The 288,358-nt window shown below is 38.4% G+C and overlaps 1 protein-coding gene and 1 pseudogene across 2 annotated transcripts; one reads left to right on the top strand and one right to left on the bottom strand.

Annotated features, from left to right (window-relative positions):
- On the top strand, positions 19,148-198,670 carry SNX7 (sorting nexin 7). Of its 2 annotated transcripts, none has more exons than XM_018045807.1 (9): positions 19,148-19,385; positions 60,213-60,395; positions 67,309-67,419; positions 67,766-67,930; positions 70,128-70,326; positions 74,809-75,008; positions 78,211-78,297; positions 129,121-129,273; positions 198,176-198,670. In XM_018045807.1, the coding sequence occupies exons 1-9, from the start codon at positions 19,206-19,208 to the stop codon at positions 198,200-198,202; spliced, it is 1,305 nt and encodes a 434-aa protein (XP_017901296.1). In that variant the 5' UTR covers positions 19,148-19,205; the 3' UTR covers positions 198,203-198,670. The 2 variants fall into 2 exon arrangements, with proteins under 2 accessions (XP_017901296.1, XP_017901295.1); XM_018045806.1 differs by lacking the exon at positions 198,176-198,670 and adding an exon at positions 150,591-151,020 and having other exon boundaries at positions 19,150-19,385.
- LOC102180818 lies at positions 188,726-189,623 on the bottom strand (annotated as a pseudogene).

Here is a 288,358-nt window from a genome sequence, read left to right on the forward strand (position 1 = left end):
CATAATCTGTTTCTCAATCCGCACTCTGCAGGAAGAATGTTTGCAAAGAAGTAAACAAGGCCCAGAACCATGTCCTTGAGAACTAACACTAAACTATTTCATGGCCAACTTGAGATGAAGACTGTGACAGAGAATGAGAAACAAAGAGAAAGATGAATGAGAGGACCAGGCAAGTCTGGTGTTGATCCAGTTATGCTTTCCATTAGAAGGTGAAAACCTAACAAGTAGTGGTGAGTTTGACTAAATCTCTTGAGTAAAAGTCCTGATTTACAGAAAGCTTCAGGCATGATTCTATCAGGATTCTCATTCTGTTTCTTGGAGATTCTCTCATGGTAGTGTTTCCACAGGATTGTTTCACTTCTATGGTAAATGAAGCTCAGCAGAACACAGACTGTGTCCTTCTCTATTTACTTCTGAGGGGGAGAGACCACTTATAGGGATCACTCTTCAGTGTGACCATGCGGATGTCACTATGGGCATAGGTCTCAAATCCATAGCCAGTATTGAATAAATTACTGTGGCAAGAGCAAGGAGACTAATACATACCCACTCCTAAAACTGGGTAGGTTTAGTCCTACCTAAACTTCACCTATGCTATATGATGAGAGAGGGATGGAGTGGATACCATACAACCAAAATGTCTTTTGCAGTTGTTATGGGTATCAGGGTAGGTAACTGTATCAAGAATGAAGGAGTTATCAACTATATTTACTTTTATGGAGTTGGATGGGCAGAAATCATACTGGAGAGGACAGAGGTGTGAAGTGTGGTACAGAAAAAGGATGGCGTGTACAGGTGATTATACTAACATGGCTTGGATGGGAGCACAGCAATGCAACTGTAGTTGTAATAGGGTATGGGATCAATGGATGGTTTTTTTTAGACTAGGAAGCTTTACGCACGTTTTACACTTTGGGGAATGATCTTGTTATGAGAGAAAAAGAAAAAAAAAAAAAACTCCTAATAAAGCTGAAAGAAAAGACCATAACTGATTATTATGGTCCAAATTCATATGCTGAACTCAACCCCAGAACCTCAGAATAAAACCATGCTTGGGGTTAAGGTCTTTAGAGAGGTCATTAAGTTATAATGAGAAAATTAGGATGGGCCCTAATCTAATATGACTGATATCCTTATAAGAAGAAATTATGATACAGGTACAGAGGAAAGACCATGTAAAGACAAAGGGAGACGACGACCATCTATAAGAGAAAGAGAGAGGTCTCAAACCTTGCTCATATCCTATCTAAGATGTCTTGCCTCCAGAACTGTGAGAAAATAAGTTTCTATTGTTTAAGCCACCTAATCTGTGGTATTGCTTATGGCAGCCCTCACAAGCTAATCCAATGTTAAATTAAAGCCAGTGAGACAGTGAGAAGGCTGGGAGACAGAAGCATATGAGGAGGAACTTGCTCTCTATAAGAGGAAGGCTGCTTCTTCACAACACATGGCATCATGCACCTGCCAGTGGAGGATGGTTAAATTTCCATCAGATAGGCTCCATTTTTTTAATGAAATATGATACCACTTAGGTTTTTGTTGTTGTTGTTTCTGTTAAGGGTAGGCTGTCAGCACTAGAGGTTTCAAAAGAAAAGGGAAAACATGAAATAATTGCTTTGATGAGTGAGAAATCAAGAAGGGTCATTACCTGACAATTTAACTGAATACTTGTTTTTGGAAAATAACCATGCCTCACTTTAGTTCTTACATAATATATGCTTTTTAAAAATTTTGATTTAAAAATAGAAAAAAGGGAAAAGCCCAAATCTGTAACAAGTAGCCACAATTTATTAAGTGTTGGTATTTATATAACTATAATGTCAGGATTTAAAACGATACTTTTTTTAAAGAAAACTTTTGAAAGTTAAAAAATTCTAATCTTTTGGTAATGAGGAAAACAGATATTCCTTTAAGAATGGAATTGTTCATTTCACAATTCATGGTCAATTGCAATCATGTTAAACGTCCTCCTTGTCAGCAACGCTACATATTGGTCCAAGAGATAGGTCAGCTGTATTAAAAAAAAATCTGAATGAGAGAAACAAATATTAGTTATGACTATCCAAGTACTTTCTAGGGAATAGAGAGTCTCAGCTATCGAGCTTTGAGTATGTTAAATTTCAATGGTGAGCTAACCTTGTTGAGACAAATGTATCAAGTTATAGTTTAAGACTTCAAACTTTTCAGTTGCCTGGGAAACACCACCTTATTATAAACTGAATATATTAGAGTGTCTTTCTTAGCCTAATGCTATTAAACAAATTATTTCTAACTTCCTTTAATCCAATTTCGACTTCAAAACTCACTTTCTCATATCTGTATTGGTCTGCCAACATGGACAGACTCCACTGCTATGAGAGACAGATCTTATAGTAAATCAATATGGTTGCGTCTTATTGTAATTTGAAATCTTCTGTTGCTTCACTTCAGGGAGAGAATGTGCTGACCACGGTAAAATGTGTATTTTAGGACAGTGTCCAAATATATTTAAGGATAGAATCAATTGAATCTTTTGGTACGCTGGATGATGGGTTGGGAGGAAAGAAAGGGCACTGCATCTGGGTTTCTGATTTGTGTAACTAGTGTTATAGTCATGCCATTTGCTGTGATAAGGAAACCAGAAGAAAACATAGTGGAGAAGATAATAAATTAAATTTCAAAATTAACATAAAGCATGGGAAAACATTTTAGTAAGATGCAATCTTTATTTCTGGGCAATATTCAGAAGGTAAAGAAAATTCCTTTATTACCTCTTATTAAGAGCAGAACAATCATCTAAAAAAATTTTGTCATTTTCACAGAGAGAAAACCAAATTCTAGTTTTATATCAACATAATAACAGTAAAATTTCTTTTTAAAATCTTATAAATAAGCCCATAATCTTAGCCAGGTTTTTACTGCAGAAATAAAATTCCTTTCCCATAAGCTTTCTAACTTTCCATATTCATTCAGACTTTATCCAGCCCTCTCTTATTCCTCATTCTGAAGCAACTAATAATTTTACTTTAGTGTAAAATTACCCTTTTTTTAAAACAGAAAGACAACCTACATATTTTGCATAATTAATTTAGCATAAAACTAGGGTTTTAAGTTACCCAAAGACCTTAGAAACTACCTTCAAGTTGACACACTACATGTAGAAACTAATTACTGTTGAAATAAAGTTTTTTCCAGAATAAATTCAGTTTCATTAATTTCTGAGAAAATCAGAAACATGAAAAGGTGTTAAAAAGGAAGAATGAGGAACAGGGATGATTGCTTAGATAAGCCAGTTTGAAGGTTGTCAAGTTCTCCCAAGAGGCAACTAAAGTTCTAAAGAGCCTTTTGGGAAATTTGGCTCTTTCTTAAGATATTAGACTGAATCACCACTGGAGTAGAAAGTGTGTAGTCTCATGGTGTCAACAGAGAATAAGAGGAAAAAAATGGGCCTTATAGAATGATAGTTATACATGGTATTAACAGAGGAACAGAGTTTGAGGGAACCCTCACCCCCAGCACACACACACACACACACGCACACACACACACACACACACACACACAATCTTCTTGCTTCTGAGAGCTGAGGAAATTCCCACATTCCAATCCCAGTTTAGAGGATCCAAAGGAAAATAAAAGAAGCTCCCAAAAAGGGGCAAAGAAAAATCTGTTTGCCAAAATGAATAAGAGTAACTCTTTAATACCATGCTACAACAAACAAATTTACTGAGCACTGGATTGGATTAGGAGTTGTGATTCTTCACCAGGGATCCTGATATCTCTAACTAGAAAAGGACACAGAGGGGCTGAGAAGCCACTAGGAATACCAAGATGAAGACAAGGGGGTCCAAGGGGCAGTCAACAATAGATCCGAAGCATGGCACCATTAACTGCCAAATGATATACAGCTCTTTAGTAAAGAGAGATTTTATTTAAAAGGATGATTACAAGGTAGAGGAAATGACTACTGCAATACAGGGAAGGGGAATTTTGTAATAGGGAGAATTCTTTGACTAGAGATCTGTAAGTATCTCTAAATTCAGCTTTAGATATGCTACCTTTGAGGATCCTGAAAGAGAAGGCATGAGAGGAAGTCATCAAGAGGACATGACTTCCTGTTGACCCTAGAACTGGACCCGGACAATCAGAGACTCTTTACTCCTCTCCTGTACTAGGAATGTACATACTGCCCACCATTCTCACAGTGGGAACTGTTTTTAAGGATGTAGCCTTGAGAAAACAATGTGTTGTTGAGACAATCCGGACAGTACATGGGACTGAACCCAGTGAAGACCTCTATATACACTTTTAAGATTGGGTTGGTACAGAGATCTACTCATTTTGCAGCTGCCCAAGACAAACCTCCTTACTTATTAAACCTGCCATTACCAATCTGGAGTGACTGCCTCTTTCTTGGGTCTCTCCTTCCTCTCTGTATTTAGGGCCCATTTAGGTTTCACCCAGGAAATTTTCAAGGTTTTAAAACAGAAAGGTGTCCTACAAACAACTTAGATTTATTCATCTGAAGCTAAGAAGAAAGAAATCTGCAACTATAAGGTTTAATAATTATTGATATATAAAATAAATTGAAGCACTTTGACTAATGTGACCTAGGAAGAGTGTATAAACAGAGTAAAGATAAAATTCTGAGTAGTACTAACACATAACAATGAGCTGAGAAGTGCCTCAAAGAATAGAAAGGATCACCCAGAAAGTGAAGGGAAAATCAGGAGCACAGTCCACAAAATCCAGGCAAATAGGCCCTTGCATGAAGGAAACAGAGATGGAAACTTATGGGATCAGTTCACTCACTCGGTCATGTCTGACTCTTTGCGACCCCATGGACTGCAGCATGCCAGGCCTCCCTGTCCATCACCAACACCTGGAGCTTCTCAGACTCCTGTCCATCGAACCGGTGATGCCATCCAACCATCTCATCCCCTGTCATTCCCTTCTCCTCTTGCCTTCAATCTTTCCCAGCATCAGGGTCTTTTCCAATGAGTCAGTTCTTCACATCAGGTGGGCAAAGTATTGGAACCTCAGCTTCAGCATCAATCCTTCCAATGAATATTCAGGACTGATTTCCTTTAGGATGGACTGGTTGGATCTCCTGGCAGTTCAAGGGACTCTCAACAGTCTTCTCCAACACCACAGTTCAAAAGCATCAATTTTTTGGTGGGATAAGAAGGTTGAATAAGACTGCAATGCAGATCATGGATACTCATGAATAAACCAAATATTTTTCTAAAGCAAAGAAAACAAACAAAATACTGCAATGGACTGAAATGCAACAAAGGGGGGAATGACTGTAGCCATGATCAACCAGCCACGATCCTAATTACCAACCATGATCCCATCTACCAGCCATGATCACGCCATCTACCTGGTGAATATTTAATAAATTAATGAATGAGCTGCCCCCATCCTTATTCCCTGTCACCCTGCACCCTAGTGTAGGTCCCCTACACTACCTGCAAAATGTGACACATGATGGATCAGGCAGTGTCCACCAGGAATTTTAAACCTGAGTGAACTAGAAGCTTCATCTTTCTGACTGAATTGCTTTTCATGGATGATTATTTCTCACCACTCAGTAATACAAGTTATCTTGAGATCAGTTTGTTATAACACTATGTTTGCTATAATATAGCCTATACCAAGGGAGCCCTCAAATACTTAGCCTTACCCAATGAGTAAGGTCCACTCCATCCTTTCTCTGGATATCACATTTCCCCTGTTTTTCTAAAACGAACATATTTGCAACGTTCTCTGAAGAAATTTTCAACAATCATTGGCTTAAGAAATCATATGGTGGGTATGGAGAACACTTCTAGTGTTCATTCACTATCTTGCCAACCAACCCAGATGTTTCCAGATTAACAGCTAAAATTCCCAGACTACTCTGCAGCTAGGGATGACCTTGTGACACTGATCTAGCTAACGATGTGTAAGTTGATGGCTGCTTGTTGGGGCTTCCCAAAATACTATGTCTTTTCCTGATTAAAATAAAAAAGATAGACTGATGACATTCACAGTTTATTCTTTATCTTTATTACTTCTTCCTTGCTGGAATGTAGACTCAATGCACAGAAGTAAAGTTGCCATTATGAAATGATGAAAACAGAAGCTACGTGATGAGACTGCCAAGCGGACAGAAGAATCTTCTTATCTAGACAACTAAAATTTGGAATGCCTCCATGGACTTCTTATAATCTAAAAACATTAATAATAATAGTAACTCCTTATTTGTTAAAGTTACTCTAGACACTATACAACCACTATAGACAATAAACACCCCAAACACAATTTAACAGACAAAATATTCAAGATACTCTCATGGAAGTGGTATCTGTTGTCATGACATGAACTTGACTAACATGACTTTCTAGCTTTTTCTCTCATTATCTCTATATACCCAAATTTCTGGAGAATGCTGCTCTTTATTTCCATGCCTTTGCAAATTCAATCTCCTCTTCCTAGAGCTCACTCCTCAGCTCTACATCACAGTTACCTCACCTAGGAAATCTCTGCTTTCTACATAACTTTCTACTTAGATACTACTTTGTCCAGGAAGCCTTCCCAGAACTAACACATCTAGGATGGGCGCCTCCTTTACATGTTCCCTGAGTACCTTCTACCTACCCTCTGCCATCCTGATCACACTATATTGTCATCACTTGCTTACTTTTCTGCCACCCTGTCTAGATGGTAAACCCTTCAAGGGAAGTCCTCCTGTCAGTTTTGTTTACCTTTGTATACCCCAAACCAAGTATATTATATGGCTTATAGTATATACCAAACACTGTTCATGGAGTGAATGAATGGAAATATATAAACATATTAATATATACATACATACATACTCACATACAAACAACAAATGGTGCCTTGGGAAGTTTCTGTCTTTAAAGAACTCTTGTGTCTTAAATTTCAAATATACTGAAAGATATGTGAAATAGTAAAGGAGACATTTTGTAATTACAGCCGGGTCTACACTTCACATTTTATCACTCATAACCCTGTGACTTGGGGGAATTTACCTATTTCTTTTGAGCATCTATATATTAATTAGTATAATGATTTAAAACTATCTTGTGGGTTATTTGTGAGTACACAAAGGGATGATACATGCAATGCCTACCACAGTAGACTCTCAAGAATGTTAGTCCTCTTCCTTTCCTAACATGCAGCCTTCTCCATCAGTTATCTGGTCACACATTCATTTAAAGGATTCAACTTTATACTGAATTCAACATGCTCCTCTATATGTGAGCCCTTGTCATTCCTTCACTTAACCAATCACAAAATTAATACAATTGTTAAAGTACATAGAAAAGAAGAAGGTAAAAGGGAGTAAACAAAACTAATTTTGTTTAACATTATTCACAAATGTAATAAATTTAAAGAATATATACCTAAGAAGAAAGTATTATGGTTTCAAGCCAAAATTTGTGAGTCTAGGTTTTATACATGACAAATGGCTACCAACTAACTATTCTGATGGAAATATTCTATATCATGATTTTGGTTGGGATTATATAGCCGTATATAATTATAAAAACTCATCTATTTGTATATTTAAATTTGGTGAAATTTATTGACTGTTAATTATACCTCAGTAAGGCTTTCCATGTGGCACTAGTGGTAAAGAATTCACCTGCTAATGCAGGAGACATAGAAGATGTGGGTTTGATCCCTGGGTCAGGAAGATCCTCTGGAAAAGGAAATGGCAACCACTCCAGCGTTCTTGTCCATGGAGAATTCCATGGACAGAGGAGCCTCGTGGGCTACAGTCCATAGGTCACAAAGAGTTGTACAAAAGTGTCCTGCATTGCAGGTGGATTCTTTATCACTGAGCCACGAAGGAAGCCCAAGATTCCTAATAAAAGGAAGAAGAATTGCATGCAGGCCGAGGTGAGTGGGTCTGTGTTTGGCAACTGGAAGCTTTTGTTTCTTTTTTATTTGTAAACTAAGAGATAAAGTCATCTGTTGAAAGTGAGGAAGGAGTTTTTGCAAGCTGGGTTCAGAATCTTCTCTGAGCTTTTAAGCGACATCTGACTTTTGAAATAACCACTGCACTAAGAAGGAAAAGAGAATAAAGAAACAGTAGAATAACTGAGCATTGGTGAGAACACAGTTGAGATGGGTAATTATGAAGTCGCTAAAACATGTTCAATATTTCTCTCTTTTAATAGTACTCAGTACTCAGGTGTGAATACTGAGAAAATAACCAGTTGTAATTGTCACATTGAGGGTATTAGTGTCTGTGTGTGCTAAGTCATTTCAGTCATGTCTGATTCTTTGCAACCGTCTGGACTGTAGCCTGTAAGGCTCCTCTGTCCATGGAATTCTCCAGGCAAGAATACTGGAGTGGGTTGCCATGCCCTCCTCCAGGGGATCTTCCCAACCCAAGGATGAAACCCTTCTCTCCTGTGTCTCCTGCTTTGGCTGTGCTGTGCTGTGCTTAGTCGCTCAGTTGTGTCCAACTCTTTATGACTCCAGGGACTGTAGCCCCCCAGGATCCTCTGTCCATGGGGATTCTCTAGGCAAGAATACTGGAGTGGGGTTGCCGTGTCTTCCTCCAGAGGATCTTCCCAAACCAGGGATGGAACCCAGGTCTCCCCCATTGCAAGCAGATTCTTTACCATCTGAGCCACCAGAGAAGCAGCAGGGGGGTTCTTTGTCACTAGCGTCACCTGGTGAAGGTGTAAGTTGTTAAGTCACTCAGTCGTGTCTGACTCTGTGACGCCATGGACTGCAGCACTCCAAGTTGTATTAGAGGCACACACAAAAGAAGAAAAAGGGGACAAGAGGACAGATTGCTAGAATAACAGAAATAAAGGATCAGGAAATCTAAGCTGAATGATGATATATTAAAGAGAAGTAAAGAGATGACTATCCTGATGGTTCAGTGAGACATAATAATGGTCATGAGATAGTAAAAAGAATAAGCTAGAATAATAGAAGATTGTATTCAGGAAGCACAATGTTTAAAGCACAGTGTTTTTGGTAGCAGAGAAGCTTTTTAAAAAATTAAATATTTTAGGGGAAAGGAGAAAGGGAAAAATTGGGAGTTTGGGATTAAGAGATACACGTTTCTATATATAAAATAAGTAACCAACAAGGATTTATTGTATAGCACAGGGAACTACAGTAAATATCATGTAATAACCTATAATGGAAAAAAAGAATCTGGAAAGGGTTTTATATATACATATACATATATCTATATATACATCTAAATTATTTTGTTGTATACCTGAAACTAACATAGCATTGTAAATCAACTATACTTCAATCATATGTTACTTGTTTTGAAAAAATTAATTCTTTATAAAGCATGAAAACATGAAGCCATTCTCCTTTAAATTTTGAGAAAAGCCTAAATTCTTACATGCATTTAAATAAAAGTTAAATCACCTTTGGCCACTCACATCCTCTCCTCCTCTCCAGAAAGGTGAATCATGGTCTTGGTTTGATGTTTATTTCACATACATACATAAGTACCCATACAACATATATTGACTTGTGTATATGTATATAGATTTACTACTAAAAAGCATGAGAGTTCCAGAAAAATATCTATTTCTGCTTTATTGACTATGCCAAAGCCTTTGACTGTGTAGATCACAATAAACTGTGGAAAATTCTTCAAGAGATGGGAATACCAGAACACCTGACCTGCCTCTTGAGAAATCTGTATGCAGGTCAGGAAGCAACAGATAGAACTGGACATGGAACAGCAGACTGGTTCTAAATAGGAAAAAGAGTACGTCAAGACTGTATATTGTCACCCTGCTTATTTAACTTACATGCACAGTACATCATGAGAAACTCTGGGCTGGATGAAGCACAAGCTGGAATCAAGATTGCCGGGAGAAATAGCAATAAGCTCAGATACGCAGATGATACCACCCTTATGGCAGAAAGTGAAGAATTAAAGAGCCTCTTGATGAAAGTGAAAGAGGAGAGTGAAAACGTTGGCTTAAAGTTCAACATTCAGAAAACTAAGATCATGGCATCCAGTCCCACCACTTCATGGCAAATAGCTGGGTAAACAGTGGAAACAGTGAAAGACTTTATTTTGGGGGGCTCCAAAATCACCACAGATGGTGACTGCAGCCATGAAATTAGAAGATGCTTGCTTCTTGGAAGGAAAGTTATGACCAACATAGACAGAATATTAAATAACAGAGACATTACTTTGTCAGCAAAGGTCCATCTAGTCAAGGCTATGGTTTTTCCAGCAGTCATGTATGGATGTGAGAGTTGGACTGTAAAGAAAGCTAAGCACATAAGAATTGATGCTTTTGAACTGTGGTGTTGGAGAAGACTCCTGAGAGTCCCTTGGACTGCAAGGAGATCCAACCAGTCCATCCTAAAGGAAATCAGTCCTGAATATTCATTGGAAGGACTGATGCTGAAGCTGAAACTCCAGTACTCTGGCCACCTGATGTGAAGAGCTGACTCAGTTCAAAAGACTCTGATGCTGAGAAAGATTGAGGGCAGGAGGAGAAGGGGATGACAGGGGATGAGATGGTTGGATGGCATGACCAACTCAATGGACATGAGTTTGGGTAGGCTCCGGGGGTTGGTGATGGACAGGGAGGCCTGGTGTGCTGTGGTTCATGGGGTTGCAAAGAGTAGGACACGACAGAGTGACTAAACTGTTGTTTGTACTGCTACTTGCTGTTTTCATTTGATGTTTTATTTAACCGTCATATCTGACTTTGTTGATAAATGAAGCTGCTGTTCATTCCTTTAACTACTGTAGATCATTTAATTACATGAATATATCATAATTTATTGAATAATTTCCTTATTGGATGTGCATGAGTCAGGGTTCAGTACAGGAAACAAATAGCTATATGTATATTAAGCATGTACAAATAACATACAGGGAATCAGGGCTTACAAAACTATTAGAAAAGCGAAAAAGAGAAAGTTCTTATCAGGTATTTCAGAAATGTTTTGCAAAACAATATGAAATTGACCAACTAAGGTAGACACTGCCTTGAGACCACTTCTGAAGCTGTACCAAAATCAGTTTGCCAACACTGTTTCTACTGCTTCCACCCCAGCTTTCTCAACACCCAGGAAGCCAGGGAATGGATCCTGAAATAATACTACTGTAGGGACAGTCAGTCAAACAACAACAGCAAAGGCCAAAACCTGTACATTTTCACTGCCTCACTTCCTTTTAGAAATTACCAAGTAAAAGCAGAAAGATGGTGTCCACCTCACTTCCAAACCCCATGTGAACACATCTAAGTAATGAACCCAATTTGCACTCAAAGCTCTAGCTGCAGTAGTGTCTAGTTAGCTTTATGACTTCAAAGAATAGGAGGCAAACAAAATTTGAGTGAGCTGATCCATAATATACAACACAGAAGAAGGTTACTCAGATTACTTTCAATTCTTTTCAATTATAAAAATTATATAATGAGCATACCTATATGTGTCTCTGTGTTTTTATCTAAAGAAAAGACTTAACTGGAATTTCTGGGTCAAAATGCATCGCATTAATCATCTCAGCCTGCTATAGCAAAATACCACAGACTGGATGACTTAAATATCAGATATGTATTTTCTTGTGGTTCTAAGGCCAGAAGTCCAAGATCAAGGTGCTGTCAGGGCAAGCTTCTTATTAGATCTCTGTGCCCAGATTACAGAGAGCTATCTTTTCATTGTACTCAAACAAGGTCTTTCCTCTGTGCACAGGAGGACACAGACAATCATTTGGGGTCTCTTTATTATAAGGACTTTTATTATAAGGACATCAGTCTTATAGGATTAGGGCCCTACCCTTGTGACCTCATTTAGCCTTTATTAGTTCTTGATAGGCTCTATTTCCAAATATTGTCATACTGGGGATTTGGGCTTCAATGTATGGATTTTTGGAGAAAGGCAATTCAGCTCATATTATATATGTAACATTTTTATTTGCCAATTATTTCTAGGTTTCTTTTTTCTAATTACTATCAAATTGAGCCAAAACTCTCTAAACAACAAAGTTAGAAAAATTAAAAAAACTTCAAGATCTTAGATAATTACATAGATTAAAAATGAACTTTATCTATTTTTTAAATTATTATGTTTGTCTTTTTAAATACTTAAAGTCCATTCCTATATATATATATATATATATATACACATTTTTCTGACAAAATAATTGAGTTGAAATGGTCAGAAAGTCTTCAGTGTTATAGAAGATAGAGAACTCAGAAATAATCATGAAGAATACATTCGCTCAGGATGACTGTAGGATTTTGAATATAAGGAAAAACTGTAGACCTAAAGCCAAAATCATTATGTCTTTAGGGAAGAGATAGAGAGCTAAGTGGATGGCATTACCAAGAATGGGAGGAGTACGCTCTATCCCCATGCCCTATGCCTCAACGGCTTTTGATATGCAGGTTCACCCAGCCAACAAATACTCTCTAGATTCATATGAAAGACTATGTGCCGAGGTTTCTGCCTTCAGGGAGTATGTGGTTAGAGCATTCACCAGTATTGTCACTATTAAATCATTTTTTTGATACAACCATTCAAAAGAGAAATATTCTTATCTGAGACTTCTACACATAAAATTCTTATCTTAAAAAAAAATAGTTCTACCACATAAGATCAAACATTTACATAACATATTTAAAGCAATATTCAGTCTCACGATAATAACTGCAATTTTTTTCAAAAAGATAAGGTCAAGGTTAAAATTGTTGTTTAATACTTATAAATATTCAATACTGTTGCTTCTGTTCTCAAAGAATATTAATAATTCACTGCAATTTTTTCTTTTTCCTAGAGCTATTAAATGTGAGAGTTTTAGTGTATTTATTTATTTATCCCTGTTTTATGCATTTATTTGACATCATCATTTTTTACAGCCCAGGTATATTAAAGAGTTAATTTTTCAAACACTCTTTAATTTTCAGAAACTGTATCTAATGTAGATCATTTAAAAATATTTCCCCAGGCCAAAGTGTTGATACTAAGTTCTAATGCTAAGGAAATTTCTTGACAAGTTCTTTTTGAAACAAAAATGCAATTTTAAGAAAAAGAAATGAAAGATTTCCCTGGGATCATGCCACATTACAAAAGTTGTATCTTTCAAACTCAGCATCATAATGAAAGGAAGTAAAAACTACTGTAGCTCTGAGCAATTTTCTAGATGGTTTTTATTTACAGAAAGTGAGCATTAGCAACAACTTCCAGAACGGCTACATGAGGAGCTCCATAGACCTGATTCTCAGAAGAACAACGATCGAGCCTGTGCATTGATTCCATCTCTGCCACCACAATCACTTAGTTCATGGGCCCATTAAGCAAGGGATATGACAGCTAGGAGGAAAGGATGAGTGACATCCCCAGAGTTGACCATTTTGTTCACCTGATCACTAAGAACCTCCTCTGCAGTACTGGTCCTCTGGCGGACATTTCACATTCACTAATACCTCCACAGTCTGTGCCCATTCTAAAGTCCATCCACGTACTTATTCTTCCCTAAGCTTACTTTCCATCAGTTTTCCAATATTGGTCCTTCCAAATCCCTGACCAGTCCAACCAAACTATTTGCAACTACCCATAAATTAATACATACCTGTCTGCAAACCAGGCTCAGGGGTTTTCTTCTTTCTAAGAAGAAATTCGGAATGCCATCTTTGCAGGTTATTTTTCTTTTTTCTCTGGAATCATTCTTGCATTGTTCGGTGTCCAGTAAGGAAATAACACCATAGAGTCATTTGAACAGGGAAAATTTAACATAAAGCTTTATAAACAGGGGATTGGAGTAAGGAGGAATTGGCTACTGAGAGTTAAAAAGAATTCTAAAGAATCTAGGAATAGCAGATATAAGACGTGGTCTCTACACCTATGGTTGAAATAAGTACCTAAGAAAAAGCCTTGTTGCTGTGGTTGAGATGCAGATGTCATCAGAAAGAATATCATCTTGGTTTCCTGAATGGTAAGTCAGTGAATTCACTCATTAGTGGAACTTGTTGGAAGTCCAGCCTCTGGGAGGTGCTGAGCCTCAGAACTTGTTAGGCACCAGGAAAAACTACTAGACACTGTCAGCCAGGGTCTTGTAGGTCCCGGTCTCCTGGAGGTAAATGCACTTCCATGTACAGCACGGACTGGGTCAGTTCCGGGCTGGCTGTGCAGAACAAAGGTTAGGGAATGGCTGACCTCCAGTGCACCTGATGCGCATCCGTGGCTGGGACTACGGAGAGGATATGGGGTGTAGCAATCTGGGCTGAGAATGCCACAGTATCTGGATTTCTAGACTCTGCCTCTGCAGCTGCATGCGTCTGAGCAAACACAGTGAAACTGTGTCCTGCAGGAACTTTACATTCTAGAAACTATGCAGGGGCTGAACAAAGGAGGAAGAAAGCTTTCTGCAGGACACTAGCTAAGAGAGCGCACCCAAAACAGGAAAGGAAAACACTTTCTCCTCTAGTGTCCTTCCAAGCCCTCTACTGACAAAGCTTAACATTATGCTAGGGTGCAAAGTAGAAATGTTTGTAAGGCCCAACACCATTATTACGGGGGCTTCCCAGGTGGTGTTAGTGGTAAAGAAAGTAAAAGTGAAAGTCTCTCAGTTGTTTCCAACTCTTTGTGACCCCATGGACTACACTGTCCATGGAATTCTCTGGGCCAGAATAGTGGAGTGGATAGCCTTTCCCTTCTCCAGAAGATCTTCCCAACCAAGGGATTGAACCCAGGTCTCCTCCATTGCAGGAGGATTCTTCCCCAACTGAGCTTTCAAAAATCCACCCACCAATGCAGGAGACATAAGAGACACAAGTTCAATTCCAGATTCCGGAAGATCTCCTGGAGGAGGGCATGGCAACTCACTCCAGCATTCTTGCTTGGAGAATCCTATGGACTTAAGAGTCTGGTGGGCTATAGTCCCTGAGGTCACAAGGAGTCGGACTTAACTGAAGCAACTCAGCACGCACACACCATTATTACAAAGCAGGCAACAAGAGTCAGTTTGAAGTGAACAGGCAAAGAAACCAACCATCAGTTCATGGTAATTGTTTTTCATTCTTGGATTTTTAGTTTTTTTGGTAGCATCCTGTAGTTATTTTTGTTCTTTTTATTTATTCTATTTATTTATTTTTGGTGTATTGTTTAAAGTTCTTTGGGGCCCTAATCCTTTAATTATTTTAATGGGTGTATGTGCTCAGTGCTCAGTCCCATCTAACTCTTTGTGACTCCATGGACTGTAACCCTCCAGGCTCCTCTGTCCATGGAACTTTCCGGACAAGAATACTGGAGCAGGTTGCTATTTCCTACTCCAGGGGATCTTTCTGACCCAGGGATCGAACCCATATCTTTTGTATCTCCTACACTGGCAAGTGGATTCTTCACCATTGTGCCACCTGGGAAGCTCTAATCCTGTTTTGTATGGTAACCCTGGTCATGGTAGATCACTTCCTTCAATGTATTTCATTTGGATTGTGATCTCATCTGCAGTATTGCTTTTCTGAAGTGGCTCTGCCAGAAGTGAACTGAAAAGAGATTTTGCATTTGATTGTGCCAGAGATCCCAGGGATATATTACTCAACCAGCCTTTCTTGTAGTTTTTGAACTGTGGCTTCCTGAACCATCGTCAGGATTGTGAGGGGAGAGGTCTCTCCCACTGTGAGCCTAGGCTGATCCAGAAGAATTTTGTTATTGAGAGAATACTTCACAAATTTCCATTTCCGTTATTCTCTCATGACAATTCAGACTCATACTTTTAGATTCTTTAGGCCAGTCCTACCACTCCACCCTTGGGAGCCGGCAGAGTATCATTCAAATGTTTAGTCTCATTCTCTACTTAAGCTTTCTTTGTTTCTCCATGCTAGAAGTCAATTACTTCCTTGAAAGCTCATCCGTGCATTTAAAAAGATTCTTGTTATAGTCTGTCAGGATATTTAGCAGAAGGATTGTAGAATTATATATTTTGCTACAATCCAAGTACCAACAGTCCCCTAATATCCTTATAAGTCCTCTCCTCTATTTTTTAAGGCAACATGCATAACACTTTCTTTCAGCGAGTCTTATTTACCAGTTGTTATTTACCTTGGGTAAGTTATTAAACCTCAACTTGCCATGGCAGCTACTACTCCTGGTCCTCCTGATGCCCCAAGATCTAGCAGAACTCATTATTTGTCCTTTGTGGAAAAGATACACTGGGTTTGCTTCTCCTGCTTTTCTCCCAACACAGTCATCCATGAACTTACTGACTGGTTTATTTCCCATCAGATTTTGCATATCACATTTTTTCCTGATCAATTAAATCACCTCCAGCAAAACAAGCAATGGTCATGGGGTGACCTGTCTTATCATGGGTCTCATTATCAGAAACAGCTGACTTTATGAATGGTTGAATGGCATATTAACAGGCAGTTATGGTCTCAGGAGATCCTACCTGGAAAATATGAGAAAGAGGGAACTTTCTGACAAGATATATGTTCTCAGAACCAAAAATTAATATATATTAACCAGAATAAGAGTCCCAAAACCAAGGGACAAAACTGGGTAGGACATCTCTTAATACTATATCTGTATTTAAGGTTTTGTATTATAGTGATTGAGAGAATTTAGTACCCAACTAAGAACTCTTCCATTAAAGGACTTAGTGATGACCCTATTTAATGGGAAATTGGGACTGCTATGCGGCAATTTAGCATTTTTCATACCATTGAATACATAAGCATGGCATGTTGGTAATTAAACTCTGAAATGTAGTTCATCAGGTACAAAATATCAACAGTTACAGCAGAACCACAGGAGAAAAAGACATGTTAGAAGCGTGTGTGTGTGTGTGTGTGTGTGTGTGTGTGTGCGCGCACGTGCATGCGCTCAGTGGTGTCCAACTCTTTGTGACTCCATGGACTTTGAACCACCTGACTCCTCTGTCCTTGGGATTTTCCAGCAAGAATACTGGGGTGAGTTGGCATTTCCTTCTCCAGGACCTCTTCCCTACCCAGGGATCAAACCTTGTGTTTCCTGCATTGGCAGGCGGATTCTTTACCACTGAGCCACCTGGGAAGCCCTTTAGACTTAGAGCTACCCCAGATGTGAGCAGGTTTGGATTTTCCTCCTTTGGGGAGCCGGGGACTATATTCCCAGGAGCTTGAAGCATAGCTGAAGTATAGTTAGAAGAAATTGGGGAAAAAATAAAGTATGTGAGGAATTGTGATTTTACTGTTGGGTGGCCAAAGGAATGAGTTATAGTAGGGATTTTTTTTTTTTTTTCCTGTTCTTTCTGTTTTTTGTTTTTTTTTTTTTTTTGGCTGACCAGTATCAATCTGGACTTAATATGCTTAGCAATCTAATTTGTCTTTTAAATGTCTAATTTGTCTTTTAACCCCCTTTCGGGGTTTTGAAAGTAGAATAATTAACAGAGAAACAGGACTTTCTGTTAAACAGAAACTTTGGGCACTTTTGTGGTGTAACAGCAAAGGAAGTTCGCAGAGACAGCTGTGGTACTGATGTGGGATCAGCACCTGGAGCTCAGTGATATCACTGTCAGTGGCAGTATGCGGAGGGGGTGTGATCTCTGATGCTCAGTACTGGTGGTGGCAATGTCTGCTCTATTAGTTCCGTGGTATGAGTTTGGCTGTGATACAAGCTCGGTTTGTTCTGTCCATTTTCTGAGCTTGTTTCTATGCTTTCTGGCAATTCTCTGAGTCACAGTATCCTTAAGAATTTCCTGGTTCAGACTGCAATTTGAAAAACTTGAATCTTTCTCACTAGCCAGTGTGAACTTAGAGAGGAAAAGGTCTTTTAATAACTTGTATCCTTTGTATTCTCTTAGCAGAGAGCCATTTTGAATGAGTACATCTGCTACTGTGATTTATTAATAAATAATGTGATCTCTAATCTTAAAATGATATAATTTAATAAAGAATGTAAGACATTTACATGAAATAAATGCAATCTATTACATGAAATAAAAGTAAATGCTAAATTGGGAACAGACTGAGTTAATTAGAAAATCTTCCTCAAAGACATGGGATTACAGTTAACTCCTGAAGGATGGGCAGGTGATGGCATTTTGGGTACAGGAACCATAAAGCATAGGAAGGAGCTTGGATATTCAACCAGCAGGGAGACATGCTTGATTGAATTAGTGTGTTTGTGAACTGAAACCAATATGACTGGTTAAGAGGCACATATTACTAAGGGCTTGTCTTCTAATCAGAAAGAAATTCTCTTACACATCTAAATTTTTTTCTGAAGTTAAACATGTTAAACATTAGGCTGAACATTTTGCCGCAGACATTTTAGAAACCAAGTTTGAATTAGCCTCTGCTCTATGTGCAAACTTCTTAGCTATTCTTTCCTGGCTGATGGGAGAAAAGAGTTGGGCGGAGGTGAGTAAGTAATAAAACCTGAAAATAGTTCCAAATATATCGATTTACTTTCAATGTTCCTTTATTTTTGGAATTTCTTTTTAAAATTATTTTTAATATTAATACTAAGTAGCGAACAACTAAACAGTTACAGCTTTGCATTGGCAGTGTAAAGACTGAAGACTATTTCTCAATGGCAACGTCCAGTCATGCTTGCTGTCCTTGACCCTTAGTAACATTCTTGCTCACTGATTTCAGAAAGACTTCCAGGAGTAAAGATACATTTGAAAGTGGCTGAAAATAGTTTTAAAATCCAACTTCCCTGGCTTGATAGTGAAATGACCACACTGTCTGGTCACTGGGTCAAAAATCAATTACAAAACAGAAGAGTTTTTGCATTAGCCTTAGTAAAAGACGGACTCGAAAACCACAACCGGGGGGAAAAAAAGCAACCATTAAACTACAGGAAATACACTATTGGTTTTTTCCTCTTGGCGAGATGGGTCGACTGCTTTCCAGCCCCGCTGTGGATCCTCTGAAGTTCACGGTTCGCTCTGTCGCTTCTGCCCAGACCCCCGTCCCCATAGAAGCCTTCGCAGGGTAGCCCTGCAGCCAGGTCCCACTCCCTACCTTCAGGGGACTGCGTGCCAGGCCCCACCCTAGCCAGAGCCCCAGAGTCCCACTCCATCGCCTCCGGCAGGCCCCAAGCCAGGTGGGGGACGAGCCCAGGCCAGGCGTTAGCTCCCAGTTCCGCGTCTGCGCAGCGGACGTGGGGCTGGAGCGGGGCCGGCCGGGGAGGCGCAGGATGCGCGGGAGCCAATGGGCAAGCTCGGGGAAGCCGGGCTGGCGGCGACGGCCGGACCGGCGCGCACTCTCGGGATGGAGGGCGAGTGCCGGGCGTCTCAGGCGCGCTCCTGGGGCCTCCCGGCTGGGGGCGCCGGCGGGGAGAGCCCGGGGGGTGACGCCCCCCTCCCCGGCAGCATCAGCTCCTCCGCCCTGCTGCAGGCCGAGGTGCTGGATCTGGACGAGGACGAGGACGACCTGGAGGTGTTCTGTAAGGTGAGGGCTGCGCGGCGGCGCGTCCCGGGAAAGTTCCAAGTCAACTCCCGGAGTTGGCCCCGCCGTGCGGCGGCCGCCCTAGCGCGCTCCCCCGGCCCCGCCGGAGGCTCGGAGCCGAGGGTGGATGGGTCTTCCCAGGCCGCCTGATCCTGCGTGGCTGCTCGCCGCCCCCGGGGCTGACTCCCAGCACGTCCCGAATTGCAGCAGTTCACTCTTCTGCACTTTGACCTTGCGTTCGGCAGGGCCATGGCTTCGTGGAGTCTGCAAAGTTGTGCCATTTCCCACTTTTCTCCTCTTTCCTTCTCTGACGCGGATATTTCCAGGGGCAGTGCTGGAACCCGGGAGGCGGTAGCCCGAAAGTGCCCCCGCCCCTGGCAGCTTCTGTTAGGGCGCAGCCAGCCTTGAACCCTGGGAGCGAAATCACCCGAGTCTAGGGAAATTATTCTCGATTTAGTGTCGTTGCTGGTTTTGGATTGGAGACTTGGGTGGCGCCTTAAGCCTTAAGTCTACTGGGAAGAGGCGTTAGGAAATCCCTCTTCAGGAGAAAACAATTCGTGTGTCCAACTAGGAAGCTCCTGCGCTGCGGAGCTCAGGATTTTTAAAATATTAGCTCCTGCCACCGAACTCACCACCGGCGCTTTCATTTTTAAACCTAACCCAGGGAAACCTAGAGACCAAAGGGTCCTCTGAACTTTCAGGATAGTTGGAGAGAAATTGACGCGGTCATTGGCAGACTTGTGGTGCCTGTAGGCTGATGGTTGTAATTTTGTTTTGCAAAAGAAAAATACCATTCTTGGGAGGCCATTCAATGCCACTGCAGCTTCTCAGTTGCTGCTGGTAGAAGAGTTGAGATGGGAACATTGTATTTCATTACTAAGGAGCCTGTGCAGTAGGTAAGTGTTACCTTGAGGTGTTAAGTAAAGCAACAGACTTCACCACTGCTTTATTCTGGGAGAGAAGTTATAAAGTGGACAAGCATACTCAGACCCCAAAGAAGAATATGCAAAACTCCCCCCCCCCCCGCCCCCACCACCAATTTTTCCCTTTAGGATTAAGTGAAGTGGTAAGCACAGGTGTATTGGGGAAGTTCAGACAGTATCTGGTTTATACGCTTGATGAAATAACGTGACCTTTCAGTGTGTTTAAATTATAAAACAGTGGAATTATTTTTTGTTTACTTGTAAAAAGTTTACACTGACTTTTTTGTTGTTGTTCCACACATACTTTATGTTCAGATCAAGGACAGTTGATCAGTTCTTATTGCCTTCTAAGATACCATTGTTGTTTAGTCACTAAGTCATATCTGACTCTTTGGGACCTGGTGGACTGTAGCCCACCAGGCTTCTCTGTCCATGGGGTTTCCCAGGCAAGAAAACTGGAGTGGGTTGCCATTTCCTTCTCCAGTTCTGACTCAGGGATCAAACCTGTGTCTCTTGCTTTGGTAGGAAGATTGTTTACCACTGGAGCCACCAGACTATGAGCGCTAGCCTTTGGGGCTCTGCACTGTGAAGCTTGGGGTGGGGAGGATGTGTACAGGGAGTATGTAGAGAGTGGCAAGTGCGTATCAGTATCATCTGGGGTGGTTTAAATGTCACGTGCTTTCTCTCTCCCCAGATTCTAAGTGTCCTGGCCTCCACCAAGAATCACCGTTTTAATGAGCCTCTTGTAGTCTGAGGCTGATCTTAGATGAAGCTAATGAAATTTGAGTTTGGGCTGTTTGTTTGCCTAGGTCTGTGGAAAATGTAAGATACTGGGAGTAGTACAGGTTCTAGGTGGGAAAGGAATGATAGATTGTAGCCAGAAGCATTTCTTTCATTTTTTTAAAAATATAAATTTATTTATTTTAATTGGAGGCTAATTACTTTACAATATTGTATTGGTTTTACCATACATTGACATGAATCTGCCACAGGTGTGCATGTGTTCCCCATCGTGAACCCCCCTCCCACCTCCCTCTCCATCCTATCCCTCTGGGTCGTCCCAGTGCACCAGCCCCGAGCATCCTATATGTGAAAGGAATCGCCAGTCCAGTTTCGATGCATGATACAGGATGCTGGGGGCCAGAAGCATTTCTAAGTAAGCATTTCTGGTGAATTGCTTAAAGCCATCTCAGAAGAAAGGAATCTAGAACCCTGAGACTCCAATCAGCTGTTGAGCTTTCTTTTCTCATTCCAAATAAAACAATTGTTTTTCCACCTAATTTTGTTTTGTAATTGTGTATTCTGTTTTAAAAGAATGTAAGTTTCAGCAACATACTTAACCACTGCTTTATTAAGCAGTGCATTTAGTAAGGTGAAATATTGTATCTTTACCTTAACCTATGTGGCTGGCTTCTATAGAAGAGGGCCTTTACTTTTATATGGCTCCAATACAACACTAGCAAGCAGGATGGATCCAAGCGTATGAATCCTGCTTGATTGTATTTTAGTAAGTTGAATTTTGCAGCCATTAACTGCAGTTCAAGCAGATTTAAGAAACTCATCTTCATTTGGCCTGCTCTGTCTGCTGCTGCTAAGTTGCTTCAGTCATGTCCGACTCTGTGCTACCCCATAGAGGGCAGCCCACCAGGCTCCCCCATCCCTGGGATTCTCTAGGCAAGAATATTGGAGTGGGTTGCCATTTCCTTCTCCAATGCATGAAAGTGAAAAGTGAAAGTGAAGTCGCTCAGTCGTGTCCGATTCTTAGCGACCCCATGGACTGCAGGCTCCTCTGTCCATGGGATTTTCCAGGCAAGAGTACTGGAGTGGGGTGCCATTGCCTTCTCCTACTGCTCCCTTTTTAGCCTGCGTCTCTGTAGAACCCTACCACTGTCCAGCATACCTTAAGCTGGTATCAACTATTGCTTTTGAAGTGTACTAACTTTACCCTTGAGAACTTTGAGACTGACAGTTTTCATATTCAGTTTATATTTACAATTGTATCTCTTATTTCCTTAGATTATTTATGAGTATATATACCATACCCTTGTCCAGGCGCTTTTTCTTTTAATCTTTTTATAATGGAAGTAGAGTTGATATACAATAGTATAGTAGTTTCTGCTGTATGATGTAATGATTTGACATTTGTATGCATTATGAATTGATGACCATGATAAATCTAGTAACCATCATAAATTTACTGCAGTATTATCGACTATATTCTCTACATGTGCGTTACATACCTGTGACTTTAGTTGCTTTATAACTGAAAGTTTGCACTTTTTAATCCCTTTAACCTATTCCTCCCTCCCTCTTCCAAACTACTAGTTTGTATCTGTGGGTCTTGTTTCTGTTTTTATTTGTTCATTTGTTCTGTTTTTTATATTCTACATATAAATGAAATGATAAAACATTTGTCTAACTTATTTCACTTCATAATACTCTCTAGGTCCATCCATGTTTTTGCAGGTGGCAACATTTTATTTTTTTTAATGGCTGAGTAATATTCAGTTGTGTGCATATATGCACAGTATCTTCTTTGTCTGTTCATCTACTGATGGACACTTAGATTGCTTCCATAACCTGGCTGTTGCAAATGATGCTACTGTGAGAATGAAAAAAAAGTAGTGAAAGTGTTAGTTGCTCAGTTGTGTGCCACTCTTTGCAAACCCATGGACTGCAACCTGCCAAGCTCCTCTGTCCATGGAATTTTCTGGGTAAGAACATTGGAGTGGATAGCCATTCCCTGCTCCAAAGGATCTTCCTGACCCAGGGATCAAACTTGGGTCTCCTGCCCCACAGGAGATTCTGACACTGCACTGACAGATTCTTTACTGTCTGAGCCACTTAGGGAAGCAAGTGAGCATTGGGGTGCATGCATGCATACTAAGTTGCTTTAGTTGTGTCCAACACTTTGTGACCCTGTGGACCATAGCCCACCAGGCTCCTCTGTCCTTGGGATTCTCCAGGCAAGAATACTGAAGTGGTTTGCCATTCCCTTCTCCAGGGGATCTTCCTAACCCAGGGATCGAACCCACACCTCTTATGTCTCCTACATTGGCAGGCATAATTTTTATCACTAGCATAACCTTGGAAGCCCAAAAATATATAGAGGTGCATATATCTTTTCAAATTAGTGTTTTCATTTCTTCAGACAAATACTCACAAGTGGGATTGCTAGATCGTATGATCATTCTTAATTTTTTGAGAAACCGTCATAATGTTTTCCATAGTGACTGCATCAATTTACATTCCCACCAATAGTGCATGAGGGTTTCCTTTTCTCCAAATTTTTATCAACACTTGTTTTTTGTTGTTCATTTTATAAAAACCATTCAGACAGGTATGAGGTGATAGCTGCCATATTATGATTTGGATTTGCATTGCCCTAGTGATTAGTGACATTGAACATTCTTTTCCTTTGTCTTCTGACCGTCTTTATGTCTTCCTTGGAAAACTGTCTATTCAGGTCTTCTACTCATTTTTAAATTGGGTTGTTTCTTTTGTTTTGCTTATTTTCTTTTTCGTGATTATTCATTTTATTTATTTTATTTAAAAAATTTTTATTTTTACTTTATTTTACTTTACAATACTGTATTGGCTTTGCCATACATTTACATGAATCTGCCACGGGTGTACATGAGTTCCCAATCCTGAACCCCTCTCCCAACCTCCCACCCCATATCATCTCTCTGGATCATCCCCGTGCACCAGCCCCAAGCATCCTGTATCCTGTATTGAACATAGACTGGCGATTCATTTCTTACATGATAGTATACATGTTTCAATGCCATTCTCCCAAATCACCCCACCCTCTCCTTCTCCCTCAGAGTCCAAAAGTCCATTCTATATGTCTGTGTCTCTTTTGCTATCTCACATACAGGTTATCATTACCATCTTTCTAAATTCCATATATACGTGTTAGTATACTGTGTTGGTGTTTTTCTTTCTGGCTTACTTCACTCTATATAATCGGCTCCAGTTTCATCCACCTCATTAGAGCTGATTCAACTGTAGTCTTTTTAATGGCTGTTCATTTTATATTGAGTTGAAGAAGTTCTTTATATATTTTGGATATAACACCCTTATCAGATATATCACTTGCAGATAACTTCTTCCATTCAGTAGGTTGCCTTTTCATTTGTTGATGGCTTTCTTTGCTATGCAAAACTTCTTAGCTTGATATAGTTCCATTTGTTTAATTTTGCTTTTGGTACTCTTGCCTGAAGAGATAAATTCTTAGATATTGCTAAGACCAAGATTAAAGAGCAGCTACCTTTGTTTTCTTTTAGGAGTTTATGGTTTCAGGTGTTACATTTAAGTCTTTAATCCATTTTGAGTTTACTTCTTTTTTTTAGTATAAGAAAATGGTTCAGTTTCAGTCTTCTGCATGTCTCTGTCCAGGTTTCCCATTATCACCTATTGAACAGACTGTCTTTTCCCTACTATATATTCTTGTACCACTTTTCATAAATTAATTGGCTATATAAGCATGGGTTTATTTCTGGGCTTTCTGTCTGGTTTCATTGATCTATGTATCTTTTTTTGTGCCAGTACCATACTGTTTGTTTACTATAGTTTTTTAACATAGTTTGAAGCCAGGGAAGATGATACTGCTCACATTGTTCTTTTTTTTTTTTTTTTTTTAATGTTTTTCATTTTATTTTATTTTCAGATTTTATTTTATTTATTGACTTTACAATATTGTATTGGTTTTGCCATACATCAACATGAATCCGCCACAGGTGTACACATGGTCCCAATCCTGATCCCCCCTCCCACTTCCCTCCCCTGTTCTTCTTTCTTAAGATCACATTGATTATTCAAGGTCTTCTGTGGTTCCACACAAATTTTAGGATTATTTGTTTTACTTCTGTGAAAAATGCCATTCATATTTTGGTAGGGCTTGTATTGAATCTTTAGATTGCTTTGGGTAATATGGACATTTTAATGATATTAATTCTTTCATTCCATGAACATGGTATATCTTTCCATTTATTTGTATTTTCTTGAATTTCTTTTATAAGTATCTTATAGTTTTTAAAGTATAGATCTTTTACCTTATTAGTTTAAATTTATTCCTTGGTATTTTTCTATGAAGTTATTTTAAGTGGAATTATATTCTTATTTCTCTGACAGTTGATATTAGTGTATAAAAACACAACAAATTTCTGTATGTTGATTTTTGTATCCTACAGCTTTAATGAATTCATTTATTCTGATAGTTTTTTGGTGGAGTATTTTTTTTTTCTATTTTTATAGTGTCATGTCATCTGCAAACAGTGATAGGTTTTACTTCTTCCTTTTCAATTTATAATTCTTTTTACCTCCTTTTGTCTGATGCCTGTGGCTAAGACTCTCTATACTCTGTTGAATAAAAGTGATGAGAGTTCAGTTCAGTCGTTCAGTCCTGTATGACTCTTTGTGACCCCATGAACTGCAGCACGCCAGACCTCCCTGTCCATGACCAACTGCCAGAGTTCACCCAAACCAATGTGCATAGAGTCGGTGATGCCATCCAGCCATCTCATCCTCTGTCGTCCCTTCTTCTCCTGTCCTCAATTTCCCCAGCATCAGGGTCTTTTCCAATGAGTCAGCTCTTCACATCAGGTGGCCAAAGTATTGGAGTTTCAGCTTCAACATCAGTCCTTCCAATGAACACCCAGGACTGATCTCCTTTAGGATGGACTGGTTGGATCTCCTTGCAGTCCAAGAGACAGTCAAGAGTCTTCTCCAACACCACAGTTCAAAAGCATCAATTTTTCATTGCTCAGCTTTCTTTATAGTCCAACCTTCACATCCTCACATGACTGCTGGAAAAACCATACCCTTGACTAGACGGACCTTTGTGGACAAAGTAATGTCTCTGCTTTTTAATATACTGTCTAGGTTGGTCATAACTCTCCTTGCAAGGAGTGAACATCTTTTAATGTTATGGCTGTAGTCATCATCTGCAGTGATTTTGGAGCCCAGAAAAATGTCAGCCACTGTTTCCACTATTTCCCCATCTATTTCCCATGAAGTGATAGGACCAGATGCCATGATCTTCGTTTTCTGAATGTTGAGCTTTACGCCAATTTTCACTCTCCTTTTTCACATTCATCAAGAGGCTGTTTAGTTCTTCTTCACTTTCTGCTATAAGGGTGGTGTCATCTGCATATCTGAGGTTATTGATATTTCTCCTGGCATTCTTGATTCCAGCTTGTGTTTCTTCCAGCCCAGGGATTCTCATGTACTTTGCATATTAGTTAAATAAGCAGGGTGACAACATACAGCCTTGACGCACTCCTTTTCCTATTTGAAACCAGTCTGTTCCATGTCCAGTTATAACTGTTGCTTCCTGACCTGCATATAGGTTTCTCAAGAGGCAGGTCAGGTGGTCTGGTATTCCCATCTCTTGAAGAATTTTCCACAGTTTATTGTGATCCACACAGTCAGAGGCTTTGGCATAGTCGATAAAGCAGAAATAGATGTCTAGAACTCTATTGCTTTTTCGATGATCTAGCAGATGTTGGCAAATTGATCTCTGGTTCCTCTGCCTTTTCTAATACCAGCTTGAACATCTGGAAGTTCACGGTTCATGTATTGCTGAATCCTGGCTTTGAGAATTTTGAGCATTACCTTACTAGCATGTGAGATGAGTGCAATTGCGTGGTAGTTTGACCATTCTTTGGCATTGCCTTTCTTTGGGATTGGAATGAAAACTGACCTTTTCCAGTCCTGTGGCCACTGCTGAGTTTTCCAAATTTGTTGGCATAATGAGTGCAACACTTTCACAGCATCTTCTTTCAGGATTTAAAATAGCTTAACTGGAATTCCATCATATCCACTAGCTTTGTTCCTAGTGATGCTTTCCAAGGCCCACCTGACTTCACATTCCAGGATGTCTGGTTCTAGGTGAGTGATGACACCATCGTGATTATCTGGGTCGTGAAGATCTTTTTTGTACAGTTATTCTGTGTATTCTTGCTACCTCTTCTTAATATCTTCTGCTTCTAGTAGGTCCATACCATTTCTGTCCTTTATCGAGCCCATCTTTGCATGAAATGTTCCCTTGGTATGTCTAATTCTTGAAGAGATCTTGTCTTTCCCATTCTATTGTTTTCCTCTATTTCTTTGCATTGATTGCTGAGGAAGGCTTTCTTATTTCTCCTTGCTATTCTTTGGAACTCTGCATTCAAATGGGTGTATCTTTCCTTTTTTCCTTTCCTTTTCACTTCCCTTCTTTTCACAGCTATTCGTAAGGCCTCCTCAGACAGCCATTTTGCTTTTTGGCATTTCTTTTTCTTGGGGATGGTCTTGATTCCTGTCTCCTGGACAATGTCGTGAACCTCGGTCCATAGTTCATCAGGCACTCTGTCTATCAGATCTATTCCTTAAATCTATTTCTCACTTCCACTGTATGGTCATAATGGATTTGATTTAGGTTATACCTGAATGAGTAATAGAGTTTTGCCAAGAAAATGCACTGGTCGTAGCAAACACCCTCTTCCAACAACACAAGAGAAGACTCTACACATGGACATCACCAGATGGTCAACACCGAAATCAGATTGATTATATTCTTTGCAGCCAAAGGTGGAGAAGCTCTATACCGTCAACAAAAACAAGACCAGGAGCTGACTGTGGCTCAGTTTATGAACACCTTATTGCCAAATTCGGTCTTAAATTGAAGAAAGTAGCGAAAACCACTAGACCATTCAGGTATGACCTAAATCAAGTCCCTTAGGATTATACAGTGGAAGTGAGAAATAGATTTAAGGGCCTAGATCTGATAGATAGAGTGCCTGATGAACTATGCACTGAGGTTCACAGCATTATACAGGAGACAGTGATCAAGACCATCCCCATGGGAAAGAAATGCAAAAAAGCAAAATGGCTGTCTGAGGAGGCCTTACAAATAGCTGTGAAAAGAAGAGAAGTGAAAAATAAGGGAGAAAAGGAAAGATATAAGCATCTGAATGCAGAGTTCCAAAGAACAGCAGGAAGAGATAAGAAAGCCTTCCTGAGCAATCAATGCAAAGAAATAGAGGAAAACAATAGAATGGGAAAGACTAGAGATCTCTTCAAGAAAATTAGAGATACCAAGGGAACATTTCATGCAAAGATGGGCTCAATAAAGGACAGAAGTGCTATGGACCTAACAGAAGGAGAAGATATTAAGAAGAGGTAGCAAGAATACACAGAAGAACTGTACAAAAAAGATCTTCAAGACCAAGATAATCACGATGGTGTGATCACTCACCTAAAGCCAGACATCTTGGAATGTGAAGTCAAGTGGGCCTTAGGAAGGATCACTACGAACAAAACCAGTGGAGGTGATGGAATTCCAGTAGAGCTATTTCAAATCCTGAAAGATGATGCTGTGAAAGTGCTGCGCTCATTATGCCAGCAAATTTGGAAAACTGAGCAGTGGCCACAGGACTGGAAAAGGTCAGTTTTCATTCCAATCCCAAAGAAAGGCAATGCCAAAGAATGCTCAAATTACCACACAATTACACTCATCTCACACGCTAGTAAAGAAGTGCTCAAAATTCTCCAAGCCAGGCTTCAGCAATACGTGAACCATGAACTTCCAGATGTTCAAGCTGGTATTAGGAAAGGCAGAGGAACCAGGGATCAAATTGCCAACATCCACTGGATCATCAAAAAAGCAAGAATATCCAGAAAAACATCCATTTCTGCTTTATCGACTATGCCAAAGCCTTTGACTGTGTGGATCATAATAAACTGTGGAAAATTCTTCAAGAGATGGGAATACCAGACCACCTGACCTGCCTCTTGAGAAATCTGTATGCAAGTCAGGAAGCAACAATTAGAACTGGACATGGAACAACAGACTGGTTCCAAATGGGAAAAGGAGTATGTCAAGGCTGTATGTTGTCACCCTGCTTATTTAACTTATATGCAGAGTACATCATGAGAATCCCTGGGCTGGAAGAAACACAAGCTGGAATCAAGATTGCCGGGAGAAATATCAATAACCTCAGATATGCAGATGACACCACCCTTATGGCAGAAAGTGAAGGGGAACTAAAAAGCCTCTTGATGAAAGTGAAAGAGGAGAGTGAAAAAGTTGGCTTAAAGCTCAACATTCAGAAAACGAAGATCATGGCATCTGGTCCCATTACTTTCTGGGAAATAGAAGGGGAAGCAGTGAAAACAGTGCCAGAGTTTATATTTTGGGGCTCCAAAATCACTGCAGATGGTGACTGCAGCCATGAAATTAAAAGACACTTACTCCTGGGAAGAAAATTCATGACCAACTAGATAGCATATTGAAAAGCAGAGACATTACTTTGCCAACAAAGGTCCGTCTGTCAAGGCCATGGTTTTTCCAGTGGTCATGTATGGATGTGAGAGATGGACTGTGAAGAAAGCTGAGCAACGAAGAATTGATGCTTTTGAACTGTGGTGTTGGAGAAGACTCCTCAGAGTCCCTTGGACTGAAAGGAGATCCAAGCAGTCCATCCTGAAGGCGATCAGCCCTGGGATTTTTTTGGAAGGAATGATGCTAAAGCTGAAACTCCAGTACTCTGGCCACCTCATGCGAAGAGTTGACTCATTGGAAAAGACTCTGATGCTGGGAGGGATTGGGGGCTGGAGGAGAAGGGGACAACAGAGGATGAGATGGCTGGATGGTACCATGGACTCGATGGAGGTGAGTCTGAGTGAACTCCGGGAGTTGGTGATGGACAGGGAGGCGTGGCCTGCTGCGCTTCATGGGATCGCAAAGAGTTAGACACGACTGAGCGGCTGAACTGAATTTGAACTGATATCTGAATGGTTTAGTGGTTTTCTCCACTTTCTCAATTTTAGTCTGAATTTGGCAATAGGGAGTTCATGATCTGAGCCACAGTCTGCTCCACGTCTTGTTTTTGCTGACTGTATAGAGCTTCTCCATCTTTGGCTGCAAAGATTATAATCAATCTGATTTCTGTGTTGACCATCTGGTGATATCCATGTGTCGAATCTTGTCTTGTGTTATTGTGGACAACCTCATTTTGTTCTTGATCATAGAGGAAAAGCTTTCAGTTTTTCACCACTGCATGTTAGCTGTGGCTTTGTCATTATGGCCTTTGTTATGCTCCCTTTATTCCCGCTTTGTTGAGAATTTTTCTTATAAATAGATGTTAAATTTTGTCAAATGCTTTTTCTTATCTATTGAGATGATCATATAGTTTTCATTCTTCATTTTGTTAATGTGGTTTGTGTGTGTGCTCAGTTGCTTCAGTCATGTCCGTCTCTTTGTGTTCCCATGGACTTTAGCCCACCAGGCAATGGGTTGCCATGCCCTTCTCCAAGGGAACTTCCCAACCTAGGGATTGAACCCTTGTCTCTTGGGTCTTCTACATTGCAGGCAGAGTGTTTACTGCTGAGTCATTGAGGAAGTCTTTAATGTGGTTTATTGGGGTACATTTGCAGATGAGAAGCTTTTTAAAGAGCTTACTTCTTTGATTTATAATCATTTATTTTTTTTTTCATAGTCCATTACAAGTAAGTACCGGTTAAATACCTGTTAAATGTTTTTGTGTAAGATGCTATGCTAAGGATTCTTTGGAACAAAGAAATGCAAGATTCATATCTTGTTATCACAATCTTGGAGTTCAGCTGGAAGATGTGACAGAAACTCTAAATGACAGTATACATCAAGAGAGATAGGAAAGTAAAACAAAGTATTGTTTTGAGTTTTCAAATAATCCAGTTAGGAGAAAATGACATCAGCTCTCAATAGAACACAGAGAATGCAGAGGCTATTGACTTAAAAGGACAAAAATAGATGTGGAAGATAGGAAAACATAAATGATAATTTGTAAAAAAAAAGGATAAGAAAAGGATAAAAAGTGTAGCAGTAATTTTAGAACTGGGCCAAAATAAGATGAGACTTGCAAAAAATTTACCTAGAGAATAGGGAGAAACTTGCATATATAAAATAAAAAGTTTTGGGGGGAAAAAGATTATATTAAAATAAGTTACCTTTATTTTTATTAAATACTGTAATGTGTAGAAGAAATAATAGTTGAAACAGAGCATAGGTGAATATGTCACAGTGAAACACTGAGATGTTTATGTGCTACTCAGTAAATAATAGCCAATAAAGTGAAGGTCTATATTATTTAGGATAATCAGGGAATTTACACATGTAATTATTGTCATCACCACTAGTCAACCTCGAGAAGTCATGGTGTGTAGGCTTAGTGCTCAGAAGCTGGAGCTTCTGAGGTAAAAATTCTTTTTAAAAATAATGGGGCAGAAAAAAGGTTCTGCAAGGTATGTGCGTGTTTCCTCAGTTGTGCCCCACTCTTTGCAGCCACATGAACTGTAGCCTGTCAGGCTCCTCTGTCCATGGGATTTTCCAGGCAGGAATACTGGAGTGGGTTTCCATTTCCTTCTCCATCTGGAAGGTACAGACAAACAAAATTAATTTCAAGCTCCGACAAAGCTTTAAAAGCAACAGAACTATTTAGTATATTTAGTATAAACACTTTGAAAAGAAGGAGGTGATCATTTTTAATGAGAATGGTAGACAACTAAGATTATTTTATAGTAAATTAAAAATATAACAATGTATATATTATATATGTATATATTGTATGTACAATGTATATATTATATATGTATATTTTTATATATATAATATACATATATGTGTATAATATACATAGTATATGTATACCTAATACATAATACATACACAATATATCTATACCTAATATATGTATACATATAATGTATGTATATTATGTATATTAATATATGTATATTTTATATATGTATATATACATATTATATATACATAATATACATATACATACATATGCATATATATACACATACATATACATATATATACATATATATTATATATACATAATATATGTATACCTAAAACATAATACATACACAATATATTTATACCTAATACATAATGTATACATATGTTAAAATACACAGTACATACATAATACACACATATATAATACATACATAATATATGTATGTGTACATACCTAATATATGTATACATATAATATATGTATATTATGTATATTAATATATGTATATTATATATATGTATATATACATATTATATATACATATACACATACACATATATATGTATACAAACATATATATACACATACATATACATATATACACATACATATATGCATATATATTATATATACATAATATATGTATACCTGATACATAATATATACACAGTATATGTATACCTAATACATAATATATACATATGTTAAAATACACAGTACATACATAATACACACATATATAATACATACATAATACACACATATAATACATACATAATATATGTATGTGTACCTAATACATATACATACATAATACATGTATACCTAACACACATATATGTATATGTAAATATACAGATGTAAATATATGTATATGTAAATGTACATATGTATATATAAAATATATAATATATTATATATTAATAATATATTAACAATGCATATTATTTTATATATTATATATTAATAATACATATTATTTTATATAATATATATAAAATATGTATATATTAAAATATATACATATTTATGTATTAGGTATACATATATATGTATAGTATATATAATATATACATGTATTATAATATATACAGTATGTATAATATAATATGTATATATTATATGTACTGTATATATTATATATAGTATATATGTATATATTATATATAACACTATATATTATGTTATATATATAACAATGTATATGTTATATATATAACAATGAATATATTATTTCAAAATATTGAAAGAAACACTCATATTTTTGTGGAAAAGGTTATTTTTGAAAGAATAATTAGCTCTATTGTTGAGACTTCCAGCTCTGATATGTTTGTGTGTTTGTATGTGTATGTGTGTGTGTCTGTATAATCTTTATCAATGGAGGGACAATTATACTATTTGACAATTCTATCAAATACTTAGAAGATATTGGAAATCTGGTTACTAATTTTCACATTTGTTCTCGGAACCATTTTTATTTAGCTCCTATTGTTTGCCTCTATTAGTCATGATCATGATAATCAAAATTCTCTCCATTGATTTAAATGAAGAGAGTTTAATGCAAGGACTATTTATAGCATTTTGGGCAAGTTTCAGGAACAAAGGAAGGATACTGAGGTATTTAGAGACTTGCAGTAATAAAAAGCGATTAGAACCCCTTAGTTCTAAAGGGAAGAGAAATGGAAATAGTGTTGCTGGAACGCAAGGATGCTTGGAGCTGTGGAAAAGGGGCCACTTCCACATGAGCTGTGTTGACACAGAGATGAAGCTAGAAACATGCCACTGCCTGAGGTGTGGTCCCAAAGCAGGGAGGAAATGTAACAGTGTATATATTTATTTGAACAAGCTGTTGAAGAAATCACTCACATTTTGGTTGGAAAGGTTATTTTGGAAAGAATTAGCTTTCCAAAAGCTATAGTTGTTGAGAAATCCAGCTTTGATGTGTGTGTGTGTGTGTGTGTGTGTGTGTGTGTGTGTGTGTAAAATCACTTTAGCCTTAGCTAAAGTTCCAGGCAACATCTAACATTAAATGACTAGCTTATGAGTAAAGATGTCTAGCATGATGTCAGTCCTTAGCACTGAGGCATGGTATCTTCTCAGCCGAGCCCCGCATATAATGCAGGTGAAACATCCTATTTCTGCTGTATCTTGTCAGAATTCTTGACCTAATAAACCACTAAGCAAATAAAATATAAAAACAAAATATCTGTGTTGATTTGTTATTCAGCAGTAGAAACTATAACAAAAGCTAGTAGTCTATAAAATCGGCCTTTCGGATCTTTTGATAAATACAGGATTACAGCAGGCAAGTTGTGTGTTCCCCTTTCTCTGACCCTCATCTTGATCCTGCCTCCATGAGTCTTAGCATTTTGATGGTTAAAGAGGAACCGATAAAGGAAAATAGGGCTGATCCAGGACTATTTCTATTCCTCCCTCTAGACACTCCACTGTCTACCAGCTCAGCCTTATATGTTAAGTACTTTTATATTCCTCCCAGAGGAGGAAGAGTAGGTGAATGAAGTAGAAAGATGAAAAATCCTCATTTTCTCCTTATGAGTGAGCATATATGGTCAGCAATAGAATTAAAACAAATGAGGAACTTGGAGGGTAAATTTGGATAGATTGTGTATAGAACCGTTTTATGTACAAGCATCCCTAGTGGTTTGCAGTGACTGAATGAAAATATATCCAAATGACACAGTTTCTGAACAAATAATATATTTCAAGGTCATATGGTGTATTAATTGTACTGTAATTCGAACTGTCTATGCAGCTGAAGTTCCATTCCACCTTCTGTATCTTAAAAGGGAGTTGATAGTCTGTGTCAGAAAACAGCAAAGGGATATTATGTCTTCTGTGGATACCAGTGACCTGACTGTTTGGAATACTGTTTTGTGAGACAGTCTTAGATCGAGTCTGGGCTTGGCAGAGTGAGGATTTGGATCCAACAGCACTGTCTTTCACTGGCACAAGGAGTAGGGAGGGCTGCTGCAGTAGTAACAGTCTCACTGTACATTTGCCATCGTGAAGGAGAATAAACTAAGGCGTTTCACTGATGATATGTTCTGGCAACCACGGCCTCTGAAGCAAGGCTGGGAAGAGCAAAATGTAGTTTAGCTTGGAAAAAGACTTGGGCTGATTTTTTTAAACAAACTTGATGAAGAGTTCTTCCAGTGGATTAAGTGTGTATAGTTTTGAAGGGCAGAACCAAAACCTAGGTCAAAGTATATGGAGATCAGTTTTAGGTCAGTTAATGGAATAGTTTTCTAATTGAAGGTTCCAGAATAAAAGTTATACTCAGCTACTTTGGCCACGTCGTGCGAAGAGTTGACTCATTGGAAAAGACTCTGATGCTGGGAGGGATTGGGGACAGGAGGAGAACGGGACGACAGAGGATGCGATGGCTGGATGGCATCACTGACTCGATGGACGTGAGTCTGAGTGAACTCCAGGAGTTGGTGATGGACAGGGAGGCCTGGCGTGCTGCGATTCATGGGGTCGCAAAGAGCTGGACACGACTGAGCGACTGAACTGAACTGAGGCCGTAAATCCTGTCACCGTAATTGCTCTAGGACAAACTGAATGATTAAGTGTCTCAGAGGAGAAGAGCATGTGACGGATGCACAGTCGCTTCCGCTATTAAGAGGCTGTTACAAATGGAATTTTAACTTGCCAGACTTGACTATGAGAGCAACAGGACACCTCACATAGCTGTTCCTACTCATCCCTTCAGCTAACCACTGCAGCTTAATTTCCAAACTAAATTATGTTTTACAATTCCCTAATTCTAATATTTCTCTTCCTACACCTGTTATGTTTTTCATTGAGTTCTCTATTAAGGGTGTGGAAGTTTCTTAGCTATCTAGGATGAAATATCTGTGCTATGTCTTAACCTTCTGTTTATGCCTTTCACTCACTCTCTCTGTTCTTTACATATTGGAGAAGTCCCATTTGGTTTTATCTTCTTGGTATCTGAAATTAGTGCCATTGCTCCAACCCTAAGTAAAATTGTGGTTACCTTTGAGAAACATCAATATAGCCTCAGAAGGTCTTCATTCTTCTGATGTTTTGCCTGTAGGCTGACCTACATCCTCACAGAGAACTAATGTTTCCAGAGCACACAACTCAGACCATACTGAATATATTGTCACATTGTGACATCCAGGCTCTTGGTGATTAGACTACACCCTGGCTTTCCTTGCCTCCTCCCTCACCCACCTACCTTTCTGTCTCTCGCCTTCAGTTCAGTTCAGTTCAGTTCAGTCCCTCAGTCGTGCCCGACTCTTTGCGACCCATGAACTGCAGCATGCCAGGCCTCCCTGTCCATCACCAACTCCCGGAGTTCACTCAGACTCACGTCCATCGAGTTGGTGATGCCATCCAGCCATCTCATCCTCTGTGGTCCCCTTCTCCTCCTGCCTCCAATCCCTCCCAGCATCAGACTGTTTTCCAATGAGTCAACTGTTCGCATGAGGTGGCCAAAGTACTGGAGTTTCAGATTTAGTGTCATTCCTTCCAAAGAACACCCAGGACTGATCTCCTTCAGAATGGACTGGTTGGATCTCCTTGCAGTCCAAGGGACTCTCAAGAATCTTCTCCAACACCACAGTTCAAAAGCATCAATTCTTCGGCACTCAGCTTTCTTCACAGTTCAACTCACACATCCATACATGACCACTGGAAAAACCATAGCCTTGACTAGACGGACCTTTGTTGGCGATCTGCTTTTGAATATGCCATCTAGGTTGGTCATAACTTTCCTTCCAAGGAGCAAGTGTCTTTTAATTTCATGGCTGCAGTCACCATCTGCTTCACCTTAGCACTCAAAATATGTTCCATCAGTCTGTTGGATCACCTGGAAGCTTGTTAGAATTGCAATCTCAGAACCCACTCCAGACCAAATGAATCAGAATCAGTATTTTAACAGGATTCCTCAGTGATTTATTTGCACCTTACAATTTACTGTTGGGTCTCAACAAACCAAAATCCTTTCTGTTATTTATGGCCCATTGTAAAGTGACCTCTTTCCTAAGGACATTTTCGTTCTCTAGCTAGAATTAATTTCTTCCTATTCTGGGCTTCCTGTAATAGTGTTTTGAATCTCATTAATACCTAATATGTTTTGCCTTATAAAGAGGTATTTTTATTTCTTCTCTCTAAAATCTTGATTGCCTGTCTAGCTCCAATAAATTGAACTCCTTGAAGGTAGAGAGTAGGAACTCTAAATATTAATGGAATAAATACATTAATGAATTATATGGCCTGTGCATTTTTTTCATGCATACGGACACAGTTATCACAGTAATTTGCCACTGATCTGTTTTCAGTAAATTTGGTTTGTATTGTATTGGTCTTTCCAGTCAGGTTACTAGACCAAATAGAATTTAAAATAAATTTGTCTTGATAAATGTTGAGTAAATGTTATTGATGGATGACACAGGGCTGTGCTGAGCATCAGTCCTAACAAAATCTCCTATTTAGATTTCATTAGGAGAGATAAACACAAAGAATTAAAAAACCCAAAGAAATCATTTAGAAACCTCTTATTTGGAAAAATAAATCCTGTTAAGCCTATAACACCTGTCTCAATCAGGGGGCTTAGTTGCAAGCAATGGAAATCAGCTCTGGCAGGAAGAATGAAATAGTAGCTCACAGAGTAGATCTGAAGGCTGGAAATGCAGATACAGAAAAGGACAGGCTCTAGCAGTATCTATGTTGTTGAGTTGCTAAGTCATGCCCAACTCTTTTGCACCTCCATGGACTGTAGCCTGCCAGGCTTCTCTGTCCGTGGAATTACCCAGGCAAGAGTTAACGTGGATTACCATCTTTTTCTCCAGGGGATCTTCCCGACTCAGGGATTGGACCTGCATCCTCGGCACTGCAGATAAATTCTTTATTGTTGAGCAACCAGGGAAACAGCAGAATCTACACCCAGTTTTCTATTTGGAAATAAGATTGGAAGTTGTGTAGCTAAAAGAAAATAAAATCCACGAGAACCTTTAGGGAGAAGAACTATATAGTTCTTTTGTGCAGATAACAATATTTTGTTTATTGGTCAGTGACACTGGGGAAAATTATTACAGGTATTTCAGGAAAATAATATTAGAAGACCAGATTTGAATTTAATATACTTTATTCCATTGAGTTTTGAAGATGGTGTTATGTTTTTGCAGTTTGGGGGTTCGGATAGGATGTTCTAGTGTAACCCTGATAGCCTGCTAGTTTTTACAACTGGCTAGTGTGATCAAAGGAGAAGGCAATGGCACCCCACTCCAGTACTCTTGCCTGGAAAATCCCATGGATGGAGGAGCCTGGTAGGCTGCAGTCCATGGGGTCGCTAAGAAAGAATCGGACATGACTGAGCGACTTCGCTTTCACTTTTCACTTTCATGCATTGGAGAAGGAAATGGCAACCCACTCCAGTGTTCTTTCCTGGAGAATCCCAGGGAAGGGAGAACCTGGTGGGCTACAGTCTATGGGGTTGCACAGAGTCAGACACGACTGAAGTGACTTAGCAGCAGCAGTGTGATCAAAATGAAACAACAGATTCAACAGTTATGTAGTTGTAGTGTTCAAAATTTATTTTTTAATGCATTTTAAAATTGTATCACACACTTTTCAATGACGATATTAGACTAAAAGTTAAACATTTACAGTTACTTTAAGAAGATGCTTTATAGTTGTCTCAATGAACAAATAAAAATTTATAGGCGTGAACAGTTTTGTCTGTTTTAAACAGAATATTTGATTAACTCTGACACTACATATATCTAGTCACCCTGGATAACGCAGTGTTACTTGTAGTATTAATAAAAAAGGATGTCAGACAACCAAAATTATTAGCAAATACTGATATAAAAATCGGTAAAACACACCTATGATAAAATAGAACAGAAGGTTAAATTGGCAATTTTTAAAACTGATACTGAAATGATTTTTTTTGACCTTAAGAAATTCTTTTGTATGACATACCCTTTGAAAATTATTTTTAACTAACTTAATTGAGATATAATTATATACCACAAAATCCATCCATTTTGGGTAGATGATTTTTTTTAAAGTAAATTTACTGAGTTGTTCAACCATCACTGTCAACTAGTTTTAGAACATTTTCATCTTCTACCCAAATCTGTCATTCCATTTTCAGTTAGTACCCATTTTTACTCCCAGCCATAGACAACTACTAATCTCTTATTTTCTGTCTCTATAAATTTGCCTTTGTAGGACGTTTCACATAAAAGTAATCGTACATTTTTTTGTGTGTCTGGTTTTTTTAATTTAGCATAATATTTTATTTTTTTAATCATTTAAGTATTTTTGTTATAAGAAATAAAAATTTTATTCTAAAATGAGAATCAGAACTTGTTCATTTAAAATGAAACAGGAATAGAAATCCTGTTTAGAATTAAAATGAAAACCTTATTATGTGTGACCAAAAACAAAAGGTAAACTCTTGGTATACGGGTTTTCAAAACTGGGCGAAAAAAGTCCCTCATTCATTCTTTTGTATTAATTCTGAGAAGGTTAAGTATGTGCATCTGTGTGCATACATACGTAATACATATATACATGAATACATCTGTATTTAACCCAAATGAAGGTTGAATGGCATTTTTAGTCAAGCGGGCTTCCCTGGTGGCTCAGAGGTTAAAGCATCTGCCTGCAAGGTGGGAGACCCAGGTTCAGTCCCTGGGTCAGGAAGATTCCCTGGAGAAGTAAATGGCAACCCACTCCAGTATTCTTGCCTGGAGAATCCCATGGATGGAGGAGCCTGGTAGGTTACAGTTCATGGGGTTGCAAAGAGTCGACATGACTGAGCGGCTTCACTATCACTATCCACTAGGTAATGCTGTAATACAAATAGCCTCAAGTTCTTAGAGGCTCATCTGCAGTAAAGACTTCTTTCTTCCTCGTGTGTATGTCAACTGTGACTAACTGTGAGTCTGGTCCAGGCTTTGGGTCTACTTCATCTGGGGATAAAGACTGAAGAAGTGATGCTAATTAGGTCAAGTCATTCCCGTGGCAGAGGGAAAAGAATACGAGCACTGGTGGAAGCAGGCAGTGGCTTCCACATCTTCTGTCCACACACGTGACACCATCCACAGCAAGGCACTAGTCAGATTCACTGGGATGGGGAACAATTTTGCTTTCATAAGGAGGCACTGAAAGTTACCTGGCAATTGACCAGGAGATATATCCCTTTCACAGAAAGACAAAGAGATCGCTGGGAACAATCAGGCCATCTTCCGCAAAGGTTTTGTGGCAAATCCTATGTAAATGGCATGTCGAACCTTTCTGAATAAGGAAAGCTAATTTTTTTCTGTAGCGTATTAAATACAAGCAAGACAATTTTCCACTAGATAGGAAATTACTCAAGCATAATTGAGATAAATGGAAAGACATTAGTCATGATTAATAACCTGCAATTGGTTAATGCTCATGAATAATCTGAGGAAGATCATACAGATCCTTAACAACCTCTAGCCGTGCAACTGGCGCCTGACTTTGGATTTCAGGTGCAGCATTCATTTATCCTGCAGTTCTCCACCCCTTTTTTTTCAAGACCTATCAGATGAAAATGCGAATGCTTCCAATTCTGCCATAGTAAATGTCGATATAAGTTTTGTTGGTTATACCTTCATCAAAGCCTCTGTTCTACCTGTTTGCCTCCTTTCTAGTCCCTCAGCATCCTAAAGGCTTTCCTGCCATAGGCATTATTGGTTTCCTGGACTGGAATCCACTTTCCTCAGTGTCTTTCATGGCTGGCTCCTTCTCACTTCACTTCCTTAAAGGCACCTTCCCTGATAGCTCTCTCAGAAGTATTCCTCTCGCTCTTTGCCTTAAATGCTCCAGCAAATCACTCTGGAATTTACTCTCTTTCTTTGTATCTGGACTTATCTTATTTTTCTGTAGTTTTATTTGTTTATTATCTGTTACCCTCCCTGCTAATTACAGTGTAAGCTTCACGGGAGAAGGCATCATGGCAGCCAGTCTTGACTACTATAGAATCCCCAGCCCAGTGCTTAACACATTGTTGACATTCAGTGAACCTTTGTTAAATGAAATAAAACTGCTATGTTAGGTGCTTTTTGTGTGTGCATATGGGTGGTGGCAGCCAAATCTTGGCTCTTCCAATTAAGAAATAAGTGATTTGGAGATAATTATTATTATCCCTATACTACAAACTGGGCTTGCCAGGTGGCACTAGTGGTAAAGAACCTGCCAGCCGATACAGGAGACCTTGGAGTCTCAGGTTCGATTCCTGGGTAGGGAAGATCTCCTGGAGGAGGGCATGGCAACCCACTCCAGTATTCTTGCCTGGAGAATCCCATGGACAGAGGAGCCTGGAGAGCTACGGTCCATGGGGTTGCACAGAGTCATATACGACTGAAGCAACTGAGCACACAAAATCCATTTTAGCCAACTATTGCACTTCTTGGGAACCATTTTTTACTATATCCCTGAGTTGGGTGTGCAGTGTTATCTCCCCATGGGACCTATTTTCAACCTCTTTGGGAGTTCTGATTAGTATAATTGCTTCTTCTTGGCTTGCTCTGCGTCCAGTTAGTCATCGCAGGAATCTACAATAGTAGAACAATAGTAGATTAGAAGTAGCAGTAGTTGGCTGATACTATGTTTCATATATGTATCCATTACCACAGACTTACTTTCAAACACATTTAGTAGATGTTATCAGTTGTGGATTTAACATTCATGGCTTTAAATGGCTTTCCATGGAATGATGTAACATATCTCTAAGCGAAGTCGCCAAGTCGTGTCCAACTCTTTGGGACCCCATGGACTGTAGCCCACCAGACTCCTCCATCCATGGGATGTTTTAGGCAAGAGTACTGGAGTGGGCTTCCTTCTCCAGGGGATCTTCCCGACCCGGCGATCGAACCTGGGTCTCCTGCATTGCAGGTGGACGCTTTACCGTCTGAGCCACCAGGGAAGCAATACATATAAATGCATCTATGATTTGAAGGACACAGTGGAAGATTCTCAATGGTCTTTCAGTCTTCATGTTTTACTTGTTTTTTTTTTTTCTTTCTTTTTTACTTGTCCTTGTTTCATATGTAGTAATCATTACTGAGGTGATCAAAAATATTATTTTGTGAGTGTATTTGTATACATATCCAAGTGTTAAGAAAAAAATCCCTAAAAGTTATGCAGATGCTAAAAATCTGAAACTTATTTTGACTTCTGCCTACCTACAAAGGGCTTCCCAGATGGTGCTAGTGGTAAAGAACCTGTTTGCAAATGCAGGAGACCTAGGATATGTGGGTTCAATCCCTGGGTTGTATGGCTGTTTTCAAGAAAAAAATCTTACTAAAATTTTTTAGTGTGTCCGCTATGCAATAGGCTTCACAGGTGGCACAGTGGTAAAAAATCTGCCTGCCAATGCAGGAGATGCAAAAGACACAGATATGATCCCTGGGTCGGGAAGACCCCTTGGAGTAGACAATGGCAACCCATTCCAGTATTCTTGCCTGGTGAATTCCATGGATAGAGAAGCCTGGCAGTCTACAGTCCATAGGGTCTCAAAGAGTCAAACATGACTGAAGCACCTTAGCATATATGTACTAAAAATGAAGAGGATTTAATTTTTAGCTTTAAGTTTGATGAGAAAATTATGAAAAGAAAATTAGTGGAATGTTTTCAATAATCAAGAATATATCCTATCCTACTTGAACTGCCTTTTATAAAACTTTAAAAATTATTTTTAATATAGAATATTTTCATGTATACAAAAGAATATGTAGATATCCATATGTATCCATATTACATCCATCACTAAAGGTAATATAACTATTTATATAATATCTATAACTATATAATATCTACAGGGGCAAACAGCCTGTGTGGCCAAATTCAGTCTGCGTTTTGTTCGCAAATAAAGGTTATTGGCATATAACCACACCCATTGATTTTGACTACTTTCACACTGTAGTGCCCAAGGTAAGTAATTATAACAGAGACCAGATGGCCTGTAATGGCCTGTAAGACCCAAATTTGCTATCTGGCCCTTTATGGAAAATATTTGCAGACTCTTAGTAATAGAATAATAATATTGCATCCACCACTAGCTTAGGAAATAAAGCATAACCTCAAATTTTGGTACAAATATGCCTCAGAGATGTTGCAGTTTCAGTTTCAGACCGTCACAATAAAGCCAGTGTTGCAGTGAAATGAGTCACCCAGTTTTCGTTTTTTCAGTGCATATGACAGTTATGTTTATGCTGCAGTCAGTTAAGTGTGCAAAAAGTATACATAGCTTAATTTAAAAATACTTTATTGCTAAAAATTATGTTAACCATAATCTAAGTTTTCAGTGAACCATAATCCTTTTACTGCTTAAGGGGCCTGTCTCAGTTTTGGTGGCTGCTTACTGATCAGAGTAGTGGTTGCTGAAAGTTGGGGTGACTATGGCAATTTCTTAAAATAAGACAACAGAATGAGGTTTGCCACAGCAATTGACTCTTCCTTTCACAAATGATTTCTCTGTAGCATGCAATCCTGTTTGGTAGCATTTTATCCACAGAACTTCTTTCAATGCTGGAGTCAGTCCTTTCAAACCCTGCCTCTGGTTTATCACTGAGTGTATTGATTTATGTAATAATAGTCTAAATCCTTTGTTGTCATTTCAACAGTCTTCACAGCATTTTCACCAGGAGTAGATTCCATCTCAGGAAACCACTTCTTTGCCTATCCATAAGAAACAACTTCTCATCCACTCATGTTTTACCATGGCATTGTAGCAATTCAGTTACATCTTCAGGCTCCATTTCTAATTCCAGTTTTCCATCTGTATATACCACATTTTCAGTTATTTCCTCCACTGAAGTCTTGAACCTCTCAAAGTCATCCATGAGGGTTGGAATTAACTTTTTTCAAATTCTGTGAATGTTTATGTTTTCATCTCTTCTCATGAATCAGAGATGCTCCTGGTGGCATCTAGAATGGTGAAATTGTTCCAGAAGGTGTTCACTCTCCTTTGCCCAGATCCATCAGAGAAATCACTGTCTATGGCAGCTATAGCCTTGTGAAATGTAGGCTTCAGTACTGAATGTACGTCAGTACATGTGCTTCAGTAATGTACTTCAGTAGTAAGTCTGAAAAGTCTTAGAAGTCTTTAATCTATGACCTGAAGAATGGATGTTGTATTGGTAAGAATGAAAACATTAATCTCATTAAACATCTCCATCAGAGCTCTTGGGTGTCCAGGTGCATTGTCAATGAGCAGTAATATTTTGAAAAGAACTTTGTTTTCCGAGCAGTAGGTCTCAACAGTGGGCTTACAATATTCAGTAAACTACATTGTAAACAGATTGGCTCTCAATTAGGCTTTGTGATTCCATTTATAGAGCATGTGCATACTCAGTTGCTTCAGTCGTGACTCTTTGTGACCCCATGGACTGTATGTAGCCCACCAGGCTCCTCTGCCCATGGGATTCTCCAGGCAAGAATATTGGAGTGGGTTGCCATGCCCTCCTCCAGGGGCTCTTCCTGACCCAGGAATTGAACCCTTGTCTCCTGTGTCTCTTGCATTGCAGGCAGATTCTTTACCACTGAGCTACTGGAAAAACCTCTTTTATAGAGCATAGGCAGAATCAATTTAGCATCATTCTTAAGGGCTCTAAGCTATGCAGAATCGTAAACGAGCAATGACCCCCAAGTTAAAGGTAACACCAGCATTAGCCGCTAAGAAGCACTTTAAAGCCAGACATGGACTTCCCTGCTCTAGCTATGAAAGTCTTAGATGGCATCTTCTTCCAATATAAGGCTGTCATCTTCACTGAAAATCCGTTGTTTGGTGTTGCCACCGTCATTAATGAACTTAGCTAGGTCTTCTGGATATTTTGCTGCAGCTTCTACATTAGCAAGTTGCTGCTTTGCCCTGTATTTTTTATGCTATAGAGATGGCTTCTTTTCTTAAAGCTCATCAGCCAGCCTCTGCTAACTTCATACTTTTCTTCTTCAGCTTCCTCACCTCTTTCAGCCTTCATGGAATTAAAGAGAGTTAAGGACTTGCTCTGGATTAGTTTTTGGCTGAAGAGAATGTTGCGGTTGGATTTTCTATCCAGATCGCTAATACTTTCTCCATATCAGTAATAAGGCTGTTCTGCATTCTTATCATCTGTGTGTTCACGAGAGTGGCACTTTAAATTTCCTTCAAAAACTTTTCCTTTGCATTCACAACTTGGCTAACTGGCACAGGAGACCTAGCTTTCAGCCCATCTTGATTTTCAGCATGCTTTCCTCACTAAGAGATTGATTATTTCTGTTTTTTTTTATTTAAATTGAGTCTTGAGACTCTTCCTTTCACTTGAAAAGGACTGAGTTGTGTCTGACTCTTTGTGACCCCATGAACTGTAGCCCTCCAGACTTCTCCATCCATGGGATTTCCCAGGCAAGAATACTGGACTGGGTTGCTATTTCCTTCTCCAGGGGATTTTCCTGACCCTGGGATTGAATGTGGGATTGAACCCACATTTCCTGCTTTGTAGGCAGATTTTTTACTGCTGAGCCATCAGGGAAACCCATGGTAGGATTATTACTTGACCTGTTTCAGTACTGTATCTCAGGGAATAGGGAGGCTCAAGGTGAGGGAGAGAAATGGGGGGACAACCAGTGAGGGGAGCAGTTAGAAAGGAAACTTGTATCAAGTTCATATCTTATATGGACGTGGTTTGTGGCATCCCAAAACAGTTACAATAAGAGATCACTGATCACAGATTACCACAACATATAGTAATAATGAAAAAATTTGAAGTAGCATTGCAAGAATTACCCAAATGTAACACAGAGACATGAAGTGAGCAAATGCTGTTGGGAAAAATGGTACCTATAGACTTGTTCAGTGCAGACTTGCCAAAACCCTTCAATTTGTGAAAAACATGGTATCTGTGAAGTACAGCAAAGTGAAGCAAGATAAAATGAGGTATACCTGCATTCTCTGTGTGGTCCTCCCAAGATTCTCTCTCTTGCTTAACAGAAAATAATAATTTGGGTTTTGTTTTTTTCATTCATTTGTTTTCCATAAGAGTGATGGTCCTAAGTGCAAAATGGTTTGACGTATGATATTTAGACTTCACAGTGCAAAAGTGTTACACATTCAGTAAAAACCATACTGTGAATTTTGATCTATTCTTGGGTAGTAGGAGATAAGCTTTCCTGGAGCTGGGTAGCAGCAGTGAGCCACAGCTTCCAGCCAGCCACACCATCACGAGGGGAAACAACCATACACTTACAAACATTCTGTGCCTATACAGCCATTCTGTTTTTCTCTTTCAGGCAACATTCGGTAAAGTACATGAGATACTCAATACCGTAAGATTCAGTTCAGTTCAGTCACTCAGTCTCGTCCGACTCTTTGAGACCCCTTGAACTACAGCACACCAGGCTTCCCTGTCCATCACCAACTCCCAGAGCTTACTCAAACTCATGTCCATTGAGTCGGTGATGCCATCCAACCATCTCATCCTCTTGTCGTCCCCTTCTCTTCCTGGCTTCAATCTTTCCCAGCATATGGATCTTTTCCAGTGATTCAGTTCTTTACATCAGGTGGCCAAAGTATTGGAGTTTCAGCTTCAGCATCAGTCCTTCCAATGAATATTCAGGACTGATTTCCTTTAGGATGGACTGGTTGGATCTCCTTGCAGTCCAAGGGACTCTGAGGAGTCTTCCCCAATACCACAGTTCAGAAGCATCAATTATTTGGCGCTCAGCTTTCTTTATAGTCCAACTCTCACATCCATACATAACTGCTGGAAAAACCATAGCTTTGACTAGACAGATCTTTGTTGGCAAAGTAATGTCTCTGCTTTTTAATATGCTGTCTAGGTTGGTCATAGCTTTTCTTCCAAGGAGCAAGCATCTTTTAATTTCATGGCTGCAGTCACCATCTGCAGTGATTTTGGAGCCCCCAAAAATAAAGTCTCTCACTGTTTCCATTATTTCGCCATATATTTGCTGTGAAGTTGATGGGACCAGATGCCATGATCTTAGTTTTCTGAGTGTTGAGTTTTAAGCCAACTTTTTCACTCTCCTCTTTCACTTTCATCAAGATTGGCTTTATATTAGATGATTTTTCCCAACTGTAGACTAATCTAAGTGTTCCAATCATATTTAAGATAGGCTAGGATAAGCTGTTATGTTCAGGAGGCTAGTGTATTAAATACTTCTTGAATTACAGTATTTTCAGTTTACAGTGGGTTTATAGGGATGTAACCCCACTGTAAGTTGAGGAAGATCTGTGTATGTATTTGAAGCAATATCTGTTAGATTTTTCTGAATTTTGACCTTGTATGTTTTAGGACTTTAAAAAATGATGTTGCCCTTTGTGAATTCTTCTCTGATTTGCTTTCCCCCCTAATATTTAGCTTATAATTTAGCTTATATTTATCAATGGCCTTATATGAGGTTGTAGTTGATTTCCTATTTTCTTTGAAAGATTTCTTTTATTTATTTGGCTGGATTGGGTCTCAGTTGTGGCAACAGGATCTTTGTTGCATCATATAGATTCTTTCATTGTGGAGCAAGGATTCTCTAGTTGTGGTGCATGGGGTCTTAATTTGCTAACCAAGGATTGAACCCATGTACCCTGAATTGCAAGGCAGATTCTTAACCCCTGGACTACCAGGGAAGTCCCTGTGGTTGGTTTTCATTGCTGTGTAGTATATGTAACCTTGTGTGCGTGTACCACAATTTATCTATCTATTCTGGGCTGCCCTGAATGTTTTTGTAGTGCCTTAGGTTGTATCTACTACATGACAATGTTTTAGCCATAGAAATTGTTGTATTCTTATTTTAGATTTCTATTCAATTTCAAGGGAAACTGAAAGAGTGAATTCAGTGATAGTGCCCAGTACATGCGATTTACTGGCTGTTGTTGTTGTTCAGTCTCCCAGAGCTGTCTGACTCTTTGCAACCCCATGGACTGTAGCTTGCCAGGCCTCCCTGTCCTTCACCATCTCCCTAAGTTTGCCCAAGTTCATGTTCATTGCCTCAGTGACGCCATCCAGCCATCTTATCCTCTGATGCCCTGTTCTCCTTCTGCCCTCGATCTTTCCCAGTGTCAGGGACTTTTCCAGAGTCCTCTATCTGCATCAGTTCAGTTCAGTTCAGTCGCTCAGTCGTGTCCGACTCTTTGCGACTCCATGATTTGCAGCACGCCAGGCCTCCCTATCCATCACCAACTCACAGAGTTCACCCAAACTCATGTCCATTGAGTCGGTGATGCCATCCAGCCATCTCATCCTCTGTTGTCCCCTTCTCCTCCTGCCCTCAATCTTTCCCAGAATCAGGGTCTTTTCCAATGAGTCAGCTCTTTGCATAATATGGCCAAATTACTGGAGTTTCAGCTTTAGCATCAGTCCTTCCAAAGAATACCAAGGGCTGATCTCCTTCAGAATGGACTGGAGAGTCCAAGGGACTCTCAAGAGTCTTCTCCAACACCACAGTTCAAAAGCATCAATTTTTTTGTGCTCAGCTTTCTTCACAGTCCAACCCTCACATCCATACATGACTGCTAGAAAAACCATAGCCTTGACTAGACGGACCCTTGTTGGCAAAGTAATGTCTCTGCTTTTGAATATACTATCTAGGTTGGTCATAATTTTCTTCCAAGGAGTAAGCGTCTTTTAATTTCATGGCTGCAATTACCATCTGCAGTGATTTTGGAGCCCCCAAAAATAAAGTCTGACACTGTTTCCACTGTTTCCCCATCTATTTCCCATGAAGTAATGGGACCAGATACCATGATCTTCGTTTTCTGAATGTTGAGCTTTAAGCCAACTTTTTCACTCTCCACTTTCACTCTCATCAAGAGGCTTTTTAGTTCCTCTTCACTTTCTGCCATAAGGGTGGTATCATCTGCATATCTGAGGTTATTGCTATTTCTCCCGGCAATCCTGATTCCAGCTTCTGCTTCTTCCAGCCCAGTGTTTCTCATGATGTACTCTACTTATAAGTTAAATAAGTAGGGTGACAATATACAGCCTTGACATACTCCTTTTCCTATTTGAAACCAGTCTGTTGTTCCATGTCCAGTTCTAACTGTTGCTACCTGACCTTTATATAGGTTTCTCAAGAGGCAGGTCAGGTGGTCTGGTATTCCATCTCTCTCAGAATTTTCCAGTTTATTGTGATCCACACAGTCAAAGGCTTTGGCATAATCAGTAAAGCAGAAATTCAGATAACCAAAATGCTGGAGCTTCAGCTTCAGCATCAGCATCGGTCCTTCCAATGAATATTCAGGGTTGATCTCCCTTAAGATCAGCCTAATGGAAATTAGGTGGTGGTCAAATGCTGTCTCTTCTACTTATTAAAATAGCAGTTAGAGTTTGAACAAGTGATTTAACCTGGTTCCTCATTTGAAAATAAGAGGTAAAATAGCAGCTACTCAGTAGTATTGTTACCTAGTTTAAAAAAGGGGAGGAAATGGAACATATTCTACAGGGTCATGGTAATGTTTGCATAATTCACATAAAGCCTTTAAGCAGACAGTGTCTATATACATCACATTTATTTGTCTCTTTTTATCCTCTTCTTAATCATCTGGAATCCAAGGTGAGATATGACCTCTCTGAGGTTACAAAGGAGAAAACTGAATCTCAGAAAAGTAACATGACTTGACCAGGTTCACACAGCTAGTGTATGTCTAAACTTGAATAAAGAATCTGCCTACAATACAGGAGACCGAGGTTTGAGCCCTGGGTCGGGAAGATCCCCTGAAGAGGAAATGGCAGCCCATGCCAGTTTTCTTGCTTGAAGAATCCTATGGGCAGAGGAGCCTGGTGGGCTACTGTCCATGCGGTCACAAAGAGTCGGACATAGCTGAGCAACTAACACCTTGACTGCCTAACCTTTTTTTTTTTTTTTAATTTTTTTTACCACTTTTCTTTTTGTCCAGAGGGGAAAATTTTATCAAATAAAATTACTTGTGACATTTCTATGGTTAGTCTCTAACTATAAATGCAAAAACCCTGAAAAAGCCCAAGTATATTCAAGGCAACACTGTTAGAAAATAGAAAAAAAAATGGATAAATAAATTATGATATATGCATACAAGGGTATATATACTGCATCACACTGGAAATTATGTCAAACAAGATTATTGAGTGTTGTATGCCCCTTTATAGAACCCAACACAGGCTGGCTTTTCCCCCAATCACATTTTCAACAGTGTTCCACAGAAGGCCTTTCTAATTTTTATTATTATTATAAGCAGGCAGATTGGAAGTTGTAAACCAAAACACAGCTGGTAAGTCTAAATTTAGGCCCATCAGGATGAGTGTCCCTCATAGCAACATGGTTTCTCAAACTCCTTCCATGTTAAGTTGCATTTTACCAGATGTCTCTTGGTGTACGTGTTTCTTGTACATCAGCAATTTTATTTGCATGGCCTTTTCATGCCAGTATTCTGATTTATCACACTTCTCACATTGATTTTTCCCCTCTCAGCTTGTAAAAAGAAAATAGCTGTTTGTGCACAGATGGTGGATGCAATTTAGTATTATCAGAGTAATTCATGTTATATTTATGAGATGTTCTGGAGTTGAATCTTAGGGAGGGATATTAAGGAAGGACACCTCTCAGAGAGGTCGTATCTCACTTTTCAACCTGTTTCTTATGGAGTTTATCTCCTGAGTACCCAAATATTGGCAGGCCGTTGTTTGTTTTAAATTTCAGCTGTGTATTTTATTTATTTCAATAATAGAACTTTGGAACCATCAAATAGCATTAAAGGAGGGAGGCAAAAACATTTCTCAGAAATTATTGAGGTTGTTTGTTAACTGGTTTGAAAAAATGAATGGATCGAAGATGGAATGTTTTAATTATAATTCCTTCCTTCCCTTTCTACCCTTAGTTTCCTCTTTACACATTTATTGTGTGCCATTCTGTATACAGAAGTGCTCTTCATTTGCTAGGGCTGTCGTGGTGAAGTACCACAGACTAAGTGTCTGAAACAAATAAATTAATTTTCTCACAGTTCTGGAAGCTAGAAGTCTGAAATCAAGGTTCAGCCGGGTGGGTTCCCTCTGAATGTGTGAGGGAAGGATCTCTTCCCTGCCTCTCAACTTGGCTTGTAGATGGCTGTCTTCTCCCTGTGTCTCATAACATGCACGTCTTTGTCCAAATTCCCCCCTTTTTGTAAAGATCCCAGTCATAGTGCATCAGGGCCCACTTCAATGACCTCATTTTAACTCGATTTCCTCTGTGAAGCTCCTATCCCCAAATAAGGTCACATTTTGAGGTGGCAGCGTTCGGAGTTCAACATATGAATTTTAGGAGGACATGGTTCAACCCACAGCAGATAAAACAAAAGTAACGACAAGGAAAACTTACCCTTATTTCATAAGTGAGTTTGTCAATAAATTGTAGCATGGTGCTGCTGCTGCTAAGTCGTGTCAGTCACGTCCGACTCTGTGCAACCCCATAGACGGCAGCCCACCAGGCTCCCCCATCCCTGGGATTCTCCAGGCAAGAACACTGGAGTGGGTTGCCATTTCCTTCTCCAATGCATGAAAGTGAAAAGGGAAAGGGAAGACGCTCAGTCGTGTCTGACCCCAAGGACTGCGGCCCACCAGGCTCCTCCATCCATGGGATTTTCCAGGCTAGCACAGTGTTAATGTCCATTTATTTTAGGAAAGTCATTTACATGGATTTTCGTATAGTGAATGTGCTAATTTGGAATAAGGGTAAAAGACAGTGCCATCTTGGTTGTTTCCATGTCTTAGCTATTGTAAACAGTGCTGCCACGAATATTGGGGTGCATGTGTCTCTTTGAATTATGGTTTTCTCAGGGCATATGCCCATTAGTGAGATTTTGGGGTCATATGGTAATTCCATTTCAGTTTTTTAAGGAATCTCCATACTGTTCTCCATAGCAGCTGTATCAATTTACGTTCCCACCAACAGTGCAAGAGGGTTCCCTTTTCTCCGTATCCATTTGTAGATTTTTTTAATGATGACCATTCTGACTGATGTGAGGTGATACCTCATTGTGGTTTTTATTTTGCATTTCTCTAGTTATGAATGATGTTGAGCATCTTTTCACGTGTTTGTTGGCCGTGTGTATGTCTTCTTTAGAGAATTGTCTGTTTAGGTCTTCTACCCATTTTTTGAGCTCTGTGACAACCTAGACAGGTAGGTGGTAGGAGGGCAATTCAGGAGGGAGGGCACAAAGTATACCTGGGGCTGATTTCATGTTGATGTATGGCAGAGACCAACATGATACTGTAAAGCAGTTATCCTCCAAAGGGCAGGGGGAACCTATCAAAAAAGAGAGAGAAAATAAGACAATGACTTCCTGCAACAATGTGACTTACTTCTCTATTATGCATATTCAGATTTTAGCCTTAAACCATCCCTAGATGATTTGGTGCATGCCTCAGTGTGTGTGTGTGTGTGTGTGTTCACTATGCTAGCTATAAGTATTCAGGGTTATTTAAGAAGTTTAAGCATGCAAATAATTTCCCCTCTGCTTTAATCTCTTGAAGGGGAAAAAAAAATGAAAAGATGTATTTTCACTGTCTGAAATATCATAAGATAATGGACATATAACCAAATACAAAGAATGAACAAATGTATAAATGAAGTTGAGGGCAAGGGAAGGAAGAGAGAGAACTAGCAGGAGAAAGAGGCCCCCATTGTCTTGGAGGTGAGACCTTTGTTTGGAAAGAACAAATTTTAACGATCCATTTCTCCTGAAAAGGATCAACCACAAAAGGTTAAATGGAGGTTTTTTTTGGTTAATTTCTTCTTTGGATCTTCTCAAACACTTATTTTCTTCACTTATTCATGTCCAAATGTAAATCTTTTAAATATCATCAGTGTATTTTCTTTTCCTTTTTCTTTGAAGTAAATATAAAACTCTTTGAATAGTCAGTTTTATTGAGGTTTTAAGAATGTTTCTGAGTGATTCATAGTAATTTAAATCTTTCTGCTGAAATCTTGGAGGTTGCTAAATTTCAGCCTGTAATTTTCTTCCTTTGCTAGATATTGAAGCATATTTTTATGACACCACACTACACTCATTGGAATTGTGAGCCTTTGTAAATTCATGCAGATCTTTCCCACTCTACAAAAGGATGCATTTTAAGCAGAAGAAATAGAATGTTAAATTATGTAGTAGGTAAAAGAAGTGGGTTGTGGTAAGTCAAGAGGGTGACTACAAAGAACGCCAGAGCACATGGTTGTGTGCACTGTCAGTGAAATTTAAAGCACATTTGCCCATCAAATTAAAATTTGTCAGCTTAGAAAACTATTATTTATATGAAATGAATATTGAGAGAGATTTTTGTACTTGCTGATTGCATGTTTATTTGGAACCTCTAAATTCTGTTGTAATAACTGCTTAGTATTCCATTGTGTTAGCATCCCATAATTTTGACAATCCCATTTTCTTGTGATTCTGGGCATATTTTTAAATTTCCTTTTTAGCTATATAACTTTGATGAGTTCAGAAAAAAAACAATCAAATGTGTAATCCAAGGTCTTCCGCCAAAATGGCCCTAGATACTCTTTTAACTTATTACAATGGTTCTTACTGTTTATGAACACATTAGATACAGTGTTGACTATAAACAATTAAAAATCTTTCTGCAAAATAATACACATTTATTTTAGAATATTTGTAAACACAGAAACTCAGACAGGAAAATATTAAGCTCAAGAGGAATCCTGACACTTGAAATAACTTCTATTAACTTTTTGGTATAACTTCCAAGTTCATGAGCACATGCATATTATGAGTCGCTCTTTGTTACTTTTTCTCTCATACCCTCTAGACCCCCTCTGTCATAAACACACAAGCACACATGCATGCATAAGAATCTAGTTAAAGACAAATTTTATAAGCTGCTGTTTTCTCTTAATAACACACTGTGAACCTTTTCCCAAGTTTCTGTATATTCTTCTAATACATTAATCACTTTACTGTATTCTATTATATGGATAGACTTTATTGTATTCTGTCCTAGGGATATACTGTAATTTATCCCACTGAACTTTTGTTGCAAGAAATTTATTATCTCTGTGTTTTTTGTGTGTCTGATCAACCCAACTGTGATTTGTTTTCTATTCTTTGGTCTAAATCATGCCTAAGATGCATATGTTTTCAAGTATTTATATCTTATATTATAAATACCATTCTTCTCTTAAAGGAACCAGAGCTCTTTGGATAAATGTCTGATTCCATGACTGGGGGTGGGGAAAATAAGTATAAAGTAAATCTGAAATATCTTGATATGCCTGAAAATGAAGTGCTTAAGGAGTAATGAAGACATCAAAAACACACAGATGCCAGTTTTAAGGGACTCCTACTAGGCAAGTTTTGGACACTTAGAACATCAAAATGAATTATATTAATGAATTATAACCCATTGAGTAAAATAGGTCTCTGAGTCTATACTCATAATTAATTGGCTAAATAAATACTCTTTATCCTCCTTAGTAGGAAATCTACTGATGATATCAAAATTGAAAAATTAGGAAAAGAGTATATGTGTTATTTTGAAATAAAGCATGTAACAAGGAACAAATATAGTTAAGAGTTCTGAATTTACTTCTAAGTGGTATGAACTGATAATACCGGAACATGGGATGCTGCATTTTATTTTTAATTTGTTTCATTTTATTTTAAGCCTTGTTGCATAATTTGACTTTTGAAAACTATGAATATATTTTCAAATTTTGAAATAATTTCAGACTTGAAGTCTTGCAAGAATGCCACAAAGAATCTAGGTCTGCCGGATTTGCTTTCTGCCTCTCTGTAAATTGAGTAAATTGGAAACATATTTTATTTCTCATAATTAAATCTCTGTGTATTTTTGAAAACAAGGATACTCTCCTACATAATTACAGTGTAAGTATCTTAATCAGGAAATTAACATTGACATAATACTATTAACATATTCTAATCTGCAGACCCTTTCAAAATTTTCCAGTTGTACCAAAGATATCTCTTAGAGAGAAAAAAAAACAAAGGTTCTCAAAGGTTCTCCTCCTTTGGTACGGAATCCAGTCTAAGATCATGTGTTGCGTGGTGGTTGTCTCTTAGATGGTCGTCAGCAGTCTGGAACGGTTCGTCTTTTTTTTCCATCATGGTATTAGCATGTCTCCTCCTCTCAGACATACTAATGTTTTTCTTCCTATTATCTTAATCTAACTATAGCACCATTTTTAGTTAAATTTGGGATTAAGAACAATTTATTTTTATTCACAGTCAAGGGATGTGATGACCTGTGATTACATTTTCATTCTTGTACTTTTTGTTTTCCTTAGAGTTCACCATTCATTCATTTATTCATTTTTTAAGGCCCTCCCTTTCTCCCTGTCTTGCTTTCTCTTCCTTTCACTTTTTTTTGCATCAATCTGAATGCATTTACAAAGTCTAACATGGCACGCTTACTTTCATTATGCTTACATGTATCAGATATTGTCAGTCTCCTTTCCTTCTTTTCCTCTCTTTCCCTGCTTGCTTTGCTCTTTCTCTTTCCTTCCTCCCTCTCTTATCATTTCCTCTTAATAACCTTGCCTCCCTGCAGTCTTTGAGCTCCTCTCTGTATGGGTTGTTTCTAAGTCTGCTGCAGAGCTGTCAACCTGGAACATTCTTCCACTGTCATCCAAGGAATTTCCTTTAATTCTCTTCTCTGTTGAATCTCCTGCTTTTAGATCCTATTTCTTCTTTCTTGGTATATGCCCTTATTTTGGAAAAGTGAAGTCCTCCAAAGAATGGATGCATGGGAAGTCAGATTTTGAAATCTTTCATACCTGGAATGGCTTTATTTTTCCCATATACTTGAATGACTGTTTGTATGGCTATAAATAGTTCTAGGTAGAAAATATTTTCCTCTAAAATTTTTGAAGATACTAATTTATTATCATTTTGAGAAATCTGAAGGCATTCTGATTCCTGATGTTCCTGTTGTATTTTGCCTGTTTATATTCTCTCTGGAATTTAGGCTTTCCTAAATTTTTTCCTAAGCTTTTAGGAATTAAAAAACCTCTACGATTATGAAATGTCATGGTAATGGAAGCTTGTGGGAGTATTCCCCACCCCACTACTGGTCTTGTTCATTTTGAGGAGGTCTGATAGACCCTGTCAATCTGGAAATATTTCAGTTTGGATTTACCTTCTTCATTTTCTGGAATTATTTTCACTCAGGATCTGTCAACCAGGATCCTTTAATTTTTAAAAATATCTTCTTTTCTTTCTCCTGTTCTTTTGGTCCAGCTTAGTTCCTTAGTTCTATCCTTGGAGCTTTCTGCTGAGTTTTTATCCTTTCGTCATATTTCAGCTTTCATGAGCCTCTTTTTTTTTTTTTTTTTTTTTTTGGTTTCTCTGCTGTTCTCTGAATTCTTAAAAAATTTAACACCTGTTTTCATTTATGAATTTGATATCATTCTTGTCGCTCATGCTTTCCGTTCTTGGTAAGCATTCTATTCTCTATTCTGTCTGCCTCTCATATTCTCTTTGTTGGTGAATCTTTCACCTCAGAGCCTTCCCACATGTTGAGATGTTTGGTGGTTCCTGCACCAGGTAATGAAAAGCTACGTAGACAGTCAGTGTTTGGCCAGGAAGGGGCTTCCCTGTAGGGTTAGTGTGCAGAGGCTTGGCTGATTCCCCAGGGCACTGCAGCTGTCAGATTTTTCTTGGAATGGTCAGCTAAGAGAGGAAGTCTCCAACTATTATGTGTAGTTTTCCATCTTGCTGCCACTTTCTTGGGGCCAAATGACGGGAAAGGACAGGATATCTTTCCATCTAGTATGTAGGACTTTCCCTTGATATCTGTATTTTCACAGGGCCTGTCTCTCCCTCCACCCTACCTGTCCTTGAATTCAGAGGCACTCCAGTAAATTTCAAGTTTTCTGCAAAACTGGGAAAGAAAAGTCACCTGATTGCATGGGGTATGTCAGGGAATCTGAGGTACCAACTCTCTTTTGTTTTATGAGCTTTTCAACCAGTCCCCTCATTAAACTTTACTAGCATTCTGTGTCTACAGGTTTCTGGAAATTTTGCTTCTTGAGTCTCTCTGTGATCCTCCGTCTCAGTGTGCCTTCTTCTTCCCAGTTAACCATCCTGTCCTAGACTTTAGCTTTTTTTTTTAGTGGTAGCTTTTCAGTTACCACTCAACCATCAGACTTCCAGTTTCCAAAAGATAGTTTATTTCCTGCTTCAGTTCAGTTCAGTTCAGTTCAGTTGCTCAGCCGTATCCGACTCTTTGCAACCCCATGAACCGCAGCATGCCAGGCCTCCCTGTCCATCACTAACTCCCAGAGTCCACCCAAAACCATGTCCATGGAGTTGGTGATGCTGTCCAACCATCTCATCCTCTGTCGTCCCCTTCTCCTCCTGCCCTCAATCTTTCCCAGAATCAGGGTTTTTTCCAATGAGTCAGCTCTTTGTATGAGGTGGCCGAAGTATTGGAGTTTCACCTTCAGCATCATTCCTTCCAAAGAACACCCAGGATTGATTTCTTTTAGAATGGACTGGTTGGATCTCCTTGCAGTCCAAGGGACTCTCAAGAGTCTTCTCCAACACCACAGTTCAAAACCATCAATTCTTCGGCACTCAGCTTTCTTTATAGTCCAACTCTCACATCCATACATACCCACTGGAAAAACCATAGCCTTGACCAGCTAGACCTTTGTTGGCAAAGAAATGTCTCTGCTTTTTAATAAGCTGTATAGGTTTGTCATAACTTTCCTTCCAAGGAGTACTCGTCTTTTAATTTCATGCCTGCAATCACTATCTGCAGTGATTTTGGAGCCCCCCAAAATAAAGTCAGCCACTGTTTCCACTGTTTTCCACTGTTTCTCCATCCATTTGCCATGAAGTGATGGGACCAGATGCCATGATCTTAGTTTTCTGAACTTTGAGCCAAATTTTTCATTCTTCTCTTTCACTTTCATCAAGAGGGTCTTTAGTTCTTCTTCACTTTCTGCCATAAGGGTGGTGTCATCTGCATATCTGAGGTTATTGATATTTCTTCTGGCAATCTTGATTCCAGCCTGTGCTTCATCCAGCTGAGTGTTTCTCATGATGTACTCTGCATATAAGTTAAATAAGCAGGGCAACAATATACAGCCTTGACATACTCCTTTTCCTATTTGGAACCAGTCTGTTGTTCCATGTCCAGTTCTAACTGTTGCTTCCTGACCTGCATACAGATTTCTCAAGAGGCAGGTCAGGTGCTCTGGTATTCCCATTTCTTTGCTGCTACTGCTAAGTCGCTTCAGTTGTGTCTGGCTCTGTGCGACCCCATAGATGGCAGCCCACCAGGCTCCACCCATCCCTGGGATTCTCCAGGCAAGAACACTGGAGTGGGTTGCCATTTCCTTCTCCAGTGCATGAAAATGAAAAGTGAAAGTGAAGTTGCTCAGTTGTGTCCGACTCTTTGCGACCCCATGGACTGTAGCCTACCAGGCTTTTCCATCCATGGGATTTTCCAGGCAAGAGTACTGGAGTGGGATGCAATCACCATCTCTTTAAGAGATCACTGTTGTGATCCACATAGTCAAAGGCTTTGGCATAGTCAATAAAGTAGAAGTAGATGTTTTTCTGGAACTCTCTTGCTTTTTCCATGATCCAGCAGATGTTGGCAATTTGATCTCTTGTTCCTCTGCCTTTTCTAAAACCAGCTTGAACATCTGGAAGTTCATGGTTCATGTATTGCTGAAGCCTGGCTTGGAGAATTTTGAGCATTACTTTACTAGCGTGTGAGATGAGTGCAATTGTGCAGTAGTTTGAGCATTCTTTGGCATTGCCTTTCTTTGGAATTGGAATGAAAACTGACCTTTTCCAGTCCTGTGGCCACTGCTGAGTTTTCCAAATGTGCTGGCATATTGAGTGGGGCACTTTCACAGCATCATCTTTCAGGATTTGAAAGAGCTCAACTGGAATTCCATTACCTCCACTAGCTTTGTTCGTAGTGATACTTCCTAAGGCCCTCTTGACTTCACATTCCAGGATGTCTGACTCTAAGTTAGTGATCACACCATCGTGATTATCTGGGTCATTAAGATCTTTTTTGTACAGTTCTTCTGTGTATTCTTGCCACCTGTTCTTAATATCTTCTGCTTCTGTTAGGTCCCTAGTATTTCTGTCCTTTATTGAGCCCATCTTTGCATAAAATGTTCCCTTGGTATCTCTGATTTTCTTGAAGAGATCTCTAGTCTTTCCCATTCTATTGTTTTCCTCTATTTCTTTGCATTGATCGCTGAGGAAGGCTTTCTTATCTCTCCTTGCTATTCTTTGGGTATATCTTTCCCTTTCTCTGCTTGTTGCTTACTTTCTTTTTACAGCTATTTGTTAGTACTCCTCAGACAGCCATTTTGCTTTTTTGCATTTCTTTTTCTTGTGGATGGCTTGATTCCTGTCTCCTGTACAATGTCACAAACTTCCTTCCATAGTTCATCAGGCACTCTGTTTATCAGATCTAGGCCCTTAAATCAATTTCTCACTTCTGCTGTATAGTCATAAGGGATTTGATTTAGGTCATACCTGAATGGTCTAGTAGTTTTCCCCACTTTCTTCAATTTAAGTCTGAATTTGGCAATAAGGAGTTCAAGATCTGAGCCACAGTCAGTTCCTGGTCTTGTTTTTGCTGACTGTATAGAGCTTCTTCATCTTTGGCTGCAAAGAATATAATCAATCTGATTTCGGTGTCAACCATCTGGTGATGTTCATGTGTAGAGTCTTTTCTTGTGTTGTTGAAAGAGGGTGTTTGGTATGACCAGTGAGTTCTCTTCGCAGAACCCTGTTAGCTTTTGCCCTGTTTCATTCTGTACTCCAAGGACAAATTTGCCTGTTACTCCAGGTATCTCTTGACTTCTTACTTTTGCATTCCAGTCCCCTATAATGAAAAGGACATCTGTCTTGGGTGTTAGTTCTAGAAGGTCTTGTAGGTCTGCATAGAACTCTTCAACTTCTTCAGCGTTCCTGGTTGGGACATAGACTTGGATTTCCATGATAATGAATGGTTTGCCTTGGATACGAACAGAGATCATTCTGTCATTTTTGAGATTGCATCCAAGTACTGTATTTCGGACTCTTTTGTTGACTATGATGGCTACTTCATGCTTAGCCAATTTTTTTTTACTTTGACGGTTTGTACCTTTTTATGATTTTTGTCTTGTTTTGTTTGTTTCTTTACTGTCATTTTTAATGTGGGATTTTATGAAAAAACACAAATAAACATATATTTCCACATACTTTATTTAAGCAAGTGTCCAGTTATCCTTTTTGTTCTGGACATATTTGATTAGTATTTCTGGTAGCTAAGAAAAAGAGAATTTTAACTCTTTTCCACCTAAACTTTAATTTTTGAATATTTTATTCATAGGATGCCTCATTGATGGACATGAATTCCTTCAGCCCTCTGATGCCGACATCCCCTTTATCAATGATAAACCAAGTCAAGTTTGAAGATGAGCCAGATTTGAAAGATCTTTTTATTACAGTTGATGAACCTGAAAGCCATGTTACTACAATTGAAACTTTTATTACTTATAGGATTATTACTAAGGTAAGTATTTGATGAACATTTTCTTGACTGCAGTTGCTTCTTTGAACTTTTGGAACTACTTTTTGTTCACTTTGACACTCAAGTTAGAGAATTTTAGCAGAATTAAGTGCTGGTCTTTCAGCCATTTTGAATAAGACATTGCATCTTATCTATTCTTCACTTGTCCTATATGAATTTGGATTAACTTGAGTACCAGTCACTTGTATGTTAGCAGTTGTGCTTCTTATAATAGGAATACTTTAATGTTTTAGTTTAAAGATTATAAAGAAACATATCTGGAAAAGAAGTTTTGCTAATAAAGAAAACAACTGGTTGAAAACATAATACAGTATTCTGTATTCACATTTTTTCTGAAGATTAAAAAAATTTTTTTCATTTGTTTTCCGAATAAGAGCGCATGATAGGATTTCCCTGGTGGTGCAGTGGTTAAGAAACCACCTTCCAGTGCAGAGGGACATGGGTTCAATCCAGGGAGCTAGGATCCCGCATGCCGTGGGGCACCTGGGCCAAGGCACTGCAACTAGAAAGCCTGTGCACCACAGCAAAGACCCAGCAAAGCCGAAAAGAAAAGAAAGCAAATGGTGACTTTATCTCCTTATCTCATATATGAGATGCTTTTAGTTGTTTAGTGATGCAAAAGCAGAACAGATCTGGAACCCAAGTCTCCTTAATCCTCAGACAAGGCTCTGTAAAATGACAGCTTACACTAACAAAACAGCCAAATAGTATAATCCTTTTTATGATGATAATCTTTGTGTAACAGCAGCCTTTAAGAATTCTGTTTATAAGTTAAAACATTTTGTTTGTGAATTCTCACTCTCTGACTCTGGAAGTGCATCCCTTTTGTAGCTGAAAATCTTTTGGACTCTCCACATACAAGCACTTCCTTCAGTACAGCCTGCTAATTATGTTCCACTAAGATGTGTGTATCTCAGCTCCTCACTCAGATTCTTAAAATCCTGCCTGACTCCTCATTTCCTACAGAACAAGGTGCAGACTCCTTTGTATGACATTCAGAGACTCTCTCAGTCTGGAGCCAGTCTACTGTACACGACTTGCCTCTTACTGCCTACTTTTAATACCCCCACTCTTCACTCGCATAGAACTGCCTCTTTTATCTGAATATTCTAGGGTATTTCTTGCTCTCATAACTTTGCATACGCTGCTTCTTCTGTCTGGTATGCCCTTCCCACTCTCATATTTTTCAAGATGCAATTCGAAACGATGCTTACCTCCTCTGCTCCCACAAGCTAAAAATCCTTTTTCTACTGTTTGCTCACACTGTTCCAACTGAACTCCTAAAGAAAATGAGATATGACAGTGCAGCAAAGAAATTAAAAGCCTATGCTTAATCCTTCTAAGCCTCAGGTTTTTTTTTTTTTTTTAATCTTTAAAACTGAACTGAAAATAGGACCTGGTTTTGTACAGTTGCTATAAGAATTAATTTAGGATGGGTAATCAATGTAAAACACTTAACAGGGTGCCTGACACATGATAAGTATTCAGTATTTGTTACCCACCTGTGTGTGTGTCAGTAACTACGTGTGTTTTTTATTTATTCCCACTGAGTCTGTGAGCTTCTCAAGGTAGGTAATTGTATCTTAAATTATCCATAATTCTGAACACAATCCTTCGGATATAACTTCTAAGTCATTTAACCTTTTGGTGAGTGGGTGAGTGAAGAAATTTATAGTGTCAGAGTCCTGTCAAAAGGCTGCAGAGCAAAACAGCTTGAAGTAGAATCTTTGTTGCTCCCTTTCCTTGCTATTTAATTAACCTCTGTGTGCTTAGTTTCCTCGTTTGTAAATAAGATAATAATGCTAACCTAATAGGATCTTTGTGAATATTCCGTGTGTTAATACAGCACACTGCTAAGAACAGAGCCATATTTCTCCTGTTACTGCTATTATAATCATAATCATCCATTTTCATTATCCTTTCTAGCAAAGATTTTGTGCCTGAATTATTTTCCCCTCATTTATTTCTTTCATTAAGACACTTTATAAGCCATCCTATGGATTTCATTCTGATCATAGACATACAATTCTTATGAGTTATCTGTATTGCATCATGCTTTAAATGTGCTGCTGTTATAGTAGAGGTAGTAGTGGTGATAGTGATAATATTATAGTGTGTTAAACTAACTTTTGTTGTGGGACTACTTTGTGCCAGGCAATGTTCTAACCACTTGATACATAATAATATTAACTCATTTGAAGCTTACAGCAATCCTAGATCTTGTGATTTACTCCCATTTTGTGGCTGAGGACACTGAAACTTAAAACTTGCCAAAGGTTACACAACATAGTCATTAGCTAAGCTAAGATTTAAATCTAGACAGTTTATTTTTATACTATTATAGAGAGCTTCCCTGGTGGCTCAGCAGTGAAGAATCCGACTGTAGTGCTGATGATGCAGGCTCAATCCCTGGGGCAGGAAGATCCCCTGGAGAAGGAAATGGCAACCCACTCTAGTATTCTTGCCTGGGAAATCCCATGGACAGAGGAGCCTGACAGGCTGCAGTCCACGGGGTCACAAAGAATCAGACATGACTTAATGACTAAACAACAATAACAAAACTATATAGATTTTCATTATACTTTTGTGCATCCGTATGTGATTGTGGCAGACTATCTTTCAGCTTAACTGTTATAAAGTATGTCCCTTTGTTATACATATGGTTACTTTTACTGCATCCAGTGGCCACAGTACTGGAAAACGTCAGTTTTCATTCCAATCACAAAAAAAGGCAATGCCAAAGAATGCTCAAAGTACCGCACAATTGCACTCGTCTCACACGCTAGCAAAGTAATGCTCAAAATTCTCCAAGCCAGGCTTCAACAATACATGAACTGTAAACTTCCAGATGTTCAAGCTGGTTTTAGAAAGGCAGAGGAACCAGAGATCAAATTGCCAACATCTGCTGGATCATGGAAAAAGCAAGAGAGTTCCAGAAAAACATCTATTTCTGCTTTATTGACTATGCCAAAGCCTTTGACTGTGTGGATCACAGCAAACTGTGAAAAATTCTTCAAGAGATGGGAATACCAGAGCACCTGACCTGCCTCTTGAGAAATCTGTAAGCACGTCAGGAAGCAACAGATAGAAATGGACAGGGAACAACAGACTGGTTCCAAATAGGAAAAGGAGTACATCAAGGCTGTATACTGTCACCCTGCTTATTTAACTTATATGCAGAGTACATCATGAGAAATGGTGGGCTGGAGGAAGCACAGGTTGGAATCAAGATTGCCGGGAGAAATAGCAATAACCTTAGATATGCAGATGACACCACCCTTATGGCAGAAAGTGAAAAAGAACTAAAGAGCCTCTTGATGAAAGTGAAAGAGAAGACTGAGAAAGTTGGCTTAAAGCTCAACATTCAGAAAACTAAGATCATGGCATCTGGTCCCGTCACTTCATGGCAAATAGATGCGGAAACAGTGGAAACAGTGGCTGACTTTATATTCTTGGGCTCCAAAATCACTGCAGATGGTGACTGCAGCCATGAAATTAAAAGACACTTACTCCTTGGAATAAAAACTATGACCAACCTAGACAGCATATTAAAAAGCAGAGACATTACTTTGCCAACAGAGGTTCTTCTAGTCAAGGCTATGATTTTTCCAGTAATAATGTATGGATGGGAGAGTTGGACTATAATGAAAGCTGAGCACTGAACATCTGATGCTTTTGAACTGTGGTGTTGTAGAAGACTCTTGGGAGTCCCTTGGACTGCAAGGAGATCCAACCAGTCCATCCTAAAGAAGATCAGTCCTTAGTGTTCATTGGAAGGACTGATGTTGAAGCTGAAACTCCAATATTTGGCCACTTCATGAGAAGAGCTGACTCATTTGAAGAGACCCTGATGCTGGAAAAGATTGAAGGTGGGAGGAGAAGGGGACGACAGAGGATGAGATAGTTGGATGGCATCACCGACTCAATGGACATGAGTTTGGGTAAACTCCGAGAGTTGGTGATGGATGGGGGCCCTGGCATGCTGCAGTTCATGGCTCACAAAGAGTTGGACACGATTGAATGACTCAACTGAACTGAACTGAGTATATAAACTGTACCAAATGTACTAAAATATGTATTACAGATACAAAAATATAAACTTTTAGTAGATGTATATTGTGTAGGAAACACAGTCTTTTCTTTGTTATTTACTTAGTATCACTTATTTACTGATATATTTAATAAAGTTCTATTGAGTGCCAGTTATGTTTCAGGCACCGTGTTGTATGTTGAGACTATGCCAGCAATTGAGACAGACCCTCTGCCTTCGTGGAATTTTCAATACGAGGGGGCAGGGTGTTGATGATGGATATTAAATAATTGTATGTCTTATTAGTTAATTATAGTTATAAATATTGTGACAGAAAAATACAGAATTTTATGAGCATGGTTGTTGTTTTTCACAGCAGGTACTCCATCTAATTAGGAGATTCAGGGATGGCTACCCTGGGAAAGTTTTAGTTTTATAAACAGTTATATTCATGGGCACTAAGATTATTAGGATAAATGCACACACTCTTGCCTACAGGTACACTGGCAGTCCCTACTTAGGAATACTGACTAGTGCCATGACTAAATAATTATGCCAGGAAGCCCACGTTCCTGGCACCTGTTCCCCTTATGAGAGATTACCCTGATTCTCCAGGTTGAAATATCCGAAGTAACTGCTCTGAAGAAATACTTTCAGTTTCAGAGATCTAGAGGTGTGCCTTGACTTAGGACATGTGGGAGTAAGAACTCAAGAGGTTTAATAAAGCTTTGTCCTCTCACATCCTCATCATGAAGACAGACTCATAAATACCTGCCAGTATGTGTCAGTAGTTGGTGATAAAAATATGTTCTTTTTTCTAAATTCATTTTCCTCAGAAAAATAGTTTTCTAAACCTTCAAATTTTAGAGTAACTATTTGCCCATGACTGAAGGTCAGTATTTGCTAAATAAATGCATTTTGAGGTATAGTCTTTTAGTCCTAAACTTCAAGTACCCAGGCTCTTATGGTCAGACATGAAAAATTAAACACCATTTACAGTTTACCTTCTATGGGAAAATGTATTCTAGACTAGAAAAGAGATAAAGCTTCCAAATAATAGGAAAATTTGATGACAGATTTCCAACTTAGAAAGGACTTGTGTTCTAAAGAGTTATTTTGGAGGACAAGCAATATATAACTTATAGCCCTTGAGAAGTCCAGTGAAGTCTTAGAGTAGGAAGGACAAATGCACCGTCCTTAAGGTTTGTACTTATCCTCTGCTTGCTTCTCTTTATTGTGGTATGTCAGAGAACTCTTACATCACTGGCAGGGTGATGAGGCCAGAAGCAGCCAATTACTTGACTTGATTTTATATCTTCCTGTTGCTGAAATTTATACAAGTTTCTTTTGTGTCAACTTGAAGTTTTGGGAATTCTTAAGAACATGTAATGTTCAGTCTTATTTTAACTTCGCAGTGTTGGAGTGTTTTTATCGTTAATTATGGCAACTTATTTTTTCTTGGAAATTGGTAGTAAACCTGTACACATGTACCTGGTATGAAGAGGTATCAGTGAGTATTGTTTAACGAGTTACTTTATGTTTTGTGTGTATATGTATGTATGCATGTGTGTGTATTTCCATATATATGTACACATACCAACTTGTATATATATTGTTAAACTGTGTTTCCACTAGATTTAGTTGGCCTATTTTTACCACTTCCACAATTTGTACCATTTTGCATAATAGATTTTGTAGTTTTTTTTGAACATGTAGTTCCTTAGACTTCTGCATCTCATTTACCTCTACTTTTTCCCACTAAAAAGGGAGTGTTTCGCTAAGATATATTTTATGATATTCTAAACATTCACTTTATGAGAATAAACCTTGGCAAGTGTAGATTTCGTGAACCTTATTTTATGACAATTAAGATTGCATCTTATTTTGACTTGAACTGCTTAATTTTACAATTGTGTTCATCTGTGTGGGTGATTGATATTTCTGGTGAGTGTGAAATAATGTAATGTGTTATTTATTCCATATTTACTCCTCCAGGAAAATCTCAAACAATATTTCTGTATAATTTTCTTAAAAACTACTTAAGTGACTTTTTTTCTCATAAGAGGCGAGTGTGCATTGTCTAAGCTATTTTTGTGTTTGGCTTGTAATTCAGGTAACAGAGGTGAGGTTGATATTGTGCCCATGTTCTTCTTGTCGTATGTGTTGGAATAGATTCTGGTTTGTTGAGAACAGATATTTTAATGTGTTTGCTTAACTTTTAGGAGTTTAGGCATATAGTTCAAAATTCCTTGAGAAATGACAGAAAGATTTGCTTTTCACATTAAATTGCCATTAATAACATTTTTAAACAGTGGTAAAATCTCTCTGGTTAATGTTAGAATTTTCAAATACTAAAAGCAAATTTTAGCAAAGCAATTCATTTGAGCAGATTCCAAGGAAACATTTTTTTTTTTTCTCAGTTATGTTCAGGTTATTTTTCCAAGTTGCAAAAATAGGACTTTCCTCAAATTCTGAATTTTGATCATCTTGAGAAACGAAATATATTTGAAACCTAAAGTCAGAACACACTTTCTTGTTAGCAAGAAAGTCATGCCAAAGATATAGTAGTTAAAATCTTGTGGAAGACAGATGGTTGCTCTGAGACAGATTTTTCAGTTTGGATTTTAAATTTGAGCATGATGTTTGCTTTCTTTCTGGGAATACTGGAAAGTTTGCTTTGTTTCTTCTGCTGCATGAATTGATGACTGCAAAGGGAAAAAAAATGCAGGCTGACAAACACTGAATAATTAGAATTTGTTAGTTTTTCTTAGAGACCCATTTATTTCAGAATGTCTAAAATAACATTAGGCAAATGTCTTCTGTCTTATATTGCATGTGCTGTTATTTTTTTTCTACTTTCTTCAGACATCTCGTGGGGAATTTGACTCCAGTGAATTTGAAGTTAGGAGACGTTATCAAGATTTCCTTTGGTTGAAAGAAAAACTTGAAGAAGCGCACCCAACTCTGGTTATTCCAGTACGTTTACATTTTTTTTTTTTTTCTCACAGAATAGCTGCCATTTGGTCTTGTGAATCATTAGAATGTCTTAACACCCAATTTCAGACCTTTGATTCAATGCAATGCATTTATCTGGGAAACATTTGTTTTTAAACTTTTCAATCTATGTACAGATTTGTTTTTTAAAAACTATTGTAATGTGTTAAGATTTTCTGGTATTTGGCTCTAACATTGTGAATTTTGAAAAATTAGTTTTATGAGAAATGATCACATGTTCACACCGTCTTCCAGAAAGCAGAAGTGTGGAATTCCTTATAACCCCATGCCACGTGATGCTCAGACACCTTTTTATTTCTTGCCCTAGCCATTGCCGGAAAAGTTCATAGTGAAAGGAATGGTGGAGCGCTTTAATGATGACTTCATTGAGACACGAAGGAAGGCGCTGCACAGGTTTCTGAACCGAGTCGCTGACCATCCAACTCTAACATTTAATGAAGACTTTAAAATTTTTCTTACTGCACAAGCTTGGGTAAAAAATTTTAATTTATACTCATATAATCCTTCAGTATTTGTACGTGTAGTAGGTTGTATGCTTCCTCTATTTACCTTTTAAAATCAGGTAGTAGTAACCTTGAAATAAGATGGAGTTTTAAACATTTAAGAAATATCCTTTGGATACAACTCTGTATCAGGTCTACACACGAACATTATGAAAATCATGTACCTTCCTCACATATACATCCTCATATTTCTCTTGGTGGCTGGTATATTTTTTAAAACACCTGGGTACTCCTTGCATGTAGCTAATACTGAAAATATAAAAACATTTTTAAAGTGACACTGTTTTGAGTAGTAATGAGTCAGGGCTTTTCAAGTTAAGATAGAAGTTTTTTTATTGATAGATGGATGGATAAATGGATTGATAGATAATATAATTTTCTCACTTTTCCTTCAATTACCTAATTTTAGAGGATCTAATTTCTAATAGAGATTCCTTTTATATTCCTTTTATTTTTTTTTCTTTTCTTCTATGAAGATATAATTCACCAAGAAAGATGATAAATAGGACAAACAGTCAATACCAAACACTTACTGACCAGTGCTGAGTTTTCTGTCTCTCAGTTGTTGCCAAAGTGATTGAAGCTAAAGAAGTCATTCATCTCCACTTTAACAGTACTTGGTGTCTAGAAGCCCTGTGTGACTTATGTGAGAAGAATTTGTGGCCTGACTCCAGACCCTTAGAAGCTGTTAGAAACATTCTCTGCAGTCAGCAGTTGTAGTAACAGCTTGCTAGTTGTGACTTGTGCTCTTTCTGATAATATTTACTCTATCAAATGATGCCGTAGCCCTCCTGAATAGATGTACTGCCTGGTCAAGGGTGGCATTTGTTATTATATTCTTTGCACACAAAATCATACTGACTTGGAAATTAATAAGTTTATATGTTGTTTTGGGTAAGACCTTCAAGAAAGAAGATCTTAGAAAGATAATATATTATTTAATATTTGGGTAAATAATATATAATAATGTTTTTATCTATAGATCTGGTAGTCAGCGTTGTTATTTATAGATTTTTGTACTGTGTGAATGTTTATGTTACTCTTTGACATTGTTACTCTTCAGTAACAATGCTGACTGCCAAATCCACAGATAAAAATATTATTATGTACTATTTATCCAAATATTAAATAACATATTATCTTTCTCCAGATCGTCTTTGATATCAAAGCTATGTTTCAGCAAGTGCTATACCCATTGTCAGAATCCTTTGTCCTTCTTGGTGTTCTTTTTGAGTAGGCCATACTTCTGAAGAGATATTTCTGTGCAGTGTATCCTTTTATAACATTTCCTCTTTGCAAATCTGTAGCTAAATCTCCTAAATTAACTGTGAACCATCTATTACATATTTTATTAAAAATCTTTCTCCAAAGACAGCCAGTCAGTGGAGACAGTATAACAGTTTATCCAGTTAAGTTGGTTGCAGAGCTATGGTCAGGGAATTTATTTACCAACTATTCCAGTGACTTTAAGAAAGCAGAGCCAGTTAGTGCTTAGCAGTGAAGCCCGTGGGGTCAGACTGCCAGGACTTTGATCCCTACCCACCAATTCATTGCTCTTGGACCTTGAGCAAGCTTCTTTAACCTTCCTTTGCTTCTGTTTTCTTCTGTACAATGAGGGTAATAATAGAAGCTGTTTCATAGTGTTATCGTGAGTAATGTGTATAAAAAATGCAAGTATAGTGCCCATAACATTAAGCTCTTAATAAATGCTAGCCATTATTATAACTAAAGGATTAATACAATTTCCCAATTTTTCTTCCTAGTGTGTAGATTAGACTCTGAGAGATCTTTTTCTCAATCATTTTTCTAAATTCCTGTTAATAAAATACAGGTTTCATCTCATATCATTTTCGTATCTTCTCCAGTATCTCTATAAGTGCAGTTTCCTCTGTTATACCTTGTTCTTTGAAGGATCCATGCTCTGAGAAAACATGATTACATGTTTCACAGGAGCACTTTGGAAAAGAGTGTTATCAAGGAGACTGAGACTTAGAGAAAGGACTGTGTGCCCTAACTTATCTGCTTCAAATTAACATGAAATTTAAACGATGTATATGGAACCTTTTTATCATCTTTATTCTGATTAGATTTCTTTTTTCATTGTTGGATCTTAGAATATCATTGTTTGCTTCATCACTGATGTTTTATTATTTTTTTTATTCCTAGGAATTTTCTTCTCACAAGAAGCAAGGGCCTGGATTACTCAGCAGGATGGGACAGTCAGTCAGAGCGGTTGCATTGTCAATGAGAGGAGTTAAAAGTCGCCCCAAGGAGTTCATGGAAATGAATAACTTCATTGAAATATTTAGCCAGAAAATAAATTTGATAGATAAAATATCTCAGAGAATCTACAAGGAAGAACGGGGTATGTAGAACTGCTAAACTGTGATCTCAAAGTTGTTGCATTTCTGATGAATCTTTTTCCACTTGCTGGTGTGGTAAGGCAGCATCAACTTAGCATTTCTTTTTGGTCATTCTTAGGATTTCTGTCTCTGCTTACAGTGCCCATCTGTTATTGCATGCTGTTTACTGTATCTAATTAGGGCCCTTAGCATATTCATCATAGTTGTTTTAAAATCATGCTCTAATTCCAACATCTCCGCCACATCTGGTTCTGATGCTGCTCTCTATTTAAACTGTGTTTTTTGCCTTTTAGTATGTCTTTTAATTTTCTTTTGCCCCTGGTAGCCAGATATGATGTACTCATAAAAGTAAATAGGCCTTTAGTAATGTGATGGCGAGGTGTGGGGAGGGGAAGCGTTCTGGAGACCTGTGGTTAGGTCTCAGTGCTTTCATGAGTCTGTGCCTTGGACCACTGTGAGCCTCACAGAAGTTCAGGGTTTTTCCTTCCCCCTCTTAGTTGAGACAGGATGACCAGAGGGGGCTCAAGTTGGGTATTTCCCTTCCTTCAGCTCAGTTGTGCTTAGTCGCTCAGTCGTGTCTGACTCTTTGTGACCCCATGGACTGTAGCCCACCAGGATCCTCAGTCCATGGGGATTCTCCAGGCAAGAATACTGGAGTGGGTTGCCATGCCCTCCGCCAGGGGATCTTCCCAACCCAGGGATCGACCCCACGTCTCCCACATTGCAGGCAGGTTCTTTGCCCACTGAGCCACCAGGGAAGCTACCAGGTCAGTTAGCCTCTGATAATACCCCAGCAGGTTATGCTCTGGGTAACCAGTTTCCCACAACGGAAGGCCTTGTTAAGAAGAACCCTGGCTATTAGGTAGAGTACCTTGGCTATTACAAAATGGCTTATTTTCTCATCTCCTGCAGGAAGCAGAAGTAATTTTTGCCTGATATTTACTGTGCAGGCTTTTGGAGGTAAATCTCACAATATTGTGGGATTTCACCCATGGCTAGTTTCCCTGGAGTTTTTAACTCCTTTAATTGTCCACACTGAGACTTCAGCAATTCATCATTGACAGTTTCAGTTTCCCAACCTGGGCACTGGCTGGGCATTCCTCTCTCTTGTTTGTTTTTAAAATTTTTTATTGGAGTATACCCAGGTATGCCAGTGATAAAGAACCTGCCTGCCAATGCAGGAGACGTAAGAGATGCAGGTTCAATCCCTGGGTTGGGAAGATCCCCTGGAGGAGAAAATGGCAACCCATTCCAGTATTCTCGCCTGGAGAATCTGATGGACAGAGGAGCCTGGAAAGCAACGGTCCCTGGGGCTGTAGAGTCAGACATGACTGACATGACATAGCACACAGGGGCTTCCCAGGTGGCACTAGTGGTGAAGACCCCGCCTGCCAATGCAGGAAATGTAAGAGACCTGACCCAGGTTTGACCCCTGGGTTGGGACGATCCCCTGGAGGAGGAAACGGCACCCTGCCCCACTATTCTTGCCTTCTTACCTGGAGAATCCCATGGACAGAGGAACCTGGCAGGCTACAACCCATAGGGTTGCATTGAGTCAGACATGACTGAGCGCACACACACATTCTTATTTCCATTTACAAATAATAGGGATAAAGAGCTTAATATTTTGGGTGTAGTCAGTCTCAAATGTTCAACATGGGCCATAATTTTAATCAAAGAAGTGATGTTTCAGGAAATAGGGTTTCCACATTTGCTTGGGCGGAGGTGGGGGAGGAGGTGCAAGAACTATATTAGATCTGTCCAAGCAATGGCAGAGAGATTTAAAATAGATCTCTTTTCCTATTTTCAAGTTAGATTTTATTTCATGATTCTATGAATTCTATAAATTCTATGATGAGTTTTTGCCAACTTAGATGGCTAAGTCTGACAATAATTTGATTTATGACTTCTTGGTCTTTGTATTTACCATTTGTAATTTTTAAAAAAATCAAGAAGAAAATTGTTTTAACTAGGTTTAGTGATTCCAATTCTATTAAGTGAATTCTTGATGGATAGTTAAGTGGTATGGCAATTCAAAGAGACCCCTGGAAACTCTTGATGTTTAAGAGTTCTACAGAATATCAAATAGCATCATTATGTGTTATATTTACTGGGGCAAGGGACTAGTTTTCAAATCTCTGATCTGCTCTAATATTTGTGAAATCCTCAAAAGGAAAACTGGGTTTTTGTGGTGGACTTTAAATTTGAGCTCTCAATTTCAAGGAGTGGAGGCACACTGGCACAAACTTAAGGGATTTCTTGGTCTTTCGAATGTAAAGCCCATTTTTCAAGATTTCATTTAAAATGATGGGGTGTTTTTTTTGTTTTGTTTTTGAGTTCTGGGAGTCTAAGCTATATAAGGCATTTCATATTTAAATCATGAAGAATTTGTTTATCATAATGAGTCATTTTTCTTTTGACTTGCTTTTATTCCTTTTTTGTTCTGTGACTTTGTTTTGTGTTCCCTAATTAATTAGGCAAATTTGTATTGACCACATCATGTGCTAATGCTTTGTGCTAAAGATTGAAGGAGGGTTAAAATAGTATCTGTCCCTGAGTTCACAGTCTAGTTGGGGAAACAGATATATTAACAGACAAATTACAGTGCACCTCAGTAAGTGTTTCCATACAGATGCAATTTGAGTGCTATATAAGCACAATTTAGAATTTCAAGGAAGCTCTTTATATTAAAATAAATACTTTACAGGGTAAATAACACACTTTGATATATGCAGAAATTAAGAAAAGAAATAAAGGAGAATGTTTTCTAGAAATATTGGGGCCTCCCTGGTGGCTCAGACAGTAAAGAATCTACCTGCAATGCAGGAGACCTGGGTTTGGTCCAATGGGAAGATCCCCTGGAGCAGGGATAGTGTCACATGACCATTATCTAAAATAAAAGATAGGCCTAGATCAGGAGGATGCAATTTGGAAGGATCCTAGTGGTTGTCAAACATAGTATCTTCTTTAGGTGATAATAGTATTTGTATTGTTTTTAAATCTTTAAAGTCTTTTTTAGTTTACCTGATCATATAAACTTTTGAAAAATGTAATAGTTTAATAAAAAAGTTTAATTTAGAGCAATAGGACATATTTCAACTAACCCCAATGACTAATAAGATGATTAAATATAGAGAACTTAAGTATACTTATGTGGGTATTAGACCAAAAATTCTCACTATTCATGCATCCTCTACCATAAAAAAGCCATCTGTCATTAAACATTGATAGTGTGAAAGCAAATGTATAAAAATATTCAGATTTTAAAATGAAATCCAAATTTTTGGATAAATGGTTTATCAAGCATTGAATAGTCTTTTGTTCATTCTTTCATTGATATGAAAATATTTATTGAATACATTATGTATTAGGCTTTGAGATTAAAAAAATAATGACTCTGCCCTATTGTAATGAGCGTATGGCCTTAGAGTATGTGAGTTATGCAAGCAGTTATAATAGAGTGAGATAATAGTATTAAATTATGATAGGCTTTAATAGAACTATAAAATTATGACACTCATTGAGGACAAAGCATCTACGAATCCTCTGGAACAGAAACGGGAGAGATTTACTTGTGTTACGACTTCAAGTGTGAGAAGTAGTTTGTCAGATGATAGAAATGGTAGAGGGCAACTAAAAGACATGTGCAGTGTTTAAGTTAGGAGAAATCATGATATTCATGAATGAGCTGTTATTTTGGCTTGAATTAAAATATCTGTGAGGGAGATTTTTCAGGAGTTAGATCTGGAGAGGCAAGGTAGGGACTGAAGGACTTAAAGGACTTTCTAATTCAGCTAAGAGGCTTTAATGTTCATATACTGTGACAAAAATTGAGAGGGAGAATTTTTAGAAGTCTCTTGCAGGAGCACAGGTTAGAGATGCTGATGACGGTGCAAGTGAGGATAGGTAGATGGGTGGGGAGATGGATGGATGGGTGGGCAGATATAGATTTAGAAAGACTGGATTAGTGATTGACCGTCTCTTTGTAGGTGTCAGTTTAGGGTGCAGGATGACCCCACAGTTTTTGCTTAGATCTCTGGAAGCAATTACCAGTAACTAGGATATGTAAACAGAAGAGGAAAAGAAGACATGTTTTGTTTACATCATGTTGCCAATGAAATACTCAGGTAGAGTTTGTTTGGTAGGCAGAAGCCCATGATACAATAGACACAGTGATCATATAATTTATTGCCCAAGCCAGGATACTTTTGACAACGAAAAAGCATGGTATTATTGATTACACCTGGAAAGCTTTTATTCAAGAACTGTTCTGAGCAGACTGGGAGGACAGGTCAACTTAATGAAAGACGATATCTGCATTAATGTTCATCTGCAAGAACATGCGCACAATGAGAAAAATAAGGTCTTTTCTTATTGTCGATAATATAGGGATTTTTAAATGTATTTTAAGTATATAATTAAAGTTATGTTGAAATATATATTGAAAGAGCATATTATAAATTGAAGAACTTATTATTTTTTAGAATATTTAGATGAAATGAAAGAATATGGTCCAATTCATATTCTGTGGTCGGCATCGGAAGACGATCTGGCTGATACTCTAAAAAGTGTTGCCAGCTGCATTGACAAATGCTGTAAGGCCAGTGAAAAACGGATGTCTGGATTCTCAGAGGCCCTGCTACCTGTAGTACATGAGTATGTGCTTTATAGTGAAATGTTAATGGTAAGGACTCCTAACTATGCTTCTACCTGAGTCCCTGACTTGCTTTATAAGCTTTATAAAAGCAGTTTCTGTTTCAGTTTGTTCATCACTATCTTCCTCTCATAGAAAGATGCTTTGCATGTAGATGCTCATAAATATTTGTTTACTGCGTGAATGAATTGATGAGTAGAAGAATGTGTTAATAAAAGACAGGCATATTCAACAGTAGTAACAGTAGTTTATAACATAGGTTTGAAGCATCCTCAGTCAAGATTTACATAGAGAGTATGATTAGTTTTTCCAGTGTTTTAAAATTTTACTTTAAGAAATTTCAGCACTTTAGAAATTTCTTTTCATGGACAAGTTGCTTTCTTGCTTCTAGGTACATTTGAAAGATGATATCCACATTCTTAATGTTCATGTACAGGAACATGTGCCCAATGAGGAAAAATAAGGTCTTTTCTTATTGTCTATAATATAGGGATTTATATGAATATACATTTTTGTTACATTTTGTTTTCATATTTGTATGAAAATCCCTATAATATAGGGATTTAGTATGTTTTGTTTTGTTTGTATTGTTATGTAGAAAGTACTTGAGTAGGATCTTGATGTTTGTTCTGTCTTCTGGATGCTTCTAAAAAGAAATCCTCCAAATTACCATGTTTTTCTTTCATGACTTGAAAAGGCTTTTATTCCTTTTATATCAAAGTTTTAAGTGTAACCTCCTAAGTTCCAGTTTAGGTCTCCAGATATTTGGGATTTTGTGATGTTATCTGCAACACTAATGTTTTTCATCCTGTATTCTCTGCATAATACCTCACACAGTTGAACTGACACCCTCAGCTTTCTGGTGTTGTAGGTGACAGTGGTGGAAGAAGTCAGTTTGCATTCCCTGGTAGTCCATTTTTTCCTGCCATTTATGCTTGAATCTATGGTTTCTGGTTTCATGTACTCTTGATTTGGAAGGATTTAAAAATTTGTTTTGCTTCTGTCTCGGTAAGAAAAGCTCTCTCAACCTTTCAGCGTAATATCTGCCTCTTTCATGTTTATTATGTTTAGATTTTCCTTCACAGAATCATTAAATATTTTGTTATTCTGCTGTTATTTGACTTTGTCAGGGTCCTCCTATAAGCACATCCTCCCTGCTTCCCAAAGTCCTCTAGTATTTTACTGTTGAGGCACCTCCTCTTTGCCTCCATCAATTTCCCTTGGCTACATTCCATTGGTTTACTTCATTATTGATCTCCCTCTTGTGTGGCTATTCAAAGAGATCTGATTTTTATCATTAAAAATATAATATTATTTTCCCTTAATTATATGTGTTTTGCTCTTTATTATGTCAAGATGGAAATTATGCAGTTTAAATCATGTGTCATTAAAGGTGTGGAAAAATGATAATAGCAACCAGAATTGAATTATTTTATAAGTCCTCATTTGATTGTATTATTTTGTAGATTCCCAGGGTATAATCAGTAGCACTTACATTGGAGATCTGTTTCTGTTTTATATTGGAATGTTTTCTTCAGTGTGAGCTAAAATAATGAAAAGTATATGCTTTGACAGAACAATTAAATTTTTGCTGTTTTTACTAGTTGTCTTCTGAAGCCACCTCTTACTTAAAATATTTCTATCTATATGAAGCACAATATTTCATATTGATGGAAACAGATCTTAATGGGACTAAATTATTGCATGTGCCATTTGGGTTAGAAAAAGGAACGAGTTCCTGACATTAATGGCGATTAAACATTGAAGTAAATATAAAAGAATTTGTGACAATTAGTTGAATTTTCTATTCATTTCTTTGAACACAAGAGAGTTGTTAATCTCTTTGAACATTTTAAGAGTGATTCTACCAGGCACAAAACTAGGGTGAGTTATTTTCAGGATGCTTTTTATCCTTGTGTGCTGTGCTTTGCTCAGTCACTTCAGTCATGTCCAACTCTCTGCAACCCCTTGGGCTGTAGCCCACCAAACTCCTCTGTCCAAGGGATTCTCCAGGCAAGAATACTGGAGTGGGTTGCCATGTCCTCCTCCAGGGGATCTTCCTGACCTAGGGATCAAACCCTCATCTCTACATCTCTTGCATTGGCAGGCAGATTCTTTACCACCAGCACCACCTGGAAAGTCAGCTTTCTATTCTTAATGACTCAGTTTTCACACAAATACTATAGAGCCAGCTTGTTTGGTTCCATTTAAGTGATTTGCTGTTTAGGTTTTTCTCTTCCTCTGAAAACACCCAAAAGACCTGTACCACATTAAGGTTCTTCTCTTATACGTCCTACAACTCCACTCTTCCTGGTTGAACTGTTTGCTTACTCAGACTTAGTTTTATTTTTGCCTTGAACTGTTTAGGCCACTTGTGTTTATTATTACAATTTCACTATTTAATTAATACTATGAAAACCAGTGAAAGATGGGTACAAATAGTCTTTGCATCTGCAAAGCCCAGGTAGACTGTCTAGAAGAAAAGTGAGTCACCAAGGGAAAGACATTGTAAAATGCTAGAAAACATCGTAAAAGATGTAGATGACTTCTGTACTTAAATGCCTTCACAGGGGTGTTTTAACTGAAACATAAAATCATGATTATTCAAGTAAGTAAGGTGGAACTCCTATCAGTCAGAGTAGAGGCCATATTTCTTCCTTAAAAGCTTGGCTAATTGGTTAACACTTATATATTTTAAGCTAAAATACAATCTTAAGATGTGAATGCATACTTCCATTTTGATTCCCCACTGTAATTGACTTTGTTTAGCTATTAGCTTTTGGAGTCCAGTAAGAAGGCTGATTGTAGATACTTTCAGATGCGTGGTGCATATGCATTCACAACTGCAACTAGTTTACACCATAGCATGTATTTTCAATGCTTCTACTGATTTTATGTTATTGTTGTTAATTTTTTTTGTTCTTTGGTCTTTTTGAAGAACTGTACATGCCTAGAGTACACCACCAAAACATTTGTATTTTGTGCATAAAATACTTACATCAGTAAGAGGCACATTGGGAAAACTAATAGAAGATTTATGAACAAGTTTCTTTTAAGTGCTTGCTATCTGTTTAGCTTTTAGAGATTAAAAACATTTTAAGGCATTATACCCTCAGATGGACTGATGGCCTGGGAAAGAGATGCAACTTGTATTCTCGAATGTATATTTTTGCTATACAAAGATTATTAAAACAAAGTACAGCCTATTTCCTTCCTGTGTTTTAATACAAAGGCTGTCATGAAAAGAAGAGACCAAATACAGGCAGAACTGGATTCCAAAGTTGAAGCTTTGACGTCCAAAAAGGCAGATACTGATCTGGTAAGTTTTTAATTTTCTTGTTATAATCATGTAGAATTCATTGTCTAAGATTTTTATTAGCTCCATTACATGCTTGTTTTAAGCATTCAGTAACTGATGCTAAAATTCCTTCTGAAAATTGATCATACATTGCATACCATGTGAGTCTGTAAACTTAAGATGCTTTTCTGCCTTTCTGTCTTACATATTTTTCTTACAGTGAGTAAAGTATGAAGTTAAGTTTGTAAAATTAGAATGTTTGAATAAGGTATGGATAAAAGAACTTAACATTGTTCCAGATGGTTAGTAAGTATTCAGTACATAAATCTATTTTTTACTAGTTTTATAAGAAAATCTTATAAGCTAAATTGGTATTCTTAATATTTTCCAATTATTATAAACATCTTTACAGGAAGTATATTTGTTTTCAATTCTTTCCATAAAATACTTTTTTATGGAAATTTTTAAACGTAGAAAAAGATCTAATAATATAATAAACTCATATATCTATCACTGGGTTTCATTAATTCCCAACATTTTGCCCAGTTTTTGTTTTTTTTACCTCTTTCCTCATTTTTTTTTTTCTGAAATATTTGAAAGCAATTTTCAGACATTATATTTTCACCCGGAATAGGTTAGTATTTATATTTTATTGTCTTTGTGTATTTTCAAAGTAATACTATCTGATCAGAATTGTTATTATCATTTTAAAATTGAGGAAGAGGCTTGAAAGGTAGAGTAACTTGCCCAAATTGGCACATTTCTTGAAACAGTGGTAGCACTGGAGGTGGTGGGATCACTTGCCTGCCTCAGACCATGCTGCCTCTCAGCAAGCAAGTATAGATGTAGGAAAAATTACTCATTACCCTGTTAACTTTCATTGAATTCTCTATGAAAGAGATTTCCCTAATTTTATTTTTAATTTAAGAAGTTAGAGTACACTTATGTCATCTGAATGGGTGAATCCTTGAAACCCCCCTTGTTAATCCATAGTACCATTACTGCCCATTCTAACTTGGCTTGGGGCTTAACCTCTCTCCTCCCTGCTCTGATTGTCTCTCTAGCTTTAATAATTTTCTGACACAACAGATGATAGTCTTACTGATTTGCCTTTTATCTTCTCTTTCTTTCTGTTTTCCCCTGTCCATAATCTAAATACTCTAAAGGTAGGAATTTTTTAATTGTTTCCTGAAGCATTCTCAGCCCAAAGAACAATGCCTGGTACATGGTGGACAATGAATAAATAATTGTGAATTAGTAAGAATTGCAGTGATTGCTCTGATTTGTAAGACATATTGAAAGCTTGAGACAATGTCTCTACAAAATCAGACTTTGTGTTAAATGTTGAGCTTTGACTAAATAATGATTATGAATTATCCTCATGTTTCTTAACTATATTTATTTTTCAAACTTAAGTTTATTCTCCTGAATGGAACATGAGTGGGGAGTGGTGCGCTGTTATGGACAGAGTAGGAGAATGGAATCTGTGAAAGAGAGAAACAAAATGTAGAACAAATGAAACCAGTGTTTGAGGGGAAAATCATTTCCTTTAACCTCAACAGAGGAGAAAAAAGAGAAAAACCAAGATTAGCCTTTTCAATACAATAAGTGATGTGCTCAGTTGCTCAGTCATGTCCGACCCTTTGCAACCCCATGGACTACAGCCCACAAGGCTCCTCTGTCCTTGAAGTTTTCCAGGCAAGAATACTGGAGTGGGTTGCCATTTCCTGTTCCAGGGGATCTCCCCAACCCAGGGATCGAACTCTCGTCTCTTGCATGTTCTGCTTTGGTAAGGTGATTCTTTACCACTGCACCACTTGGGAAACTCTACAATAAGCAATATATATGTGTGTATATATGTGCATATATGTGTGTATATATGTGCATATATATTTTTTGACTTAAAGGATCAACTGGAAGGAACAAAAATGGGTGAGCACATGTAATACAAAATTATAATTGTGTCATTGGAACTGTAGAATTTTTTAACTTGTTAAATAGTTTTTAAAGATACATAAATTCATGAGATATTGAAGTTTGTGATTAGATAAAAATTTGCCCTTGAATAGATACTACAAAAAAGTACAGTATTTTAAAGTTTCAGGAGAATAGTAAAATGGCTTAAAAACCAAGCATCTGTTCAGAATGGCTTATATTCGTATTTTAAATTGAAAGGAAGAGTAGTTGAGATTGTTCCAACCACAGAAATACAGGAAAAAATAGCTTAGGCCCAAATATGGCTAGGCTTTCCCAACTCAACTAAAAAACACATTTTTTCTTTTCATTTGACTTGCAAATATTTTGTCTTTTTGCTCTATAAAAATTTCCTTGATATCCAGTTATAACCTGAGGAGCCATCTGTATTTTTGCTTTCATTGTGTATGTGTGAGAAAGAGACATGTCCACTATAAAATATTTTTTACCTAGTTAGAGTCTATGCTGTGAGATTGGAGAAATTAGGAACTTTGACTATCTGCATCATTCTGTAAGATAATTTTTATTAAGATTTGAAACAGAGATGTTTAACAAAGACATTACAAGTATTTTTTTGTTGCCTATCAAAAACAGATCCTAAAATGCACAGGCACTAATTTGATGATTTGTGAATGGTTCCGCTTATATTTTCATGTCATTTGTTTGTTTATAGACCTCACTTTGTAATACCTATGTTATGATGATATCTTTGGAAGCAACCTTCCAGGGTTACTCTCAAAATGAACCTGCTGTGATTGGTCACAGAACAACCAAAGGAAAGTTGCTTAGAAATATGCAGGATAGGGTCACCATGGAAACGTGCCCTTGTGAGGTCCTTCTAAGGAGCCCTCCTTTGCAGTCACCATGGCGACCCTGGCAGGGAACTGAATAGAGCAATCTATCCTGGTTGTTTACCATGGTAACTCAAGCGGGGCCACTTTGGAGACAACCCTGGGGCCATTTCTATGGAGACCTGCTGGGGATGCCTTCAGAGGCTCCATCAAAGTCACCTTTGGGTGGGATGCTATATGCAAACCTGACAAAGCAGCTCATAATGCAAAGGACAGTGAAATGAAGCTCTGCCAAGGAGGGCAAAGACTAGGGGAATTATAATTATTGGGTGGAAATAGAGCCCTGATGTAACTAACATTCTAGAGGTCATGTTAGACAGATGATCTTTATGTGGGCTATGTGCCATGTGAATGCAAGGCTCTTATCTTTTATCTTGCCTATAACTTTGTATGTGCTGTAAACTGGCAATTATGGCATTATTATTTGTTTTTCTCATCACGTAAATATGCCCACAAAAATTATATGCTTTCCTGCAAACCAAAATAATGTTTTAGAGTGAATTCCTTGATTTATTACCTGGGTGGTTGCAAAGTGGCTGCTGCTTAGAGTCGTGGTTTGTATTTCTTGTCTCACAACAATAAAATTAATGGTTTCAAAATGACCTTAACTTAATAAAGACTAGAATACTCATGTGAAGGTCAGTTCAGCTGTTCATTTAGTGTCTTGTCATTTAGACTTTGGGATTAGATAGACCTAGGATCAAATCCTGTCTTATTTGCTTATTAAATCTTAAGGCATGTTTCCTAACATTTTAAAGCCTCATTTTATCTTGTATAAAGGGGGAGATTATTAGTACTTTTCTAATAGCCTTGTTAAAGATTCAGTGATAAAATGTAAGTCAGTTATTTGGATGATATGACTAGAAAGCAGTCAGTGGTTGTTAGCTGTGTTTATTTTGATGGCTTTACAAAAGTTTAACACTTGAGTTGGGTCCTGTAAAATGAGTAAGGAATTGTTCCTTGAAGACTAATGAGTGGCTATTATGAAAAGTAGTAAAAGCTGAAACAAGTGTGAGGAACCCTGGTTGATGTGTAGTGAGCAGAGTGCTGGAGAATGTGGTGAAGAAGAATCCTGTTGGAGGATGTGGCTCTAAAGGTGGGTTGCAGTCAGATCAGAAGGGAGCCTTATTTTTCAGGATGAAGCATATGGGCTTTATCCTTCGGACTGTGTGGTTCCAGCAAGTGCCTGAACTGAAGCGGTGGTTGCAGAGTTGCTGAAAAGAGAAATCTGAGAGAGATGTAGGTGGGAGATAGAATCTGAAGCATATAAAGAATGAGGGTGGCCCTTGTTTCAAGTTCTTAGTGACCCTTGACATTTCTAGCTCATAAGGAAGGCAGATTGTGGCTCAATAAACTGAACTGTAGCATATAAGGGAAGAAGAAAATTGGAGATGTGCAACTTTATGTCATGATGAGACAACATTTAAGGCAGAATATTCAGTGAAACATTTTATCAAATGTTGTTGGGTACCTAACATATAAGAGACATTAATCCAAGCACTAGGGAGAAAATGGTCAAGAAAAACCCTAGTGAGTCCTAAATTCTAGAGACAGAGACAAAAGCAACAAATAAAATTTATAGTGTATTGTCACATATGATAAGTATGGACAAGAGGCAGAGTTGGGGAGCAGTGTGATTTAAAGTTAGGGGTCAGGAAAGGTCTTACCAAGAAGCTGTTTATGTAAAACCCCAGAAAGTTGAGGTCTTGAGCTCCGTGAATACCTGCAGAACATGTCAGGCAGTGGGGACAGTACATGCCAAGTGGAGTTATGCCTGCATGTTTCTTGCAAAGCAAGGAGACCAGTGTTGCTGGAGTGGAATGAGAATGCAGAAGAGCTGTGGGAAATGAGGTTGGAGAGGTAAGCAGGGATCAGATAGTGTAAGATTATAAGATTTGGTCTCAACAAGTTAGAAAGATGACAGTGGAATGGAGGAGTGACATGGTTAAGACTTGTTCTAAAATGACTACCATGCTTGGGAAAGATGAAAGGTAATGCTTATGTGGGGTGTGCATGGAACGGGAGGCCAGAGCTGGAGACTAGTTCTTCCAATCCCAGGCCACACCCTAGCTTGGATCCGGGCAGAAGTAGTGTGGAGTGGTCAGATTCTGAGGATATTTTGCAGATATAGCTGTTGCTATTTGGTGCACTATAAATTGTGAGTGAACAAGGATTATACCATGGTTTTCAAACCAAGCAAGTGGAAGTTAAGTGTTGCCACTGAAATGGAAAAGACTTTGGGAAGAACATGGAGAGGGTGAGGATTGAGTGTATGAAGCTGGTGTGGCTGAAGATAACCCAAGTGAGGTGCTGAGCAGGGACATAGGGAAATCTGTATAAAAATCCAGAGGTCAGGGAGGGACCCAGCTGGAAATTACTAGCAGATAAGTTGTAGTTAAAGCCATGACATTTGTTCAGATCACTAATGGATGAGAAAAAGAGACCCCAGGACTTCATAGGACTGAGCCGTGATACATTCCAACAACAACAACAACAAAAAATCAGAGATGGCTGGTTATGAGAAGGAAAGGGAATTTATATAGCTTTGGCTGGAGGTAGATAATTTGACCTATAAGATGAACTAAACAGATTTACTTGGGCTTCCCTTGTGGCTCAGCTGGTGAAGAATCCGCCTGCACTGTGGGAGACCTGGGTTCAATCCCTGGGTTGGGACAATCCCCTGGAGAAGGGAAAATCTACCCACTCCAGTATTCTGGCCTGGAGAATTCCATGGACTGTATAGTCCATGGGGTTGCAAAGAGTCAGACATGACTGAGCGACTTGCATGTTCACTTTCAAACAGATTTACTTAGGGTCATTCAACTCTTTTAGTCACTTCTCTGTTTATGAGGTATTTGTAAAACAATTTGATACAGAATAAAGTAAGTGTAGATAATAAGATATTTTAATAGACATTGAGAGTTATATGCTCTGATAAAGAAGATATTAAAAAACAGATATTCAGTCAAAGTAAGGAAATCTCTTCCTGTGAAGATGAAGGTATAACAGTAACTGAGATTTTGAGGAAAACTCAAATATTTGCAGGAACTTGTGGTTTTTGCAGTTTAGTTATAAGTTTTCAGAGTCAGAGCTTCTGTTTGAAAATGCTTATTCATTTCACTGTTTAACTGTAAGATAAATAAGGTTCATCTGTGCTGCTAAATAATGCTGCATATCCATTTTATTTTTATTTTTATTTTTGAATGGATGATTTATAGTTTGCCACTCAAAGCAGCATTCAAATATAAATGAATATGAATACATTTGACATTTAGCAATATGTGCATGGAATCTGAGAGTTGGATCTAGATATAATGCCATAGCCGTTTAGCAGTATATTTATGTGAGCAAAAATAAAAAATGCATTTTCATAAGATCGTTACAGTTTGGATTTGCATATAGCCACATTCAGAAGATGCAAACAGACACCAAATTTATTTAATCTGGTCCTTGCTTCATGTGAGTTGCTATTTTTGAACCAGTTTTTTACTCCCATCCTCAAATTGTGGTTATTAGTCTTGAAATGTTCTTGATACTGTACTAAATGCTTTTTAAACTTTAAAGAAATAACATTGACATAGCTTTCTTTTTTTTTTTTTGTAGTCAGGGCAGAGGTTGGCTCTACCTTTTCTTGGATATTTGTTATTTCATTCTCTCCCCTGATTTTTTTTGACAAATTTATTCCTTTCTATAGGCCTCATTTTCTAGTGTCTGTTTTTCTCTCTCTGCTTCTTTTGTGTCTATTTGCTTCTACATGGGTTTCTCATGCACACAGATGATATGCATATGTACATATATACACACTCACACAGCAGTGAAAGACATGATGCTATCCAGTGAAAGAAGAAAGGACTTTCTTTTTGTATGTTTCCTTTTATCACTTTATCCTAGAAGATATCAGCAGACTTTTTCTCATATCTCGTGGTGAGTCCATGATCAAACTAGTACTTTGGAGTAGAAATGTGACTATCAGTACTGAATTAGACCAGCTCAAAGCTGCCCTCTGATGCAAATACCTAAAAAATAAAAACAAGCAAACTGGGGCTTTTACATGTAGTAAGAGGGAGAATGGGGAGTGGATTTGAAGTAAATAATAAATATGTGCCTCATATACACAGTGTAGCTGTACATTGGAGTTGTAGACACACTACTAGTTGGGAATCCGGGTGAATGAGTGATGAAAGCCCTCAGTAGCCTCTCCTCCCAGAACAAGTACCAGGCAGTGCCTAGAATCCCTCTCCCTCTGAACCACCACTGGCAGGCCTCTCATTCAGGGCATCATTGGTTCAAATGGTTGGAAAAAAAAATCCATGTGCTGCTATTTATATAAACTTGTAGAGGGTAATAATAAGTATTTGATTAAAAAGCAAAGAATTATGTCAGTTCTATGAATAAGAGCCTGTTGAGCCTGAGATCTTTATTTGGAATTTTATCAGTTACTTTTCTCCTCTGTTATTTAGCTCATGGCATTGCAAGTAAAGCAGTATCTGACAAGTGTTTAATAAAAGATCTTAAACCCAGTTGTAGAATTGCATGTGATTTTAGCCATAGCATTGTGTGCCTTTATAGGTTAGGACAAGTTACTTACATTCTCCTTGCTTTAGTTTCCTTAACTATAAAAGTTGTGGGTAACACCTTCCTTGGAGTGCTGTTAAGTCAGCCTGTGAATACTATGAGTTCAGTACCTAGCTAGGTAGATTGTAAATATTTTGTATTTGAAATATATATTGATGTCTCATTCAAAGTTTGGAAAGTGATAACTGTAATCCTGCTTGTTAGATCATTACACTGCTTAAAAAAAAAATGATGTAGTAATTATCTTGAGTTAAATAGTGACTGCTCCTGTTGCCCCACCTGATCACTAGGCAATTGAATATATAATTTAAAATGTATATGAATATATACTGACCCTTAAAAAGTTTTTTGACTCCAAACAGTTGTTTTAATAAACTGCATTTGGCATTGTACCATTGATTTGTAATAAAGGACATTTTAAAAAAGAGAACCATTAATTTCTTTATTATAAGCATCATCATCACTGACTACTTACTAATTAAGTTTTTCTTTATGAGGATCCTTGAGAAACGATTCATTTATTTATCAGCACCAGCAATAGGATTTAATTTCTCTGGAGCCATTAACTTGTTTTCAGTGTGTGTACATCTTGGGTTTTATACCTATTCCTAGAACACTCTTTATCCCACTCTTTACATTAGTTTCTAGAATTTTGAGAACCCCAATTCTGATCCACTTCTATCTAGCCAATGTATTTTGTGTTTCTAGCTCACCCCTGGCTTTACCTTGTTTTTCCCCTACTTTTGTTTTCCCTTTGTGCTTTTGTCTTTATCTACTTTAGTTCAGTTCAGTTCAGTTGCTCAGTCGTGTCCAACTCTGTGACCCCATGAACTGCAGCATGCCAGGCCTCCCTGTCCATCACCAACTCCCGGAGTCTACCCAAAACCATGTCCATGAAGTTGGTGATGCCATACAACCATATCATCCTCTGTCATTCCCTTCTTCTTCCACCTTCAATCTTTCTCAGCATCAGGGTATTTTCAGATGAGTCAGCTCTTCATATCAGGTGGCCAAAATATTGGAGTTTCAGCTTCAACATCAGTCCTTCCAAGGAACACTTAGGACTGATCTCCTTTAGGATGGACTGGTTGGATTTCCTTGCAGTCCAAGGGACTCTCAGGAGTCTTCTCAACACCACAGTTCAAAAGTGTCAATTCTTCAGTGCTCAGCTTTCTTTATAGTCCAACTCTCCCATCCATACATTATTAATGGAAAAAGCATAGCCTTGACTGGAAGAATCTGTGTTGGCAAAGTAATGTCTCTGCTTTTTAATATGCTGTCTAGGTTGGTCATAGTTTTTATTCCAAGGGGTAAGTTTCTTGGAGTAAGTTTCTTTTAATTTCATGGCTGCAGTCACCATCTGCAGTAATTTTGGAGCCCAAGAATATAAAGTCTGTCACTGCTTCCTTTGTTTCCCCATCTATTTGCCATGAAGTGATGGGACCGGATATATTGATCTTAGATTTCTGAATGTAGAGGTTTAAGCCAACTTTTTCACTCTCCTCTTTCACTTTCATCAAGAGACTCTTTAGTTCTTCTTCACTTTCTGCCATAAGGGTGGTGTCATCTGCAGTTCAGTTCAGTTCAGTCACTCAGTCATGTCTGACTCTTTGAGACCCCATGAATTGCAGCACACTAGGCTTCCTTGTCCAGCACCAACTCCCAGAGTTCACTCAAACTCACGTCCATCGAGTCGGTGATGCCATCCAGGCATCTCATCCTCTGTCGTCCCCTTTCCTCCTACCCCAATCCCTCCCAGCATCAGAGTCTTTTCCAGTGAGTCAACTCTTCGCATGTCATCTGCATATCAGAGGTTATTGATATTTCTCTGGGCAATCTTGATTCCAGCTTGGGCTTCCTCCAGCCCAGCGTTTCTAATGATGTACTCTGCATAAAAGTTAAAAAAGCAGGGTGATAATATACAACCTTGATGGATTTCTTTTCCTATTTGGAACCAGTCTGTTGTTCCATGTCCAGATCTAACTGTTGCTTCCTGACCTGCATACGGATTTCTCAAGAGGCAGATCAGGTGTTTTGGTATTCCTATCCCTTTCAGAATTTTCCGCAGTTTGCTGTGATCTACACAGTCAAAGGCTTTGGCATAGTCAATAAAGCAGAAATAGATGTTTTTCTGGAACTCTCTTGCTTTTTCAATGATCTAGCAGATGTTGGCAATTTGATCTCTGGTTCCTCTGCCTTTTCTAAAACCAGCTTGAACATCTGGAATTTCACAGTTCATGTATTGCTGAAGCGTGGCATGGAAAATTTTAAGCATTACTTTACTAGCGTGTGGGATGAATGCAATTGTGCAGTAGTTTGAGCATTCTTTGGCAGTGCCTTTCTTTGGGATTGGAATGAAAACTGACCTTTTCCAGTCCTGTGGCCACTGCTGAGTTTTCCAAATTTGCTCTCACATTGAGTACAGCACTTTCACGGTATCATCTTTCAGGATTTGAAAGAGCTCAACTGGAATTCCATTACCTCCACTAGCTTTGTTCATAGTGATGATTCCTAAGGTCCACTTGATTTCACATTCCAGGATTTCTAACTCTAGATGAGTGATCACATAATCGTCATAATCTGGGTCATGAAGATCTTTTTTGTACAGTTCTTCTCTGTATTCTTGCCACCTCTTCTTAATATCTTCTGCTTCTGTTAGGTCCTTACCATTTCTGTACTTTATTGTGCCCATATTTGCATGAAATGTTCCCTTATCTCTAATTTTCTTGAAGAGATCTCTGGTCTTTCCCATTCTATTGTTTTCCTCTTATTTCTTTGCACTGATTACTGAGGAAGGCTTTCTTATGTCTCCTTGCTATCTTTGGAACTCTGCTTTCGAATGGGTATATCTTTCCTTTTCTTCTTTGGTTTTTGCTTCTCTTCTTTACACAGCTATTTGCAAGGCCTCCTTGATAGCCATTTTGCTTTTTTGCATTTCTTTTTCTTGAGGGTGTACATTGTCAGGAACCTCTGTCCATAGTTTTTCAGGCACTCTGTCTATCAAATCTAATCCCTTAAATCTATTTCTCACTTCTACTATATAATCTCCTCACTTCTACTTTGTAATCCTAAGGGATTTGATTTAGGTCCATACCTGAATGGTCTAGTTGTTTTCCCTACTTTCTTCAATTTAAGACTGAATTTGGCAATAAAGAGTTCTGTGATCTAAGCCACAGTCAGCTCTTGGTCTTGTTTCTGCCAATTATATAGAGCTTCTTCATCTTTAGCTGCAAAGAATATAATCAGTCTGATTTTGGTGTTGACCATCTGGTGATGTCCATGTGTAGAGTCTTCTCTTGTGTTGTTGGAAGAGGATGTTTGCTATGACCTGTGCATTCTCTTGGCAAAACTCTATTAGCCTTTGCCCTGCTTCATTCCACATTCCAAGGCCAAATTTGCCTGTTACTCCAGGTGTTTCTTGACTTCCTCCTTTTGCATTCCAGTCCCCTATAAGGAGAAGGACATCTTTTTTGGGTGTTAGTTTTGAAAGATCTGGTAGGTCTTCATTGAACCATTCAACTTCAGCTTCTTCAGCATTACTGGTCAGGGCATAGACTTGGATTTCCATGATAATTCAATGGTTTGCCTCGGAAACGAACAGAGATCATTCTGTCATTTTTGAGATTGCATCCAAGTACTGCATTTCAGACTCTTGTTGACTTATGATGGCTACTCCATTTCTTCTAAGGGATTCTTGCCCACAGTAGTAGATATAATGGTCATCTGAATTAAATTCACCCATTCCAGTCCAGTTTAGTTCACTGATGCCTAAAATGTCGACATTCACTCTTGCCTGCTCCTGTTTGACCACTTCCAATTTGCCTTCATTCATGGACCTAACATTCCAGGTTCCTATGCAATATTGCTCTTTACAGCATCGGACTTTGCTTCCATCACCAGTCACATCCCCAATTGGGTATTGATTTTGCTTTGACTCCATCTCTTTATTTTTTCTGGAATTATTTCTCCACTGATCTCCAGTAGCATACTGGGCACTTACCAACCTGGGGAGTTCCTCTTTCAGTGTCCTATCCTTTTGTCTTTTCATAGCATTCACAGGGTTCTCAAGGCAAGAATACTGAAGTGGTTTGCCATTCCCTTCTCCAGTGGGCCACATTTTGTCAGAATTCTCCACCAAGACCCATCTGTCTTGGGTGGCCCTACAGGACTTGTCTCATAGTTTCATTGAGTTAGACAAGGCTGTGGTCCATGTGATTAGATTGGTTAGTCTTCTGTGATTGTGGTTTTCAGTCTGTCTGCTCTCTGAGGGAGAAGGATAAGAGGCTTATGGAAGCTTCCTGATGGAAGAGACTGCATGAGGAGGAAACTGGGTCTTGTTATGATCAGCAGGGCTGGGCTCATTAAATCTTTAATCCAGTTTTCTGTTGATGAGTGGAGCTGTGTTCCCTCCCTGCTATTTCAGTTCAGTTCAGTTCAGTCACTCAGTCGGGTCCGACTCTGCAACCACATGAATTCCAGCATGCCAGGACTCCCTGTCCATCACCAACTCCTGGAGTTTACCCAAACTCATGTCCATTGAATCAGTGATGCTGTCCAGCCATCATCCAGTGTCATCCCCTTCTCATCTAGAGCCCAGTCCCTCCTAGCATCAGGGTCTTTTCCAATGAGTCAGCTCTTCGTATGAGGTGGCCAAAATATTGGCATTTCAGCTTCAACATCAGTCCTTCCAGTGAACACCCAGGACTGATCTCCTTTAGTATGGACTGGTTGGATCTCCTTGCAGTCCAAGGGACTCTCAAGAGTCTTCTCCTACACCACAGTTCAAAAGCATCAATTCTTTAGCACTCAGCTTTCTTTACAGTCCAACTCTCACATCCATACATGACCACTGGAAAAAAAAATAGCCTTGACTAGACAGACTTTTGTTGGCAAAGTAATGTCTCTGCTGTTTAATATGTTGTCTAGGTTGGTCATAACTTTCCTACCAAGGAGTAAGCATCTTTTAATTTCATGGCTGCAGTCCCCATCTGCAGTGATTTTGGAGCCCAAAAAAATCATCAAGAGGCTTTTAGTTTCTCTTTGCTTTCTACCATAAGTGTGGTGTCATCTGCATATCTGAGGTAATCGATACTTCTTCTGGCAATCTTGATTCCAGCTTGTGCTTCCTCCAGCCCAGCATTTCTCATGATGTACTCTGCATATAAGTTAAATAAGCAGGGTGACAACATACAGCCTTGACGTACTCCTTTTCCTGTTTGTAACCAGCCTGTTGTTTCATGTCCAGTTCTAACTGTTGGTTCCTGACCTGCATACAGATTTCTCAAGAGGCAGGTTAGGTGGCTGGGTATTCCCATCTGTTTCAGAATTTTCCACAGTTTATTGTGATCCACATAGTCAAAGGCTTTGGCATAGTCAATAAAGCAGTAATAGATGTTTTTCTGGAACTCTCTTGCTTTTTCAATGATCCAGTGGATGTTGGCCATTTGAACTCTGGTTCCTCTGCCTTTTCTAAAACCAGCTTGAACATCTGAAGTTCACGGTTCATGTATTGTTGAAGCCTGGCATGGAGAATTTTAGCATTACTTTAATAGCATGTGAGATGAGTGCAATTGTGCGGTAGTTTGAGCATTCATTGGCATTGCCTTTGTTTGGGATTGGAATGAAAACTGCCCTTTTCCAGTACTGTGGCCAATGCTGAATTTTCCAAATTTGCTGGCATATTGGGTGCAGTACTTTCACAGCATCATCTTTCAGGATTTGAAAGAGCTCAACTGGAATTCTATCCCCTCCACTAGCTTTGTTTGTAGTGATGCTTCCTAAGGCCCACTTGACTTCGCATTCCAGCATGTCTGGCTCTAGGTGAGTGATCACACCATTGTGATTATCTTTCTTGCCACCTCTTCTTAATATCTTCTTTTTCTGTTAGGTCCATACCATTTCTGTCCTTTATCGAGCCCATCTTTGCATGAAATGTTCCCTTGGTATCTCTAATTTCCTTGAAGAGATTTCTAGTCTTTCCCATTGTTTTGTTTTCCTCTATTTCTTTGCATTGATTGCAGAGGAAGGCTTTCTTATCTCTCCTTGCTAATCTTTGGAACTCTGCATTCAAATGCTTGCATCTTTCCTTTCTCCTTTGTTTTCCGCTTCTCTTCTCTTCACAGCTATATGTAAGGCCTCCTCAGACTGCCATTTTGCTTTTTTGCATTTTTTTTCCATGGGGATGGTCTCGATCACTGTCTCCTGTACAATGTCACAAACCTCAGTCCATAGTTCATCAGGTACTCTATCTATCAGATCTAGTCCCTAAATCTATTTCTCACTTCCACTGTATAATCATAAGGGATTTGCTTTAGATCATACCTGAATGGTCTAGTGGTTTTCCCTACTTTCTTCAATTTAAGACTGAATTTGGCAATAAGGAGTTCATGATCTGAGCCACAGTCAGCTCCCAGTCTTGTTTTTGCTGACCGTATGGAACTTCTCCATCTTTGGCTGCAAAGAATATAATCAATCTGATTTCGGTGTTGACCATCTGGTGATATCCATGTGTAAAGTCTCCTCTTGTGTTGTTGGAAGAGAGTGTTTGCTATGACCAGTGCATTCTCTTGACAAAACTCTATTAGCCTTTGCCCTGCTTCATTTCATACTCCAAGGCTAAATTTGCCTGTTACTCCAGGTGTTTCTTGACTTCCTACTTTTGCATTCCAGTCCCCTCTAATGAAAAGGACATCTTTTTTGGTTGTTAGTTCTAAAATGTCTTGTAGGTCTTCATAGAACCGTTCAGCTTCAGCTTCTTCGGCATTAGTGATTGGGGCATAGGCTTGGATTACTGTGATACTGAATGGTTTGCCTTGGAAACAAACAGAGATCAGTCTGTCATTTTTGAGATTGCATTCAAGTACTGCATTTCAGACTCTTTTTTTGATCATGATGGCTACTCCATTTCTTCTAAGGGATTCCTGTCCACAGTATGAGATATAATGGTCATCTGAGTTAAATTCACCCATTCAAGTCTGTTTTAGTTCACTGATTCCTAGAATGTTGATGTTCCCTCTTGCCATCTCCTGTTTGACCACTTCCAATTTGCCTTGATTCATGGACCTGACATTCCATGTTCTATGCAATGTTGCTCTTTACAGCATCGGACCTTGCTTCTATCACCAGTCACATCCACAACTGGCTATTGTTTTTGCTTTGACTCCATCCCTTCATTCTTTCTGGAGTTATTTCTCCACTGATCTCCAGTAGTATATTGGGCACTTACCAACCTGGGGAGTTCCTTTTGCAGTGTCCTATCATTTTTACTTTTCATACTGTTCATGGGGTTCTCTTCTTGCTATTTAACTGGGGCCAAACATGGTGGAGGTAATGATGATAATTCTGACCTCCTTCAAAAGATCCCGTGCATGTACTGCTACACCACCAACTCACGCCTACGCTGGAGACTCCTGGATACTTACAGGCAAGTCTGGGTTGGTCTCCTGTGGGATCATTGCTCCATTCTCCTGGATCCTGGTGCACAGGGTTCTGTTTGTACCCTCAAGAGTCTATTTCCCCGTCCTGTGTAAGTTCTGGCAGCTCTGTGGTGAGATTAATGGTGACTTCCTTCAAGAGGGTTTATGCCATACTCATGTCTGCTACACCCAGAGCCCCTGTCCCTGTGGCTGTCCACTGCTGACCCGTACCTCCACAGGAGATATTCAAACACAGTTCTGTCTCAGTCTCTGTGGGGTCCCTGGGTCCTGGTGAGCACAAGGTTTGTTTGAGCCCTCTTGGTGTCTCTGATAGGAATCGAGTTTCACTCTGAATGCAAATTCGCCCCTCTCATCTTGCTGGGGTTTCTTTGACCTTGGATGTGGGGTATCTCCTCATAGCCAGTCCAGCAAAGCACATCCACTGCTCTTGAATTTCAGTGTTTGGTGTCTCCTCATGGCTTCTGCTCCTGACCTTGGACATGGGGTATCTCCTTTCTGCCACTCCAGCGGCTCCAGCGCTGCTCAACTGCAGCTTGCTGCTCCTTTAAACTAGTTGTAGGATCTAGTTTTGGAGGCCATCTTAAATCTAAAATGGATCAGAAATGATAAATTTAATGACTGAAGTAAAATGCTCCAGATAATTTCAAAGATCACACTTTTTCAAACATATTTTTGACCTCCCACCTCCAAAATGTATTCTTATTTTTTAAAGAATGTTCCATACCCAACATATCTGATGTGAACACAAACTTGAACATCAAACTACTTGTGTTAGCTGTATTAACCCAGAAAATTAGTCAGGAGGTATCTGATGGCGAAGTGAAAATATTGTACTACTTCCAAAATTTTTAGCCATAAAATTTGCTTAGGGAAGTTATTGCATTATTAAGGTTTACTGATTTGAAAATGAAACATATAAACTTACAGTGTTAACGAATAAGGCTTGTGTACCTTTGTGGTGGGTGAGGGTGGATGGAGTTGGTGGAGGAGAAAATGAAATACTGTACCGTAAGAGAGGCAGTGGGACATTATGGTAAATTACTTTCTAAGGGAGGGTTGTCAGCTCTGTGTCTTTCTGTAGGAATGTTTGTGTTTTTTTTTGTTTTTTGTTTTTTTTTTTCCTCCCCACTGTCTTGACTGCAACAGAAAAATAACAGATGGATAAGTGAAAGGAATAGTTTAAAATTCCAGTCATTTCTTCTCAGGATTTAAGAAATTCTACTTATAGTGTCCTTGTGGATTTGTGGTTTGGTTTGTGGAGTTCTGCCTACCATAGATATAATAGTTTAAACAGCTGTCCCATATAGAAACTCAAAATAGATTCTATTTCCTTTTAATTTAGACTTTTTGTTAATAAGGAATGTGTCCTAAGGGTCTATCTTACATCTCTCTTTCACTCCCAGCCCTGCCTGGGCACTCAATAAATATTTGATTATGCTTAGACCAGGAACACACTGGGAGTCTGAAGCCTGGAGAGGGCTTTGATTTGCTTTTACTTAACTTGTGACTTAAATCAGACGTTTAGTATTCTTTACCCATGAACATGCAGAAATAATGCTTACTTTGAAGAAACTTTTTTTGAAGATGAATTAATGTTTATAAATCTAGAGCTTGTGTCAGTAGAAATTTTGGTAAGTTAGAAGAAGAAAGTATAAAAGACTAATATAAAATATGTAATGGTATCATAAAACATTATTTAAAGTATGAATCATTTCTAAATATTACTTCTAAAAATTAAAAAAAGCCTATTTCTACAAAGAACTGGAAATTCTCTTCTAGTACAGTGCCACATGACTAAATTAACTGCATTTTGATTTATTATATTTCTCGGTTTTGGAGAGTAAACTTTTTTTCCTACTAAATCTTAGTCAATAGGGAGGCAAACTTAGTGGGGAATGCCCCAGTCAAATTTCCATTCACTTTTCAAAGAGGTTTTAGACTCTCTTTCTTGCTTTCCTTTCTGAAGCATATTTAGCATTTGTTTAGTCCCTATTATATGACAGGCACTGTGCCAATAGTTTACATTTACTATCCCTTGGAAGAGGAAATAACAACTAACTCCAGTATTCTTGCCTGGAGAATCTCATGGACAGAGGAGCCTGGTCCATAGGGTTGCAAAGAGTCAGACACACTGAAGCAAATTAGCATGCACACATGCATACAATGAATAATACTCTAAGGTAGGCATATTGAGTCTCATTTTTGTAGATGAGAAAATTGAGTTCTAGATTATCAGTCAGGCAAGAGTTGTGAATTCCCTTCTTTGATTTTTGTGACCATTTATGCTGAAGACTGCAGGCCAGTTACAGTAACTTGTTTGATACTTCCTTATGATTAAATTGTCAATATTTGACAGGAATATTATTCAAGTGATGCTGTGATCTATGTGTTCGGTAGCACATATTTATTTGTCCCATTAACAAATAAAGGCAATGCCAAATAATGTTCAAACTACCACACAATTGCACCCATCTCACACGCTAGCAAAGTAATGCTCAAAATTCTCCAAGCCAGGCTTCAGCAATACTTGAACTGTGAACTTCCAGATGTTCAAGCTGGTTTTAGAATAGGCAGAGGAACCAGAGATCAAATTGCCAATATCCACTGGATCATGGAAAAAGCAAGAGAGTTCCAGAAAAACATCTATTTCTGCTTTATTGACTATGCCAAAGCCTTTGACTGTGTGGATCACAGCAAACTGTGGAAAATTCTGAAAGAGATGGGAATACCAAACCACCTGACCTGCCTCTTGAGAAATCTGTATGCAAGTCAGGAAGCAACAGATAGAACTGGACATGAAACAATAGGCTGTTTCCAAATCAGGAAAGGACTCCATCAAGGCTGTATATTGTCACCCTGCTTATTTAACTTAGATGCAGAGTACATCATGAGAAGCACTGGGCTGGAGGAAGCACAAGCTGGAATCAAGATTGCCGGCAGAAATATCAATATCCTCAGATATGCAGATGACACCACCCTTATGGCAGAAAGTGAAGAAGAACTAAAGAGCCTCTTGATGAAAGTGAAAGAGAAGAGTGAAAAAGTTGGCTTAAAACTGAACATGCAGAAAACATAGATCATGGCATCTGGTCCCATCACTTTATGGCAAATAGATGGGAGAAGAGTGGAATCAGTGACAGACTTTATCACTCCAAAATCACTGAAAGATTGGGATTGCAGCCATGAAATTAAAAGATGCTTACTCCTTGAAAGGAAAGTTATGACCAACCTAGAGAGCATATTAAAAAGCAGAGATATTACTTTGCCAACAAAGGTTCTTCTAGTCAAGGCTATGGTTTTTCCAATAGTCATGTATGGATGTGAGAGTTGGACTGTGAAGAAAGCTGAGTGCCAAAGAATTGATGCTTTTGAACTATGGTTTTGGAGAAGACTCTTGAGAGTCCCTTGGACTGCAAGGAGATCCAACCAGTCCATCCTAAAGGAGATGGTGTTCATTAGTGTTCATTGGTGGAGAAGGCAATGGCACCCCACTCTAGTACTCTTGCATGGAAAATCCCATGGATGGAGGAGCCTGGTAGGCTGCAGTCCATGGGGTTGCTGAGAGTTGGACACAACTCAGTGACTTCACTTTCACTTTTCACTGTCATGCATTGGAGAAGGAAATGGCAACCCACTCCAGTGTTCTTGCCTGGAGAATCCCAGGGACGGCGAAGCCTGGTGGGCTGCCATCTATGTGGTCACACAGAGTCGGACACGACTGAAGTGACTTAGCAGCAGCAGCCGCTGCAGTGTTCATTGGTAGGATTGATATTGAAGATAAAACTCCAATATTTTGGCCACCTGATGCGAAGAGCTGACTCATTTGAAAAGACCCTGATCCTGGGAAAGATTGAGGGCAGGAGGAGAGGGGGACAACAGAGGATGAGTTGGTTGGATGGCATCACCGACACAATGGACATGAGTTGGGTAAACTCTGAGAGTTGGCAATGGACAGGCAGGCCTTCCATGGGGTCGCAGAGTAGGATACAACTGAGTGACTGAACTGAACTAAACTGAACTGAACAATATACTCTTTGGTTCCACTTGGTTAAGATGATGTTTGCCTAGCTTCTCCATTGTGAAATCACTCTTTTCCCTTTATAAATAGTAAATATTTTGGGGGGTGCGCCTTTGAGGCTGTATAATTGTCTCATTCTTTACCTTATTTTAAACTTTAAATTGATATGTTGTGTGAGTGTATGTGTGTGTGGTTTTCTGTTTCACTCAGTGGATTTTAGTCCATTATTATGCCTATGTATTTTGATATATTAATTGCCTGTTTGACTGGTAGGACCAGTTTGGCAAATGGCACCATCTTCAAACATTTTTATTACCTTTTGACACAGTCCCATCATTCTTTGCTTCTTTCTGGTACAGCAAGACATTCTAGGCTCTTCTTGCACTTTTCTTACCTGAGCCCCGGAATTAGCCATTTCTCTAACAAGCCCTGGTTAGTATTTGTGGAAAAAATTGTGTTTAGGAGAACATAGTATTAATATCTTGGCATTAGATATGTTCATTGCTTTTCAGATATCATTATTCTGAGATCTGAGTGGACATAGATACAAAACATTTCTGTATAACCACATGTTTTTGTATCTATATTGAATTGTCTATTTATATATATTAAAAACAATAATTTCATACCAACACCTCCAACTTAAACCTGATATCATGAGAGTTCATTCTAGTTTTCTTTCTTTCCATATTTGTAGTTCCTTTTCTGACTATGAGAAACAGACTGTCATTATCCTTTACATATCAACTTATTTGATTGATTTTCTGTTTGTAAACAATCTTGCATAACTCATGTCATCTTCTTTCCTAAGTGGAGGTACTCCTCACCTCACCCTACTGGACCACAACCACGGGAGAGAGGGGCATCCTCTTTTCTGGTGTAGGATCTTGTTGCATGCTGGCCTCGGCTCCCCCATGCTGCCCACATGGAGTATGCACTTTCTCCCCCTGACTGGGCTGTTACTTCCCATTCTGGACCACTCTTTGCAGGGACGACCTTATCATCTTGCTAACACCTTCACATCCTGCTCTGGGCCACCTTGCCTTTGCCGCCTTTCCTCCACCAGCATGGACACCATCCTTACTCTGCATTACCAAATAAGCTTTAAGACTGAATTGTTCGGGAAGTGAAAGGGGAAAGGAAGAACTGACAGTTGCTTTCAAGTGCTCACGTTGTTTCTGCATGGGAAGCAAAAAGACTATTGAGTCCAGTGCGATAGGAAGGAGATGAGGATGGCATAAACCAAGGTGGTAGTAGGGAGGTTTTGATCAGAAAAGTTAAGTGATTTGTCCACAGTGGTACAGTTAGTTAAATAATAGAACCAGAACTATAACCTGGCACTGTACTCCCTGGTCTCTTATAAACACTTTTTCCCCCACTAATAGGTGAGTTTGAAGTCTATTAGGGTATAAGACTATGAAGGCAGTTAATAATTATAGTCTGTGAAGATCAAAACAAAAAAGGAATTTTAAGAATCTAGTGATTATTTTTTTTCTTTTTTTCTGCTTACTTTATTTTTATTTTTATTTTTTTTAATTTTTATTTTTACTTTATTTTATAATACTGTATTGGTTTTGCCATACATTGACATGAATCCACCACGGGTGTACATGCGTTCCCAAACATGAACCCCGCTCCCACCTCCCTCCCCAAAACATCTCTCTGGGTCATCCCCGGGCACCAGCCCCAAGCATGCTGTATCCTGCATCAGACATACACTGGCGATTCATTTCTTACATGATGGTATACAGGTTTCAATGCCATTCTCCCAAATCATCCCACCCTCTCCCTCTGAGTCCAAAAGTCTGCTCTACACATCTGTGTCTCTTTTGCTGTCTTGCATACAGGGTCATCATTGCCATCTTTCTAAATTCCATATATATGTGTTAGTATACTGTATTGGTGTTTTTCTTTCTGGCTTACTTCACTCTGTATAATCAGCTCCAGTTTCATCCATCTCATTAGAACTGATTCAAATGTATTCTTTTTAATGGCTGAGTAATACTCCATTATGTATATGTACCACAGCTTTCTTATCCATTCATCTGCTGATGGACATCTAGGTTGTTTCCATGTCCTGGCTATTATAAACAGTGCTGCAATGAACATTGGGGTACACATGTCTCTTTCAATTCTGGTTTCCTGGGTGTGTATGCCCAGCAGTAGGATTGCTGGGTCATAAGGCAGTTCTATTTGCAATTTTTTAAGGAATCTCCACACTGTTCTCCAAAGTGACTGTACTAGTTTGCATTCCCACCAACAGTGTAGGAGTGTTCCCTTTTCTCCACACCCTCTCCAGCATTTATTGCTTGCCGACTTTTGGATCGCAGCCATTCTGACTGGTGTGAAGTGGTACCTCATTGTGGTTTTGATTTGCATTTCTCTAATAATGAGTGATGTTGAGCATCTTTTCATGTGTTTGTTAGCCATCCATATGTCTTCTTTGGAGAAATGTCTATTTAGTTCTTTGGCCCATTTTTTTGATTGGATCGTTTATTTTTCTGGAATTGAGCTGCATAAGCTGCTTGTATATTTTTGAGATTAGTTGTTTGTCAGTTGCTTCATTTGCTATTATTTTCTCCCATTCAGAAGGCTGTCTTTTCACCTTGCTTATATTTTCCTTTGTTGTACAGAAGCTTTTCATTTTAATTAGATCCCATTTGTTTATTTTTGCTTTTATTTCCAGAATTCTGGGGGGTGGATCATAGAGGATCCTACTGTGATATATGTTGGAGAGTGTTTTGCCTATGTTCTCCTCTAGGAGTTTTATAGTTTCTGGTCTTACATTTAGATCTTTAATCCATTTTGAGTTTATTTTTGTATGCGGTGTTAGAAAGTGATATAGTTTCTTTCTTTTACAAGTGGTTGACCAGTTTTACCAGCACCACTTGTTAAAGAGATTGTCTTTACTCCATTGTATATTCTTGCCTCCTTTATCAAAGATAAGGTGTCCATATGTGTGCGGATTTATCTCTGGGCTTTCTATTTTGTTCCATTGATCTGTATTTCTGTCTTTGTGCCAGTACCATACTGTCTTGATGACTATGGCATTGTAGTAGAGCCTGAAGTCAGGCAAGTTGATTCCTCCAGTTCCATTCTTCTTTCTCAAGATTGCTTTGGCTATTCGAGGTTTTTTGTATTTCCATACAAATCTTGAAATTATTTGTTCTAGTTCTGTGAAAAATATCACTGGTAGCTTAATAGGGATTGCACTGAATTTGTAGATTGCTTTGGGTAGTATACTCATTTTCACTATGTTGATTCTTCCGATCCATGAACATGGTATATTTCTCCATCTATTAGTGTCCTCTTTGATTTCTTTCATCAGTGTTTTATAGTTTTCTATATATAGGTCTTTAGTTTCTTTAGGTAGATATGTTCCTAAGTATTTTATTCTTTTCGTTGCAATGGTGAATGGAATTGTTTCCTTAATTTCTTTTTCTACTTTCTCATTATTAGTGTATAGGAATGCAAGGGATTTCTATGTGTAGATTTTATATCCTGCAACTTTACTATATTCATTGATTAGCTCTAGTAATTTTCTGGTGGAGTCTTTAGGGGTTTCTATGTAGAGGATCATGTCATCTGCAAACAGTGAGAGTTTTACTTCTTCTTTTCCAATTTGGATTCCTTTTATTTCTTTTTCTGCTCTGATTGCTGTGGCCCAAAACTTCCAGAACTATGTTGAATAGTAGCGGTGAAAGTGGGCACCCTTGTCTTGTTCCTGACTTTAGGGGAAATGCTTTCAATTTTTCACCATTGAGGATAATGTTTGCTGTGGGTTTGTCATATATAGCTTTTATTATGTTGAGGTATGTTCCTTCTATTCCTGCTTTCTGGAGAGTTTTTTTATTATAAGTGGATGTTGAATTTTGTCAAAGGCCTTCTCTGCATCTACTGAGATAATCATATGGCTTTTATTTTTCAATTTGTTAATGTGGTGAATTACATTGATTGATTTGCGGATATTGAAGAATCCTTGCATCCCTGGGATAAAGCCCACTTGGTCATGGTGTATGATCTTTTTAATGTGTTGTTGGATCCTGATTGCTAGAATTTTGTTGAGGATTTTTGCATCTATGTTCATCAGTGATATTGACCTGTAGTGTTCTTTTTTTGTGGCATCTTTGTCAGGTTTTGGTATTAGGGTGATGGTGGCCTCATAGAATGAGTTTGGAAGTTTACCTTCCTCTGCAACTTTCTGGAAGAGTTTGAGTAGGATCGGTGTTAGCTCTTCTCGAAATTTCTGGTAGAATTCAGCTGTGAAGCGTCTTGACCTGGGCTTTCGTTTGCTGGAAGATTTCTGATTACAGTTTCAATTTCCATGCTTGTGATGGGTCTGTTAAGATTTTCTATTTTTTCCTGGTTCAGTTTTGGAAAGTTGTACTTTTCTAAGAATTTGTCCATTTCTTCCACGTTGTCCATTTTATTGGCATATAATTGCTGATAGTAGTCTCTTATTATCCTTTGTATTTCTGTGTTGTCTGTTGTGATCTTTCCATTTTCATTTCTAATTTTATTGATTTGATTATTCTCTCTTTGTTTCTTGATGAGTCTGGCTAATGGTTTGTCAATTTTATTTATCTTCTCAAAGAACCAGCTTTTGGCTTTGTTGATTTTTGCTATGGTCTCTTTTGTTTCTTTTGCATTTATTTCTGCCCTAATTTTTAAGATTTCTTTCCTTCTACTAACTCTGGGCTTCTCCATTTCTTCCTTTTCTAGTTGCTTTAGGTGTAGAGTTAGGTTATTGATTTGACTTTTTTCTTGTTTCTTGAGGTATGCCTGTATTGCTATGAACTTTCATCTTAGCACTGCTTTTATAGTGTCCCCGGGTTTTGGGTTGTTGTATTTTCATTTTCATTCGTTTCTATGCATATTTTGATTTCTTTTTTGATTTCTTCTGTGATTTGTTGGTTATTCAGAAGCGTGTTGTTCAGCCTCCCTATGTTGGAATTTTTAATAGTTTTTCTCCTGTAATTGAGATCTAATCTTAATGCATTATGGTCAGAAAAGATGCTTGGAATGATTTTGATTTTTTTTAATTTATCAAGGCTAGATTTATGGCCCAGGATGTGATCTATCCTATAGAAGGGTCCATGAGCACTTGAGAAAAGGTGAAATTCATTGTTTTGGCATGAAATGCCCTATAAATATCAATTAGGTCTAACTGGTCTAATGTGTCATTTAAAGTTTGCATTTTTTTGTTAATTTTCTGTTTAGTTGATCTGTCCATAGGTGTGAGTGGGGTATTAAAGTCTCCCACTATTATTGTGTTATTGTTAATTTCCCCTTTCATACTTGTTAGCATTTGTCTTACATATTGTGGTGCTCCTATATTGGGTGCATATATATTTATAATTGTTATATCATCTTCTTGGATTGATCCTTTGATCATTATGTAGTGGCCTTCTTTGTCTCTTTTCACAGGCTTTGTTTTAAAGTCTATTTTATCGGATATGAGTATTGCCACTCCTGCTTTCTTTTGGTCTCTATTTGTGTGGAATATCTTTTTCCAGCCCTTCACTTTCAGTCTGTATGTGTCCCTTGTTTTGAGGTGGGTCTCTTGTAAGCAGCATATAGAGGGGTCTTGTTTTTGTATCCATTCGGCCAGTCTTTGCCTTTTGGTTGGGGCATTCAACCCATTTACGTTTAAAGTAATTATTGATAAGTATGATCCCGTTACCATTTACTTTATTGTTTTGGGTTCGGGTTTATACACCCTTTTTGTGTTTCCTGTCTAGAGAATATCCTTTAGAATTTGTTGGAGAGCTGGTTTGGTGGTGCTGAATTCTCTCAGCTTTTGCTAGTCTGTAAAGCTTTTAATTTCTCCTTCGTATTCGAATGAGATCCTTGCTGGGTACAGTAATCTGGGCTGTAGGTTATTTTCTTTCATCACTTTAAGTATGTCTTGCCATTCCCTCCTGGCCTGAAGAGTTTCTATTGAAAGATCAGCTGTTATCCTTATGGGAATGCCCTTGTGTGTTATTTGTTGTTTTTCCCTTGCTGCTTTTAATATTTGTTCTTTGTGTTTGATCTTTTAATTTGATTAATATGTGTCTTGGGGTGTTTTGCCTTGGGTTTATCCTATTTGGAACTCTCTGGGTTTCTTGGACTTGGGTGATTATTTCCTTCCCCATTTTAGGGAAGTTTTCAACTATTATCTCCTCAAGGTTTTTCTCATGGTCTTTCTTTTTGTCTTCTTCCTCTGGGACTCCTATAATTCGAATGTTGGAGCATTTCATATTGTCCTGGAGGTCTCTGAGACTGTTCTCATTTCTTTTAATTTGTTTTTCTTTTTTCCTCTCTGATTCATTTATTTCTACCATTCTATCTTCTATTTCACTAATCCTATCTTCTGCCTTGGTTATTCTACTATTTGTTGCCTCCAGAGTGTTTCTGATCTCACTTATTGCGTTATTCATTATACATTGACTCTTTTTTATTTCTTCTAGGTCCTTGTTAAACCTTTCTTGCATCTTCTCAATCCTTGTCTCCAGGCTATTTATCTGTGATTCCGTTTTGATTTCAAGATTTTGGATCATTTTCACTATCAATATTCGGAATTCTTTCTCTGGTAGATTCCCTATCTCTTCCTCTTTCGTTTGGTTTGGTGGGCATTTCTCCTGTTCCTTTACCTACTGAGTATTCCTCTATCTCTTCATCTTGGTTATATTGCTGCGTTTGGGGTGGCCTTTCTATATTCTGGGAATTTGTGGAGTTCTCTTTATTATGGAGCTTCCTCACTATGGGTAGGGTTGTATCAGTGGCTTGTCAAGGTTTCCTGGTTAGGGAGGCTTGTGTTGGAGTTCTGGTGGGTGGAGCTGGGTTTCTTCTCTCTGGAGTGCAGTGGAGTGACCAGTAATGGGTTATGAGACGTCAGTGGTTTTGGAGTAACTTTGAGCTGCCTGTATATTGAAGCTCAGGGGTGTGTTCCTATGTTGCTAGAGAATTTGCATGGTATGTCTTGCTCTGGAACTTGTTGGCCCTTGGGTGGAACTTGGTTTCAGTGTAGGTATGGAGGCATTTGATGAGCTCCTATTGCTTAATGTCCCCTGAATTCAGGAGTTCTCTGATGTTCTCAGGCTTTGGACTTAAGCCTCCTGCTTCTGGTTTTCAGTTTTATTTTTACAGTAGCCTCTAGACTTCTCCATCTATACAGCACCAATGATAAAACTTCTAGGTTAGAGATGAAAAGTTTCTCCACATTGAGGGACACCCAGAGAGGTTCACTGAGTTACAAGGAGAAGAGAAGAGGGAGGGAGTAGTTAGAGGTGACTGGAATGAGATGCAGTGAGATCAAAAGAGGAGAGAGCAAGCTAGCCAGTAATTACTTCCTTATGTGCGTTCCATAGTCTGGACCGCTCAGAGGTATTCACGGAGTTATACAGGGAAGAGGAGAGGGAGGAAGTAGACAGAGGTGGCCAGGAGGATGCAAGAGGGAAATGAAAAGGAGAGAGACAAATCCAGCCAGTAACCAGTTCCTTAGGTGTTCTCCACCGTCTGGAACACAGAGATTCACAGAGTTGGATAGAGAAGAGAAGAGGGAGGGAAGAGACAGAGGCCACCTGGTGGAGAAAAAGGAGAGTCCAAAGGAGGAGAGAGTGGTCAAGCCAGTAATCTCGCTCTCAGGTAAAATTGGGTAGTGAAGTTTGGGTTTTTAAATGTACAAAATTGACAACAAAAAACAAAAAGGAAAGATTAAAAATCTAGAGTAGAGGTTGGATTTTCAAAAATACAATATTAAAGAAAAGAAGAAGGAAAAAGGAAAAAACAAACAAACAAGAAAACCAAAAAAAAAACAAAGCCACAAGAATTATTAAAAAACACCACCAACAACCATACAAAGACTATATATGCTGTTTGCTTTTAAAAATAGTCTTTTTTTTTTGAAAAGTAATAGTAGATTATAGAAATAAAAATTAGAGGAGAAATAGAAGACTTAACAATTTTAAAAAGTTAGAAAAAAGAAAAGAAGAAAAAACAACCCCACAACAGTGTCCACAAAAAATTAAAATAAAGAAAAAAAAAAAGGAATGATTGTAAAAATAGTAAAGCTATAAGTGGCCCTTTCTCTGGTGTTGTGGGCAGTGTGGGGTCACTTCCAAGGCGGTTCCCTCTGTTTAACTTCTTCTGTTTGCTGGTCTCTTCAGTGTCTGATTTCCGTCCTGACACAGCGGGGCGATGGTGGACAATTTTTTTTTTTTTTTAGGCTCACTTGTTCAGTCGCGCCGTGGGGAGGGAGGGATGCTGCAAACAAATAGCGCTGTCGTGTGCATGCAGTGTCTCAGCCCTGCTGGACCTGTCCCTGCTCGCAGCGCACAAACTGCTCTGGTTCTACGATGCTCAGCTGGGAACCGTCCGAGGCCGGCCCTAGGCTGCGTGCACCTCCCCGGTCTAAGCCGCTCAGGTTCGGTGCTCAGGTAGCCCTCAGAGGCGCAGATTCGGTTGGGACTGCGTTTTGTGCCCTTCCCAGGTCTGAGTAGCTCAGGAATTTGGTAAGCGCGGTCGCTGCAACTTGTCGCCTTTCCCGTCTCTGCTGCTCAGTTTTCTGGGTGGCCCGCTGGCGCCCCTTGTGAAGCAGATGGTGACTGTCCAGCACCCCCAGAAGTCTTAGCAAAGAAGCCTGCTTGCAGTTTGGTAGGTAAGAGTCTCTCTGGGGCTGCAATTGCCCCTTTCCAGCCCTTACCGCTCTGGCTGCCTGTCCCTGGCGGGGGATGGTCTGTAGCCGGTTATTTCCATTCTGTCCTTTGTTCTGTGTGTGGTCCTGGGGGTGTCTTATGTTAGAGCTTTTCATGTGGTAGCTATCCCACAGTCTGGTTTGCTAGCCCAAGTTAGTTCGTTCTGGTTATGCGCGGGGTGTTCCTGCCCAATTCTTACAAAGCACTGCAGCCCGCACCTCCGGCACCTCCCTGCCCTGCCCCCACTTGCTAGTGGCGGATGCAGGCGTCTGTGCTGCTTTTCCACTGGGGGAGTTACTGTTGGGCTTATAATCTGTTGGTTTTAATTATTTTTTATTTATTTTTCCTTCCTGTTATGTTGCCCTCTGTGTTTCCAAGGCTCGCCACAGACTCGGCAGGGAGAGTGTTTCCTGGTGTTTGGAAACCTCTCTTCTTAAAATTCCCTTCCCGGGATGGGCTTTCCTTCCCGGGACAGAGCTCCCTCCCCACCTCCTTTGTCTCTTTTTTCCGTCTTTTATATTTTTTCCTACCTGTTTTTGAAGACAATGATTTGCTGTTCTGGGTGCCTGATGTTCTCTGCCAGCGTTCAGAAGTTGTTTTGTGGAGTTTGCTCAGCGTTGAAATGTTCTTTTGAGGAATTTGTGAGGGAGAAAGTGGTCTCCCCGTCCTATTCCTCTGCCATCTTAGGACCGCCTCTCTAAGAATCTAGTGATTATTTTTTAATCCCTTCCAAAAATGTATATATTTAGAATCACAATAAATCAGAAATTGCAACTTGGAAGCACATTTGGAACATGTAGAGCTGTGATTTCAGAAAGCTGAAATTCTTTTTTTCCTTCTTTCAAGGAATTATTATATAGAATTTTATTTTAACCAGGTCAGTATGTTAAACTGAAACTAATGGATGATGATGATGATGATGATGATAATAAGAGCTAATATTCTTTCAGCACTTACCAGCTGCTAGGCAGGATTCTAAGTACTCTAAATGCCTTATTTAAGTCTGACACAGTACAATGAGGTAGATAGTATAACTTTCCTCATTTTACAAATGTGAAAACTGAGGTACAGAGAAAAGTTACTGGCTCAATATTGCATGTGTAGAGGTTGTCGAAGCAGGACTTCAGAAATTGTGCCAGTAACTTGAAAACTATATTCTAAGGTAACATGTGAAAAGATCCTTATCAACATGCTTCAGATAACTAATATGGATCATTTAGAGTTTTTACTCAATGTACAGTCCTGTTGCCATGCGTGCCACAGGACATTATTGTTGATTTGAAGTATTCTGTGATAGTGAGCTGGCAGTTTTAATGGTATGAATTTTAGAGTAAATTGACCTGCCTTGCTTATTGCTCAGTTAAAAAAAAAAGAAAAAAAGAATGTGAAATGAGTTAACAAGGCACAGTGTATGTCAGTGGTTCTCAGTAGCAGTGTGGCTGGGCAGGAGGGTAAGAGTTTTGGATCCCCAGGTGCAGTTTCAAAATAAACTGCAAACTTGCAGAGGTTCTGTCCTTCCTGGAGGCAGGTTCTGTTGCTACTGAAACCCTTTGATGGAGAAGCTTTTAATCTAAAATGAGTAAGAGAAAGGACAAAAAAATGCGTTCAGAATAAATCTCTAATGCATTAAAAGACCTATCACAGCCCCTTCCACCAGGAAAATGCTGGACACATTCTTCATATTCCATTAATGAGGATACAACAGGGGCATGCATGTATGCCACATATGGTCATCACTATCACATGTAGAAATGCACATGTAAGGTTACCCTGGCATAAATTTCCCAAACATGATCCCACACCAGTAGACAAGATTTTCATCCAGTGTCAATTTTTTAGTTATGATGTTTAGATTAACTTACTTATATACATTGCGAACAGTATAAGACCTTATTTTGGGGGCTCCAGAATCACTGCAGATGGTGACTGCAGCCCTGAAATTAAAAGACGCTTACTCCTTGGAAGAAAAGTTATGACCAACCTAGATAGCATATTGAAAAGCAGAGACACTACTTTGCCAACAAAGGTCCGTCTAGTCAAGGCTATGGTTTTTCCAGTGGTCATGTATGGATGCGAGAGTTGGACTGTGAAGAAAGGTGAGTGCTGAATAATTGATGATTTTGAACTGGGGTGTTGGAGAAGACTCTTGAGAGTCCCTTGGACTGCAAGGAGATCCAACTAGTCCATTCTAAAGGAGATCAGCCCTGGGATTTCTTTGGAAGGGATAATGCTAAAGCTGAAACTCCAGTATTTTGGCCACCTGATGTGAAAAGTTGACTCATTGGAAAAGACTCTGATGCTGGGAGGGATTGGGGGAAGGAGGAGAAGGAGACGACAGAGATGAGATGGCTGGATGGCATCACTGACTCGATGGACGTTAGTCTGAGTGAACTCCAGGAGTTGGTGATGGACAGGGAGGCCTGGTGTGCTGCAGATCATGGGGTCGCAAAGAGTTGGACATGACTGAGGGACTGAACTGAACTGACTGATACACATTTAAGATCACATACATATATGAATGTGTGATTCTTCAATATACACACTAAATGACTTACTAATGTAGAAATATCACCTTTTGCACTTCCACATGCATCTTCAGCACACCTTTGAGTCATCTAATATTCTTTTTTCATTGGAAGAAGTGATATAGTTATTCAGTTCAACAACCAGAAAGAGGGAGCTCAGAGTCTCTGTGTCTGTATCTCATTTTCAGTCCCTGTATGTGTCCCTCAAATGTTATCTCCAACCACCAGTGCTCATTTATAGAACATTAGGAATGTCAGCATTTCATTGTTCCCAGAGATGTATTTCTTGATCTCTGACATAAGCAATTAAATGTTGCTTAAAACCCACCAAAATGATTTATTTGAATATGTAATATATATATTGTGTGTGCATGTGCTCAGTCATGTCCGTCTCTTTGCATCCCCATGGACTATAGCCTACCCTGCAACTCTGTCCATGGAATTTTCCAGGCAAGAATACTGGAGTGGGTTGCCATTTCCTGCTCCAGGGAATCTTCCTGACCCAGGGATCTAATCTGTGTCTCCTGCTTTGGCTGGCAGATTCTTTACCACTGAGCCACCTGGAAAGCCTGTAATAAATTCACATGGTTCAATATTCATAAATTTGAAAACACACATTTAATGAAGTCTCCTTCCCGTCTTATATGCTATCTCCCCAACCCCCACTCCCACTTACGTGCACGCTGCCATTCGTTACTTTTGTAGCCTTCCAAGTTGCTTTATGGATGTGCAACAAATTCAAATATACATTCTGAATTTACTTTTTAACGAATGTAATAATATGCTATAAAGATTTCTGTACTTTGCTTTAGATAATTTCAGTTATTAGTCTTTTATAGCTACATGATCTTCTGATATATGCATGTACCAGAATTTATTTAATCTGACTCCTACTGGTGAAAATTTATTTTTAACCTTTTGCTACTATAAGCAGTGCTTCAGTGAATACCTTGTGCATGCATTATTTTGTGAATGTGCCTGTAGATCTGTGGAATAAATACCTAAAAATGAAATTGCTGAACCAGAGACTATTCAGGTTTGATAGTTCAGTTTTAATTGTTCAGTCTTGAACAAGTTAACTAATTTCTTGTCAACTTTGTCTCTTATCTTTGATAGGGATTCAGATGGAAAAGAGATTAATGTCTGAAAAAATCTCGAGAATTCACTTGATTAAAAGTCTAACGTACACACTACATCAGCAAAGATAACATTTCAGTCACTAGACTTTTTGATCTATCACCTAAATATTTTTAGCACATCTCCCCATATGTGTGTATTTTAAATTTACAAATTATCTCTACTTACACGACTATACTTATATATTTTATCTTTATTATAAACTATGCATGTAAGTTAAAAACATTACATGAGTTAAATAGAAGGTGGTCAAAAGGTATAAACTTCCAGTTATCAAATGTGGTGGGAATGTAATGTATAGGGTGGTGACTATAATTAATAATACTCTTGTATATTTGAATTGCTAAGAGAGCAAATCTTAAAAGTTCAACAGATCTCATCACAAGAAAGAAATATGATAAATATGTGTGGTGATGGATGTTAGCTAGACATCCGTATTATGGTAATCATTTCTCAATATGTACATATATCAAATAATTTTGTTGAACACTTTAATATAATGTTTTTTGTCAACTGGCTCCCCTGTCCATGGGATTTCCCATGCAAGAATACTGGAGTGGGTCCCCATTTCCTTCTTCAGGGGATCTTCCCGACTCAGAGATCAAACCTGCATCTCTTGTGTCTCCTGCAGGCAGATTCTTTACCACTGAGCCACCTGGAAGCCCCCAGTAAAAAAGAGTTAAATACAAATGGAAGTTCCTTCATGTAGCCTATGAGCTCTCTAATATATATTCTGAAATTCATGGACCCCTTATGGAATTTTATAATATAGTAGAGTTGGATCACAAATTAGGGAACCTGGAAACTCTGGGAGAAAGTTACAAAAAAGTAACTTAAACTTCTATAAGCATTCCTTTTTCTTGTTAGTAAAATGGGGAAAATAATATTTATATTATGGATGTATAGTGAGAATTGAATGAGATAATATGTGAGATATTGTTTGGTTAAGTAGTGAATAAAATATTTAATGGCAGAAAATTGTATGACCTGTGAAAGTCTATTAAAGAAATGTGTAGATTTGGCTTCAAAATAATTTTTAACTTTATTGAAACCTAATGATAGTATGGCATATCATTTTTCTAGGCTTCAATTATGTTCTTCCAAAACAAATATAGGAAATTATACCTAAAGAATTAAAAGACTTGATTAAAAAATTTTTTTCAGGAGCCATATAATTTCTTTTTTAAAGGTTTATAGGGCTCAGGGAAGCAGTAGGAAAAATTAATCCTCTTCTATCTTGTATGTTTTTACTGTGCTTCTGTTGTGCAGAAGAGATCACTGTACTTCCTAAAATGGGGCTGCTTAATAATTGGCTTTCTGTTGCCTCCAGTGTCATGATTATTCCTTACTTGAAGGATGTTAATGGTGGTGGAGGTACTGACTTGAAAGGAGATGTGTCAACTGCGTTTGTGGGTGTTTTATGACTTAATTTGTCATTTTAAGAAAATGCATTGTGTTTTACTGAACAAGTTACATTTGGATAATAAAATTGGCAGTGAATTTCAGGAAGAGAGGTTTCTACTTTTAAAGAAAAGTGTGTATTATAAACTATATAAAAAGGGTACGCACGTGTAGTAATCACATGTATGCTTGAGCAGCGTTGTATAATCAAGCATCTAATTTTTCAGACACATCTTACCTCTCTCACAAATCAGAAAATAATGTAATTTTATTGTTAAGAGCCCTCTTCTCCCTCCCCTGAAATTTAATTAATACTTGTTAAGAGGAGGTAGCTGTCAGATTAGAACTGAATTTTAGAATTTTCTATTGTCTTCTGATGGAGTAGCAATCTAAATCTTTTTATTTAGGTGTATTATTTTCAAGGACTTTCAAAATGGTAATTCCTCAGCTTTTCTGATTATGAAGAGAAATTTTTAGCATTTGAATAAATAGATTGAATGGTTATGTTTTTTCCATAAAAGGCAATAATAGAGAAACTATTTAAAAAGAAAAAAGTGAAGATATTCTTAAGTAAGAATAGCTGTTATCCTCAAGTTGTATTGTTTTGCTCAGAAATTTTGGTGATACATACCTTTAGGATAAGGTATAGGCAGCTTGTAAGTTTCTGTGGTATTTCACAGTGTAATAAAACAGCCCTTGGAAAGGAGTGGTAAAACAAGACTAGATTTGTTACTAATATTTTACCTTTCTGAAATCATTAATTTATTATACAAATACTTATCTCATTTCTAAGTAGTAAGTACTAAGGATAGAATGGTCAAAAGATAGACACATGGCTCATGTTACAACTTATATTGTAACAGGAAAGGGCATAAACATACATAAAATGATTGTCATAATGAATGTTAAGGAGAGGAACAGTGGACTGAGAGGGAGAGAGTAGTGCAAAAATACCTACATTGTACATAAATGCTATTCTGATAAGAACTATCTGAGGAACTGTTACTTAATCTGAAATTAAAGGAGGTACTAAATAGAAGACTTAAGGTAGAATAATTTTCAGAAATCATACTTTCTTTTGTCTTCTTTGATATATCTCAATAAAAAAGTTTTACAATGTCTTTTCCAAAAAGGTCTTCTATACTTTTTCATAAGTTTAGTCCAGAGTATTTTATATTTTGTTTGTATTTGTCCTAAATTATTACTACATATTTAAAAATTTTTCTTTTCTAACTTTTGTTGTGCTAGAGTATATAAATATAATTTACTTTTTCATATTTATCTTTCATCAGCAATCTTCTAAATTATTTTTATAATAATTTTTGATAACTTCTTTATATAATATTTGAAATTTTTAATGTAGAAAATCTTATAGGTGTATATTAATAGTTTTGTCCTATTTATTCCATCTTTATACCTTGTATTTATTTTTTCATTCTTATTGATCTGGCTAAAAGATGCATTATAAAGTTATTAGTGATGAGACATCTTTGTATTATCCCTGTTGCTGTTTCTGTTGTTCAGTTGCTAAGTCATGTCCGACTCTTTGTGACCCCCATGGACTGTAGTGTGCCAGGCCTTTTGTCTTTCACTGTCTCCTGGAGCTGCACATATTCATGTCCACTGAGTCAGTGATGCTATCTAACCATTTCATCCTCTTCTGCCCCTTTCTCCTTTTGGCTTCAATCTTTCCCAGTATCAGGGTCTTTTCCAGTGAGTCGGCTCTTCAGATCAGGGGGCCAAAATATTGAAGGTTCAGTTTCAGCATCAGTCCTTCTAATGAATATTCAGGGTTGATTTCCTTTAGAATTGACTGGTTTACTGATGGTAAAGTAAATTTGGGGGGGATTTTTTCCATTAGTAATGATGCTTGCTAAACTTTTAAAATTACATATTTTTAATCAGGCTAAGGCAGTTTTTATTTACTCCTGTGTGATGACAAGTTGATTCATAAGTGGGTGTTGAAATTTATTGAATAGTTTCCTGTACCAGCTAATGTAGTATGATTTTCTCCATTATTCACTTAATTTGGTGATTTACACTAAGACATTTTCTCATTTTAACCATCCTTGGATCAGTGAGATAAATTCAACTTGGCACTTGTTCGATTTGGCTAGCTCAACTTAAAATTTAAGACTTTTGTGTTTACATTTCTGAAGAAGAATGATTGGTCATCATGTTGTATATTTCAAACTTATACATTTTCTGGGGTCAATTATACCCTGGTCATTTCTTCCATCCCCTAATAAAGCTGGGGGACAGGGGAAAGAATGATTTGTAATTACCATTGTTTGTATTAGAAATGTCAATTTTTGTACCAAGGTCTTGCTATCCTCCTTAATTTCAAGATGCTAGAGTAATTTGTGTGACATTGTGATTATTCATTAGGAAAAGAACTCTTCCAATATTGCATTAGGAGCAGACCCTTGTTAGTGTTCAGATGTTAGGAGCTCAGTTACAGTATTGGATAGAGACAATCACAGGGTGAGGCAAAGGGGTGCTTACTTGCTATACTAGTAATATCAGGGATAAGTGGTGAGTGATTAAATAGTAAGGTGGTTTTTTCTTAGAGAGGTAAGTGAAATTTTCCTAGATTGCTGTCTAGAAGTGATAGATCAAAGTAGTTGAAAAAAGTTTGACTTTTCTTCTATCATCTTGACTGCTATTCCTGAAGAAATAGACAGTGAGGAAACTTCTTTTTCAATCCGTAATTTTTATAAATGATACTTTGATAAAACTTGGTAGTCTTGGCAATTAACTCACCTAGAATTATCATGCCAACGTGTATTAATTCCTTATTAAGTATGTAGTTCAGCAACCAAGCAGATTTACTTCTAACACATTGTAATACAGTGTGTAGTTCAAACATTTTTATCAAAAGTGTTTATTTTCTTTGGTACAGGGAAGTTGAAATGTATACCCCAGTAGTCTTAGAGACACATCTATGACCAATGCAAGCTTAATGTTTCTTTAAGATCTCCTGTTTTAAAGTTTCATATAAATATCACTACTCCATAATATATTTATATTTATGTTAATTTAAATATTTTTCTCTGATCTCCGTAAAATATCTATATCAAGATTATGCCATGTTTATTTATGACATTGATGATCCTCTAGATTATCACTGAGTATTGATGTGGATATAGAAATCCCAATTTAAGAAACACCCATCAAGGCATTCTGTGACTTATCTCATCATGAAACTGTATCTGAATTGGGAGGATTTTCCAGTTTAAGGGAAGATTTACCTCTGTGACATCAGTATGCCAAAAATTCAGTGAGAAAAAAGAAATATTTCACATAGGGGCACCGTGCCTAGTAGGTACTCTTGACACACAGCAGATTTTAATAAATAGTTCTTGAATGAACTAATATATTTTCTAAAAATTAATATCTGGTAAATAAGAAAAACTAAAGGCTTAAGAGAATGTTTGGAAGTATAGGAGGGTCTTCTTAAGTTGCTGGACAGGCTTTTTTAGTTATGAGGAAGTATACTTTTAAGGTCAGTTAGGCTAAGGTCCACCTGCATTTTTTGTCTTAGGATTTATCATTCCATAATCAGCAAGATACTAATATATCTTGTATTAGAGTAAAATAATGTACTGATGCAATGTGATAACCTAGTTCCTCAAAATGGAGGTAATTTCTGGTCTTTCTGGTCTTGCCCATCTGATTTGGAGGAGGGTCTGATGAAATGGCCTTACATAGACTATATAGCCTGACTACCTTTTCCGTTTCAGTCACCAGCACTCCCAGACATCTTGGGGGCATTTGGGGAGCTTTCTGACCTATTGCCATCTCTTTGTTTCCCCAAAGTTGTTCTTTTTACATGCATGCCCTCAGTAAGGATTCCCTAACTTAGTAGAAGTAAACTGGCAGATTCAGTCAGGACATTTCTGAACCCTACAACAGTCCTTTCGTAATCACTTCAGAGTGCCACTATCACCCTAACATGTATTCAGTGCTTAAGTCCCAGGCACTTTGGTAACACATTATTTAAAACAGTCCTATGAAGTGGGTACTTTCTTTCTCCTCATTTTACTAATGAGGAAACTGCAACCTATCAAGGAGCTAAATTTAAGATGACACAGTCAGGATTCCCATCCATGGACTTCAGAGCCCAACCTCTAGATCACTTAGAGTGTGTGTGATTATGAATTTATTAAGCTTCACGAAAAAAAGGAGAGGAGGAGCCAAATACATCTTATCCATACTCTAAGGCAACTTAAAAAGATGAAATAAGGGTATTTGTTGGATATAAAGATAGATTTCTTTTAGGGAAAGCTTTGAGTCTAGATGGTCTTGATTTCTTCAGATTTTATTTGGAAGGTACTTCCTTATTTTATGAAACAACACAAAACACAAACTCATTGATAGATTCTCAGGCAGTTGGTCAGATGACACAGAGGGAACGCCCAGTGCAGTGTGGATCTGAAACCCTTCCTAGATTGCAGCTCCCAGCTACAGTAACCTTCCCTCTCATATTCATCCCTGTGTCCTTGCTCATGTGCCTGGCACGAAGTAAGAACTTAAAGATTTGTTAAATAAATGTTTACTTTTATACTTTATTTGTATTTTATTTATATTCTACTTGTATTTTATATTTTATTTTTTATATTCTATTTTGTATTTTGTACTCTATTTGTATATTGGAGGAGAAGAGAGGTTTAAGGAGTACAAATAAATAAAATTAAAATGGAAGGGGCTAGGAAACATTAAAAAAAAAAAAAGAAAAGAAAAACTTGGATTGAGTTTGCCAAACAATTCAGAAGAAGAAATACATGACTGAGAACTGGCCAAAGGATGTTAAAGCTTTTCAGATTCATCTGGTGCAGAGTTTGTTAACACTACTGAAAACCTGAACCAGCTAGACTAAGAGGAAGAAAACTACCTCTAAGAGTTATAAAGAAAGTTAAATGAGATGCTGTATGTGACATGCAGCTCCAGACCTGACCGCAGGAGGAGCTCAGCATTGTTAAGTGAGCAGGCAGCTGTTGTGAACGTGCAACATAAATACACAAACAAGATTCCTTTCCCTAACTCTCCCCCCTCCATAGCTGCAAGCCACTTCTCGTAAATCCCTCCTTTTCTTGCTATCAGACCATTCTTGATAGTGTTAGAGACAAGGAAAACTAAGATAATCAAAAAGCTTTCCAGCAAGAATATAAAGGAGATCAGGGTTGTTTGCCATCTCCTAAATAACAACAGTGACTTCACTCATCTGACTGGCTAGGTGGTCACATGTATTTTGTGCCACCCCTCCAAAAGTTAATTGCTTTCATTCATAGTCCTTGTGGAATCTAAAGCCTTTCTAAGTGAAGTGAAAGTTGCTCAATGGTGTCCAGCTCTTTGCAACCCCATGGACTGTAGCCCGCCAGGTTTCTCTGTCTATGTGATTTTCCCAGCAAGCATATGGGAGTGGGTTGCCATTCTGTTCTCCAGGCAGTGTTCCAGATCCAAGGATCGAACCTGGGTCTTCTGCATTGTAGGCAGATTCTTTAACATCTGAGACACCAGGGAAGCCCAAATATAATTCCTAAATACCTGCACTCCCCTACCAGAAAGTCCTAATAAGATCTCAGAGTCCATTTGTAGGGGGAAATGGTTCAAATGTAGGAGGAAAAAGTCCATTTTCATGGTTCAGCTCAGTTCAATCACTCAGTTGTGTCCAACACTTCGCAACCCCATGGACTGCAGCACGCCAGGCTTCCCTGTCCATCACCAACTCCCAGAGCTTATTCAAACTCATGTCCATTGAGTTGGTGATACCATCCAACCATCTCGTCCTCTGTCATCCCCTTCCCCTCCTGCCTTCAATCTTTCCCAGCATATGGGTCTTTTCCAGTGAGTCGGTTCTTCACATCAGGTGGCCAAAGTATTGGAATTTCAGCTTCAGCATCAGTCCTTCTGAAAGGTTGTTGTTGAATCATGACGCTGGGATTCTTGCACGCCAGGATTCTTGGCCCCCGGAGGAGAAGAATTCAATCTGGGGCCGGAGACAAGGCTTGATCGCTCAGAGCTTTTGTGTAATTAAGTTTTATTAAAGTATAAGGAGATAGAGAAAGCTTCTGACATAGGCATCAGAAGGGGGCAGAAAGAGTGCCTCCCTTCTAGTCTTCAGCTGGATGTTATATAGTCACTAGCAGTCTGTTAATGAAAGAAAGTAATGTCTCAAAACTCAGATTGGCACTAGGCCCCTCACCCATAAGATGTATTTTGGGATAATCTTGGCACCAAATCAATATCACAGTAATCCAAGTCTATGCCCCAACCAGTAATGCTGAAGAAGCTGAAGTTGAATGGTTCTGTGAAGACCCACAAGACCTTTTAGAACTAACACCCAAACAAGATGTCCTTTTCATTATAGGGGACCGAAATGCAAAAGTAGGAAGTCAAGAAACATCTGGAGTAACAGGCAAATTTGGCCTTGGAATGCAGAATGAAGCAGGGCAAAGACTAATAGAATTTTGCCAAGATGTTGTCTTGTCCAACAGCACAAGAGAAGACTCTACACATGGACATCACCAGATGGTCAATACCGAAATCAGATTGATTATATTCTTTGCAGCCAAAGATGGAGAAGCTCTATACAGTCAACAAAAACAAGACCAGGAGCTGACTGTGGCTCAGATCATGAACTCCTTATTACCAAATTCAGACTTAAATTGAAGAAAGCAGGCAAAACCGCTAGACCATTCAGGTATCACCTAAATCAAATCCTGTATGATTATACAGTGGAAGTGAGAAATAGATTTAAGGGCCTAGATCTGATAGATAGAGTGCCTGATGAACTATGGAATGAGGTTCGTGACATTGTACAGGAGACAGGGATCAAGACCATCCCCATGGAAAAGAAATGCAAAAAAGCAAAATGGCTGTCTGGGGAGGCCTTACTAATAGCTGTGAGAAGAAGAGAGGTGAAAAACAAAGGAGAAAAGGAAAGATAGAAGCATCTGAATGCAGAGTTCCAAAGAATAGCAAGAAGAGATAAGAAAGCCTTCTTCAGCAATCATTGCAAAGAAATAGAGGAAAACAACAGAATGGGAAAGAGTAGAGATCTCTTCAAGAAAATTAGAGATACCAAGGGAACATTTCATGCAAAGATGGGCTCCATAAAGGACAGAAATGGTATGGACCTAACAGAAGCAGAAGATATTAAGAAAAAGTGGCAAGAATACACAAAAGAACTGTACAAAAAAGATCTTCACAACCCAGATAATCACGATGGTGTGATCACTAATCTAGAGCCAGACATCCTGGTATGTGAAGTCAAGTGGGCCTTAGGAAGCATCACTATGAACAAAGCTATTGGAGGTGATAGAATTCCAGTTGAACTATTTCAAATCCTGAAAGATGATGCTGTGAAGACAGAGTCTGGGGTAAATGCATAGTACGTTAGCATAGCTTAAGATAAACATTTCCATAAGAAAAAGGCATTGATTATCTCTAGATGTGAGAATAGTTAACTTCAGGTGAAACCAGGTGTAGTGGCAACACAGAATTTTAAGAGGAACCTCCTTTTAAATTTGTATAGAGAAGGAAAAAATATGGCTAGTTTGTTTCTTCCTGCTGCTTAAGAGAGAGAAAAATGTCTGACACTTGCAAGCTATTTTCTCTGTTTGGAGACCCCTGGCCTTCCTGCCTGTTACCTTCTCACTTCCAGTGAATATTCAGGACTGATTTCCTTTAGGATTGACTGGTTGGATCTCCTTGCGTCCAAGGGACTCTCAAGAGTCTTCTCCAACACCACAGTTCAAAACTATCAATTCTTCAGCGCTCAGTCTTTGTAGTCCAACTCTTACATCCATACATGACCACTGGAAAAACCATAGCTTTGACTAGATGGACCTTTATTGGCAAAATGTTGGACCATGGTATAGCCAAGCAAATCCAGTGAAATCTTGTCTCTATTGGTAAATCTAAAAGTTCTTGCCTCTATTGGAAAAACTTTGAAAGAAACAGCATTAAAAGATCAACCTTAAATCTTAAGAGCAAAAGTCCTACTTAATCATCTTTAAGCACACTTTAATCTCTTAGAAGAAAAGCCTAATTATTTTCAAATGTTCAGTATAAGATCAAATATATACACTCTGGATACATGGGGGGTTACCAGGTGGCTGAGGTGGTAAAGAGTCCCCCAGCCAATGCAAGAGACACAGTCAGGAGATGTGGATTTATCCCTGGGTAAGGAAAATTTCCTGGAAGAGGAAATGGCTACCCATGCTAGTATTCTTGCCTGGGAAATCCCATGGACAGAGGAGCCTGGAGGGCTATAGTCCATGGGATCCTGAAGAGTCAGACATAACTGAAACAACTGAGCACATACTCACTGGATACATTCTAAATACCTCTCATATAGCTTATGAGCATATCAGTTCAGTTCAGTCGCTCAGTCATGTCCGACTCTTTGTGAACCCATGGACTGCAGCATGCTAGGCCTCCCTGTCCATCACCAACTCCCGGAGTCCACCCAAACCCATGTCCGTTGAGTCAGTGATTGCCGTCCAACCATATCATCCTCTGTTGTCCCCTTCTCCTCCTGCCCTCAATCTTTCCCAGCATCAGGGTCTTTTCAAATGAATCAGCTCTTCACATCGGGTGGCCAAAGTATTGGAGTTTCAGGTTCAACATTAGACCTACCAATGAACACCCAGGACTGATCTTTAGGATGGACTGGTTGGATCTCCTTGTAGTCCAAGGGACTCTCAAGAGTCTTCTCTAACACCACAGTTCAAAGGCATCAATTCTTTGGCGCTCAGCTTTCTTTATAGTCCAACTCACACATCCATACATGACCACTGGAAAAATCATAGCCTTGACTAGACGGACCTCTGTTGACAAAGTAATGTCTCTGGTTTTTAATATGCTGTCTAGTTTGGTCATAACTTTCCTTCCAAAGAGTAAGCATCTTTTAATTTCATGGCTGCATAGGTGATACCATTTTATAAAATTTGTGTCCAAGCTTTATTATAAAATATTTTTGGCAATTTATTTGTGTGAAATATGTTCTTTTCAGCAATATTTTAAAATATTTTTTCATGTTTTATTTGTAACCCTAGTTTATTTATTTATTTTTTTATAGTTTTTTATTTTTTAAATTTTAAAATCTTTAATTCTTACTTTAAAATCTTTAATTCTATTTGTAACCCTATTTATTCACTACCCTAACTTTGATTATATCCTATTTCATTCATTAGCCTAACTGATCATATAGTTCTTATCTATATTATTTTATTCATAGATATATATTTCTGATATAATTTCCAGGGCCACATTTTATCACACAAAAAATAATTATCTTTATTGTGGAATTCTAAAATGTTCTATCATGTATCTTTTTTATTAAGTTAATAAAATACTAATTTTCTGTGAAAATTTTTAATCATTTGTTAAAGAAAGGTAATAAATAAACTATATTTGCATGGGTTTATATAACTTTTCTATAAAATTAGATCTATTTCTGATGGTTGTACTTATAGGAAAGTATATTCTTACAAATTTAAATGTAATAGAACAATAAAATATACAAAAGGCCTATTTTAACAAAAATTATGAAAATTCTACGCATTTTTTTGGTTTCACTTTCTAAAGTAGCTTTGAGGGAATAAGGAGGAAAACCTCCAAGGTGGTTAATTGGGTTTGAGGGACTCTGCACCTGGGGTTGTCTTAGCAGATGCATGCCTTAGCAGACATGTACTTCCAACACTGAGTAACTATTAAAAATAGTGGAATGGTTTATACCTGTTTAATGGTTCCCAGGGCTATCCCTTAGAATGTAGTTTTTGTTTCCTAGCAATAATGAATGATTTGGGTGGATTCATCCAAATCATTTTACGCACTTTCCCACTTGACCTGTGACAAACATACATAGTGTGATATAACCACGGTTCAGAGCTATAAGTGATGTGAATGGAACCAGTACATCTGCTCTTGGCTCTTTAGCCATCAGGTCTTTCTCTAGATATCTTTGAACTGAACCAAAGAAACAAAACAAGAAGCAACACCCTTCACCTGAAATCTAGGATACCTCCAAGTTGATGGGATAAGACATGAACCTCATGTATCTTTAATTCTTTGATTTGACACCCACCTCTTAGACTGTACTTTTCTGGATGAGAAATAATGAAGTATAGTAATTATGTAATATATTGATAGTGTGTGCATGCTAAGTTGCTTCAGTCGTATCAGACTCTTTGCAACCCCTCTTTGCAATGGACTGTAGTCTGGCAGGCTCCTCCATCCATGGGATTCTCCAGGCATGAATACTGGAGTGGGTTGCCATTTCCTCCGCCAGGGGATCTTTCAGACTCAGGGATTGAACCTGTGTCTCTCAAACATCTCCTACATTGGCAGGCAGATTCTTTACCACTAGCGCCACCTGGGAAGCCCTTGTTGAAGCCTTGATATTAATGGTGGATTATTTTTAGCACAATCTTTTTTTTTTCCCCATTGTTATTTCATTATTTTTTCCTCTGTGACCCCATCCCTTCTCAGGGATCAGTATTTTTTTTTCCACTTTGTAAGAATTGGAGTAAATTTTTAGTGAAATATGTCACAGGGTTGACCTCCAAAATTTGTTTGATGTATACCTCACTCTGCATGACTATTACTGTTGTCTTTCGACCTTCATTTCCTCTTACCCTACCTGACCTGTTCTTCCAGTGAATGTTATCCAGTTTAAAAGACCAGAAGACCTTTTCTTCCAATGCCCACACTTAATCACTTTTCAACCCACTACTGATTCTGTCTCAGGGTCTCCTCCTCTCAGATCCCCTCATATCTGGAACCTGATTGTTATGCTTCCTTCCTGGTCCTCTTCCCTAAAATTCGTCAGTGATTCCACTTGTTTTTTTCTTTTTTTAATTAAAAATCCTCAACCCCGGGAAATTCCTTTAGTATCTGGCAGTTGCATGTCTCTTTTTCCTCTTTTCAGTTCAGTTCAGATGCTCAGTGCTGTCTGACACTCCTTGTGACCCCATGGATTGCAGTACTCCAGGCTTCCCTGTCCATCATTAACTGCCGGAGCTTGGTCAAACTCAGGTCCATCGAGTCAGTAATGCCATCCAACCATCTCATCCACTGTCGTCCCCTTCTCCTCATGCCTTCAGTCTTTCTCAGCAAATGAGTCAGTTCTTCAAATCAGGTGGCCAAAGTATTGGAGTTTCAGCTTCAGCGTCAGTTCTTCCAATGAATATTCAGGACTGATTTCCTTTAGGATTGACTGGTTGGATCTCCTTGCAGTCCAAGGGACTCTCAAGGGTCTCCTCTAACACCACAGTTCAAAAGCATCGATTCTTTGGCTCTCAGCTTTCTTTATGGCCCAACTCTCACATCCATACATGGCTACTGGAAAAACTATAGCTTTGACTATATGGACCTGTGTAGGCAAAGTAGTATCTCTTTTTTCCTCTTTTGCTCTTTTCCTACTCACACTCCAGGTACCAACCTTGACAAACCACTTGCAGTTTTTAGAAACTTCAAAGTAAACTTGCTTTTAGGATGGTACACACTATTTTGCTTTGCATTGAATGTATATCACATTTTATCTAGGTGTTTTTATTTTTCCCTTTAGGCATGAGTTCTTGGGGCAGAGTCAGTTTTTCACCCTTCATCTTAATTCTTAACACAGGAAGTAAGGATGGATGCTGAGTGAGTGCTGCTGGATGAGTGAAAGGGAGTGAGCCAAATCCTCATAATTTTTCTTGCTGTTTCCACAGTCCCTGTGCAGATTAATTGGTTTCTTTCTTCCTGTCCTCCTTCCTTTCCTACTAGCCAAAATCTTTCAGTGGCTTACCTTTTCCTACAGAATTCATTTTATGCTCATTATCAATTATACCCTCTAGTCATCAGTCTTCAGTTGGCCTGTCCAACTATATTTCCCATATTTTGTCTTATGCGTGTGGTAGCCACTCAGTCATGTCCACCTCTTTGCAATGCCATGGACTATATAGCCCACTAGGCATCTCTGTCCATGGAATTCTCTCAGCAAGAATACTGGAGTGGGTAGCCATTCCATTCTCCAGGGGAGCTTCCCGATCCAGGGATCAAACCTGGGTCTCCCACATTGCAGGCAGCTTCTTTACCATCTGAGCCACCAGGGAAGCCCATGTTTCTTCTTGACTACCTCCAAACCTATTTCTTATCCGTTCTTCTATCATGCTCTATACCATAACATCTCTGTGGTTTTATTCATGCCACACCCTCATCCATTCATTGCCTAGCCGTTTAACACTTGAAATGTCCCCTACCCATGTTAGAATCAATCCTCCATTCTGTATCTTTCTATATTCTAATTTAATTTTTTCCCTCCATTATTATATATATCACATTCTGCTTTGAATGATTGCCTTTGGTTTTTGTTTTATTTTTGCATATCTATTTTCTGTTAGATTGGCTTCCCTGCTGGCTCACTGGTAGAGAATCCACCTGCCAATGCAGGAGATGTGGGTTTGATCCCTGGGTTGGGAAGATCCCCTTGAGAAGGAAATGGCAACCCACTCCAGTATTCTTGCCTGGGAAATCCTGTGGACAGAGGAGCCTGGTGGACTGTAGTCCATGGGGTCACAAAAGAGTTGGGCAAAAAACAACAACAACATCCTATTAGATAACAACTCCTTGAGCAAAGAGCTGAATTAGTTTAAAGCTGAAAGCCATAGGCAAGGCTCAGTTCAGTTCATTCGCTCAGTCATATCCAACTCTTTGCAAACCCATGGACAGCAGCACGCCAGGCCTCCTTGTCCAATACCAACTCCCAGAGTTTACTCAAACTCATGTCTATTGAGTCAGTGATGCCATCCAACCATCTCATCCTCTGTTATCCCCTTCTCCTCCTGCCTTCAATCTTTGTCAGCATCTTTTCCAGTGAGTCAGTTCTTCACATCAGGTGGCCAAAGTATTGGAGTTTCAGCTTTAGCATCAGTCCTTCCAGTGAATATTCAGGGCTGATTTCCTTTAGAATGGACTAGTTGGATCTCCTTGCAGTCCAAGGGACTCTCAGGAGTCTTTTCCAACACCACAGTTCAAAAGCATCAATTCTTTGGCACTCAGCTTTATAGTCCAACCTTCACATTCATGCATGACTATTGGAAAAACTATAGCTTTGACTAGATGGACATTTGTTGGTTAAAGTAATGTCTCTGCTTTTTAATATACTGTCTAGGTTGTTCATAGCTTGTCTTCCAAGGAGCAAGTGTCTTTTAATTTCATGGCTGCAGTCACCATCTGTAGTGATTTTGGAGCCCCCCCAAATAAAGTCTGTTACAGTTTCCCCATCTATTTGCCTTGAAGTGATGGGACCAGATGCCATGATCTTAATTTTCTGAATGTTGAATTTTAAGCCAACTTTTTCACTCTCCTCTTTCACTTTCATCCAAAGGGTCTTTAGTTTTTCTTTGCTTTCTGCCATAAGGGTGGTGTCATTTGCATATCTGAGGTTATTGATATTTCTCCCGGCAATCTTGATTCATCCAGCTTGTGCTTCATCTTGCCCAGCATTTCTCATGAGGTGCTCTGCATATAAGTTAAATAAGCAGGGTGACAATATACAGTCTTGATATGCTCCTTTTCCGATTTAGAACCAGTCTCTTGTTCCATGTCCAGTTCTAACTATTGCTTCTTGACCTGCATGCAGATTTCCCAGGAGGCAGGTCAGGTGGTCTGGTATTCCCATCTCTTTAAGAATTTTTCACAGTTTGTTGTGATCCACATAGTCAAAGGCTTTGGCATACAGGCAAGGTAACTTGGGGCTATTCTGCTACACGTAGCTACAGGCAAGGTAGCTTGGGGCTATTTAGTCACTCTGGAAAGAATATGTGTTTTGACTTGGTTTTAATCTCTATAATGCCACATAAAGTTATGTGATCTCCTTTGTATATTTCTCCCAGTTTCTCCTTTGTATATGTCTCCCAAAAGCTAGACAGTATTACAAAATTTGCAGCATTATAATGCAGATTAAATGAAATAATGTATGTAAAGCATATAGCTTAATATGGTGGCCTGTGGCAGAAATACAATAAATGCTCATTATTATCGTTGCTGTTCCTAGTACTAAAGTATTGAAGAAGAATATTGTTTTGTTTTCCTGAGCTCTCAGTATTTATGGTTTTCATTTAATCATGTGACTCCTTTTTAGCTGAATATTACTGAAGCTAGAGATTACCACATTAGCCTGTGGTTAAATCTAAATCATTATTTTCACTATGTTACATTCTTTTATTACTTATTCTGATATTTCAACATTTTCCTGGCAAAAAGGATTGTTTACTTCTTCAATTTTTCCATCAACAGAGGGCCAATTTTCCAGTGTTTGTGAAATGAATGATTCAAACTTTAATCTTTTAAAACTCAGTCTTTATGTTGTTTTGCGGTAGAAACTATGAATTTAATTTCCTGCGTTTAGAGTTATTGAAACTTTGCCATGTGGTTAGAGGGGCTTCTTTGGTCTGCCAGGCACCTAACATGTTGTTCTCCCACTTTGGTGAAATTATATTGAGTGTGTATGTTCATAACCTTGACTGCGCCACCTGTATGGACATATTTTAGCAAAAACTTGTTAAAATTGCAGTCAACTAAGGGAAGGGAGATCTAATAATATATCTTTATAAATTGGTAAGAAAGATAGAGTCCAGATTATTTCTAATTTGAATTAAGTGTTTTGTGCTTATTATCAATTAGAGTTTCCTAAAAGTTAAAATTACGGGAAGATGATTCAGTGTGAGGAAATACCTAATGTCACTTTCCTGGTTTTCAAACAAAAGTCATGATGGAGTCATCAATAAAAATGGTCTCTATATATATAGCCAGCAAAAATAAGAATTGGTAAATATATATTTAGAATGAATTATATAGAATTGGATATATTATCATGTACATTGGTGAGAATAAATCAAGAAATTGCAGTGGAAATTAATACCTAGATCCTGGCAGAGGAATAGGATATTTCCAGAGACTAAAATACTGGAAGAGGAGAGGCAGTCAGCTCCCATTCCACCAGCTGATGATGGTGGTGCTGGTGATGGTTCTGATAGATAACATTTAGTAGGCAAATTGTCAGACACTGTGAACATTAGTTAATGTGTTCATTATCTCAGGCAATTTTAAATAAAAATTCCTGTGGGATAGGTATCATTATTTTTGTGTTCATTTTGTAGATGAGGAATCTAAGCCTTCAAAAAGTAGTCTACCCACCCAGTGTCATACAGCTTGTGAAAGACCAAAGTCTGAGATCAGTTCAACCTATCATTAATCATATAATCTCAGTGCCATGCTGATAAGGCTAGAAACCTTTCTGTGGATTGGAGTGAAGTCAGAGAACAGGACAGGACTTCTTTAAGAATGTAGTAGCTCTGGGCCAGAGCAGAAGCACCAACCAGCCTAGCCACCACTAACAAGGGCTAGCAAGATGGGGAGTTGCAGGTTGGTAAAGAGAAGATTATTGTAAAGCCCTTATGGCAGTGACACCATTTTAAGCTCTATCAGGAGGGGAAGCAAGATGGGACATATGATTTAGATACTGTTTCCTGAAGCTATTTTCAGTAAAGAATTTTGCAGGTCATCCCACTCCAGTGCAGAGCAGTTTTAGACTGCAGAACCTAAGCGAAGGAGAAAAAGTGTAGTTACAGTTGGTATAGTTACCTCTTGATCCTAGATATGAAAAAGATCCTTTTCCAGTCATTTCCATCTGGCTGTGAAAATGGGAAGATTTGAGCCAACAACCCAGGGAAATGAGGTTTTGTAACCAGCGCATGAGCTTTCTCCCTGTCAGTAATTTCACCTTAGCTTATTCCCCAGCATCCAAAGTCCACTATTAGACTTCCCGTTAATGTCCTGTTGGGCTTCCCAGGTGGCACAGTGGTGAAGAATACATCTGCCAATGCAGGAAATGTAAGAGACACGGGTTTGATCTCTGGGTTGGGAAGATCCCCTGGAGTAGGAAATGGCAACCTGCTCCAGTATTCTTACCTGGAAAATTCCATAGACAGAAGAGCCTAGTGGGCTACAGTCCATGAGGTTGTAAAGAGTCAGACACGGCTAAGCAACTGAGCGTACATACCCACACAACACCGTTTTAGATGTCCTCTATGATTTAGCAAAATAATTACCCCATAGAGTCATCAGTTCAGTTCAGTTCAGTCGCTCAGTCGTGTCTGACTCTTTGTGACCCCATGAATTGCAGCATGCCAGGCCTCCCCGTCCATCACCAACTCCCAGAGTTCACCCAAACTCATGTGCATTGAGTTGGTGATGCCATCTAGTCATCTCATCCTCTGCCATCCCCTTCTCCTCCTGCCCCCAATCCCTCCCAGCATCAGAGTCTTTTCCAGTGAGTCAACTCTTTGCGTGAGGTGGCCAAAGTATTGGAGTTTCAGCCTCAGCATCAGTTCTTCCAATGAACACCCAGGACTGGTTTCCTTTAGGATGGACTGGTTGGATCTCCTTGCAGTCCAAGGGATTCACAAGAGTCTTCTCCAGCACCACAGTTTATAGGTACCCATAAAAGTAATAAATGGCCTCACTGAGATAGTTGACAAACAAAACAAGAAAGTTAAGGGAAAAAAAAAAAACAACTACATATTCCCACCACACACAAACCATGAAAACCAACCCTACATATGAAATAGATCTCCCATGGGTAATAAAGAGTCGGACATGACTGAGCCATTAACACATTACATTTTGCAGATAATAAAAGATTTATATAATACCAAACATCTAGTCTGAGGGAAATAAAAGCAAATATGGCTACAATGAAATAAAGTCTGAGTGAAATTTCATAGCAAAATGAATGAATAAGAAGTGAAAAAAATAAAAATGAATAAAATGAATAAAATTTTAAGCAAGCATTGAAAGTAAAATAACATTTTTTTTAAAATTATAAGACATACATTATTACCTTTTAACATGTCTGTAATGGTGACCTTCTTAATGACAGCATTTTTTGAATACTTGGAGTTAAGGAAGAGTAGTAATGTATAATGCCCCTTTTATTAATAAAACATGGGAGAAATGGTGTTATTTCTCCTTAACTGTCCCTGCCTTTGGTCACACTCAATAAAACCTAGGGCCTTTATCATGGACTGCATAGTAAGATCTGGTCACCCAACTGCTTCTCTGACTGCATCTCCTAGGATCTTCCCTCTTTTTTAACTCTGCCACCTGCTACAGTCATACTGGTCTCCTTGCTCTTCTTGGACCATCCAGACCTACTTCTATCTCTAGACCATTGCCCTGTTTTTTTTCTCTGCCAGGAATGCTTTTCCTGCTAAGAGCTGCATGATTCACTCTAAGATCAACTTTAGATATGACACTTTATTTAGATTTTCCCTAGCCATCTTATCTAAAAATGCATTGTTCTTATACTCCTTAACTACCTTTCTACTTCATTTTTCTTTTTGGCACTTATTATCAAATAATAGATATTTCATTTGTCTTGCTTATGGTTTGTCTTTGCTGATAGAATATAAGTTCTGGTAAAAGCAGGAATTTTTGTCTGTTGTCTTCATTATTCAATCTCCAGGCCCTTGAAGAATGCCTGATACATAGAAGACACTTAATAAATATATGTTTGCTGAATATAAGAATAAATAAAATATGGATAAATATATTAAAATTTGTATAAATATAAATGTTAAATTTAAATCAGTACATTGGTGGGTTCCATGCTCAAATGTTGCTGGGTGATTTGGGAAGGAGGTTTGACTGTCATACATAGCTTGTCTAATGGAGTGTGGAATCAGTGTCACGTGTCTTGAGATATAAACCTGTCTCTGTTACCAGCTGAATGGAATGTAGCCAGTTAATCCCCTGGGCCTCCAGGCTGGATAATCTATATGGACCTTATAACATGTCAGTTAATTGAGCATTCTGCTCAAAACAGTTGAAAAGTAAGAAGCAGGAAAGAAAAGCTGAACATGTGAAACCGTGTCTTTTAACATAAATATTATCACCACAAACAGTGGTAATGAGAGAGTTATTGCAAAAGGATTTTGAGATTACTTGTAGTTCATTTTCCTTTGATTTATAAATAGTGAGACTGAGGCCCAAGGTTTGAGAGATTTATCCAAAGTCAAGTGCTATTGGTCGCAGACCTTTAGAACTCTACATGATATCTCTGACTATACTGGCAACTCTTCAAAAAAAATACTCTTGTGCTTTTCAAAAATATAGAATATTCATCTTAGATTCAAAGAATTTGCTTAGTGGCAGGAATGCATAGATCAACTGATCTCTCTTTGTGATCTAACTCAGCTTACAGAAGAGATTGGAAAACTGGAAGATAAAGTGGAGTGCGCTAACAATGCCCTGAAAGCAGATTGGGAAAGATGGAAACAAAACATGCAAAATGATATCAAGTCAGCGTTTACAAATATGGCTGAGGAAAACATCCTCTATTATGAACAGGTAATTAGTGATATGCAGTATTTCTTTCTTGTTCTTTTTAAAAAGTTATCCTCTCTCTTACTTTCTGTTTATCTTGTGTTGAAAGAGTCTGTTCAGGAACCAAGTGTCACATTCAAAGTCCTCTCTGGTGGCTCAGTGCCAGTGGAGCTGCCAGTCAACAGAGCATCACTAAACCCACCCACCAACACAAAGTGTTTACCTGTAAGAAGGTGATGAGCTTTCCTTCCTCCACAGCATGCCCACGTGCCTAATATGAGCTGAGCTTGACGTGAGAGAGAATTCTGCTATCTTCATGTAAAACTGGTGGCTCAGAGGTTAAAGCGTCTGCCTGCAATCCGGGAGACATGGGTTCGATTCCTGGGTTGGGAACATCCCCTGGAGAAGGAAATGGCAACCCACTCCAGTATTCTTGCCTGGAGAACCCCATGGACGGAGGAGCCTGGTGGGCTACAGTCCACGGGGTCTCCAAAGAGTTGGACATGACTGAGCAACTACACTTTCACTTTCACTTTCATGTAAAACTCAGAATATAGGGGAAGGGAAAAAAAGTAAGTGCCATTTTGCACATTTAGGCTGATCTAAGATAAGACTCAGGATGACAGGAAGCGATTTAAGTTTAAGAAGTAGCCATAAAAAAACCCTCAAATGTAATATTTATTAATGAAGCAGACAAGAAATTACAAAACCACCATGAGTTGTAGTCATGACTTTTAGCTGTTATACTGAAGTTGTTTCGACCAGTGCCAAATTGAAATGGCTTCATAATATATTACATAAAAAGCTACAAATATTTTATATGTTACAATTGAGCTTATTTAAACACCGATTTTTTTATTTTCATATTTTACTATTCCCTAATTTTAAACAATACAAATAAACTGAACAGAATCTTATATATGAAAAAAAAAATTTAAATGCTACCATTTTGTTTCGTTTGTCTTCCCTTCAGTTTCTTGTTTTGGCAGGATCTGACATCTTCAAAAATCATTTGATTGGGCTTCCTAATGATTCTCCTATCTGATTAAAATTTTGTTTCCTCTCCTTTTCTTAGCCGGGCTTCCCAGGTGGTTCGGTGGTTAAGAATCCTCCTGCCAATTCAGGAGATACGGGAAACACGGGTTCTATCCCTGGGTCAGGAAGATCCCCTGGAGAAGGAAATGGCAACCCACTCCAGTATTCTTGCCTGGAAAATTCCGTGGGCAGATGAGCCTGACTAGTTACAGTCCTTGGGGTCACAAAGAGTTGGATATGACTTAGCCACTGAGCATGCACACTCCTTTTCTTGTATTGTTTGCAAAGTCAGGAAAGAAATAGCAGTTTGAATGAGCAGGAAATTAGTTCAGAGTTTATATATGTCCCTTCCATCCCCACCTTTCCTCTGTAGCTATTCAAAAAGGTCAGAAAAGAACATTAGCTCACTCTAGTTTAGTTCGGTTGGTTTTGTTTCTTTCTTTGTTTGCCTTAGGAAAAATGCCTAATCAACATTTTGCTTTTCAAATGATTGTCTTTTTTGAACACAGTAGTATTTATTTTCAGTGAATTTTATGCTATTGCTTGCTTCATCTAGCTATTCTGAACATACTTTTCCTAGAAGGTATATATTAAAATACATCTTTAACCTTATCTCTGTCTGAATATATGACTATATGAAATTGATACATTAAAAAAATTATATTTTGTACTCTGTAGTGCTTGCCAGGTTAAAGGTACTTTTTTTTTTAAATTTTTTATTTTTACTTTATTTTACTTTACAATACTGTTTTGGTTTTGCCATACATTGACATGAATCCACCACGGGTGTACATGCGTTCCCAAACATGAACCCCCCTTCCACCTCCCTCCCCATAACATCTCTCTGGGTCATCACCGTGCACCAGCCCCAAGCATGCTGTATCCTGCGTCGGACATAGACTGGCGATTCGATTCTTGCATGATAGTATACATGTTACAATGCCATTCTCCCAAATCATCCCGCCCTCTCCCTCTCCCTCTGAGTCCAAAAGTCCGTTATACACATCTGTGTCTTTTTTGCTGTCTTGCATACAGGGTCGTCATTGCCATCTTTCTAAATTCCATATATATGTGTTAGTATACTGTATTGGTGTTTTTCTTTCTGGCTTACTTCACTCTGTATAATCGGCTCCAGTTTCATCCATCTCATCAGAACTGATTCAAATGTATTCTTTTTAATGGCTGAGTATTTTATATTTTGCAAGATTATCTAACTGATACTGATATTTTCATTCAGCAAGAAATACTTGAGCCCCTACTACCACCAGCCACTGTGCTGGGTCCTGGAGAGACCACAGTGTGCAAGACAAACACAATCTCTTTCTCATGTGGTTACAATTAAAATATTATAATAAGAAATATAATAAGATCCAGGATAGGAAGACTTTGCAAGGGCATCTAACCTAATCTAGAAGGAAAGAGGACAGTTCCTCAGAGGATATATTTAAGCTGAGTCCTGAATAATGAATGAGAGGTAGCAAGATTCAGATGTGAGAAAGAGAGTTCCAGGCAGAGAAGACATGCACAAAAGCAGAGAGGTGAGAGAGAACATGTTCAAATTACTGAGGTTCCTTTTGGGAGAATGGTGGAGTAGAGATAGTGTTGATTTGAAAAATGAGGATTGTAGAGGAGGAAAATGTTTCCCTCAACCCTCATAGGATCCCTGGCTGGGTCTGAAAATGAGACTGACAAGGATAAATTCACAGGAGAAAAAGCATATAAGTTGAATGAATATAATTTCTTTGTGGCACAGGAGCCTTCATCAACAAATCAAGATCAGAAGAAACAGATCTGAGTATTTTTATGCTAGTTTTGATGAAGATTGGGTTGTCGTGTAGAGAGGGATAGGTTAAGGAGTATAACGTAAGCCCAGTAAACTGAGGGAGACTTAGCAGGGCTTGTTAGGAGTCTTCTCATGTCCTTGGCTTCGGAGGTAAAGATGCACCTTTCCTCTGGGGATGAGGATCCCACCTCTTACTTGAGGATTTTATGACTTGCCTCAGGAGATAAGGGTTGGAAGAAGGTCAGAGTGACCTTTCCACTTCTATTTCTCAAACTCTTTCATCTTAATATGACAGTGTGTCATATTTTGTGTTAGTATGTCCTGAACCCTATTAGGCTGAAAGTGAAAGTGAAGTCACTCAGTCGTGTCTGACTCTCTGCGACCCCACAGACTGTAGCCTACCAGGATCTTCCTTTGATGGAGTTTGTCAGGCAAGAATACTGGAGTGGGTTGCCATTTCCTTCTCCAGGAGATCTTCCCAACCCAGGGACTGAACCCGGGTCTCCTGCATTGTAGGCAGACGCTGTACCATCTGAGCCACCAGGGAAGTCTGAAGAAGACCTCAATAAGCTTTGTTTTTTATTTCTCATTCTAAGGGAAATGGTAAATGCCATTAAAGAGTTTTCAGCAGGGAAGAGACAATTTGGGCTTGCCTTTTAGAATGATCACGCAGGCTATATATGGGTCATAGTGGAACAAAACTAAACATATTGAGCCTGGTTAGAAAGTGGAGCAACAAAGACAGAGAGGTGAACTGACATAGAGGTTTCGTGGCAGCAGGCTACAGATTGGAGGACAGATTTAAGTGATTTTCTTTTTAGCAAGTGGTGTTGGAAAGATTGTTTTCTACCTCCCTTCCTTTTTTATTCTGTAATAACAACCTTAAGTAGATTAAAATATCTAAAAGGAACTCCCCGTAAGTCTCAGATTTTGAAATGATTTAAAATATTTCTGTTGGATAAAGCAGATTTGTCACTATACGCTTTTTTTTTTTTTAACAACTTTGACTGTTTTAAATCCACAGAAATAACTTTATCTCTCCTTTATGATAGAACATGGCCACACTGACATTATAGGAGTGCTATGACAATTAATAATTGAAATAATTTTTTAAGAAAGTTAGAATACACATTATATTATAAGTGATTGCAATTATAAAACATATTAGGTTATAAAAATTGTGTGACAAACACTCAATACTATGTTGTCTTCTCAATGATAATGTCTGCAAAACTTAGTTCTAAGTTTGGATTTTTAATTTTCTTAAGAGAAAATGTTCATAGTAGTTCCATTGAACTTCAACTGAAATGTTTGGATTTTGACTATACCTCTCACATAAATGCACACTTTTTTTATTCTCATAGATTGCACTCAGTTTATGCAAAATACTATCTTCTTAGAAATAGTTAAATTAGCATCACTGTGCCATATTGCCGTATTGCAAATTTTGTCCCTCACAGCAGTTTATATCTATGTTTTTAACTCTTTCCTCCAAGTGAATTATATTTCTAAATCTTACTAAAATTATATCAAGTGTACGGCATTTTAGATGGAGATGTTTGGAGGAATCATTGATTTTCTTTATTATAACTTCATAAGGTCTCTACATCTCAAGTTATTTATTGAGTTTTTTCCTGAGTGAATAACTTTTAACTGATTTGGCACATGATTCCAGGCATAATCGGAAATTGAAGCCCTTATATAATCAAGGCTTCCTAATTAACACACAGACTGTATGGCCTGAAACAGCAACAGTCTGCTGTTATCTGTTGACTTCAGAATATGTCAAATATATAAGGAAGTAAAATGTTGCAGAATCTTTCCAGTTCCTTTTTAATTTAATCACATTATTATGGAAATACTTCTTTCTTCATCAACATTTGTAAAAAAATAAATAATAAACCCCTAAAGGGGTTTGCTCCTAGTGTGATAGAAAAAATAGGGTATAAACATCTGTCTTTGGACTTTTATGAAGTGAAATGGTCAAAACTTGTTTATAACTTAAAATTTAACTATTAAAATGGCAGAGGAAAATCAGTTTGTAAATATGAGATATGTCTGTATCAAAGGCCCATTATTGTCTAACTAAAATATTGTACTTAGATGTGTGAATTTACTTAGAAACAGTTGACCTCAAATATAAAACAAGGATCTGAAATAAACTCTGAATAGGTAAAATGAAGCTATTCCCAAGTGTGTTCTGTATGACCAGTAACTAAGAATAAACTTGAATCTTTTTTGAAAAAATAAGAACAAAGCAATAAAATAAAAAGTCCCATTAACCATAGGTGAATAATTTCAAAGTATATAAGTATCCAAATAACCAAAGAAAGTTATTTCTTACTAAAATGTGAAGGGATGCTAAAACTATAAACTATGACATGTTGGATAAAGTGCATAGACATTTTCTAACTGTTCTTTAGTAGGTACAAAATAAGATTGCCCAGGTGGCTCAGTGGTAAAAATCTGCCTGCAGTGTAGGAAAGTGAAGTCACTCAGTCGTGTCCGACTCTTTGTGACCCCATGGACTGTAGCCTATCAGGCTCCTCCGTCCATGGGATTTCCCAGGTAAGAGTGCTGGAGTGGATTGCCATTTTCTTCTTCAGGGGATCTTCCCGACCCAGGAATCTAACCCGGGTCTCCCGCATTGCAGGCAGACGCGTTACCGTCTGAGCCACCAGGGAAGTACAGTGCAGGAAATGCAGGTTCAGTTCCTGGGTTGGGAAGATCCCATGGAGAAGGAAATGGCAGTCCATTACAGTATTCTTGCCTGGGAAATCCCATGGACAGAGAAGCCTGGCAGGCTACAATCCATGGGGTTGCAAGAGTCAGACATAACTTAGTGAATAAACAAAAACACACGGTACAAAATAGTATGTTTTTGTTGTTGTTGATGATGCTGATGCTGATAATTATTATGATGGTGAAGAAATTTAAAAGGAAGGAATCCTTGGTAGATATCATAAACTGAAATAATATGCTCTTTAAAGTTTAATAATATAATCATGAAAAGGTCACATAATATTAATTATTGCCAAATAAAATCATTTGTAGTTAACTGAATATAATACTTGAAGTAGTAAAATTTATTTCTTTACATAGTTTATTTTAGAGTTAATATATGGAAGTCTTTTTGGCCTCATTTTCTGGTTTTAGAATTAATACATGTACAAAAACAACAAAAGTTAAGTACACAAATGTATAAAGAAGAAATAAAGAATACCCATAACCTTATCTCCTACAGAGGGGTATATTGAAATGCATTTATAGAAAAATAATTTGCTCTATGCTGATCAAAATATTTTAAAATTTCTGCATTTCCAAATATGTCAACATAAAAACATGATACTTATTTGTGTCATGATGACTACAGTGGACATGTGTTATTTTGAATTCTATATTTTTCACTTGTTTAAACATTTTTCTGTGTAACTTAATCTTTATATAGTACATAATGTTCATATATCTTTATTAGTGAAGATAACTACTAATAATTGAACATTTATGTAAATTTTTATGCTCTCATAAACAATACTATTTAAAATAATTATGAACATTAGACTTAAGATCTTTCTTGATAAGATATTCAAGAAATAGCCAAGATAGAGGTGACTTCATTTCAAATGCTATCAGTCTTATTTAAGAATGTTAGTTGCCTCATGTAAAATCATTCTTTAGGATTCTATTAACATCAAAACCCTATGCTAAGCAGCATTCAAATTCAAACTTAAATCTTCCCCTTAGGGAAGAATAATAAGTATATGTATTTTTCATTTGATTGATACAGCTTTACAATATATTACTTTTTTAATGAAAGAGTATTTGAATTCATTTAGTTGAATCATAATAAACTGACTTAGTAGAAGGTTCTATCATTATTGAATAATAAAAATATTTGTATCTACATGGGTATCTAGGAAGCAGAAAAGCATCTAGTATAGGATGTTTTCTCTGAAATAAAAGAAGAAAAAAAATCATTTCAAGAGTTCACAGTCTAGCCAAATCAATAACACAACTAATGCTTCCCTAAAATCCAAGTCCAGCTATATACGGACCATTCAAACAGCAGAGAAAATTTTAAAAATACACATCATAGAAGTTCTTTTACAAAGTAAGTAACAGATAAGCATTGAATCTCCTAGAAGTTTTCAGGTATAGTTGTTTTTATTTAGAAATTTATTCCTTGTTATATTGGGGAATAGTAAAATAAACTGGAGCGAAAGAGTTTTTTGTTTTACACTCATTGATGTGCTACATATTTTGGAACATTTTAAAATTTTTTCATGAATATTTAAAACACCATGATCCAAGTAAAGGTATCTCCCAAACATTGTGACTTTAAGAGGTTAAAGTTGATAATGATATGTTGATATCATTGATAATGATAATAAAACTGCCAGCTAAGAAGATTCTGATGAGTAGAATTTATGTATCTGTCTGAGATTTCATTATTTTTTTCTAAATTAGGTCTCAGATAAATTATGGACTTGCTACAGTAATTGAAAGGAGCAGTGAGGGAGAATAACTTTCCCAAGATCTAACTCCATCTGACAGAGAGGAGCTGTTATGTAACAAGACAGAAACTTGATGACAAAGTACTATTTTGAAAATCTGGGAGTCAAAGAAAAGGAAAGGAAGGAAACCCTGGCCATCTAGTCATATTTCCTAGAATTTAGTAAAGTGATTTGAAAAATTACAAAAAAAGTTTAATTTCAGCATCAGTATTATGTCTTTCTTATAGAGGGGATGGAAGTGATTGAAGGTTTACTTAACTATAGTTGTTTAGTATCATTTTGGTCACAAAGAATGACCTGTAGTTTCTTAGTTTTCCTTTTAAATGTTGGGAGAGAGGCATAATAGTTGCTCTATGTTGAGCAATTTAAATTATATTTTTATGTTGACAGTCTCTTAAGATGAAATGGAATAAATAGATACTTTCTTTAAGGTTAATGTGTGTCTCAACTCCCTTTGAAAATCATAAAAACAAAAAGCTAGAATAATTCGGTGTTATCTAGGACAGGGATTTTGGAATCCATATCAGGGTACTTTTCTTTTTACAATCATGCCTCATAACGTTTACTTAAACTGGTACCTTACCGAATCTCTAGAACTCAGGAAGACAGATCTCCTGATGATGGTTAAACAACCCTTCAGAAAATAACAGTCTCTATTTGGAACTGTTAAAAGAATGTTTCAGAACTACATTATACACCCCAGTGAATTCAGTAGATTTACATTAATGGGTAAGATAGATTTCCTGAAAAGTAAACGTGCTACCTGCTTGAGAGGCCAAGATGCTTGGATATTTACTCAACCTGACCATATTTGTGCCAGTTAGAATTTCCAATTCATTACATTCTTTTGTCCACGTTATTGACTTTTTTACTCACTGGAAGGTACTCATTAGAAACCTGATGTCAATATTAACAAATTTGGGCTACAGTACACCACACGTTTAGGGACCATCCAGTTTATTTAGGGACAGTCATCTTCATCAAAACATCAAGTTTTCATCTTCTTAATGCCATAATGCTCCATTGAATGCCTAGGAGCTTGTCCCTTTGTATTTTTAGTAAAGAGACCAACACTATTGATTATTTAATGATTAATCTTGTCCTTTTTACCATTTATTCTATCGAAATCCTTTTTTTTTTTTTTTTTGGTAAGCAAGCAATTCCCGTTTGAAATAGAATCTAAAGGTACATAATAATGCTTAAAACAAGGGAAGCAGAGAGGAAATTACCTTGTGCATCCTAAGACTTTAAAACTTTTTATTCTTACTCTCAGATGAGAGGCTTCACCGCTGCTTATAGAAACAAAATCTTCAATAAACTTGCTTGGGCTGTTCATGGGATGCTGTTATGGTCCTCTGTTATTAGTTGATTGGTTGTGGGAGAGGCATCCACGGAGAATACCAACCACAGAGGCTGGGAAGCTGCCTTCTCAGCTTGATAGATTGTACCAGGAATCTTGGTTGAGTGAAGAGATGAAATTATAAACTGAGCTGAGGGAATGCTACATTAAAGACATTTTATAAATTTTTAAAATCGACTAGTACAAATGCTGGAGGAAGTCCCTGGGCATAGTTTTTGAGTCTCTAATTGTTTATTTGAGGACATATTTGATCGCACAATCATTTGCTCCCATTTATTTTACTTTTGCTGTCATTGGATATGACAACTTCATAGCCAAGTGCCTTCCTCTTAAGTTATGCTGTTTCATTTTATTGAAGAAGGTTGCAATGCATCTTGACACATGAAAGTTCCTAAGATACTCCTTAGAAAAGAACTATGTTCACCTTTGTTTAAGATCTCAGATTTATTTGTTCACAGAAGTCATTTATGGAATTCATGTCTGAAATATTTATGGAACTATTATCTAGAAAATACTTAAGAAACTGATAAAAATGTAAGACTTCTAATGTTCATTAAAGCCTTTATTGTAAAACCATCTGAAGATGTTTAGTAGCTCTGAACTCTTGACAGAGTAAATTTCAGTTCCACTTGTCTTAAAAAAAAAAAAAAAAAGGAACTGCTCAGTCGTAGCCAACTACCTTTTTAAAGTTTCACCTCAATAATTTGATACAGCTTTTCAGTGATTCAAAGGAATTCTCTCTCATAGCAAATAAGGTAAATGTTATCCTCTATACTGATGACAAAGTCCTTTCATATTCCAAGTTGTAAATCTACTTCTAATTAGTTTCCCCCACCCTGCACCCTAGCACCAAGGAATCTTTATATTCAAACCAAAAATACTTTGCAAAAAGATTGTTTTCAGCATGTAGAATGATAGTATACTTTGTCAAGTTTAAGTCATTTAATTTACTAGGTCTTTGTCTTAATCACCACATTGAAATTTGCTTCTTTCAAAATTGAAGTTTTATAAGATTCGTGAGGTCTTGTTATGCTGCTGCTGCTGCTGCTGCTGCGTTGCTTCAGTCGTGTCCGACTCTGTGCGACCCCATAGACGGCAGCCCACCAGGCTCTGCCATCCCTGGGATTCTCCAGGCAAGAACACTGGAGTGGGTTGTCATTTAAAGACACTTTAAAAAAAAAGTCCCCGCCACCCTTCCTGTTGTTGTTCAGTCACACGGTAGTGTCCGACTCTTTGCAACCCCATGGACTGTAGCACACCAGGCTTCCCTGTCCATCACCAAGTCCCAGAGCCTGCTCAAACTCATGTCCATTGAGTTGGTGATGCCATCCAACCATCTCATCCTCTGTCGTCCCCTTCTCCTCCTGCCCTCAATCTTTCCTAGCATAGGGGTCTTTTCCAATGAGATGGCTCTTTGTATCAGGTGGCCAAAGTATTGGAGCTTCGTCTTCAGCATCAGTCCTTCCAATGAGTATTCAGAATTTATTTCCTTTAGGATTTATTGGTTTAACCTTGCAATCCAAGGGACTCTGCAAAGTCTTCTTCAATACCACAGTTCAAAAGCATCGATTCTTTGGCACTCAGCCTTCTTTATGGTCCAACTCTCATATCTGTACATGACTACTGGAAAAACTACATAGTTCTGAGCAACTATACGCCAATGAAATTTTTTTTAAAAAGAAAGCATATCTAGAATTAACTTTTGGAAGTTGAATAATTTGAATTCACAAAAAAAGAATCATATCCTATGTATTATAATTCTCTATATTAAATTGCATTGCAAAGAAATTAGTTCTCTGCCACTGGGAATTTTAAAGCAGTTGTTGAATAACGTACATCAGCAATTCTGTTTAAACTAGGATTTCTCTATGCATTTTATAGGAAATTAGTTTTTGTAATGTTAAAGGGTGTTTATCTTGATAGAAAAGATAGATTCTGTAGTCAAATAAGTTTGAATTAAACAGGCATGTTTATTGAAGAAGTTCTCAGAACCTTTTATGTGCTTATATGGGCTTCCCAGGTAGCACTAGTGGTAAAGAACCCAGTTGCCAGTACAGAAGACATAAGAGACAGGGGTTCAGTCCCTGTGTTGGGAAGATCCCCTGGAGGAAGGCACAGCAACCCACTCCAGTATTCTTACTTGGAGAATCCCATGGAAAGAGGCACCTGGAGGGCTTCAGTCCGTGGGGTCACAAAGGGTCAGACACGACTAAAGTGATTTAGCCCATGTTCTTATATGGTTTATGAATCTAAGACATAACTTTGACTAGGTTAGCATTTCTTCTTATAGCCTTAGCCTGTCATGGAACACAATTTAGGAAACCTTGGGTAATTATATTGATCTCTAAAGTTATGTTACTTAAAGTGTGGACTAATGCCTAATGCATAAATTATTTATTACAGATTTATAACATAAATTCAGAAATAGAATATAACCAGTTGAAATATTCTAGGGCAATTTGACATTGTCATGATGTCCAGGTGATTATTAGACTTCTTTTGTTGAATCAAGTATAGGCCAGTTGGGATATTGTCCAGCTTTTGTGATGATTTCTTGTGGCATGAAGTGCAAACTAGTCAGCTCAGTAGGATCACTGATGGTTCTTAGCCAACAAAAGATGTGTTCTTCACCACAGATAGTTTGAGAAGCACTGCTCTAAAGTTCCTTCTGTTTTCTAGAAGTTTTTTCATATCTTCAAATTAACATAGGTAGTGTTTTATATCATTTAAAAATTAATAATCTGGCTGATATTCAAGTATTATAATGTACATTAAGCATGATTAATTATAGAATTCAGTTTAAAGGCACCAAGGTCTGATTTTTATATACTTCTAAGGAAACCTTAAAAATGAAGTATTTATCATTATTAGAATTCAAAAGTATCATGTAACTGTACTGTTTTATTTATTAAGTGATTGCAGCCATGAAATTAAAAGACGCTTACTCCTTGGAAGGAAAGTTATGACCAACCTAGATAGCATATTCAAAAGCAGAGATATTACTTTGCCAACAAAGGTCCGTCTAGTCAAAGCTATGGTTTTTCTAGTGGTCATGTAGGGATGTGAGAGTTGGATTGTGAAGACAGCTGAGCGCTGAAGAATTGATGCTTTTGAACTGTGGTTTTGGAGAAGACTCTTGAGAGTCCCTTGGACTGCAAGGAGATCCAACCAGTCCATTCTGAAGGAGATCAGTCCTGGGTGTTCTTTGGAAGGAATGATGCTAAAGCTGAAACTCCAGTACTTTGGCCACCTCATGCAAAGAGTTGACTCATTGGAAAAGACCCTGATGCTGGGAGGGACTGCGGGCAAGAGAAGGGGACGACAGAAGATGAGATGGCTGGATGGCATCACGGACTCAATGGACGTGAGTCTGAGTGAACTCCAGGAGTTGGTGATGGACAGGGAGGCCTGGTGTGCTGTGATTCATGGGGTCGCAAAGAGTCGGACACAACTGAGCGACTGAACTGAACTGAAGGAAACCTTAAAAATGAAGTATTTATCATTTTTAGAATTCAAAGTATCATGTAACTGTGTTGTTTTGTTTATTAAGGGATGAGTTCTATTCTAAATTGCATATTCCAAAGCTGTAGTTCATGTTTCCAAATAACTATGAACATTTTTTATTGTGTTCATGTAAGTTTTAAAGCTTTTGTTGTTTTATAGGTTTCTGCTTTCTTAAAAACTTATGTTAAAAACATTTTCATTAATCTCTTATATTCTGAGATATAGTTATTTTTCAATTATTTATACAAGCGGTTGAATTTAGGTGTAGAAGTGACAGTTATACTATAGCATCGACAGTCTATCTTTTCCCAACCTTTGAATTAGATGAGTTTTTCTGTAGTTAAGTTAATCAAACATTTAAATAGGTGATTACGTTTTATAATGTAATCATTTCTAAAATTATCTAGATTCTGAGTCAAGAACTTACATCTCACTGTGCTTCATAAAGGACAGATTATATGCTATGGACCAATATAATAGCTCCTGTAAAGAAAAGGAAGAAATGACTTAAAACACACATGTACACACTGCATGTTGTAACATTTTGAAGAAAAAAGGTAGATTTCCTAATGAAGCAAATTAAACTTAGATATCAGGATGGCTGCTACTAAATGTAAGATAAGATCTTGGTCATATTTTCTCTATACCTAGCTTTCTAATCTGTCAAAAGGTGGAACCTATGGTCTCCTCTGCCCCTGCTCCCTATCCACACACATCCCTCACAGGTTTTTAGAAGAATAAAATTAGAAAGTGTATGAAATGCTTTAAAATAATGTGCTTTATCATAGCTGTGCCTTGATCCAGTAATCCAAAAGTAAATGTGCTTTTCTTTTAGTTTATTGTATTTTCATGTGTGATAAACAAGATCAGCTCACTGTTTGAAGTGTCTGGTACTAAACTGGACAAAATTCATGCAATTGGCTTGTTACTAGTTAAAAAAAAGAGAATGATATCGTATATAAAAGTGTGAGTAGAAAATATGAAAATTTTGGCTCTTGTATTCTCTCTATATATTTCCAGTGTGTTAGATCTTTGGAGCTCCAACTTTTCCACATGTAAAAATGAGAGAAATGGAATTGGTTGTATCTAAGGACTTCCCTGGTAGCTCAGATGGTAAAACGTCTGTCTACAATGCAGGAGACCCGGGTTCAATCCCTGGGTTGGGTAGATCCCCTGGAGAAGGCAATGGCACCCCACTCCAGTACTCTTGTCTGGAAAATCCCATGGACAGAGGAGCCTGGTAGGCTACAGTCCATGGGGTCGCAAAGAGTCGGACGTGACTGAGTGACTTCACTTTCACCTTCAAGGCTCTTTCTATCCTTAGAAGATCTTGAGTTAGAGATCTACAAACTACAAAATAATTTTTAAAAGGACCACAAGATGGCGTTTGTAGCTAATGATTTGTTTTATGTTAACTGCTGCAATCATTTAACAGTATTAACATTTGCAGTATTTACAAATGCAAACTTATTACTTATATTCTTGAGGAATATGTAAAACTAATTTTAGAAAAAGATGCAAATCTTGTCATTTTGAAGGTACTGATATTTCTCAAATTATAAATTAGTTTATTCTGAATTTAGACTTTTCAAAAAATGAAATTTATTGAATAATTTTGAGCCATTGAAAAATAATGGAAGTTGATTTCCTTTTATAACATCATCTCTCATTTTTTTCTAGATTGGTTATATTTCAGGAAAATGTTTAAATATGTAGCTCCTAATATTTTTCATTACTATTTGGATCTTAGGTCTATCTAGGTGATTAAAAAAGCAGTTACTAAAATGTTACACACCCCATTGCCCTCATTTTAGGTATGGCCTACAATTTTTACAGTGTAATTTATTTTGCAATGATATTGGCCTAGTATGGAGATGTTTACATATTTGAGCTTCAGTGTTTCCTCACATGTAGGTGATGTCATCTATGCCCGAGATAGTTGAGATAGCATTAAATTATGTAAAGGATGTGCAATCATATTTCTGTTTAATTTATTAAGAGAGATACAGTTATTATGTCATTGGGGTTTGTAGGAAAACTGGAACCACAGCTTTTAATGTGGAAATTTCTGGTTTAAAAAAAAGTACATGGTAAGGTTTGGCTTTTATCACATTTTATATTAGTAGATATCATTGTTATTGTTTTAGGCAAATTTATGGTTATTTTACTTCATTAGTAGAGATATATAGATAATATTTTATTGATTTGATTCTTGTAATAATTTACATGAGACTAGGTTTTCCACTAGCTGTTCCATGAACAGGGTCATAGCATCACCTATGGAGATATAAAACTTTATGTTGGCACTATCACCTGGTCACCAAGAACATGGGCTTTGGATAGGCCTAACTTGTGACTTTAAGTTCAGACACCTTTCATTATTTCAGTGAGCCTCAGTATCCTCTTCTGTAAAGTGCTGAAAATAATAGTATACACATCATAAATTTTATTTGGTATTAAAATATATATGTACATGTATGTACATATGTACATAATAAAATAAAGATGAAAGAAAAGTCTTAGAGGCAAAAAACTTATAAATATCAAATACTGAGGGGAAGGGTAAAATTGTATATTTGATGCCTTTCCACACTCTGTTAAGCCAAATAGAGCAAGGCATATTTATCAATTATATGCGATCTCATTTGCCAATTAAAAAAAAAATTTATTTAAGTACAGTTGATTTACAGTGTTGTATTAGTTTCAGGTGTATAGCAATGTGATTTACTTGTACGTACATATATATTTTTTTCCAGATTCTTTTGCCTTATAGGTTATTACAGAGTATTGAGTATAGCTCCCATACAGTAGGTCCTTGCTGGTTATCTATTAAATATAGAATAATGTATATATGTTATTCCCAGACTCCTAATTTACCCTCCCTTCCCACTGCTTTCCCGTTTGGTAACCATAAGTTGTACTTCCACGTCTTTGGGTCTATTTCTGTTTTGTATATAAGTTTACTTGTATTTTTTTTTTTTTTTAGATTCCACATGTAAGCAATATCATATAATACTTCTCTTTGTCTGACTTACTTCACTTTGTAATGATAATCTCTAGGTAATGTAATGTTCATGTAATGATAATCTCTAGGTCCATCCATGTTGCTGCATATGGCATTATTTCATTCATTTTTGGCTGAGTAATATTCCATTGTGTATATATACCACCTCTTATTCTTTCATCAATGGTCATTTAGGTTGCTCCCATGCCTTAGTTCTTCCAAGTAGCACATCAATGAACATTGGAGTGCATGTATCTTTTTGAACTATGATTTTCTCTGGATCTATGCCCAGAAGTGAGATTGTAGGATCATATGGTACTTCTATTTTTAGTTTTTTAAGGAACTTCCATCCTGTTCTCCATGGATGTTCTCCATACAGTGTAGGAGGGTTGCCATTTCTCCACACCCTTTCCAGCATTTGTTGCTTTAGATTTTTTGATGATGGCCATTCTGAGCTGTGTGAGGCGATGTGTGTGTGCTCAGTCACTCCTCACTGTAATTTTGATTTACATTTCTCTGATAATTAGCAATGTTGAGTATCTTTTCATGTGGCCATCTGTATGTCTTCTTTGGAGAAATGACTATTTAGAACTTCTGCTCATTTTTCAATTTTTTCCTTTATATTAGGCTGTATGAGCTGTTTATGTATTTTGGAGAGTAGTCCCTTGTTGGTCACGTCATTTGCAAATATTCTATAAGTTGTCATTTCATTTTATTTATGGTTTCCTCTGCTGTGCAAAAGCTTTTAGGTTAATAACTAGGTTGCATTTGTTTATTTTTGTGTTGGCCATTTTAGGTTCTCAAATGAAAGTTGATGCATGCACGTGGTTTAAGCCTCCTCTTCTGTGAATGGGTAAATAGGCCCAGAAAAGTGAAAACATTCACTTGAATGTTTTCAGACTGTGGGACAGAACCTCTTTATATCCCACCATTTTGAGAAAATAGTGATTCTTAAATGTGGAAGCTTTCATTGGAAGCTATATTATACCAACAGAAACCCCATTTTTGTTATCATTCATTCTTTAGAAAATTTAATCACATCTTCTTGTGGATCACTGTCACTTTTGAGAGCTAAAGAGACATTTACCTTTTCTTAGGGCAAAATGTCATCACTGTGTTTACTGAGATAGCAAGAGATTTACTTTCAAGACTAGTTTTGTAATTAAAACTTCCTTTCTATTTAAGAAGTCTTTAAGCATGTGTCAGAACAAAATGGCTTTTATTTACCTTTTGGGTCTGTTTGCCCTAGTTCTGGCTCACTTTCCTAACTGTACAGTCTTTCCCAGTCGTGCCTTCAAAGAGAAGCTACAGTTTTTGGTCTTTGGCTACAAACTGGCGCCACCTAGGAACATGCCTAATAGCATGTTCAACATGTTTATGGGCTTTCTTTTACTGCAGTGAGAAGCATAGGGCAATAGAAAAGGAGTACTGGACTCAACAGATCAGTTCTCTTACCTATAAGATGCAATTACTTCAGTTTGTCAGAGTATTGTTATATCAAATAAAATAATATGTACAAAAAATATGCACATTATTCAACTAAATGTGGAATTGCTATTGATGCTCTATGACAGTATGATAATCAAACTAGAATGAGCTAAGTTGCTGCTGCTGCTGCTAAGTTGCTTCAGTCGTGTCCGACTCTGTGCGACCCTATAGACGGCAGCCCACTAGGCTCCGCCGTCCCTGGGATTCTCCAGGCAAGAACACTGGAGTGGGTTGCCATTTCCTTCTCCAGTGCATGAAAGTGAAAAGTAAAAGTGAAGTCGCTCAGTCGTGTCTGACTCCTAGTGACCCCATGGACTGCAGCCTACCAGGCTCCTCCGTCCATGAGATTTTCCAAGCAAGAGTACTGGAGTAGGTTGCCATTGATGAGCTAAGGGGTACAATTAAAGGTCAAGTCAACTGTGACACTAGGTATTTTTGATTGTTACTTTAATTTTAATAGATATTAGCTTGCTATACTAATTATAATGATTTAAAAATGGGAATAAATCAGTTCCTTGATAGAAAACGGCGAGAAGCCAAATAACAGAAATACTTTAAAAAATATATATAATTTACAATTATGAGCAAGTCTCACACTGGGTTTTCAGATTTTTGTTGTTGTTTTGATGATTCTTTGTATCATTCAATTATCCCAATTACTTATGGTATAAAAAATCCATTTCTTGAGTTTTCACTTAGTTTTTCATACTCAAAAAATGATAAAGAGATTTAAAGAGCATTAGACGTTATCTTTGATTATTTAAAAATAGACTTATGTACATTGACTGAATAAATATACAACATATCAATATTAACAGGTTAATATTAAACATTGGCAGGAGGGGGCAATTAGCATATTTAGTTAGTGAAAATATCTGCTGTCAAAATTCCAAAAGATGATTGGTAGCATCAGGAGTTACACAGTTCAGGGCCATGTCTCAACTTTGTAGACCCAGAAAACTGATTGGTCAGCACCCTGACTAGGGATCAGGTTTTTATGGCAAAACTGAACATTAACACATTTAGTGATCAATAGAAGCCAGGATGTCAGTTGATTAATATTCAGATTGAAAAGTGCACTGTTTCTGATGACCAGTGTATTTGCATCAGCAGTTCAGTACATTCCTTCCCTATGCTCTCGGCATGTATTGAACACTTACTTTCTGCCTGGCATGTTATTAACTCAGTCATCTTCAAAGAGAATACATACACCTGGAAATGCTTAAAAACTTCCAAAAGGTATGTGAAGAATCAGTTTCTACACTCAGCCTGCATTTATACACTTTCCTAAAACTGGATCCACCTGCAATCATGCGTGTTTTTTTTTGCCCTCTTCTCCTCAAAAATGGTTCTTCTTACATTGTGTAAAAGAAAGTTATCTCACCTTGATGGCCCAGTGACTTATTAAATGTACTCTTGTGGTCATTCAAGCTATTAATTATTTTCCATTTCCTAGTAAATGGCTGTCCCTCTTATCAGATTTGTCATGTCACAAACATATTTAACCACTGATCCTCAGCTTTCTCATCTGTAAAATAAGATTCATAGTCATCATGTGAAGTTTAAAGAAAGTGATATGTGATAGTCAAGTGTGAAAGTTGCTCAGTCGTATCCGACTCTTGTCCATGGAATTCTCCAGGCCAGAATACTGGAGTGGGTAGCCTTTCCTTTCTCCAGGGGATCTTCCCAACCCAGGGACTGAATCTACGTCTCCTGAATGGCAGGTGGATTCTTTACTAGCTGAGCCACAAGGGAAGCCCAGTATGGGATAACAACCACAATAATGCCTCACCGAGTGTTCATATAGATATTTAGCAGCATCATGATGCTTGTTTTCCTATGCTAGTGTTCTATAATCTATATTTCAAAATACATAAATTGTTTTTCTGCCTTTCATGTGGTGGATGATAAGGAAATGGTTAAGTAGCTAGTTTGTTTCTTTTACCACATTTCACTGTCCTTCTGAGGATTTTCTTTAGAAATGAAAATATTAATCCACAGCGTGGAGGGCTGATCTCCCTTAGACATTTATTAAACTAGGATATTTGAAGAATATGACAATGATAGAAGCTTCTTCACATTAGGATTAATACCATTTTTGGTGCAGTTTGGATCTATCTAACAGGAATTCTAAATAGAGCAGACTGCTCATATTTTCATTGAGTTTTGCCTTGAGTATGTTCAGAAGTTTATTTAAATAATAGTTTGGCAGAGTTATCAAAAAGATATGATATCTCCTGAAAGCAGTAATTGCTTTGGGCTACCCTGCAGGGTTACCAGATAGTAGATTATGTATGAATTTGCAGAAGAGGCCAGAAATGAGTTTCACACAGGAAACAGGACTTTTTACAAAGGTGAACTATGATTCTACTGTCTATTAGCCCTTCAGTTCCATAGTTTTGTATACATTGTGAATAGATTTTTAAACATTATATGTATTTAGGTATTGCTTATTTCCTTTCTTATGTTCAGAATTTGGTGGAGATTTTTAAGTATCCATAGAGCTGGATTAAATTTTTTTCTTGGCATTCAAAAGAAATAAAATACTAATAACAGCTTGTAGTTAATACATTTGTCCATATGATGTTAACTATAAGTTTTTTGAAGATGTTCTTTCTCAAGTTGTGGAAGTCCCCATCTGTTTCTAGTTTGCTGAGAATTTTTTTTTTAACTAAGAAATGGACATTTGTAATTTGACAGATGTCTTTCCATGTCAATTGAGATGATATTACATTGAATACAGTCAGTTACACTGATTGATCTGAACATTAATTGAATCTTACATTCTTGGGATAAACTCCATTTGGTCATGATGTATAATTCTTTCTATAGATTTCTGCATTTGATTTGCTAAAATTTTGTTTAAAATTTTTACACCTGTATTTATGAGGGGTAGTGATCTGTAGTTTTCTTCCCTTGTAATATCTCTGGTATGATGGAAACCTTTCCTTTCTCTTCAGTTCTCTGAAAGTTTGTGTAGAATTAATATGAGTCTTCATTAAATTGTTGATACGATTTGCTAGGGAAGCCATTTATTCCTGGAGTATTCTTTATGGGAAGATACTTAACAAAAAATTCAGATTTATTTGGATTATTTATTTTTTCTAGATTTACTTTTTCTAGAGTGAGTTTTGGTAATTTTGGTAGTGTGTGTCTTTTCATTGGTTTTATTCAAGTTCTCAAATGTATAGGTATAAAGTTTTCAATAATATTTTCTTTTCCTTTGGTAGAATTTAGACTGATGTCACCTCTCTTAACCCTAACAGTTGGTAGTTTATATCATCTCTCTTCTTTTACGAACAGTCTGGCTAAAAGTTTATCAGTTTTGTTAATCTTCTCAAAGATCCAGTGATTCTTCTTTCATTGATTCACAACTGCTATCTTTTCTGGTTTTTTCCTTCTACTACTTACTTTTGGTATAATTTGTCCTGTTTTAGTTTTTAAGATGGAAATTGAAGTCATTTAAGACCTTTTTCTTTTCTTACATAGGTGTTTAGTGCTATAAATTTCTCTCTATGTACTACTTTAGTGGCATCCCAAAATTTTGTTATATATTGTGTTTTCATTTTCATTCAGTTTAAAATAAAATACTTTTTAGATTACCTTGTTATTTCTTCTTTAGACTTCAAATATTTGGGGATTTTTCAGATACCTTTCAACTGCCAATTCCTAAGTTAATTTCACTATGCTCAGAGAGTAAACCTCATATGATTTACTCTTTTTAAGTGTATTGAGACTTATTGTATAACCTGGAATATGGTGAGTTTGGGTATATGTTTTATGTGCACGTAGAAAGAAATAAGTATGCTCTTTTGTTCTATAGTTCTCAATTAGATCACCTTGATTCATTTCCTGGACACATTAATGGTGGCTCAGACGGTAAAGCGTCTGCTTACAGTGCGGGAGACCCGGGTTCAATCCCTGGGTCAGGAAGATCTCCTGGAGAAGGAAATGGCAACCCACTCCAGTGTTTTTGCCTGGAAAATCCCATGGACGATGGAACCTGGTAGGCTACAGTCCATTGGGTCGCAAAGAGTCGGACACGACTGAGCGACTTCACCTTCACTCACTACTTAGTCTTGGTAGACCATTATAATATAATAATTGCTGATTTTTGAATATTTACTTTGAGCCAGGCATTCTGCATAGAGATTTATACAGATTACGTAAATTTAATTTTCCACAATTGCTTTTGTGGTATTATCAGTAACCTAATTTATAGCTGAAGAAACTATAACGGAGATTAATCACTTTGCACAGACATATGTGATACAGTAGGATTCAGATCTGATTAAACCATGCTTGTGTCACTGCTCCTCTGTCTAGGTGCTTTATGCCTGCCTCATATCCAAATGGTCCATCTTTTCCTCTACAATTTAGATCTGTTTTCTGCCCTGACAGTGGGGAAAAGAAGATTATTTCAGCAATCCAATCCATGCTAATTTTTTAACCTTTATCTTTTCATCTTATTTAGCAATAATTTCCCTCATTAAGAGTTAAAATATGTAAAAAATGACAGGGATCCTGGCAAGCCAATGGGGAAGAGGAATTGGACACATTGCTATCAGAACAGTTATATAAGGATTTACTAATTTTTCTATCAGTGAAAGTGAACTACTGTTGATCTCCTGATGGTGTGTTTCCATTATTTAGTGCCTTGCTACATGGGAATCCTTCCTTACATCACAGACAGATCTCCGCTTGGAAGAAGCCTCTGAAGATAAATTGTAATCTCATTGAAGACCTCTGTGTGATCTTTGGAAGATAATGTCTGTTAACCAAAGTTATTCTTTCTCAGTGGGCTGGATCCTTTCGAAAGTGGATGAAAAGTATTTCACACTATCTGGAAAACCAACAACTTAAAGCTCAGGTGTTCCAGATCATTGATATAAATTTGGATATATATATATATATGTACACACACATATACATACATATAAATATTTAGCTTAGTTTTAACTATGTTCTTAAATTTGTATGCCAATAATTATACATAAAGTTTTTTCTTAAATATTTGTCTGTGGAACATGTCATTTTAAATATATTGTAAAGACTCAGTTTTAATAAAAAGTTTAATATGAAATGACAGACTGTTGTGCGTTCTTTTCCTATTAGTAGCTCAAGGCTCTGAATCGGATTCTAATATGAATCCAATGTATATTAGTAAATATACTGTGTTGCTGCTGATAAGTCACTTCAGTTGTGTCCGACTCTGTGTGACCCCATAGATGGTAGCCCACCAGGCTCTGCTGTCCCTGGGATTCTCCAGGCAAGAACACTGGAGTGGGTTGCCATTTCCTTCTCCAATGCATGAAAGTGAAAAGTGAAAGTGGAGTCGCTCAGTCGTATCCGACCCCATGGACTGCAGCCCACCAGGCTCCTCCATCCATGGGATTTTCCAGGCAAGAGTACTGGAGTGGGGTGCCATTGCCTTCTCCGAAGTATGCTGTGTATTCACCTTTATTTGATCATAATTTTCTCTGAAATACTATTTACTTTGATGTTAGGAATTCAAAGTAAATATGCAAAACTGATTAAATATTTTTTAACAATTAAAGATAACTTTGAAAGTTGATTTGCTAAAAGCTAAAAAATTATTTAAAGGCTACCAAGTAAATATAAATTATTTTTGAGTTATTATTTAGAGATACTCATATAGTCATTTTCCTACTAGTAACTTTATGTTTGGGGGATTTTTTTTTTTTTTACATACTCTTTGCAACTCACATCTAGCTTTATTTTTTAATGTACACAGTGTTTATCAAATTTGTTCTCCCATTTTATTTGTTGTAAGTCACAAGCGCAGGTGACTTACGGTAACAGGGATAAAGACACAAGTTACAATAACAGGAATAGAGACACATGACACCTCAATTCTTTCTCCAGACTCACAGTCTAGTAATATTTATCATACAAAGTGATTTTATATTCATTTTATAGATATGTAAAAATTGAACATATCATCTAACATTTGCTAATTTTTTGGACATAGATATTTCTCAAGCCTTGGAATAAAGTTTGAGGTATTTAGTCACGCATATTACCTTACATGGATGACTTGTACCATTTGGTGATGGTGGTTGTTCAGTCACTCATGTCTGACTCTTTGCAACCCAGGGACTGCAGCTTGCCGGGTCTCTCTGTCCTTCTCTGTCCTTCTCTGTATCCCAGAATTTGCTTATTATTTTTAATCACTTGGTTATTAGCATTTAAATAAGTGTCTCACACACACAAAGTAGACATTTAAATCATCTTAACTAAAGGAAGGAAGCTGAAGCTCCAGTATTTTGTTCATCTGATGTGAACAGCCAACTCATTGAAAAGTCCCTGATGTTGGAAAAATTGAGGTCAGAAGGAAAAGAGGGTGTCAGGGTGTCAGAGGATGAGAAGGCTGGATGGCATCACCAATGGCATGGACGTGAACTTGGACAAACTTTGGGAGATGGTGAGTGGTGAGGGACAGGGAGGCCTGATATACTGCAATCCATGGGGTTGCAAAGAGTTGGACACGACTGGGCAACTGAACAACAACAAACTAAAACGAGATACACAATCATGTAGAAATATAAAACTAAACATTTTTTTAAAAATACTGATGTACAATTTTTAAACCATTTGTAGTGAAGAATCTGCCTTCATTGTTTCATGTTTGGCTGCTGACAGCTTTTAAGCTTCACCTGCTTTTTCCTCTCCTGCACCATGTCTGGACAAGCTGCTAAGAAATGCAAAAGAATGTTCCCTCTTTCAGCACTCACAGGAAGTTCAAACCATTCAGCCTCCTCCCTGTGTACAGGGACTCATCTCTAACTACCATAAAAACCTCAAGCCAGTGAGTGTCCTTCCCCAGGTCTCAGGACACTTTCAGAGAGGACTGCCCCGTTGGCCCCATTATGTGATAACTGTAACTCACAGGAAGTTCAAACCATTCAGCCTCCTCCCTGTGTACAGGGACTCATCTCTAACTACCATAAAAACCTCAAGCCAGTGAGTGTCCTTCCCCAGGTCTCAGGACACTTTCAGAGAGGACTGCCCCGTTGGCCCCATTATGTGATAACTGTAACGGGGAAGCCTCATTATGTGATAACTCTTTTCATACCCTGTTTGTGTGTTCGTGCCACCACTGGTCTTGACATCCAAATCAAATTTGGGTTGAGAAGCCTTCCTATTTATCAGGATGACTCCAACTGTATTGTTTTGCAAACCATTTAGCCACCCCAAACTTCATTTCCCCATCCAGAGATAATAATCTGGTACTCAAAATGGAGGTAATAATCTCCAACTAACAGCCTGTTAAATGACAGAAAACTTAGAACACCTGCTAGAGGGAAGTAGGGGTTGGGGAATTAGGTGAAAGTGGTCAGAAGGTACACACTTCCCATTATAAATAAGGCCTGGCGATGTAATGCACAGCATGACAGTCGTTAATACTGTAATGTGTATTTGAAGTTGACAGGAGAAGTAGATCTTAAAAATTCCCATCAAGGTTTTGGTTGCAAGTGTGAGGTAATGGATATTAACTAATCTTACTGTGTTAGTCATTTTACAGTGTATAAACAGATCATTATGTTGTAATCTTAAACTTAATGTCATTTATCAATTATACCTCAATAAGCCTTTAGCTCTGCATATCTTTCCTCTCTTCTGTCCCTCATTCTGTCCATGAGTGACATCCCACATACACACACATGCCCACAGAGGTTACACGTGGTAACTTGTGTATATCCTTCCACACCGTTGCTCTATACTTACAGTATCCTGTACAGACTTCACACACATACACACACTCCCTCACAGGCAGTTTTTAGCTTTGTCTTATAAAAATGAAGTCATATTATACATACTATTTTGCCTTTTGTTTCTCATTTCACAGTATCTTGTGGAAGGCTCTTATGCACTTTTTAAATGGCCACACAGTATGTCATGGTGTGAATCTGTAGTGATTCGTGAGCCATTTTGTTGATTGGAGTTACTTACTTTGCTTCTAATTTATCATCTCACCACAAAAAGAAACACTATACATTTGGTTACCACTTCATATCTATAGCCCCTCTCCCCATTTCTGCAGGCCTAAGGAACGTCTAATCTGTCTTCTGTCTTTACAGATTTGCTTGTTCAAGATATTTCATGTTAATGGATCATATAATATGTGATTCTTTTTTTGTGACTGGCTTCTATCATTTAACATATTTTCAAGTTTCATTCATGTTGTAGCATCGATCAGTACTTTGGTTCTTTTTTTATGGCCAAAAATATTCTATTGTATATGTGTGTGTTTGCAAGTGTGTTGTCGTTTACTCACTAAGTCATGTCCGACTCTATGGACTGAAGCACTCCAGGCTTCCCTGTCCTTTTCCATCTCCCAGAGTTTGTTCAAACTCACGTCCATTGAGCTGATGATGCCATCCAACCATCTCATCCTCTGTCACCCTTTTCTTCCCTTGTCCTCAGTTTTTCCCAGCATCAGGGTCTTTTCTAGTGAGTCGGCTCTTGACATCAGGTGGCCAAACTGTTTTAGCTTCAGCTTCAGCATCAGTCCTTCCAATGGATATTCAGGACTGATTTCCTTTAGGATTGACTGATTTGATCTCCTTGCTATCCAAGGAACTCTTGAAAGTTTTCTCCAGCACCACAGTTTGAAAGCATCAGTTTGGCACTCAGCCTTAATAGTCCAACTCTCACATCCATCATGTCTACTAGAAAAACCAAAGCTTTGAGTATACAGACCTTTATAGGCAAAATGATGACTCTGCTTTCTAATATACTGTCTAGGTTTGTCATAGGTTTTCTTCCAAGGAACAAGCATCTTTTAATTTCATGGCTGCAGTCACTACAGTGATTTTGGAGCCCAAGAAGATAACATTTGTCACTGTTTCCATTTTTTCCCCTTCTCTTTGCCATGAAGTGATGGGACTGAATGCCATGATCTTATTTTTTGAATGTTTTATTTTAAGCCAGCTTTTTTACTCTCGTCTTTCATTCCTGCATGAAGCTCTTTAGTTCTTTTTCACTTTCTGCCATAAGGGTGGTGTCATCTGCATATCTGAGGTGATTGATATTTCTCCCAGCAATCTTGATTCCAGCTTATGAGTCTTTTATCCTGGCATTTCGCATGATATACTCTGCATATAAGTTAAATCAGCAGGGTGACAAGAACAGATACATATTTACACACACACATATATATGTGTAGACAAATACATTTTTGTTTATTCATTATATTTGTTTTTTCTTTCACTGATAGACATTTAGTTTGTTTTCAGCTTTGGCTAGTATGAATACAGCTGCTATAAATATTGGTATGTAAGTGTTTGTGTGAACATAATGTTTCATTTCTTTTGGGCCTGTACCTAACAGTGGAATTGCTGGTTCATACCACAACTATATTTGACCATTTAAGGAGCTACCAGAATGTTTTCCAAAATGGCTGTACCATTTTACATTCCTACCATTAGTGTATGAGAGTTCCAATTACTTTACATCCACATCAGCATTTATTTTTAAAATTTAATTTTATTACAGCCATCCCAGTGGATGGGATGGTATCTTGTTTTGACTTGCATTTCCTGTTGCATCTTTTATTGTGGGCCTGTTAGTGATTTATATATATTCTTTGGAAAAATATCTGTTCAGATCCTTTGCCCATTTTTAGTTATTGAGTTGTAAAAGTTATTTGTATAACTCTAGATGCAAATCTCTTATCAGATTATCATTTGCAAATATTTCTTTTTTACTTTCTTGATAATGCACTTTGAATCACAGAAATTTTAAATTTTGGTGAAGTTCAGTATATTTTTTTATTTTTGTTGCTTATCCTTTTGGTGTCATAACTAAGAAGTCATTGCCAACACAGCAGTCATGCAGATCTACCTCTAAGTTTTCTTGTAAAAAGAGCTTTAACTTTTAGATTTAGGCTTTTGATATCCACTTTGAGTCAGTCATTGCATATGATGTGTGATAAGGGCCCAATTCTATTCTTTTACATGAGGATATACAGTTGTCTTAGCACTATTTACTGAAGAGACTTTGACATAATTTTCACTACTGAGAAACATGTAGTTGGAGCTCCCTGTATTGTCATCCTGGAAGTGGAATTCCTAGTGTAGTTTTGAACTGGCCGGTGTGATGTGTACTGTGGTGGTTGTTGTTAGCATATGGAAATATGACTACTGGATACCTCATCATAAAAACAATTTTTAAAAACAGCAAAATGAGACATTTAACTTTTACTTAAAAAAATCTACCCTAAAGTCTATAGGTACTTTTCATTGCACTCATGCCCTCTTTCAACAACTGCTTCTCGAAGAATACAATTCTTGTTGTTCAGTTATTTTTCCACCAAGCACATAGCCTTCAAAAAAAAAGGCATGGGTTTCAAGTGGAACAGGCCAGTAGCCATTGTATGGAATTGGAGATAGACTTGGCATATTTTGAAAGTGGTTTAAGTCCATCTTGTATAATTGCTTCTAGCCAGGTAATACTATTTCTTTCTTTCTAAGGATTCCACCCCCTCCTTTCATTTACCTGGAGGGAAATTTAAAATCTTTTAACCTCAACTTGATATTTAAAGCAGAAACATTCATGGTGAATTTCTCTGTTATTTTGACCTGAGGTCCTAGGAAGGAAAAAAGTTATTTCCTGTGTTGTACTTGGATGAAAGTCACCATCATAGAGTTTGACTCCTGTGAATTTTAGAGTCAGTGAGCTCAGGTTTAAGATATGATTTGAGAATGTTACTGGTTTGGTTCCTAGTTTGTACTTTCCCTTCTCTTTAAATAATTGTTGGCAGTTGATTGACTAGAAAACATTATTTGCTTCTTTTTTTGAGAACTACAAGCACACAGAGACACACACTTAAAATAAGAAATTATCACTGGACATGTGTATGATCCCCAGAATATACAAATAAAAGTATTTTTCCACTTTCTTACACCTCATCCCAAGATTACTACCTTGACTAGTTTTATATTACTCTGGAAACTTGGATTTCTACTCATGCTGTCGACCATCTATTTTATAATCAATTTCTTTGTCTTTGCCTTAAACAGATTTTTAAGTTCTTATATTTTTTTTTCCAAAACTCACAGTTGATTCTGTGCTTTGATTAACCTATTATTGACTGTGTGTTGTTGTTGTTGTTGTTGTTGTTGTTTGCCTTTGGTCCACTTTCTCCTTCAGTCTTTTTGTGATATTGTTTCAGAATTCTTATTTTAACTGATCAAAGAAAGAAACTACTTTAGAAAAAAATGGGAAATATTGGGCTTATATAACCCAGAAGGAAAAGGGCCTAACTGGTTCTGAATAAGTGTATTTCTCTTTCTGTCTTTATTTCCTACTTTGCTTGAATGGGTTAACCTCCCTTCCACCTAGTCCTGCCTTTGAAAGTGAAAAAGTGAAAGTGTTAGTCAGTCAGTTGTGTCTGACTCTTTGTGACTCCATAGACTGTAGCCCACCAGGCTTCTCTGCCCATGGAATTCTCCAAGCAAGAATACTGGAGTGGGTAGCCATTTCCTTCTCCAGGGGATCTTCCTGACCCAGGGATCAAACCTGGGTCTCCTGCACGCAGGTGGATTCTTTACCATCTGAGCCACCGGGGAAGCCCAGCCTTGCCTTTTCATGAGGCTTATTCTGTGGTTCTCAAATGGGGGCCAATTTAACAGAGTCTGGAGATATTTTTTGAAACCATATTATGGGAGCAGATACTGGCGTATAGTTGATAGAGATCAGGGATGCTGCTAAACATCTTAACCCAACAAAGAACTATCTGACCCAAAATGCCATGATTGCCAGGCTGAGAATCCTGGGCTAGATTAGTGTTTCCTAGTAACTCCTGGCTCATGAGTTCCTAGCTTTGCTGCTGGGAAGGAAAGAGCTCTTCTTTTCCAGCTTCAATCAGAAAAGTAGCTTAGGATATAGCTAACTCTCCCTCTTCCCCACATCCTGGTCTCAGGCCAGTCTGGGGCTGAAAGCCAGGGTGCCATTATCAATAAATCCTAGGTCGAGTTCTTGTTTTTATACAAAGAACAGCAGGCAAGGGGGTTATTACGGTCAAGGGAAGATGCAGCTTTCATTCAGACCTCATGTTAGATGTGCACCCTCGAAAAGAAGAGGGATGCTTTATGCAAAAGAAAGAAGAGGTTGAGGGAACACAAATTATGTCCACACTATAATTTTTAAATGATCATACATTTTTATTCATTTAGAATTGTATAAGTTCTATACACTCATATAATTAACAATATTCTGTACTTACACCTAAATTCCTCAACAAGAAAGGGCTAATGTAAAAATAGCTCTACAGGGAACATGGATTAGAAATTGCAAGTGTAAATAGACCATTAGTCCAGCACATGTAATTACATAGGAAGTCAATCATAATTTTATTGGCTAAAAAATAGCACAAGACTGGGAAATTAAGATTTGTGAGAGTACTCATATATTGAAAATACAGTCTTTACATTAGATTTGATTGAGCCCAGTGGATAAAATATATTCCTATATTGAAGTACTACATTGAGATCCCATCAAAGCACACTGATGTGAAGGATACATTGAATGACAAAGCTATGATCCTTTCTTTTACAAATATGTTCAACCAACTACGTGATTATTGTAACATGAATAGTGTAATGAAGGGTTGCTGCACCGAATTTCATTAAAGATCAAGCTCAGCATTCTCACTGTTTCAAGGAGATTTGAAAATTAAGAATAATGAAATTAGTCTATTATGTGGAGATTTCCATGTCTCTTAAGCTAGGTTAGCAAATGAAATATGGCTTATAAACACCTTTAATTTAAATTGAAGTGACTGGGTTCATAATTGAACTTGTAACTAATCAGTCTGTTCTTTGATTCCTCTACCATGTTATACTCTGACCCCCTTTAGCAGTGAACCTCCTAATTCTGGCACCTGTCACAGAAAATGTTCATGTGAAAAGCAGCTATTTTTTCATGTCTCAAGTGAAACTTTTACGTACATATAGTACCGAATAAGTATTCACAGATAAAACAGAATCAGACCCATTTGTTTCCTCCTTCACAGGTATTTTAGAGGGTATTTTAGTTTTAATTTGCTGTTTTATTTTATGTGGCTTTGTTTTTAAATAGAATTAGTCCTTTTTTTCTTCTGAAAATGAACAAATCATGAATTTCTTACAACTGTCGAATGACTCGAGCCACCTGGTAGGCATGGTATGACTTCCAATTTTTCTGTCCACTGCTCTGATTTCACCAGATCTCTGAGGTATAAGCTCTTGACAAGTTGTTTTATTTCTGTCATTTCACAGATCTACTTAGCTTGAACATCCAGAATCATGGCATTTGACAACCAGTTCTTAATAGTGTCTCAGTTAGCCTTTGTCATATAAGAAAAGAAAAGCTCCAGGGGGCATGATGACTCTTATTTGGTTGCCCTTTCCATCTCATCACTCCTTTCATAATCTCAGGGGCAGAAAAGAAAGTCTTTGGATTTCAGTGGACACCCTCTTCAGTATTCCACTCCCTTGCCTACTCTCCCTAGAGCCTCCAAACCTCAATTTTCTGACTCATTTCATCCTGACAGCTTTATTTGGTCTATATTAAAATGAGAAAATGAAGAACAGTTACTATAATTTTTTTATAGCCAAATTTGTTTTTCTATAGCCAAATTTAATTCTCATGATGAGTTATTTTGAAATTGTGTCTTATTTAAAGTCATTTTTATATTTCTGTATTTATTTTTGGAAATTATTTATTTATTTGGTTGCAGTGGGTCTTCATTGCTGCGACAGCTTTCTCTAGGGTGGCTAGCGTAGGCTACTTTTTGTTGCAGTGATCGGGCTTCTCATTGTGGTCGCTTCTCTTGTTGTGGAGCACAGACTCTAGGCTCATGGCTTCAGCAGTTGTTGCCCACAGACTTTAGTTGACCTTGGCATGTGGAATCTTCCCAGACCAGGGATTGAACCCATGCCCCTTGCTTTACCTATTCTATAAAAAGGCTAATAATAGTACTTTATTAATGTAGTACTGTATAAAATAATACATGTAAAGGGCTGTATATATTAAGGGCACAGGTTAAACATAAGAGGTAAAAACAGAATCTTAGAAGTTTTCCCAGAGAGACCCACCTTACAGCATAGGCATCTTTCCTAAATGGAAAAATCACTTTGATTGCTACCTAATCTGAAACAGAAACATGCAACCGATAGGTTCTGACCAACTCATAGGCAACATAATGATCAAGAAAACTTTCCTAATTTCTAGCTTTTTAAAAGCCAGATGTAGGATTATATCAATGTGTACTGTGAACAGCCTAACATCAGAGGGAAATAGAAATTGTCCAGAAACAGATTTTTTTCCTGGCAACTCAGTCCTGACATCTAGTTTATAAATGTAGAAATAATGTTCCTTCACATTTAATAATGGCTTTGAATAAACTCTTAGAGTTGTTAAATGTAGAATCAAGTTCTGAGCACACTGTAAAAAAAAAAAAAGGCATTTAACATTTAAAATTCTGAGCCTGTTAGTTAAGTATTCTAAGCCCCAATTTCCCATCTGTGGAAAGGGGAAATTAATCTGCCAGATTTACATTGCTAGGAAGTATTAGAATAAATTATACACAGCTGACTTTGACTACTTAAAAAAATTCTATATCAGCTTTCCTTTGTTTCTTATCTAAACACTGAGACTTTCAGTACATCCATGAATTCAGGGTATCCTGAGATAAAACAAGCTAATGATCATCATTACTAAGGTGTATTACATTAAGAAAGATTCATGTGTGTGAATATAGATAGATATAGATACACATTTACGCTTTTATTTATACACATAGATGTGTGTGTATGTGTGCATATGGGTACGTGGTGTGTGAATGTGTATAGTAATTAGTGGAACAATGTGAATTAAAAATGAATGGAGCGTGGGACTTCCTTGGTGGTCCACACATCTAAAGCAGGGGATATGGGTTCAATCTATGATTGAGAACTAAGATCCTGCTTGCCACATGGCATGGCCAAAAAAAAAAAAAAAACTTATTAGAGCAGAAGTCAACAGCATGCATACTATTGCTTATCTTACTCCCATCTTTCTATGTGTTACAGTTTTTCCAGGTTTGAAAATGTATTTATGTTCATGTTCATAAGGTTCTTGAGCAATGATATCCTTTATAATAGGTCAGCTATTTGTGTGTTTGCCACCACTTTGGCTAGTGAAGTTCTTTAAAGCTGTACTTACATATGTTCAAAACAGAAAAATTGAACTTCCACTGTTCCTGTTTATATTTCTCTTAATATAAGTCATGGAGATTGAAGACATTGTTTATATTTTTTATTCTAAACATGACAGTTAGGATCATCTTTGGGTAAGATCAGAAGAGCAATGCTCTCTCATTTTAAGGGAAGTCTTTCCAGAACATGCAATTAAACAGCTAATCAGAGCTGGTTAAATGAGGCATTTGTTAATTATGCATAAACAATGTTCTCTTCCTCCTTGAAGTATTATGATTACTGATTTTAAGGTTAAACTAATATTGCTTCTAAGTGGTTTATTTAAGCAATCTGAGATTCTAAGACCTTTTGAAATACTTTGCATTCAAATATCCATCAACCATGCATCCACTCATAGTGTTGTTCACCAATTCCACAGATTCCACTGCTAATAGGGACCAGATACCATCATCTGTGCTGCTGTAAATTGTTGTTGTTGTTGTTGTTCATCCACTAAGTCATGTCCAACTCTCTGTGACTTCATGAACTGCAACCCGCCAGGCTTCCCTGTCCCCCGCTATCTCCCAGAGTTTGCTCACATTCATGTCCGTTGAGTTGGTGATACTATCTAACCATCTCCTCCCGTGCCGCCCCCTTCTCCTTTTGCCTTCAATCTTTCCCAGCATCAGGGTCTTTTCTAATGAGTCTGCTCTTTGCATCAGGTGGCCAAAGTATTGTAAATGGTAATGGTAAATAAACATAACTTGCCTTCAGTAAGTTAAAGTCTAATGAGGAGAAAGACACCATGCATAAATAAAAATTAAATCTCAGTCTAATGAATGTATTAGGCTCTTGGGCTGCCGTAATAAAGTATCAAAAACTAGGTGACTTAAAACAACAGAAATTTATTGCCTTTCAGTTCTGGAGGTTGGAAGTCTGAGGTTCTAGGGGAAAATCCTTCCTTGCCTCTTCTAGCTGCTGCTGTTTGCTGGCAGTTGGGGTTCCTGGGATTGTGGGTGTGCCACTCCATTCACTGGGCAGTCTTCTCTGTGTCTTCATACTGCTTTCCCTCATTATTGTCTGTGACCAAATATCCTCTTTTCACAAGGACACTAGTCATAATATATTAGGGCCCACCCTAATGACCTCATTTTAACTTCATTACCTCTATAATGACCCCATTTTAAAATAAGGGCACAGTATGAGATACTGGGGATAGAACTTCAACATATGTTCTTTAGAGGGCGCCATTCAACCCATAACAATGCACAGTTACAAACAGTGACAAGTGCTATGATGTGGTCTGACCACTAACAGAGAGAATAATATGAAGCATCTCTTTTAAGTTGAGTAAACAGGGAAGGACTACTGAGGAATCAGAAAATAAGAAATTAGCCAAATAGGGCTTTCCAGGTTGTGCCAGTGGTAAAGAATCTGTCCACCAATGCAGGAGACATGAGTTGGATCTTCCCTGGATTGGGAAGATCCTCTGGAATAGGAAATGTCAGCCCGCTCCAGTATTCTTGCCTGGGAAATCCCATGGACAGAGGAGCCTTGCAGGCTCCATAGGGTCACAAAGAGTCAGGCATGACTTAGCGACTAAACAACAACAACAAACAGGCAAAGGGTAGTAGATGAGCTGAATGAAGTGCACGTGCCAAGGTCCTGAGGTGTGAAAAAGCTTGATGCACAGAAAGAACTGAAACACAACCTGAGTGTCTTAGAGTGTAGTGAACGAGAGAAAAGGAGTTTCAAGACAAACTTTTAACTTTATCTGAATTTTTAACTTTTTTTTTTTTTTTTTTTAGCAATTGTAAGTAATTACCAGAAAATACTGAGGTAAGATAGCATAGCTTATAAGGAATATAATCAGTATAGTTTGATGCCTTCCTTGATAGAATGTGTGAAAGGTGAGAACACTAGAGGATATTTGCAAGCTAGGAACTGCAAAAGAATAGGGAGAAGGAAAAGGCTGGCATATCAATGACAATATCAGTGGAATCATTAACGACTTGAAGAAACAGCTTGCAAATTTTCATAAGCAGTGGTGATATTCAAGATGATTTAAGCTAATCCAGTCATAGTTGTCTTTATAATATTTAATAACATTGATGACAATTGGTAAATAACCCCAGCCATAGGCCTCCAGTCACTTTGCTGGCACCTCCTGGAGCATTTCCTAGACTGCCCCCAAATTTCAGAATTGAAAGTGTTAGCTTAAGAGATAGCTTGGGCCTGGAAGTTACCTGCATTCACTCTGTTGCTTGCTATTCTCCATTCTGATTGATCTACCCATAATGCACTGGGCATATCATAGCAAGAAATGTTTACATTTGATAAATATATAGAGATACGTATTTATGTGCATATACAGCTAGAGGTGCACAGTATATAGACATAAATGTGTTTATACACACCCATATTATGAAAATTAACTCAGAGGGTAAGCTTAAAATTTATTTATTTTTATATGCCTGTTGGAGCCATAACCTGAAATCTTAGCCATTCATTAAAGCTCAAGAGGTGACTGACTGGAAAGTTGTAGAGGCTAGAGATAGTTGTATCTGGGGAAATAAGCCCTGCAGCAGAAAATCCAGCAGTTGCTAAATTGGCCTTGATTCAGGCAGGTAATCCACATCCTAATTGGCCTCATTCCATAGGAAAAGATCAGAAGTTGGAGGCTTCAGACAGAGGCAGTGCCCAAAAGTGAGAAAAATAATTGCATGCCATTTATAGGAGAGCATCCCAGGGATGAGAAACAAGATCCGCTCCACATGGGAGGGACTTGCCGACGCTGGACGCAGGATAGGTCCTGATGTACGTAAAGGAGTGGTAGGCTTACACTGACAAAGAAAGTAGGACACATTGACTGTAATAAACAGGGAAATAATCAACTCTTACAGGTTTAAACAGAGAGGAAATATACCCTCACTTAACTAAGAGGTTCAGAAGAAGGGTAGAGCTTTAGCAGCAGCTTACCCCTGCCTCTGCCACCTGCTCTCACCCCTTGCTGGTGAGCACTTTGCCTGCTGGCCTTTCCTCTGCCTGCTTTCCTCATCGGGTGAAAATTATGACTTTTGGATTCATATCCACATATGCAGTAGTCAGAGGATACTGGAAGCTGTCTTCCAGTGGTTGTCTATTTTTAAGAACAGGAAAACTTTCCCAGAATGCCCAGCAAACTTCTCCTTGTGTATCGTTTTTCTAGTTGGGAAGGTATTGCCCATCTTGAACCAATCCCTGTGTCTGTTTAGTAATGCAACTATTGGCCTTGGTATGAGTTCCTGAATTCATCCCAAACAGGGAATGAGATTACTTTTAAATCCATTTAGTCCACTCCCAGCTTTATTACCAAAAGTTATTTTTAAATTATTTGGGAGTGGGCCATTTGATTAGGTCCTCTCTCAAATATCTTTGAAAGTGAAGAATCAGAAAAGGATTTGGTGCCCTAGTATTAGGGTGTGTCAGATAGGAGTGCAGCACACCTATGGACACCTTATCTTTGACAAAGGAGGCAAGAATATATGATGGAGAAAAGACAATCTCTTCAACAAGTGGTGCTGGGAAAACTGGTCACCAATTGTAAAAGAATGAAACTAGAACACTTTCTAACACCATACACAAAAATAAAATGGATTAAAGATCTAAATGTAAGACCAGAAACTATAAAACTCCTAGAGGAAAGCATAGGCAAAACACTCTCTGACATAAATCACAGCAGTATCCTCTATGACCCACCTTCCAGAGTAATGGAAATAATAGCAAAAATAAACAAGAAAGAAAGTGAAATCCCTCAGTCATGTCTGACTCTTTGCGACCCTATGGACACCAGGCTTCTCTGTCCATGAGATTTTCTAGGCAAGAATACTGGAGTGTATTGCCATTTCCTTCTCCAGAGTATCTTCCTGACCCAGGGATCAAACCCAGGTCTCCTGCATTGTAGACAGATGCTTTACCATCTGAGCCACCAATGGAACCTAATTAAACTTAAAACCTTTTGCACAATGAAGGAAACTATAAGCAAGGGGAAAAGACAGCCTTCAGAATCTGAGAAACTAATAGCAAATGAAACAACTGACAAAGAATTAATCTCAGAAATATACAAGCAGCTCATGCAGCTCAATTCCAGAAAAATAAACTACCCAATTGAAAAATGGGCCAAAGAACTAAACGGACATTTCTCCAAGAAAGACATACAGATGGATAACAAACACATGAAAAGATGCTCAACATCACTCATTATCAGAGAAATGCAAATCAAAACCACAATGAGGTATCATCTCATGCTGGTCAGAATGGCTGCAATCCAAAAGTCTACAAACAGTAAATGCTGGAGAGGGTGTGAAGAAAAGGGAACCCTCTTACACTGTTGGTGGGAATGCAAACTAATACAGCCACTCTGGAGAACAGTATGGAGGTTCCTTAAAAACCTGGAAATAGAACTGCCATATGACCCAGCAATCCCACTGCTGGGCATACACACTGAGGAAACCAGGATTGAAAGAGACACGTGTAACCCAATGTTTATCGCAGCACTGTTTACAATAGCCAGGATATGGAAGCAATCTAGATGTCCATCAGCAGACAAATGAATAAGAAAGCTGTGGTACATATACACAATGGAGTATTACTCAGCCATTAAAAAGAATGCATTTGAATCAGTTCTAATGAGGTAGATGAAACTGGAGCCTATTATACAAAGTAAGTCAGAAAGAAAAACACCAATACAGTATATTAATGCATATATATGGAATTTAGAAAGATGTTAACGATGACCCAATACGCAAGACAGCAAAAGAGACCCAGATGTAAAGAATAGACTTTTGTACTCTGTAGGAGAAGGTGAGGGTTGGATGATTTGAGAGAATAGCATTGAAACATGTATATTACCATATGTGAAATAGATCCCCAGTCCAGGTTTGATGCATGAGATAGGGAGCTCAGGGCTGGTGCACTGGGACAACCCTGAGGGATGGGATGGGGAGGGAGGTGGGAGAGGGGATCAGGATGGGGAACACATGTACACCCATGGCTGATTCATGTCAACGTATGGCAAAAACCACTACAATATTGTAAAGTAATTCACCTCCAATTAAAATAATTAATTTAAAAAAAGATAGAGACGCAGACACCAAGACAATATTAGAAACATCAAAGATTTATGTAGGATATACCTATAAGAGATAAAGGGTTGAGGAACAGAGAAAGGCTTCAGAGTGCAATGTGGCTCTAAACCTAAGAGGGAGCAGGAAAGGAAACGAGGCTCAGGACACAGTTCAGGCCTGAAAAAGTCAGGCCAGAAGGGAGCCCCAGGGCAAAGACAACTGTTGGGAGAGTCTTGTGTGGGCAGGAACAGCTCAGCCCTGGTCCCTCTGTCAGGCTCAGTCACTGGCTGTGAGCAGCCCAGGGAAAGCGTCTGGAGATGTCTGCTAACTAGGCTTCTCATAGCAGGTCAGCGTTTGGAAGGAGACCGATGCGACACCTGGCTGCTGTGTAAAGGACTGTCACTCAGTCCTTCTTCACTTGTCAGTTTCTGGGACATACAACAAGTAAGATTTTACCAAAACTTATTCAGTGACAATGGTTAATTCTCTTACTCTTTCACTTAGAGGCACTTTGTTAAACAGAAAGGTTTGGGAAAATTTAATTATTGCTAATTTTAATAAAACTTGGCCCTTACAGAAAATTTTGATTAAGTGCATTAATCTTACATATGTTAACCATATCTTTGTCATAAGTTTGGAGTTAAGACTTAGCTCATTCAATTTATGTATGTCTGTCATATGATCTAACTGGCAAAACCAACCCTCATGGTCAAATCAGTTAGACTTTCTGTAAGAAATCCTTTAAATTCACAGAAACATATAAGTTTGTATTTTTTATGGTAATCATCTTCTTTCTGAATTCTAAAGTAGGTACATGAGAGATACATAATAGATGGAAGGATAGGTTCACAGATAGATAAATAGATCGGTCTTGCTACCAGTTTGTTATTGGATAAAGTAAAACAGCTCAACTTTCAATATTTCTTATATTAAATTCTTTGCTTTGCTTTCCCTGGTGGCTCATGATAAAGAATCAGCCTGCAATGTGGGAGGCCCAGGTTCAATCCCTGGGTCAGAAAGATCCCCTGGAGAAGGGAATAGCTACCCACTCCAGTATTCTTGCTTGGAGAATCTCATGGGCAGAGGAGTCTGGTGGATTACAGTCCATGGGGTTGCAAAGTCAGACACTACTTTTCACGCAGTATAGACATTGGAGCAATGCTTTCTTTCATGATCATCCAGAGATGGATAAGATGAGGTCATGAAGTAAAAACTACATAATTCCACCTCACCCAACTTTCTGAACATCTCTGCATTGACAAGAATACAGCATTTTAGATTGCATGCATTGTTACACATATATAGACTGTTTGTTTAAAAACTAGTGGATTTGTACCCCTGGGAAATTAACCGTAGTAAAATTCAGTTTTGTAAGAGATATACATCTTCTTTATAAAGTGGGACAAGATCAGCTGTAAAATGGAGATGAGAAAAAAAAAGTGGGCCTGACTTCTAGAAAAGTTTTAGAAGTCTAAAACTTTTCAAGGAGTTTTAGAAGTCCCATGGACTTGTTTGGCAGTCTCCAAATATAGGTACACCAAAAACTACCGTCCAATTGCACTCAACTCACATGCTAGCGAGGTGACGCTCAAAATCCTTCAAGCTAGGCTTCAACAAAGTATCACTATGAACAAAGCTAGTGGAGGTGATGGAATTCTAGCTGAGCTGTTTCAAATCCTGAAAGATGATGCTGTGAAAGTGCTGCACTCAGTATGCCAGCACATTTGGAAAACTCAGCAGTGGCCACAGGACTGGAAAAGGTCAGTTTTCATTCCAATCCCAAAGAAAGGCAATGCAAAAGAATGCTCAAACTACCGCACAATTGCACTCATCTCACATGCTATTAAAGTAATGCTCAAAATTCTCCAAGCCAGGCTTCAGCAATATGTGAACCATGAACTCCCTGATGTTCAAGCTGGTTTTAGAAAAGGCAGAGGAACCAGAGATCAAATTGCTAACATCCGCTGGATTATGGAAAAAGCAAGAGAGTTCCAGAAAAAAACATCTATTTCTGTTTTATTGACTATGCCAAAGCCTTTGACTGTGTGGATCACAATAAACTGTGGAAAATTCTGAAAGAGATGGGAATACCAGACCACCTAACCCGCCTCTTGAGAAATCTGTATGCAGGTCAGGAAGCAACAGTTAGAACTGGGCATGGAACAACAGACTGGTTCCAAATAGGAAAAGGAGTATGTCAAGGTTGTATATTGTCACCCTACTTTATAACTTCTATGCAGAGTACATCATGAGAAATGCTGGGCTGGAAGAAGCACAAGCTGGAATCAAGATTTCCAGGAGAAATATCAATAACGTCAGATATGCAGATGACACCACCCTAATGGCAGAAAGTAAAGAGAAACTAAAAAGCCTCTTGATGAAAGTGAAAGAGGAGAGCGAAAAAGTTGGCTTAAAGCTCAACATTCAGAAAACTAAGATCATGTCATCCGGTCCCATCACTTCATGGGAAATAGATGGGGAAACAGTGGAAACAGTGTCAGACTTTAATTTTGGGGGCTCCAAAATCACTGCAGATGGTGACTGCATCCATGAGATTAAAAGACGCTTACTCCTTGGAAGAAAATTTATGACCAACCTAGATAGTATATTCAAAAGCAGAGACATTACTTTGCCAACTAAGGTCCATCTAGTGAAGGCTATGGTTTTTCCTGTGGTCATGTATGGGTGTGTGAGTTGGACTGTGAAGAAGGCTGAGCACCAAAGAATTGATGCTTTTGAGGTGTGGTGTTGGAGAAGACTCTTGAGAGTCCCTTGGACTGCAAGGAGATCCAACCAGTCCATTCTAAAGGAGATCAGTCCTGGGATTTCTTTGGAAGGAATGATGCTGAAGCTGAAACTCCAGTACTTTGGCCACCTCATGCCAAGAGTTGACTCATTGGAAAAGACTCTGATGCTGGGAGGGATTGAGGGCAGGAGGAGAAGGGGATGACAGAGGATGAGATGGCTGGATGGCATCACTGACTCGATGGACGTGAGTCTGAGTGAACTCTGGGAGATGGTGATGGACAAGGAGGCCTGGCATGCTGCGATTCATGGGGTCACAAAGAGTCCGACATGACTGAGTGACTGAACTGAACTGAACTGAGGCTTCAACAGTACCTGAACCGAGAACTTCCAGATGTTCAAGCTGGATTTAGAAAAGGCAGAGGAACCAGAGATCAAATTGCCAACATCCACTGGATCACAGAGAAAGCAAGGGAATTCCAGGAAAACATCTCCTTCTGCTTCATTGACTACTCTAAAGCCTTTGACTGTGGATCACAGCAAATGGTGCAAAATTTTGAGAGATGGGAATACCAGACCTTCTTATCTGCCTCCTAATAAACCTGTATGCAAGTCAAAAAGCAACAGTTAGACCAGGGATAGAACAATGTACTGGTTCAATGTACTCTTATTTAATTTATATGCAAAGTGCATCATGCAAAATGCCAGGCCAGATGCATCACAAGCTACAGTCAAGATTACTGGGAGAAATATCAACAACCTCAGATACGTATGCATATGATACCACTTTAATGGCAGAAAGTAAAGAGGAACTAAAGAGCATCTTGATGATGTTGAAAGAGGAGAGTGAAAAAACTGGCTTAAACTCAATATAATGAAGATCATAGCATCTGTTCCCATCATTTCATGGCAAGAATGGGGCAAAAGTGGAGACAGAGACAGATTTTATTTTCTTGAGCTCCAAAATCACTGCAGAGGGTGACTGCAGCCACAAAAGTAAAAGGTGCTTGCTCTTTGGATGGAAAGCTATGACAAACTTAGACAGCATAATAAAAAGCAGAGACATCACTTTACCAACAGAGGCTCGTATAGTCAAAGCTATTGTTTTTCCAGTAGCTATGTATGGATGTGAGATGTGGACCGTAAAGAAGGCTGAGCACTGAAGAATTGATGGTTTTGATTTGTGGTGCTGGAGAAGACCCTTGAGAGTCCCCTGGACAACAAGAGATCAAACCAGTCAATCCTAAAGGAAATCAACCCTGAATATTCATTGGAAGCACAGATGCTGAAGCTCCAATACTTTGGCCACCTGATGCAAAGAGCCAGCTCATTGGAAAAGACCATAATGCTGGTAAAGATTGAGGGCAGGAGGAGAAGGGGGCGACAGAGGACGAGATGGTTGGATGGCATCACTGACTCAATGGACTTGGGTTTTAGGAAACTCTGGGAGATAGTGAAGGACACGGAATCCTGACTTGCTACAGCCCATGAGGTTGCAAAGAATCAGACACAACATAACACCTGAATAACAACAAAAAATGCCCCTGTGATTTTGCTCGTTTTTCTTTCTACTAATGAATTATATCCTCCTGCCTTTCAAACTCATACTCGACCTTTAAGACTGACCTCAATGTTACTCAATTTTTTATGAATTTTCCTATCATCACCAAGAATCAGAGTTCCTTCCACCCTCCCATGACACATTATAGATAGGTTTGTTTATTTATTTAAATTTTTTCAACTTTATTAAGGTATGATTTACACATAAAATTAAAGCTATGTAAGTACATTTGATGATTTGATATATGTGTACATTTGAAAAGATTCCCTGGCTTATTTCACTTAGTATAATGCCCTGAAGATTCATCCTTGTTTTTGCAAGTGGCAGGATTTCCTTTATTTATTGATTTGTTTATTTATTTATTAAGGCTGAATAATGTTCTACTGTGTATCTATTCATCCATCAGTGGACACTTAGGCTATTGTGAATAATGCTACAATGAACATAGAGGTACACATTTAAATTTCCAGATAGTGATTTTGCTTCTTATGGATATAAACCCAGAAGTGAAAATGCTAGATCCTTTGGGAGTTCTATTTTTATTTTTATTTTTTGTGAGGAACTTTATACTGTTTTGTATAGTGACTATACCAGTTTATGTTCCCACCAACAGTACAAACACTCCATTTTCTCCTTGCCAGCAGTAGTTATCTCCTGTCTTTTTGATTAGCTATCCTGACAAGTGTGAAGTGATATTTTGTTTTGTTTTTGACTTGCATTTCCCTGATGATTAGTGATAATGAGCATCTTTTCATATACCTGTTGACCATCTATATGTCTTCTTTGGAAAAATCTCTATTCAGGTCCTTTCCCTATTTTTTAATCACATAGTTTGGATTTTGGCTATTGAGTTATATGGATTTCTTATATATTTTTGGATAGTAACACCTTATCAGATATATGGCTTGCAAATATTTTATTTTATAGGTTGTCTTTTCATTTTGTGTCTTCTTTTGTTGTACAGAAGCTTTTTAGTTTGATGCAATCCCATTTGGTTATTTTTGCTTTTGTTGTCTTCGCTCTTGATGTCAGATCCAAAAAGTCATTGCAAAGACCAATGGCAAGGAACCTATGTTTCATGTTTTCTTCTAGGAGTTTTACTGTCTGGGGCCTTATATTCAATTCTGTAATCTGTTCTGACTTGATTTATGTATATCATATAAGATAGGTAGTCATTGTTATTCTTTTGCACCTGGCTCTTCAGTTTTCCCAACACCACTTATTGGAGAGACTATCATTTCTCCATTATACATTCTTGACTTCTTTGTCAAAAATTAATTAACCATATATGCATGCATTTAAAGGTTTATTTCTTGTCCTATCCCACTGTTCCTGAAATCTGCTTGTCTATGTCATCCTGAGACTGCAATCACAGTAATAATATTTATTCTTTAATTCTCTGCCTCATATTTTCAACCTCAAACTGTACTGGTTTAAAGTGTTTAGAGAAAATAAGGTGATTCTGTGCATAACAAACTGAAGTTACATTTGAATTGGAGACTGCGAGATTAACTAAGAATTTGTTGCCATAGCACAGATTAGAGATTACTCAGATCTTAACTAAAGTAGTAGCAGTAGAATTTGAAAAGAGTTGCTAAAATGTTAGGAAAAAGAAGTCAGTTTTGTTTTGAAAGCAAAAGGAAGGACCGAGTTTCAGAATAAATTAAAAACAAAATAATGTGAATTGCTTCAGAGCCAACATATAGGAATGGACCTACTGAACTTGGCAACTAGGAAGTTAATGCTAACGATAATAAAAGGGGCTTCCCCGGTGGCTCAGACAGTAAAGAATCTGCTTGCAATGCAAGTGACCTGGGTTTAATCCCTGGGTTGGAAAGATCCCCTGGAGAAGGGAATGGCTACCCACTTCAGTGTTCTTGCCTGGAGAATTCCGTGGACAGAGGAGCCTGTAGCCCAGGTGGGCTACAGCCCATGGGGTCACAAAGAATTAGACACAACTGACTGATTAACACACACACACATATAATAAACAGTTTTGCTTATAACTCAATGGATGTAATTTACTGCAACTCAGTCGCTGGTCAGATAACATACTTAGATTCAAGGAAAACTGGAGAATATAATATTTATTTGTATATGCAGTTTCCATAGAATAATATCAAAGTTCCATTACTAAGAAAAAGGGAAGGCTAGATATGAGGGAGATTACTAGCAATACTGCAATGAATTCCATTTCCTATCACCAGGAATTTGGTGCAGTAGATCAGACTGAAAGACTAAGTGTTCTGAGATGTTTGCAGCCTTGATCCCAGAGTCATGCCTTGACCAGAGTCACTCTTGAAGGACATACGGTTTCTTTCCCCATTATTTGTTTCTTCTAAATTATCGTTGTAGTCAATTAATTTTGTCTTTTGAAATTATTATACAGTATGAATATTTTCTAGAGAAACATCACAGTAAGTTATCTTTTCCCTTTCCCTTCTTCCTCTTTTTCTCTGTATTATCATCCTTTCTTAAACTCATTGTTGTTTTTTTTTTTTTTGAAGTTTCATGCTCTTATGTATTTCTGTCATATTGGAATGCATTCCACTCTAAGGAATTCAGATTCTGACACTTAAAGGAAGGGAAAATTGTGTGCAATAATCAAGATGTCTTTGGAGAGAAAACTTTTTTGTTTATCACAAAGCCCTAAAGGACTCAAGATGGCTTGATGGTATAATTTGTATCATCCAGTAAACTTGAAAGGACTAAAATGGAAAATGTAAGCCAAAGAACTATAATTACCCACTGCTAAACTTTAAGACTGAAAAATATATAATAGCTGCATTTTCTGTTTTTTTTTTAGATCTTAGCATGTACAGTTTATTTTATTTTTTTATTATAGAAAGATATTTTTATTTATGAAGGTCTTATACTGATCCCTTTTCTCTAACAGGTGACATTAGTTGAATGTTCCATTAGTGATATGTTGAAAACCATGAAGAATTCTATTTAGGAAGTCAGTATTGTTCTCCTCTTGAAGGCAAGGCTGCAAATACTTGAAGATTTGGGGGTTATTCCTTTAAAAAAAATCCCCAAAGTCTGCTACAGGTAAACTTTATAATCTTTTTCAACTAAGAAGCATAATATATTATATAGTCAGGACATAGGGCCCTAAAAGCTGTAGAGAAAATTTAACTTAGTCTCTGAGTTTATGAACAAACTGTGAACCAGGGTCTCAGTCAGGACCGGCTCTAAATTAGTACCCAATACAAGGTGCTATTTCACCCATAGCCAGGATTCAATTTCACCCATAACCAGGATTCACAGGTCCAAGAGTCAAGTGACAGAAATAGAGATGGCACCACTCCCTGTTACTCCTAGTGACCCACAAGCAAACTTTTTGCTTTCTGTTCTCACAGCTTGATGCTCTACTAGCTTACAGGGGTTCGTTCCAAAAGGAGGAATATTTCCATCAGGAGACACAACAATAATTCCGTTGAACTGGAAGTTTAAACTGTTGCCTGACCACTTTGGGCTCCTCATGCCTTTGAATCAATAGACAAAGTAGAGGGTTACTGTGCTTGCTGTCTGACTATGAAGAGGAAAGTGGACTTTAATAGAGATAAGAAAGAGTACGTCTGGAACATAGAAGATGCCTTAGGACATCTTGATAGTGAAAGGTTGTTGCTGAACCATGAAAGACACTGGGATTCTTGGCCTCCAGAGGAAAAGAATTCAATCCAGGGCCAGAGACAAGGCTTGATTGCTCAGAGCTTTTGTGTTATCAAGTTTTATTAAAGTATAAAAGAGAGAGAGAAAGCTTCTGACATAGACATCAGAAGGCAGCAGAAAGAGTGCCCCCCCGCTAGTGTTTAGCTGGATGTTATATAGCTATCAGCAGTCTGCTAATTAAAGAAAAGAAATGTCTCAAAACTCAGAGAATGGCACTAGGTGAGTCATCCTGGGCCATAAAAGGATTGACATGAATCTTGAAGAAAGGCAGATTTCCATACAAATATATAGTTTCAATAACATAGATTAGGAGAACAATGTATGAGTATGACATACTGGTTTGTCAAGTTGGTTCTGAGTCGTTAGGCAGAACTGGGCTCCAAAATAACTGCAGATAGTGATTGCAGCCATGGAATTAAAAGACACTTACTCCTTAGAAGGAAAGTTATGACCAACGTAGGTAGCATATTGAAAAGTAGAGACATTACTTTGCCAACAAAAGTCCGTCTAGTCAAGGCTATGGCTTTTCCAGTGGTCATGTATGGATGTGAGAGTTGGACTGTGAAGAAAGCTGAGCACTGAATAATTGATGCTTTTGAACTGTGGTGTTGGAGAAGACTCTTGAGAGTCCCTTGGACTGCAAGGAGATCCAACCAGTCCATTCTAAAGGAGATCAGCCCTGGGTGTTCATTGGAAGGACTGATGCTAAAACTGAAACTCCAATACTTTGGCCACCTCATGTGAAGAGTTGACTCATTGGAAAAGACTCTGATACTGGGAGGGATTGGGGGCAGGAGAAGGGGGCGACAGAGGATGAGATGGCTGCATGGCATCACCGACTGGATGGATGTGAGTCTGAGTGAACTCCGGGAGTTGGTGATGGACAGGGAGGCCTGGCATGCTGTGATTCATGGGGTCGCAAAGAGTCAGACACGACTGAGCAACTGAACTGAACTGAACTGAGGCAGAACTAACTTGAAATTAGAGTCCAGGGTAAATGCATAGTACATTAACATAGCTTAAGACAAATATTTCCTTAAGAAAAATGCATTGGTTAGCTCAAAGTTTGAGAAAAGTTAAGTGCAGGCGGAACCAGGTGTTAATATGGCAACATAGAATTTTAAGAGAAACCTCTTTTTAAATTTGTATAGAAAAGGGGAAAAAATATAACACTAGCTTGTTTCCTCCTGCCACTTAAGAGAGAGATAAAAAATGTTTAACACTTGCAGCCTATTTCCTCTGTTTCGAGACCCCTGGCCTTCCTGCCTGTTACCCTCTCAATAGTACCACATCCTGTGACATGGCAATGGAAAACTGTGACAGTCTGATTCAAGGAGGGATACCAATGGCCCAGACCCTTTAAGAATGAAGTTTTCGGTCACCTACCAGGTAAAAACTTCAACCAGTCAAGCTGCTTGCTGAAGGCAAAGAGAATACAGAATAGGTAATGGAAGAAGGTAGTTATAAATACCAGCTACAACCACAACCATGTAACCAGTTACCAAAATGAGGACCATCATTGTCATGAGTATTACTTCCTTATATTGTTATTAATGTTTGGGTATCTATTTAAAGCAAATATCTTTGTTTTCTTCCCTCTTTTATCTTTTACCATCAGATGTATTGAATCTATATTACAGTATTTAAATATTGTTAGACTTACATTAAAATGTTTAAGTTATAAAATAGCAAGGAGAATAGTAAGCATTATCCAAGAGCTTTGCATATTCTGGGGAAAGGATGAACATGCTGTTCATTATACACAGGATACTTGTATCATGACAGACAAAAGTAGGATGTGGTTATTGTCTTTATTGGGACTTAAGTATGGTTTAGGAAATACATGAGGGGCTCAAGATGGCCAAAAGTGGACTTGTGATGGCTGATTTTGAGTCAACCTGGTTGGACCACAGAAACACAAAAGATTGTAAGAAAATATTGTAAACAGCGGTATAACAAATTGGGGCTTCCCAGATGGTGCTAGTGGTAAAGAACCAGCTTGCCAATACAGGTAGACATAAGAAGATGCAGGTTCAATTCCTTGGTTGGGAAGATCCCCTGGAGAAGAGCATGGCAATCCACTCCAATATTCTTGCCTGGAAAATCCCATGGACAGAGAAGCCTAGTGGGCTACAGTTCATAGGGTCACAAAGAGGTTGTACATATGATTGAGATGTATAACAAATTTGACAGCCTAGAAGAAATAGATGGATCTTGGAATCATAACAACTTTCTAAGACTGAAGAAATAGAAAATCTAAATCAATTACTTGTACAGAGATTGAAACAGTAATAAAAATTTCCTCTAAACCAAAAGTATAGTACTTTACCAGTGAACGCTACCAGACATTCAAAGATTTAATACCTATACTTCTCAAACTATTCTTAAAAATTGAAGAGGAGTGAACACTTCCTAACTCATTTTATGAAGCCAACATCACCATCATACCAAAACCAAAGACAACACACACACACACACGAACACATGTGCACACACATCAACACACGTGCACACACATCACAGGTCAATGTCTCTGATGAACACAGATGCAAAAATCCTAAACAACATATTAACACACCAAATTCAACAATATGAGAAAAGGATCATATACCATGATCAAGTAGAATTTATTTTAAGGATGTAAAGATGGTTCAAACCAATCAACATGAGACACTGTATTAATAAAATAAAGCATAAAAAGCATATGGTAAAAAGCAATCTCAAAAGATGCAGAAAAATTTGACAAGATTCAATATACATTTGATAAAAACTCTCAATAAAGAGTATAGAAGGAACATACCTTAGTATGATAAAGGCCATGTATAAAAACACACGGCTAACATCACACACAATGGTGAAAATTTGAAAGTTATTCCTTTAAGATCAGGACCAAGACAAGGATGCCCACTCTTGCCACTCCTATTCAACATAGTACTGGCAGTCCTAGTCAGAGCAGTTACGCAAGAAAAATAAATAAAATTCATCCATGTTGAAAAATAAAATGTAAAACTATTCCTATTTGCAGATGACATGATTTAATGTATAGAAAGCCCTAAAGACTCCACCAAAAAGCTATTAGAAATAAAAATCAAGTACAGTAGAGTTGTAGGATACAATATCAATATACAAAATTTTGTAACATTTTTATATGCTAACAATGAGCTATCAGAGTGAAAAGACAACCCTCATAATGAGAGAAAAATAATAGCAAATGGAAACAACTGACAAATAATTAATTTCCAAAATATACAAGCAATATATTTTGTATATCATACAACTCAATATCAGAAAAACAACCCAATCAAAAAAAAAGGGAAAAAGACCTAAACAGACATTTCTCCAAAGAAGACCTACAGATGGCTAACAAACACACGAAAAAGTACTCAACATCACTTGTTATGAGAGAAATGCAAATCAGAGCTATAATGAGATACCACCTCACACCAGTCAGAATGGCCATTATCAAAAATTCTACAAACAATAAGTGCTGGAGAGGGTGTGGAGAAAAGGGAATCCTCTTGCATTGCTGGTGGAAATGTCAATTGATGCAGCCACTATGGAAGACAGTATGGAGAGTCCTTTAAAAACTAGGAATAAAACCACTATATGACCCAGTAATCCGACTCCTAGGTATATACCCTGAGGAAACAGAAAACTGAAAAAGACACATATACCCCAGTGTTCATGCTGCATTATTTCCAATAGCTAGAACATGGAAGCAACCTAGATGTCCGTCGACAGATGAATGGATACAGAAACTGTGGCACATATATGCAATGCAATACTACTGAGCCATTAAAAGGAATGCATTTGAGCCAGTTCTGATGAGGTGGATGAACCTAAAACCTATTATACAAAAGAGTGAAGTGAGTCAGAAAGAGAAATATAAATATCACATATTGATGCATATATATATGGAATCTAGAAAGATGATACTGATATATTTATTTTCAGTGCAGCAATGGAGAAACAGATATAGAAAACAGACCCAAGGACACACAGGGAGGGGAGGAGGGAGAGGATGAGATGTATGGAGAGAGTAACATGGAAATTAACAATACCATATGTAAAAGAGATAGCCAAAGGGAATATGCTGTATGACTCAGGGAATTCAAACAGAGGCTCTCTGACAATCTAGAAGGGAGGGAGATGGAAGGGAGTTTTGGGAGGGAGGGGATATGGGTGTACCTATGACTAAATCTTGATGCAGGACAGAAAAACACAAAATTCTGTAAAGCAACTATCCTTCAATTAAATAACTAAAGTGCCAGAAAAACAGTCCCATTTACAAAAAGAATAAAATGCCTAGAAATAAATTTAACCAAGGAAGTGAAAGACTTATACTCTGAAAATTAAGACATTGTTGAAAGAAATTGAAGAAGACACCAAAAAAGAAAAAAAAAGAAAGAAAGATATTCTGTGCTCATGAATTGGAAGAATTAACATTGTCAAGTGTCTATGTTGCCTAAAACAATCGACTGATTCAATCCTTATCAAAGACCCAGGACATTTTTCACAAGTTCAGTTCAGTCGCTCAGTTGTGTCCGACTCTTTGCAACCCCATGAATCGCAGCACGTCAGGCCTCCTTGTCCATCACCAACTCCCGGAGTTCACTCAGACTAACGTCCATCGAGTCCGTGATGCCATCCAGCCATCTCATCCTCTGGCATCCCCTTCTCCTCCTGCCCCCATCCCTCCCAGCTTCAGAGTCTTTTCTAATGAGTCAACTCTTCACATGAGGTGGCCAAAGTACTGGAGTTTCAGATTCAGCATCATTCCTTCCAAAGAAATCCTGGGACTGATCTCCTTTAGAATGGACCGGTTGGATTTCCTTGCAGTCCAAGGGACTCTCAAGAGTCTTCTCCAACACCACACCTCAAAAGCATCAATTCTGCAGCACTCAGCTATCTTCACAGTCCAACTCTCAAATCCATACATGACCACAGGAAAAACCATAGCCTTGACTAGATGGACCTTAGTCGGCAAAGTAATGTCTCTGCTTTTGAATATGCTATCTAGGTTGGTCATAACTTTTCTTCCAAGGAGTAAGCATCTTTTGATTTCATGGCTGCAGTCACCATCTGCAGTGATTTTGGAGCCCAAAAAGATAAAGTCTGACACTGTTTCCACTGTTTCCCCATCTATTTCCCATGAAGTGATGGGACCGGATGCCATGATCTTAGTTTTTTGAATGTTGAGCTTTAAGCCAACTTTTTCACTCTCCTCTTTCACTTTCATCAAGAGGCTTTTTAGTTCCTCTTCACTTTCTGCCATAGAGGTGGTGTCATCTGCATATCTGAGGTTATTGATATTTCTTCCAGCAATCTTGATTCCAGCTTGTGCTTCTTCCAGCCCAGAGTTTCTCATGATGTACTCTGCATATAAGTTAAATAAGCAGGGTGACAATATACAACCTTGACATACTCCTTTTCCTATTTGAAACCAGTCTGTTGTTCCATGTCCAGTTCTAACTGTTGCTTCCTGACCTGCATACAGATTTCTCAAGGGGCAGGTCAGGTGGTCTGGTATTCCCATCTCTTTCAGAATTTTCCACAGTTTATTGTGATCCACACAATCAAAGGCTTTGACATAGTCAATAAAGCAGAAATAGATGTTTTTCTGGAACTCTCTTGCTGTTTCCATGAGCCAGCAGATGTTGGCAATTTGATCTCTGATTACTCTGCCTTTTCTAAAACCAGCTTTAACATCAGGAAGTTCACGGTTCATGTATTGCTGAAGCCTGGTATGGAGAATTTTAGCATTACTTTACTAGCATGTGAGATGAGTGCAATTGTGCGGTAGTTTGAGCATTCTTTTGCATTGCCTTTCTTTGGGATTGGAATGAAAACTGACCTTTTCCAGTCCCATGGCCACTGCTGAGTTTTCCAAATGTGCTAGCATATTGAGTGCAGCACTTTCACAGCATCATCTTTCAGGATTTGAAACAGCTCCACTGGAATTCCATCACCTCCACTAGCTTTGTTCATAGTGATGCTTTCTAAGGCCCACTTGACTTCACATTCCAGGATATCTGGCTCTAGATGAGTGATCACACCATCATGATTATCTGGGTCATGATGTTCTTTTTTGTACAGTTCTTCTGTGTATTCTTGCCACCTCTTCTTAATATCTTCTGCTTCTGTTAGGTCCATACCATTTCTGTCCTTTATCGAGCCCATCTTTGCATGAAATGTTCCCTTGGTATCTCTGATTTTCTTGAAGAGATCTCTAGTCTTTCCCATTCTGTTGTTTTCCTCTGTTTCTCTGCATTGATCACTGAAGAAGGCTTTCTTATCTCTTCTTGTATTCTTTGGAACTCTGCATTCAGATGCTTATATCTTTCCTTTTCTCCTTTGTTTTTTGCCTCTCTTCTTTTCACAGTTATTTGTATGGCCTCCCCAGACAGCCATTTTGCTTTTTTGCATTTATTTTCCATTGGGATGGTCTTGATCCCTGTCTCCTGTACAATGTCGTGAACCTCATTCCATAGTTCATCAGGCACTCTATCTATCAGATCTAGGCCCTTAAATCTATTTCTCACTTCCACTGTATAATCATAAGGGATTTGATTTAGGTCATACCTGAATGGTCTAGTGGTTTTCTCTGCTTTCTTCAATTTAAGACTGAATTTGGTAATAAGGAGTTCATGATCTGAACCACAGTCAGCTCCTGGTCTTGTTTTTGTTGACTGTATAGAGCTTCTCCATCTTTGGCTGCAAAGAATATAATCAGTCTGATTTCGGTATTGACCATCTGGTGATGTCCATGTGTAGAGTCTTCTCTTGTGTTGTTGGAAGAGGGTGTTTGCTATGACCAGTGCATTTTCTTGGCAAAACTCTATTAGTCTTTGCCCTGCTTCATTCCACATTCCAAGGCCAATTTGCCTGTTACTCCAGGTGTTTCTTGACTTCCTACTTTTGCATTCCAATCCCCTATAATGAAAAAGACATCTCTTTTGGGTGTTAGTTGTAAAAGGTCTTATAAGTCTTCATAGAACCATTCAACATCAGCTTCTTAAGCATTACTGGTTGGGGCATAAACTTGGATTACTGTGATATTGAATAGTTTGCCTTGGAAACGAACAGATCATTCTGTCGTTTTTGAGACTGCGTCCAAGTACTGCATTTCAGACTCTTTTGTTGACCATGATGGCTACTCCATTTCTTCTGAGGGATTCCTGCCCACAGTAGTAGATATAATGATCATTTGGGTTAAATTCACCCATTCCAGTCCATCTTAGTTCACTGATTCCTAGAATGTTGACATTCACTCTTGCCATCTCTTGTTTGACCACTTCCAATTTACCTTGATTCATGGACCTGACATTCCAGGTTCCTATGCAATATTGCTCTTTACAGTATCAGACCTTGCTTCTATCACCAGTCACATCCACAGCTGGGTATTGTTTTTGCTTTGGCTCCATCCCTTCATTCTTTCTGAAGTTATTTCTCCACTGATCTCCAGTAGCGTGTTGGGCACCTACTGACCTGGGGAGTTCCTCTTTCAGTATCCTATCATTTTGTCTTTTCATACTGTTCATGGAGTTCTCAAGGCAAGAATACTGAAGTGGTTTGCCATTCCCTTCTCCAGTGGATCCCATTCTGTCAGACCTCTCCACCATGACCCGCCTGTTTTGGGTTGCCCCGCGGGCATGGCTTAGTTTCATTGAGTTAGACAAGGCTGTGGTCCTAGTGTGATTAGATTGACTAGTTTTCTGTGAGTATGGTTTCAGTGTGTCTGCCCTCTGATGCCCTCTTGCAACACCTACCATCTTACTTGGGTTTCTCTTACCTTGGTCGTGGGGTATCTCTTCACGGCTACTCCAGCAAAGTGCAGCCGCTGCTCCTTACCTTGGGTGAAGGGTATCTCCTCACTGCTGCCCTTCCTGACCTTCAACGTGGGATAGCTCAGAACCAAAAATTCTAAAACATATATGGAACCACAGAAGACCCTGAATAGCGAAAGCTCTCAAAGACAAAAAAGAGCAAAGCTGCAGGTATAACACATCCTGACTTCAAACTATATCACAAAGTTATAGTAATCAAAATAACATGATACTGACAGAAAAACAAATATATATATATCAGTGGAACTAAGTTGACAGTCTAGAAATAAACTTACCCTTATATGAACAATTAATTTACATTAAGAACATACAATGGAGAAAGGATAGTATTTCAACATTATTAATTATTAGAAAAATGCAAATCAAAACCAAATGAGATATAACCTTAAACCTATCAGAAAGACTATTTTCAAAAATGTGAGAAACGACAAATGTTGGTGAGGAGGTGGAGAAAGGAATCCTCTTGCACTGTTGGTGGAAACCTGAATTGGTCCAGCCAGCATGGAAGACAGAATGGAGATGCCTCCTTATATGAAGAATAGAAGCACCATATTATTCACCTATCCCATTTCTGGGATATTTATGAATATGAAAAATGAATATGAAAGAATATGTTTTCAAAGAATATGAAATCAGTAATCAAAAAAGATATTTGTACCCCCATGTTCATTGAGGCAGTATTTATGATATCAAGATATGGAAACAACTTAAATGCCCATTATGGGATGAATGGATAAAGGTGGTGTTATATAGGTATGCCGGGAGCCAGTGTGAGGAATCCCGCCCGTGACAAGGTCATGAGGCAGGAAGCTGACATACGCAAGGCGTGCTCAGACTTCAGGGACCCCTCTGGAAATTCCTAAGCATGTACCCCAACAAAAATCTGCCGGCTTTTGTGCTCTGCTTTTCCACTCTTCTGACATTTTCTGGAAAAAGTCAATTCAGGGCTTTAGTCTTCTGCATTTGAAAGAGTGTTTCAATCCAAAAACCCCTCCGATGGCTTTCTAGCCTGCCTGCAGGACTCTGCGCGTGTGATTGTTTGAGGCCTCCTGACCGCAGGAGGCACAGGAAGCTTAAAACATCCTAGGAATGTAGGAGCTTCCGAAGAGTCAAAATCTTTAGAATAGGACTGATTAAAAGTTTCATTTTTTGGGTCAATGCTTGCTGCCAAATTTTCATATCCTTTATTTTTAGATATAGTTGGTATATAGAAAAACAAGTAGTAGACCTGGTATTAGCAACATTAGATCTTTGAGTTAAGTACCTTCTTTGTTATATCCCACTGCACCTTTGTTCTATAGAGATGTAACTTTAATGCGTTAAGGAGATGCAGATTAAAGAAAAACACTTCAGGGGAAACAAAATTAACATTCATTAAGGAAGAGAGCCAAAAAGTGTTAACAAGCCTCTTGGCCAGAAGATAATGTAAATCACCTGAGACCTTTTGTATACAAAATGATATACGGAAAGAATCTGGGTTGCGAATGCTACATAATTTTGTATTACCCATTGATCTCCGTGTTTTATCAAAAGTATAAAAGGCCTTCTGAACAATAAAGGATGGGGGCCAGGGGCCGGGGGCCAGTTTCTCGGACCAGTTTCTCGAACTAGTCTCTCGACCTGGTTTCTTGGGACTCTGGCTCCCCCCATGTCTCTCTCTCTCTTTCTCTTCTTCTCTCCCCTTCCCTCTCTCTGCTCTTTACTTTAACTTCAGGCTGAATCTCCACCTGGGGCGCGGAGGCTCGCCAGGTCTACTTACTTGCCCCGGCTGTTAAGACCCGCACGAAAGGGAGCTTAAGGCGAGGCACCCTTAGATATTCAAGCGGGCGCCGGTGGCCCAACGTAGATGGTGCAAATTCCTTGTCTGGAATTTTATTGGCCTTCCGCGTAAACCAAGCTATTCAGCCCTCTTCCTCCACTTAATCTTCTTATTACACTATAGTTTCTTAATCTAATCTTACATTAATAAACAAACAAGTCTTTCCACGCCAACGCCGTCCACCCTTCGAATTCCCTGGATCCACCGGGGCTGGACCCCGGCATAGGTATATATATTTTACCATAAAAAAGTGGAAATCATGCCATTTGTCACAACATGGATGGACCTTGAGGGTATTATATCATGTGAAATAAATGGAGAAAAACAATTGCTGTATGGTTTCACTCATATGTAGAATATGAAAAATAATAAGCAAATAAAAACAAAAGAAATGAATAAACCAAATGAAAACAAATAAGTAGATACAGAGAACAGTGTAGTGGTTACCAGAAAGTAACCACTAGTAAATCAGTAGAGGAATTCAACTATATCATGACCAATGAAAACTAGATTTTGGGTGGTGAGCATATATATATATAGGCTACCCTGGTGGCTCAGATGGTGAACTGTCTGTCTGCAATGCAGGAGACCCAGGTTCGATCCGATCCCTGGGTTGGGAAGATCCCCTGGAGAAGGAAATGCAGTCCTCTCCAGTACTCTTGCCTGAAAGTCGCATGGACAGAGGAGCATGGTAGTCTACAGTCCAGGGGGTTGCAAAGAGTCGGACATAACCGAGCGACTTCACTTTCACGTGTGTGTGTGTGTGTATACACATTAAAATGAAAACCTACATAATGTTGTAGGTCAGTGTTACTTCAATTAAAAAATACAGTATGGTCATGGAAATATTAACAATCAGAGAAAGAAACTTTATTACAAATTTGGTCGAGTTAATTTATTCCTTTTAGCTTTCAGAAATACTTCATAAAAGTAGATGGCACAGACTCTAATGTATAATCTTGTTGTGAGTGGGTGGTAATACATTGAGATATCTGACACCCAGTTGTTAGAAGATCAGAAAAATGCAAAGTCTAACTGAAAGGCTAATTGTGTTTTGTGTCACAGGTGGCATCGCAGCGAAGGGGAAGCACACTATGGGGGAAGAACACAGTCTCTGAAGGCTGAGAGCCATTCACTTTGCAGTATGTCCAAACAAATCTTACAGAGAAGAATAACTTTGTTCCACCTTCCTTACCTTCATTCAGGAATTTAATAATTCATTCATCAAAAGATCTTTTAAAATACATGAAAGGAAAATAATTTATTGATATACTATTCCAACAATATTTCTCTGGTTTCAGTACAGGAAGCAAAGACACTGGACATTAATTAATTGATTCAATGATTATCAGACTCTTCTCTCTTACCACTCAACTTTTCTTGACTCAACTGCTAGGATGCACTTTCTAGAGCTGTTATCAACTAGACATATGGCTCTCAGTCTTTTGAATCCAATTTGGTTGAAACAATCAAACAGAATGCTGTACAGAGGGTGAAGAGGTGGAGAAAGTCATCCACTAACTCCAGATGTTTACGGGTCACTGCCCTCGCCAGCATACAGGCTGCAGAGCTCCATCACTGCTATTTTTCAAGCCTATAATTCTTTTGGGTTATGGCCCCAATAAGTCTGATACAGAACTTTGATAACAATATAATATTGATTCTGAAATGATGTGTTTTAAATACTGTATACTTGACCCTTGGAAGCCTGGTTGCCTCAACAAATTTGTTGGCTATAAACTATTCTGTTTTTTTGTTTTTTTTTGTTTTTTTTTTTCCATTGTGAATCTTGAGTAAAATCAAAGGCTATGAGATCACAGTCCTCTTTCAGGAAAAAAAAAAAAAAAAAAAGCCGTTAAGGTTAGGTAACCCTGTTTGATTTTATTAGTAACAATGGATAATATTTTCAATAATGGATAAAAATGTTAACGTGTCAATAAATTTACACACATAAAAGTCTTTACTTGATGAGACCAAAGCAGTTATTATTATTACTTTTAAATAAGCGGAAAAGTGAAATCTGTATATTATCTCACATAGCAATCAGTATGATTCACACCAAAGTCTGTGCTCTTAGTGTTACTGTCTCAGTCATGTCTGACTTTTGCAATCCCATGGACTATAGCCCTCCAGACTCCTCTGTCCATGGAATTCTCTAGGCAACAGTACTGAAGTGGATAGCCATTCCTTTCTCCAGCAGATCTTCCCCACCCAGGGAAAGAACCCAGGTCTCGTGCATTGCAGGCAGATTCTTTATCATCTGAGCTACCAGAGAAGCCCCCTCGTCTAAACTGCCTTCCCTATAGAGAACTCCAGGTCTTTGTTTTTGATAAGCACAAGTTACTCAGCATTTCCCTGAAGCATAGAGTCTACAGTGGTGGGGAGCCTTGGCATTCTCCAGCTAAATGCCTTGGAAAAGGATGAGGGTGTCAGGCAGTAGGAGGAAGAGGCACTGCTGCCGGCCAGAGCCAGGATCTTTCCCCTTTAGAAACCCTGCTGAGTGGAACATGAATGTGAAGTCGCTCAGTCGTGTCCGACTCTTTGCGACCCCATGGACTGTAGCCTACCAGGCTCCTCTGTTCATGGGGTTTTCCAGGCAATAGTACTGGAGTGGATTGCCATTTCCTTCTCCAAGGAATCTTCCCGACCCAGGGATCGAACCCGAGTCTCCCACATCGTAGACAGATGCTTTACCGTCTGCGATCTCAGCCAAAAGGCCGAGAAGCAATAAGGGAGGAGGAAATTTCAAGTCAACCAGTTTGGCGATCCAACCAATCCATTCTAAAGATCAATCCTGGGTGTTCATTGGAAGGACTGATGTTGAAGCTGAAACTCCAATACTTTGGCCACCTGATGGGAAAAGCTGACTCATTTGAAAAGACCCTGATGCTGGGAAAGATTGAGGGCAGGAGGAGAAGGGGACAACAGAGGATGAGATGGTTGGATGGCATCACCAACTCAATGGACAAGGGTTTGGGTGGACTCCAGGAGTTGGTGATGGACAGGGAGGCCTGGCGTGCTGTGGTTCATGGGGTTTCAAAGAGTCAGAGACGACTGAGCGACTGAACTGAACTGAATTTGGTGATCTACCAGGTAGGACTGAGAACTAATACAATAGATGTGCTTGGATAGGCTTTTATCTTGTAGCTGTGTGCAGTTTCTTCACTTCCTACAGTTAGGGAATGTGTTAGTTGAATGTTAAACTCAAATTATGTGAAACTATGAAACATGACATTTAGATTGTATTGGGTTGGAATATTTCCAATAATTGAAAATATTCATTGGGGTTTTTCTTTAAGATCTTATGGAAAAACCCAAAAGAACATTTTGACCAACCCAGTAGTTTTGTCTTACTTTTAACCCAGCCCCCATCTTAGACCATGTTGCTTCCTTTCTAATACTCAGTTCAGCCTGTGTTTTTTTCTTAATGAAAAAAATGAAGTTAGGAGGGAAATGGGGATAGGGAAGGTACAATTATCAATACCACTCTAAACTACAAGATTTCAGAGAAACTGTGCTATTCTTCCAAGTTAGTCTCTTTCAAAGTCTCTTAATGTACAAAATGACAGTCTGAGCAAAAACCTCAATTCTGACTATTAAGAAGTTTGAAGCAGGCCTATTAGTACTATTGTGCTTACTGACCTTCAATGACAAGGAGTGCCAAGATATACTTTGTAAATCCAGCATACATACTAACCCATTTATTGAATGCCATTCAAGATTTCTACTCCAGCTTTGCCATGGTCCTTTGGTAAATATTAGACCACTTTCCTATTGGAGAAGGAAATGGCAACCCACTCCAGTATTCTTGCCTGGAGAATCCCGTGGACAGAGGAGCCTGGTGGGCTGCTGTCCATGGGGTCACATAGGGTTGGACACAGCTGAAGTGACTTAGCATGCATGCATACATTGGAGAAGGAAATGGCAACCCACTCTAGTATTCTTGCCTGGAGAATCTCAGGAACAGAAGAGCCTGGTGGGCTGCCGTCTACGGGGTCACAAAGAGTCAGACACAACTTAAGCGGCTTAGCAGCAGCAGCAGACCACTTTCCTACTGGTGTTTCTTTTATTTAGTTAATATGAGTGTTCTATTCATGATACCAACAGGGGGTTGTTATTCTAAGTTCTAAATGTGATTTCCTCACTTGATACTGCGTTGCAAAAATGCATTTCATAGACTATTTGCAATCACAGATTATTTCTTCAAATACCAAAGACACTTTAGCTCTAAGGAGCTTAAATACTGTATCTTCAAAATCCTTTGATAAAAACATTAGAAGAAAAGAAGGGATTCACAAGTGTTTTTTCAGTGCTCTCCAAACCCACAGCACTCTACACGAGATTATTCCCAGATTGTCTATGACTCCAGATACAACCAGTTCAACTTTTGATTGACTTCGTGAGTCATTTCAGTGAAACAACCTGTCAGTTTCATATTATATAATGGTCTAACCAATTTAACTGAATTGCTAGGGAGTTTGAAGCAACCAAGCAATCAACCCAGGCAAAGCAGTTAAAGTGATTTTACCTATAGGTACAGTCTGAGAGTTTGATATGAGGTTCTGTAAGTTGGTATGCTTTATCTACACAAAAATTATGTTTTCTTTATTATAAAATATCCCTATTGTTTCAGCCTGTATATTCTTCTAAAGTTAAGTTTACATAGAAACATCCTGAATTTTATTTTTTATTTATTTATATTTTCATTGGTCAGCATAAATTTCCTTTAATAATTTCTCCATTTCCAGTAGAATTTCATTTTTGAGGTTTAACATATCAAACCAGTATAAACTTTTACAGTTTTAGTAGATCTGGCTTCCCAGTTATTTAAGACAGAAAATAGAAATGCAAAGTTTACTTAAGAAATTTAATTTTTTCTTCTGTAATGTCTGTCTTCCTCCTCTTCATCAATCATCTTGGCTTGCCTGTCATTTCTTAGTCGACAGGTAGATACCTGTTCTGTTCCAGATAAACACTTAGCTGACAGGGATTTCTGAAGAGATGCCTTTGATTTGCTCTTACGATATCTAAACAAGGTAAATCATCTGGTGGATACAGAGAATTTCGGAAAACCTCCAAGTCTTCATTAGTCTTTTGTTTATTTTGGTAGATAGCAGTGTAGACCTCTACAGCTTCACTGTGAAATAACATTTCAATAGTGATAGATTCTGAAAATATAGTCTTTATATCCTTTATTGTCTGCTTTGGAAAATTGTCAGTAGTTTCCTCCAGATGATGAGTTGTTCAGATAGCATCCACTGTAGCTCTTTGTAATTCAGTTTCTGCCTGTGAAATAACATGTCAATCAGATGGGTTTCTCTGATGTGTTCTTTCTAACTGAGTTAACTGTTTAGCTTCTTGATTCCTTGCTGTTAATATTGCTTTGAGTCATCTAATTTTATTTTTACAATGGTTCCGTAAGCTTTCAAAGGTTCAACTAATACTTTGACTTCACATCTTTCAACTTCTGCCTGTCAATAATCCTGAAGTCTAGCAAACTCATCAGCAAAGTTTTTCAGAACCCTCTTTAAATTTGGGGTCTCTGTAGAGACATACACATTGATATCATTCACCAGGAGTTCTGCTTTGTGTCACAGTCCGGCAGTTTTCTGCACGTAAGCAGCAGAGATTTGGCACAGCTCCCCAAAATGCTTTTCCACATTTGTGACAGCATCTTGTAATTGTCTGGTTTGGATGTTCTAGTTTCCCAAGCTGAGTCTCAACATCTTGCCTCGTGCACGACTGGAGACCCTGGGCTGTGGCCTAATGACAGGGGCTCCAAGGCACCCAGGCCCATCCTGAATTTTAAGAAAAAATAAATGTAAAATAAAGAATTTCTACATTTATCTTTGTGGTTGGTTTAGTCGCTAAGTTGTGTCCCACTTTTGTGATCCCATGGATGATAGCCCTCCAGGCTCTTCTGTCCGTGGGATTTTCCAGGCCAGAATATTGGAGTGGGCTGCCATTTCCTACTCCAATAGTCTATTGAAAAGGACTCTAATTTGGCAGTAAAATCCAAAATTAATACACAGCACTTTAACAGATACCACTACTCAAGAATAGTATGAAAAAACAACAACAGTTCAGGTCAAAGCCATCTATTTTTTTCTTTTCTTTTTGTATGAGTTATTTCACAGAGGAATAATTGAGACTCCATGATTGTATGTGATCGTCTGAGCATTATGGTTGCTTATTCACTATTCAGAACGCTGAGACTTACAGGTTGTCAATCCGAGTAAGAATGAATACACTTAGGGATAGCCATTTCCAACTAAGATGTAATTTTTGGTAACAGAATTATCACTGAACCTGAAAAAAAAAAATGGACAGCATGTATGGAATAAGTATACTTATTTTATTTTGTAATCATAGTATTACTATCAGGGAATGGAGGACAGTGATGCCCAAAAGGTAGGGAGAAATGTGGTATGCTCTATGAATTTCCCTATATTTCTATGTTGAGAGGGCTTCCAGGCCATAGAATATGAAGACAGAGTCTGGCCAACATCCTGAGTTGAAGAGACAAAGCTGGGAGTTTGAGGGAAAATAGCTGCCTAGAGTTTACCTACCCAAAGGGCTGCAGAGGAGACAGCTTCACAGAAAGAGAACCCGAGATCTGAGCCCATCTCTTTGTTTCTTTAGCAGAGTGGTGATGAGTGAACAGGGGCGAGGAAACTACCCAAGGCCATGGGAAAAATCACCCGAATGGGTTAAAGATGACGGTCCCTGGCAGGGATATAGGGCTGATTATAGCCTTTCTTCTCTCCAGACAGACTGAAAAACCTCCCAACTCATAGGGCATTACAGGGGGCTCACTGGTGTCTTCATCAATTATGGGATATTATTGATCTAAAACACTTTCTTCAGCCTCACCTAACAAATCTTAAAAGAAATAACAAACAGTACCCAAGTAAATTAATTGTGACCCAGAACAAAGCTCAAGAGTATTTATGACAATACAAAAATATCCAGCATCTAGCAAAGTGAAGCTCACAATGTTGGAATTCAATAAAAAATGATTGAACAAAATAATAGAAAACTATGACTCATAATGAGAGGGGAAAAAAATCAGTTAAATGTCTGATGTTACAAATGTTATAATTAGCAAATAAAAACATTTAAATAGTTCTCAAAATCCTATTCTATATGTTCAAAAAGTATAGAAGATATAAAAAAGAAAAATTCATTTCTATAAATGTAAATTAAAATGTTTGATAAGAATAACACACTGGATGGGATTTGTGAAAAAGCAACATTCCAGATGTAAAAATTTGCAAGCATGAAGACTTGGGAATATGTCTATTTACAGAAATAACAGAAGCAGAAACAGGAATAAAGGAGAATTTTTTAAAAACGGATAGAAAATCAGTGAGATGTGAAACAATGTTATGTGGCTAATACACTTAATGGAGTGCTCACAGAAGACAGGGACTAAAAAAATATTTGAAGACATAAAGACAGAAAGATTCCAAATTCAGTGAAGTCTATGATTCCACAGATCAATAATATCAATGAATCCCAAGTACAAGAAACAGGAATAAAACTACAGTTTGTCTAATGAGAACTAATGGTAAAGAGACCAACCTAGATAGCATATTGAAAAGCAGAAACTTTGCCAACAAAGGTCCATCTAGTCAAGGCTATGGTTTTTCCAGTGGTCATGTATGGATGCGAGAACTCCAGTACTTTGGCCACCTCATGCTAAGAGTTGACCCATTGGAAAAGACTCTGATGCTGGGAGGGATTGGGGGCAGGAGGAGAAGGGGACGGCAGAGGATGAGATGGCTAGATGGCATCACTGACTCGATGGACGTGAGTCTGAGTGAACTCCGGGAGATGGTGATGGACAGGGAGGCCTGGCGTGCTGCGATTCATGGGGTCCCAAAGAGTCGGACACGACTGAGTGACTGAACTGAACTGAACTGAATGGTAAAGAGACCTCTTTAAAATCATACATATGATGAAGAATTTATATCCAGAATATATAAAAACCTCTGAAACTCAATAAAAAAGAGAACTATTTTTTTTTATTGGGCAGAAGGTTTGAATAGACCAAAACAGTTAGACTATTGAGGCAAATAAGCAAATGAAGCAACACACAGCACAATTCATCACTAAAGAAATGCAAATTAAAATTGCAATGAGGAGCCACCACATATCTGGGAGGATGGCTAAATTTATAAAGACTGAGCATTCCAAGTGAATGTAGAGTAGCTCAAACTCTTATATAATGCTGAGTGCTCAGTTGTGTCCAGCTCCTTGCAACTCCATGGACTGTAGCCCACCAGACTCCTCTATCCTTGGGATTTTCCAGGCCAGAATACTGGAGTGGGTTGCCATATCCTGCTTTAAGGGATCTTCTGGACCAGCGATCAAACCTGCGTCTCTTGTGTCTCCTGCATTGGCAAGCGGATTCTTTACCACTAGTGCCACGTGGGAAGTTCCCATATAATGCTGAAGAGGATATAAAATAGTGCAATTACTTTGAGAGCTTGGCAGTTTCTTAAAAAATTACACCCACCTCTACCACGTGATTTAGATAGTACACTCCAAAGTATTCATTAAAGGGCAATAAGTCTTTCCACACAAAGACTTGTAAAGTTCTGTTCAAAAAAGCTTTATGTTTAATTGCCAAAATCTCTAAACAAATCAAACAAGTGAACAGATAAACTTGTATTTTATATGTTTGTCACAAAATTTTACATGCATATTATTTTATATAATAAATATTCATAAAATTAATATAATTTTATCATGTGTATAACAATATAATTATTCTATGTAAAAATTTATATAATGGAATTCTGCTCAGCAATAAAAATGAACTGTTGGTTTATACTACACCATGAATTAATCTCCAAATAATTATGCTGAGTGAATGAAGCAAGCAAAAATAGAGTATACTCAACATAATTCTATTTATATCAAATTCTAGGAAGTGCAAATGAATCCAGAGTGACAAATTAGTCTGTAATCTAAAGTGACAAATTACTTTGGGGACAGGGCATGTGGGTGGAGTGAGGAGAGGTTGGAGAGAGCACTTATAAAAATATAAGGAAATCTTTGGGAATGATGGACATGTTCATTACTTTGATCATATTAATGGTTTCATGGGTGTAAACATACGTCAAAACTCATCAAACTGTACACTTAAAATATGTGGTGTTTGTTGTATGCTAATGTAACATCAATAAAGAAGTTAAAAAAATAAGTATACTTAGGAATACATAGCTTTTCTATCCCTCGCTACCCCTGTTAACACTCTTAGAATGTGCTGTCTTAGATGGCAAACTGCAAGTGGTAACAGTGGCAAAATAAAAGATACGTGTTTTCCTTTGACATTTTTGTGTGGGTGCTCAGTCTTGTCCCACTCTTTATGACCCCATGGACTATAGCCTGCCAGACTCCTCTGCCCATGAAATTTTCCAGGCAAGAATACTGGAGTGAGTTGCCAGTTCCGACTCCAGGGGATCTTCCTGACCCGGGGTCGAACCCACGCCTCCTGCGTCTACTGCATTAGCGCAGATACTTCACCACTGAGCCATCTGCAAACCCTGACATTACTATTGTCTTATTCGATGTTACAGATGATTAAATATCTTTCTATATACACATTTTAGGGGCTTCTCGGGTGGCACTAGTGGTACCAATGTAGGAAATGTAAGAGACCCAGGTTCAATCCCTGGGTTGGGAAGATCCCCTGGAAAGGATATGGCCTGGAGAACCTCATGGACAGAGGAGCCTGGCAGGCCACAGTCCATAGGGTCACACAGAGTCAGACGTGACTGAAGCCGCTTATGTGTACACACGCATACACATTTTAATCATCTTGGAAACTTCTTCAATGGATTGTTTCTATTGGAGCTGCTATTTTGCCAATAACTAATTATGTTACTGGCACAACGTATCTGGCCTCTCCTGGTCTTAGCCCTGGAAGCCAAAGGAAGAAAAGCGTCCTCTGTGATGACTCACTAATCAGATTTCATTATGCAGCTAACTCTTCAGCACTGGAATTATTTATTCCATGCTACTTGCCAGAGAAATTGTTCTTTGGGAAGTTTAAAACTTTTTGTGGAAACATTTTTGTCATTAAAAAAACAGTTCACATTTCTTATAGAAAATTTTACAAAATACCCCTCCCCCAAGTTTTAAGTATACTATATAGTTATAACTGTTATTTTATGAAAAATCATATTTATATGTTATGAGAATGCTCTATAAAGTTATGTAACTGGCTTTTTTCACTTGATATGAAATGTCATTTTTTATACTAAAATTTTAATGGCTGTCATAAATTTAGTCATTTAGATATACCATGATTTTTCACCTATCTCCTGTGTTTAGACATTTATGTAGTTTTAAATGGTTTACTACTATAGATAACATTGCATCATTCACATTTTGCATAAAACTGTTTTTTTGGGGGGGAAATTTCTCTGAAATGGCATTCTCTTCTTAAGCACATCCATAATCTAAAAATTCCTCTTTCTGGTTCAAGAATTCATTATTATCTACTGAACATTTGCCATGCAAGATACTATATAGTAGAAGGTAAGGACCTGAATGCAGGCAAGTCCTACAGAAGCTAAAGGAAGAAGAGATGACCATAGGAGTTTCAAAGTAATAAGTTTAAATTTGAATTTGAAATCTCTTAAACAGTATTTTAAAAATACCAAATATGGTATTGGAAGAAGAATGGTTGAGAGTGCTGTATATCTATTCTTCGGCAGGAATTCTATGCTCTCTGTTTGGGTGTTTCCCTAGGAGGCCCCATTAATATCAGTGTAACTTGAATCACAGGTTCATATGCTAAATAAAAATTACTTCTTGGTATGGCTGGGGTTTTGTTTTTATTGTTGTTGTTGCTGCGATCCCATGGACTGTAGCCCACCAGGCTCCTCTGACCGTGGGGTTTCCCAGGCAAGAATATTGGAGTGGCTTGCCATTTCCTTCTCTAGGGGATCTTCCTGACCCAGGGATCGAACCCTCGTCTTCTGCATTGGCAGGCAGTCTCTTTACTTCTGCACCAGTAAGGAAGCCTGACTTAATGTCTACCTTACTGATTTTAATGTTCATAGAAATGATACCAAGATGACAGTTTTTGAGATCCCTAATGTTAGTATGCAAAAAAAATCCACATAAACTTCAAAAGTTAGAGAATTTCATAAAATTAAAATGATGTATTTTTTTTTCAATGTGTATAGAAATTTACTTCCACAGAATTCAGATTTTATTATAAACACATTTTATTGGAAAGTGTGCTGTTGGAGATATTTGCAAAATCATTAGTGGTGTTGGGTAGGCAAGAATGAACCATATAGTAAAGGATAAAAAAAGAGAGAAAAAGAGCAGTCAGAGGCAAATTAAAACCCTGGCTGAATAAGCACAGTATTGGTAATAATGTTATATTGATATCAGTGAAAAGACAAATATTAAAATGTACGTTGAGGGTTATTTGGTTCACTATTGTGAAACTTTGAAAATGCTTAAAAATGGATCATTGACTTTGGAAATGCTCAGAATTTTGATAACAATGGACTTTGTGAATAATGTCTGATTATTTAGAGAAGGGAATAATGGAGCTGAGCTTCCCAGGTGGTACTAGTGGTTGAGAATCCACCTGCCAATTCAGGAGACATAAAAGATTAGGTTCAATCTCTGGATCGGGAAGATCCCCTGGAGATGGGCATCACAACCCACTCTAGTATTGTAGTCTTGCCTGGAAATCCCATGGACAGAGGAGCCTGGCGGGCTTCAGTCCATAGGGTCTCAAAGAGTTGGACTGGAGTGAAGCGACTTAGCACACACACACATATGGAGCTAAGGAAAAATACTGGAACTTATTCTATTCTGGACAGTAGTAAAGGCCTGGGATTATCTGGATGGAGGGACATATGGCCATTTAGTCTTCAGCATTCAGAATTCAGCAGGAAACTACTAAAGGGTTGTATCATTAGTCTTCTAAAAGCAGCTGTGAATAAAATAGAAAATGATTCATAAATACAGACACTGGTTCTGCCACTCCGTCCCCTACCAGCCCTAACAGACATTCTCAATCAATTGTGAATTTTTCCCCATTAAACCTAACAGGAGCTCGGAATCCTTCTTAATGTAATACCACACGTGTGTTCACTACCCACAGATGGGCTTTAAAGATATTTAATATGGCTTCCAAATCTGAGATATATTGATGTTTCAGTTTTCTCATTACCTGCTTATTTGATAGAACTCTTGTGAAGGATACATCAAATAGTTCATGTTAAAGTGCATTGTTAATAAAATGCTATAAACTGTTAATGCAGAGATGACAGCTAGGATGATTATTTGTTTACGGTTATAAAAATGTGGCTAATGCCCAAACGAGCTGAATTCCTTTACCTACAGCCTAGAAGCCCTTCCTGTAGGCAGACTTTTTCATTAGAGTCACATTAACTCTATTGCACATGTGTTTTCCATTATATGGTGTGTTTCCCAAGGGCAGGGCAGAGTATGTGTCTTTCATCTTTGTATTTCTGGGACTTGGTATAACATTAAAAATATAGAATGTGCTCAATTCTTGTTGAGCAAAAATTAGAATATAAAGCTAGATAATTCAAACTCGCCATTCACTTTTACTACAATCTCAGATGAGGCCGGCAATTCAGAGCTTTACCTTCCATCTACATTAGGCATTTTCCAGCCACTGTGAGCTTGGATTTTATATAGTTTAGTCTGGATGTCTTTGTCCAATTCTGTTGTGATATTTATAAGCCAACACATATGATATTCTTCTAAATTATGTAATAATGTGCTTGCATTTTGCTGGAGATGGTTCCCAAAAGATAAGTATTAATCCGACCACAAATATATTTACTTTCTGAGATTCAAGGACCTAAAATAGTGATAGAATCTTTGACTGTCTTTGTTCAGCCTTGCTACCAACCGGCAACTGATTTTGAGATTCTAAAAAAAAATGTTTTCATATGTGTCCTCTTGAGCATCGTGCACTTTATTTCCTAAGAATTTAGGATTCAACTCACTCTACTCCGAAAGTGGTGCATTTTAGTTTATAGAAATATTGAGACAGCAACGCCCTGGCAAATTTGTTTTGGAAGAAGAGATGACTATTTCACGCTCATGTTCATACTGCCTTGGGAGAAATTTGTAATCTGGATCCCACAGCTGTTGCTGGGTGAACCTGTGGGGTCGTTTTCCTCTGGCTAAGCCAGCAGGGGGTTCCCACCTCCTGTCTCTCCAGCAAGATGCTCTCTGCATTTCTTATTACTTGTTGTAACCTTAACAACCGTGTTTAGAAATGCATGATTTTTTTAAAAAAATTCTCTTTATAAATTATGTATGCTGTATTGACTTAAAATCATGCTCATTCACAGGTTCTGCATTTGAGAGAAAACAAAGAGGATTTGGATAGGGCTAGATTCTTAATGTATTTTTCAAGAGAGGGAGCTAAAAGGGAAAGCTAATTTTTTGACTATCCTAAGAGATGGCTTTTGGACTGATGCCATAAAATCTTGTGTGTATTTGTGTGTATGTGTGTGTACGAGCACAAGAGACGTATCCCTGAGTATTAGCATGAGATTGATCTATTTTGCCTGCCTCTCCCTCAGAGCACTGAGCTACTTCATTCAACACGTAACTCTAAATACCAAGGCTGTGAGACCCTGTGTAAAGCTATCAGCTGAAGGAAAGCAGAGATGCCACATTTTAAGAGAGAGAATTTTCCAGGAGTAGACAGAGAGGGGCAGGTGGTTGGTGCCAAATTTTCTGCACCACTATGCACCTCAAAGCAAAACTGTTTTGCAGATAGTAAATTCTAGCAAATATCAGTCTTTTGTAGTCTATATTCTTTGAGGAATGTTTTGGTCTGTTTAATAATTATACTTTTGGGAGAAATGAAAACATATTAGCCATATGTTTTTTGCATAAGATAAATATACCAGCCTCTGAGAACACCTACTGTTTTTGTTTTCATAAAACCTGCTTTAGGAAGGAAAAAAAAAAAAAAAGAGATGTTTTTTAAGGTTTGCCCCTGATATTGATGTTCTTGTTTTTAGAGTTTCTCTCTTTAGTCTGAGAGGAGGCCTTGAGGTCTTTGGGCCTATTCTTATCTTTGACTCACTTGATCCCCAAAGTTGATTTCTCATTTTTAAAATGCATATGATATCATCCATCTGTGTGAATAATGGCATAAGAATGAACTCACTGTTAAGAATCACTTGTGATTTGGAAAGGTTGGTTTCTATAGCTTTTAAGTGCATAAAACTGAGTTGATATGCATAATGAGTCATTTTTTTTTTCATTCAACAGCAAGATGTTTCCTTCACTGAGCTTTGAATGGGTCTTATGAAGAATATTTTCAAGTGGTGCCTGCATTTTGACTTTACAAGGCCATCATTACTGACTTTACAAGAGCTTCTGTGGATATATGTTGCCCTATCACCAACTTTGCTGGCGATTTAAATTCAGCACTAAATTGGCTCCAAGAATGTTAACCAACGAATTTGGATAGCACAGTTTCTGACATCTTATCTAGGGGAAATCTCAGCTGTTCCCTTGCAGAAATAAGTTTGGAGCAGGGCTGCAATGCAACCTGAATTACAGGGCAGATGAACCAGCTACAAATGGACATTCTACCACCACATGTTCCGTTCCAGAGAAGGATGCAATCAGTTCAAGCTGTTTTTGACTGATGGTTCAGATCATGGTCTTGTAAACAGGTCTGAAAATAGCTGCTTTTTAAAGACTGAAAATTCCTGTAATTAGGGTATGCCTTAAAAATTAACCCTAAAAAAAAAATAAAGATTGGAGGATGGAGTAGCTTTCAGTCTTGAATTGCTAGCTGGATGGCTGCAGCACTGTTCTTAAAAGAGGAGGAAGCAGGTCATTAGAAGGGATGTGTCTAAAAGCTATGTGTCAGAAAAGAAAGGAAAATGGAGTTTCCTTGGTGCTGGAGAACTGTGTAATTAACTGGGATAACAAGCACTGATATTTATTGTGGTGGGATGCAAGGAAGAAGCTGAAAAACAACACTCCTGGTGTCTCTGCTCCACATCTGCCAAACTAATTTGGGGGTAATTTTATCATTTTAATCTGTGTGATGTTCTTCCCCAGTTGCTAAAGTACCCTGGTGTATACCAGATGTCAAACATTTAATGATGTCTCCGAGGCTCAGGATGGATTGGATTGCAGGTGTTTAATGCTTACCAGGCCTTTAGATAAACCCAGAAATTGGTGTTTCCTGGTTAGCTCTGATTGACAATACTTCGATCCTTTAGTAAATGTTAATGGCCATTCTGGCCACTAGGAGGAGCTAGAGGCTATTCCATCCACTTTGCTTTGTATCACCTAAGACTGGTGCAGATGTAAAAGGCTTCGTTCAGGTACTTGGGATGTAAGGAGTTAGTACAATGAAAGATGGAATTAAAACTCCCAGCCAATAGAGATATGGCTTGAAATACAGTAAAGTGACTAAGAGTACATAGTTCCCAGAGGCTAGGATTTAAGTCTTGGCAAAACATTAACAAAACTCTGAGTCTCGATGTCTTCAACTTTAGTGTAAGGATAATATTAGCATCTATCTCTTAGATTCATTGTGAGAAAAAATTAAAATTATCCAAATGAAGAATTTAGCTTAGTGTCTGGTACAACCTAAATGCTGTGCCATAAATGTTATTTAGTTTTGATATTATTATCTGATTGTGGAGCTTGGCTTCCAGCTAAGGTGAATGATGACTTAGGTTACCTATGCTATAGTTCCCTTTCTAGAAGTAGTTTACCTGGATATTTGAAACACTAAGTCTAGAGTCATACAGACTTGGATTCGAGTCCTGGTTTAGACATTCAATAAGTCTGTGACCTTGGGAAGTTTATTTAACTTTGTTAAACCTCTGTTTAATGATCTTTATCTTTTCCTGCTTTATTGAGATACAACTGACACATAAAACCAGGTAAATTTAAGGTACAACATGACAATTTGATACAAATATATTGTGACATGATTACTGTAATAGGTTTAGTTAACCCTTCCATCAACGTACATAATTACTTTTTTTCCCTTGTAGTGAGAACACCTAAGATTTACTCTCTTAGCAACATTCAAGTATATAATACAGCATTGTTAACTATAGTCACCATGCTGTACATTAGGTCCCCAACGCTTATTCATCTCATACCTGAAAGTTTGTACCTTGTATACATGAATGTTTCTACCTTTTGACCAATATCTTCTCCATTTCCCCCATTTGCCAGCCTCTGTCAAGCACCATTCAACATCTCACTGGTCACAGGAGATTTTTTTTTAACTGGACAAGTGAGTCTTCTCATTTCTACTGAACTTATATTCCTCCTACTTACAACTTTGATTCTGATGGTAAATTTATTTCAGTCAATTTGAGATGATAGATTTTGGCTTCAAAGGACATGGTCTTTGTTCTCTTAGTCTTAGATGGTTCACTATTTTAGGCAACTATTCCTGGATTTTTAATTTGGCTGCACTGGGTTTTAGTTGGGCTTCCCAGGTGGCTCAGTGGGTAAAGAATCTGCTTGCAATGCGGGAAGCACAAGAGACACAGGTTTGACCCCTGGGGTGGGGAAGATCCCCTGGAGGAGGGCATGGCAATCCCTCCCAGTGTTCTTACCTGGAGAATTTAGCTCTCCAGGGTTTTAGTTGCCCTTGCCCCACCAGGGGTCTTCAGTCTTCATTGCAGTATGTGGATCTCCTTAGTTGTGGCTTGTGGGATCTAGTTCTCAGACCAGAGATCAAACCTGGGCCCCCTGCACTGGGAGCATGGAATCTTAGCCACTGGACCACCAGGGAAGTCCAAAAATATTCCTGGATTTGAAAATCAGCTAGATGTGATGTTTTGAGAGTCTCTTTTAGCATGAGTTTCTTCATCCTTAAAATGGGAATAAAAAATTTATAAGTTTTGACATTGCATTTAAAATGTGCTTATGAAAATAAAGCATAGTGCCTGGTACATGACAGGAAGTTAGTGAACAAGCCAGACTGCTGCGAGAGATGAGAGAGTGTTGGAGCAGAGGGAGCCGTACCATCCAACTGCAGCTTGGCTCCATGGTCTAGAACTTACCTTGTCAGAGGACAGGGTCTGGACTTTCACTTATATAGAATCCTTTCCCTTCCTCCTTTCAACATAGACCTTTTTCTTTCTTTGTCCATTCTTATTTCTCCCTTTCCATGCTACCAGACCCAACTCCAAATCAACCAGATATCAAGTATGCAAACATAACTTGGTGCCTCTTGTATTGTTCACTGATGCTTTGTTTTTTTTTTTTTTTTTTTTTTTTTTTTTGTTTGTTTTGTTTTTTACTATGATGGGGGAAGAGTCAACAGTGGCTAAACGCATTGCTCAGATTCTGGAGAAAGTCCAGCATGAGGATTCTGTCAGACTAGGAAGGTAACCTGTGGACCCAAGGACTGACTGATGGTCAGGGTCAAGCAGAAAGATGTATAGTATGTGCTTACTCGCTCAGTCATGTCTGACTCTTTGCTATCCCTTGGAATGTAGCCCTCTATCCATGGGATTCTCCAGGCAATATACTGGAGTGTTTTGCCATTTCTTCCTCCAGGAGATCATCCTGACCCATGGATCGAACCCAGGTCTCCTGCATTCCAGGCGGATTCTTTACCATCTGAGCCACTAGGGAAGCCATAGAAAGATGTATAAAGAACTCTAAAACAACTCTAGAACACATGCAAGACGTAGTGTCATTGTATTCAGGTTTCTGCACCTGACTCCTTTTTGTAGTTGGCTTCTTTCATAGCTTGACTTCTGCCAAATCACACCTTGCAGCAAAAATTAAAACAAAACAACAACTTTCCTTGCCACCACTGATGGATGTCTCTTGAAAATTTTTTCAATGGGTGACAAGCACTCTGAGAACAACCAGTTGACAGATGCCTGAAGTCAACAATTAGAGCTGAAAAGAAAAAATGCGTGTTATAGTGCTGCTTAGTGAGAATTTAAAAATTTCCTACTAAACTTTAAACCCTTAAACATACTTGCAATGGTATTTTCTGAATTAGAAAAGCACGAGAGAAGCGAAAATGTGAGAAAGAACTACTGAGAAGGTGAAAATATTTTTGCTGACATAAAGGACAGGAAAGAACCCTACAACTTTCAGTGATATTTTGAACAGGACTTTGTAACATGTTCTTATAAGTTACTTCTATATTGGTGTGTGTAAATTATGAGTGAGGAAAAACTATAGAGGAAAAGATGATTACATATTATGTTAGAAGATTACATTACCTTGAGTGTATCTGATTACATTATCTTAAAGACAATTTGAAAAGTATAAGAAGGCACTTTTCTCTTTCTTCAATAAGTAATTATTGGACAGATATTTTTGAAATATTGGTTCAAATGTACATGAAATTATAAGCTGGTCTAACATCCATGGTCAAGGTATGGCGCTGGCAGGGTGTTCAAAATATTCTTAGATATTAGCCTAGTTAGATAAATGGCCTTTGCTTTTACTTTTAAGTTTGATATGAAATAAATTATTTAACATGTCCACTAACACAGATGCTAATAGTCAATCCTGGGAAAAAGGGAAAGAGAAACTAAGCGGAAAAATTAGCAACACTGCACTCCACCAAATTTGTTTTGCTTACATCACATTCCAGAAGTATTGATTCATCCTTCTTCAATATACCCTCTATTTGGTGAAAATCCTTGTGACTGTTTTTGAGGGATGTGATCACAGACAGGAATTTTATTTCATTTATTTGGTTTAAGGAGTCAAACTAATATGTTCTGAGGACCTATAGTACATGTTTCTATGGATTCATGAAATGAATGGAATGGAGGATTTATTTCTGTCAGGTGGTAAAGAATTGCTTCTTTGAGGAGGTGGCATTTGAGCTAAGAAGTTAAGGATAAAAAAGACCAAATGTGAAAATCCAGAGCAGAGAAAATGGCTGGTACAAAGTCTTGAAGGCAGAAGTGGACCTGATATCTGGGTGCATTGGAAAAGAAGTTTCCCTTAAGAATTCTGAACCACAGACCTGGGTTCAGTGCATGGCTCCCCAAATACTAAGCAAAGACTTATTTTATGGTGGTCATGCTTGGCATTGCCCTAGGCACCTAACAGAGGTAAACATGAATTTTCTCTACACAGAAAGATCTCACAGTGAAGCTTCCCTAAACATGCAAGAAGTCAAGTCATCATAACTGGGAGACAGCAGAACCTATAGTCTACAAAATTAAAGGCTCAAAAAAGGCAAATGCTGCAAGGATCAAGACAGAATTATAGTGAACATGTTAAATATGTTGAAAAAAATGAAAGAATAGGGTCTTTCTTTAACTAAAAGACATATATTGAACATATTTTATGTGCCAGGCAGTGTCCTGAGCGCTGATCTTAAACCTCCTAACATCTTAGAGGAACCAGATATCAAATTGCCAACATCTGTTGGATTATAGAAAAAGCAAGGGGATTCCAGAGAAAGCATCTCCTTCATTAACTATGCTAAAGCCTTTGGCTGTGTGAATCAGAACAAACTGTGGAAAATTCTTCAAGAGATGGGAATAATACCAGACCAACTTACCTGCCTCCTGGGAAACCTGTATGCAGGTCAAGAAGCAACCGTTAGAATAGGACATGGAACAACAGACGGGTGCCAATTTGGGAAAGGAGTACATCAAGGCTGTATGCCGTCACCCTGCTTATTTAACTTCTATGCAGAGAACATCATGTGAAATGCTGGGCTACATGAAGCGCAAGCTGGAATCAAGATGGCCAGAAGAAATATCAATAATGTCAGATATGCAGACAACACCAACCTTAAGGCAGAAAGCAAAGAGAAACTAAAGAGCCTCTTGATGAAAGCGAAGAGTGAAATGCTGAGTTAAAATTCAATATTCAAAAATGAAGATCTTGGCATCCGGTCTCATCACTTCATGGCAAACAGATGGGGAAACAATGGAAACAGTGACAGATTTTTATTTTCTTGGGCTCGAAAACCACTTCAGATGGTGACTGCAGCCATGAAATTAAAAGATGCTCACTCCTTGAAAGAAAAGCTATGACAAACCTAGACAATGTATTAAAAAGTAGAGACATCATTTTGCTGACAAATGTCCGTCTAGTCAAGGTTATAGTTTTTTCAGTAGTCATGTACAGATGTAAGAGTTGGACCATAAAGAAGGCTGAACACTGAAGAATTGATGCTTTTGAACTGTGATGTTGGAGAAGACTCTTGAGGGTCGCTTGGACTGCAAGGAGATCCAACCAGTCCATCCTAAAGGAAATCAGCCCTGAATATTCATTGGAAGGACTGATGCTGAAGCTGAAGCTCCAATACTTGGGACACCTGATGAGAAGAGCCAACTCATTGGAAAAGACCCTGATGCTGGGAAGGATTGATGGCAGGAGGAAAAGGGGGAGACAGATGAGATGAGTGGATGGCATCATTGACTCTATGGACATGAATTTGAGCAAACTCCAGGAGATAGTGAAGGACAGAATACCTGGCATGCTGCAGTCCATGGGGCTGCAAAGAGTCGGACAAGACTGAGGGACCAAACAAGAACAACATCTTATATGGTCTCCATTCAAGTGATTACTTATCCCAGTTTTTCATCTCTGGCTGTGGAACAGCGTTGTATGTGCTCCTTCTCCTAGATACTCTTCTGAGTTCCATTCAAGGTCAGTTTGCTTGTTTTTCAAAATGTATGTCATCTACCTTTGGTTCTGTGTTGTAGAGTGTGTTGTGGGCTACTTCAAGAGCACAACTCTTTTCTATTCTGCTTGTGATCTAAAATGAAAGTGCTCTGTCCTTGAGCCTGACACCATGGGCAGATTTGAAAAATAATGATTAATTCAATGGTAAATTTCATTGAAATGCACATAGAACTGGCAAATGAGAATTATAAAAGGATTTGAATTATTTGGACCATTGGAATGAAGGGTGAAGGGCTTTAACATACACACACACACAAAGATAAAAGAAAAAGGGAGAGAGAGAAAGAAAGAAGAACATTGTTATATTGACATTTGAATTTGAATTTCATGGTTACCAAAATAACCATATAGATGATTTACACTCAATCTATTCTAGAAATAACAGAAAATGTAGGCACAAACTGATGGTATTGATTATAATAAAAAATGTTTTCAACATAATTGAGAGATGATTCAGTATAAGAATCTTAAATCTTTATTAAGAAATACTATAGCCTCATCTTCTCTGGTGGTGGTGTGTGGTTTAGTCTCTAAGCCGTGTCCAATTCTTACAACCCCATGGACTGTAGCCTGCTAGGCTCCTCTGTCCATGGGATTCTCCAGGCAAGAATACTGGATTGGGTTGCTATTTCCTTCTCCAGGGGATCTTCCTGACCCAGGAATTGAGCCCGGGTCTCCTGCATTGCAGGTAGATTGTTTACCTACTGAGCTATGAGGGAAGCCCCTCATCTTCTGTAGAGACACTTGAAAAAGAAATTATGGGATTCTTATGTTCTTTAAGCTTTGGCTAAGTGAAGCTTTATTTAACAAAAGAGAGAAATATATGAATGACCCATTAAATGAGGTTTAAGTTTTCTCTGGATCTCACATGTTTTTCCTACTTCTGGCAGATCCAGCTAATGACCAGAATCCCTGTATTCCAATTTGAAATTTCTGGGAGTAGGGAGCAGAGAAGCTGAAATGTCCTGTATGGACACATTGTGGTGGTTTCTGCCATACATTGATTTGAATCAGCCACAGGTGCACGTGTGTCCCCTCTTCCTGAACCCTGCCTCCAACCTCCCTCCCCATCCCGCCTGGCTGGGTTTTCCCAGTGCACTGGCTTTGAGCGTCCTGTTTCATGCATTGAACTCAGACTGGTCATCTATTTCACATATGGTAATATACATGTTTCAATGCTATTCTCTTAAATTTGCAGTTCCCTGATTATAGGCGTGGTCTCCTTTCGTGAGTTAGGAGTCACTCTTTCCTAGTGGTGTGTGATAATCTGGGGTTTTTTGCTCTCTTATATGGTACCCAGAAACCATATTTAATGAGAAAATATAGTGTGATTTGTAATCCATTCCAAGATATTCAAACACAGATTTGGTTTTTGTTTCATTTGAAAGTTGTAGAGTCATTATTGTTGCTTAAGTAACAGAAAACAGGTTCTTTCAAATAAACTGCAGTTTGACATATTGAATGGTGAATATATGTCTTACCTTTGTTTGATGACCCTAACATTTCTGGCAGGCCTCTGTCTCACTAACTCTTAAATTTTCAACAGTGAGGCTCTTAGGACTATGTGGACAAGGAGTATGAGATGCTGGCTTTCCCCTTACTTTCCTAATATGTTCATTAACATCATTAAGCAAACAGTTCTAGGCCACACTAAGAGTGGGGCTTATTATCTTTATTAAATCCCAGCTTCCACTTCAGTGTCTCCCACACAGTAGGTGTTTATTCTTTATTAAATGCTCTTGTTTCACCGTAAGATTTCGCCTGAAAAGAGACATTCAGTTGGAAAGTTCCACCGCTGGAAGGTGCTCCGATTAGGCATCATCAGTAGTTCAGACAGAACGCAGCTGAAAACCCATCCAGAGTGAGCAACAGTTCCGAGTGACCCAGGAACCAACCAGCCTTCAGGCTGCTGTTTCTCCAAGATATTCCCAAAACTGACGTGGCATTCCATATTAATGCAAAGCTGAAGTAATTTTAAGCACTGTTTATAGGCTGCAATATAGGATCTAGAACAAATAAAAAAAATTAGTTCTACTCTGTGTTTATGTTATTTTCCCTTGCCTCCATTTCCATTACTTCAAAAAATATTTAATAATATCAAATATCCTGCAGGCTGGAAAACAGAGACAAATAAGACAGAGTCCCTACCTTTAAGAACCTTTCAGTTTGTGGAAAACCAAGGGAATTAATAAACAGTAATTAGATAATATTGATACTTCGATTAAGGGTATTATACACGCATGCATGCTAAATTGCTTCAGTCGTGTCTGGCTGTCTGTGACTCTATGGACTGTAGAATGCTAAGCTCCTCTGTCCAAGAGATTTCTCCCACAAGAATACTAGAGAAGGTTGCCGTTTCCTTCTCCAGGGGATCTTCCCAACCCAGGGATGGAACCCGAGTCTCATGTCTTCCACATTGGCCGGCAGGTTCTTTACCACGAGCACCACCAATGAAACCCTAAGGGTATTATGGTTATACATAAAGGAGGAATTATTCTAATCTTGAGATTTCGAGAGTGGTGTTGTGATGTTTTCGTAAAGTTTTAATGTGAATGGCAATTCTTCAGATATTTCTTAAAGAATATTTTTTTTTTCACTTTGGGAGATTAAAAAAAAATTCAGGCATTAACTTGTAAATGAGAACTTTCTACAAAATATTTTTATGATTATCTCCTTTTGGGGGAATAAATATTAAACAGACCACAAAGTATCAGGGTTTTCCCAGGCACAGAGAAAGGAGACAACTTGTTGTGCTTGATGAATGTAGGGTGGCTGCTCTGGAGCATGGGGGTGAGGGTATATGTGATGCTAGAGATGTGCTCCTCTTGGCTGATGTACATATTTGTGGCTTTCTTCTGTCAAGTGTTCTTACTGAATGTCTGATTCTCAGGTTTGCATTGGAAATTTTGAAATGATACTTAATGACCATTTACTAAGGTATGCATGTATAAAATTCTGAAGGGCAGAAAGCCAAAAGGAAAGAATAGGATCACGAAATAAGAAAAGAAAATTTGCAGGGATTATGTTTATTAGATCTAGGTGCTATTTTCTAAATCCTAAAACTTTTCATGGGGTGTCAAACCATATGGGTTTAATTAATTTTTTTCCTAGCAGATGTTCAAAGACAGTTTTCACATGCCAAAGATTATGAGAAATGTCCAACCAAAAGGATACTGGAATCATAATTCTGACAGGTTTTGGTGGTGAATATAACAAATACAATTTACATACTTAGATGCTTATTTTTACTGCAAAAGCTTTTGGAGAAAATATTTAAACCATTATTGAAGGCCTCTGATATCATAAATGCCTGTTAGTTGGCTTGTATCTACCACTGCCTGTCATCTCAACTCAGCCTGTTCCATAAACAGTACATTTTCCAAAACCATTTCCTGAAGTCTAAACACTGAATAATGTTTAAATGAAAAGATCGAAAAGAAAGACAGAAAGCCTTCAGATTGGCTTTCCCAGGTACTTTCCCCACACCTCCTATTATTTTCCTCACCTTTGGAGGTCTAGTGACTCAGTAACATAATTACAATTCATTGATCATAAAGACTAACTCATACTAACCAAATTTAAATAAACTGATTGGCTATTTCACTAGTTGAGACTGAGGGATATTCATTTCCAGCAATCAAATAACCTTCTTCCGCACAAGTCAATCCCTCCCCAGACATAGAGTCTGGGGTATTAAATTGACAACCAGAATATTCCTTGTGGATGCTAAGTTGCTTCTCTGACTCTTTGTGACCCCACGGACTATAGCCTGCCAGGCTCTCTGTTCATGAGATTCTCCATGCAAGAGCACTGGCATGGGTTGCTATGTCCTCCTCCAGGGGATCTTCCCTACCCAGGGGTCCACCCTGCATCTCTCACATCTCCTGCATTGGCAGGTGGGTTCTTTACCACTAGTGCCACCTGGGAAGCCCCAGAATGCTCCTTGGCAGGCACCAAATTAGATAAATGAAAAGTAGAACATTTTGAAGATGGTTTTACTGATCATGATGATGATCACAAACCTTCCCTAGACAACAGATTTTCCCCTCTCTAATAAAAAAAAATGTTTGTTAGACTTCATGTCTATTTTCTTTAGAAAGTAATGGAGAAATACTTGGATGTCACTTCAACAGTCTCCATGGATTGAGACGATCACAAAGGTCTGTCCATCTTCACTAGGAGGGGACATAAATCTCACCACTCAATGAGAGGAGTATCAAGATGACATCATAAGATGTCTTGTCTCATATGGGACAAGATATGTTGATGATGGTCATCTTTGCAAAATACAATCTGCCACAGCCTATTCTCTGTCTACAACAATTCACATTGTTTTTGTATCCCAGATGTGTCTACCTTTGCCTCAAGATTTCCAAAGTTTCATCTCATTACAGCACATGCTCAAAATTCAGTATTTCATCATTTGAATTAGATTTGGTCTCCTCATGAGAGTTTCCTCAAATTTATCAAGTTTACTACAGTTCCTTTCAATCTAAAGACATGTAAATTAAAAGAGATAAATTGTCTGGCCTTTAGCTCGCTGATCCCAAAACACAAATTCTGGTACATGAATAAGATAACTGCTCAAAATGAGGAGTATATAAAAAACATACATTCATTGGCTCAGAGCAGTTCTGAAATCCAGTGGGACACATTTCACCAGTTCTCTGATTAGGGTTCAATCTCACTTTATAGGAATTCTTGGTAGCACTTGATTCTGCACTCTGAGTTCTTCCTCCCCTCACCTCCAGGAAGCCTGTGATTTCAGTTGAGAAGCCTTCCCAGCCTGCTTCCTGCCTGCAAAATTTTTTAAGTGCAAATGTTTCTTTTCATTTTGTACTGTCTCTGCTTCTTTCAATCTATGATGACAATACTTGTGACAGGGCTGCTGCTGCTAAGTCACCTCAGTCGTGTCCAAATCTGTGCGACCCCAGAGGCAGCAGCCCACCGGGCTCCCCCATCCCTGGGATTCTCCAGGCAAGAACACTGGAGTGGGTTGCCATTTCCTTCTCCAGTGCATGAAAGTGAAAAGTGAAAGTGAAGTTGCTCAGTCGTGTCCGACTCTTAGCGACCCCATGGATTACAGCCCACCAGGCTCCTCTTGTCCATGGGATTTTCCAGGCAAGAGTACTGGAGTGGGGTGCCATTGCCTTCTCCGTGTGACAAAGCAGTTCTTTTTAAAAATATGACTTTTCTATGACTCTTATTGGGGTTCACTCCCATTGACAAAGCCACAAGTACAAGTGTCTTTAAGACTGGCCACCTTTTCTATTTTGGCCTTTCTGAAAGGAAGCTAAATGACAAAATGCTTAATATTCTTATGAATCCCAATTTATGGTAGAATCTGCAAGGCATTCTCTAAGGTCTTTAAAGTGCTTTTGACTTGTCCAGAAGTTCTTGTAAGACACTCTATTCGAACTTTATAAAGTCAAGAAAAGAGCCTATAATCCCTTCCAGGATTTGATCTTTGTTGTGACACTTAATTTGAGAATCATGTGCCATTTGGAGAGACTAGATATGAGAAATAGTTTTATTTTTGAGCCCAGCAAGTTTCGACTTTGATATTTAACAGTTTTTTCTTTAGCTCAACTTGTTCCTTTCATATTTTATCAAAACCTAGGAAAAGAAGCCAGGTGGCAAGTTTAATATTTTGCCTGGAAATCTTGACTATATCATTATTTCTGTGATAATACATTTTCTATTTTTTCACATTAGAGCAGGCAATAGTGTTGGCAAGCTTTCTTCCTCTACATAACAAGAAACCCATTTCTGTAGCTTACAGTAACATTTTTCTTTTTTTTCTTTAATTTCTCACCCATAGCCTTTGGGCTTTGAGATCCTTTATATATCTGTAACATTCCCTTCATGTCCCTTCTAGCTTTCACAGTCTTCAGCTCCTTCCAGCTTCTACCCACTACTGCATCCCTAAACCAAAATCTCATATTTAGGTTTTTGTTATGGCCTCACTCATTTTGGAATATCAAATTATGTGTCAGGTGTCTACTGTTTTATAGCAAATCACTGCAAATCATAGTGGCTTAAAACAATAACAATCATTTATTTTGTTCACAACTGTGCAACTTGGGCAGGGCTCAGTGGGGACAGCTTATTTTTGCTCCATCCAGTGTCAAACAGGACAGCATGCTTGTGGTCTGGATGACCCGTTTTCAGGATGGTTCACTCACTGAAATCTGTTGACTGGAGTTCAACCAGGGCTTTTAGCCAGGGGCCTTGATTCCTATTCATGTGAGCCTCTCCATGGGTTTCTTGGACCTGCTCACATCATGGTGACTGAGTTCCAGGGTTGAGCATTCCAAGAAAACAAGGTAGAAATGCATGGCGTTTTTCTGGCCTAGCCTCCAAAGTCGTATAGCACCACTTCAGCTCAAGTCTACTGGTTGAGACGTGTCAAGGTCATATTGTTTGAAAAGTATATGGAAAGGGAATTATTGTTACAACCAATTTTGGAAAGAAACAGCCTGTTCCAACTAGGATTGTTGAAAAAGTCTTCCGGTTTATGGGCCATTGGTAAGCTATTTTTTGTTTAGTTTTCAATCTTCATATTTGACTTATTGATTTATATATGTTCTTTGTACATTGAGAATATAGGTGTCTATCATATCCATTGACAATATTTTTACTCCAGAACATTCTTTGTTATAATCCAATAGATTTTTAAATGGACCACACTGGTGTCACCACCCCCAGCATCCACGCCAGAAGTGTGCTGTGGTCGAGGTGCACAGGCTGGCTCATCCTCTGGCTCTCATTTGGTACACCTATGACAATAAACAATAGAAGAAAGCAAAAATTTATAAAGTAAAAATAAGAATATTATATTTGTCCTACAGTTGATGGGAACAATCCTATGCTAGTGAAGTATTTAAAAGAAAGAACTTCCTAGAATAAGAAATTAAAATATATCTCTTATATGCAAACACTGGACAGTACCTAGCACATAGTAGGTGCTCGTTTAATGCTTGCTTAATGACTAGTTTCCTTCCATCTGGGATAGGCTTAGTTTGTGCTCTACCAAATGCAATCCCTGAGTATTTTATTTGGGAAGGGAGTTCAGTAACCCAAGAGAGGATGGTGCTATGATGAGTTTCTGAGTATAGACAAAAAGAAACTTAATCTATCTGGGATCCTTTAAAAGGCTATAAGGAACACACTTCAGAGTAATCCCACCAGGAGGCAAAGGATACTGCAATGTCAGGCTACCAATGCTAATGCCTGTGGGTTGAGTGTTAATTCTGGGAGCACTTGCCTGCGACAGTCCCAGCCCTCTCTGAATGCAGGTGCTTGAGATAAAAAGCCATTGACCCACACAGAAGTGCATGCCAAGGCACAGTTACCCTCCCTCTGCAGTAGGGCGATATTCAGGTGGGCCTCTGGCAGCATTTACTATAGTGATATATTGGATAAAGGGAAAAAGAAAAGAAAACCTGTAAAGGTGGGCTAACAGAAATGAAACAAGAAAGAACGGATTTCCACTTATGGAAGGAAAATTCATTCTCTTCCAGCTCCTAAGAAGGATGGAAAACCAGTTACTTTGGAGGTCAAATAATATAAGTGAAAACTTTAAGTCAATTTCAAAGTTTATCTGAGATGAATGTGTTGAAGTGGTACATTTCTGAATCAAAAGTAACAGACTTTGGGTGAGAATTATTTGCTTATGAGGTAGCTCTTTAAGTATATTAGAAAAGAAAATGATGCTCTAATACCAAAAGAAAGATGAGAGTCTTGAAAAAAGAGGAAGTGCAAAATCTAACAGATATTTTCTATCTCTCCCTCCCCTGTTTGCATTTCGTCTTTAGAATGTACAAGTCCAAGAGGAATACTGTCAAAAATAGCTATGACCAAATATAGGCTTGGCCTTACTATGAAACCTTTGCTTTTACCTTTTATGTCGTCCTGGGACCTCCTAAGGTAATGACATGTGATTAACTGTTGCTTATCACTTAGGGTCTATTTGGCCCTTAGAAACTATCCTCTCTTTACATTAGCTGCAAGCTGCCGCAGTCTGATTACTATTCAGTACTGATCTCCCAGTGAATGATAATAGAATTAACTTAACAAACATACAGAGTAAAAATGAAATGTCAACTTTTATTACATACTTTTCTCCCATCTGCCAGAGTGATTTAAATGCCAGTTTTAAAAAGTAAAGAGACAACCAGCCGGCCTTTCGGCGGGGGCTTTCGTATGGCTCCTCATAGTGGATGGCGTTTGGTGTTCTGCATGCCGGCCCAGAGCGCTGATGGTGGCACTGCGTAGCACACGGCAGTAATCCCTTGTCCATCTGTGTCCTTCCTCTGTCTGGGATAAGCTGTTATGGTTGAACAGCTCTGCTTGGGCCTTCCTTTTCTGAAAGTTTCTTGAATTTTGAATCCTGGCTGTTGCATTGGCAGAAGTTCTGCTTTCCTCATTCAGGAGAGATGTTGCATTTTCTCTTGCTTTCCAGACTGCTGTTCTTGTTGGTTGTGAGCCAGCGATTTGGATGACAGCATTTGGGGTTTGGGTGGTAATTCTCTGATGAAATATGGCAACTTGTAAGATAGATTTTGGAGGACATAGAGTATAATTTTTAATCTTTCTGGATAAATCAAAGTCTACTCTAGGATATTAGTAACCCACCCAGAATAAAGCAGATACTTTATTTCCTCCACCTGGCTTATCTGTACTTCTTGTATTTTCCCTATACTTACTTATTTTCTAGACCTTCCCTGGTGGCTCAGTGGTAAAGAATGTGCCTGCAATGCAGGAGCCACAGGAGACACAGGTTCAATCCCTGGGTCAGGAAGTTCCCCTGGAGGAGGGTATGGCAACCCATTCCAGTATTTTTGCCTGGATAATCCCATGGACAGAGGAGTTTAGTGGGCTATAGTCCATGGGGTTCCAAAGAGTCAGACATGACTGAAACAACTTAGCAGGCACACACTTATTTTCTATAGTCCCATTAAAATGCAAGTGCCAAGAAGGTGAGAGCTCTGTTATTTCTTCTCTGCAAATCCTTTCAGCCTACTTGGTGCATAATAGTTGTTCAATAAATACATTTTGAAGAGCAGAGTGTTGGGGCTGGTGCACTGGGACGACCCAGAGGGATGGTACGGGGCGGGGGAGGAGAGAGGGGGGTTCAGGATGGGGAACAAGTATATACCTGTGGTGGATTCATGTTGATGTATGGCAAAACCAATACAATATTATAAAGTGATTAACCTCCAATTAAAATAAATAAATTTATATTTAAAAAAAGAGAGTAGAGTGAATGTCATCTTGCTGCCTATTGAGTCCATCCATTTTTAAATATATTGAGTTAATAATCAATGAAATTGGCAAGAACTGAGGCTGCCTTCTCAAGAAAATATTGCCTGTAAAGATAGCTTCAAGTGTGCCTTAGAACAGAACAGTTCTTCCCCTGTCACTGTAGCAGACAGTGAGTCAAAAGTAAATAAATCAGAAGCACTGAATTATCTCACTTCCTGCTTCTGTCAGGTAGTGCCCAAGTCAATCTGAGTTTGAGGCTGGAAGATATAGGTCACATTGCTTAAGGTCAAAAATAAAAAAAGAGAAAGGGATCCAGCGATGGCAGAAATGTAGAAGGAGAAAAGCTGTTGATTGGCAAATGCTGGGAGAAATATCAATAACCTCAGATAGGCAATAACCTCAGATGACACCACCCTTATGGTGAAAAGCGAAGAGGAACTGAAGAGCCTGTTGATGAAAGTGAAAGAGGAGAGTGAAAAAGCTGGCTTAAACTCAGCATTCAAAAAATGAAGATCATGGCATCTGGTCCCATCACTTCATGGCAAATAGATGGGGAAACAATGGAAACAGTGACAGATTTTTATTTTCTTGGGCTCGAAAATCACTGCAGATGGTGACTGCAGCCATGAAATTAAAAGATGCTTGCTCCTTGGAAGAAAAGCTTTGAACAATCTAGACAGCATATTAAAAAGCAGAGACATTACTTTGCTGTCAAAGGTGCATCTAGTCAAAGCTATGGTTTTTCCAGTAGTCATGTGTGGATGTGAGAGTTGGACTGTGAAGAAAGCTGAGTGCCAAAGACTTGATGCTTTGAAACTGTGGTGTTGGAGAAGACTCTTGAGAGTCCCTTGGACTGCAAGGAGATCCAACCAGTCAATCCTAAAGGAAATCATCCCTGAATATTCAGTAGAAGGACTGATGCTGAAGCTGAAACTCTTATACTTTGGCCACCTGATGCGAAGAACTGACTCATTTGAAAAGACCCTGATGCTGGGAAAGATTGAAGACAGGAGGAGAAGGGGACAACAGGTGATTGGATAGCATCACTGACTCTGTATGAGTTTGAGCAAACTTCGGGAATTGGTGATGGACAGGGAAGCCTGGCATGCTACAGTCCATAGAGTCACAAAGGGTTGGACATGACTGAATGACTGAACTGAACTGAGAAAAGCCAAAGTTGGGAGCCACAAATAGTGGTGCCTGGAGGGACCATTATAGGGATGTTTCGGACCCTGGGGAGTTTTACCAGTTCATCAAAGGTTGTGATGAGACAAGAGTTAAACCTCTTGGTGTGGCAGCTTTCTAGAGAGGCGGCTGGTACATGTATTCTCACCGCCATTAGAGAGAAGTAGCACAGGTCTTCCCAGGCAGCCTTGCTAGGGGTCATTCCTCTTCTTAAAAACTATTGTTTCTCCCAGAATGATGCATCTCCCTGTTGGAGTCCTGGTCTAATAATCTGTGAAATACTCCAATCCCTCTCCAATGTTCCCAGTGTCCAAACACCAACAGTGTTTTTTATTCCTTAAATTATGAAAATATGATAGCACATTTACAGGAGACTTGGAAAATATGGAATAAAGTTACATATATTTCCACTGCATGTTCCAAATCTTTTTTTAAAGTAGATAATTAAGATTTTTTAGTTGGAGTTTCTATATCAAACTCAAAAATTAATAGAATGAATATACAAAGTAAATCATAGACCTGAAGAGCACTATGAACCAATTCAACATAATTAATATTTAACAATTTTCACAAGCAGTACTTATTTTTTAAAAGAACCAAGTTCATCTTTGGTGGTTAACTCTGGTGGCCATTTCAGATAAACCCTGAAATCTAAGTGTCTTAACACAGTGAAGGCTTGTTTCTTTCTCTTGTTGGTCAGGATGTCTTTCTGAACCTTGTAACTATGCTTTCTGAAACATGGGGCCTTGTGGATCACTTTGTCAAAGGAAGAGAAATCTGAAAGAGGCAAAGCAACTGAAGTGGCACACGTCACTCAACCCACTGACCCAGCTTAATCATGTGACCATAACTGAACTGCAAGGGATGCTGGAAAATTTAGGAGAGCACAAGGATATTTGGTAAACTCTGTGTTATCTGCTACATGCTGCTCCCAGTGTTTTAAATTTTTTAACTAGCTGTATTTCCCACCGTGTTTGACTCTTCTTTTTTTTTTTTCTTTTCAGTTATTTCTTATAAGACAGAATTTGAAGTACCGTCATCACCTACAATCATATTCATCAGCTGTGCTACACTCCTTGTATGGTCATTTTTTTCTGATCATCATTGTATCTAGACACCTTTCCCACACAAAGATGAAAAACTTGTACACAGGTGAATAGAATATTAAAACAAAATGTGAGAAGTGTGCTGCTTATGTAAATACAGAGTTTATAGTCACACACAGAAGGTTTACTTAACCCAGACCTTTCCTGAATGAAGAGATGTCTAATTTGAGTTCCCAGTTATTAATTGGTATCAACCAGGTAGGAGCAAGGGGTTCCAAGGTGGTACCAGTGGTAAAGAACTCACCTGCCAAAGCAGGAGATGTAAGAGACAAGGGTTTGGTCCCTGGGTGGGGAAGATCCCCTGGAGGAGGGCAATGACAACCCACTCCAGTATTCTTGGCTAGAGAAGCCCATGGACGGAGGACCCTGGCGGGCTATAGTCATGGGGTTGGAAAGAGCAGGACACGACTAAAGCAACTTAGCGCTCATGTACGCAGGTAGAAAGAGAGAACTGAAGGTGGGTGTGTCAGGACAGAGGGCACGTGGGAAGTCAAAGACCCAAGTACAACAGTGAGCATGATGCATTCAACGGACTGCCAGGTGTCCCTTTCTACTGGAAGGTGGGATGTGAAGGGGGGAGGGCAGGGGTGAGCTGAGACACAGGCATTACCCAGACATTCGGAGACCTGTGACGTATACTCATGGTTTTGACTTTATTGTAAAAAGAATGGGATTCACTGACATTTTTAAGCAGGAGGCACACAAGAATCAGAAGTATTTTAGACAGATTGTTTTGGCTTCAGTGTAGAGGTATCAAATTCAAACTAGAATTGGATGAATTTAGAAGCAGAAAATTATATGAGTATTGTAATAATCCTAATGAAAATGTGTAACACTAAGGGTGAAGTCAGAGACACTGGAGATATTAGAAGATAGCTTTCAAAATATCTTCTACCTGCCCCATCTAGAACTCATCTCCATTGGGGTTTCTAAGTCAAAGGAATCACAACCAACTAGGTGTTTTCAACCCCCTAATCTTGCAAATAACCAAACTTCAATTTGATTTTAAATATGACACCTGGATAGGTGTATATTTATCTTTCCCTTAACTGAAATGTGGGCTTATTTTATACTTCATTTTATTTCTGTCTGGATTTCTAGGTATATAATGATTTAAAGCTGGTACAGCATAATGTATAAATAAATAAAACAAACTTTGAATCATTATTATTACAAATACATCTACCATCTCTCAGATGATCGATCCAGTAATTCCTCAATCTTATAACAGTGCTTTGGAATATATTTACAGTGGAATGTCTTTACTTACCAGCAAGAAGAAAAATAACAATAATATGGATTAACTGGATGAAGGGATCCCCCAACAGTGACTTTGTTTGGAGGAAGATTTTCATGTGATTATCTCTTTAAGCTACTAATCTGATAAAAATATTCAAAATAATAAATTATATTCAACTTTGGAAGACAGACTAAAAGTTACATATTTGGAAGTAAGTGAAGCACATTTATGATAGGAAATGCCACTAATAGCGCAGTGTCTCTTTTGACAGGAGTAGGGAATGAAAACAAAAGTTTATTCTGATCCCCAGAGCTAAAGGCAGAAGGTGCTAACATCTAAAAAGAAGATATTGTTGACTCCACCTTTACTACAAATATGGATCTTTCTTGGGCTTCCCACGTGGCTCATGGGTAAAGAATCTGCTTGCCAATGAAGGATAGGAAGGTTTGAACCCTGAGTCAGGAAGATCCCCTGGAAAAATCCCACTTTCCACACACATCAATCTTTGGGGCTTCTCTGGTGGCTCAGATGGTAAAGAATCTGCCTGCAATGCAGGAGACAGGAGATCCAAGTTCAATCCTTGGGTAGGGGAGATCCCCTGGAGGAGGAAATAGCAACCCACTCCAGTATTCTTGCCTGGGAAATCCCATGGACAGAGAAGCTCAGCGAGCTACAATCCATGGGGGTCGCAAAGAGCTGGACATGACCGAGCATGCACTCTATCACTATGAAACTATGAGCAAGAGCTCATAGTTGTAGTGTCAATGTTGATACATTCATAGGAGAATATTAGTTAAAATTGCAAAGTGCAGCTGTGGCATGCAAGCAAAACAGCCTCTTCAACGCATACCTGCAGATGAGATCCATTCACCATCTGCTCGAAGTAGAGCTATGCCGTGGTTGCATAGTTAAGAGTTGATCACTCTGGCACAGAAATGATTATCTCAGTGGGAGCTGAGCACCACCACAGAGTTGAAATTCTTGTTAAATTAAGATTACCCAACCCCACTGAGGAGGATAATCCATTTACATATTTCCATTCCAAGCTCTTAATTTTCCAGACAGGCCTTAGCAAGAAATACTGAATTTGCTACAAGAAAACAAGGCAATTAAATACTTATTGTATTCCTTTCTTCTTTCTACCTAAATCATGTAATAAATAACAGAACAACATGGTCACTAATATTTCTAACAGGCTTCAATTTCCAAAGAGTTTCAATTTGAAAATTTAAGCTTTATGAATTAAGCTGCTATTTGTACAGCAGAAATAGAAACACAGACATAGAGAACAAACGTATGGACCAAGGGGGACAGAGGGAAGTGGGAGGAATTGAGAGACTGAGATTGACACATATACACTGTTGATACTGTGTATAAATTTTATAACTAGTGAGACCATACTATATCACATGGGAACTCTACTTAATAGGATAGGGTGACCTCAACGGGAAGGAAGTCCAAAGGGAGGGGATATAAGTATATGTATGTTGCTGCTGCTGCTAAGTCGCTTCAGTCGTGTCTGACTCTGTGCGACCCCATAGATGGCAGCCCATCAGGCTCCCTTGTCCCTGGGATTCTCCAGGCAAGAACACTGGAGTGGGCTGCCATTTCCTTCTCCAATGCGTGAAAGTGAAGTCGCTCAGTCGTGTCCTACTCTTCGTGACCGCATGGACTGCAGCCTACCAGGCTCCTCCATCCATGGGATTTTCCAGGCAAGAGAACTGGAGTGGGGGTGCCATTGCCTTCTCCATAAAACAACTATACTACACTAAAAATTATTTTTTAAAAAGGAAATTTAAGCTTCATGAGGGCAAGGATCTAGACAGTTTTGGTCTTTCTTAGAGTCTAGCCAAGTTCAGAGAAAGTGTTCAGTAAATAATCATAGAGTGAATACAGGAATTAATGGTTTATGTTAATTCCACTGTACTTTTTGTCTCCTAGAGACCTCCAGCACTCAATTGCTAGTTTTATGATAATTTTATTCTAGTTAAGACTAGGTTTGTAAGGCTAACATTATGTTTCAATCCATAGAATATAACAAATTATTTTAATTTTGAATATTTGTAAAGTCGATTACAAAAGCCTACACATTTTTGTTTCAATAAATTTTTAAAAAACTAAACCCTCCAATAAGCCTCTTCATTTAATGTTTTAAGAAAACATGTTCAAGGAAAATGTTACTATTTTTTTGTTACTGATTCATACTTTGGCTGTTCACAAAATAATCTAACATCATAATTCTAAACATGTATTGAACATATTTCCATAGATTTTTAAATGTTATAAAGAGAATTTAGGTAATTGGACCTCCTTTGACCTTCACAGGGCTCAGGCTTTCTTTGCAATATTTACTTTGGAGACATGAGAAAATAGGAATGTGGCATCTATAGTTTTCGGCCCTGATGGAAGAAAAATTCCAATTCCACACAGTGCGGCATGTTAAATTCTGCCCAAATCTCCATCATGCTGGCAGGTTGACATCAGAGATTTGGTAGCAAATGGGCATTAACTTTGTATGTTTCTTTGCTTTAAGCATTAGAAAAGGAAATACAAAACTCTTAGCTATTAAAATAAATAGTAGTCTTCTTTGAAAAGTTATACAGACCTGAAAATGGTAATCTAGGAGATTATTCAAGATCATGTAGAAGGATAGAGAATATAATGTTAAGGGGAATATATGTTATATAAAAATATAGATGCAAATAGATAAAGGATTGGAAGTTGTTGCACAAAAATTAAAATGGCTAGTGAAGGCTCAGGATTAGAGGTAACTATTTTTCCTTTTATAAAATTATACTCAAAACTGTTGCAACATTTTATTTTTCTTTTGACAAAGGTAAGTCAATACATTTAGTGCCCTTATAGGACAGAAAGATGATTCTGTGTTCCTAGTATGGGCCTTCAGTTTATACCACATTTGTCTTCTTATTAAAAAGCAAATATTTTCATTCATGTTATGACTATTAAATTCAGAAGTGCCTAATTTTTAATAATTCTAAAAAAAATAAGCTCTGGGTTATAGATGTTCAGACATACTAAAGACTGAGAGAGAAACAATTATTAGCAAAAGGGAAAAGAAATAGTCACACTCATATCTATTAATCCAAGTAAATACTAAATGACAGTTTGAAATTATTGTAAAAACTCTTTCCTAAGTCATATTTTTCATTTTAAAACTTCACATTTTACAATGTCTATACTCATATTTTACTTATTAATTGGTTACACAGACAAAAATGATAATGTTTTGTGATTATTAAACTTAAACTCATATAATATGGTGCTCAATACACACATATTATTGGCAACCAAGAGAAAAATTAATAATGGACACATGATTTATTTTATAAGTGGAATAAAACTGTTTCTTAAAATTATATAGTTTCTAAAACAGCATGAAATATCCATAATGGGACATAAATAAAAGCTTTACATGTGAAGTGACCTTGTCATTTTTTTTTGCTTTCTTATCCAAATTGCAGGTTTTTACTTTTAGGCAATGGTATAGTCCTGCCGTCATACAGAACATGAGTTTGCCCTGAGCCTTCATAAGAAAATTTATGAATTACACTAGAGTTGATAAATTGTTCCCTCCACCCCAAATCACCAAAGGAACATCATACATTAAAAACTTTATGTCAGTTATCAAATGAGGCATAGTACAACCTAATGGTTACACAGGAATAGTGAGAAAGGACAACTGACTTTGATGTATGACAGCTTAACCTGGAGAAACTAGGTTCTGCAAAGAAGAGCTCTTTTGTGAGAAACACACACACACAGAGCCGATAAGAAGGAAATGTTGATATTATTAAATACACCAGGGTGCCAAATCTGCTCATGTATACTAAGTATCAAAATAAAATTCACATAAAAGACTTAGAAAGAAAAAGAATCCTGGTTCTAGAATGAGCAGTCAGTAATAGGACAACTGTAAAAGACTTCGGAATTCAGAGATCAAAAAGGAGCTGTAGTCTTTGCAGCTCCATTAGGAATTAGACCCAAACTGCTTTCTTTTTTATGACAGTATTCAACTGTGCACTTTAGATCGACTCAACCGAAAGCCTAATGAGCTCTGTGGAGGCCGCACTACCTGCCAAGAAAATAATCCATCCTCCAAAAGCCCCGGCAACAGTATTCTTCAAGGCTCAGAAAAAGTGCTGAAATGTCACTCAAAAGACTTTCTACAATCCTCCCTGGCAATCCTGGAGAATCTAATGAGTGAAAAGCCAAAGTACACCAAAGAAACATCATCTCCAAATTTAGAAGAAAAAAAAAAATAAAGGCAAGTTCCATAAGTCAGAAAATTAACGACTGACTGTCAAAAATGACCTTCTTGGAGTATCCAATGATGCCTGTCACAGCTTCTCAAATTACCCAGCAGGAAGGCCCAGGAACTGAGGGGAAAACCACAGTGTAGCAATTCACTGCCCTGCTGATGTGCAACCTGTCCCTAACATTTTTATTTCTGTTTCATTTTTGGAGATATATTTTAAGACTAAATCATCCTGAGTCCAGTGAGTGAACAAATCTGGAAACAAGTGTTACAAAGGAAAGACTTGTCTTTCTTCTTTTTTCCCCTACCTTCTTCTTTTATACTTCTTACTGGCTTTTTTTTTTCCTCTCTCACGAAACATCAACATAAGTTTCATTTTTATTTAGAAATAAACGGAACGCTCTCTGGGGCATTTACAAATCATATTTCTGGAGTCTCTTCCTCTGTGTATGGTCTGCAAAGGCATCGGATGAACCTAGTGTCACTTTCATTTCTCCTCCAGCCTCTGCTCAATTTCCCATATTTCAATTAAAGTCTGTTTTCTTTGCTTTGAAAAAGGAAAACAATTATTTTTGATCCTGAGGTAGGTACTTTCCAATAGATTGTTAGAAAAAAATCACATGCAACCACGAATCAGGCACCCTATCTGCCCTCAAAGAGCTTGTGTTAGTAGTTATTACATAGACAAGTACGACTAAAGTTACAATACAGGATGCTAATTACAAACACAACAACAGAGACCTGAACAATGCCTAAAGTTTGTACCAAATTTAGTCTCATAGAACTGGGGAACTATTTTGGAGAAAATAATTATTAAACTGAGATCTGAAAAAAAGAGCAGGAGTTGAACATTGAATGTGTCACTCTTTGACTCTACAGTAAAGAATTTTGGGAAATCAAAGCTTTAATTTCAACTGCCAATTCACTTAAGCTCCTTGAGTATTGATTTTTCTCTTCTCTGAAACTAATTTTGTATCCTGATAGAATGATTGTGGGATAAGGATGTCTGAGACTAAAAAACTAAAGATAGGTACTCAGTGACAAGCTGTATATTTTATATACAAATATAAAATATATATTTTGTGTATTTTATTATAAAAGCTTATATGATGTGGTAGGCAACTATTAAGATGGAAAATGGAAAGATTCCTACTTCCTGGTATTTATTCCTTCTTATCCTCAAGTACGGCCTGGATTAATTGACTCACTTCTAAAGATAGAATATGGCAGAAATGAAGGGATGTCATTTCCAAAATCAAAGTGATAAAAAGACTGGGACTCCTGTATTGGGGCTTGGCTTTCTCTCACCCTCTCTCTGAATTCCTGACCTTGGGGAAAGCCAGCTGCCATGTGATGAGGTCGCTCTATGCAGAAGTCCATGTGATAGGGAGTGAAACTCTGACAGTTATCAGACACAAAGAAAGAAAGAAAGTGAACTCACTCAGTCATGTCCAACTCTTTTTGACCCCATCGACTGTAGCCTACCAGGCTCCTCCATCCATGGGATTTTCCAGGAAAGAGTACTGGAGTGGGTTGCCATTTCCTTCTCCAGGGGATTTTCCAATCCAGGGATTGAACCCAAGTCTCCCGCATTGCAGGTAGATGCTTTACCATCTGAACCACCAGGGAAGACAATCAGACACAAGTGAGTGACAATAATCTGACACAAGTGAGTTTGGAAATGGGTGTCCCCCACATCCACACAGCTGAAACTTCAGAAGAGACCTAGCTCTGGCCAACAGCTACCTCATCAAAGATCTTAAGCCAGATTCAACCAGCTAAGCTGTGCCTGGGTTCCTGATATTCTTGTTAAACACTTTGGGATTTCCAGTGAAATGCTATAGAGGCCACAGACTAGAAGAAAAGAGCATGACCAGAACTAATGGAGTCATCATAGGATTAAAGGCCAAACTAAAATAGTTCCTCCCTAATGAAGCATGAGGTGGCCAAAATACTGGAGCTTCAGCTTTAGCATCATTCCTTCCAAAGAAATCTACCAAAAAAGTATAAATAGTGAATAAATGAAAATACCAGAACAGACAGACTATATTTTAAAAAGTAATTAAAAATCTTAGGATTGAAAAAATTCAATATCTAATTTTTTTAAATCTACTGGCTGGAATTAACAATACAATGAGAGAAAACAGACAAAAGTGTCAGTAAACCTGTAGACAGATCAATACAAATCATTAAATTGAAGACAGGCAGAAAAAAATCTAGAAAAATAAAAGGAGCCTTAATGTACTGTGGATAGCATCAAGCTTCATCATGTACATGTAGTTTAAAAAAAATGGACAGAAAGGAGCAGGAAAAAAATAGTTAAGGCAAAAAATACTAGGTGACAGATGTCCAGATTTGAACAGTAAAAAAGCCCTACAAAGTCAAGAAGCTGAGATAAATACAAAAACAAAGTTACATTTAGGCACTTCAAAGACAAATTGTTAAAAAGGAAATAAAGAGAAAAAAAATTAAAAGTGACATGGAGAGGAAAACGCTGAATTTTTGTCAGAAACAATAGAAACTTAGAAGATGAGACAATATTCTTAACAAGATAATAGTGAAAAAAAGCAAATCTGTCAACTTAGAATTCTATATCCAGACACATATAGATTGAACGTGAGAGGATGAAAAAAGATACTTCATGCAAACGGCAATGACAAAAAAGTGGAAGTTGCAGTAATCAGAGAAGACAAAATAGACTTTAAAGCAAAAGCTGTATGCCATTTTTATCTTCATTATTATCTTTACTACTGCCCTCAGAATCAACTGTGAACAATATGTGATTATTTCTGTTCAGCATATAGTTCACGATGGCTGAGTCATCAAGGAGCTCACCCAAAGTCACTTGGGGGCTTCCCTGGTGGCTAGGTGATAAAGAATTAGCTGCCAGTGCAGGAGATAGTTTTGATCCCTTCTCCGGGAAGATTCCACATGCCTTGGAGCAGCTAGGCCCGTGTACCACAGCTACTGAGCCAGTGCACTGGAGCCCAGGAGCTACAACTGCTGAGTCTGCCAGCTGCAACTACTGAAGCCTGCATGCCCATGTGCTCCACATTGAGAGAAGCCACTGCAATAAAAAGCCCACACACCACAGCGAGAGAGTGGCCCCTGCTCACTATGAATACAATACAAGCAGTATTTAAAGGAAAGTTCATAGCAATACAGGTCATCATCAAAAAAACAGGAAAAATCAAAATTTGTCTACAAAAGGCACATATTCAAATATTCATGGCAATGTTACTCATAATATTAAAGAATCCAGAAACAACCCAAATATCAATTTATAGAAGAATGAATGAACAAACTATAGTATATTCATAGTGTGTAATATAGCACACCAATAAAAACGAATGAACTACTGGAACTCTTCAAGATTTGGGTAATTAATCTCAAAATATTATGTTGATTGAATAAAGTCAGACACAATAGACTCTACAAGTGTGCGTCAGAAAATCCGAAATGAGGTCTTAAACTGAGGCAAGTGGGACTATAATGCTGAAATATTCAAATGGTGTATTATAGATACATGGTCTTTAAACTGGGAGAGACATAATCTTCAAGTCCTTTCTTCTTCCTCTTCCTCCTCCTCCTCCTCCTCTTCTCCTCATTCCTTTCCCCTCATCTTTCTCCTCTTTATTTTTCTTCTTTTATTAAAGAATGGAAAGAAAAAGACCTCAGTAGTTGCAGCACATGGGCTCAGTAGTTGCAGCATGTTGGCCCTGGAGTGTGCAGGCTTCATTAGTTGTGAAACATGGGCTTAGTATTTGAGGCTCACAGGCTCTAGAGCATGAGCTCAGTAATTGAGGTGCCTGGGATTATTTGCTCCCTGGCATGTGAAATCTTTCAGGACTAGGGACTGAACTTGTGTCCACTACATTGGCAGGTAAATTTCTATCTGGTATGCCATCAGGGAAGTCCTCACTTTTTTCTATAATCTGTGTTCTCAATTTTTAAAAAACTAAAAATGTGTTTATTTTTAGTATCAGCCAAAATATTAACTATTTTGAAAAGCTTAGAAGTATTTATTAACATCATTTTTCCTGTGCAAAATCTTGATTGAAATATCATAAATACTAATGCTTATGAGTGTGAAAGAGTTAAGACCAGAAAATAAGAGAAAAAATATAAGGATTAAAAAATACAAGTGTGGATGAATATATTTAGAAGGTACATGTATGATTAACTTGAATTTGCCAACGCGAAGACTAAAAACCATAACTATAAAAAGCCATCGTTAAAATATCTTCCAAGATGAAATGAGAGAATGAATGAGAAAATGTGTTCCAAAGTAAAAATCTAGATAAAAATCCAGTGTTATTTTCTAACTGAGAATATGAATCATAGCAATTTATAAAAGATGTCTCCTAATTGGAGGTGGGGAGTGGATTGGCCTGACACTACCTGTCATTTTTCCCCAGAGAATAAGGTCATATTCTCATAAGATGGGAAAATCAGACCACCTGACCTGCCTCTTGAGAAGTCTGTATGCAGGTCAGGAAGCAACAGTTAGAACCAGACATGGAAAAACAGACTGGTTCCAAATCAGGAAAGGTGTACATCAAGGCTGTATATTGTCACACGCTTACTTAACTTATATGCAGAATACATCATGAGAAACACTGGGCTGGATGAAGCACAGCCTGGAATCAATATTTCTGGGAGAAATATCAATAACCACAGACATGCAGATGACACCACCCTTATGGCAGAAAGTGAAGAAAAACTAAAGAGCCTCTTGATGAAAGTGAAAGAGGAGAGTGAAAAAGTGGGCTTAAAGCTCAACATTCCAAAAACTAAGATCATGGCATCTGGTCCCATCACTTCATGGCAAATAGATGCCAATAGATGGGGAAACAGTAGAAACACTGACAGATTTTATTTTGGGGGCTCCAAAATCACTGCAGATGGTGACTGCAGCCATGAAATTAAAAGACGCTTATTCCGTGGAAGAAAAGTTATGACCAACATAGACAGCATATTGAAAAGCAGAGACATTACTTTACCAACAAAGGTCTGTCTAGTCAAGGCTATGGTTTTTCCAGTAGTCAGGTAAGGATGTGAGAGTTGGACTATAAAGAAAGCTGAGTGCCGAAGAACAGATGCTTTTGAACTGTGGTGTTGGAGAAAACTCTTGAGAGTCCCTTGGACTGCAAGGAGATCCAGCCAGTCCATCCTAAAGGAAATCAGTCCTGAATATTCATTGGAAGGACTGATGCTGAAGCTGAAACTCCAATATTTGGCAACCTGCTGCGAAGAACTGACTCATTAAAAAAAGACCCTGATGCTGGGAATAATTGAAGGCAGGAGGGGAAGGGGGCGACAGAGGATGAGATGATTGGATGGCGTCACCAACTCAATGGACATGAGTCTAAGTAAACTCTGGGAGTTGGTGATGGATAGGGAAGCCTGGTGTGATGCAGTCCATTGGGTTGCAAAGAGTCAGACACGACTGAGCGACTGAATTGAACTGAACTGAAGGGATCCATTCTGTTATCAACAAGCAGTATTCAAAAATTCTGACCTTTGCTAATCAAAATTGAGCTCCATCTGGAAATCAATGAGGGCAAATTTTTCTCAACTTTCTAATTGGTTCTTTGTCGTGCTCCTTGTAAAGGAATTTGTTGTTTGCTGTTTAGTCACTAAGTTGTGTCTGACTCTTTTGCAGCCCCCAAAACTGTAGCCTGCCAGGCTTCTCTGCCCGTGGAATTTTACAGGCAAGAGTACTGAAGTGGGTTGCCATTTCATTTTTCAGGGTATCTTCCTGACCCAGGGATTGAACTTAAATTTCCTTCATTGGCCGGTGGATTCTTTACCACCGAGCCAACAGGGAAGTCGCCTGTAAGGGAATACCATCTGGCAAAACAAATATTTGGTGTAATTGATATAAAAGAGCAGTATATGTTTACTTGACTTGAGAAAAACACGTTATACTGAAAAACCCCTAGACATTTTTGACTAGTACATAGGTTTAATAACACTATGTGTAACAACTTGAAAGTTTGTAACAGGGCTTTGTTCCCCTTTATAGCCGTTTTTTTTCTTGTTGTTCATTTTGGTTGAATGTGGTACTCTCTCTGAGCCAGCATGGACTTCACATACATGTGTTAAAAAGTCCTAAATAAAGTCTTGCCAACCAAACTTAGAGAAGGATAGAATGCTTTAATAGTCCACTGATGTATTTATAGAATCATAAGGTTTCTAAACCAGAAGGGCCTTATAGGTCCATCTTCAAATCCAATCTTCTTACTTTTTGCAGCAAAGAGAAGAGAATAATTTGTCCAAAATCACATAACCAGAGAACTAGGAACAGAATCTTGGTCTCTTGGTCACCCAGCTCGAATTCATTCAAGAAATTAAATAACAGTTGATCAAATAACTTGCCCTTTGGGGATGCTTTACAGTTTCAATGGTGTTTTTAAATGTATTTCACATAACCCTTTCAGGTAAAGAGAATGTAATATTTGTGTTTTGCACAGAAACTGAGGCTCAGATTCTTTCTAAATAAGTTTACTGGAAATTCCAGTGCATAGACTGAGGTTAATATTTAATTTGTCTACTGAGCAATTAACATGGACTAGGCACTGTGTCAGGTAGGTAGTTTCTCACCCTGCTACATATCAGAATCACCTGAGACGATTTTAAGTCTCATGCATACTCTAGCTACATCCCTAAAAAGCCAGATTTACAATGGTAAACAGTATGTTTAAAGGGTCCCCCAATGATTCTATGTAGAACTAGATTGAGAACCACTGTGCTGTAAGAAAAATGTATGTTTGTTCATTTGACAAATATTTATTGAATGCTTGTTGTGTGTCAAGCATGGTCTTAATTGCTGAACATGCAACAGTGAATGCCACAGAACTATCTGTTCTCATTGTATTTTACATTCCAGTTGGAGAGACAAATAACAAATAGAATATTGAAAATGATGATAAATAAAATGGAAAACAAGCAAACAGAAAAACTGAAAGCAAAGGAGAGGAATTGTGGCTGTTCAGTCACTCAGTCATGTCTGACTCTTTGCGACCTCATGAGCTTCAGCATGCCAGGCTCCTCTGTCCTTCACTGTCTCCTGGAGTTTGCTCAAATTCATGCTCACTGGATCAAAAGAGAAGGAGATAGATATTGCCAATTTAAATAGAATAGAACATAAGCAGACATGAAGGAGATGGGTTTGAGTTGAGTGGAGGAGGGAGGAGGTGTTACTTTTGAATCAAGCTTTCTGGAGAGAAAGAAAAGCAAACACAAATGCTTTAAGGCAAGAGTGTGCCTGATGTACTCTAGGAACAGGAAGGAGACTGTTAGGGCTGATTTAGTGAGAGCGAAAGTGATAGGAGATGAGGTAGGAAGAGGGGACAGATGGAGGGCTTGTGAACCTTTTAAGGAATGTGGGTTTTATATAAGAAAGACAGAAACCCAATGGAGTCATTCAAGCAGGAGAGTGACAAGTCTGATTTTCATTTTTAAAGGATTATTGTGTGTAGAATAGATGTTAAGGTAGCCAAGACATAAATTGAAGGTTCAACAGAAGGCTTTACATACTGGTGACACATACTGTAATTTAAACCACAGTGATAACACTGTAGGTATTGAGAAATAATTGGATTCTGGATGTATTTTGAAGTTAGAACAAACAGAATCAACAATTTGATGCATGAAATTAGATAATGGTACTAACCCAGGATGAATGTGAGTTTTGGGTCTGATGGATTAGGATTTCAGAGCACCTAATAAAATTTCCAAACACTTGAAACCAAAAGTGATCAAACTGAAATAAGAACAGACAAACCCACAGTTATAGATGTAGACTTAATAATTGATGAACAAGTAGACTAAAAAATTAGTAAGGAAATGAAGATTTGAGCAACAGGCCCAATTATAGAACATTACAGTAATAACTTTAAGAGATCAACTCTTTTCTAATGCACATAGACTATTCTCCAAAATAGACAGTAAAATAAGTTTAAAGAAGTCTGAATGATTTAAATCTTTCACAGGATGTGTTTTCTGACTTTAATAGAATAAATTAAAATCAATAATGGTAAGGCATCTAGAAAAGCATCTAAAAATTTAGAAATTGAATAATTCATAAATAATTTATGGGATAACTGTCATAATATCACCCATTAGAAACATGTCCAGGAGAGAACAAGATGGTGGAGTAGCAGGTGGATGTGAAGTACATGTCTTTCCACAGATCCATCAGGAATACACCTTCCGACACAAGTACGTGCAGATTGCCAATTGAAAGTGGACCGGAGTACTTGACCACCAGAAAAGAATATATAGACCCATGTAAAACTCGAGATCAAGCCCTGAGCCTTTGGAGTGGGAGCACTGACTCTAAGAACCTAGACTATCAGAGAACTAACCCTAGGGAGTATCAAACAGTGAGAACTCACACGAAGGAGACCACTTGAATACAAGACCTGGCATCACCCAACCACCAGCAGCACCCTGTGCAGGACGCCTCATCTAAACAACAAACAAAACAAAAATACAAACCAAATCATCAGTAAGAGAGGATTACCACCTCACTCAGCCTGGCCTATCAGAGGATAAACAAGCAAACAAAAACTCAGCCCAAATCTCACCTTATATGAAGCTTACACAAACCACTGGACCAACCTTAGGTGGGCAGAAACCAAAAGGAAGAAAGAACTCAACCTTAAGGCCTGGGGAAAGGAGATCTCAAACACAATTAGTTAAAAGAAAATAATGAAAAGGCAGAAAAATACTACACAAATGAAGGAACAGACTAGAAACACAGAAGTCCAAATAAATGAAGAGGAAATGGGAAAACTGCCTGAAAAAGAATCCAGCACAATGATTGTAAAGATAATCAAAAACCTTGAAAACAAAATGGAGAAAATGCAAGAATCAATTAACAAAGACCTAGAAGAATTAAAGAATAAACATACAGAGACAGACAACACAATTACTGAAATTAAAGATACCCTAGAAGGAATCTATAGCAGAATATCTGAAGCAGAAGAATGAATCAGTGAGCTGCAAGATAAAGTGGTGGAAATAACTTCTGAAGAGTAAAGTAAAAAGAATGAAAAGAACTGAGGATAGTCTCAGATACCTCTGGGACAATAAAACGCACCAACATTCGAATTATAAGGGTCCCAGAAGAAGAAGAGAAAAAGAAAGAGTATGAGAAAATTTTTGAAGAGATTATAGTTGAAAATCTCCCCAACATGGAAAAGGAAATAGCCAATCAAGTCCAAGAGACACAGAGTCCCATATAGGATAAACCCAAGGAGAAATATGCATGACAGATACTAATGAAACTACCAAAGACTAAACACAAAGAAAGAATACTAAAAGCAGCAAGGGAGAAGCAAGAAGTAACATACAAGGGAAACTCCATACACTTAACAGCTGATCTTCCAGAAGAAACTCTGCTGGCCAGAAGGAAATGGCAGGATATATATAAAGTACTGAAAGGGAAAAATCTACAACCAAGATTACGGTACCAGACAAAGATCTCATTCATTTCGATGGAAAAATAAAAAGATTTTCAGACAAGCAAAAGTTAAGAGAATTCAGTACCACCAAACCAGCTTTACAACAAATGTTAAATGGACTTATATAGTCAAGAAATACAAGAGAAGAAAAAAAATCTATAGAATCAACCCCAAACAATTAAGAAAATGGCAATAGGAATATATACATATGTCAATAATTAGTTTAAATGTAAACAACTGAAAGAGACCCATGTACAGGCTTTCTACAAGAAATCCACTTCAGACCTCAAGACACATATAGACTGAAAGTGAGAGGAGGGAAAAATATATTCCATGCAAATGGGAAGCAAAAAAAAGCTGGAGTAGTGAGCCTCATATCAGCCAAAATAGATCATAAAATCAAGAAGATTATAAGAGATAAGGAAGGATACTGCATAATGATCAAGGGATCAATCCAAGAGGAAGACATAACAATTGTAAATATCTATGCATCCAACATAGGAGCACTTCAATACATAAGACAAATACTAACAGAGATAAAAGGAGAAACTGACAATAACACCATAATAGTAGGAGACTTTAACACCCTACTCACACTGATGGACAGATCATCAAAACAGAAAATTAATAAGGAAACACAAGTCTTAAATGATACATTAGAAGAGATGGATCTCATTGATATCATCAGGACATTCTACCCAAATGCAGAAGAATACACCTTCTTCTCAAGAGCACAAGAACATTTTCCAGGATAGACCATATCTAGAGTTACAAATCAAACCTCAGTAAATTAAAAAAAATTGAAATCATATCAAGCATCTTCTCTGACCATAATGCTATGAAACTAGATATCAACTATAAGAAAAAACTGTAAGAAACACAAACACATGGAGGTTATACAACACGTTTCTAAACAACCAACTGGTTACTGAAAAAATCGAGAGGGAAATAAAAAAATTTTCTAGAAACCAATGACAATGAAAAGGACAACTCAAAACCTATGGGATGCATAAAAGCAGTTCTAAGAGCAAAGTTTATAGCAATACAATCCTACCTCAAGAAACAGGAAAAACATTGAACAGACAACCTAACTTTACCTAAGACAACTGGAAAAACAAGGCAACAACAACAACAAAATCCCCAAATTAGTAGAAGGAAAGAAATCATAAAGATCCAAGCAGAAATAAATGAAAAAGAAATGAAAGAAACAATAGTAAAGATTAATAAAATTAAAAGCTGGTTCTCTGAGAAGATTAAAAAAAAACTGACAAACCTTTAGCCAGGCTCATCAAGAAAAAAAGAGAGAAGAATCAAATCAACAAAATTAGAAATTAAAAAGAAGAGGTTACAACAGACAATGCAGAAATACAAAGGATTATAAGAGACTATTAAGAACAACTATATGGCAAAAAAAAAAAAGGATAACCTGGAAGAAATGGACAGATTCTTCAGTTCAGTTCAGTTGCTCAGTCGTGTCTGACCCTTGGCGACCCCATGAACTGCAACACACCAAGCCTCCCTGTCCATCACCAACTCCCAGAGTTCATCCAAATCCATATCCATTCAGTCAGTGAAACCATCCAACCATCTCATCCTCTGCCATCCTGTTCTGCTCCTGTCCTCAATCTTTCCCAGCATCAGGGGCTTTTCCAGTGAATCAGCTCTTTGATTCAGGTGGCCGAAGTATTGGAGTTTCACCTTCAACATCATTCCTACCGATGAATACCCAAAATAATCTCCTTTTGGATGAACTGGTTGGCCCTCCTTGCAGTCCAAGGGACTCTCAAGAATCTTCTCCAACACCACAGTTCAAAACCATCAGTTCTTTGGCACTCAGCTTTCTTTATAGTCCAACACTCACATCCATACATGACCACTGGAAAAACCATAGCGTTGACTAGACAGACCTTTGTTGGCAAAGTAATATCTCTGCTTTTGAATATGCTGTCTAGGTTGTCATAACTTTCCTTCCAAGGACTAAGCATCTTTTAATTTGATGGCTGCAATCTCCATCTGCAGTGATTTTGGAGCCCATAAAAAAGTCAGCCACCCTTTCCCTATCTATTTGCCATAAAGTGATGGGACTGGATGCCATGATCTTAGTTTTCTGAATGTTGAGCTTTATGCCAACTTTTTCACTCTCCTCTTTCACTTTCATCAAGAGGCTCTTTAGTTCCTTTTGACTTTCTGCCATTAGGGTGGTGCCATCTGCATATCTGAGGTTATTGATATTTCTCCTGGCAATCTTGATTTCAGCTTATGCTTCTTCCAGCCCAGTGTTTCTCATGATGTACTCTGCATAGAAGTTAAATAAGTAGGGTGACAATATGCAGCCTTGACGTACTCCTTTTCTATTTGGAACCAGTCTGTTGATCCATGTCCAGTTCTAACTGTTGTTTCCTGACCTGCATACAGATTTCTCAAGAGGCAGGTTAGGTGGTCTGGGACTCCCAAATTCTTTCAGATTTTTCCCAAGTTTATTGTGATCCACACAGGCAAAGGCTTTGGCATAGTCAATAAAGCAGAAAGAGATGTTTTTCTGGAACTCACTTGCTTTTTCCATGATCCAGCGGATGTTGGCAATTTGATCTCTGGTTTCTCTGCCTTTTCTAAAACCAACTTGTACATCTGGAAGTTCACGGTTCACGTATTGCTGAAGCCTGGCTTGGAGAATTTTAAGCATTACTTTACTAGCATGTGAGATGAGTGCAATTGTGCAGTAGTTTGATCATTCTTTGGCATTGCCTTTCTTTGGGATTGGAATGAACACTGACCTTTTCCAGTCCTGTGGCCACTAGTGTGTTTTCCAAATTTGCTGGCATATTGAGTGCAGCACTTTCACAGCATCATCTTTCAGGATTTGAAACAGCTCAACTGGAATTCCATCACCTCCACTAGCTTTGTTTATCGTGATGTTTCCTAAGGCCCACTTGACTTCACATTCCAGGAGGATGTCTGGCTCTAGATGAGTGATCACACCATCATGATTATCCGGGTTGTGAAGATCTTTTTTGTACAGTTCTTCTGTGTATTCTTGCTACCTCTTCTTAATATCTCTTGCTTCTGTTAGGTCCATACCATTTCTGTCCTTTATCGAGCTCATCTTTGCATGAAATGTTCCCTTGGTATCTCTAATTTTCTTGAAGAGATCTCTAGTCTTCCCCATTCTATTGTTTTCCTCTATATCTTTGTATGGATCTCTGAGGAAGGCTTCCTTATCTCTCCTTGCTATTCTTTGGAACTCTGCATTCAAAAGGGTATATCTTTCCTTTTCTCCTTTGCTTTATGCTTCCCTTCTTTTCACAGCTATTTGTATGGCTTCCCCAGACAGCCATTTTGCTTTTTTGCATTTCTTTTTCTTGGAGATTGTCTTGATTCCTGTCTCCTGTACAATGTCATGAACCTCCATCCATAGTTCATCAGGCACTCTGTCTATCAGATCTAGTCCCTTAAATCTATTTCTCACTTCCACTGTATAGTCATAAGGGGTTTAATTTAGGACAGGTTCTTAGAAAGGTTCAATCTTCCAAGACTGAACCAGGAAGAAATAGAAATTATGAACAACCTAATTACTAGTACTGAAATTGAAGCTGTGATCAAAAAACTCCCAAAAAACAAAAGCCCAGCACCAGGAAACTTCACAGGAGAATCTATCAAAAATTATAGATGAGCTAATTCTTATCTTTCTAAAACTGTTTCAAAAAATTGCAGAGGAAGAAACACCTCCAAACTCATTCTATGAAGCCATCATCACCTTGATGCCAAAACCAGACAAAGACAACAACACACAGAAAACTACAGGCCAATATCACTGATGAATATAGATGCAAAAATCCTCAAAAAATTTTAAAAAACACAATTCAGCAACACATCTAAAGGCTCATACACCATGATCAAGTTGGGTTTATCCCAAGAATGGAAAGATTCTTCTCTAGGAACAAATCAATAAATGTGATGCACCATATTAACAAATTGAAAGATAAAAACCATATGATAATCTCAAAAGATGCAGGAAAAGCCTTTGACAAAATTCAGCACCCATTTATGATTAAAACTCTTCAAAGAATGCTCATAGTAGGAACCTACTTCAATCTAATAAAGGCCATTTATGATAAGCCTACAGCAAACATTATTCGCAATGGTGAAAAAATGAAAGCATTCTCCCTAAGATCAGGAGCAAGACAAGGGTGTCCACTTTCACCACTATTATTCAACATAGTTCTGGAAATCCTAGCTATACCAAACAGAGAAGAAAAAAAAAATAAAACGAATCCAGATTGGAAAGAAGAAGTAAAGCTCTCACTGTTTGCAAATGACATGATATTGTACATAGAAAACCCTAAGAGAGTATCAGAAAATTACTAGAGCTAATCAGTGAATTTAACAAAGTTGCAGGACACAAAATCAATGTATAGAAATCACTTGCATTTCTATATACTAACAATCAAAAATCTGGAAGAGAAATTAAGGAATCAATCCCATTCGCCATTGCAACAAAAAGAATTTAATATCTAGGAATAAACTTATCTAAGGAGGTATCATCAAAAAAGCAAGAGGGTTCCAGAAAAACATCTATTTTCTGCTTTATTGACTATGCCAAAGGCTTTGATTGTGTGGATCACAATAAACTGTGGAAAATTCTGAAAGAGATAGGAATACCAGACCACCTGACCTGCCTCTTGAGAAACCTATATGCAGGTCAGGAAGCAACAGTTAGAACTGCACATGGAACAACAGACTGGTTCCAAATAGGAAAAAGAGCATCCAGGCTGCATATTGTCACCCTGCTTATTTAACTTCTACGCAGAGTACATTATGAGAAACGCTGGGCTGGAAGAAGCGCAAGCTGGAATCAAGATTGCTGGGGGAAATGGCAATAACTTCAGATATGCAGATGACACCACCCTTATGGCAGAAAGTGAAGAGGAACTAAAAAGCCTCTTGATGAAAGTGAAAGAGGAGAGTGAAAAAGTTGGCGTAAAGCTCAACATTCAGAAAATGAAGATCATGGCATCTGGTCCCATCACTTCATGGGAAATAGATGGGGAAACAGTGGAAACAGTGTCAGACTTTATTTTGGGGGGCTTCAAAATCACTGCAGATGGTGATTGCAGCCATGAAATTAAAAGACTCTTACTCCTTGGAAGAAAAGTTATGACCAACCTAGATAGCATATTCAAAAGCAGAGATATTACTTTGCCAACAAAGGTCCGTCTAGTCAAGGCTATGGTTTTTCCAGTGGTCATGTATGGATGTGAGAGTTGGACTGTGAAGAAAGCTGACCACCAAAGAATTGATGCTTTTGAACTGTGGTGTTGGAGAAGACTCTTGAGAGTCCCTTGGACTGCAAGGAGATCCAACAAGTCCATCCTAAAGGAAATCAGCCCTGGGTGTTCTTTGGAAGGAATGATGCTAAAGCTGAAACTCCAGTACTTTGGCCACCTGATGCAAAGAGCTGACTCACTGGAAAAGAGTCTGTGATGGGAGGGATTGGGGGTAGCTGGAGAAGGCGACGACCGAGGATGAGATGGCTGGATGGCATCAAGGACTCGATGGACATGAGTTTGAGTGAATTCCGGGAGTTGGTGATGGACAGGGAGGCCTGGTGTGCTGCTATTCATGGGGTTGCAAAGAGTCGGACATGACTGAGCGACTGAACTGAACTGAACTGAAGGAGACAAAAGAACTGTACACAGAAAATTATGACACTGATGAAAGAAATCAAAGACAACATTAACAGCTGGAGAGATATTCCATATTCCTGTGTAGGAGGAAGCAATATTGTGGAAATTACTATACTACCTAGTGCGGTCTACAGATTCAATGTGATCCCTATAAAATTACCAATGACATTTTTCACAGAACTAGAAGAAAAAAGTTCACAAATCATATGGAAACACAAAAGACCCCGAACAGCCAAAGCAGTCTTGAAAAAGAATGGAGTGGGGAGGAATCAGCCTTCCTGACTTCATATTATACTACAAAGTCATCAAGACAGTATGGCACAAAACATAAATATAGACCAATGGAACAAGATGGAAAGCCCAGAAATAAACCCATGCACCTATGGGTACCTTATTTTTGACAAAGGAAGCAAGAATATGCAATGATGAGAAGATAGCTTCTTCAATAAATGGTGCTGGGAAAACTGGACAGCTATATGTAAAAGAATGAAATTAGAACACTTACTAACACCACACACAAAGACAAACACAGAATGGATTAATGTAAGACCAGAAACTATGAAACTATATGTTTAGAGGAAAACATAGGCAGAACACTCAATGACATAAATCAAAACAAGATCCTCTAGGACCCACCTCCTAGAGTAATGGAAATAAAAACAGAAGTAAACAAGTGAGACCTGATTATACTTAATAGCTTTTGCACAGCAAAGGAAACTATAAGGAAGGTGAAAAGACAAATCCTTAGAATGGGAGAAAATAATAGCAAATGAACAGCTGACAAAGGATTAATTTCCAAAATATATAAGCTGCTAATACATCTCAATGCCAGAAAAACTAACAACCCAATCAAAAAGTGGGAAAAAGACCTGAACAGACATTTCTCCAAAGAAGACATACAGATGGCTAACAAACACATGTAAAGGTCCTCAACATCATTCATTATTGCTGCTGTTGCTGCTGAGTCGCTTCAGTCGTGTCTGACTCTGTGCAACCCCATAGATGGCCACCCACCAGGATCCCCCATCCCTGGGATTCTCCAGGCAAGAACACTGGAGTGGGTTGCCATTTCCTTCTCCAATGCATGAGAGTGAAATGTGACAGTGAAGTTGCTCAGTCGTGTCCAACTCTTAGCAACCTCATGGACTGCAGCCCACCAGGCTCCTCCGTCCATGGGATTTTCCAGGCAAGAGTACTGGAGTGGGGTGCCATTGCCTTCTCCGTCACTCATTATTAGAGAAATGCAAGTCAAAACCACAATGAGATTTCACCTCACACAGGTCAGAATGGCCATCATCAAAAAGTCTACAAACAAATGCTGGAAAGGGTGTGGAGAAAAGGGAATGCTTTTGTACTGTTGGTGGGACTGTAAATTGATACAGCCCCTATGGAAGATGGTATGGAGATTCCTTAAGAAGCTAGGGATAAAATTACCATATGACCCAGCAATCCCACTCCTACGCATGTACCCTGAGGAGACAAAAATTGAAAAAGACACATGTATCCCATTGTTCATTGCAGCACTATTTGCAAAGCTACGACATGGAAGCAGCCTAGATGTCCATTGACAGATAAATGGATAAACAAGATTTGGTATATATACAGAAGGGAATATTACTTAGCCATAAAAAGGAATACATTTGAGTCAGTTCTGATGAGGTAGATGAACGTAAAACCCATTATACAAAAGAGTGAAATGAGTCAGAAAGAGAAAGATAAATATCATATTCTAATGCACATATGCAGAATCTAGAAAAATGGTATTGAAGAATTTGTTTACAGGGCAGCAATGGAGAAACAGACACAAGGAAATAGACTTATGGACATGGGGAGAGGGGAGGAGAAGGTGAGATGTATGGAAAGAGTAACATGGAAACTTACATTACCATATTAAAATAGGTAGCCAATGACAATTTGCTGTGTGTCTCAGGAAACTCAAACAGGGGCTCTGTATCAACCTAGAGGGGTGGGATAAGGAGGAAGATGGGAGGGAGGTTCAAATGGAGGGATATATGCATACCTATGGCTGATTCATGTTGAGGTTTGACAGAACACATCAAAAGCTTTAAAGCAATTATCCTTCAATTTAAAAAAATAAAAAATAAAAAAATGTACAAAATTTCTTATCAACATATTAGTAAATTAAGTCCAACCATATTTATAAGAGGTAATAAATCACAAAAAAGTGAGATTGAGTGCCTTAATTTCAAGAACATAAGATTAGACTACATTAAAACACCAAAGAGTATGTTTCATCATATTAACAGAATAAGAAACATAATCATTTCAATAGATGCAGAAAAATAATTTTGAAAATTTCATCACCTTTTCATTATATTTAAAACATTCTCAGCAAGCTAGGACTAGAAAGGAATTTTCTTAACCTGATAAAGGACATCTATGAAAACTCTACAACTAATATTATACTACTTAATTGAGAATTATAAAAATTGTTTTCCCTTCAAAATTGAGAAAAAAAAAGTATACTGAGGGATCCTAGCCAACAAAAAGCCACAAAAAAGAAATGCAATACAAAATATTAGAAATGAATAAGTAATACAATTTTTGTTTTCAGGCAGTATGATTGTTTACATAGACAATCCTAAATAGCATCATCCTAAAAGATGATGTTGTGAAAGTGCTGCAATCAATATGCCAGCAAATTTGGAAAATAGCACTGGCCACAGGACTGTAAAAGGTCAGTTTTCATCCTAATCTCGAAGAAAGGCAATGCCAAATAATGTTCAAACTACCGCACAACTGCATTCATCTCACACACTAGTAAAGCAATGCTCAGAATTCTCCAAGATAGGCTTCAACAGTATGTGAACTGAGACCATCCAGATGTTCAAGCTGAATTTAGAAAAGGCAGAACCAGAGATCAAATTGTAAACATCCATTGGCTCATAGGAAAAGCAAGAGAATTCCAGAAAGAAACATCTGCTTCATTGACTATGCTTAAGTTTTTGACTGTGTGGATCACAGCAAACTGTGGGAAATTCTTCAAGAGATGGGAATACCAGACCGCCTTACCTGTCTCCTGAGAAATCTGCATACTGGTCAAGAAGCAACAGTTAGAATCAGACATGGAATAATGGTCTGGTGCCACACTGGGAAAGAAGTGCATCAAGGCTGTATATTGAGGGACAAGCAAAATATTTTCATTCAAATTTCTAAAAGTTATGTGAATATAAAGTCCAAGAAAAAAAAGCAAGACATAATGAAAAAAAATTTAATGTATCTTACCTACTGTCTTTATATATCTTTGTGCTAGTGCTAAGTCTCTTCAGTAGTGTCTAACTTTTTGCAACTCCCTGGACTGCAGCCTGCCAGGCTCCTTTGTCCATAAGATTCTCCTGGGAAGCATACTGGAGTGGGTTGCCATTTCCTTCTCCAGGGGATCTCCACAACCCAGGGATCAAACCCAGGTCTTTTATGTCTCCTGCGCTGGCAGACAGGTTGTTTACCACCAGTGCCACCTGGGAAGCCCTTATATCTTCGTGAAGCCACTGAAGTCACTCAGTTGTGTCCGACTCTTTGTGACCCCATGGACTGTAGCCTACCATGCTCCTCCATCCATGGGATTTTCCAGGCAAGAGTACTGGAGTAGGTTGCCATTTCCTTCTCCAAGGAAATATCTTTGTAAATTGCCTTAAATTTTTTCAGGAAAAGATGTTTTCTGGTTACAAGTGCTACATAACCAATTATACTGAACATTTCTATATTAAAACAATCATTTTCGTTTTGGTCATAATTTCGTGGGTCATGAATTTGAGGATTCATCAGGGCAGTTCTTGTGTGCGGTGTCTGATGTGGGTGCATCCAGATGTGGGCTGTAATTGCAGTCATCTGAGGGACTACCTGTGCTTGATGTCCAATGTGGTTCACTAATAAGAAAATGACTTGCTGGCTGTTTGCTGGGACTTCACTGGAACTTCACAGTGAGAATCTATAATGGCCTCTCCAGCATGGTGGTCTAACAGTAATAGGACTTCTTAAATGGGTGCTCAAATCTCCAAGCATGAGTGTACCAGTGAACACAACAGAAGCTGTGTCACATTTTCTGATTTAGCCTTGGATCTCATGCAGTCACTTCTGCATTCTATTAGTTACAAATGAGGCAGAAGCTTAGCCAGATTCAAGGAGAGAAGACATAAGAGCACAGTTCTTCTTAGGAGTTGTGTTAAAGAATTTCCATTCATTAAAAAAAAAAAAAAGAGCCACAGATAAAGAGAAAGTAAATGAATAAAAGAAATTTATTGTTTTCTTTTGACTTGAATTGTTGAGATCCATAGATATCCAGCACATTCTAGGCTGAGTAGTCAATAATTTGAGAGGTATAGATTTCACTTAAAAGTTGAGATCAATGTTGTTGTACTCTTACAATCTCTCTTAATATTTTCACCTAATAAGTACAGTGTTCATAATTAATTCAGTAGCTGGAGATAGGTGGTTAGGATTTCAGAGGAATTAATATAAATGTGTCCTTTTGGTTCAACATTTTCTCAGGGATGGAAGAATAAACTGCTTGTTGCATTGGAGCAGAGTTAGGTGAAAATATAGAGCTATCATTCTGTGTCGTGCTGTACTAAGTTGCTTCATTAATACCCGACTCTTTGCTACGCTATGCACTGTAGCTCACCAGGTTCATCTGTCCATGGGATTCTCCAGGCAAGAATACTGGAGTATCTTCTCTCCTTGAATCTGGTTAAGCTTGTGCCTCATTTGTAACTAATAGAATGCAGAAGTGACTGCGTGACATCCAAGGCTGAATCAGAAAATGTGACACAGCTTCTGTAGTATTCACTGGTACAGTCAAGCTTGGGGATTTGAACAGCCACAAAATAAGTCCTATTATTGTTAGACCGCTAAGCTGGAGGAGCCATTCTAGGCTCTTTGGTTGACAGCCTAGTGAAGTTCCAGCAAATAGCCAGGTGGAACAGTGGTAAACAATCTCCCTGCCAAAGCAGGAGACACAAGAGATGTGGGTTCAATCTCTGGATCGAGGAGGGCATGACAACCCACTCCAGTATTCTTATCTGGGCAATCTCATGAACAGAGGAGCCTTGCAGGCCATGGGGTTGCAAAAACTAGGATACTATAGCACGACAGAGCCCATGCACACGCAGTCAAGCAGAAGAGAAAAAAACTGAACTCTCTGAAACCTTTGCAAATTTGTTTTCTCTCTGCAAAATTCATTTCATCTTATAACAGAGCACTGGCTGAGTGCCAGCAGAAACAATGAAAGCTACAGATGTGTAGTTTTCCTTCAGTTTACTTCAGCCTCTTGAAACATGTTGAACTAGGAAAGGAGAGGTGGGATCCATAAACTTAGTCTTTACCTTGAACTTCACCATTTATTTTGGAATGAGGACTGGGAAAATGCTTATTTAAGACTATCTAGATTCCTTCATTCAAGCTGAATTTTGTAATAAAATAGGAATTTATTTGTTCAGTTCTCTTGGCTCTGACATAACAATGCATTGGGTAAATATGAAGCCATATTACTCTATCATGCAAGAAAAAATTTATATATCCTCAAATGGTTCTCGGAGTCATTTTTCAAACAGGTCTCCTAATTTAGTTGGAAACTAATGGCTTATCCCCAGGAAATATGTATGAAAACTGTTATTTTATGATTGTGTGCAATAGTAAATGAGATGTTACATAAGCAATCAATCAACTCTGTAAAGTATCATCTGTTCTCTGTAATAAATAGTTTCCTCTCAATATTTGGTTAATTTTTCTTGCTCTGAACTAAAAAGTCTTGTTTGAATCCAAACCACAGTGATAGAGCCACATACCTAACTGTTTTTGAGGTTGTGCTTTAGGGATCATATACTTTTATAAAAGGGATGAAGTTGGGTTATTTGTAGAGACTGTCATACAGTAAATCAGAAAAAGAAAGCAAATACCCTATATTAACACATATATGTCTGTGGAATCTAGAAAAATGGGTCAGTTAGTTCGGGTCAGTTAGTTCAGTTCAATTCAGTCGCTCAGTCGTGTCCGACTCTTTGCGACCCCATGAATCACAGCACGCCAGGCCTCCCTGTCCATCACCAACTTTCGGAGTTCACTCAGACTCACATCCATCCATCTCATCCTCTGTCCTCCCCTTCTCCTCCTGCCCCCAATCCCTCCCAGCATCACAGTCTTTTCCAATGAGTCAACTCTTCGCATGAGGTGGCCAAAGTACTGGAGTTTCAGCTTCAGCATCATTCCTTCCAAAGAAATCTCAGGGCTGATCTCCTTCAGAATGGACTGGTTGGATCTCCTTGCAGTCCAAGGGACTCTCAAGAGTCTTCTCCAACACCACAGTTCAAAAGCATCAATTCTTCAGCGCTCAGCCTTCTTCACAGTCCACCTCTCACATCCATACATGACCACTAGAAAAATGGCTCAGATGAACCTATTTGCAGGGCTGGAATAGAGACACAGGTACAGAGAACTGACATCTGGATGTGGATGGCAGGGAAGAAGGGGATGGGATGAATTGTTACACTGCTATATGTAAAATAGGGCTTCCCTGGTAGCTCAGTGGTAGAGAACCTGCTTGGCAATGCAGGAGATGCAGGTTTGATCCTTGGATGGGGACTATACCTGGAGAAGGGCACAGGAACCCACTCCAGTATTCTTGCCTGGAGAATTCCAAAGACAGAGGAGCCTGGCGGGCTACAGTCCATAGAGTAACTAAGAGTCAGACATGACTGATGCAACATAGGCCACACATCTGTAAAATAGACAGCTAGTGGGAACCTCCTGTATAGCACAGGGACCTCAGCCTAGTGCTTTGTTATGACCTATACGGGTAGGACATGGGAGTGGGAGGGTGGTCCAAGAGAGAGGTGATATATGTATATATATAGCTAATTCCCTTCATTGTATGGTAGAAACTAACAACTTTATAAAACAACTATATCCCAATTTTTTTTAAAGGCCCTGCTTCAGTGATTGCTTTGCTACAAGCTTATACTTCTTTTCTTTCATTTGTGGACTATAAATATGGCTTCTCTGTGAAGCCTCAGATGGCTGTACCAAACCTAGCCTGAAAGAGGTGGCCCTTCCCTCTTTATATCATTGAACTGGAAACCCTGGCACTAGAATAATGAAATACAGAGCCTCAGAATACTGGAGCAAAACAAAGATTAGAGTAATTCGACTTAAAGCTTTTGTTTTACCTCTCCAGTCATGGAGTCCAAGAGTGCATAACTGCTTTTTCCTAGTCACCTATTGTATATCTTCAGATCAGCAGTGAATCCCTTCTCCATTGAACTCTTCTGTTATCATATAAAGATTAAAGCAATGAGGTAAGTCAGTTCTATAAAGTGGGATGACCGTGAGCTATTAGACTCATTTTTTGGTATTACTTTTCATCAGTAACCCCCAGGAATGAAATATGTTGAATATTTGGAACTCTTGGGATAAATGACTGGTTAAAGTGCTCCTCATTGTGATAATGACTTTTGTATGTTTTTTATCTCCTTTTACTCCTGGGCAGAGGAATCATTCTCAGACCTTAAGTTTTCATCCTTGTCATGTATAATGTATCACATAGATGTTCCCTGTTGATAACAGGTCGTCTTCTTCCTGCCATGGGTATGGTTTGTTGTTGCTGTTGAGCCACTAAGCCATGTCCAACTCTTTTGTGACCCCATGGACTGTAGCCCACCAGGCTCCTCTGTCCATCAGATTTCCCAGGAAAGATTACCAGAGTGAGTTGCCATTTCCTTCTCCACTGGACCTTCCTGACCCAGGGACTGAACCCATGTCTCCTGCATTGGCAAATGGATTCTCTACCGCTGAGCCACCAGGAAAGCCCCTGGATATGGTAGACTTCCACTAAATGTCTGGGCCCATTTAGGTAGGCTCCTGCTGTATTGCCTGAATCTGTATCTTCCTAAATACATAAGCCTTTAGTTGCATCAGAGACAAAGAGCATTAAATAAATTGAATTATGTCTTTTGACCTAACAAATAGAAGAGCTAGCCATTTGATGTAACTTATAAACTATTATCTCCAATTAGCAACTCTCTCATTATAATTATTTTGATATGCTAATTCTCATGTATTACTAGCTAACTTTTTGTACTAAATTATAGTGCTCATATTTTTATTTGGTGAACTTTAATGGAATATTTGGACAGCTTAAGAATGTGATTTAATATGGCATATATTAAGGAGGACTACCATTAAATAAGAAAATGTTTTGTAAAGCAGAAGTAAGACACAGAAATTTCACATGCTTTTTGAGTAAAATTTGACCCTAAGCTTTAATATTTGCTGATAAAATTACAGACATCTTTGTTTTAATCATTACTCAAAAATATAATGATTTAGAGAATATAAGTGAGAAAGCACTTCAGTCACAGCAAGTGTATGCCATAATGTGATTTCATCACTTGTTAAGGATATTTGAAAAGAAACAACTTTATGCTGTTACACCATGCAATTTAAAAAGTTTCCTCATGAAATAAGAGTAAACTCTATACTTCTGCTGTGACATCATTTTAATAAGATAATGTAATGAATTATTTTCAAATTGAATCCAAGTCTAAGGCCTAGCATTTTATAGTTACTCCCTTTAAAACGGAAGAGCTGGCTCACAGATAAATTAATGCTGGTCGGTGCACATTTCCCTTTGGCTAACTTTTTTTTTTGCCTTTTCGCCCTGAGACCAGCCATAAGCCATTTGCTTCGGTTTATTAGGTCTTAGAAATGCTTTAACAATCTGGAAGCTTTCTAACATATCTGCACAGCATGCACTGCATCTCAGTGAATATCATTCTCAGCATTAGAATTTGGAATCTCTTACTGTGCAACAGCAAACTGTATAGCAATCCTGCTGACCTAGCTAGTTTGGGGAAAAGGTCTTCTGAAAAGCCAAGTGCTGCTAACTGAAAGCTACCTTTGTTTTATTGAGCTTCTGTTAAGCAAGATAAGGCTTCCCTGAAGGCTCAGCGGGTAAAGAGTCCACCTGCAATGCAAGAGACACAGGAGACACTGGTTCGGTCCTTAGGAAGATACCCTGGAGGAGGGCATAGGAAACCCACTCCAGTATTTTTGCCTGGAGAATGCCCATGGACTACGGAGCCGGGCAGGCTACAGTCCAAAGGTCACAAAGAGTCAGACGCGACTGAGAAACTAAGCATGCATGCACATATTAAGTAATCTAATGAAAATCAGAAAACTCAATCATACTTCATAAAAATCAGACCCAACACATATAGGGATTCATATATATTGTTCAAGAATAGTCACACAGAGTAATTATATGCAGTCTTTTTTACTGAATGAGCAGGAGGGAGCAGAAATAAAATTATGTCAAAACTCTTCAACCTATAAGCGTAAATTCTTTCTTTAGAATACTGCTTTGGAATCCTATAATTTTAATTACATGCCTGAAATAGGTTTTACTGATATTCTTTTCACTTTTATTTCTCTTCTGCCTCTATCACCAAGTAGGATTTTCTTCTGTTGATTATACAACAAACAGTGGATTTGAAAGTAGCTTGGGGTTTCCCTGGTAGCTCAGCTGGTAAAAAATCTGCCTGCAATGCAGGAGACCCTGGTTCAATTCCTGGGTTGGGAAGATCCCCTGGAGAAGGGCTAGGCTACCCACTCCAGTATTCTTGGGCTTCCCTTGTGGCTGAGCTGGTAAAGAATCCACCTGTAATGTGGGACACCTGGGTTGGATCCCTGGGTTGGGAAGATACCCTGGAGAAGGGAAAGGCTACCCACTCCAGCATTCTGGCCTGGAGAATTCCATGGTGTCCCAAAGAGTCAGACACGACTGAGTGACTTTCACTTCACTTCACTTTGGAACTCCCAGAGTTCTAAGTGGAGCCTTGAGAATGGCTGGTTTCACACCAGACTATACTCTACACTTTTTCCCCATCCTGGGCTCACTCCATTTTGTCACTATGTATAGCTATAACTCTGTGACAGATATAGCTAAGCTCAATCTTCTATTTTCATAGCATGAGCTGTTGCTGGGACCTTTACAGAGCCAGAGACAACATTTCCTAGACATTTTGCATCCAGGTGAAACGATTTTCATCAATGGAACCGGAACTGAAGTAGGGTGATCACTTTTGGACCTGGGTTTTTAAAAAGCAGTTATACCTTCTTCAATGTCTCTGACACTGTCTCCCTTTCCCCTTCTGCTGGCTACAAGCAGGTGACACAGAAGTCCCAAGCGAATCCAGAGCCGCAGAAGAACAGGCAGAAGAACCTGTTTCTCTGAATCACTGTATGAAGGAATGTCACACCTGCCAAACCAGAATTGCCAACTTGAACTTTTTCATGAGTAGGAAAAGAATTTCTTCTGGGATTAATCATGGAAACTTGGTGATTTATTTGTTACAGCAGCTAATAGTTCCTAACCATAATAGTTTTGTATGCTTTTATGAATGTACTAAAAAATAAAACTGAATCGTTGATTTTTGAAACTTATATTCCCACTCAATGACTGGTACAGTGTTCTTATACTCAATGGGTAACAATAATGAACTGCTCCATAGATGCAAAGAAATGGCATAGCTTGCTCAAGCTCACACAGTTAGTAAAAGTTTAATCCCATAATAACTAATTTTGAAACATTTTTTACACTAAGCTGTTATCCTTGCAAATTTAATTTAGAGAGTGCTTTCTCTGGGCCATCTTTGTATTTTGTATGACTAGACTATCTCAAGGAGTCCTTCAATAAGCATATGTGAAAGGTAATAATAGAATAGCCAAAACTATTTTATAGCTTTTGTACACTTCAGCAACTTTCCAACACTTCTCCTGTGCATTTTTTTATATGTGAAATCCAAAGAAAGTAAGTTTATTTACTAATTTACAGAGTAGTTAGGTAGCCAAATGCTGATACAAACAACCAAAGAACTTAAGCAATCCATAATTAAATATTAAAATTGAGAAAATCTGTAACTTGGATATGCAAGACAACTGTTAGAAAGAAGTTCCATTAGTTCACTAGGGTTTAAACAATGGGGTGGCTTGAATTCCTTAAATATCTTGTCTCACTTCTAGAGGCTATAAATCTGAGGATAAGGTGTGAACATGGTAGGTCCCTTCTCAGAGTAGTGAGAATCAGTTTCATGCCTCTCACTCAGCTGCTGGTGGTTGGCTGGCAATCTTAGACTTGTCTTGGCTCATAGAAGCCTCACCTTAGTCTCTGCTTTTGCCTTCACATGGTGTTATTCCTATGTGCATATCTATCTCCTAATTTCCTCTTTTTATAAGGACTTTAATCATATGATCTCATTATAACTTGATCAATTTTTTAAACACCCTATGTCCAAATAAGTCACATTCTGAGGAATGTGGGGTTAGGACTTCAACATATGGGTTTTAAGGGGACATAATTCAAACTGTCCAAAGAGATATCTATGCATTTACTTAATAAGCACATGACTACTAAATATCTCCTGGGTGCCAGTCACTGTTTTGGGTGGGAGGAGAGTAAGGAATAAATGAAACAAATAAAGTCCCTGCTCTCATGATATGTTTTCTCACTGGTACTTGCCTAGCCCAAGGTTCTTTCTGCTATATTTCACTGGACTCCTTAGGAATTTTCTAAACAAATTAATTTAACATTTTAATCCCATATATTAAGTAGCTAAACTAATACACATATCTTTCATTTTTCAAACCCTGTGCAAGAAGTAAACACTTCAGCTGTATTTAATAAATGAATACCACCTGGGGATAAAGTTTGGATGTTAGAAAAACTACTGATTTTTTTTTAGGTCCCCAGCATGACCTTCAGTGAATTAATTCTGACTGTGTGTTAAATGACATAACATACAACATTGTAAGCAAATTAATTGCTATTCAGCATAACATTGCTTTGCTCTAATTTTGTATTTCTAAGCTATTAAAATTTAGACACTCCAGGCCCGATACTTCCGAAGCTAAGCAATTTGCAAAATGGTATACTAACAAATGTTCTTACCACATCTGCTCTTTCCAGTGCAGGGAAACTGGCAGGAGTCAGGGAAAGAGATCCTTATGGGCAAGAGCTAACAGGAATCAATGCACAGTTGGTCTGAAATGATAAATGTATTTTAGGAGTTCTCCTAGAAGAAATTAGGCAACAGTCCTTTGAGATGTGAAGCACACAAATCAACCTTATGATATCTAAGAGTTCTGCCAATTTCTTGAGAAAAAAATAATTAGAAAAGAAAAAATGTTCCTTCTACTCAGATGGCCTCTTGGACTAATGAGACTTAACACAGTGCTGTTGGTATCTGGGTAGCATCTATTGAGTAGCAGGTGTGTTACACAATGTGGGGGGTGGGGGAGGACAGATCAGTTCTGCTGAACTGGAACACTCTTGGGAACCGGTTCCCAGCTCACGTTGGTTCTTCTTTTTGGAACATCATCCGCTATCCCCATCTCCCATTTTCCATGCTAGTTTTCTCAGCTATGGTTGGCAAATATGAGTTACCACCACTGAGAAATTCTTCTCAATGTCCCCAATTTCATATTAGTGTCCTCTTCTCCCTGCCTGCACCCCCTGACACAGTACTTACCCCTATAACAGTTCCCACTGGTTTAAGAGTAAATGCCAACCCACTAACATATCTCTTCTACTACATAATGAACTTTCTGAGGTTAAAGATTACATTGTTTTCTTTGTTGTAGACCTGATGCCTGAAACATACAGTGCTCAACATGTATTTGTCAAAAGAAAAGGTCAGAATGATAAATATTTTATCCAGTTATTTTTCTAAACATATTATTTAAGTTAAATTAGAAAAGCACAGTATAGAGGGTGGTCCTAAGATGATGGAGGAATAGGACGGGGAGATCACTTTCTCACGCACAAATTCATCAAAAGAACATTTAAATGCTGAGTAAATTCCACAAAACAACTTCTGAATGCTGGCAGCAGACCTCAGGCACCCAGAAAAGCAGCCCATTGTCTTCTAAAGGAGGTAGGAAAAATTATAAAAGACAAAAGAAGAGACAAAAGAGGTAAGGACGGAACTCTGTCTCAGGAAGGGAGTCTTAAAAAGAGAGAAGTTTTCAAACACCAGGAAACACTCTCACTGCTGAGTCTGTGGCGAGCCTTGGAAGCACAGAGGGCAACATAACAGGGAGGGAAAATAAATAAATAATTAAAACCCACAGATTACAAGCCCAGTGGTAACTCCCCCAGTGGAGAAGCAGTGTGGATGCCTGCACCTTGCCACTAGCAAGCGGGGGCTGGGCAGGGAGGCGGGGGCTGCATTGTTTAGAGTAAGGATCTGGCCTGAATGCCCCATGTGCAATCTGAGCCAACTAACTTGGGCTAGCAAACCAGACTGTAGGATAGCTACCATGCGAAAAGCCCTAAGACACCTCCAAGCCCGCGCACAGAACAAACGACTGAACAGAACAAACGGCTGCAGACAATCCCCCTGTGGTGACAGGCAGCCAGAGCCGGAAGGGAGCAATTGCAGCCCCAGAGAGACATTATCTACCAAACTGCAAGCAGGCTTCTTTGCTAACTAAGACTTCATGGGGTTCTGGACAGTCAACATCCACCTGAGAAGGTGCACTGGTTGTACACCCAGAAAGCCGAGCAGCAAGGATGGGGGAGGCGATAAGTCACAGTGACCGCGCTTGCCAAAAACCTCATCACCTGAGCTGCTTGGACCTGGGAAGGGCACAAAACGCAGGCCCAACTGATCTGCACCGAGGACTACCCAAGTGCCTGAACCTGAGCGGCTTAGACCTGGGAGGTGCATGCAGCCCAGGGCCAGCCTCCGAAGTTTCTGGCAAAGCAACCTAGAGCTTGAGCAGTGTGGGCAGGGAGGGCACACGCGCCGTGAGCGGGGGCAGGCCCAGTGCAGCTGAGACACTCCGAGCACACGCCAGTGTTATTTGTTTGCAGCATCCCTCCCTCCCCACAGTGTGACTGAACAAGTGAGCCTAAAAAAAGTGTCTACCACTGCCCGCTTTGTGTCAGGGCGAAAATCAGACACTGAAGAGACCGGCAAATGGAAGAAGCTAAAACAGAGGGAACCACCTTGGAAGTGACAAGTGCAATAGATTAAAACCCTGTTGTTAGTACCGACTACATAGGAAGGGGCCTATAGATCTTGAGAAATATAAGCTGGACCAAGGAACTGTCCAAAAATGAACTGACAGGACAATACACACAACAACACCAGAGAAAGTCGTAGATATATTTTTATGATCATTCTTTTTTTTTTAATTTTTAAGACCTCTATTACTCCTTTAATTTTCACTTTTATAATCTACTATTACTTTGCAAAAAAAAGACCCTATTTTTTTAAAGCAAACTTCATACATATATATTTAAAAATTTTTGTGACTTTGGTTTTTTTTTCTTTCTTTTTTTTCTTCTTTTCTTTAATATTGCATTTTTGAAATTCCAAACTCTATTCTAGATTTTTAATCTTTACTTTTTGGTATTTGTTATCAATTTTGTATCTTTAAGAACCCAATCTTCAGTACCCATTTTTACTTGGGAGGGATATTACTGGCTTGACTGCTCTCTCCCCCTTTGGACTCTCCTTATTCTCCACCAGATCGCCTCTGTCTTCTCCCTACCCTCTCTCTTCACTACTCAAATCTGTGAATCTCTGTTTGTTCCAGACAGTGGAGAACACTTAGGGAACTGAATAGTGGCTGAATCTGTCTCTCTCCTTTTGATTCCCCCCTTTTATCCTCCTGGCCACCTCTATCTCCTTCCTCCCTCTTCTCTTCTCTGTATAACTCTGTGAACATCTCTGAGTGGTCCAGTTGTGGAGTGCACAAAAGGAAGTGCTTACTGGCTAGATTGCTCTCTCCTCTATTGATTCCACCTCATCTCATTTGGGTCATCTCTAACTCCCTCCTCCCTCCTCTCTTCTCCATGTAACTCTGTGAACCTCTCTGGGTGTCCCTCACTGTGGAGCAACTTTTCATCTTTAACCTAGATGATTTATCATCGGTGCTGTATAGAAGGAGAAGTCTTGAGACTACTGTAAAAATAAGACTGAAAACCAGAAGCAGGAGGCTTAAGTCCAAATCCTGAAAATACCAGAGAACTCCTGACTCCAGGGAATATTAATTGACAGGAGCTCATCAAACACCTCCCTACGTACACTGAAACAAAGCACCACCACAGGGCCAACAAGTTCCAGAACAAGACATACCATACAAATTCTCCAGCAATACAGGAACACAGCCCTGAGCTCCAATATACAGGCTGCCCAAACATACTCCAGCTAAACCACAAGGGAAGCCCAAAATGTGGTCCACTGGAGAAGGGAATGGCAAACCACTTTAGTATTCTTGCCTTGAGAACCTCATGAACAGTATGAAAAGACAAAATGATAGGATACTGAAAGAGGAACTCCCCAGGTCAGTAGGTGCCCAACACGCTACTGGAGATCAGTGGAGAAATAACTCTAGAAAGAATGAAGGGATGGAGCCAAGGCAATAACAATACCCAGCTGTGGATGTGACTGGTGAGAGAAGCAAGGTCCGATGCTGTAAAGAACAATATTGCATAGGAACCTGGAATGTCAGGTCCATGAATCAAGACAAACTGGAAGTGGTCAAACAAGAGATGGCAAGAGTGAATGTCGACATTCCAGGAATCAGCAAACTAAAGTGGACTGGAATGGGTGAATTTAACTCAGATGACCATTATATCTACTACTATGGGCAGGAATTCCTCAGAAGAAATGGAGTAGCCATCATGGTCAACAAAAGAGTCCAAAATGCAGTACTTGGATGCAATCTCAAAAACGACAGAATGATCTCTGTTCATCTCCAAGGCAAACCATTCAATATCACAGTTATCCAAGTCTATGCCCCAACCAGTAATGCTGAAGAAGCTGAAGTTGAACGGTTTTATGAAGACCTACAAGACCTTTTAGAACTAACACCCAAATAAGATGTCTTTTTCATTATAGGGGACTGGAATGCAAAGCAGGAAGTCAAGAAACACCTGGAGTAAAAGACAAATTTAGCCTTGGAATACGGAACGAAGCAGGGAAAACACTAATAGAGTTTAGCCAAGAAAATGCACTGGTCATAGCAAACACCCTCTTCCAAAACAACAAAAGAGAACACTCTACACATGGATAAAACCAGATGGTCAACACCGAAATCAGATTGATTATATTCTTTGCAGCCAAAAATGGAGAAGCTCTATACAGTCAACAAAAACAAGACCAGGAGCTGACTGTGGCTCAGATCATGAACTCCTTATTGCCAAATTCAGACTCAAATTGAAGAAAGCAGGGAAAACCGCTAGACCATTCAGGTATGACCTAAATCAAATCCCTTATGATTATACAGTGGAAGTGAGAAATAGATTTCAGGGCCTAGATCTGATAGAATGTCTGATGAACTATGGAGTGAGGTTCGTGACATTGTACAGGAGACAGGGATCAAGACTATCCCCATGGAAAAGAAATGAAAAAAAGCAAAATGGCTGTCTGGGGAGTCCTTACAAATAGCTGTGAAAAGAAGAGAGGCCAAAAGCAAAGGAGAAAAGGAAAGATATAAGCATCTGAATGCAGAGTTCCAAAGAATAGCAAAAAGAGATAAGAAAGCCTTCTTCAGCGATCAATGCAAAGAAATAGAGGAAAACAACAGAATGGGAAAGACTAGAGATCTCTTCAAGAAAATTAGAGATACCAAGGGAACATTTCATACAAAGATGGGCTCGATAAAGGACAGAAATGATATGGACCTAACAGAAGCAAGAGGTATTAAGAAGAGGTAGCAAGAATACACAGGAGAACTGTACAAAAAAGATGTTTATGACCCAGATAATCATGATGATGTGATCACTCTTCTAGAGCCACACATCCTGGAATGTGAAGTCAAGTGGGCTTTAGAAAGCATCATTATGAACAAAGCTAGTGGAGATGATGGAATTCCAGTTGAGCAGTTTCAAATCCTGAAAGATGATGCTGTGAAAGTGCTGAACTCAGTATGCCAGCACATTTGGAAGTCTCAGCAGTGGCCACGGGACTGGAAAAGGTCAGTTTTCATTCCAATCCCAAAGAAAGGCAATGCCAAAGAATGCTCAAACTACCACACGATTGCACTCATCTCACACACTAGTAAAGGAATGCTCAAAATTCTCTAAGCCGGGCTTCAGCAATACGTGAACTGTGAACTTCCTGATGTTCAAGCTGGTTTTAGAAAAAGCGGAGGAACAAGAGATCAAATTGCCAACATCCACTGGATAATGGAAAAAGCAAGACAGTTCCAAAAAAAACATCTATTTCTGCTTTATTGACTATGCCAAAGCCTTTGACTGTGTGGATTACAATAAACTGTGGAAAATTCTGAAAGAGATGGGAATACCGGACCACCTGATTTGCCTCTTGAGAAATCTGTATGCAGGTCAGGAAACAACAGTTAGAACTGGACATGGAACAACAGCCTTGTTCCAAATAGGAAAAGGAGTACGTCAAGGCTGTATATTGTCATCATGCTTATTTAACTTATATGCAGAGTACATCAGGAGAAATGCTGGACTGGAAGAAACACAAGCTGGAATCAAGATTGCTGGGAGAAATATCAATAACCTCAGATATGCAGATGACACCACCCTTATGGCAGAAAGTAAAGAGGAGCTAAAAAGCCTCTTGATGAAAGTGAAAGAGGAGAGTGAAAAAGTTGGCTTAAAGCTCATCATTCAGAAAACAAAGATCATGGCATCTGGTCCCATCACTTCATGGGAAATAGATGGGGAAACAGTGCAAACAGTGTCAGACTTTATTTTTGGGGGCTCCAAAAACACTGCAGATGGTGATTGCAACCATGAAATTAAAAGATGCTTAGTCCTTGTAAGGAAAGTTATGACCAACCTAGATAGCATATTCAAAAGCAGAGACATTACTTTGTCAACAAAGTTACATCAAGTTAAGGCTATGGTTTTTCCAATGGCCATGTATGGATGTGAGAGTTGGACTGTGAAGAAGGCTGAGCGCCAAAGAATTGATGCTTTTGAACTGTGGTGTTGGAGAAGACTCTTGAGAGTCCCTTGGACTACAAGGAGATCCAACCAGTCCATTCTGAAGGAGATCAGCCCTGGGATTTCTTTGGAAGGAATGATGCTAAAGCTGAAACTCCAGTACTTTGGCCACCTCATGCGAAGAGTTGACTCATTGGAAAAGACTCTGATGCTGGAAAGGATTGGGGGCAGGAGGAGAAGGGGGCGATAGAGGATGAGATGGCTGGATGGCATCACGGACTCGATGGATGTGAGTCTGAGTGAACTCCAGGAGTTGGTGATGGACAGGGAGGCCTGGCGTGCTGCGATTCATGGGGTCACAAAGAGTCGGACACTACTGAGCGACTGATCTGAACTGAAAGTTACTCTAAAACCATTGACATCTCATAACTCATTACTGGACACTTCATTGCACTCCAGAGAGAAGAAATCCAGCCCCACCCACCAGAACACTGAGACAAGCTTTGCTAACCAAGAAACCTTGACAAGTCACCTGTACAACCCCACCCACTATGAGGAAACTCCACAATAAAGAGAACTCCACAACTGCCAGAATACAGAAAGGCCACCCCAAACTCAGCAACATAAACAAGATGGAGATACAGAGAAGTACCCAGCAAGTAAAGGAACAGCATAAATGCCCACCAAACCAAACAAAAGAGGAAGAGATAGGGAATCTACCTGATAAAGAATTCCGAATAATGAGAGTGAATATGATCCAAAATCTTGAAATCAAAATGGAATCACAGACGAATAGCCTGGAGACAAGGATTGAGAAGTTGCAAGAAAGGTTTAACAAGGACCTAGAAGAAATTAAAAAGAGTCAATATATAATTAATAATGCAATAAATGAGATCAAAAACACTCTGGAGGCAACAAATAGTAGAGTAACAGAGGCAGACGATAGGGTTAGTGAAGTAGAATATAGAATGGTAGAAATGAATGAATCAGAGAGGAAAAAAGAAAATGAATTAAAAGAAATGAGGACAACCTCAGAGACTTCTAGGACAGTGTTAAATGCCCCAACATTCGAATCATAGGAGTCCCAGAAGAAGAAGACATAAAGAAAGACCATGAGAAAATCCTTGATGAGATAATAGTTGAAAACTTCCCTAAAATGGGGAAAGAAATAATCACCCAAGTCCAAGAAACCCAGGGAGTCCCAAACAGGATAAACCCAAGGAGAAATACCCCAAGACACATATTAATCAAATTAACAAAGATCAAACTCAAAGAACAAATATTAAAAGCAGCAAGGGAAAAACAACAAATAACACACAAGGGTATTCCCATAATGATAACAGCTGATCTTTCAATAGAAACTCTTTAGGCCAGGAAGGAAAGGCAAAACATACTTAAAGTGATGAAAGAAAATAACCTACAGCCCAGATTACTGTATCCAGCAAGGATCTCATTCAAATACGAAGGAGAAATCAAAAGCTTTACAGACAAGCAAAAGCTGAGAGAATTCAGCATCACCAAACCAGCTCTCCAACAAATGCTAAAGGATCTTCTCTAGACAGGAAACACAAAAAGGGTGTATAAACTCGAACCCAAAACAATAAGAAAGTGAAGTCGCTCAGTCGTGTCAGACTCTTTGTGACCCCATGGACTGTAGCCTACCAGGCTCCTCCTTCCATGGGATTTTCTAGGCAAGAGTACTGGAATGGGTTGCCATTTCCTTCTCCAGGGGATCTTCCCAACCCAGGGATCGAACCTGGTTCTCCCTCATTCCAGGCAGACGCTTTAACCTCTGAGCCACCAAGGAAGCACCCAAAACAATAAAGTAAATGGCAATGGGATCATACTTATCAATAATTACCTTAAACATAAATGGGTTGAATGCCCCAACCAAAAGACAAAGACTGGCTGAATGGATATAAAAACAAAACCCCTATATATGTTGTCTACAAGAGACACACCTCAAAACAGGGGACATATAGGCTGAAAGTGAAGGTCTGGAAAAAGATATTTCATGCAAATAGAGACCAAAAGAAAGCAGGAGTAGCAATACTCATATCAGATAAAATAGACTTTAAAACAAAGGCTGCGAAAAGAGACAAAGAAGGACACTACATAATAATCAAAGGATCAATCCAAGAAGAAAACATAACAATTAGAAATATATATGCACTCAATATAGAAGCACCACAATATGTAAGACAAATGCTAACAAGTATGAAAGGGGAAATTAACAATAACACAATAATAGTGGGAGACTTTAATACCCCACTCACACCTATGGATAGATCAACTAAACAGAAAATTAACAAGGAAACACAAACATTAAATGACACAATAGACCAGTTAGACCTAATTGATATCTATAGGACATTTCACCCCAAAACAATGAATTTCACCTTTTTCTCAAGCACATATGGAACCTTCTCCAGGATAGATCTCATCAGTTCAGCTCAGTTCAGTCACTCAGCCATGTCTGACTCTTTGTGACCCCATGAATCGCAGCACGCCAGGCCTCCCTGTCCATCACCAACTCCCGGAGTTCACTCAGACTCATGTCCATCGAGTCCGTGATGCCATCCAGCCATCTCATCCTCTGTTGCCCCCTTCTCCTCCTGCCCCCAATCCTTCCCAGCATCAGAGTCTTTTCCAATGAGTCAACTGTTCGCATGAGGTGGCCAAAGTACTGGAGTTTCAGCTTTAGCATCATTCCTTCCAAAGAAATCCCAGGGCTGATCTCCTTCAGAATGGACTGGTTGGATCTCCTTGCAGTCCAAGGGACTCTCAAGAGTCTTCTCCAACACCACAGTTCAAAAGCATCAATTCTTTGGCGCTCAGCCTTCTTCCCAGTCCAACTGTCACATCCATACATGACTACTGGAAAAACCATAGCCTTGACTAGACAGACATTGGTCGGTAAAGTAATGTCTCTGCTTTTGAATATGCTATCCAGGTTGATCATAGCTTTCCTTCCAAGGAGTAAGCATCTTTTAGTTTCATGGCTGCAATCACCATCTGCAGTGATGTGGGAACCCCAAAAATAAAGTCTGACACTGCTTCCCCATCTATTTCCCATGAAGTGATGGGACCGGATGCCATAATCTTCGTTTCCTGGGCCATAAATCTAGCCTTGGTAAATTCAAAAAAACTTGAAATCATTCCAAGCATCTTTTCTGACCACAGTGCAGTAAGATTAGATCTCAATTACAGGAGAAAAACTATTAAAAATTCCAACATATGGAGACTGAACAACATGCTTCTGAATAACCAACAGATCATAGAAGAAATCAAAAAAGAAATCAAAATATGCATAGAAATGAATGAAAATGAAAACACAACCCAAAACCTGTGGGACACTATAAAAGCAGTACTAAGAGGAAAGTTCATAGCAATACAGGCATACCTCAAGAAACAAGAAAAAAGTCAAATAAATAAGCTAACTCTATACCTAAAGCAACTAGAAAAGGAAGAAATGGAGAACCCCAGGGTTAGTAGAAAGAAAGAAATCTTAAAAATTAAGGCAGAAATAAATGCAAAAGAAACCATAGCAAAAGGCAACAAAGCCAAAGGCTGGTTCTTTGAAATGCTATGCTATGCTATGCTAAGTCACTTCAGTTGTGTCAGACTCTGTGTGACCCCAGAGACGACAGTCTACCAGGCTCCCTTGTCCCTGGGATTCTCCAGGCAAGAACAATGGAGTGGGTTGCCATTTCCTTCTCCAATGCATGAAAGTGAAAAGTGAAAGTGAAGTCGCTCAGTTGTGTCTGACTCCTAGTGACCCCATGGACTGCAGCCTACCAGGCTCCTCCGTCCATGGGATTTTTCTGGCAAGAGTACTGGAGTGGGGTGCCATTGCCTTGAAAGGATAAATAAAATTGACAAACCATTAGCCAGACTCATCAAGAAACAAAGGGAGAATAATCAAATCAATAAAATTAGAAATGAAAACGGAGAGATCACAACAGACAACACAGAAATACAAAGGATCAGCAATTATATGCCAATAAAATGGACAACGTGGAAGAAATGGACATATTCTTAGAAAAGTACAACTTCCCAAAACTGAACCAGGAAGAAATAGAAAATCTTAACAGACCCATCACAAGCATGGAAATTGAAACTGTAATCAGAAATCTTCCAGCAAACGAAAGCTCAGGTCCCGATAGCTTCAGAGCTGAATTCTACCAGAAATTTAGAGAAGAGCTAACACCTATCCTACTCAAACTCTTCCAGAAAATTGCAGAGGGAAGATAAACTTCCAAACTCATTCTATGAGGCCACCATCACCCTAATACCAAAACCTGACAAAGATGCCACAAGAAAAGAACACTACAGGCCAATATCACTGATGAACATAGATGCAAAAATCCTTAACACAATTCTAGCAATCAGAATCCAACAAGACATTAAGAAGATCATACACCATGACCAAGTGGGCTTTATCCCAGGGATGCAAGGATTCTTCAATATCCGCAAATCAATCAATGTAATTCACCACATTAACAAATTGAAAAATAAAAGCCATATGATTATCTCAGTAGATGCAGAGAAGGCCTTTGACAAAATTCAACATCCACTTATAATAAAAAAACTCTCCAGAAAGCAGGAATAGAAGGAACATACCTCAACATAATAAAAGCTATATATGACAAACCCACAGCAAACATTATCCTCAATGGTGAAAAATTGAAAGCATTTTCCCTAAAGTCAGGAACAAGACAAGGGTGCCCACTTTCACCACTACTATTCAGCATAGTTTTGGAAGTTTTGGCCACAGCAATCAGAGCAGAAAAAGAAATAAAAGGAATCCAAATTGGAAAAGAAGAAGTAAAACTCTCACTGTTTGCAGATGACATGATCTTCTACAGAGATAACCCTAAAGACTCCACCAGAAAATTACTAGAGCTAATCAATGAATATAGTAAAGTTGCAAGATATAAAATCAACAAACAGAAATCTCTTGCATTCCTATACACTAATAATGAGAAAATAGAAGGAGAAATTAAGGAAACAATTTCATTCACCATTGCAACGAAAAGAATAAAATACTTAGGAATATATCTACCTAAAGAAACTAAAGACTTATATATAGAAAACTATAAAACACTGGTGAAAGAAATCAAAGAGGACACTAATAGATGGAGAAATATACCATGTTTATGGATTGGAAGAATCAATATAGTGAAAATGAGTATCCTACCCAAAGCAATCTATAGATTCAATGCAATCCCTAACAAGGTACCAGCGGTATTTTTCACAGAGCTAGAACAAATAATTTCACAATTTGTATGGAAATACAAAAAACATCAAATAGCCAAAGCAATCTTGAGAAAGAAGAATGGAGCAGGAGGAATCAACCTGCTAGACTTCAGGCTCTACTACAAAGCCACAGTCATCAAGACAGTATGGTACTGGCACAAAGACAGAAATCTAGATCAATGGAACAAAATAGAAAGCCCAGAGATAAATCCATGCACCTATGGACACCTTATCTTTGACAAAGGAGGCAAAAATATACAATGGAGAAAAGACAATCTCTTCAACAAGTGGTGCTGGGAAAACTGGTCAACCACTTGTAAAAGAATGAAACTAGAACACTTTCTAACACCATACACAAAAATAAACTCAAAATAGATTAAAGATCTAAACGTAAGACCAGAAACTATAAAACTCCTAGAGGAGAACATAGGCAAAACACTCTTCGACATACATCACAGCAGGATCCTCTATGATCCATCTCCCACAATATTGGAAATGAAAGCAAAAATAAAGATATGGGACCTAATTAAACTTAAAAGCTTCTGCACAACAAAGGAAACTATAAGCAAGGTGAAAAGACAGCCTTCAGAATGGGAGAAAATAATAGCAAATGAAGCAACTGACAAACAACTAATCTCAAAAATATACAAGCAACTTATGCAGCTCAATTCCAGAAAAATAAATGACCCAATCAAAAAATGGGCCAAAGGACTAAACAGACATTTCTCCAAAGAAGACATACAGATGGCTAACAAATACATGAAAAGATGCTCAACATCACTCATTATCAGAGAAATGCAAATCAAAACCACAATGAGGTACCATTTCACGCCAGTTAGAATGGCTGCAATCCAAAAGTCTACAAGCAATAAATGCTGGAGAGGGTGTGGAGAAAAGGGAACCGTCTTACACTATTGGTGGGAATGCAAACTAATGCAGCCACTATGGAGAACAGTGTGGAGACTCCTTAAAAAACTGGAATAGAACTGCCATATGACCCAGCAATCCCACTGCTGGGCATACACACCCAGGAAACCAGAATTGAAAGAGACACGCGTACCCCAATGTTCATTGCAGCACTGTTTATAATAGGCAGGTCATTGAAGCAACCTAGATGCCCATCCACAGATGAATGGATAAGAAAGCTGTGGTACACATACACAATGGACTATTACTCAGTGATGAAAAAGAATACATTTGAATCAGTTCTAATGAGGTGGATGAAACTGGAGCCTATTATACAGAGCAAAGTAAGCCAGGAAGAAAAATACCAATACAGTATACTAACGCATATATATGGAATTTAGAAAGATGGTAACGATAACCCTGTATGCGAGACAGCGAAAGAGACACAGATGTATAGAACAGTCTTTTGGACTCTGTGGGAGAGGGAGAGGGTGGGATGATTTGGGAGAATGGCATTGAAACCTGTATATTACCACATGTGAAACAGATCGCTAGTCCAGGTTCGATACATGATACTGGATGCTTGGGGCTGGTGCACTGGGACGACCCAGAGGGATGGTATGGGGAGGGAGGGGGAGGGTTCAGGATGGGGAACACGTGTATATCTGTGACGGATTCATGTTGATGTATGGCAAAACCAATACAATATTGTAAAATAATTAACCTCCAATTAAAATAAAAAATTTATATTAAAAAAAGGGAAGCACAGTATAAAATGAAGAAGCATGCAGATATACAGTATTCATTATTAAACAAGAGATTTTCTGTCTGCTCTTTCATTTATAGCTGAATGACATTTGAGAAGTCAATCTTGATGAAACATAGACTCTTCAAGAATACAAAAAAATCTCATCCACCTGTCAGTGATGTTGTGAAGATTGCCTAAGACATATACAAAAAACATTTTGTTAAAGTATTAAGTTTGTTATTATCACTAAAAGAATCAGTGTCAAAAGTCAGACTGCATAAAACTCACTTATGGAAAGAACAAATACCCAAAGATCTTCAAGTCTGCTTTATCACCAAATATTCTTTTGGTAAATTTTGCTCTGATCATTGTCAACAAATGTTTATAGAACTTGTGCTGGAAACAGAATTTACTCACTTGTATTTTTGTGAAAGTGCAGGAAGTTTGGCATCATCCAATGCATTTTCTGGTTAAATGGTAAGAGTTATTTGAATTCCTTCCTTTTGAGTATGGCAACCTTTGTAGTGTGTTTGCTTAGAGTAGAAGTGTGGTTTGCTTATAGTAGGCTCAGGGAGGCTTCTGTAAGATAAAGTGAAGCAAACCACTGTTTTGACTTCTGTTTGTTTTTCTTTCCTGAGGCATGGTATAGGTTTTAGTATAGGTATAGGTTTTACTGTTTTGGGTTCTTGCTACTATAACAAATTACCACAAATTTAATGGCTGAAAAAACACAGATTTATACTATTATAAATCTGGAGGGCAGAAGAATAAAATTAAACTGTTACCTGGAGGATTCAGTGTGGAATCAATTTCCCATCTTTTTCAGCTTCTAGAATCTGCCTGCATTCTTTGGATCATGGTCCCATCCATGTGTCACTCCAACCTCCTGTTTCCACTGTTGCACCCCCTACATCCCATTTGACTCTCTCCTCCCCCTCCTAAGGATGCTTGTGGTTATATTGGGCCTACTTGGACGCTCCAGGGTAACCTCCTCACCTCAATATCCTTAATTTAATCACATCTGTACTATTTTGTCATGTAAGGAAACAATACATGCAAGGAAACAAAAGAAAACAATAGAGGTCCAGAAAGTTGAACCTCTTTAGTCCAATGGACTTCTGTGTGAGGCTGTTATTCTGTTTACCATAATACCCAAAACATTTTCTCTTCTTGAATGGTTTCTTCTAGTAGAATTAGATTCACTGTTTCCTGGGATTATAAGTGATCAATCTGTGGGATGTGTTAGGTGTCTTGATCATGTTTATTAGATAGCTCTAGTTGTTGTGTAATAAATAACTGCAAAACTTGCTGCTTAGATGAACATAAACACACTATTAAAACTATATATATAATAGATAACCAACAATTACCTACAGTATAGCACAGGGAACCATACTAAAAGAACTATACTAAATATTTTGAAATAGCCTATAAGGGAAATGAATCTGAATATATATATATATATATATGGGCTTCCCTGGTAGCTCAGCAGTAAAGAATCTGCCTGCAATGCAGAAGCCAAGGGGATTTGAGTTTGATCCCTGGAAGAGGACACGGCAACCCACTCCAGTATTCTGAAGAATCTCATGGACAGAGGAACCTGGCAGCCTATAGTCCATGGGGTCTCAAAGATTTGGACAGGACTAAGTGACTTAGCAGGCACACACGCACACACACACACACATATGTGAAACAAACACACACATATATATGCAGATACACACACACATACTCACACATAAGTAACTGAATCACTTTCCTGTACACTTGAAACTAGCACAACTTTGTAAATCAGCTATACTTCAATTTTAAAAACTTTCATTACTCCCCTCCCTTTGGGGAGAAGGTGTTTTCAGAGTGCAAGCCCTGCCTTCTCCATCCCTCTATCAATGAATAAAATTTCTGCTTGCTCAATATGCCAGCAAATTTGGAAAACTCAACAGTGGCCACAGGACTGGAAAAGGTCAGTTTTCATTCCAATCCCAAAGAAAGGCAATGCAAAAGAATGCTCAAACTACCACACAATTGCACTCATCTCACATGCTAGTAAAGTAAAGCTCAAATTCTCCAAGCCAGGCTTCAGCAGTATGTGAACCATGAACTTCCTGATGTTCAAGCTGGTTTTAGAAAAGGCAGAGGAACCAGAGATCAAATTGCCAACATCCTCTGGATCATGGAAAAAGCAAGAGAGTTCCAGAAAAACATCTATTTCTGCTTTATTGACTATGCCAAAGCCTTTGACTGTGTGGATCACAATAAACTGCGGAAAATTCTGAAAGAGATGGAAATACCAAAGCACCTGACCTGCCTCTTGAGAAACCTATATGCAGGTCAGGAAGGAACAGTTAGAACTGGACCTGGAACAACAGCCTGGTTCCAAATAGGAAAAGGAGTACATCAAGGCTGTATATTGTCATCCTGCTTATTCAAGTTCTATGCAGAGTACATCATGAGAAATGCAGGGCTTGAAGAAGCACAAGCTGGAATCAACATTGCCAGGAGAAATATTAATAACTTCAGATATGCAGATGACATCATCCTTATAGCAGAAAGTGAAGAGGAACTAAAAAACCTCTTGATGAAAGTGAAAGAGGAGAGCGAAAAAGTTGGCTTAAAGCTCAGCATTCAGAAAACGAAGATCATGGCATCTGATCCCATCACTTCATGGCAAATAGATGGGGAAACAGTGGAAACAGTGTCAGACTTTTATTTGGGGGGGGCTCCAGAATCACTGCAGATGGTGACTGCAGCCATGAAATTAAAAGACGTTTACTCCTTGGAAGAAAAGTTATGACCAATCTAGATAGCATATTCAAAAGCAGAGACATTACTTTGCCAACAAAGGTCCGTCTAGTCAAGGCTATGGTTTTTCCTGTGGTCATGTATGGATGTGAGAGTTGGACTGTGAAGAAAGCTGAGGGCCGAAGAATTGCTGCTTTTGACCTGTGGTGTTGGAGAAGACTCTTGAGAGTCCCTTGGACTGCAAGGAGATCCAACCAGTCCATTCTGAAGGAGATTAGCCCTGAGATTTCTTTGGAGGGAATGATGCTGAAGCTGAAACTCCAGTACTTTGGCCACCTCATGCGAACAGTTGACTCACTGGAAAAGACTCTGATGCTGGGAGGGATTGGGGGCAGGAGGAGAAGGGGACGACAGAGTATGAGATGGCTGGATGGAATCACTGACTTGATGGACATGAGTCTGAGTGAACTCTGGGAGTTGGTAATGGACAGGGAGGCCTGGCATGCTGCGATTCATGGGGTCGCAAAGAGTCGGACATGACTGAGCGACTGAACTGACTGATACTGATAAAAACTTTGCTGCTTAAAACAATAAGATTTATTATCTCTTAAAACTATCAATCACAGTTTCTGTGGGTCAGGAGTACAGTAGTGGCTTAGCTGGGTGGCTCTGGCTCAGGTTCTTTCACAGGTTTCACATGCCATCTGGGGCTACAGTCATCTGTGGGTTCACTGGGCTGCAGGAGCTGCTTCCAGGCTCCCAAGGACACTCAGAGACCCAGATAGCAAAGTAGTGCTGGATATTGGAGTTCTTAACCAAATAGACATCTAAATAGACTTCTTGAGTGTCTTGATATAGCAACTGACTTTCTCCAGAGATATTCCAAGGAAAAGCAAGGTGAAAAACGCAAAGTTTTATGGACTCCCTTTGGAAGTCACACACTGTGAACTCCAGTGTCCAATTAGCCACCCAGACCAGTCATGAATCATTGTGGGAGGGGACTACACAAGGGCAGAAATACAAACAGGGAAGTTTCTCTGAGACCTTCTTGGGGCTTGGCTACCATGTAGTAGTACCCATGTACTGTATAGGTGTACACAAGTGAGTATTTTCTTGGTGTGACTAAATATTAATCATCTGTGAGAATGAAGGAGCAATCTTTATTAAATCAGCTATGTAGTGTTCTAAGATGATTCAGAAAAAAAGGCAACGATGAACTTTTTCTCAGATGTGAGTAAGAGGTCGGTCCCAAAACAGCATCAATGTTGGAACGCCGATATTCTGACTTGAATTTCAATGATCTTATCTCTAAACCAAGCCATATTAGAAAAGAAAATTTACTGTGAGATCCATTGCAAGTTATTTCACTTCATTTCCTCAGATAAATGTTAGGAATTGATTCCTGACTGTCACCTAATGGTTAAGTACATTAACTCCTAACAATAGGTTTCCTCTGCTGAAAAACCCATCTGGAAATAAGAAATGTGTGTGGAACTGGTAGAGAGATGAGCATCTGGCCATCGGCACTGTTTCTTCTTTAATGTAGTCGGCTGGCATTTTCCCAGCTTGGAAGCTTCACCTATCAGAACTCTCTCTGGTTGATTTCAGGATCCACCACATTCCACTTAGTATGTTGCAGAATATTAACAAATTACACACTTCACTTTTATATTTAGTGTTTTCTGACAGTATAGTTTTCCTACATTCTGCATCTAACAGTAACTAAATGAGATTTAAAGTATGACATTGTCTCTTCATTTATCCTCCTTCCCCAAAAGACAGAGAGAGAGGCATGTGAGGGGGATGTGGGGGAGGAAGGAGGGAAGAGAGAGAGAGAGAGAGAAACCTCTGTCTCACCACGTGGAAACTAATTTTGTCATTAATAAATGTGAGGTCGTCAGCATTGTCAGTGGTGTGGGGGCTGGTTGAGACTGCCAGAGATACAGCAGTAACACTTTCCTGTAGCACTGAAGAAAGCGTCAGGATAGAGCAGACACTTCAGTAGCCAGAAAAACAGATGCAGCGACAGCCATTCTCTCCCAGGCTATTCCTGGAGACCAGGATTCTCCTGTCATGAAGAACAAATTTGAAACCAGAGTCTCTTCTGAAGACAATCTCTTTCCCATGAGGCTCTCTGGAAGGCTGTCTTCTCTCCTGCACCCGAAACAAGCAGGTGCTAGAGGTGAGGCAGGAGCCCTGCTTGCCCTACTGTCCCTGGTGGACCCTTCCTTCTCTTTCCTTTCTAAACCGACAGAAAACACCCAGTGCATCCCATCTATTAACTCATCTGCCAAACCAACACCTCCTTATTCCTTGAAGATGTTAGATCCAAGCTTACTGTCACTCTCTCCAGCACTCCTCCTATCATAACAGTGGACGATTTCAATATCCCCTTGAGTCATTTTTCCAGCCCCATAAAATCTCAGTTTAACCCCTCTCCTCTAATGACATTTTTGTTCTCAACCACCACACACATTATTTCTATTGATACTGAAATCCCTTCTTAACTTACATCCAAGTATCCTAGTCTCTGAACAGCATCTCTTAGGACTTTTGCTCACTCATGCTATTGCTCTGATTATTGTTTCAACTCCCTTTCAGAGTTAAAATCCACTGATTCTACCACTTTTTAACTTATTCTCATGTCCTCCCTTCATTCCTGAAATTCCATTGTCAATCATTATAATCATTTCTTTGAAAATGCTTTTATCTTTCTTATATCTTTTTGGCAATGTCCCAATCCTGGTTAAATATAAATCTCTGCCTGCCTTATCCTGTAACTATTCAGGGGCAAGTGTCTGGTGAAAAACAGGCAACCACGGTGACTGGTCTTACTTAAGTTCACAATCGATAACTTTCATTGGGCCTCTAACACTGCTCAACAGTAGTGCGGTATTTCATACTCGATTCATTTCCCAGTTCTCCTAAATGACTACTTTATACCTCTCTTTTCACACTTCTAATCTCTTTCTCACATTTTTTGAGGAAGCAATCAGAAAAGGATCTGTCAAGTTCTTGCCATTTCTATGTACTTTATTTCCTCGTGTTACAGTAGAATTGCTTGCACTCTGAGGTAAGGCCAGCCTCTCTCTTTTGTGCTAGATTCCTTTACCTTCTGCTCATTCAAGGATACGACGTCAACCAATTCTGTTCTTTTATGTACAAGTCGATACTGATTTTCCCTCTGTCAGATTTTCTTCATTGGTATACGAAAACACTACCATTCCTTCCATCTTAAAGAATCATCTCTTAACCTAACTTCCCCCTCAGTCACTATTCTATTTTTTTCTTGTCTGAGAGCAGCCCTACTAAAAATAACTGTCTCCACACACTGGTTTGGGGCTTCCCTGGTGACTCAGACAGTAGAGAGTCACATGCTGGTTTGCCTCCTGTATTGAACTCATTCTAGTCAGGCTCTCACTCTCACCATTCCACCACAGCTAGCTTCCTCAGGTCATCAGCTGGCTTGCTCATTCTAAACCAAGGGCCACTCTATAGTTCTCACCTCCTTTAACCTACAAGTAGAAGCTGACATATTTAATCATTCTTTCCTCCTTGAAACAATTTCACTTGGCTTCCAGAACATCACAATATTGCTTTTCCTGCTTCTCAATTTCCTTTTGTCTTTCCCTGGCCACTTAATTTTGGTATTGGGGTGCCTCAGAGGTAGGTCTTATTCTATTGGTGATCTCAGTATAGTATATGTACGTGTGTGTGTTCAGTCAGGCTCACTCTTTGCAACCACATGGACTGTAGCCCACCAGGCTCCTCTGTCCATGGGATTTTCCAGGCGAGAATGCTGGAGTAGATTGCCATTTCCTCCTCCAGTGGATCTTCCCAACCCAGGGATTAAACCCATGTCTCCTGCATTGACATGAAGATTCTTTACCACTGAGCCACCTGGGAAGCCCCAGAATAGAGTGTCGGATTTATTTAAGGTATAAATTATATACACACACACACACATATATATAATTTATATCCACATGTTTGTGTGTGTATATATATATATATAAACTCCAACTCTCTCTTAAATAACAAACTCGTATACCCAACTGTCTACTGGACATCTCTTGAATAGATAATAAATCTCTATGGTCACAACTCAGTTCATGCTATTTCTCTTCAAAACCTCTTTCTCTTTTAATCTTCTTTATTTCAGTTAATGGCAGCTCCATCTTTTTGCCAACATTTTCAACTTAATCCTCAATTTCTCTTTTTCTATCAATTGTCACATTTACCTATCTGCAAATCCTATTGTGTGTACCTTCAATCATATTCAAAATCTGATGAATTTACATAGTCGTCTATGCCATCGTCTCTCACCTGGATAAATGTAACAACCACGGAACTGGTCTCATTGTTTCTACCCTTGCTATCTCTCCCCTTCTTTTCTATTCTTACACAACAGTCAGAGGGATTAAAATAGTTTTTAATTTCCATTGCAATTTGTTCTTTGACCCCTAAGTTATTTAGAAGTGTGCTATTCAATTTTTATTTATTAGGAGATGTTCTACTTTTAAAAATTGATTTCTAGTTTTAATTCCCTTGTGTTTAAGAAACGTGCTCTGTGTGAACTCAATCTTTTAAATTTATTCAGACTCATTTTTACTGCCTGGCATATGGTCTGTTTTGGTCAACGTTCTATGTACACTTGAAAGCAAAGTATTTTCTGCACTTGTTGGGGACAGTGCACTAGAAATGTTATTTAGGTCAAGTTGGTTAATAGTGAGTGCTTTTCCAATTTCTATATCCTTACTGAAATTTTTGTCAGCTTCCACCATAAATTACTGAAGAAAAAGTGTGAAAATTTCCAAGTGTTATTTGTGGACTTACCTATTGTTTTTCTTTTCCTTTTTTCCTCCATTTTCCCAAGCACTTTGAAATGTGTTATTTGGTTAAATATGTTTAAGGTCATTATAACTTTCTAATCAATTGACATTTTTTATCATTATGAATTCTCCCCATTTATTTCTGTTAATAATCCTACCTTTGAGCCAGAAAACATGTCTACTTTGTCTTATGTCTTATGGGAAAGACTAGAGATCTCTTCAAGAAAATTAGAGATACCAAGGGAACATTTCATGCAAAGATGGGCTCGATAAAGGACAGAAATGATATGGACCTAATAGAAGCAGAAGATATTAAGAAGAGGTGGCAAGAATACATGGAAGAACTGTACAAAAAAGATCTTCACGACTCAGATAGTCATGATGATGTGATCACTAATCTAGAACCAGACATCTTGGAATGTGAAGTCAAGTGGGCCTTAGAAAGCATCACTACAAACAAAGCTAGTAGAGGTGATGGAATTCCAGTGGAGCTATTTCAAATCCTGAAAGATGATGCTGTGAAAGTGCTGCACTCAATATGCCAGCACATTTGGAAAACTCAGCAGTGGCCACAGGACTGGAAAAGGTCAGTTTTCATTCCAATTCCAAAGAAAGGCAATGCCAAAGAACGTTCAAACTACCGCACAATTGCACTCATCTCACACGCTAGTAAAGGAATGCTCAAAATTCTCCAAGCCAGGCTTCAGCAATACATGAACCGTGAAATCCCTGACCTTCAAGCTGGTTTTAGAAAAGGCAGAGGAACCAGAGATCAAATTGCCAACATCCGCTGGATCATGGAAAAAGCAAGAGAGTTCCAGAAAAACATATATTTATTCTTTCTTGACTATGCCAAAGCCTTTGACTGTGTGGGTCACAATAAACTGGAAAATTCTTCAAGAGATGGGAATACCAGACCACCTGATTTGCCTCTTGAGAAATCTGTATACAGGTCAGGAAGCAACAGTTAGAACTGGACAGGGAACAACAGACTGGTTCCAAATAGGAAAAGGAGTACGTCAAGGCTGTATATTGTCACCCGGCTTATTTAACTTCTATGCAGAGTACATCATGAGAAACGCTGGACTGGAAGAAGCACAAGCTGGAATCAAGATTGCCAGGAGATATATCAATAACCTCAGATATGCAGATGACACCACCCTTATGGCAGAAAGTGAAGAGGAGCTAAAAAGCCTCTTGATGAAAGTGAAAGCGGAGAGCGAAAAAGTTGGCCTAAATCTCAACATTCAGAAAGCGAAGATCATGGCATCCGGTCCCATCACTTCATGGGAAATAGATGAGGAAACAGTGAAAACAGTGTCAGACTTTGTTTTTTGGGGCTCCAGAATCACTGCAGATGGTGATTGCAGCCATGAAATTAAAAGACACTTACTCCTTGGAAGAAAAGTTATGACCAACCTAGATAGCATATTCAAAAGCAGAGACATTGCTTTGCCGACTAAGGTCCGTCTAGTCAAGGCTATGATTTTTCCAGTGGTCATGTATGGATGTGAGAGTTGGACTGTGAAGAAGGCTGAGCACCGAAGAATTGCTGCTTTTGACCTGTGGTGTTGGAGAAGACTCTTGAGAGTCCCTTGGAATGCAAGGAGATCCAACCAGTCCATTCTGAAGGAGATCAGCCCTGGGATTTCTTTGGAAGGAATGATGCTAAAGCTGAAACTCCAGTACTTTGGCCACCTCATGCGAAGAGTTGACTCATTGGAAAAGACTCTGATGCTGGGAGGGATTGGGGGCAGGAGGAGAAGGGGATGACCGAGGATGAGATGGCTGGATGGCATCACTGACTCGATGGAGGTGAGTCTGAGTGAACTCTGGGAGTTGGTGATGGACAGGGAGGCCTGGTGTGCTGCGATTCATGGGGTTACAATGAGTCGGACATGACTGAACGACTGAACTGAACTGAACTGAATTTGTCTTATGTCAATATAGCCACACTAATTTTTTAAAAAAAGTGTTTGCATGCTATATAATTTCCTGTCCATTTTCTTTCAATGTATCTGTGTCCTTATATTTAAAAATAGATCTCATATATAGCAATAATTTGGTTCTTTTTTTTCCAGTGTGGTAATCACTGTCCTTTAAAGAGAATGGTTTAGTCTGCTTAGGTTTATTGTAATTATTGATATGATTTATTTTCTTTTTTTCCTAGAAAAACTTTACTTTCCCTCCTCCACCTGGTCACATTTGAGCATGTATTCATTATCTCATCTTTCTTTTCTTCTAATATGGACAATATTAGCTTTTATGGAAAGAATGGGTGACTAGGTTTTTTTTTTCTTGCACTTCACATTGTCATGTTTGCTACTACTTCAAGGCCACTATTTGCCCTCTGTAAAAAGTTTTTATTTTTTTATCTATCTATGTATTTTTGGCTGTGCTGGGTTTTCATTGCTGGGCACAGGCTTTCTCTAGTTGCAGAGAACAATCCCTCACTGCAGTGCACAGGCTTCTCACTGTGGTACCTTTGCTACTGCGGAGCACAGGCTCAGGTGTATGATCTCAGTAGTTGTGGTGGCACATAAGCTTAGTTGCTCTGAGGCATGTGGGATCTTCCCAGACCAGGGATCGAACTCATATCCTCTGCATTGGCAGGTGACTGCTTAACCACTGAACCACCAGGGAAATCCTTAGTTGCCCTTTTAACCAAACATAAACAAAAGCAAAGCGTCTTTCCATAATCTTATGCTTCAGCATCATTCATGTGCCTCTGCTGCTGCTGCGTATTGACCTCCTGATGTAATCAACAATGTCCTCCTCAAACTACTCCCCCCACACAAACTACTCCCCCTATGACCCTGGGTCCCCTGCAACAGCTCTTTGAATGAATCATCCAGTATTCTGAGTTGCACTGGCCTTGACACTGGAGGTCCACTGTCCTTTTCAAAACAACATACTTGTTTTTTCTTTGCTAAAGAACCACACTTTGGTTTGAGTGACTACCTTCCCCAAAAGGCGCTTAAGCAGTTGCTGATCAATCTAGGGAACTTCATATCTTTTTTTTTTTGGCATATTGTTGATTTATACTGCTGTGTAAGTTTCTCCTATACAGCAAAGTGAATCAGGCATACATACACATATCCCTGCTTTTTGAATTTCCTTTACATTCAGGTCACACAGAGCAATGAGGAGAGTTCCTTGTGCTATACAGTAGGTTTTTTTTTATTAGTTATCTGTTTTATACCTAGTAGCGTATATATGTCAATCTCAATCCCCCAATTCATTCCAACCCCCTTTTCCTCCTTGGTATCTGTACATTTGTTCTCTACATCTGTGTCTCTATTTCTGCTTTGCCAATAAGGTCATATTTAACATTTTTCTAGAGTCCATATATATGTGTTAATATATGATATTTATTTTCCTCTTTCTGACTTACTTCACCCTGTATGACAGTATATGACTCTATAGGTCCATCCACTTCTCTGCAAATGACACAGTTTCATTACTTTTTATAGCTGAGTAATATTCCATTGTATATATGCACCACATCTTCTTTATCCAGTCATCTGTTGATGGACACTTAGGTAGCTTCCATGTCCTGGCTATTGTAAATGGTGCTGTAGTGAACACTGGGAAATATGTATCCATTTTGAATTATGGTTTTCTCTGAGTATATGCCCAGGAGTGGGATTGCTGGGTCATATGGTAGTTCTACTTTTAGTTTTTTAAGTAATCTCCATACTATTCTCCATAGTGGCTGTATCAAGTTACAGTCCTGCCAGTAGTGCAAGAGGGTTCCCCATTCTACACACTCTCTCCACTGTTTATTGTTTGTAGAGTTTTTGATAATGGTCATTCTGATCAGTGTGAAATTATTCCTCTATGTATTGATAGTTTTGATTTGCATTTCTTTCATTTTTATTGTTCTACTCTTAAATATAACATGTATTCTGCCCCTTATTGGTTTCAAGATTTTTCTGTTTGTCTTTGACATGCTTCAGTTTTTGCTTTTTTTTTTTTTCTCTTCAGTTTCCACCTTTATGTGCCCCAGCATGGTCTTTATTTATTCATTCTCCCAGAGTTTGATGATTTTTTCATCTGTGCATTAATATTTTTAATCAAATTTGAAAAAAATTTGACAACTATCTTCTCAAATACTTTGTATTCTGCCCCATTTTCTCTCTTTACTCTTATACGCTACTTGCATGTATCTCCAACTCTTTGCCATTAGTCCATATGATATGTAAATTTGGCCTACATTTTTCATTCCTTCATTTTTCTTCTCTTTACCTCAGATTAGACGATTTCTATGGTTTCTGAGATTACTAAAACTTTTGTGCTTTTTTTTCAAATCTGTTTAAGCATCTAAAAATTTTTTCAGAGAGATTTTCTTTGCAATTCTAAAATGTTCATTTGGTCTTTTTCTGGAGTTTCAACTTTTTACTAAAATTCTCCATCTTTTCATATCTTTTGTCCATACTTTTTAGTAAATTATTTAACATATTTATAATGTATGCATACTAAGTCACTTCAGTCATGCCCAACTCTTTGCAACCCCATGGACTGTAGCCCGGATGGGGTTCTCCAGGCAAGAACACTAGAGTGGGTTACCGTTTCCTTCTCCAGGGGACCTTCCCAACCCAGGGATCAAATCTCATCTCCACCACCGGCATGGGGATTCTCTACTACTAGTGCCACCTGGGAAGCTGTAACATACTCATAACATATTTATAATAGCTATTTTAAACCCCTTACTGCTAATTCCAACATCTGAATAATGTATGGATTTCTTTTTTTTTTTCTATTGCCCAACTTTCTGTTAAGATGGACCTCGTGTCTCATCTTCTTGCATATCCAGTAATTTTATTATATGCTGAACGTTGTGAATGATACATTGGAGAGTTTCTGGATTAAATTTTCCTCTAAAAATGAGGGTTTGTCCTGATGAATAGTTAAATTTTCAGCAGGTAATTTTGCTCTTGCTCTTGATTTTAGCATGTTACCAGAGTAAGGATCTTAGGCTGCAGTCAACTCCTAAGGCATAGGCTTTCTAAGTTCTCAGTTGGCTGGTCAAGTCATTCCTGAAGGTCTCCCATTGGATGGGGATACCAAATGTTTCCCCAGCACTGTGAGGACTCTGAAATCTCTGTTCACCTCTTAACCTGTCAGAGTTTCTTTCTCCTTGTCCTCCCAGTTTCGTGTCTCACACATGTACAACTTAGAATTCAGCCAACAACTTGAGGGGAATTTATGTTAATTTTTCAGACTCCTTTTTGTGGTTCCCTCTCTCCAGGGTCCTGCCCTTATAATTACAGATTCCTTAAAATCTCCAAAGTCTGATATTCATTTCTTTTACCAAATTATGTTTTCCCCATACCAGTCGTGTAGCTCCTTTCACTTGTTCAATCTTCTAAGAAATGATTTGGAAATCTTTCTCCGACAGAAAGCCAGCATGAATGGAAAATTAACCTCATGAACTTACCTGCTCTCAAAACAATGGACAGCCTTGCCTTGTCCATTTTTCAGCATTTAAAAACAGAAACATTCTTTTCTCCAATATTACATGTTTTAAAATTTTAATTAGAGGATAATTGTTTTAAAGTTATGGTGGCTTCTGCTGTACAACAAGGCAAATCCATCATAATTATATATATCCCCTCCCTCTTTAACCCCCTTCCACACCCCACCCCATCCCTGTAGGTCATCACAGAGTTCTAAGCTGGGTTCCCTTTGTTATACAGCAGCTTCCCACTAGCTACTATTTACACGTGGTAGTGTGTATATGTCGATGCTGCTTTCTCAATTTGTCCCACCCTCTCCTTCCCCAGCTGAGTCCACAGCTCTGCTCTCTACATCTGTGTAGCCATTCCTTCCCAGCAGATGAGTTTATCAGTACTATTTTTCTACATTCCATATACATGTGTTAATATATGATATTTATCTCTTTCTGACTTACTTCACTCTCTATAACAGGCTCTAGGTTCATCCATCTCACTACAACTGACCTAAATTTGTTCCTTCTTATGGCTGAGTAATATACCATTGTATATATGTTCCACAACTTCTTTATCCATTCATCTGTCGATGGACATCTAGGTTGCTTCCGTGTCCTGGCTATTGTAAATAGTGCTTTTTTATTACATGAGGGTAATTCTAATACTAGCTTTTCAATAAGGAACTGAATTATAATTTTGTTATTTTTAAATATTTTAATAGAGTTTTAAGTTTTTCCCTATGGAAAAATTTAAATGTTACACTTTTCAGTCCTAGGTAAATGTGCTACAGAAATTAAGAGTAATTAATGTAGTAAAATCACATTTTAAGTGCTGTTAGTGGTATTGATGGTGGTGGGCTGTATAGAGGGTAAATTTTAAACTTGACATCTAAGATAACAACTGCATGTATGCCAACTTACCATTGAAAAGCCCTTGGAACATAGATTTACATACCATCTTTCAGACAGCTCAACAGATAGTTGTTTAGCTTCTTCTTCCACATCAGATGAAGATGTTGGCTATGTTAAAGTAAAACTGTAATCTTTAAGCACTAAAGAATATGAATATGGCAAAGACAGGGAAGATTATATTGTTTGGGAGACTACCAAAAGGTGTCATTTTAAATATACGTTAGGATTTGATAATATTGCATGCTCTGATACATAGACTTTCTCTTACAGATAATTAGCTATGAATATTTATCTGATTATTGTAAAACTGTGATCTTAGAGTATTTATTCAGGCAGCGGTGTACATGACTGGAAAAATGGGCATCAGACGAGATCAGGAAACAACTGGAAACCTATTGTAATGGAAAAAGTAAAACTAAACTGACAGGAATTGATCTGGCGAAGAGGAAGGGCTGGATTTACAAGGTAATTTTAACGTATAATCAATAGTTCTGGTGAGGAATACAGAGCATGCTGTTTGAATGCAGAGAATGGACCAAGTTAAACACAGTACATTAGATTATTAGCTGAAGAAAAACTGTGAAGGAAAAAGAAAACCACTCCACACATTAGGCTATTGAGAATCATTATTCAATGATACGACTAAACTATATCCATGGCTCAAATGCCAGCAGCCTACAAAAGAAAGCAACAAGGTCTGTAATAAGAATAAACACAGAAATCCCCAACATTTACAAACCAAATATATGATCCAGAGCAAAGACAAGGTTATTTTAATATTATTCAGTGCTGTCAATAACCAGGACTGTTTTAGGTACTTACATGAGCTGGAAGAAAAGACTGTAATCTCTGTTAATCAAGAGTACCCCATGACACTTGTTTGCCCCATACAGCTTGGTAGAATAATGTATCTGAACACAGAGAGTCAAAGGTCTTAGAGAGCCAAAGGCTGCATGTGTCTTAAAGGAATAACCAGAGAATCACTAGCTTACAGTTGCAAACCAACTGCCAGAATGTTTCATTTGGTGCACAGACATACTTATGTAGCCTAAAGTGAGTTATAAACTAAAATTAGCAGATTTCCCCTAAAAATCCAGATTTCTGGCTTCTTTTGAAATCTTAGAAGATCCAGAAGTAAGTGGAAACATTTAACAAGAGTTGCACCTTGCAGTCACCAGCTGTTTATCTGGGTACACCTCACTCATTTATATAATGTAGGCATATTCAGTCTCATATCCAAGTCGTGTCTGACTACTGTGGACTATGTGGAACTAAGATGCTCTTGAGGGACATACAGAATGAGATGGAAGTAAAAAGTTGTAAGGGCAATCTGCTTGCACTTAAAACCCTTGAGATATTGGAACACAAGCAAGATTTCTTGGGGTCTCTGAGAGAACGTACAAATCTAACAGGTCCAGAGAGTTCTATTTCTACAGAGCACACAACTGGATTTAGTACTTTGGCTTCAGTAGCAACATATTTCGCATGAGATGGCAATCCCTAGAGGAGCAGTGGTAAAGTTGACTGGATGAGATAGCTCCTGGAGGAAGTGGCACTCCTTATCTGAGGCTGCTATCGTGCCTGGAAAATAAGTGATGCCCAGAGGGAATGGTGGTACTCAGCAGAAGCAACAGAGGTGTTCATAGGAAGACAGAGATACGTGGTGATGCTAGAGGCACCTAAGGAGCAGTATAGTACTCAGAAGAGGCCGTAGTACCGACAGGAGTGGCAGTATCAGCATTACCGCTTGATGAAGTGGCTGGGCTATTCTGGCAAAAGAGGAAAGCAGACAGGCAGAGGAAAAAAGTGATGTTGTGTAATAGAGCAGCTTACTGGTAGCATGTGTGAAAGACACTTTGACGCTTTACAGAGAAACTTGACAGCTGGTTAGCCCGGGACTAGAGATCTGAATGTAGGAATAAAAGACAGGAAAATATGTGTATAATGTTAATACTGTGCCAGACATAGAGTAAATATCCATATATACATGCCAGTTAAAATACAGGATGCCCAGTTAGCTTAGAATCTCAGAAAAACAGTGAATAATTTTTTAGTACAAGCATGCCCAAATATTGCATAAAGTATCAGTTCCGTTCAGTTCAGTCTCTCAGTTGTGTCCAACTCTTTGCAACCAAATGGACTAAAGCACACCAGGCGTCCCTGTCCACCACCAATTACTGGAGCTTGCTCAAACTCATGTCCAATGAGTCAGTGATGCCATCTGACCATCTCATCCTCTGTCATCCCCTTCTCCTCCTGCTTTCAATCTTTCCCGGCATTATGGTCTTTTCAAATGAGTCAGTTCTTTGCATCAGGTGGCCAAAGTATTGGAGTTTCAGCTTCAACATCAGTCCTTCCAATGAATATGCAGGACTGATCTCCTTTCAGATGAACTGGTTGGATCTCCTTGCAGTCCAAGGGACTCTCAAGAGTCTTCTCCAACATCACAGTTCAAAAGCATCAATTCTTCCTTGCTTAGCTTTCTTTGTAGTCCAACTCTCACATCCATAGATGACTACTGGAAAAACCATAGCTCTGATTGATGCACCTTTGTTGGCAAAGTAATGTCTCTGCTTTTTAATAAGCTGCTAGGTTGGTCATAGCTTTTCTTCCAAGGAGCAAGCATCTTTTAGTTTCATGGCTGCAGTCACCATCTGCAGTGATTCTGGAGCCCAAAAAACAAAGTCAGCCACTGTTTCCACCGTTTCCCCATCCATTTGCCATGAAGTGATGGGACCATGATCTTAGTTTTCTGAATGTTGAGTTTTATGCCTACTTTTTCACTCTTCTCTTTCACTTTCATCAAGAGTCTCTTTATTTCTCCTTTGCTTTCTGCCATAAGGGTGGTGTCATCTGCATATCTCAGGTGATTGATATTTCTCCTGGCAATCTTGATTCCAGCTTGTGCTTCATCCAGACTGGCATTTCAAATTATATACTCTGCATGTAAGTTAAATAAGCAGGGTGACAATATACAGCCTTGATGTACTCCTTTCCTGATTCGGAACCAGTCCATTGTTCCATGTCCAGTTCTAACTGTTGCTTCTTAACCTGCATACAGATTTCTCAAGAGGCAGGTCAGGTGGTCTGGTATTCCCATCTCTTTAAGAATTTTCCACAGTTTCTTGTGATCCATATAGTCAAAGGCTTTGGTATAATCAATAAAGCAGAAGTAGGTGTTTTTCTGGAACTCTCTTGCTTTTACGATGATCCAGCAGATGTTGGCAATTTGATCTCTGGCTCTTCTGCCTTTTCTAAATCCAGCTTGAACATCTAAAAGTTCATGGTTCACAGTACTGTTGCAGCCTGGCTTGGAGAATTTTAAGCATTACTTTGTTAGCATGTGAGATGAGTGCAATTGTGCAGTAGTTTGAGCATTGCCTTTCTTTGGGATTGGAATGAAAACTGACCTTTTCCAGTCCTGTGGCCACTGCTGAGTTTTCCAAATTTGCAGGCATATTGAGTACAACACTTTCACAGCATCATTTATTAGGATTTGAAAGAGCTCAACTGAAATTCCATCATCTCCACTAGCTTTGTTAAGTAGTGATGCTATGAACAAAATTATCCATTATTTACCTCAGATTCAAAGCTAACTGGCATCTGTATTTTAGTTTTCCAAGCCTGACAACCTTATGTCCTTAAAACATCATTTGTTTTTATGGTGACAGCTTCCCTGGTAGCTCAGATGCTAAGGAACCTACATGCAGTGCAGGAGACCTGGGTTCGATCCCTGACTTGGGAAGATCCCTTGGAGAAGGGAATGGCTACCCATTTCAGTATTTTTGCCTGGATAATTTCATGGAGAGAGGAGCCTGGCAGGCTACAGCCTGTGGTGTTGCATAGAGATGGACACAACTGAATGACTAACACTTCATACTATAGCTTGAATGGGCATCCTAAGTGACGTTAGTGGTAACATCACTGCAGGAGATGTAAGAGACAAGGGTTCGATCCCTAGGTGGAGAAGATCCCCTGGAGGAGGGCATGGCAATCCACTCCAGTATTCTTGTCTGGAAGAATACCATGGATAGAGGAACCTGGCAGACTTCTGCCCATGGGGTCACATAGGGTTGGTCACAACTGAAATGACTTATCACACGTATAGCTTGATTAATTGTTCCTTACTATTTGGAAACCATTTTCTGTGTAGCAAGCCTTCCTTCAGGCTTATTGTAGTTGGGTTTAAAACTATCTACTTAAAACACAGTGCCACCTAGCTGAGACTTGCTATTTAACTATTTCATGCCCACTGCATATAAGTTTCATCCAAGTAGTCATGATCTTGTACTATGTCACAAGATTCAATATATTTTATTACCTATTGGGAAGAACCCCTTATAACTAATGGGCATTTTTTTTCTTGACACTTTCCCCTTTCAGATCAGAGAGTCAGCATCTAAATACTTAAGATGTACTTGAACTGAGAGCTTAGTTTTGAAGGAACAAGGCAGTGAATTACTAAGTTTGAGGTGGAAGAAGTCATTAGAGGGAAAAGAAGCTTTTGGCAGGAGGGGAGACTGTGGTGAGGGACTCTAGGCCAGTTGAATTGTGAAGAAATTTTAAAAGGAAGGAAATTTAAAACTCTATTTAGTCTATCACTTTTATATGGAATCTAAAAAAATGATGCAAATGAACTTATTCACAAAACAGAAATAGACTCACAGAAGAAACTTATGGTTACCAAAGGGGAAAGGGTTGGAATATATAAATTAGGAGTTTGGAATTAACAAATACAACAAATATATAGAAAATAGGTAATGAACACAAACCTATTGTATAGCACAGGGAACTATAGATTCAATATCTTGTAGTGACCTATAATGGAAAAAGATCTGAATACATATATATATCAGGCTTCCCTGGTGGCTCTGATGGTAAAGAATTTTCCCACAATATGAGAGAGATGGGTTTGATCCCTGCATCGGGGAGATCCCCTGGAGAAGGGAATGGCTACCCACTCTGGTATTCTTGCCTACAGAATTCTATGGACAGAGGAACCTGGCAGACTACAGTCCATGGATCACAAAGAGTTGGACACAATTGAGCAACTAACACACATACACACACGTATGTATCACTTTGCTGTATACCTGACACACTGTAAATCAACTATTCTTCATTAAAAAACACAACTTAGTTTCCTTCATAATTTTGTCTATATTCAGCCCTGGCTGTGACTCAGAATATACTGGCTTTGGTCCTCTTTGGCTCTATAATTAAGTTTTTCTCTCCCTGAGCAAACACAATATCATTAGAGTGACTCTGAGACCTCGTAGATTTTTGTTCCTCTGGTGGTGGGGAGACACACCCCTCTGATTCCTATCCATGACTGGACTGGTCCTTCCCTATCCACTCTGGGTGGCTGAGTTAAGCTGATTCTGAAGCTGCACACAGTCTCGGTGAGAAGTGATTCAGTGAGGGATTAGTACCATCTACCATGAAAACTGGGGGTGTGGAAGATAAGATTTTGGCAAAATGGACCAAGAATGATTTGTCATAATGCTGCCTTTAGGAATGTCTTGGCTTATGTATTGAAGGCAAGGATAGCAAGAGTCAGGCGAGTTCCCAGGCCAATGTCCCAGGACACACTTGGTAGATCTGGGAGTCGGCTTATCACATGGGGAGAAGCAAATGGGAGTGAGAGTTGGCAGCCCAGAGCTGGAAGGAGCTGTGTTCAAATTTGATTCCTTCTACAGCTGTGAGTCGGCTTCCCAGGTGGCGCTCATGGTAAAGAACCCACCTGCCAATGCAGGTAACGTAAGAGATGCAGGTTTTATCCGTGGGTCAGGAAGATCCTCTGGAGGAGGGCATGGCAATCCACTTCAGTATTCTTGCCTGGAGAATCCCATGGACAGAGGAGGCTGGCAAGTTGCAGCCCATAGGGTCACACAGAGCTGGACACAATGGAAGCAACTAACATTTTCACTTTAACAGCTGTGAAATGTCCCCAACCCCAATCCCTGGGAATATGCATGGAAGAGCAAGTTTCTAGGCTTACAGAGGGTTGATTAACCTATTCACTCCTTTCAGTGTGGGTGGATGGAAAGCACATGAAGAGAGTCCCATTTAGGCTGTGCTAGAAATAGAAGCCTCAAGGGGCCATAGATGCCAAATATGGCACATTTTCCCACAATGTGCCCCCCAGTAATTGTGGCAGACATTGCTAATCGATCACTGGATTCTTTCCCACGGCAAGCAGCTTCACAATCTTAACCGAGCAACTCAGGCAGCAATTTTTAATAGTGATTGGAAACTAATTTGACATTTCAGGTCAGAGAACAGATTTTCAGACAGTACAATTCCACTTGGCTTTGGGATTAAAACAAACATTGGGAAAATTGAAATTCAAAGACAAGGATACAAGAAGTCAAGACACGGGCCATCTCCTGAGCTTTGTGACTCTGCTCTCAGTGTGTCTCTGAGACACTTGAATATGGAGCAGTTTGAACAAAGTGCCTAAAAATGAAGATGCTTTGGTTCTTGCTTAAGGGTGTTATTATATTATACAGTATTTTGATTTCATCAGTTTGAGATTAGTTAATATTTTACTGTTACAAAGATCTTGCCCCTTCAGATGATGGTAATAGTTGAAAACCAAAAAACAAGTTAGAATAATTTTATAACATTATATTTTATTTTTATAATTTATATATAATTTTAATATATGATTTTAAAATTTATAAAATTATAATAATGTAAATGTCAAAGTTTTTTATCTTACCCTGTCCACCCTCCAACACTCCTTCCAGCCTAGGTCTTTGTCTACCAGTTTCTAACTTGTTTTCACAAATGCTGACTATATTGACTCTGTAGAATGTGCTTCTTACACTAGTAAGCAGCCCTGATTGCTTAAAACAAGCACAGCACTGATCTCTTAAAAGAGGGGTCCAACTTTTTTCTACTTTGTTGGGCTCTGTCAGCTTTTAGCCTCGTGGCTAACAGCAGAGAATCTAACTCAAATTTGAGTTTCAACGTGTTTAGACCTTGCAATCTGTCACCTCAAGTAAATTATTAAGTGTTATACTTTCCTTATATGCAAAATAAGGGATAATAATACTAATGATAAAGGTGATTTATGGGGATCACGTAGGCTTATACATCTGCAGTGCTGACACACAGTGAGTGATCAATAAATGTTAATCATTTTATTATCTTTCCATCCCCTCCTCAAAGATAGTTTAAACTTCTTTATCTCCCCACTTATATTATCTGTTCCTTTTAATTTCCTGGAACCAGTCCCGATCTACACAAGATATTTGGGTAGATTCAACCTAGACTTTCAGGAGCAGTGATCCATTGTTTCCTCCTTCCGGTCTCTCTTTTTCTCCCCTCCTCTCCTGTTGTTCCTCTCCTTCCCTTTTTTCTTTTCTTCCCTGCAAAAAAAAAAAAAAAAAAAATTACTGAGGGCCTATTACAAATAAGTATTTTCGTAATTATTAAGGGTGAAATAATGATAAAAAATTATCTTTTTATGAGGATTCCATGAATTAGTACTTTTGCAGTGCTTTTAGTATAGTCGGATACATAAGTGCTAAATGTTTGCTGAATAAACCCAGGTTTCTGCTTTGTCCCAATGTCTGATCTTAATCTTCTATTTCCACTGGTAATCAGATTTTTATTTGATCCTCGTGTCTTCATGCCTGCTATTATGACAAGCCTATTAATTACTTTGATCATGTCAGGACTGAGGTTTGCCTTCATAGTTTTATTTAGGAGCAGAGCAGGAGGAAGGAGAAAAATGTCTGCATTACCTCTTGGTTTCTCTTCCCTTGCAATTTTGGGAGTACTGCATTATTACGTACCAGATTGGCCTTCCATTTTGGGCCAGCATTGGCTACCATGCCTAAAACCCTGCAGCCCCATCCCTCAGTCAAAGTTATCCCATTAAAGCCTACCCAGTAAGCTCTGCTCTTTTAGAGAAGCATGAAGCTATTTCTCTTCAATATCCCTCCTTTTTAAAAAACAAAATATCTCTAGTTCTTAATTGATATATAAACTAATATTTATAGAAAGGCTGCCAAATAGATGTTAGGCATATTTGTGAATAACTAGTAGCAGCCAATAGATGGAGTTGAAGTCTAGATAGTAAAAAATAGAGAATTTGTTTTTTTGTCTGTGCTTGTTTTTACTGAAGTATAATTGCTTTACAATGTCATGTTAGGGAATGTGGACTTTGTATTTATCTCTCTCTGTGACTTTCAGATAGTTTGGCTAGTCTCTGAGAATAGCTGTTATTTTTTTTTAAATCAGTATTATTTTAAAATAAACTTTGTTTTGAAATATTTAGGTTCACAGAAAAGTTGTGAAGATGGTACAAGAAGAGTTCTTGAATACCTAAACACAGTTTTCTCTCTTATTAACGTCTTACCTTTCTTTGGCTCATTTTTCACAGTTAGTGAACAAATAGTCACTCATTATCAACTAAAGTCTGCACTTTATTCGAATTTTCTTAGTTCCTACCTAATATTCTTTGTTGTCGTTGTTCAGTCGCTCAGTCATGTCTGCCTCTTCGAGACCCCATGGGCGGCAGCTCGCCTGGCTTCCCTGTCCTTTATACTTTTTCTGTTTTAATCCCTTCCAGGATATCACACTGCATTTCCTTGTCCCATTTCCTCTTGACCATGATTACTTTTCAGACTTGGCTTGTTTTTGATGATCTTGATATCTTTGAGGACTACTGATCAGGTATTTTGTGGAGTATCTCTCAGTGGAGACTTGTTTGATGTTTTTCTCATAATTATATTGGTTTTATGGGTTTTGGGAAGAGGAAGTAAAGTACCATTCTCATCACATTATATCAAGGATACATGCTATAAACACAATATATGACTATTGATAATAGCTTTGATTGCCTGGCTGAGGTGGTAACTGACAGGTTTCTTCACTGTAAAATCATTTCTTTTCTTCTCTTTCCATACTGGATGGAAGTCATCAAACTCAGTTCCCACTTAAGGAGTGGGGTGTTATGCTCCATCTTCCTGAGAGCTATGTAGTTCCGTAAATTAACACTTCTGCTGCACAGGTTTGTCCATTTTCCCCATGTATTTATTCAATCATTTCTTTATATAAACATGAGATCGTTGGTATTTGTTTTATACCTTGGGTTATAATCCAGTACTACTTTATTTGGTTGCATAAATTGTTCCAGCTTGGGTCACTGGGAGTTCTTTTAGTAGGTTCTTGTTTTTCTTCAACATACCCCCACCACTCTCACTGTGTGTGATCTCTCCCTCTCTTTCTGGCACTACAAGATGTCTTAGACACACCTTGCATATTCCTTGCCCCAGTTCTAGGATCAGCCATTTCTCTGAAGAACCCTACTTTCTCTTCCTGGAGAATGATAAAACCGAGATATAGGTATTGAGTGAGCTTGTTGCTATGGGGATGTCACTGCTTCTAGGCCAGTCTATTTAGCTGCTAGGGGGCCAGAAGGGAGGTTTAGATTACTCTGAGCAGCTGCAATGAAGAATAGCATGGGTTATATGCCAGTTGGCAGTAAAGTGAATGAAAGGTGAGAAATTGCCAGTGAAAGTAAAAAGTGGTAGAAGGGAAGTGGTAGCTTGAGGTGGAGCCTGGATGGTGACCATCCAAAAGATCCTGGGAGTTCAGTTCAGTTCAGTCACTCAGTCATGTCCAGCTCTTTGCGACCCCATGAATCATGCACGCCAGACCTCCCTGTCCATCACCAACACCTGGAGTTTACCAAAATTTATGTCCATTGGATCGGTGACACCATCCAGCCATCTCATCCTTTGTCATCCCCTTCTCTTCCTGGCCCTAATCCTTCCCAGCATCGGGGTCTTTTCCAATGAGTCAACTCTTCACACTAGGTGGCCAAAGTATTGGAGTTTCAGCTTCAGTATCAGTCCTTGCAATGAACACCCAGAACTGATCTCCTTTAGGATGGACTAGATGGAACTCCTTGCAGTCCAAGGGACTCTCAAGAGTCTTCTCCAACACCACAGCTCAAAAGCATCAATTCTTTGGTGCTCAGCTTTCTTCGCAGTCCAACTCTCACATCCATACATAACCACTGGAAAAACCATAGCCTTGACTAGACGAAATTTTGTTGGAAAAGTAATGTCTCTGCTTTTGAATATGCTACCTAGGTTGGTTATAACTTTCCTTCCCAGGAGCAAGTGTCTTTTAATTTCATGGCTGCAATCACCTTCTGCAGTGATTTTGGAGCCCAAAAAGATAAAGTCTGACACTGTTTCCACTGTTTCCTCATCTATTTGCCATGAAGTGATGGGACCAGATGCTATGATCTTCGTTTTCTGAATGTTGAGCTGTAAGCCAACTTTATCACTCTCCTCTTTCACTTTCATCAAGAGTCTCTTTAGTTCCTCTTCAATTTCTGCCATAAGGGTGGTGTCATATGAATATCTGAGGTTATTGATATTTCTACCGGCAATCTTGATTCCAGCTTGTGTTTCTTCCAGCCCAGCGTTTCTCATGATGTACTGTGCATAGAAGTTAAACAAGCAGGGTGACAATATACAGCCTTGACACACTCCTTTTCCTATTTGGAACCAGTCTGTTGTTCCATGTGTAGTTCTAACTGTTGCTTCCTGACCTGCATACAGATTTCTCAAGAGGCAGGTTAGGTGGTCTGGTATTCCCATCTCTTTCAGAATTTTCCACAGTTTATTGTGATCCACACAGTCAAAGGCTTTGGCATAGTCAATAAAGCAGAAATAGATGTTGTTCTGGAACTCTCTTGCTTTTTTGGTCATTTAGCGGATGTTTTCAATTTGATCTCTGGTTCTTCTGCCTTTTCTAAAACCAGCGTGAACATCTGGAATTTCACAGTTCACATATTGCTGAAGCCTGGCTTGGAGTATTTTGAGCATTACTTTACTAGCATGTGAGATGAGTGCAATTGTGCAGTAGTTTGCTCATTCTTTGGCATTTCCTTTCTTTCGGATTGGAATGAAAACTGACCTTTTCCAGTCCTGTGGCCACTGCTGAGTTTTCCAAATTGGCTGGCATATTGAGTGCAGCACTTTCACAGCATCATCTTTCAGGATTTGAAATAGCTCAACTAGAATTTCATCACCTCCAGTAGCTTTGTTTATAGTGATACACTTGACTTCACATTCCAGGATGTTTGGCTCTAGATGAGTGATCACATCATCATGATTATCTGGGTTGTGAAGATCTTTGTTGTACAGTTCTTCTGTGTATTCTTGCCATCTCTTCTTAATATCTTCTGCTTCTGTTAGGTCCATACCATTTCTGTCCTTTATCGAGCCCATCTTTGCATGAAATGTTCCCTTGGTATCTCTAATTTTCTTGAAGAGATCTCTACTCTTTCCCATTCTGTTGTTTTCCTCTATTTCTTTGCATTGATCACTGAAGAAGGCTTTCTTATCTCTTCTTGCTATTCTTTGGAACTCTCCATTCAGATGCTTATATCTTTCCTTTTCTCCTTTGCTTTTTACCTCTCTTCTTTTCATAGCTATTTGTAGGGCCTCCCCAGACAGCCATTTTGCTTTTTTGCATTTTTTTCCCATGGGGATGGTCTTGATCCCTGTCTCCTGTACAATGTCACAAACCTCAGTCCATAGTTCATCAGGCACTCTATCTATCAGATCTAGTCCCTTAAATCTATTTCTCACTTCCACTGTATAATCATAAGGGATTTGATTTAGGTCATGCCTAAATGGTCTAGCGGTTTTCCCTACTTTCTTTAATTTAAGTCTGAATTTGGCAATAAGGAGTTCATAATCTGGGCCACAGTCAGCTCCTGGTCTTGTTTTTGTTGACTGTATAGAGCTTCTCCATCGTTGGCTGCAAAGAATATAATCAATCTGATTTCGGTGTTGACCATCTGGTGATGTCCATGTGTCAAGTCTTCTCTTTTGTTGTTGGAAGAGGGTGTTTGCTATGACCAGTGCATTTTCTTGGCAAAACTCTATTAGTCTTTGCCCTGCTTCATTCCACATTCCAAGGCCAAATTTGCCTGTTACTCCAGGTGTTTCTTGACTTCTTAGTTTGCATTCCAGTCCCCTATAATGAAAAGGACATCTTTTTGGGGTGTTAGTTCTAAAAGGTCTTGTAGGTCTTCATAAAACCATTCAACTTCAGCTTCTTCAGTGTTACTGGTTGGGGCATAGTCTTGGATAACTGTGATATTGAATGGTTTGCCTTGGAGACGAACAGAGATCATTCTGTCGTTTTTGAGATTGCATCCAAGTACTGCATTTCAGACTCTTTTGTTGACCATGATGGCTACTCCATTTAAGATATCAAATATTTAAAATTTAGAATACACATTTTTTTGTAATGCATTAGAAAAAAGTTCTGGCTGATTACAGTATTCACTAAATTTCAGAATTGTTTTTGTCTAACATATAGGACATCATTTACAAAGGTAATTTAATAGAAAAAATGATAAAAATGCTAATTTTAGGATTATAAACTAGGAGATGATAACATTTGGTCAGATTAGAGCACATACATGTTAGGATTTCAATCAAGATTAGATCCATTGAGTAAGAAGGTATTGTTCTTCATGGCCTTTTTAATTATAACATCAAACTCATTATATCACAGGGAAGAACAAATTACTATAGCCTTTCTATTCTCTTACTTTTGCTACAAGTTAATCACTAAAGGGCTGTGGCCTATAAGCTTAAATTACACATAACGGCCCATCTCTGGGAAACCTGCTTCCCATGTAATGAGTGTTAAACTAAAATAAATTTGCTTCAGTTCAGTTCAGTTCAGTCACTCAGTCATGTACTACTCTTTGC

Source organism: Capra hircus, chromosome 3, assembly GCF_001704415.2.
Source record: "Capra hircus breed San Clemente chromosome 3, ASM170441v1, whole genome shotgun sequence".
NCBI classification, from domain to species: domain Eukaryota; kingdom Metazoa; phylum Chordata; class Mammalia; order Artiodactyla; family Bovidae; genus Capra; species Capra hircus.

Excerpts from the sequence above, each read along its gene's own strand:
- SNX7 (XM_018045806.1), top strand. The coding sequence starts at position 19,206 with ATGGAGGGCGAGTGCCGGGCGTCTCAGGCGCGCTCCTGGGGCCTCCCG. Across the intron at positions 60,396-67,308 it reads CTTATAGGATTATTACTAAG|ACATCTCGTGGGGAATTTGA; the intron begins GTAAGTATTTGA and ends TACTTTCTTCAG. Across the intron at positions 78,298-129,120 it reads AAAAGGCAGATACTGATCTG|CTTACAGAAGAGATTGGAAA; the intron begins GTAAGTTTTTAA and ends GATCTAACTCAG.